Source organism: Budorcas taxicolor, chromosome 3 (genome assembly GCF_023091745.1).
Source record: "Budorcas taxicolor isolate Tak-1 chromosome 3, Takin1.1, whole genome shotgun sequence".
NCBI lineage: Eukaryota > Metazoa > Chordata > Mammalia > Artiodactyla > Bovidae > Budorcas > Budorcas taxicolor.
This window is the reverse complement of record NC_068912.1, coordinates 70,067,430-70,311,222: the sequence shown is the minus strand read 5'-3', so window position 1 is coordinate 70,311,222 and position 243,793 is coordinate 70,067,430. Positions and strand designations below refer to the sequence as shown.

Genomic DNA, 243,793 nt, shown 5'->3' with positions numbered 1-243,793 from the left:
TCAACAGTGGCTGCATAAAAACTAATAGATAAACACACAAAAAATGAACAAACCAAGCAAAAACAAACATAGATACAGAATAGTGATTATCAGAGGAGAAGGAGTGGGAGGGGGAAGGGAATGAATAAAGGGACTCAACTTTATCCTTTTGGATGGATAAGCTTTTGGAGGTGAGCACATTAGAGGTTATACAAAAAGTAAAAATATAACATTATCACCTTAAAGAAAAATGCACGGTGTAAAAATTATGAGTTAAGTCTTACTGAGAACTATAGCCCAGGAAACAGTCTTTCAGTAGCTCTGAGAGGACCACTCTGAAGAGATACGGCTGAAGTCAGTATATATATGAATTTTGGAGCTGGGTATAATCAAGCATGTGTGTGTGTGTGCTCAGTCGCATCAGTGGCTACCCGATGGACTGTAGCCTGCCAGGTTCTTCTGTCCATGGGATTCTCCAGGCAAGAATACTGGAGTGGGTTTGCCATGCCCTCTTCCAGGGGGTCTTCCCCACCCAGGAATCGAATCTCAGTCTCCTGCAGTGCAGGCGGATTCTTTACTGATGAGCCACTGGGGAAGCCCATAATCAAGCATACATTTTGGTAAGAGGTTACTGTTAATTACAGAGAACAGTTCATCTCAATTTAATTATTTTAGTGCTTTTCTATGTATGAGAAGCTGAAATAATCTGGGGTCACAGAAGTTCTTCCTTAGATATGCATCTTAACTATGAATTCCCCTTAGGGTGTTCTGTCAGTGGGTGACTGCAATGGGTGTGATTTAACCTTTTGTGTATTGGATGATGAGCAACACTCTGCTCTTTTTGTTTATATCATACTCATAAAACTTATATAATGTTATAAATTAGTGTTATTTCAATTTATAAAATACAGTCATACCTTAGTATCTGGGGTTCCAGGACCCTCCTTTGGATACCAAAATCCAAGGATGCTCAAGTCCCTTATATAAAATATTATAGTGTTTGCATATAATCTATGTACATTCTCCCATATGCTAGTCATGTCCAGCTCTTTGCGACTCCATGGATTGTAGCCTGCCAGTCTCCTGTGTCCGTGAGGATTCTCTAGGCAAGAATTTTGGAGTAGGTTGCCATGCCCTCCTCCAGGGGGATCTTCCTGTCCCAGGGATCTAACCAAGGGCTCCCACAGTGCAGGCAGATTCCTTACCATCTGAGCCACCAGAGAAGTCCAAATCGTCTCTAGATTACTTATACTACCTAACACAATGCAAATGCTATGTAAATAATTGCAAGTAAAATGTAAATGCAGTGTAAATAGTCACCAGTGCATGACAAATTTATGTTTTGCTTTTTGAAACTTTCTAGAATTTAAAAAAAATGTATATTTTTGATCTGTCTTTGAGTGAATCCACAGATGTAGCACCCATGACTACAGAGGGCCAGCTGTACCTGCCCTATCTTATGTCTACCACTAGATTTTACTTAATGGGAAAAATGCAAGGTAAATGTGGTAATAATCCATATGTGGAAACCACTATTATATACCAAAAAGGTAGAATGCAGACTACCTTTGTCCCTTTCCATCTCTTTCCCTCAGATTGAAAGTGAAAGTGTTAGTCACTCAATCATGTCTAATTCTTTGCTATCCCATGGACTGCAGCCCAGCAGGCTCCTCTGTCCATGGAATTCTCCAGGCAGGAACACTGGAGTGGGTTGCCATTACCCTTTCTAGAGGATCTTCTTCACTGAGGGATCGAACCCAAGTCTCCTGCATTGCATTGCAGGCCAATTCTTTTCCATCTGAGCCACCAGGGAAGCCCTCAGATTATCCTTATCTAATTTTGTTTTCTCTTTGTTGGTGCTCCTCACACCATTCTTGTTCATTATTCTCTGATTTTCCCTGGACATAACTGTTGAGAGTCAGGGTGGATATAATCTATGATGTAGCCCTGCCCCAATCCCTTAGAATCAACAGAGATACCTGTTTTCCAGATCTGTACTGGACAGGTATGGAGTTCTTTATCATAATGGTTAGAGGCACTGAGTTGAGAGGTGATCCCTTGACTGGGGTGACTCAGGGTTCTCAACCCTTTCACACTGAGCCTTAGGAGACACATGGGCTAGGTATTGCCAGGAGCACTGATTCTCCTAGTGAGAACCGGCACTCAGCTCTCCATGACTGTCCAGAGGCTGAAATCAGCCACAAATCTCAGGAGACTCAGCTTCACAGATTTTGCAGTTTGCAAATAGAGATTAATATTTGAAAACAACAGCAGCTAATTGCTACTGAGAAGCAATCCCCTCTAGAAGAGGCCTCAGCGGTGAAAGGAAGGACTTGTAGACTAATAGGGTATGACTCAAATACAGCCTCTCGGGTGACAGAGAATGATTCCAGCATTATGCTCACAATTATAGCAGTACTGTGTGTCAGAAGCCCTCTTCTCTGTGGTGTGGAGTTCAGGATACAGAGTTCTGGCTCAGAGAGTAGACTCAAAAGCAACGGTTCTCAACCCCAGCTGCATGGGGAGTTGCCGCGGCCAGCACAAGCAAGAGTTGCACCTGCACAGGGAGAGAACGGAGCGTCCCCGCTAAGAAAAATAAGAGATAGAGACAAAAGATGGGGTTGAGAGGATCAGACCACAAATGGCTGATGCCTTTCTTTATTAGGCTACAATATTTATAGGATAAAATACGTGACTTAAGACATGCACAGGATTATTTTTTAACCTCAGGATACAATCACCAGACCCTTACCATTGTGTACAGAGCACTATAAGATTATCTGTCTTACATGTTGCAGAAACAAGACATCTTGGGGCTTTAAGGGCTATAAAAATTCTTGAGGGTGGCGGGACAGGGAGCTTAGGAACGTGCCTAAGGCTCTGCATATCTGCCGAGCAGCTCCCAAGACTTAACCCTTTACGGGCGGTCCCCCGCAGCGAGTCTCTTTTAGGAGACTGGCACCCATTCCTACTCCCCAGAGAATCTAATGGTCTGGGGGCAGCCTGAATATCAGGAGCTTTCAAAACCCTCCAGTGGGTTCTGATATTCAGCCCAGATGGAGAACCTTTGAGGACGGTGGTTCTCATACTTCAGCGTGCGTCAGTGTTGCCTGATGGGTTTTTTAAAACACGATCTGAACTCTGGGCACAAAGACTGGTCCCCGGTTTGGCAACCTCAGCATCATGTGGGGATTTGTTAGAAATACAGATTTTCAGGTGCCTTGCAGCTCTAATGAACTGAAAACTCTTAAGAGTGGAATCCAGCAAATTCTAACTAAAAGGCCGTTTAGGTGATTATAATTCAAAGATAAACTTTGAGAACTTCTGCTCCAGATGGAGCCATCTTTTTTCGGGGTTAAACTCCATCTGTGACACTTCCCAGCTTTATGACTTGAATATGTTACTTACTCTTTTTGTGTCTCCATTTCATCATCTATAAAATGGGGCTAATAAGTACCTTCCTCATAGCATTGTGAGGCTTAATGAGAAAAAAATTGAAGAGTAAAAGAAGAAAATGAGTAAAGTAGTAAAAGTATAATGTGTTAAGCTGTGTTATACTGATTTAATTTATGCTTCTGAAATCGCAGTTACAGTTTACTTTTTAAAGTCAATAGTTCCTCAGAATTGAGATCTGTGGGGCCAAGCCTTGAGTCCAAATGGTAATCACCTCGGGAGACATTTTTTTATGTCCTCATCCCTGAGTCTCACCACTAGAAGTTTAAAAATTCTCCTCGGAGGAATTCTAATGTGCAGCCAAATTTGAGAATCAGTGATTCAGACTTGAGTTTGTTAAGCTGACATATATGCATAGATAAGTTTGTAATTTATTGAATTCTATTGCAGAGTTCTGTGCTTAGTAGGGAGTCACAAATAATATGCTTAGTTCAATGGGGAGAGTTTCCATTCATTTTCAAAGATTTTCTCTTCTTTAATCAATGAGAGGTGTGTGCGTATGTGTGCAAGCATGCATATGTGTGCATAAAATAACTAGTATGTGGTATTTCTGCTGTCTCTAACCATAGACCTTTGTATTCTCAGTGGGGATTGTAAACAGGCAATGACAGATCTTGGGACATCTGTAATTCAGACAACCAAAATGTTTCAAATAAGCTGCATTTGAAAACTTGTATTTCAGGGTTTGCAAAGCAAGAGCAAAATTAGCTGCTCTAAAAACCAAAACCAAAAAAAAAAAAAAAAAAAACCCTATCAAGTTTTAGAGAGTGAATCTGATTAGAAATTGGGATTCTGCATCTCTAACAAGAAAATCTGACTAATGAGGGGCAGCATTGTGAAGTGAAATAAGCTCTAGACTAAAGATGGGAGTTATAATTCTGTTTTGACCCTCACCAGGGTGTAGCCTGTGGACTTCCCTCACAGCTCAGTCGGTAAAGAATCTGCCTGCAATGCAGGAGACCTGGCTTCGATTCCTGGGTTGGGAAGATCCCCTGGAAAAGCAAATGGCAATCCACTCCAGTATTCTTGCCTGGAAAATCTCATGGACAGAGGAGCCTGGTGAGCTACAGTCCATGGGATCAGAAGAGTCGGACATGACTTAGCAAATAAACCACCACCACCACCAGGGAGTAGCTTAATCCTCAGACCCGCTGGGTCTCTGTTTTCTCAGTCTGGTATCTAGAGGTGCTGGAGGAACCTTTGCTCTTTTGGGCTCCTATTACTTCTAATATTTTATGAAGATAATGACCATTTTCTCTTCAGTCCACAAATTCAGATACTCCCTGCATCCTAGCAACGTCAATTAAATTTTAACTTAAAAATTTCAGAATGACACGTAACAGTATTACCTCTGCATTTTAGTTCTGGTAGTCATCCTTTTACTGATATTTATTGAATGTGCACCATATCCAGACGTTGCTCCTGGCACAGGGATTTGAACATGGACCCTAGCAGACCACGGCTATTCACTCATGGAGCTGACATTCTATTGCAGAACAAGTCAGCCTATGTTACAGGAAACGTAATTGTCACAAGTCTACAGTTCCTTTCCCTTTCCTCACAACATCTCATATTTGCATTCTAATAGATGTACCAGAGAAGATGGCAATGGTATGGAAGAAGGGCTTGAAAACCTGGCTAAAATGAAGCTTTTTAATAATTGTCTTAAAAAGAGAGGACAATTGTAATAAATCATCTTACTCCACAAAGGAGTTAAAGGGAAATTAGATCCTTTGTGCCAGTTGTTTCCTAACTTTTTCTATTAACGCATATTTTGGGGGGTTTTTTTTGGCAATATTCGCCTTATTTTTTAATATAAATTTATTTATTTTAATTGGAGGCTAATTACTTTACAATAATGTATTGGTTTTGCCATACATCGCCATGAATGCGCCACGGGTGTACACATGTTCCCCATCTTGGACACCCCTCCCACCTCCCTCCCCATACCATCCCTCTGGGTCATCCCAGTGCACCAGCCCCGAGCACCCTGTATCATGCATCGACCTGGACTGGCGATCCATTTCACATATGATAATACACATGTTTCAATGACATTCTCCCAAATCATCCCACCCTCGCCCTCTCCCACAAAGTCCAAAAGACTGTTCTAAACATCTGTGTCTCTTTTGCTGTCTCGCATACAGGGTTATCATTACCATCTTTCTAAATTCCATATATATGCATTATACTGTATTGGCATTTTTCTTTCTGGCTTACTTCACTCTGTATAACAGGCTCCAGTTTCATCCACCTCATTAGAACTGATTCAAATGTATTCTTTTTAATGGCTGAGTAATACTCCATTGTGTATATGTACCACAGCTTTCTTATCCATTCATCTGCTTCCATGTCCTGGCTATTATAAACAGTGCTGTGATGAACATTGGGGTACATGTGTCTCTTTCAATTCTGATTTCCTCAGTGTGTATGCCGAGCAGTGGGATTGCTGGGTCGTATGGTAGTTCTATTTCCAGTTTTTTAAGGAATCTCCACACTGTCCTCCATAGTGGCTGTCCTAGTTTGCATTCCCACCAACAGTATAAGAGGGTTCCCTTTTTTCCACACCATCTCCAGCATTTATTGCCTGTAGACTTTTGGATAGCAGCCATTCTGACTGGCATAAAATGGAACCTCACTGTGGTTTTGATTTGCATGTCTCTGATAATGGGTGATGTTGAGCATCTTTTCATGTGTTTGTTAGCCATCTGTATGTCTTCTTTGGAGAAATGTCTGTTTAGTTCTTTGGCCTATTTTTTTGATTGGGTCATTAATTTTTCTGGAATTGAGCTGCAGGAGTTGCTTGTATATTTTTGAGATTAATTCTGTGTCAGTTGCTTCATTTGCTATAATTTTCTCCTATTCAGAAGGCTGTCTTTTCACCTGGCTCATAGTTTCCTTTGTTGTGCAGAAGATTTTAATTTTAATTAGGTCCCATTTGTTTATTTTTGCTTTTATTTCCAATATTCTGGGAGGTGGGTCATAGAGGATCCTGCTGTGATTTATGTCCGAGAGTGTTTTGCGTAAGGCATATTTTTGAAAACTAAAATATTTGCGGCATATGGGGCAGTGAGGGTTTAGGGAGTTTCCGTGAGGATTAGTATACATGGTTATAAATATTGACTGTTTTTCAAGACACAGTCCTCAGGCAAAATTTGGCAGGCCACCTTTCTTTGTAAATAAAGCTTTATTAAAACATAGCCACACCCATTTGTTGAGTAGCCACACCCGTTTGTTGAGTAGTTTTGAAATACTTAGAACCTGCAGAACCTGAAATACATACTATCTGTTTGGAAAAATTGTGCTGAAACTGCTCTTTAGCACTGAATTGCTATGGGAGCACACTTGTTTTCGTGATTGTGTACTCGGACACACTCAACAGGCACACTTCCTTCCCTAGGAACAGGTAGGCATTGTCCTAGGACTCTGACTCCTTCCTTGAGACATCCCCAGGCTGCATGACCCACTCATTTATTTTTCTATCAGACATCATCACTGTTGTAGCATGTAACCAAAATACATTTTACACATTAATAGAGATTTTTGCAATCACTTGTGGTGGCTGCCACGCCTTGTAGCTTGAGAAACCTGTTCACTTTGTCCTTTACACCAGTGCTCTTTAAATGTTTTTGCTCACTAACCGCTAAGGAAGCTTTGAAAAACTGTCAGTCCCTTCTTACACATTTTTTACACTGACAACAAGGCGTTTTCATAAATCTAAATAATAGATACCGATGTAATTTCTAGCACGTTATAAAATGGACTGTTTTAAGATGAAATAGTTACATCTCTTTCCTAAATGTATTTTAAAAATTGAAATGCCATCCCAATCTGATAGCACCTTTATCCATGTAATGGATGCTATGGAGTGCCACCCTGGTATACACTTTACAGCCGACACATTTATTCTGCCTGGAGTGGGTCTGCTGCTGCCACACATCTGGGTCTTCCACCGGAAGTGATTTTGATGAAAGACAGATACCTACTCAAAGGTTGTGGTCCCTCCTGAGAAGGCAGCCACATCCAGTGACTGGTCCATTGTGGGAATTCAAAGATGTGACCCTGTTGCCTTCATTCTTCTATCGGAGCTCCAGAGCACCCATGGGATGGATGCAGCCCCTAGGGCAACTAGACCACAACCCACCTTTCCTTTCAACCCGTTCCTGCTTCCCTCTCCTATCCCCTCCTCCCAAAGCTTAAGCCCATCCCAAAGTACAACCCAATAAGCCTTCTGCACAAAAACCTCTATTCTTTAGTGTTTCCTGGGGAACTTGACCATTTTTAAAAGTAGGTGAGTAAGCTTTTCTTTAGCATTAGGAAATCTCACAGGTTTTTTTCTTAATATGCTTGCACTTCCATTCCACTTTGCCCACAGAATTTTAGCCTACTGTTGTATAATTTTTATGTTTGAAAGTCTTGTATTGATCATCCTGTCATATTCCTCTGCAACTAAATTATTATATAAAATTTTATTTAAATATTTCTATGACCATAATGTTCTATATGGTGAATTTCTTTTGAACTGAGCTACCATCGTAATTGTGGTGCTGGAGCGGCAAGCGGCCAAGAGAAGATACCCCACATCCAAGGTCAGGAGCAGCGACTGAGCTTCGCTGGACTGGCTGTGAAGAGATACTCCACGTCCAAAGTCAGAGAAACCCCAGTAAGATGGTAGGCGGTGGAGCTGATGTGAGGAGATACCCCAAATCCAAGGGCAAAGGAGAAGCCCCAGCAAGACAGTAGGAGGGGCGAATTCGTGTTGGGATCAAACCCCACTCCTGCCAGAGATGCCAAGAGGGTTCAAACAAATCTTGTGCACACCAGGACCCAGGGATCTCACAGAGACTGAGACAGAACTGTGTCTGAGCATCTCTTGTGGAGGCACGGATCAGCAGTGGCCTGCCACAGGGACAGGGGCTCTGAGAGCAGCAGACTTGGGTATGGCATACGCCCTCTTGGAGGTCGCCATTAATTACACCATAGAGCTGCCAGAATTTATACAGAACTGGGAAATAGACTCTTGGAGGGCACAAACAGAACCTTGTGCACCAAGACACAGGAGAAAAGAGTGGTGACCCCACAAGAGACTGACCCAGACTTGCCTGTGAATATCCAGAATTCTCAAACAGAGGCATGGGTTGGTGGTGGCCTGCTGCAGGGTTGGGGGCACTGAGCGTAGCAGTACATGCATGGGATCTTTTGAAGGCAGTTATCATCATCTTCATTACCTCCACCATATTTTGGCCCCAGGTAAATAGCATGGAGGGAACACAGCTCCACCCATCAACAGAAAATTGGATTAAAGATTTACTAAGCATGTCCCTGCCCATCAAAACAAGACCCAGTTTTCCCCTCAGTCAGTCTCTCCCATCAGGAAACTTCCATAAGCCTCCTATCCTTCTCCATCAGAGAGCAGACAGACTGAAAATCACAATCACAGAAAACTAACCATTCTAATCATATGAACCACAGCCTTCTCTAACTCAATGAAACTATGAGCCATGCTGTGTAGGGCCACCCAAGATAGACAGGTCATGGTGGAGAGTTCTGACAAATTGTGGTCCACTGGAGAAGGGAATGGCAAATCACTTCAGTATTCTTGCCTTGAGAACCCCATGAACAGTATGAAAAGGCAAAATGATAGGACACTGAAAGATGGACTCCCCAGGTCAGTAGGTGCCCAGTATGCTTCTGGAGATCAGTGGAGAAATAACTCCAGAAAGAATGAAGAGACAGAGCCAAAGCAAAAACAACACCCACTTGTGGATGTGACTGGTGATGGAAGTAAAGTCCAATGCTGTAAAGAGCAATATTGCATAAGAACCTGGAATGTTAGGTCCATGAGTCAAGGCAAATTGGAAGTGGTCATCAGGAGAGGGCAAGAGTGAACATTGACATTTTAGGAATCAGCAAACTAAAATGGACTGGAATGGGTGAATTTAACTCAGATGACCATTATATTTACTGCTGTGGGCAAGAATCCCTTAGAAGAAATGGAGTAGCCCTTTGAATGCAGTACTTGGATGCAGTCTCAAAAACGGCAGAATGATCTCTGTTCATTTCCAAGGCAAATCATTCAATATCACAGTAATCCAAGTCCATTCCCTGACCAATAATGCTGAAGAGGCTGAAGTTAAACAGTTCTATGAAGACCTACAAGACCTTCTAGAACTAACACCCAAAACATATGTCCTTTTCATTATAGGGGAATGCAAAAGTAGGAAGTCAAGAAACACCTGGAGTAACAAGCAAATTTGGCCTTGGAGTACAGAATGAAGCAAGGCAAAGGCTAACAGAGTTGTGTCAAGAGAAAGCACTGGTCATAGCAAACACCCGCTTCCAACAACACAAGAGAAGACTCTACACATGGACATCACCAGATGGTCAACATCGAAACTAGATTGTTTACATTCTTTGCAGCCATAGATGGAGAACTCTATACAGTCAGCAAAAACAAGACCAGGAGCTGACTGTGGCTCAGATCATGAACTCCTTATTGCCAATATGACTTAAATTGAAGAAAGTAGGGAAAACCGCTAGACCATTCAGGTATGACCAAAATCAAATCCCTTATGATTATACAGTGGAAGTGAGAAATAGATTTAAGGGGCTAGATCTGATAGACAGAATGCCTGATGAACTATGGACGGAGGTTCGTGACATTGTACAGGAGAGAGGGATCAAGACCATCCTCAAGAAAAAGAAATGCAAAAAAGCAAAATGGCTGTCTGCGGAGGCCTTACAAATAGCTGTGAAAAGAAGAGAAGTGAAAAGCAAAGGAGAAAAGGAAAGATATAGACATCTGAATGCAGAGTCCCAAAGAATAGCAAGGAGAGATAAGAAAGCCTTCTTCAGCGATCAATGCAAAGAAATAGAGGAAAACAATAGAGTGGGAAAGACGAGATCTCTTCAAGAAAATTAGAGATACCAAGAGAACATCTCATGCAAAGATGGGCACAATTAAGGACAGAAATGTTATGGACCTAACAGAAGTAGAAGATATTAAGAAGAGGTGGCAAGAATACACAGAAGAACTGCACAAAAAATATGTTCATACCCCAGATAATCACAATGTGATCACTTACCTAGAGCCAGACATCCTGGAATGTGAAGTCAATTGGGCCTCTGGAAGCATCACTATGAACAAAGCTAGTGGAGGTGATGGAATTCCAGTTGAGCTATTTCAAATCCTAAAAGATGCTATTGCAAAAGTGCCACACTCAATATCCCAGCAAATTTGGAAAACTCAGCAGTGGCCACAGGACTGGTAAAGGTCTGTTTTTATTCCAGTCCCAAAGCAAGGCAATGCCAAAGAATGTTCAAACTACCGCACAATTGCACTCATCTCACGCACTAGTAAAGTTATGCTCAAAATTCTCCAAACCAGATTTCAGCAATACATGAACCGTGAACTTCCAGATGTTCAAGCTGGATTTAGAAAAAGCAGAGGAACCAGACATCAAATTGCCAACATCCATTCGATCATCGAAAAAGCAAGCGAGTTTCAGTAAAACATCTATTCTGCTTTATTGACTATGCCAAAGCCTTTGACTGTGTGGATCACATAAATTGTGAAAAATTCCGAAAGAGATGGGAAACCCAGACCACCTGACCTGTCTGTTGAGAAATCTGTATGCAGGTCAGGAAGCAACAGTTAGAACTGGACATGGAATAACAGACTGGTTCCAAATAGAAAAAGGAAAACTGGTTCCAAAATATGTCAAGCCTGTATATTGTCACCATGCTTATTTAACTTATATGCAGAGTACATCATAAGAAACGTGGGGCTGGAGGAAGCACAAGCTGGAATCAAGGTTACCGGGAGAAATATCAATAACCTCAGATATGCAGATGACACCACCCTTATGGCAGAAAGTAAAGAAGAACTAAAGAGCCTCTTGATGAAAGTGAAAGAGGAGAGTGAAAAAGTTGGCTTAAAGCTCAACATTCAGAAAACTAAGATCATGGCATCTGGTCCCATCACTTTATTGCAAATAAATGGGTAAACAGTGGAAACAGTGTCAGACTTTATTTTTGGGGCTCCAAAATCACTACAGATGGTGACTGCAGCCATGGAATTAAAAGACGCTTACTCCTTGAAAGGAAAGTTATGACCAACCTAGACAGCATATTAAAAAGCAGAGACATTACCTTAACCACAAAGGTCCATCTAGTCAAGGCTATGTTTTTTCTTGTAGTCAAGTATGGATGTGAGAGTTGGACTGTGAAGAAGGCTGAGTGCCAAAGAATTGATGCTTTTGAACTGTGGCGTTGGAGAAGACTCTTGAGAGTCCCTTGGACAGCAAGGAGATCCAACCAGTCCATCCTAAAGGAGATCAGTCCTGGGTGTTCATTGGAAGGACTGATGTTGAAGCTGAAACTCCAATACTTTGGCCACCTGATACAAAGAGCCGACTCATTGGAAAAGACTCTGATGCTGGGAGGGATTGGGGGCAGGAGGAGAAGGGGATGACAGAGGATAAGATGGTTGGATGGCATTACTCAGTGGACTCATTGGACATGAATTTGGGGAACTCTGGGAATTGGTGATGGACAGTGAGGCCTGGCGTGCTGCAGTCCGTGGGGTCACAAGAGTTGGACCCAATTGAGTGACTGAACTGAACTGACCATTGCAATAATTAGTAATGTACATCTGATCAAAATAACACAAATAAATTTTGATAAACCTTATACATGAAAAGTAAAAGTAGAAATTTGTGTTTAAGCTAGTGATTTCTATGTTTAATAAGTTTGTGTATCTGTGAACAAATATTATTTCCTGCTACAATGATAGTGTTCATCATCATTTGTTACATTTTCTGTTTTTTCTTTTTTTTTTAGATATACAATGGGGCTTCCCTGGTGGTTAGGATGGCAAAGAATCTGCCTGCAATGCAGGAGAGCCAGGTTTGATCCCTGGGTTGGGAAGGAATTGCTACCAATTCCAGTATTCTTGCCTGGAGAATTCCATGGACAGAGAAGCCTGGCAGGCTACAGTTTATGGGACTGCAGATTTGGACATGACTGAGCGACTAACACAAGTACAGTATCTGCGCATGTCACATAAATAAACAAATGGGAATGGAGTTAGTTTGCTTGTATTGTGCACCAATGTCTACTTTGAACTCCTGAGTAATTTACCAAAAATGAAGGACTGATAAAATACCAAAGATGATTTAAGAGGCTTATCAGCTGACAAGTCAATTAGTTTCTCATTTAGTTTTCTTGAAAACAACTGAAAACCACTTGAATTGCAGAAGGATTTATTAACCAGCCATTAAGGTCATTACCTTTCTCAATACCTGCACCATATTTCAAATAATTTCTTTGTCATTTTGTGTCATCCCAGAGGCAACACAGTAAAACTGGAAAATGGATGAAGAGCTGGCCTCTATTATGAATGAGAGTGGGAGATTGACAAAAGGGAAGACCTTGACTCAGGCTAGATCTCAGGTGGTCCATTTTATGACAAAAGTGTATATGGAGGTTGACATCCACAAAGTAGCCTTCATGCATCCTTTGAAAAGCTTCATCTCCCCTCAGAGGAACACTAGCTTGAGGGTCTCTGTGTCACATTAGTACCAAGCGCCTGAACAAGTGTGAGATTTCTCCTATAATTTTGTCCTTCCTATACCCTTTGATTATAAGCAGATGTTAATAAGACCAGGAAATGTTTGACAAAAGAGGCAGAGAGTAAGTTCTTCTATATTCTTTGGTATCAGCTTATCTGTTTCAGGTATTTCTATGTATCTCATTTTCTCTAATAAAAATGGGGATTTGCATCATTACAAAATATGACACAGTTTCACAGATTATTAAATAGTCTGAGACTTCCGATTGGAATTTCGAAGGGAGTGTGCATTCTCAAACATCTACCATTTTATTGTAGAGCTTATGTTTTCTGTTAGTTTGAAAAGCATAGTTTTCCTGTTGCAAGGCATGATATTAGAGGGAAGGAGAAAACATAATAAAAGGGGAAAAAGGGTGAGTGTGAGAGCAGCTTTTAAAGAATTGCAGTTGTATTTATTCCCTGTTCTTTTGTACCGCTTGTTTCTGGCCACGTAACTGGGAACACCTTTCAAATGACACAATCAGATGGTTCAAGAGAGTAGAAGAAAATGTTATCAAGGTCAGAAGTCTCCTCTCAAGGGCCACAGTCCTTGAAGCTGTTGGAATATTTCACATGCTAGATGAATCTTTTTTACAGTCTTCTTTTCTCAAATAATGATTTCCCATTGCAATCAAAATTATTGATCTTAGAAGTCTGAAAGAACTCAACTATAAATTTAAAACACAAGAGTTTGCAAAGTCATAGAAAAAGCTTCACTCAAGTATTTCAGGCCCTTCTCTGGTTGTCCAGTGACTAAGACTTCAGACTCCCAGTGCAGGGGGCCCAGGTTCCATCCCTGGTCAGAGAACTAAATCCCACATAACACAACTAGGAATTCAAATGCCAAAACTCGGGATCCTGAATGCCGCAACTAAAACCTGGCGCAGCCAAATAAATAAATATTTTAAAAATAAAATTGTTAATAAAAGAAAGAAATTCAAAACCTAATTCTTCCTATCTTTACTTTGGTTGTCTATTTTTCTTTTGAATTATTTAAATAATCTATCATATTCTTTGGTTGATACTGACTGGAACAGTAACCCTTTTCTTATTGATACATTATATATTAATGAGGTTTGATTTTATCTCTACAAAGCAAACAAAAATATGTAAAGATTCACATATAATACCTTAGTATCTGTTTAATATTCCTCTTCCTAGAAGGAAGTGTGTGTGATTTTTAAAAAAGTCAGAGTTTGGAGTGAGAAGACCTGAGACTGATTATGATTTTAGACAAGCTACTTAATTGAACTTCTATTTGCTTATCTATGAAATAGTGATAACAGTTTTCCTCTCTGACGTTATTACATGTATGTGAAAGACATATGTGAATATAGAGTGAATATAAACACATATACTCAAAAATACAGACCAATGAAAATAATTCTCTCTGCTCTACTCTGTGGAGTTTAAATTTTAAGGAAATGACAAAGAAGATTTTAAAAGTCTAGTCTTACTTATAAAGGATCATATATGTCTTATATATATGCATATGGTTAATTTATGCTTTTAATAATGAAACTAGGGAAAAAAATCAGTTCAGTTGAACACACAAATAATTTTATCAACATAGTATTTTCAGAGAAAGAATTCACTTCATTGAACTATCACAACACTGAATTTCACAGTTAAACCCACATGCAGATTGTAGTATAATTTTACATAATGTGTTTTGATGGAATGTGTTAAATATAAAATAATCCAATGCAATTTCCATTTAGCACATTGTACAGAATGAATTCTTCAGTGGAATTAACAAGTTCATAATCTCTCCCATAAGGTGCTATGTATTCAAAGTGCTCTGTAGCAATGAGGTTGAGATCAAAGAAAAATACTGTAGAACTCCACACAAATGCAGCTTAGTAATAAATGAAATTGGATATAATGGAGAGGAAACCTATTTTATAATGTAAGACAGTGGAGATCTATGATGTGCCATGAGTGATGTTCATCCTTAAAAGGGGGTGGGGTGGAAGGATTTCACATATATATCATTACAGTCATAATAAAAATGAGTTTAAAGGTGAGGTCATCACTTTTATAGTGACCATCATTTCCTCAAGTGAAAAGAGAGAAGAGACACAGAGGGTAGAAGAGACAGAAAGAGACAAAGTTCACGGTACTTCTGCAATCCATTTTCCAACTGAGACTAATCTTCAGTACAATCAATAGTCCGTGACAGCAGTTTTCAGACTATAGTGTACATCAGAATTACCCAGAGGGCTTGTTAAAACACCAATTGCTCTGCCCCACCCACAGAATTTTCAATTTAATAGGTATGAGACAAAGGCAGGAATTTATATTTGGAACAGTTCTAGGTGATGCTGATATCCTGATCAAGGTCGCATTTTGCGAACCACTGGTCCATTATATTAATACCTTTGATCACTGAATGACTCCTTTATTAAAATGAAACACACCTCTAAAGATAAAAATATATATATAAAGATAGTATGCCTGATTTTTAGGGATATAGGGCAACCAGTGTGGACTGTATAATGATTAGGGCAGCAATTCTCAACTTTTTCTACATAGTAAAATCAACTGAAAAATTAAAACAACAAAACAAAAAACTTATGCCTACACCCATCTAAAACTAATTAGATCTGAATCCCTGGGGTAGGATCAAGGATTGATTCATCCATGAAAGTGCCCCATGAAAGTCTAATGTGTAGTGTAACTGGAGAATCACTGCTTTAGAACATCTTCTTTCACCTCCTTACATAATGAAAAGATAGCAAAACATATGCGCCCTTTGAGACACTGGTGTATGAACAGAGATGTCACAGGGAAATTTAAATCCCCAAGAGACACAGCTACACAACTATTTCTAGTGATATGGGGGCCAGGGGTAATTTAGAAAGCAGTCATGACCGTTGGTTTGCAATGCACTGCAGGGTTAGTTCACAGGTTTGAAATAACAGAACCTGGGAAGTTGAGCAGCATGCTAATTTAATCCAAGTTTCTTTTCCACTGAATGACACCAACCAGAGTCTAGAGTCTCAAATGTTGGCATACAGGCTGATGTGCAATGTTTACCTGCTATAATGATTGTTACTCATTTTACTCAGCTAAATTATTTACTACATCAATTTAATTTGAGTGGCCCTATACATAAGTCCCCCAAGGATAAAATGCCACAGGCATTTACCTGTTCACCTCAGAAAGCAAGACTATAGAAACATGCAGAAAGAAAGGGCATTTTGAAATAAGATTTAAACATTAAATTACTGATCTGGCATAAATAGAAAGCATGACTATTTATTAGTAAATAGACATGCCATGGAACCCTTTTCTAGAAGGACTTACAGGTCTGGAGCAGTCTTTAGCACTGAAGGTAACTGGAAGAACATTTAGACCTCATTTTCACAGACAAAGCCAAATATTTTTAAATCAAATGCTCGTGTATGAAGCTGGGACTAATATATGATTATAAATAAATAGGAATTTAAAGAAACCCCAGATATCAGGACTGGGCCTTTCAGGTAATCTTTGGTAAAAGTCAAGCATTTGAAAATGATCAGTTTGATTTGAATATAGACATGTTAACTGTGTAGAATTAGGTAAGAGCCTTCCAGTCCTCCATCAGAAACCAGCACTCTAGGAAGGAGCTGAGCACCTATTCTCAAGGTGCGTGAGGTGCTACAGATCAGCTGGCAGATTGGGAATCACTCAGACAAGCACAGGGATAAAAAAAAAAAAAAGTTCTGGTGAGATATTCGGGTGAATCCTTCTCCTCCACTCCAAGTCTTCTGGAAGACATCTTGAAAATATCCTGAAAGACAATAAAAAGGATAGAACTATGAATATAATCACTCAGAATAGTAGAAACCAGGCATTAAGGATACATCGTGCAAATAATAGAAACACAAGGAAATGCTAGAAATAATTTTGGTCTTTAGTTATAATCATCAGTACTTTACAGATATATGTTTTAACATGCTTCAAATATTTTAATATATTTTATTAATTTATGCTATATATATTTATTAAACTTCACAGAACTTCAGAAATAAAGACAGCCCATTTAAAGGCAAATTAAGCCTTTTTCCTTTTGTCCCCATGGCACACGCTCTCCTCTGTATCCATCTTCCTGGCCCTGTAAGGGAGAGGAGGAGGATCTCACTGCTTGAGAGCTCTGCTTGCAAAGACAGAGGCTGGGATTTAGAGTTGTACAGGGGGTAGAAATGGGTCCCTGTATGCCTCTGGTCTGCCTGTCCATCTTGCCCAGCCCCTATCCTGATGGGCTCAGCAGCCCCTGGAACTGAAGCCTGTGTGTGCAGGCACTGATAAAGGGATGAGACAGCCCACAGGAGAAGAGGCCCCAGGTGGGAGATCTGTGTAATCCTGCAAACAGGTCGGGCTTAAACTCACCATCAGCCATGAAGTCTCTTAGGCCTTCCCCGGACTCAAGGAAATATCCAGGTCCTCACTTCCTCCTTGCACTGAAAGCTCTTGCTTCTCTTGGATTTCCCTGCAGTTGGGCTTTTCAGGGAGTGTTTCTGTGTCCTGTGGACTCTCTCTCCTGGCCTCTGACCTGTTCTCTTGGGATAATTCCAGTCTAAATTCTCCAGCTTCCCCTGACTCCTGCTCCCCATCAGGACTCCCCATCCCTGCCTCCTCTCCCACCAACTCAGACTCAGCCTCCAGTGTGGTTTCAGCCTTCTCTGCCTCCCCAGCTGCCTCTGGCTTTGGAACCTTCCCTTCCAGGTTAGAAGGTTCCTCTGGAGCCTCAACCTCAGCTTCCAGTGCCGAAATTGCAGTCATCTCCTTGGCCACTGGCACATCCTCCCTGCTCGGCACTATCGCCTCTATAGCCACCCTCTCTGCAGCTGCTGTTTCTCCTGGAATCTCATACACTGTGTGCCAAGCTTCCTCCCCAGCAACATCTGAAAAGGAGGAGACTTTATTTGCTTCTATTTCCCTCTCAGCAGAATCGTCCTCCCTCTCTGAAGCTTCTTCTGAGGCTCCTCCTCCTTGATGGGGGTCTTCCACAGTCATAACCACACCATGCACGCTCCTGTCCCCCTTAGGGTCCCCATTCTTCGGCACTCCTGTCCCCAGTGTGCACTCTTTATCCCCCTCCTCCTCTGCGTCCTCATCCATCATGTCACTGACTTTTCCTGCCATCATGGAATCTCCCTCGGGAACATCTTGGGTCAAGGCTGTGATGGCTACTCCCTCTGGCCCCTGTAAAGGCCCATCTTTATTCCTCCCTTCCTGGCTGGCGACCATGTCTTGATCTTTGGTTGCAGACCCCTGGGCCTCACCTGCATCCCTAGGAGTCTGCACCCTCTCTGTGGACTTGGTTTCGGAAGCTCCTGACACCCCCTCCCCTGCAGGGGTGGACTCCTCTTCCTGCTCTTCGTGGGCCACATTCTCAGTAAAGAGCAGCTCTGCTGAGCCTCTGTGCTCTGTGATTCCGGCACCTCTCAGTCTTTCCCCTCCTTCCCCTTTCCCCCAAACCGTTATGTTTTCTAGGGAATTTTCAAATCCAGGGGCCGCTTCAAACATGTCAACCTCCTTGTCTCTCAGTGAGTCCTCTCCTCGTTGCCCTGTGTCTTCAGTCACTGCAGATGCCCCCGTGGCTGCTTCATCCTCGGCATCACACTCCATTTCATTTGGGGAGGCTTGTGTCTCTTCCTCTGGTCTTTCTTCCTGCACAGGTTCCCCCCTTTTCCCTTTAAGATTTTGTTCCTCTTCTAAAGCGTCTTCATCCTGAAGCACCTCTGCCCTCGTCACCTTTTCTCTCTCAGATTCAGTTTCCCCCAGAGGTGTTTTTGACCTCTCAGCTTTGCTCCTCTCTCTCTTTTCTGAGTCTAATTCCTCAGGTAACATTTCTTTCCTGTCATCATCTTTATTAGACTCTGACTCCATCACCATGCCCTCCTTTTCCACCTGATCCTTACGAAGTCCTTCCAGGCTGTCCACTGAACTCCCCATCTGAGTAGCCTCAACCTTCTCAGAAATGGAGGAGCTCAAAGGTGTCTCCATCCCCGCGACTGCCTCTCTCTCTTTGGTCGGCTCGTCTCGCCCCAGCATTGCCTCTTCTAAACCCTCCTCTCTGTCAGATGTAGCGTCTTCCGTGGATTCCCTGTCCTCTAGGTCTGTGCATGCTTCCTCTTCACTGTCCTGCACGCCCAGCTTTGCAGACCCAACCACACTCACAGTCACGCTGTCAGAATTTCCCTTCTCTGGCCTCACTGCCTGTCTTAGGGCTGCTGTCTCCTGAGCACACCTTGAGTACAGAGCTGCTGCCTGGCTTGCCAGCACTGCCCTCTCTGAAGCCTGCCCACCTTCAGAAGCTGCCTCCTCCGTCTCCAGCACTGTTTGCATCAAGGCCTGTTCCTCAGCAGCCTCACCTTCATTCAGACCTCCAGAGTCTTCTGCTACTTCTCCTTCTCTGGCACCTAACCCTTCTTTATCCTGCCTTCTATCCCCTTCTGCTTCTGCCTCTGCCTCAACTGCCATGCCCTGAGAGAGCTCTCTTTCCTCTGTAAACTGTCCTACTAATGCCAGCTGTTGTACTTTTGGCTTCCCCTGCCCCGAGGGAACCTCATTAACCCCGGCTTTCCCCCGCAGTGCTGTATCCCCTTTTCCTTCTGTGTCAGCATCCCTGTGTTGAGGACCTCCACCTTCTTCTGCTGCTTCTTTCATCTCCAGGGTATGCTCTTCTGATGCAACTTGCTTGGACTTCTTGTTTGAGCTCAGTGCAGTCCTTTCCTCCACCACTAGATTCCTATCCAGTGCTATAAAATAAGGTTAGAAATCAAGGTTACTTTAATCAAAGTGCAGGAGGAGACATTACATATAATTTTCTATATATAAGAGATATTTATATATAATATCAAGGGGCTACTGATATTACATTTCATTTCCTCAATTCTAGGATACCATCAGCTGTAACATGCACCATGATTTAATAATGGCTTTTCGTGATGAAAAAAAAAAAAAAAAGAGCTATCAAATTTAATGGACACACATTGATATTAAAGGAAATTGAACATCAGAACTGTTGAAAACAAACAAAAAACCCCTATGTCTTAGAATAATAAAATCTCGCTCCCTCCCTCTCTTTCTTATACACACACACACACACACCCATACACACATACATATATCCCACTTTCAAATGAAATATTAGGACTTGCAGAAAAAATTATGCAACAAGGAAAAGAGTGAGGATTTCATTTTAGCAATCATTGTTCCCTACAGGATGATAATATGCTTGTTCTCAGCCTAGGTTTCTTGTACTCATGTGAGCATTTAGCAACAGAATCATAATGCAATATGAACTGATCATTATCCCATACATTGCTCCCATTAAAGCTGTTGCTGCTGCTAAGTCACTTCAGTCGTGTCCAACTCTGTGTGACCCCATAAACAGCAGCCCACCAGGCTCCCCCATCCCTGGGATTCTCCAGGCAAGAACACTGGAGTGGGTTGCCATTTCCTTCTCCAATGCATGAAAGCGAAAAGTGAAAGTGAAGTTGCTCAGTTGTGTCCGACCCTTAGCAACCCCATGGACTGCAGCCTTCCAGGCTCCTCCGTCCATAGGATTTTCCAGGCAAGAGTACTGGAGTGGGGTGCCATTGCCTTCTCTGTCCATTAAAGCCACTATATCTAAATTTAGTCATCAAATAACTTCATAGCTCAAGGTAAGACTTTATACTATAGATACAAATTTGTGTTGTGGGTCAGAATACCTCCCCTCTACCTTCAGAAATTGATTTGCCTTTGGCAAAAGAGGATCACAGAGCAAGACAGGACTTTGTAGTCTGGGACAATTTTCAACATAAATAACCTACTTGAAGCATTTCATAAGTTTCTCATCCATATTTTCCTGCAAATCTGGGTGTGTTAGCTATCATACTTCAATAAATACAAGTTCAATATTTCTTAAAAGGCTCCAGATAGATTTCTTATCCTTTAGCAAATATGTGCATCTCTGTTGTAGTGATCCACACAAAATAAATAAAAGCATTTCAGACCAAAGGCCAAAGCATTTAAATTTTTCAACTGCAGAATGATACTTAGGGAGATTCAGTTCAGTTCAGTTCAGTTCAGTCGCTCAGTCGTGTCTGTCTCTTTGTGACCCCATGAATCGCAACACGCCAGGCTTCCCTGTCCATCACCAACTCCCAGGAGTTCACTCAGACTCACATCCATTGAGTCAGTGATGCTATCCAGCTGTCTCATCCTCTGTCATCCCCTTCTCCTGCCCCCAATCCCTCTCAGCGTCAGAGTCTTTTCCAATGAGTCAACTCTTCACATGAGTTGGCCAAAATACTGGAGTTTCAGCTTTAGCATCATTCCTTCCAAAGAACACCCAGGACTGATCTCCTTTAGAATGGACTGGTTGGATCTCTTGCAGTCCAAGGGACTCTCAAGAGTCTTCTCCAACACCACAGTTCAAAAGAATCAATTCTTTGGCACTCAGCTTTCTTCACAGTTCAACTCTCACATCCATACATGACTACTGGAAAAACCATAGCCTTGACTAGATGGGCCTTTGCTGGCAAAGTAATGTCTCTGCTTTTGAATATGCTGTCTAAGTTTGTCATAACTTTCCTTCCAAGGAATAAGCGTCTTTTAATTTCATGGCTGCAATCACCATCTGCAGTGATTTGGGAGCCCATTCTCAAACTACCATACAATTGCACTCATCTCACATGCTAGTAAAGTAATGCTCAAAATTCTCCAAGCCAGGCTTCAGCAATATGTGAATTGTGAACTTCCAGATGTTCAAGCTGGTTTTAGAAAAGTCAGAGGAACCAGAGATCAAACTGCCACTGGATCATCAAAAAAGCAAGAGAGTTCCAGAAAAACATCTATTCTGCTTTATTGACTGTGCCAAAGCCTTTGACTGTGTGGATCACAATAAACTGTGGAAAATTCTTCAAGACATGGGAATACCAGACCACCTGACCTGCCTCTTGAGAAACCTATATGCAGGTCAGGAAGCAACAGTTAGAACTGGACGTGGAACAACAGACTGGTTCCAAATAGGAAAAGGAGTACGTCAAGGCTGTATATTGTCACCCTGCTTATTTAACTTCTATGCAGAGTACATCATGAGAAACACTGGGCTGGAAGAAGCACAAACTGGAATCAAGATTGCTGGGAGAAATACCAATAACCTCAGATATGCAGATGACACCACCCTTATGGCAGAAAGTGAAGAGGAACTAAAAAGCCTCTTGATGAAAGTGAAAGAGGAGAGTGAAAATGTTGGCTTAAAGCTCAACATTCAGAAAATGAAGATCATGGCATCTGGTCCCATCACTTCATGGGAAATAGATGAGGAAACAGTGGAAACAGTGTCAGACTTAGGGAGATTAGAGCTTCTCAAATGGTCCTCTCTATGCTTTCTATCAATCTAGTCTTCTTTTTTTGTAGAAGACACTGGAATAGATTCTACAGAATAAGTTATAATGCCAGGGTGCCGACTTCCAAATGGTATAAATATATAAAGTAGGCAAGTGTGTCTTCCTCGTGGTTTTCTCTTGCTTGCCCTTTTGGCTAACCATCTCACCCCTACCCCATCACCAACAATTTCCCAGAAACCGAAAGCCCTGATCTTGCTCGCTTCGTCCTTACTCTGTTACTCCATCTGGGACTGTCCTATAACTGCAGTTCCTCTCCTAACACCACACATGGCTGTCCTTTGTTCCTCCTCTTGGCCTCTTAGGAGCTATTAAAACAAGCCATTATGAAGTCAGACAATAACAGCTGATATTACATTTCCCTTTAAAAATGTATTTGGACGGTAACTTTTGATATATTCATTGAAGGGAGTAACAGAAACTTCCCCAGGAGAAGGGATAAGCTACACACTCCAGTTTTTTGGGGTTTCCCTGGTGGCTTAGTCGGTAAAGAATCCCACTTGCAATGCAGGAGACCTGGGTTTGATCTCCCTGGGTTGGGAAGATACCCTGGAGGAGGGCATGGCAACCCACTCCAGTATTCTTGCATGGAGAATCCCCATGGACAGAGGAGCCCGAGGGGCTGCAGTCCTTGGGGTCACAAAGAGTCAGATGCAACTAAGCACACAGCACAGCAGAAACCTCAGGTCTATCAGTAGCGTGCCATTAAGTTTTATAGGAGGTCCTCAGCATACCACAGCAGTTATTTATTGTATTAAATGTAGAGCCAAATGGGCTTCCATGGAGCCAGTTCACCTGAAAGAATACGGTTTGTTTTATTTCATTGCAGATTACTAGATTTAAAACAAAATTAAATGAAAGCCATGAGAAACAACATATCTAGTCTCTTTAATAGTATGTGTATTACTATTCAAATTCCTGCATGAAAGTATACTTCAATAGTCAGTTATAAAAAACATTTAAGCAAAGTCCTCTGTTTTGCTAAGTTGACCTCTAAATTTATGGATTAATTAAAGAACATTCAGGAATACAGGGTAATAAAATTGCCTAGCCACTAGGTAATAATATATTGTGCCTAAAAGTGGTAATGGCATCTAGCTGAGTTATTACACACACACACACACACAGGGGAGTCAGAGATGACATTCCTGAAGCAAGGGAGAAAGCGTAATTGAAGCCCTTCTAAGAAATATCAATACAAAAACATGACGTGTTTTTGCTAGTAACCTCATGGGGTTTTGAAAAAAAATAATGAATATAAGAAACCAAGCAATATTCACAAACAGGGGCAATTTGATTTAGTGACTGAGTGTGTACTTGGGAGTCAGACAGATCTGGGTAAGAATGCCAGCTCTGCCACATAATTGTGTGAACTTGGGAAACATATCTCTAAGTATTCATTCTCTTATCCTAAAGCGATAATAGCAATCTTTGACTCACAGAATCTTTTTAAGAACAAACCATAAAATGCTTGCCACAGTGCCTGGCACACAGAGAGCCCTAACAAATCTTCCTTCCACATTCCCCTCTCACTGCATACAATATGCGATATATTCTCACTTGAATCAGATTTAATAGACAACAACTACTCTGCCCGCATTGCAGAAGTTTTGGGAGGTATATTAGAACTCCTCTGGTTGAATGCCCACTATGAAAGACTTGGATTCTTGAAGCCCCGAGTCCTTCTGCAACTCAGTCCACTCAAGTTCAGGTGTCACCTGGCTCTCTCCACATTCCCTGGGGGCACTTGAGCTCAGGGAGCCAGTCTAAGTGCAAATCATCTGACTGCTACTATTTGTCTTGAGTAACAAAGTCCTTTTTCTCTGACCCAGAAATCTTGTATCTTCTGATGCATCTGTGAAACTGGCTAATTTGTCTGCTTGAAAATAGAGTGAAGTCTCAAATACCTTACAGGGCTTGATGCCCATCATTAAAAATTGGATGTGGGGGGTAATGTGACCACATGATGAATACAATGAAGCCCCCTCTCCCTCCCCTACTTTCACACACACATACATGTATTCAAATTGGGATATTTTTAAAAAATTATCTACTAAATACAGGGAAACCTGATTTCAAGGACACAGGCTGTGTGACTAGATATGTATGAGTCATGGTCTGTTGAGTCGCTCTAATTGGCACTCCTGCAGCTGGAAGACTCATCATCAAGAGCCAGGTCATTTGCTGATGGCAATGAATTCTTGCCTAATTTTAAAAAATGAGGAGTTCAAATAAATCATCATGAAATGTGTCTGGGCTCTTCAAGTCTCCAATGGGTCAGTTAGGCACATCCACCTAACTGGGCGACAAGCTAAGGAATAAGATTGGTCTGAAAATCCCTACCAATATTTTCTGTTATTTGCAGTCCTTTTTTACTATCTGAAATCCTTTTTTAAAAAACAAACTCTAGGCACCAATGTATTCAAAAAAAGAATAACTTTCATATCTGATGTCAGCTCCAAAGCTCCCCTTAATGCCTCTCAACCACCTCCTGCCATCACATTCACTGGTCAAAAAGAAAATAAAGACGGAAACAAGGATAAGAAGATGAAAGATGGAAATGGCACTGCCTTTGGCGGAGGCTTTCTGAAGATCTTTCCTAGGTAATGATGCACCCTTACCTGCACCTGTGTCAGTCTCCAGCTTCCTTGAGAGCTTCTCTCCTTCGTCTGTGCTGCTAACACCAGACTTGTAGTCGTAGTGGCCATAGAGGCTAGAGTCCGCAGCTTCAGCTGCTACCTGTTCAACTGATTGGAGACCACGTAAAATATCAAAAGGTGTTGAAAACAGGTCAAGGAAACATTGTAAGTGAAACAGCAGCAAGTGGGGTTAATTTAAAAGCATTCACGTTAAGACCCTGTTTTTAAAATGTCAGGATTAAACAATGTTCAAGCTATGATTTCAAAATGAAAAAAAAATAGGAAATCATGAAGTGAAGAAATCCATGCAAAGAGATACTTACATTAAAACAAATAAACAAACAAACAAAAACAGAGGCAACAGCCAGAAGCAGTGACAGATTCGCCAAAGGCACATGCAATGAAATGACTGTAAAGGAATTTAGTTGCCTTTTCCTTTTTAGAAACGTGTTATGGCTTTTATAATCCCAATCATCACTATTCTTTTAGATCTCTAAAACTACCAGAACTGACTGTACTATAAGCATTTTATCCATTAGTAGATATTTCAGTGATGTGACCCCAACACTCCATGTGGACAGAGCAGAAAAGATATTGCATAATTCCTATAAATTTGACAGTAAAAGCTGCTGTAGACATTTCTGTTTACCTGCACTGATTACTAGCACTGAGCTTTAGGAACGCAAAGACTTAAAGAGTTCAAGTTCCATACTAACTGTGTCACCTTGGGTAAGTTCTTTGGCCTAAGGCTCAGTCTCAGCTTCAGTATACTCATCTGTCAAAAAGAGATATCTTAGTGATTAAATGGGGAGCATTACATGAAATAATACCTGTGGAACATGTTTATGTTTAACTTATTAGCAAGTGCCTAAGCACCTAATGTGGCTTCCTTGGAGGCTCAGTTGGTAAAGAATCTGCCTCCAAACAGGAGACCTGGGTTTGATCTCTGGGTTGGGAAGATCCCCTGGAGAAAAGCATGGCAACCCACTCCTGGAGAGTGGAGAATTCTTGCCTGGAGAATCCCCATGGACAGAAGAGCCTGGCAGGTTACAGTCCATCCCTGTCTACATCCCTTGCTTATCATCAGATCCTGTGTCTCTAAATCTCTGACAGCTATCATCACATCACTTCCTGGTTAACAGAAGCTCACAGAAGAATACTAGACCTAGATTATCCCTTTTATATAAAACATAGTTTCTCCAAAATATTCTCCCTCTCTATCTTTCTCTCCCTTTCTTTCTTTGCTTCCCTTCTCTCTTACTTTCTTGCTTTTTTTCCTCTCAGATAGGCTGATCCAGTTGATCCAGAGACTGTACTTCAAGAAAAGAAGAACTAGAATGTGATCCCTTGCTCAGTTTAAGGTGAGTTGTTAAGAGGCAATTGGTTACTTACTCATCCCTCTGTGTTTGGAAACAAATAGTGAGATATCTGGTTCACATAGCTTTCAGGGGAAAAAATGGAAAGAATTAACTGCATTAATCTTAAGAGAATAAAAAGGTGGAAGTGGAAAGAAGTGCATCACATAGGCCAAATGTATTCTCTGTAAGCAGTCTTTGAGCATCAGTTTTCCTCACTCATCCAATCCACCAAATATAAAAAGGTTTTTTTTTTAATAATAATAATATAGTTTAGAGATGACATCAACTCATGACAATTAGGTTATCATTGTATTTTCTTTTTTTAAATCAAGTCAATCCTTATTTTAGTAACTTTATAACATAGTATATATAAGTTAGATATCGTCTTTCCTACTATGCTAATGCTGGCACTGTTTAACTAGAGAGTCTAAATAAACAGTGTTTTAGGTCTTTGTGTATAAATCTGCTTGACCTGCTAAGCAACAGAAATCCCAAGGTTGGCAGGACAGGAGGGTGGAGGGGAATTTGATTTGGTATCAATTACTGAAGCTCTGTTTCATCAGAGCCAACAGGACATCTAAGCTTTTCCCCAAGTAGTCCACAGGCTATAAAGAAATATGGTTTACTATACAGTTACAGAATCGTTATGTTGTATACTTGAAATTAATATAATGTGGTGTGTCAATGATACCTTAATAAAATATTTAATATGATTTACAATAATAATAACTAAAATAAACAATTAGCAGCTATTGAACCAAAAGACTATTCTAAGAAGCCAAACAGTACTAGCACAATCTGTAAATTACAGACTCACTTAGAATTTCCTGAAGCATGTAGTCCTTCTTTCTCAGGACTGTAATCACCACTTGCCCATGTCAGCTAGCTTACCCCTGGAGGGTTAGGCTTTGGAAGTCAATGACAGCCTGTACAGGTAGGTGCTGCCTGATTCAGATTTAGCAAAAATGGGACACCGGCCTGAGCATCAAGGATTTATTAGGTGAGAGATCAGAAAAGGCCTTACTTGGTCATTTTTTTCTCAGATGTTCTTTTAAAACTGAAACTTAAAAGCAAGACCTCAGCCAGTGTCTAACCTTGACCATTTCCCACCTACTGTATGGGAGGACGGTGCATGCTGAGACTCCCGCGTCAGCAGTGTGACACATTGCCCTGTTTCCTCTATCTATTTAGCTCTTCATCCCTCAAGGCTCTGCTCCTTCACCTTGCTATAAAGATGACCATTAAAAGCAAACAGAACTGTCAGTTCCCATAGCATCTGCAGCAAAATGGAAGAGGCTCATACAGAGAATTCCATAGGAAAACATCTTTTCAACTCAAATGCTATAGGATACTTCGAGATATTTTTAAAATACCAAAATATTATTACATTACAGTATTAGCTTTCTATTATGAAAACAAACATTTTACAAATAATATATGTTACTTTTCCCAAGTATGAAAAGAGTACATATTCACTACTTGAAGCTTGAAATAATAATAATTTAAAAATGCAGGGACAATACAACTAAATACAACAACAATATCCTATTTTCACCATTCAGAAACAACTACTAGTCAACATTTTGGCAGGTTTCTAAGTATGTTTTTTTTTTTACTTTACTACTTCTATAAATAACATTTTGTATCCCATTTTATTCATTTAGCAAAATATTGTGACTGTTTCCATGTATCATTTAATAAGAACTATTCTTTAATAACTGCATGGAATATTCTAATGAAGATTTACTAAAATTTGGCTAACCAATTGCCTGGTGTTAAATGTTGAATTGTTTCTATTTTTTGTGATTATAAAGCTACTTCAAATATAGCTCATAATTATTTTATTATTTCTGACTATTGCCTCAGTATAAATTCTTGGAATTGGAATTACTGGGTCAAAAAGCATGATAACTTTTAGATACTTTTGATATATGTTTCTCTATGTTCTTCAAAAAAGGAGTTATAAATTAATAATTTCACCTCTAATGATAAAGGGGTCTTACGTCCCTGTACTATTACAGACAGTTTCTCAGTTTCCACCAATTCCTTCTAAATTTGATAATTTAGTCATTGAAAAGTGGTGGCAAGGATATGGTTTTCAATATTAGTAGGCAAGCTTTCTAAATTCATTCCCTTTCCTCTGCTTCTTTTGAAGCTAAACAAACCAGCAATTCTGTATCAGAAGAAAGTTTTGCCAAGAATTGTTTATCTGAATTTTAAGAGCCTAAGAAGACTCTGATGCTGGGAGGGATTGGGGGCAGGAGGAGAAGGGGACGACAGAGGATGAGATGGCTGGATGGCATCACTGACTCGATGGACATGAGTCTGCGTGAACTCCAGGAGTTGGTGATGGACAGGGAGGCCTGGCGTGCTGCGATTCATGGGGTCGCAAAGAGTCGGACACGACTGAGCAACTGAACTGAACTGAACTGAAGAAGGCCATATAAACAGAGTAAATATATATCCAGGTTTATTCCAAGTTCCCAGTCACTTTGAAAACTATGACTGTTCTTTGATCACTTTTTGTGTCGCCAATCAATTATCTTCCCAGCAACTCACTATGACAAAATTCATGACTAACATTATCTGCCTACACAGTGAAGATGTTCGTATGTTACCTTTGGCATTGACACATGGCTTACAAAAAACCCAGGATTAATTACAACTCAAGACCACACCTGTTCAAAGATAACATTCAGAAAGCTAAGGTCTATCCTCTACACAGTGGCGAGAATAATCTTTTCAAAACTTTACGCTCGTGTCATTTGTATGCTCTGATTTTTCCAGTGACTTCCTATCGCAGAATAAAATCCTCCTAATGGCATAAGTTTTTTTTCCCCTCTGGCCTCATCTTCTCCCACTCTCAGCTTGTTCATTCTGCTTCTGTCACACTGACCTCCTTCCAATTCTTCACTCAAAAACGATGCCCCCAATTTAGACTCTGCGTTTGCTGGGCTCTCTGCTTCTTGTGCTTCTTCTTCAAATGACAGAGTGACTGACCCCTGCACCTCATTTCCCTCTCTGCCCAAGTGTCCCCTCACTGAGAGAGGCCAGCCCTAAAAAACACTACCCCTTCCTCAAACCATCACTCTATCTCCTTGCCTTGATTTTCTCTTCTGCTAGCACTTAGCCCATATGCCCCATTACATGTTTGTTTTTCACTTATTGGGCATATCTCTTCCCAGAATATAAACTTCAATATAGGCAAGCACTTTGTTACATTCACACCAAGAACAGTGTGGCATAAAACAGATATCTAACAAATATTTCAGAAGGAATCTATGAAAACAAATAGCTAGATACTTTCACAATTCACTCAGAAATTGTATTTAGAACTGCAACTCTTAATGCATGATTTTCTTGTTCTTTCATCAAGACCATTCTATCCTGCCTACATGATGATAAAATTGCATTTTATTTAAATCCTACTGTTAAGGTTTATATTACTTGGCCAAGCACTATGACTTCTTCTGATTCAAATATGAAAGTATAAAATGCCTACTTCTATATACATTTTACATTATATAAAACTTTATTCTTAATATTTTATTTATATTCATAATGTATAAATTATATTAACTTCACAAATTAAGGCACATGAATTATTCCACCATGAGAATACAATGTGTCACAATGCATTAAGACAGCTTGAACTAAAAATAACAGAGAAAACTAAACACATTTGAATAACACTATGCTCTATAATACTGAATTAACTCCCAAGGACACTATCTCATTGTAGCTAGCAACTATAATCTTTTACTTTACCCACTTCACTGCATACGACTTATCTTTTCTATAAATTCACCTGATTTTTTGGTGGACTGGACAAAACCTAATTAAGTGTGATATATCATAAAATACTTAGAAGGAAGCTATCACTTTCTGTTATCAACATGAAAGGTATGAAGGCATTAAATGCAGTACTTTACAAATTTATCCATTGCTATAAGTGAAAACAATTCAGATTAAATTATATTAAGTTAGACACAACGAAACATCATTAATTGTGTGTGACTTTTTGGCACTGAGACGTTCTTAACATAATCACAATTTTTATTCAAAGTCTAGTGGAAAATGATTAATTTAGTACTATGCAAAATGAGATAGAATCTTTTACACATTATCTCAGCCCCCATTTCATTTCAACCTAAGGTTCTAATCAGGGAGCTAAGTAAAATATTAAAATATACACATTTCAATCTTCACTAGCTTTCTGGTTTAATTTATATAAGCTAACTTTTGCAGCACAGTCACCTAAATGACCTTCATTTCAAGCACATAACTTTGGTTCCATCCCTTTCTCCCTCAGCCACCTAAGTGAAGATTTAATTAAGGAGAAGGAATCACCATAGCCTCTCTGCTTGGCATCAATATAACACATGATGCATTCAAGATCTGGTTTATTTTATCTGAAATTTTCTTAGGAATGTTTACTCATATAAAGACTTTTGAGAATATTTGTTATTACCTATTATTTTAAATATTTACAAATTTATTGCATCATTTCCTTAAAGTTTATTTTAAAAACATCAGTACCCAACTGTTATTAATCTACTAATCCTTAGAGGTTTTAATACCATAATTCTTTTACATTATCCTGAGTATTTTACAAGATTCTTGTGCTATTTTGCTTATAAATGACTTATTTTCCACTGTTCTTTAATCTGTCTGCCTTTAGGTCTCTCTAACCTAGAAATTTTATTCCTTTGTGGAAGACAGGCCATAAAACAAATCTACCAATTCTTACACAGAAAGCATTATTTAAGAAAAGTTGCAGAGTTATAAGATACTAAGGCGATACAACGGCATAAAATGTACAGTAAATAATAAAAGTACAGTTATATATGCAGATATGAAAAGATATTCAAGATATAGTGTTAAGTGAAAACAACTTGTAAAACAAAATGTATCATGTTTCTATCTGCATATAAAAGTGACACCTGTATATATATGTAATATGTAGAAGGCAATGGCACCCGACTCCAGTACTCTTGCCTGGAAAATCCCATGGATGGAGGAGCCTGGAAGGCTGCAATCCATGGGGTTGCTGAGGGTCGGACACGACTGAGCGACTTCATTTTCACTTTTCACTTTCATGCATTGGAGAAGGAAATGGCAACCCACTCCAGTGTTCTTGCCTGGAGAATCCCAGGGACAGGGGAGCCTGGTGGGCTGCCGTCTATGGGGTCGCACAGAGTCGGACATGACTGAAGCGACGCAGCAGCAGTATATATATAATATGATACATGTAGATATGTTTATAGAGAGAGAAACTTTTCTGAAATCATGCACACAAAAAAATACTTATCCACAGTTGCTCAGGAACTGAAAATATTGCTCAGGAAATAGAGAAAAGGCCAGGCAAGGAAGGCCCTAGCTTTCATCTTATTGTCATCCATTCTGTATTATGAAAACTTTTCAACCAATCTTTTATAAGAAAAAAAATTGTTTCAAAAACTTTAAAATGTCTATTACCTTTGATCCAGAAATTAAACTTCTTGGAAACTAGCCTAAGAAAATAATTATTAATTTTAAATTATATTAGGTAATAAGATATTAGCTCACTATTAACAGTAGTGAAAATAGGGGAAAACTTAGGGAAATGGTAAAATTATGAAAAAAACACAGGATGGAATAATACACAGACATTAAACATATTCATGAAGATTACATAATAACATAAAAATTTTTATGTTATAAGGTTAAGAATAAAAAGCAAAATACAACATTTTATAGAAATATGACAACATAGATTTGTAAACTCTAACTTTAGAAATAAAAAGCCTGACCAAATGTTGAAAGTGATTTTTGTGTGTGATAAATCCATAGATATTTTGAAGACCACTATTCACAATCTCCTAAATGTTATTTTGTAAGCTATTAATGAAAAATAAACACCAAAAGAGGTCTGGTACATACATACAGTTCAGTTCAGTCACTTGGTCATGTCCAACTCTTTGTGACCTCATAGACTGGAACACGCCATGCTCCCTGTCCATCACTAACTCCTGGAGCTTGCTCAAACTCATGTCCATTGACTCGGTGATGCCATACAACCATCTCATCCTCTGTCTTACCCTTCTCCTCCCATCTTCAATCTTTCCCAGCATCAGGGTCTTTTCCAATGACTCAGTTCTTTGCATCAGGTGGCCAAAGTATTGGAGTTTCAGCTTCAATATAAGGATCCTCCCAATAAATATTCAGGACTGATTTCCTTTAGGATAGACTGGTTGGATCTCCTTGCAGTCCAAGGGATGCTCAAGAGTCTTCTCCAACACCACAGTTCAAAAGCATCAGTTCTTCAGCGCTCAGCCTTCTTTATAGTCCAACTCTCACATCCATACATGACCACTTGAAAAACCATAGCTTTGACTAGATGGATCTTTGTTGGCAAGTAATATCTCTGCTTTTTAATATGCTGTCTAGATTGATCATAGCTTTCTTTCCAAGGAGCAAGTGTCTTTTAATTTCATGGTTGCAGTCACCATCTGCATTGATTTTGGAGCCCCCCAAAATAAAGTCTCTCACTGTTTCCATTGTTTCCCCATCTATTTTTCATGAAGTGATGGGACCAGATGCCATGATCTTCGTTTTCTGAATGTTGAGTTTTAAGCCAACTTTTAAAGTCTCCTCTTTCACTTTCATCAAGAGGCTCTTTAGTTCTTCTTCTGCCATAAGGGTGGTGTCGTCTGCATATCTGAGGTTTTATATTTCTCCCAGCAATCTTGATTTCACCCTGTGCTTCATCCATCCCAGCTTTCACATGATGTACTCTGCATATAAGTTAAATAAACAAGGTGACAATATACAGACTTGACATACTCCTTTCCCAATTTAGAACCAGTCTGTTGTCCCATGTCCAGTTCTAACTGTTTCTTCTTGACCTGCAAACAGATTTCTCAAGAGGCAGGTCAGGTGGTCTGCTATTCCCATCTCTTGAAGAATTGTCCACAGTTTGTTGTGACCCACACAAAGGCTTTGGTGTAGTCAATAAAGCAGAAGTAGATGTTTTTCTGTAACTCTCTTGCTTTTTCTATGATCCATGGATATTGGTAATTTGATCTCTGGTTCCTCTGCCTTTTCTAAAACCAGCTTGAACATCTGGAACATTCACAGTTCACATACTGTTGAAGCCTGGCTTGGAGAATTTTGAGTATTACTTTGCTAGCATGTGAAATGATTGCAATTGTGTGGTAGTTTGAGCATTCTTTGGCATTGCCTTTCTTTGGGATTGGAATGAAAACTGAACTTTTTCCAGTCCTGTGGCCAGCTGAGTTTTCCAAATTTGCTGGCATATTGAGTGTAGCACTTTCACAACATCATCTTTTAGGATTTGAAATAGCTCAACTGGAATTCCATCACCCCACTAGCTTTGTTTTAGTGATGCTTCCTAAGGCCCACTTGACTTCAGACTCCAGGATGTCTGGCTCTAGGTGAGTGATCGTGGTTATTTGGGTCATGAAAATCTTTTTTGAATAGTTCTGTTTTTGCCACCTCTTCTTTATATCTTCTGCTTCTGTTAGGTCCATATAATTTCTGCCCTTTATCGAGCCCATCTTTGCATGAAAATTTCCCTTGGTATCTTTAATTTTCTTGGAGAGATCTCTAGTCTTTCCCATTCTATTGTTTTCCTCTATTTCTTTGCACTGATTCCTGAAGAAGGCTTTCTTATCTCTCCTTGCTACTCTTTGGAACTCTTCATTCAAACGGGTATATATTTCCTTTTCTTCTTTGCCTTTAGCTTCTCTTCTTTTCTCAGCTATTTGTAAGACCTCGTTAAGCAACTTTTTGCCTTTCTTTTTCTTGGGCATGATCTTGATCACTGCCTCCTGTAATATGTCACGAACCTCCAGCCATAGTTCTTTATACATTAGATCATAAGAAAGTCATAAACCTTGCCATCTAATGTTGAACTCATTTGAATGAAAAGATAACAAAATGTTTTAAAACTATAGAAGCGATCAAGTCAAGAACACAGATTTCCCATAATAGTTGAGAAAAACAATAAAGCTGTACACTTTTCATTTCACAAATCCAGAGGGAAAACCCACGCTTTTCCAAGTGACATGATTCTAGTTGAATGCTTCTATTAGTCTATGCATCACCTAATTAGAGCCCATATTATGTGCAGATTATTTTACAGAAAGCTGTCTACTTTCATAAATCCAAGTAAACAATCTAGTTTTCTGATGCAGAAATAAATGAAATAATAATGTCAAGGTTGCTACTGAATTTTAACATTCTACCTTTGGGGTCAGCAGTTTGCTAAATTGTACAAATATTCTAGATTATATTCCATGTACCAGAACTGAATGATGAAATCCAAGATCAAACTTTTGAATTATTTTATTAAAGAGCTTTAAATGTATTTTAATAGGAATCCTAACTCACATATGGCAAATCATTTTGAAAATGTAGAGGGTCTTAATGTTATAATTCTAGGGCAGAGATTGGCAAACTTTTTCTGTGAAGGGCCAGACAGTGAATCCTGAGGGCTTCGAGGGCCATAAAGTCTCTGTTGCAGCTACTCAACTCTGTCCTTGTAGAGCAAAAGCTGCAACAGAGAATATGTAAATAAATAAGCATGACTCTTTTCAATGAAACTTTATTTTCTGGAACTGTAATATGAATTTAATATAATTTTCATAAGTTATCACATATTCCTTTGATTTTTTCCAATCATTTAAAAATGAAAAAAAAAATTTCTTAGCTCACAGGCAATACAAAAAGAAAAGTGGTAGGCCAGATTCAGCCTGTGGGCTGAAGTTTGTCAAACTGTTCATCAGAGTTTTTAACTTATTCTAAGCTAATATCCTACTGGAGAAAAGGCTGAGCACCGAAGAATTGATGCTTTTGAACTGTGGTGTTGGAGAAGACTCTTGAGAGTCCCTTGGACTGCAAGGAGATCCAACCAGTCCATTCTGAAGATCAACCCTGCGATTTCTTTGGAAGGAATGATACTAAAGCTGAAACTCCAGTACTTTGGCCACCTCATGCGAAGAGTTGACTCATTGGAAAAGACTTTGATGCTGGGAGGGATTGGGGGCAGGAGGAGAAGGGGACGACAGAGGATGAGATGGCTGGATGGCATCACTGACTCGATGGAAGCGAGTCTGAGTGAACTCCGGGAGATGCTGATGGACAGGGAGGCCTGGTGTGCTGCGATTCATGGGGTCACAAAGAGTTGGACACGACTTAGCGACTGAACTAAAAAAAAAACTAAGCTAATATCCCTTGCTACTTCCCCATATTCAGCATGTTTTATCCTCCTCCATCCCACCTTCAAAATATTATCTAACCTCTAAAGTCCTCAAATATGTCCTTCATGAAAACTTTCTAGGTGTTCTTTATCAAATGGGCCTTCTCTTCCTTTGAAACTTTCATTTGTACTTTCTCTGGTTTTATACATGACTACTGACCTTGTCCAGTTATGTATATGCCAAGCCTTCCTTTTAACATTTTGTGGATGAAACCCTCTCTTCAGTTCAGTTCAATTATTCAGTCATGTCCGCCTCTTTGTGACCCCATGGACTGCAGCACACCAGGCCTCCCTGTCCATCACCAACTCCCAGAGTTTACTCAAACACATGTCCATTGAGTCAATAATGCCATCCAACCATCTCATCCTCTGTCATTCCTGTTCTCTCCTGCCTTCAATTCTGTCCCAGAATCAGAGTCTTTTCTAATGAAACTCTCTCTTACACATTTCTTAGTGACCATGGTGCATGGCAGAAGGTTAATGATGATAGTTGAATGGAAAGATAACTATTTGACATCCTCAATTCCTGGATATGGGCCCCAGTAGTTTAATAACAGCTTTTAAGTTTCTAAAAAAATACTATAGACATTAAAAATATTCATAAGATTTAAAACATAGATGGATTTTAGTAATATTAAAATGTGACAACAAATTTTACATTAGAGTCAAAAAGAATGCTCACTATGTTGGTAGAGAAGACAGATGGAGAGATGGGAGAGATATAAGGCACGGGGTGCTATGTGAGAGCCAAATATCCACAGGACACAACTCAGTCCTTTAACTGTCCTCCTAGTGTTGAAAAAGCATCAGACCTTCCACTGCCTGTGGTATCAGGGCCTGATCATCCTGGGACGCGTCTTAAGACTTTCAGTGTCATATTGAACTTCCTATACACCCAGGAAACTCCTGGATCAGAAAGTTACTCAGCTTCAGACAACTCAAAATAAAGTTTGGAGATTTCTATGAAATCTTTAAATTTTCATTTACCTCTAAATTCCTACTGCATCTGTGCAGTAGGAGATGTTCAGAAACTGGAGCCACTCTCCCTAAATTCACGTTCTAGGAATGTTTCTTATTATCTATATGATCCTTGACATCTTACTTAACCTCTCCAAACCACAATTTTGTCATCTGTTAAAAAAAGAGACAATGACAAGAGAACCTAACTCATGGGTATATTGGACCATTGTGAGGATTAGGCGAGTTTCTATATGTAAGTGCTTAGCACTATTACATAGGAAGCATCTATCAGTGTTAGCTATAAATACAGATGACTGCATATTTAGAAAAGAACAAATGGCATTGCTAATATTAAATAACATCTAAGAAGCCACACATACCCTTTCCTTCAGACATGTATTGTATTTTATTTGATTTTTGAGATAGAACTGCCATAGGAAGGAATTACAGAAAATAGGAGACAAGCTATATAAGAATTATCAAGTAATTTTTAAAATGCAGTAAAAGGAAAACAGCAAGCTGAAAATACATGTATGGTTATGTGACATAGAGAGAAATAGGAAAAAATTGAATCCTTCTGGCATTATCACAACAGTATTTCCCAAGCTTTGGCAGAATGCAGTGATCAAGATCAGGTTCCATGCACAGGGACAATGGCAAGTCAACTCAAAGGCCATACTTACCACCTTCATCCACCCTATGGGGACCTGCCTTTTTGTCCTTCACCTTAGCAGTGCTTTCTTCCCAAAGCTTACTCCTACTCTTTTCTTTTTCTTCCTTGGAAACATGTTCCCTGGACTTCTCAAATAAGCTTTTTGCAATCACTCCAGTTCCTTTCTCTGCTTCTTGTTCAAGAACATTCTCCAAATTTTCCTCCATCAGCAGAGGCTTGGTCTCCACATCTGTTTTTATTATTTCTTGTTCTTCAATTTCTGGAGAATCTTCAGTTGGAAGGTAGGTTTTTCCTGGCTTATCATTTTCACTCAACTCTTGAGAAGATGGACTTGTGACACTTTCGCTTGGACTGTTTTCAGCATGGGTCTCCTGGTCCCCCAGTGCAGATTCATCTTCACTAGAACTAGAATATGGGTGACTTCTGGATGAGGTTGACGAAGCAGTTTTTCCATCTATGAAAAATAAAAATGATGATATCACTGTATTTTCATAAGGGAAAATTTAATAATTATTGTGGGAATTATGTTCATAATTAATCATATTGACATTTTAAATATAGTTTAGTAGATTTGATTCCCTTTTCCCATATATTCCACATACTTATCATAAAGAAAAATCTATGTAATCTGTGAGTCTATAAAAATTTTTAGTAGAAAGTCACATTTGAAAACAAATAGTATTTATTTTTTGAAAGCCATATCATATCATTGGAAAAAAAGTATCTGTTTTGTTATAGAAGAAATGGAATAATCTTTTACTTGTTCAGCAGGAGCACTTATTTCATTATCATCTTGGGTAGCCACAGTATTCTCTGTACATAAAGTTTATATTTTTATCTATTGCAACACCAATTTTATCTATTGCATACTAATAAAGTCTGGTAGCTGAGTATGGTAAAAATATGCATCATTGTTGTTGTTCAGTCACTCAGATGTATCTGACTCTTCGTGACCCCATGGACTGCAGCATTCCATGCTTCCCTATCCTTCACCATTTCCTGGAGTTTGCTCAGATTCATGTCCACTGAGTCAGTGATGCCATCCAACCATTTCATCCTCTGTCGCCCCCTTCTCCTCCTGCCCTCAATCTTTCCCAGCATCAGTTATCTTTGTATTTGCACAATAACTAGATACTTAATAAATATTTTGAAATAATGCTCGTGTGTGTGTGTGTGCACGTGCACATGTGTGTGTGTAGAAGGAAATGTCTTTTTTCGGGTTCCCCAGAAGCAGATGCTGAGATGAGGACGCACAGGCAAGTGATGAAATAAGAATATGCTCCAGGAGAAGTTCTTCCAGTGTGGGGGAAGCAGGGAAGGGAAGGGAAGAAGTCAATCAAGGGAGCTATTTCAATTAATGTCTCAGCCTCAGCCCACACTCAGGGAAAACTCTGAAGTCTAAATTATATTAGAATTTTTCCTCCCTGGAGGACTCTGGGCTCACACACTCTGCTCCAGTTAGACATGGCTACCGGCCACCCTGGGGGGACATAGACTCCTTGACACTTCCAAGCTCTTTGTGCCTGCGGATGAAGCCAACCCAGTACACCAGGGCTGTCCTCTGAAGAAGACAGAGGACGCAGAGCTGGAAGTCGGCATACAGAATCAGTAAAAGATTCTAGGAGATTTATGAAGTACACTGATGTGAAGCGACAGATACCCAGTCTAGAAACTTACCACAGCCAAAAATGGTTTAGCATTTGCTCCCTGCAAACAATTTAAAGTATCTCCAAGACAGTCACACACACACTGACTCTATAAGGAAGATGTGCTGCCTCAATGTCACGGCATACACTGCCATGGGCCAGAAAAATACAAACTTGCCTTTGATTTTTTTTAACCAAATAGATCCATGTTATAATTGATTTTTATAGAATACATTTTTTTTTCCAAATGAAAGAACCCACACTTACAAGCTACTTAGCTTTCTTGTTTTTCTCTTCTCTGTGTGCTCGGGACTCTTTTTTTCTGTTTATTTCTTTTCTGCTTGGCAGCTACCCAGATGGCTGTAGCAGCTGAGGAAGAGTTTAAGGGAAGAAATACCTGTCTTTACTCTTATCCTCTTCCCTCCAGCCCCAACGGCTCCCCATGACAAGGTTTAGCAATTTAAGTATAGTCACTGAGACATATCAGAGTCTCCACAAAGATTTCAGAGATGCTACACAGCAGTAAAAAACAAACTCCAAAAAACCTTTAAGCAACAGAACCCCTTAAGTACAATTCCATTTGTTCTTATCACTCAACTACCTTGACAGGCACCAGATGACCACTGTTTCTCAAAGGAGTCACATACTTCAGCGGCTCATTTTTTATCTCTGTTGTATAAGATCTAGATGCGCTGTTTCTTGGTAGGGAATGTACCGATCAAGGACAGACGTTCTCTATCTTATTTGTTGTACTAGTTGAGAAACTTCAAGGACTATGATCTCCCCCTCTCTTCAGTGTGTCTCACATTTGTTTTTTTTAAGAAAAGAAAAACAACTCCTGTTTGCTAGTGGTTTGATCAGTGGTTTTCATTAACTGCACAATTAGCTAGGACACAATGTTATATTGATACTTGTTATACATCCAAGGAGAAGGCAATGGCACCCCACTCCAGTACTCTTGCCTGGAAAATCCCATGGACGGAGGAGCCTGGTGGGCTGCTGTCTATGGGGTCTCACAGAGTCGGACACAACTGAGCAACTTCACTTTCACTTTTCACTTTCATGCATTGGAGAAGGAAATGGCAACCCACTCCAATATTCTTGCCTGGAGATTCCCAGGGATGGGGGAGCCAGGTGGGCTGCCATCTATGTGGTCGCACAGAGTCAGACACGACTGAAGCGACTAAGCAGCAGCAACAGCAGCATACATCCAAAAATATCCATATCTACCATCTGAATGTTGACATGAAGATGCTCACTTTTGGCTCTGCTGCTGCTAAGTCACTTCAGTCATGTCCGCCTCTGTGCGACCCCACAGACAGCAGCCCACCAGGCTCCCCTGTCCCTGGGATTCTCTAGGCATGAACACTGGAGTGGGTTGCCATTTCCTTTGGCTCTCAGTGTTGCTTATATAATTTAAAAAATGAGGGCTCCTCTTTCTTTAGCAGCTTCTATTAATTGATTATTTTATTTCAAAGGCTGAAACGAGCTATAGTTCATTTTTGAATCAATCCTTGAGAGAAGAAAGATCAGCAGAATGAATGGCGAGGCTATCTGACCTCCCTTATAAACTCATTTCAGTTTTCAAATTTCTCTCCAACCTCCTTGCATAATCTTGTTTCACTCTCATTTCTTATTTTCGTCTTCATACAGATGCTGGAGCAAGGCTTTGCCTCCAAAAAAGCTCACGATGCTTTAGGGCCACAGAATGGGATTTTCAGCACTAATTTTATTTATTCTCTTAGAAATAAAGTTTTTATGTAAAAATTTTTATATAAAGGAAGTTTGAGAGCAGACACATAAATTGTAATTTTTTTAATCAGGAGGGAAAAAAATCTGTCTTAGAGTCATGGTAGGAGAGAGCTCCGTCTCCTACCTGGAGTAGGAAATGGCAACCCACTCCAGGATTCTTGCCTGGAAAATTCCATGGACACAGGAGCCTGGTGGGCTACACAGTCCATGGGGTTGCAAAGAGTCAGACACAACTGACCAACTGCGCATGCACTGCTTCCTACCAAAATCCCGCTTGTCTCTTCAATGCTCCTTTAGGTGCTGATGCTAAGAATTTACCCTTGGTCTCCATGGTAGGGAGCTGACTAGCACCCGTTCCCTAAGTCCTCTGCTAAAGCCATCATGTTTGGTGCCACAGTTCTACCTCCTAAGAAGGATCCCGAACTTTTCTCTCTCCACATTCAATCAGACCCCAAATCCCTTCACTATCTTTTCTCTTCATGTCATCATAACTACTCAGTGATAATAATTTCTTCTTTTACATCACTATTTCACACATGAGATTGAGAGAAAACACTATGCTTTTCTGTAAGACAACCCTAGGTGCTCCAATCATGACTAAGCTACTCATTACCTACAACTTTGGTTTTGCTACTTCTCTAAGCCTCTATTTTCTTGGCTGTAAATTCTACCTATTGTTCTCAATAAATAATTACAGAAATTACATGATAAAATTAATCTCACCAAATCAAATAATAATTTCTTTATGATTTTCAGTCTTCTTCCCTAATATCATACATGATAGTTCAGTTGTACAGTCATGTCCAACTCTGCAACCCCATAAACCATGGCACACCAGGCCTCCCTGTCCATCACCAACTCTGAAAGTTTACCCAAACCCGTGTCCATTGAGTTGGTGATGCCATGCCATCTCATCCTCTCTCATCCCCTTCTCCTCCTGCCCTCAATCTTTCCCAGCATCAGGGTGTTTTCAAGTGAGTCAGCTCTTCGCACCAGGTGGCCAAAGTATTGGAGTTTCAACTTCAACATCAGTCCTTCCAATGAACACCCAGGACTGATCTCCTTTAGGATGGACTGGTTGGATCTCCTTGCAGTCCAAGGGACTCTCAAGAGTCTTCTCCAACACCACAGTTCAAGAGCATCAATTTTTCAGGGCTCAGATTTCTTTATAGTCCAACTATCACATCCATACATGATCACTGGAAAAACAAAAGCCTTGACTAGACTGACCTTTGTTGGCAAAGTAATGTCTCTACCTTTCAATATGCTGCCTAGGTTGGTCACAACTTTTCTTCCAAGGAGTAAGCGTCTTTTGATTTCATGGCTGCAATCACCATCTGCAGTGATTTTGGAGCCCCCAAAAATAAAGTCAGACACTGTTTCCACTGTTTCCCCATCTATTTCCCGTGAAGTGATGGGAACGGATGCCATGATCTTCATTTTCTGAATGTTGACCTTTAAGCCAACTTTTTCACTCTCCTCTTTCACTTTCATCAAGAGGTTCTTTAGTTCTTCACTTTCTGCCATAAGGGTGGTGTCATCTGCATATCTGAGGTTATTGGTATTTCTCCTGGCAATCTTGATTCCAGATTGTGCTTCCTCCAGCCCCACATTTCTCATGATGTACTCTGCATAGAAGTTAAATAAGCAGGGTGACAATATACGGCCTTGATGTACTCCTTTCCCTATTTGGAACCAGTCTGTTGTTCCACGTCCAGTTCTAACTGTTGCTTCCTGACCTGCATACAGGTTTCTCAAGAGGTAGGTCAGATGGTCTGGGTTTCCCATCTCTTTCAGAATTTTCCACAGTTTATTGTCATCCACACAGTCAAAGACTTTGGCATGGTCAATAAAGCAGAAGTAGATGTTTTTCTGGAACTCTCTTGCTTTTTGCATGATCCAGCAGATGTTGGCAATTTGATCTCTGGTTCCTCTGACTTTTCTAAAACCAGCTTGAACATCTGGAAGTTCACAGTTCACATACTGCTGAAGCCTGGCTTGGAGAATTCTGAGCATTACTTTACTAGAGAGTGAAATGAGTGCAATTGTGCGGTAGTTTGAGCATTCTTTGGCATTGCCTTTCTTTGGGATTGGAATGAAAACTGACCTTTTCCAGTCCTGTGGCCACTGCTGAGTTTTCCAAATTTGCTGAAATATTGAGTGTAGCACTTTCACAGCATCATCTTTCAGGATTTGAAAGAGCTCAACTGGAATTCCATCACCTCCACTAGCTTTGTTTGTAGTGATGCTTCCTAAGGCATGACAAGTACATTCTAATAAATTTCTTTCTTGTGATTTCCCCCTGTACATTATATTATGAATAGTAGTCATAGTCACCATTTAATGAGGAAAATAAGACAAAGCCTGATCATGATTATGCACCTACTCTACACCAAGCAATGAGGTAAGCACTTTACAAGCAATTCATTTAATCCCAAGGAATACTTATCTTCTTTTTCTTGTGTTAGAAGGTAAAAACTACAGAAGTTAAATAATATCCACTGTCCATTAACTATAAAGGAACAATTTTTGTAAAATACTGCTTTTGTAATGAGATGTTTCCACCCGAGTTCAATCCCTGGGTCTGGAAGATCCCCTGGAGAAGGGAATGGCTACCCACTCCAGTATTCTCACCTAAAGAATTCCATGGACAGAGGAGCCTGGTTGGCTACAGTCCATGGGGTTGCAAAGAGTTGGACACAAATGAGCAACTAACACTTTCACATTTTCAATGACATGTTTGTATTTGGTGTAAGGGAGGACATATGTCCTCCCTTGATAATGAAATGAGTTCATTATCAATTCATCAGTAAGATAAATATATACATTACATTGTAAGAATAAATATCTAAAGTAAATTCAGATGTAGCAGGAGGAGAAGAAGCAAGCTTAAAAGTTCCTCCATATTTAACTTTACTTGGGTTTTCTAAACATTAATATGAATACTTAAAATACTGAGAATATAATCAAATCATGTATCACATTGTGCTGCTTAAGTCTTTTTCAATTTATCCATTAATGTAGTCCACCAGCCATGCATTTCACAAGATTTTATTGAGTGTCTCAATAATATCACTGCCATGTACAAGGCAGATTCAAAACTATAGAGAAGCACCTCATAGATAAGTAATTTATGTGAACTAAAAGATGATGCTGCATTTAAGTATCCATCTGAAAGTCATGACTTCCTACTTCAGTGATCCAAAAGTGGAGATAAAAATGAGGAATTCTTACAGCTAGGAAAAATTAAAACGTGACTAACCATGCAAAAAAAATGCAGATTTCTGACCAAAAGCTGCGTACAATCTTCCCCTAACCCTCTGTGATCTAAGAATTACTGAAGTCCATAGAGTGTGGTTTCAGGGCATATATAATTTCAACATAGAAGGAGCATCATTCCCTCATGCATCTCTTCAAGCCCATAGTCAGACCCAGAAAGGAAGAGTGAGATATTGAAGTATGTCAAGTAAAGAGAATATTTTTGTGACACTGAGATTTTTTAAGTATTTAAGGTCGACTGCTTCAATAGAGTGAAAAATAGCACAAGTGCAATATTATCTTTCTTACTAGAAAAAAATTGCTTTAATTCTTGTTCCTTTCTTTGTGTTATAGGAACAGATGCCACCTCTCTCTCTCTCTCTGCTTCCCCCCTGTTCTCTTTCTCATAAAGAGCTACTTAGTCTTTACCTCTTACTCACAAGTACTATCATCCAAACTGCCCACAAAAGTCTGTTCTCAGCAACATGACACTTTCCCCCTCAACCTTATAACATTTATCTATGACAATATATTTTCAAGTGGTGAATTAGCTCCCGGGGTTGTCAACACAAACCCAGAGAAAAGGAAGCTGTCATTCTTTTTAAATGAAGGGAAGTCTCACACATCATTCCCAAAGTAGGGTCTTCTCTTAGTGGGTGCTCAGTCCCTGGCACTCCATCACTTGTGAGCTGCTCAGCACAGGGTATTCATCAAGGCAGGCCGATACAATTGTTCGCTGGCAGTTTAAATGGGGCCGACTTGTCACAGGAGTGACAGCCTGGGCAATTGTTTGCCCTCTGGGAACAGGTGCAGGCAGGTTCAAATGAAACACATCCAAACACTAACAGCAAGATTCTTAATCATGTCAACAAAAAGGATGTACCAGTGTCTAGGATGCGGTGGTCACAATATGCCTCTTAGACTTTTGAAGATGAAATGCTGTCTGGCTTTTCAATAGAGCGAACCAAGGAATCTATTATGTCATTATCATTTTTAATACACATTTCTTGTTTGCCAGATGAAATCTCTAATTCTGATACTCTGCATGCTAAAAAGCATGTTTTTGAATAACACAGGGTCAGGTTATCAAAATAATGGGATGGAAAATAAAAGAGCCTGTAGGTGGAAGAAATAAATGGTAATAAGCAATGAGATTTTTACTTCAGAAAAATGGCAAAGTTTAAATGTAAATATCAAGAATGCGAAGGAGTTTTTAAAAAGGATTGTTCAAAAATGTCATGAAAGAAAAATAGTTAACCAGTTTAATTTGGGGCTTTTAAATGTCCCAACATTGTGGACTAGATTCTATATGTTCTGATAGTTTTCACTACATAACTATTTAAAATATAATGTATTCTATACCTACCTTATGCAGCTAGCTCTATACAATGTTTTGAATAAAATTCTAATAATAATCACGTAGTGTAAATGTAACTAGATAGCATGGCACTGACAAAAGGATGTGGGGACTGTTGGTGTTAATCAAGTAATTCTTAATATTCACAAAATATCCTTTAGGAAATTGCCTCTGTGAGAAATAACAAAAACAACACAGTCCTAGCTTTTGTAGTATAATTAATCTGTGTGTTATTAATTTGGGTGATTAATTTGAAAGGCAAAATTTAACACACATGAAACTGTAAGTGGAAAATGAATTATGGCAGGATAAAGTTTCATAAAATAAAGAGCTCAGTGAAGGCTGTGGAAGTAGGAGAGTCTCGTGGAAGAGGAGGGCAATAAACTGGAAATGAACAACAGGCCGGGGAGTGGATCAATGGAAGAGAAAGGTAAATTTAGGTAAAATTAAACTTTTTCAATTTTATTTTCTTCTGTTTAAAAGCAAAACAAAAGCCCAAAACAGAAACTAAAAAATAGAATGAGATGAAGAGCTCAAGATAAATGCCTCTTTAAAATATACATTCTTAAGGGAACAAAATTCTTTTATTAGAGGGGTTTGCATTAACTTTAGAAAAGTAGATGTTGACTGATTTGGAGAAATGTTACATTGTTTTTCTCCAAAATCCAGGCTCTGAATTTTGCATCTTGGCTCCACCACTTTCCAGCTGTGTGAGTTACTTAATCTCATTATTTCCAAGTTTCTTTACTTGTAAAATGGAGGCAAAAAGTACCTGCTTTTTTAAAAGTTGTTTGAGGTAAATCAGATAGTTCATGTAAAGTAGTTTATACGAACTCGGCACAAAATAGAGTCTTATAAACAATACCTATAGGATACTTTCCTAAACATGGAATTCCAGTTATTTAAATGCAAGCAGTATTCAGTGTTAAAGCTTACCCATCATTGTCAGCTATTCAATAATTACAGGTCTAAATGATTAAAGCTTTCCCTCCAAGTAAAATTCAAGTATTGCATATATCTTTGTCTGCTTGAACATACAAAAAAAAATCTATCTTGGAAGAAATTCATTTGATCCCAGGAAGGAAGTTGATTACACAGCACAAAAATAATCCTCAGATGACCATATATTGAAATAATGTACTGACTTTATAAAATCAATAGATGACAATTCCCCACCATCATTGAAGAGATAAAAAATTGAGTTCCTCCTTGTTTTGACTAGATTATATTTATATACAAACATATTTTCAATCTTTTTCCAGATTCAAGTAGTTTCTTTAAAATAGGATTCAGGTGACATCACTTTTCCATAGAATTCTTTTAAGTTTTTCTATATCATATAGGAATATGAATTAAATTCAACATTTACATTCAAGATGAGAAAAGAAACATATATTAGGCATGCCTAGAAATATAAAATGTTAAGTATTGAGAAATTTAAAAGGCTTAATTTAAGACTTTACTAAAAATTTTCAATGCCTGACTATTAATATACAGTAGCTCTTCCAAGTGTAGTTTAAATGGTAGCAAATCTTTTCAAATCTATTGAAAGTTAAAGTCATTCTAGTTTTTCACACTGTGTTTTTCACATTGCTTCACTCTGCTTTTACTATCAGAAAGTTCAGGATTGTTTTAACTCAAGGGTAGTCATAATCCCTTATGCAGCTCCTAGCAAAATTATCTTCTCTCTTACTCTAAATAATTTCTGTTCTTTATTTTATTGCCCTGTGTATGTCTGCATGACATTTTAGGATAGGTTTTCTTAAATTCTTTCTTGAAGAGGACAAAGTGACAAATTATTTGCTCTTGTGATTACTTCATTACTTAATTTACTCTTATTTTGTATAATTCAAATATATTCCTTGAATTCAAACTTTTGATATTTTTATACAGGAAAAAAATTGAGAGGTGAAAAATGGAGAAAATGGGCAGCAATTCAAAAACTCATCATAATGTGACCTCATTTCTCTAGTTTAAAGCAAACTCCATAGACATACATACACTTAAATATAAGAGGCTATTATTATCATTGATAAAATGCCAGAATGTACCAGGGAAGAAATATCATTTATTTACTAAGACCTACATAACCTTGGCCAAATATTTTCAAGGGACAAAGCCAGAAATGGATTCCTTCTTTGGATATTATCTTAGTAACTTAACATGTTTTAAAAAATCTTAAAAATTCAAGACATGCTACAGATGATGAGGGTTTTTTATCTACCTGAAATATTATGTATTTTTCCTATGAAATTCTGAGTCATTTTAGGCTTAAATATTATAAAGGGGAAATTTTATCAATCTTTCCATAAACTGATATACCAGCATCTTGTGTTCAAAGTAAATTTAAAAAAAAAAATAATGAGCACAAATAAGGGAGAAATTTTCAACTTTCCTTTAATTGAACAGGAACCACTTTTCATTTTCCAAAGCCAAAAGAAATGGTCTATATGTGTGTGCACATAAGAGAACATTGAAAAAAAATTTTTAATGAGGTAACTTCCTAAGTAAACAGGAGATATGTCACTACACGTTTTACCTGACACCTTGCTGAAAAATCCCAGCAAATTAAAGAGAAAGGATTCCATAATGGGTATCTATGGAAGATGGGTTGACCAGCATCTTCTGGTAAGGGTACCACATTCTAAATAGTCTTAAAAGAGGATTATCCCATTAAATATAAGGGAAAGTAGCGAGTACACTTGCTAAACAGCCTATGTCACATGATAAGCTAAACAACTTGCCTTGTTTATCATCTTCCAATTCACTCTCCGAGCATCCATCACCCTCATCTTTCACATTGTCATCAGCATCTGGTGCCTTCCACAAAGAGGTTTCACTTTCCCTTTCAGGGTCTAAATGATCTTTTTCATCATCTGAGGGTGACTTTGACATTTCATTCATTTGATCATCAGCCTGTCCTTCTTCATTAGCTTTCCCATCTTGTTTCTCCTCGTCTGCTTCAAAATCTTCTTCATATTCTGAGAAAAGAAAATCTCCACTATGAGAATGAAAATAGAATCCCTAATACTGAGCCCATTTCACTTTAATGAGGACTTTGACTCCATTATCCTCTGCTCTCTGGCCCTTCCTTCACTTCTTTTCACACAATTAGTGAACATGGAAAACTAATAGCAAATGATCAAAGATAGCAATCAGTTACATATACAAGAGCACTAAAGAAATGAAGCTCCAAATGACAAGCCTGAAACCTAATAAAAGCTCATTTACACATGGACATCGTCATCTACAATAACCAAAATGGACAAGAGAAGAACTTGATAGAAAACAATAAATTAGAAATAAATTAAAAATGAAGAGAACAGGATTATAATAATGAAAGTTAATTTTGAGACCCAGTGAGGTCATATTTTATAGGAAGAATGTTCAAAATATTTGGATATCAAGTTAATGAATAGTGAAGTAGAAAAATTCAATTAATCAAGCCCAAAGGCCCTGAGAAGTAACACTGTGAATAGTAAATTCTTTGAGAGCACCAAATGGACATCAAAAAGGCATTATGAAGGATTTTATACCTGGGCTAGAACTGAAATCATATGCATTATTCATTCCTACAATCAATAAAATAATTACATTCCAAGGATAAAAATTCTTATAAAATAGAGTATGTTTGTCACAATCATGAATTGCTTCATTCCCTACAGAAGTGTAACACATCTGCAGCAGGAAAAGGAATCTGTCACATCAGATAAACGCCATCTGTCCCCTGTGGTTATAATTTTTCACCTTTCATATTTAATTATTCCCCTTTTTCTTCCACCAAAAACTAAAAATCTTGAAGTGACAGCATGCCAAGGACAGAGAGCAAAAAGATTTCATGCAGAACCAATTAAGCAAATAAACAATTATCTTTAAAATAAAGATTACAGGGAAAATAAACATTTTCCTTTTTCTGTGTTTTAGTTATTAGTCTGGTTTCTTCTCCAGTGGTGGGGGCCTCTTGGGTAATTACTTGAGAGTGGTCCACTCTGCCACAACGAGAGAAACTTAATTCAGAAATGCATGCGCTGTGCATATATAGAAAGCTCTTTTAATGCAGAGAAGGTATGAGGGTCATGTTAGAAGAAAAGTGAAATCAAAAACTGTAACAAAAAAGCAAACAAAGAGAAATCGTGAGAATATTTTCATGAAAGGGAGTTAATATATAAAAAAAGAAATGCAAATTATCAGTAGGGCAAAATTATAAAATAAGCAAGAAGATGAAAATTTGGTTTATATTGCATAATACAAACAGAAAGTACTAATAAAAACCAATACCTTGATTCAAATACTTCAGGCCAAGTAAGAGGATAACTCCTCATTTGGTCCAGTAAGGTTCTCTTTATTGAGAACTTCCCATGTGGAAGAGGATAAAATTGCAAGGTAAAAGACATTACAGTAACACAGCCCCTGCCTATCAATGGATCTCCAATTTTTGTAGAGGAAATAAGACATAGATACACAAGAAATACTGTACTTACATTTGAATAGTTTTTATACATAACCCTCAGTAAGTTTAGTTTTAATACTATTGGGCTTGATTGCTATAGATTTTTATATAAGACTCTTGATTAATAATGTGAAATAATGTCAAACAAGTGGAATACAGTCAAATTTAAGAGAGGAAAGTCATTTGGATATTGTGGAAGACTTCCTAGGGAGTAGCTGAAGTTAGCCGCAGAACACACACACAGAGAAACACATCAGAAACAGGTATTTGCTGCTGGTCATAGGATAAGCAGGGGCAGATAGTACATGGATAAATTGCTTCAATTTCATCAACTATTACAGAGTGGTGAAATAGGAGGGTTTTGGAGTCACACTGTCATGTGTCCAGGCACCAAACACAGCTGTGTGACCTCAGTCAATTTGCTGAACATCTTTAAGTTTCAGTTTCTTCATTTATGGTATGAGTGGTACCTGCCTCACAAAACTGGGGAATATTAAAAGCAACAATGCTTAAAATGTGCTTAGTATAGTGCCAAAGAAAGTAGGTACCTAACAAATATTGTTTTGTTGGTTTAGTTGCTAAGTTGTGTCTGATTCTTTTGTGACCCCATGGACTGGAGCCTGCCAGGCTCCTCTGTCCATGGGATTTCCCAGGCAAAAATGTTGGAGTTGTAATCTCCTCCAGGGGATCTTGCCCACTCAGGGATCAAATCCTGGTCTCCTGCACTGACAGGTGGGTTCTTTACCTCTGAGCCCTCAGGGAAGCCCAAATAAATATTAGAGATTAGTAGTAATTGTGATTGACTGGGGAGTGGAGGGAGTTGGTAGTAGAACAGGAGAAATCACACACAATATGTGCTATATTGACAGCAATACACTTTAATGATGGCACCTGATTAAAATGAGAGAAGTACAGTGTCCACAATTAGGATACAATTGCAGTTATATTATTGAAGCAGAGGAAAAATCCCTGCATCCTTTTTGGCAGGAGCTTCAGTGCTTTCTCTCAAATAGGAAATTCAAGGCTGCCCCAGCTTTGTTCTATCATCACAGTTAAATACTAGTCTTCTATTAACCAGGAGCTCTGCATTAGTATCAGAGCTCAAAACAACTCCTTCATCTGTCTACCAATGTTTTCAGTATAAATCAACTAGTGGCCTGCTTTCTGGATCCCTTTTCATAATTTCTTCTGTTTCTCCCTTTCATCTTTATTCTCCCTGAGAATGTAATTAGGTTGTTGTTTACCATCCCCACTAATGAGGAAGCAAGTCAGTGCAAGGTCAACATCAATCCAGCCGCAACTCTGCCTGGCTGACCTCCACACAGGCTTCTTGCTGCCCTGACTATCAGTGACTGTTTTATAGAGAGCAGAAGACTTTATCAGCTTTTTCTTCTTTCTTTTAAATGGAAATGGGCATTTAAAATCCATTATAAAGATCTTGAGAAAAGCTGTATTACAGGCATAAAGTATGTTACTCATAGCACCATTTTGGTTTAAGAAAAAAAGGACAGAAATTGAACATGGCCCAAATAAACATACCTATATGTTCTGAAATAGATGGGGAAAAAATGGAAACAGTGACAGACTTTATTTTGGGGGGCTCCAAAATCAGTGCAGACCGTGACTGCACCATTGCTCCTTGGAAGAAAAGCTATGACAAACGTAGACAGTGTATTAAAAAAGCAGAGACATCACCTTGTCAACAAAGGTCCATATAGTCAAAGCTATCGTTTTTCCAGTAGTCATGTACTGATGAGAGAGTTGGACCATAGAGAAGGCTGAGCTCTAAAGAACTGATGCTTTCGAACTGTGGTGCTGGAGAAGACTCTTGAGTCCCTTGGACTGCAAGGAGATCAAACCAGTCAATCTTAAAGGAAATCAACCCTGAATATTCACTGGAGTCAACTTACTGGGTATTAAAGGTAGCAGAGTATGCCACCACACACTATGCCACTTGGGCATAAGGATTATTTTGAGGTGAAGGCAACTGAGAAGTTGTAAATAGAAGAGCTCTCAGCCCTCATCCTATTTCCCTAAAAGCAAGGCATAAATTTTTCTCTTAATTAATTTGTTTTTTAACTGTGCTGGGTCTTCCTTGCTGTGCGAGGGCTTTCTCTGGTTGCTGAGAGCAGGGGCTACTCTCTAGTTGTGGTGCACAGACTTCTCACTGCGGTAGCATCTCATATTGTAGAGCAAGGGCTCTAGAGTACATGGCTTCAGTAGTTGTGATGCAGGGGCTTAGCTGCCCCTGATAGCATCTAGGATCTTCCTGGACCAGGGATCAAACCATGTACCCTACATTGGAAAGTGGCTTCTTAACAACTGGACCACCAGGGAATCCCAGGACATAAATTTTTGAAAGTGTCTCCCCTTTCCTCTCTCCCAGGAAGGACAGAAGTTAATCATAGGAGGCAGCTCTGATCCTTAACAGCTCAGAGATGGCACCAGAGAAATCAACATAAATTTTACTGAACCTAGCCCTTATATAACGTTAGTTTCCACATAATATTTGCTCAAAGTTCTTTTCCTTTGCCTTGTCACTTCTTGAAAAAATGTATTATTCTTCTATTAGATGCCATATAAGCCCAAGTTCTAACCACCACTTTGAGTTACTCAGCTTTGAGTGCTCCCATCCATATGCACAATGCACCTGCTAACAAACTTCTGTTTTCCCCTTTTAATCTCCTATTGGTTTTATTTACATGGACACAGCTAATGAACCTAAGATGCGTAGAGGGAAAGTCATTTTTCCTTTCCTACAGTATGAATCCTAGCTCTGCTACTTTCTCTCTGTATGTCTGAGCCTTATTTTCTTAAAATGGAGAGAGTAGTAATATCTACTACATGAAAGGAAAGCTATGACAAAACTAGACAGTGTATTAAACAGCAGAGACATTACTTTGCAGCAAAGGTCCATGTAGTCAAAGCTGTGGTTTTTCTCATAGTCATGTACAAATATGAGAGTTAAACCATATAGAAGGCTGAAATGTCTTAGAATTGATGCTTTTGAACTGTGACGCTGGAGAAGACGCCTGACAGCAAGGAGATCAAACCCGTCAATCCTAAAGTAAATCAACCATGAATATTTATTGGAAGGAGTGATGCTGAAGTTGAAGCGCCAATACTTTGGCCACCTGATGGAAAAGATCCTGATGCCGGGAACAATGGAGCACAAGAGGAGACAAGAGTGACTGAAAATGAGATGGTTGGATAGCATCACTGACTCAATGGGCACGAGTTTGAGAAAATTCTGGGAGATAGTGAAGGACAGGAAAGCTTAGAATGCTGCAGTAAATGGGGTTGCAAAGAGTTGGACATGACTTAGTGACTGAACAATAACAACAACATCAAAAGATGAGGATGTGTGTATATATATATATATAAGGTAAGGAGATATATATATATACACACACACATAAATATGTGTGTGTGTATGTGTATGTTTAGAGGGGAAATAAAGAAGAAGGAGGCAGAAGAGGAGGATTAGAAGGAAGAAGATGCAGAAGAAGGAGAAGAGGAGGGAAGGGAAGGGGAGGAGAGGGAAGGCAAGGGAAGAAAAGAAAAGAAATGCAGACAGGCTCCAGGACCCCAGGCCTATATTTTCAAATGTTTTTGGTTATGGAATATTCTTTCATTGTATGATCATACAGGCTGTGCCTTCCTGATGCCAAAGTATCAATTTCATCAAAGTAAATACATCAGTTCAGTTCAGTTCAGTTGCTCAGTCATGTCCGACTCTTTGTGACCCCATGGACTGCAGCACACCAGACCTCCCTGTCCATCGCCAGCTCCCGGAATTTACTCAAACACATGTCCATTGAGTCAGTGATGCCATCCAACCATCTCATCCTCTGTTGTCCCCTTCTCCTCCTGCCTTCAATCTTTCCCAGCATTATGGTCTTTTCAAATGAGTCAGTTCTTCGCATCAGGTGGCCAAAGTATTGGAGTTTCAGCTTCAGCATGAGTCCTTCCAATGAATATTCAGGACTGATTTCCTTTAGAATGGACTGGTTGGATCTCCTTGCAGTCCAAGGGACTCTCAAGAGTCTTCCCCAACACCACAGTTCAAATACATCAGATACTGAAAAAAATAAGTGAAATTCTGGTCTCTCCCTGCAGAAGTGAACAGAGCCTCTGCCCACACAGACACAAACTCTTCCCTGCCTCCCCTACATGCACCTCCAACCTCCTGGAGTTAGGCAGCCCTCCTCTAAGACAACTCACACAGACTGAAAGTGAAAAGTCGCTGAGTCGCATCCGACTCTTTGCGACCCCATGGACTGTACAGTCCATGGAATTCTTTAGGCCAGAATACTGGAGTGGGTAGCCTTTCCCTTCTCCAGGGGATCTTCCCAACCCAGGGATAGAACACAGGTCTCCCACATTGCAGGCAGATTCTTCACCAACAGAGCCCAACTCAACAAGGGAAGCCCAACTCACATAGTACTCCTCGCAAAACAGTGGAGGAAGGTGATCAGGGAGAGTCCTCCTTGCAACAGAGTTGCATGAGGATCAAAACTGAGTAACAACATTCAATGGATATTTTTGCAAATTTTCATAATTACATTCTAAAGACTTCAACAAAACAACAGCAACAACAAAAGGAAACAGTGCCATGCATTACCGTATTTAAATATGTTTTCTTGGTCATCTTCCCAGACACCTTGCCCTGGTTTTTCTTTACATTCCATTTCTTCCACAGCAGTTCTCACTTCACTGAGCCCTGCACGTAGTTCTTGAGCTGAAGCAATGACTGAAGCTGAGGCTTTGCTCCCCTCCATATCTCTCCTTCTTGGTATCATGTACTCTCTATCCTTCCTCAGTTTCCCCTCACCTTTCTTCTGTCCCTCTTTTTTCTCAGTGTTCTTTTCTTTCCTGGGTTTTGGAGAAGTTGATTTTTTGTCAAGGCCCATTGCAATAATGCACCTAGGAAAAACATTAACATAAAGTGTGATTAATCTTTATGCACAGCAGAACCGCAAAGATCTTTAGACTACTTCTCTTACCCTAGTAAGAAATGTTACAAGAAACATATTTATCATAGTGTACATAGTTAATTACAAATTAACTACTTTTTCCTTATTAATATAACAATCTTCTAAGTAAATACAAAAATATTCTTAGTTTTTCCTACAATAATAAACAAGAAAAGGACGTAACTTAATAACTACGAATTATAGTCTCAAACTAAGCTTTGTGCCTTAAAGTATATTTTGGCTCTATAACAGAGTCAGGTAGAGAGATATATAGATAGATATTTAAGTCTTTAAATTAGAATTATGTGATAAATGTACATTCAGGTTTATCAGTAAGAGGAAGCTGCGATAAAAGTTATCAGAAGACCTCATTCAGTCTTTGATAATTTATTATTCCAACAACACAATCAAAAAAAGACTTATATATAAGGTTGAATCTAAATAATAGATTTTTAGAAACACAGTCAAATATTTTTGCACCCTTTAAAGTACTCTTGCCTGGAAAATCCCATGGACAGAGGAGCCTGGTAGGCTGCAGTCCATGAGGTCGCTAAGAGTTGGACATGACTGAGCGACTTCACTTTCACGCATTGGAGAAGTAAATGGCAACCCACTCCAGTGTTCTTGCCTGGAGAATCCCAGGGACAGAGGAGCCTGGTAGGAGGCTGTCTATAGGGTCGCACAGAGTCGGACCCGACTGAAGTGACTTAGCAGCAGCAGCAGCAAACAAATACTTCAGGAGCCTGAATGCTTATTGTAATAGAACTGTCATCATTACTTTTAGAATGGTCTTTTGAAGCCTGTGGGCTTCCCTGGTGGCTCAGACAATAAAGAATCTGCCTGCAAACCAGGAGACCTGGGTTCCGATCCCTGGGTCAGGAAGATCCTCTGGAGAAGGAAATGGTAACCCACTCCAGTATTCTTGCCTAGAGAATTCCAGGGACAGAGGAGCCTGGTAGGCTATAGTCCATAGGGTTGCAAAGAGACACAACTGAGCAACTAACACATAACAACTTTGAAACCTGTACCACAAACTTTTGTTGATTTTTGTTCGCAATAAGTTTTTGTGTTTTGAAAATGGCAATGATCTCTAGAGGTCATATGGTCATTCAAATTCAAATCTAGTGAGCCAGCAGATGACATGAATGTATTAAGACATTAAAAAATATTTTAAAAAATCAGTTATAAAAAAGTTAAGATCAATAAATTCTTCTATAGTTTTTTCCTGTTTCTCAAGATAATATCAAAATAGGAATTGTAATTATGATAATATACATTAATAAATATGACTATGATAACAATAAAAGTATCAAGCGCTCCTTCTGTGCCAATCTCTTTGCTAAGTACTTTGTATATATGATCTTATAGGATACATTCCCCTACAGACCAATTAAGAATTATCATCATCACTTTACAAATGAAGAAACTGAGGCTTTAAGGGTTCCGTGACTTGCCCAGTTTCACCCAGCAGGTCAGTGATGAAACTGGATTTCAGCTCATGATTATTAGAGTCCATCACCTCACACTGAAGTACACCCATACTAATAAATTACAGCTACAGTCTTCTCAGATGACTCCTTACACAGACAAATGTCACACGTCTGGGCTTACCACCAGGGCAAGTACTCACACTCTCACCAGAGACTAACACAACGTGGAGAAGTTTTTACCAAGGCCTAGAGACAATCTGTAACCCGAAACAGGTGCCTGGTAGTTACTGGTCTCCCTACTCCTCCTCTAGAACTTTACCCAGTTCTTTCTCTCCATGTCACACAACTCTTGGTGAACTGAGCCAATTAGAGTGGGATTAGAATGTAGTCAAGACTTGTCAGTCCAGGAAGAATCAAAACAATATGTAAAAATCTGAAAATCATCTCAGTGTGAATCAAAACTAATGGCAATCTCTTCAAATGAAGATCGTACTAAATTTCAGCCATCCCTAGACTAGCAGTAGCAAATATGAGGCCTTAGTTAATCACTTATCCTTTCACTGTCTCCCCATAAAATAAGGCTAAATGGATAGGCACTCAAAGTAACTATCAGGGGCTGTGAAAAATGGGATAATAAGAACACACTTACCTTACCCATATTAGCATGATAAAGTATTTCTCAACTATAATGATGATATACTCAGCACATTGCTTTCCTTGGAATAAAGGTGTCATGAATCTTCAAAGACTATGATTACTACCACTGCCTTCTGTTCAAGCTGTTCTTCCCTTATCAATGGCAACACCAAATCCATTGATTTGGAGCCTCTGATATGCTGTTACTTTTAGTTTATGTTGTGACTGTGTAGAAGCTTTGATGCCTCCCTACTGCCTGTGCAGGCATTTTATGGCCCATCTGCTTAAGGGAATTAGACAAACAAAGTGGGTAACATCTGTGCTCTCCTCGTCACTGACTACCTATTTGACTTCTGAGTATAATTTGAGGTGTTGATTCTGATTACTGAAGCTCAAAGCAGTATGCATTCTACTTGGTTAGGCAATTTTTCTTCCTGTGTTTCACTTTAGCAACTGAAAATAACTACCATGCCTCTTCAAAGAGGTCCCATGATTGAGGGATGGGTACCAGTGTGGAACCTCCACACTTTGGTAACGAACACTGCTGAACTTTTCTTGTTTTCTAAGGACCTCAAAACAGGTATTCCAAATCACTTATTAAAAATAGAACACCCTATTGTTTTAGTTGCCCTCCTTCTCATAATAAAAGTTCAAGGAACCAGTATTTTTTAAATGAATTAAAATGAACTTCATTTTTAACAAACTGGGAGAAGGAAAGCACATCTCTCAAAATAACTAAAGAAAGGTATTATTATGGGTGTGACAAAAGTTACAGATTATCAGTGATATCAATCTCCTGAGGGATAGTTTTAACTTTTACTGGAGTTCTGCAGTGTTGGTGCTTCTGGAATAAACAAAGCCATCTCAAGTAGAGCAGAACCAAACAAGCAAGGCTGTAGCCCTCACTGGTCCATCCCTGCCCCATTTAAACCAATCTGCATTGAATCGCCTTTCACCTGAGCTGCAGTAGGGACACATCTAATGACACCACGTGTTCTTCTTGGGACATTCACAGATTTTATTCAGAGAAATGATTATGAAGCTAACAAAACATTGAAAACCAATGTCCTATGAGAACTGTGCATTTTAGTTGAGGATCAAGAGTTACCTGGAGTAACAGGCAAATTCAGCCTTGGAGTACAAAACAAAGCAGGTCAAAGGCTAACAGAGTTTTGCCAAAAGGAAACACTGGTCATAGCAAAAACCCTCTTCAACAACACAAGAGAAGACTCTACACATGGGCATCACCGGATGCTCAATACTGAAATCAGAATGGTTATCTTCTTTGCAGCAAAAGATGGAGAAGCTCAATAAAGTAAGCAAAAATAAGACTGGGAGCTAACTGTGGCTCAGATCATGAACTCCTTATTGCCAAATTCAAACTTAAATTGAAGAAAGTAGGGAAAACCATTAGACCATTCAGGTATGACCTAAATCAACTCCCTTACAATTATAAGGTGGAAGGGACAAATAGATTCAAGGGATTAGATCTGAGAGACAGAATGCCTGAAGAACTATGGACAGAGGTTTGTGACATTGTACAAGTGGCAGTGATCAAAACCATCCCCAAGAAAAAGAAATGCAAAAAGGCAAAATGGTTGTCTGACAAGGCCTTACAAATAGCTGAGAAAAGAAGATGCAAAAGGCAAAGGAGCAAAGGTAAGATATACCCATTTGAATGCAGAGTTCCAAAGAATACCAAGGAGAGATAAGAAAGCCTTCCTCAGCAATCAGTGCAAAGAAATAGAGGAAAACAACAGAATGGGAAAGCCTAGAGATCTCTTCAAGAAAATTAGAGATCTCAAGGGAACATTTCATGTAAATATGAGCACAATAAAGGACAGAAATCTTATGGACCTAACAGAAGCAGAAGATATAAAGAGGCAGCAAGAATACACAGTTCAGTTCAGTTCAGTTCAGTTGCTCAGTCATGTCTGACTCTTTGCGGCCCCATGAATTGCAGCACACCAGGCCTCCCTGTCCATCACCAACTCCCGGAGTTCACTCAGACTTGCATCCATCAAGTCAGTGATGCCATCCAGCCATCTCATCCTCTGTCGTCCCCTTCTCCTCCTGCCCCCAGTCCCTCCCAGCATCAGAGTCTTTTCCAATGAGTCAACTCTTTGCATGAGGTGGCCAAAGTACTGGAGTTTCAGCTTTAGCATCATTCCTTCCAAAGAAATCCCAGGGTTGATCTCCTTCAGAATGGACTGGTTGGATCTCCTTGCAGTCCAAGGGACTCTCAAGAGTCTTCTCCAACACCACAGTTCAAAAGCATCAATTCTTTGGTGCTCAGCCTTCTTCACAGTCCAACTCTCACATCCATACATGACTACTGGAAAAACCATAGCCTTGACTAGACGGACCTTAATCAGAAAAGTAATGTCTCTGCTTTTGAATATGCTATCTAGGTTGGTCATAACTTTTCTTCCAAGGAGTAAGCGTCTTTTAATTTCATGGCTGCAGTCACCATCTGCAGTGACAAGAACTATGCATAAAAGATCTTCAACCCAGATAACCACGATGGTGTGATCACTCACCTAGAGCCAGACATCCTGGAGTCTGAAGTCCAGTGGACCTTAGGAAGCAGCACTATGAACAAAGTTAGTGGAGGTGACAGAATTCCTCTTGAGCTGTTTCAAATCCTGAATGATGATGCTGTGAAAGTGCTGCACTCAATATGCCAGCAAATTTGGAAAACTCAGCAGTGGCCACAGGGCTGGAAAAGGTCTGTTTTCATTCCACTCCCAAAGACAATGCCAAAGAATGCTCAAACTACCGCACAATTGCACTCATCTCACATGCTAGCAAAGTAATGCTCAAAATTCTCCAAGACAGGCTTCAACAGTGTGTGAACCGTGAATGTTCCAGATGTTCAAGCTGGATTTAGAAAAGGCAGAGGAACCAGAGATCAAATTGCCAACATCATCGAAAAAGCAAGAGAGTTCCAGAAAAACATCTACTTCTGCTTTATTGACTATGCCAAAGCCTTCAACTGTGTAGATCACAACAAACTGTGGAAAACTCTAAAAGAGATGGGAATACCAGACCACCTGACCTACCTCCTGAGAAATCTGTATGCAGGTCAAGAAGCAACAGTTGGAACTGGACATGGAACAATATACTTTTCCAAATTGGGAAAGGAGTACATCAAGGTTGTATATTGTCACCCTGCTTATTTAACTTATATGCGGAGTACATCATAAGAAATGCTGGGCTGAATGAAGCGCAAGCTGCAATCAAGATTGCAGGAAGAAATATCAATAACCTCAGATATGCAGATGACAACACCCTTATGGCAGAAAGCAAAGAATTAAAGAACCTGTTGATGAAAGTGAAAGAGGAAAGTAAAAAAGTTGGCTTAAAACTCAACATTCAGAAAACTAAGATCATGGAATCTGGTCCCATCACTTCAAGGTAAATAGATGCATAAACATGGAAACAATGAAAGACTTTATTTTTTTGGTCTCCAAAATCTGCAGATGGTGACTGCAGCCATGAAATTAAAAGACGTTTGCTCTTTGGAAGAAAAGCTATGACCAACCTAGACATCATATTAAAAAGCAGAGACATTTCTTCACTAACAAAGGTCCACCTAGTCAAAGCCATGGTTTTTCTGGTAGTCATGTATGGATGTGAGAGTTAATGAAAGCTGAGTGGCAAAGAATTGATCCTTTTGAACTGTGGTGTTGGAGAAGACTCTTGAGAGTTTCTTGGACAGCTAGTAGATTCAACCAGTCCATCCTAAAGGAATCAGCCCTGAATATTCATTGGAAGGACTGATGCTGAAGCTGAAACTCCAATTCTTTGGCCACCTGATGCGAAGAACTGACTCATTTTAAAAGACCCTGATGCTGGGAAAGATTGAAGGTGGGAGGAGAAGGGGACAACAGAGGATGAGATGGTTGAATGGCATCACTGACACGATGGACATGAATCTGACTAGGCTCCGGGAGCTGGTGATGAACAGGAAGCCTAACCTGCTGCAGTCCATGGGATCACAGAGTCGAACACGAGTGAGTGACTGAACTGACTGACTGAATAGACTTTATTCGTAAATATCAAAACCATTTTATTTGTTGATGTTGTTCAGTCGCTAAGTTGTTTCTGACTCTTTGAGACCTGATGGACTGCAGCATGCCAGGCTCCTCTGTTCTTCACTATCTCCCAGAGTTTGCTCAGATTCATGTCCATTGAGCCGACGATGTTTTCTAACCATTTTATCCTCTGCCATGCCCTTCTCCTTTTGCCGTCAATCTTTTCCAGCTTGAACATTTCAGAGAAAGAAGCTAGAGGAAACCAAGTGAAATCATATAAAGAATTGTACAAATGCTCATAAGTATTGAATAGGAGAGTAGATGCCATCAATCAGATTTTGGTACTGATTATTAAACCTCCATAGAAAGTGTTTAGGACCAAACATTTTATAGCTTGGATTTATACAGCAATTCCCAATGAGTGCTACGTGTTCACACATGTGTGATTGTATGTGAACTCATTAGCCTTCCTGTGAGTTTAACAGAAATGTGTTAAATGACTTGCCCACAAATATGGAGAATGTATATTTGACTTGGAACAGAAAAGTTACTGCAGGTATGTCCTAAGTACACCTCAGCATTCCTACTACTTACCCTAAACCATTCACAGTGCCACTTGTACCTCTTCTCTCACCTATAATTTCCAGATTCTTCCTCCCTTAGCCTTAACCTCAGCTCATAAATTCTTGTTTGACCAGAAAATAGGAAGAATCAGCAGAGAACTTCCAGGTGGTCCAAAAACATCCACCAATTTACATCTCTCTCTGCCCTACAGCCATTTTTCTTTGTGTTACTTCATCTAAGGCTAATACCTTCTTTTGAGCCCCGGATCCCATCTTTTCTCATCTACTGAAGCACTAAATATCTCCCTCTATATCATGCCTGATCAATGCTTTCCTTTCCTCAGGTATTAATCCCATCTATCAGCTTTTAACCATATCATAATTTCTCCAATCTTAAAAAATAATAAGCCCCTCTTTGGCCCCTGCATCCTCCCTCCTGGCTGCCACCCAATTCCATCCTTCAGAGCAAAACTCCTTAATAAGAGCTGTCTATAATCTCTGGTCTCAGCTCTTCTCCAATTGTGTATTAAACCCACTCCAATCAAACATGCACTCCTACCACTCCCTTATAGCAACTTGTGTCAAGATCACCAATAACCAACACATTACCAAACCATGCTCAATCCAGAGTCTTCACTTTGCTTCACCTAGCCACACCTTGGATCCAGTTGATCATGCCTAATTCTTTAAACATTTTGTTCATTTCCAGGACATTGCTTTCTCTAGGTTCTCTGTCTAATCATTGGCCTTCCTTCCCTAGGCTTTTTTCCTGGTTTCTCTTTATCTTCCTTCCCTTTGAATGAAAGTGACAAGAGCTCATTACTCAGACATATTCTCTTTCTGCCTTCCATTCTTAAGCAGATTTATCCCATCTTCTGACTTTAAATGCCATCCATATGTAAACCATTCTCAAATTTATATCTCCAGCCTGGACATCTCACCAGACACCAGATTAACTGATCCAACTACTTATTCAACATTTCTACTTGACTCCAACTCAATGTATAGAAAACCAAAATGCCTTCCTTCCATTCCCAAACCTACATTTTCCAGTCTTTCCTGTGTTAACTGGGCATCTTTCGAGTTGTTCAGGCTAAAAACTTTTCAGTCACTCTGACTCAGCTCTTTATCTCATGCCCTGCATCCAATCCATCAATAAATCCTATAAACCCTACCTTCAAAATTCATCTAGAACCTAATTTCTTATAACTCTTTCCACCATTCTCTTGCCTCTAGATTAAAGTAGTTTCCACCATTTCTCTACCCTCCCTAGTTTATTTTTTCCATAAGAGCTACTGTCAGATCATGACAGGCCATTGCTCAAAACCTACCTTAGAGGCTTCCCATCCCCCTCAGAATAAAAGTCAAAGTCTTTGCAGTGACCATAGGACTCTGCATGACTTGACCCCACTGTCTCTTTGACCTCATCTTCTATCACTGTCCCATTCCTCATTTGTACTCTGACCACACAAGCTTACATACACCAAGTATAATCCTGACTCACACACTTTGTCTATGCTTTTCCTCTACCTGAAAACCTATTTAAAAAAGAGAACATTTTTTTCTGGTTTCTGCTTGAAAGACATCAGAGAGGCCTTTATTATTCATCCTACATAATAGAATACAGCCTTCTGACCCCTTTACCCCTTACCATTCCTTTTATCTCCCTTACCTTATCTTGTGTTTATCACATTTATTACCATCTCATATATATTAAAAGAAGACAGAACACCAAGAATTGCTGCCTTTGAAGAACTGTAGTGCTGGAGAAGACTCCTGAGAGCTCCTTGGACAGCAAGGAGATCAAACCAGTCGATCTTAAAGGAAATCAACCCTGAATATTCTTAAAATCAGTCCTTGAAAGGACTGATGCTGAAGCTGAAGTTCCACTATTTTGGTCACCTGACGCAAACAGCTGACTCATTGGAAAAGTCCCTGATTCAGGGAAAGATTGAAGGCAGAAGGAGAAGTGGGCATCAGAGGATGAGATGACTGGATGGCATCACCAAGGCAATGGACATGAACTTGGGTAAACTCCAGGAGATGGTGAGGGACAGAGAGGCCTGGCATGCTGTAGTCCATGGTGTCACAGAGAGTCAGACACGACTGGATGACTGAGTAACATACATTAATTGGTTGGTGTACTATTGGTATATTGGCATTGATTTATTGGTATATTACTTGCACTTCCCCAATCAGAAGGCGCTCCATGGGTCAGATTCTTTGGTTGGTTTACTCCCATGTTCTATCTTGGCACAGAATCAATTAATTCTCCATGACTATTTTCAGGAGAAAGTTAAACAAAGCCTGCAAGAAAATGTACTGATCTCAAATAGAATGTCCAATATGAAGACTGATAAATACTAGTCAGAACTGACCTGTTTACATGTATTTTTTTACGCCTGAGATTGAAACTAGTGGCATGAAAGTGATCATTGGGCTACACAATAATGCAGGCATAACTCTAATATACATAACCTATAATATCCAATTGTATAAGCTGGATGCTTGACACATGCTCTGGAGCTCAACCCCAAATCGATTACTACAAGGAATGAGGTGGGAAAAAACTTCCCTTTCCTTTTAGAAACAGAACTTAAGCATCACAAGGAAAGGAAGAGTTAGAAAAGAAATAGAATTTGAAACACCACCAGCTTTTATCCCCACTATATAATACAACTGAAAATCTACTTTTCATCTTATAATTTTAAATACAACTCACAGGATTGTGATAAACAACCTTAACCCTAGATATTTTAGGCTTATCTACATTAGTATGATTCTTAACAAATTGTGCTGAGAAATACATAAGTAAAAGCATGCAAAGGAGCGTGCTGCAAAACTTGCCCTCTACCAAAGGACGTTGTTTCATACTTGTAACAAGGAGACGATCTCTCGACACACACAAACCCGAAGTAGCCTCGTTTGCCTCCAAGTCTGGAACCTTTTCGATGCTTGTATTCACAGCAGGAGCTTAACCTGTTCACTTGTATCCCATTCAGGAAAAAGGTGAGGCTGAAGGGGAAACCTTGGTGCCTTTTGGAAATAAACTGAAAGGTCTCTGGAATTTAAAAAGGAAATACATTAGTGAAAGCAAATGACCTTGAACTAATGTGTTCTAAATCACATTTTTTCTGGTAGATAAGTACAATATTACTTTCTAGATCTTTTTTTTTTTTTTACTTGAGGACAATTTTTAATCACAAAAACACATTCTATTACATATATATAGTATAACAAATACTCCAAGGTATTATAAAACTCTTTGTCTTATAATAAAATAATAAAACCTAAAATTATATGAACACTTAATATGGCCAGACATTACGCTTGATTCCTTTGGATGTATTATTTCTAGACAACCATACGAAGTGTAGATACTACCATCATTAGTTTCTATAATGCAGAAATTTAAGTTTAGATGGATTCAGTAATTTAGCCAAGATCATACAGTAAGTGGGAGAGTCAGTGTTTGAATCCAAACATCTCTCTGGGCTCCACACCTCTATGTTGCTATGCTATCTACCAATAAAGCACATAATGAGAGGTGACTATGAGCTCAGTAATGCTTTTAATTCAGTAGTGTTTTTAAATAAAGCGGTGACTCAAAACATCCTGATACATATATGGATGAGGCAGAATCATTCTATCTTTAGTCCATTCTCAGTTCTGCCTGGATTTGAGATCCCTTCTTGATCCCCTACCCACCTAAAAGTCTCACCAATAAATTAAGAACCACTGCTTGTAATTAACAGGTTTTAGTCATTCCATGTCTCTATAATGCTCTTTGAAGAAGCTTCACCCTAGACATTCCAGAACCCAATTCTCCAGGCAAGAATACCAGAGTGGGATGTCATTTCCTCCTCCAGGGGATTTTCCCAACCCAGGGATCAAACCCACATCTCTTGTGTCTCCTCCATTGGCAGGTAGATTCTTTACCATTAGAACTACCCGAAAAAAAAAAAAAAAAGAACTACCCGGAAGCCCTCTAGCAGGGAAGAACATGCCATAAGCAAACTGCAGTTTCACTGTCAGTGGAGGATGACTTGATTTGGAAAAAAAAAAAACTAAAAATCTTTGGTCAGTGGCATTATGAGTAATAATCTACAATCTCAGAAGCAAATTAACAGGGAAGGTCAGAGGTTCTTCTAACCATGAGATTGTAGTTCTAATTAGAGCAAGCAACAGGTCAGCAGGCTAGCCAGAAATTTAACAGGGACACACAGGCAATAAGGTAGTCACAGACACATTCAATAAGCTTTCCACACATCCCCAGCTAACTGGAAACAGCCTGGATTGAAGTAGGCCCAACCTATTCACACATCTCTGTCCTACTGGGAGCTTACACCTGTGTACAAAGGAAATATGAGAGCCTGGTGGAAAATAAAAGTTGAAACAGACCTGAAAACTGTCTGAACTTTGAATGTACTCCTGAACCCACTATAGTGGGTTGAATATTGCCCTCCAAAAATTCACGAATACTCAGAAGTTCAGAATGTGACCTTATTCTGAGATAGAGTCTTTGTAGATATAATCAAGGAAGGCTCAAGATGAGATTATCCAGAATTTGTTTTCTCCTAAATCCAATGACTGATGCCCTTATAAGAAGAGGAGAGGACACACACATACACACACACACACACACACGACATGTGAGGATAGAAGCACAGGTTGAAGTGATGGAGCTCCATGCCATAAAACACCAGGGATTTTGCTAAGGATCACCAGATGTTGGAAGAGGCAAGGAAAGATTCTCCCCTTAAGCTTTTAGAGGGAGCATGGCCCTACTAAGACCTTAATTTTAGACTTCTGGCCTCAAGAACCATGATAAATTTCTATTGTTTTAAGCCATCAAATTTAGGAGCATTTTCTATGTCAGCTCCAGGGAACTAATAAACCTACAAAGAGATTCACTGGCAGAAGACAGAGGGTATCCTGGCTCAAAGTATTTACTCTGACAAATCATTGGATGATCACTAAACTATGAAAATACAGAGACAAGCCTAAGGGATTAGCCTAAAAAACATAAACAAAATTAAAACTAATCAAAGCAGAGACATTAATGGCTATATACCAAGGAAAGAGGGCATGAACTTCAGATTTGTTCTAGATAAGCTACTAAACAACAACAAAACCAAGAATAACTTTCCAGAGGGAAAGTGGAATTCAGAATCCACAGCTGCTGTAATACATGATCTAAAATGTCGAGTTTTCAACAACAACAAAAAAACCTCAAAGATAAAAAGAAACTGGAAAGGGTGTGACCCATTCTCAGGAAGTGAAGGCCATCAAACCCACTCCTAGGATGTGGCTCGAGAGAAACAGCAACTGATGTTTACACAGAAATCTTGTCTTTGTATACTCATTACAGCATGATTTATAATAGTCCCAAACTGGGAAAAGTGCAAGTGAAGTGAAGTCACTCAGTCATGTCCAACGCTTTCTGACCCCATGGACTGTAGCCTGTCCATGGTATTTTCCGGGCAAGAACCCAGGGATCGAATCCAGGTCTCCTGCATTGCAGGCAGACTCTTTACTGTCTGAGCCATCAGGGAATCCCACCAGGGAAACAATACAAATGTCCACCAATTGGGTAAGTGAATAAAATGTGGTAGATCCACAAAGTAGAATATATTCAGTGCTATGAGAAGAGAGCAACCATTGATAAATGCTACAATGGATGACTCTCAAAAATACTATACCTATGGCTGATTCATGTTGATGTATGGCAGAAACCAACACAATATTGTAAAGCAATTATCCTCCAGCTTCTCAAGTGTCTCAATGGTAAAGAATCCACCAGCCAATCAAGGAGACACAGATTTGATCCCTGAGTCAGGAAGATCCTCTGGAGAGGGAAATGGCAACCCACTGCAGTATTCTTGCTGGGAAATCCCATGAACAGAGGAGCCTGATGGGCTACAGTCTATGGGGTTGCAAAGAGTCAGACACAACTTAGTAGCTAAACAACAACAAAAAATAAATTAATTAAATTTTAAAAAATTATATACAGTAAGTTTAAAAACCCCATATGCTAATTGAAAGAAGCAAGATACAAAATCCTACCTATTGTATGATTTCGTTTACAAGATGTCCAGAGAAGGTAGACCTGTAGAACCTGAAAGCAAATCAGTGCTGCCCTGGGGCTGCCTATGACAGTGAGGATTCATTGTCAAAGTGTGGGCATAAAGGAAAACAGTGATAATGACTGCACAGCCCTATAAAATTCCTAAATATCTATGAATTGTCCACTTAACAGTGGATGAACTTTATGGAATGCAAGCTACACCTATTTTTAAATTTTTTTTAAAAAATCAATATATAATAACAAGTAAAAGAAAAAAAACAAACAGTTAACATAAGTCAAGGTACAATAAGATACTTCAGTTTTAGGTACAAACTAAGAACCATGACCAATCAAGAGAGAGGGATAAAATAGAATAGAAGTCAGCTGAGAAAACTTCACAACCTTAATCTGAATCTTAAAAGATGGGTACGATTTGAATTTAAAATACAATTTTGAATTTAAAATTCTTTGTCCTGTTACAAAGAAAATAGCACAGGAAAAGATCAGATAACAGTGTGTGGTGGGGATGGGAGGAGGCAGGGGGACCAGTGAAACAGCTCCCGTGTTTGTGAAGAAGTAGTGAGGGATGCACAATAGTTACAACAGGATCAGGTTATGGAAATACAAGAAGATAGGGCAGAAAGGGGATTATAAGAGAGCCAGAAAATAGTTACTTTGTTCTTCATATCCACATGAACCCAGGAGGCCAACGTCTGCCTTATTTGAAAGGATGAATGATAAATAAAACTGCTGTGAAGAACTGTACTCTTTACAAGTAGCAAAAATATTCTGTGACTTCACAGGTGTACATAATACACAATCAATCTATGGCCTGATGTCTAAAATCAAACTGCAAGACATCATGAATCACGATGATAATAGATGTACTTGCTATGTTCCTAAATAATTAATTGTATTGTTATGCTCATCCAAAAGCAAGACAAATTAACAAATGCCACATTTTTAATGAGTTTACTGCTCCAAGCATAATGCTAAAGGCCCTTTTTCTTAAAGCAGAAATCTTCTAAAAACCTATTCACATTTCACTGAATCACACAGTTTTGATTAGTAAAAGAGCAGATTCTTTTCAGTCCAGCTAAATTGCTAAGATTGCTGAACTACAAGTCAACTTGAAGCCACCCAACTTTTTCAGTTTTGAACAATTACTTTCTTAGCAATCAAGGGCAAGCTGAGATAAAATTATTGTGTGGACAGGATTCAATTATTTAAGTCCCCATTCCATCCTATTATTTAAGATTGTCCAATGACATAACATAAAGTCAGTCCTAGGATCAATATGCATGCAAAATAACACTTAGCTGAGTTAACACTCTCTCGTAACCTTTTACAATCTTATCACACAGTGTATATCATCTCCCAGAAAATCCTTCAGCCGTCTTGTTCTTTTTTCAATTGTATGTACATTTTCCAACAGTCAAAAAGCCATTATATATGAATTCTGTTGAATAAAGCGTGATCCAAGACCCAGGAAAAGTTTCATTATGTTAATTCCAATTTGAGGCTATAGCTAATTTTAGAAATTCTAAATTAATAGTTGAAAATGACACTTTCAAAAAATAAGTGCAATCATTTATCATTAGGGGTTTCATAGCCCTCATATTATGAAAATATTTGAAACCCTTTGCTACTGAGAATAGCTTACTGGGGCCAGATAGTATTTAATACTAAACAAGGGTCCTGCACCTAGTGGCGGAGAGGGGTGGAATCAGCTCTCAACCCTGGTCAGAGTCGGGAGAGTGACCTTGGGGAGGTCTGTACCTCTGATGACTTTCATTTTTCTCATCTACACAATAAAAGGAATGAATTCTCAAATGCTACAACAAAATAAATTCTATTTCAGGCAAGTACATAAAATGGGAAAAATAATTTCTAGCACTATTTTTCAAAAGAAATTTTTTACACTTTTATAAAGAAAAATGTTTTTCATTATGAAACAATATATATAGTTCATTATATAATTTGATATGTATATAATTATTTATAATATATAATATTTTACTCTAAGTTAAAACCAACATTCAAATGTTTATCCTTTCTTATGTTGGAAAGTTTTCAATATTTTATCCCTAAATATGCATAGTTCTTTTTAAGTGTTAGAACTTTTTTAAGTTAATAGTCACTGTTTTTGATTGATGAGGGAAATCAGAAAAGTCAAAAGTAACAACATCATGCTTGCTCCCAACTCCTCCCTTCAATCTCTAAGTCTATATCTAGATTACCCAAATATAAATATTTATTTTTATCAGTAAAAACTCTATCACTTTCTAAAGAGTTTCTTAAGCAAGGAAATAACAAATACAATCCTATAACAACACTTCCTTTTAATTGCAGTTCCACAGAACTAAATATTGACCAAAAAACACTTTGGTACAATATGTAAAATCCTATGCAGCCATGAAATTAAAAGACACTTACTCCTTGGAAGGAAGGTTATGACCACGGCAAAACTAATACAATATTGTAAAGTAATTAACTTCCAATTAAAATAAATAAATTTATATTAAAAAATAAATAAAAATTAGAGTTATCATATGATCATCAAAAAAAAAAGCAGAGACAATACTTTGCTGACTAAGGTCTGTCTAGTCAAGGCTATGGTTTTTCCACTGGTCATGTATGGATGTGAGAGTTGGACTGTGAAGAAAGCTAAGCATCGAAGAATTGATACTTTTGAACTGTGGTGTTGGAGAAGACTCTTGAGAGTCCCTTGGACTGCAAGGAGATCCAACCAGTCCATTCTGAAGGAGATCAGTCCTGGGTGTTCATTGGAAGAACTGATGCTGAAGCTGAAACTCCAGTACTTTGGCCACCTCATGTGAAGAGTTGACTCATTGGAAAAGACTCTGATGCTGGGAGGGATTGGGGGCAGGAGGAGAAGGGGACGACAGAGGATGAGATGGCTGGATGGCATCATCGACTCGATGGACGTGAGTTGAGTGAACTCCGGGAGTTGGTGATGGACAGGGAAGCCTGGTGTGCTGCAATTCATCGGGTCACAAGGAGTTGGACTTGGCTGAGTGACTGAACTGAACTGATATTGGATATAAAAATTATCTTATGCTAACAAACATGGATTTATAATCAAAGGGAAGTGAAAATGTAATAAAAGCATTTAGCCAAATTTTGTACCGCATTATTTAGGTGTGGTCCACCCTGAATGTTACTGGATTTGTGATTTTATCTCAGCATACTTCTAAAGAACAAATTGACAATCTAATGTTTTTCTCTTAGAATAATGTATGATATAATTCACGATGGCAAGCCAAATAGTTAACTTGTAATTTGGGGGACAGTTATTCGTGCAACATTTTAATGATCATATATCTATATCTCAAGATTAATCTGTTACTGGGTTAAATCACTCCAAATTCTTTCTTCCACAATCTGCAAGAGTAATTGCTGCTTCAGTTTCAATCATGGAGCAGTAAATCTGGATTTACTTTTAGGCAGCTGGTTTATAAGTCCCTGGATATGCATAATTTCATAGAGTGATTGAAGTCATTTTGATATTATATCAACAATAGCTTATCTATAGCATCAACTGCAAGCAACTAAAAAATTCACATTTTATGTGTACCTTTTTCAAGTAGCTTGCCTGTGTAGACACACAGGTTTTCTCCACCACAGTGCTGTTGATAAACTTTTATTTCATCCCGGAAATCTGGGTGATCATAAGCTAGGTGCACATTTTTCCCCAAATAAATCATTGTAACAGCTGCATTACTGTGCAGTGGTGTTTTATGAATCCTTCTTGAATCCTAGAATAAACAAAAGGGGTGACTTATTAACTAATCTCCTTCTAATCAGAATGTGATGACATTGTAATACAAAGAATACAAAAGGCTATTTTTATGAACCTAACAAAAAACCCTTTATAATATGTCAACATATACAGTGCACAAAAAATCAACTCCATTACAAAATAAATACCCTTAACAATTATAACATATATACATTTTGGCTTTGTGTTTTTAAAATAAATTCTGGGGATCCAGACAAAGTTTGTCACCTTTTAGCTCGTGTACGTGTCTTTTTTTCATGTAACAAAAACATCAGTGACATGAAGAGGAAAACTACTCTTGGTTCTTTTATCTGGTTCCCAAATAAAAATTTAAATCAAATTAATTAAATAAATATTGGTGACATAATTTTCTTCTAATCCAAATTGACGTTAACTGTGACTTAGCAATTGTTTTTGTAATTGAGTGTTATATCTTTATGCTTGTGCACTGACAAGACATCCTTCCCTGAGTTTATTCTATGTGAGAGGGAGAGGCATACATTTGATTCTTCCCGCAGTCACCCTGAGGATCAGGAAGAATATATGTCAGATATTTGGGATTACCCAGTTTAATAGGAGGCATTCAGTTCAATGAAAAACAAACACTATCAATATTAGCCTTAAATAGCAAACAATATACCCAACCAAAAAATATCACCTCATAAGCCTATCTGATATTCTATGGCACTCACCAATTTAAATTATGTATAAAATAAACAACAAACTCAAATGTGAGATTAAATATCCAAAGGCTTGCCTCCTGGTTTATGTTCTGAAGTATTTTTTCATAGTAGTGAATAAGCACACTGTTTGCCTAACCTCTAAGAGGAAGGCAGGGAAAGGGAAGTAGGAAAAGGAAGAGGAAGAAGAGGCAGCGAAACAGAATGGCTCCTTGAAAGACTTCAAGAGGTCCCAGTAAGAATATTGTAGGCTGCTAGAACTATACAGATACAAGGCATTACTTTTAATCTACTTCAGTTTTCTAAAAGTGAATTTTTAGCTAAATGAAAACTGTGAAGAGACCAGCTTTCAGTGAATCCAAGGCAATGATCTGAGTTTGATTTCACTGACTTACAGATGCCTTGGAAACATGCATTTTACTGAGAATGACAAAACTCAAAAAAAAAAAAAAAAAAAAGAAGGAACTACTAAAATACTTCTATCTCTAAATCCATTTCCTTCTACCTTGGAGGATTCTTTCTTTTTTTTTTTTTTTTTTTTATTCACTTTTATTTCTTTGAAGAAAAAACCAGAGGAGGTAAATTTGATGAAATTCTGCAAATGACACTCTGAGATTTAAAATTTGAGCACACTGTCTTGCCTGTGGACAGAGCTCCCAAATAGAGAGATAATCCAGAGAACAGTTTTAGGGACTTCAGGAGCCATGACAGCAAATCAGCAAACTGGATAATTCTCTGCAGACTAGAAACTTCACTCTGCATCACAGTTGAAAGCATAGGTATGATGGCAGGCCCAGCTCCTAGCTGCAAAGTCATCCCGTTTCCTCTTGCCTGAGCGACTATGGAGCTGTGACACGCACGTGTGCAGCCCAACCCACAATCACCAGCCTAAGGCAAATCCAGCTCCAAGCTCCCACTAGAGCATTTAATGATGTGGAGGATTAAATAAGAACATCCCACTTCGTTAAGCAATACTTTCTGAAGTGGCATGGATTCAGAGGTAGCCCTGAGAGCTTCTGGGAGATAAGCACTACATAAATACAAGGTAATAGTAGGATTAGAGTGGAGGAAGGGCCCGCCTCATCAGTGCAAAAAGAAAACCTGGATGGAAGAATGTTTAAAAGTAAAATCAAGGACAGCTCTTCATCCTTTTCATTTACTCATATTCATATTTTTTCTGCTAAAGTGTATTTCTGATAGCAACATCTCTTTTCTCTTGGGTCTGGTTGCTTCATTCCTTTTTAAAATATTCCCCAATCATTGCTACCAAGTTACACCTTCTGGGTTCTAATAGGAGGCCTAAGTGACAGCTCATTAAATACATCCACTAAGAAATGAAGGATTGTTTCTTGCAGTTGACTAAACTGCCTCTAAACTTACAATCTTCCAAGCTTATAATGAACCCAGACTGATGAAACTTTAACAAGCTTTCATGGTCCTTTCTGCTGTCCTCAAGCAAGTATCAGAACCTTCCATGAAAATTCAGTTGTGTTTCAAGAGCAGGAGCAAGTCTTAAGCCTCTGTACAACTAAGGATTATCTCTCTTACTTCCTTGACCAGTTGCTTATGACTTTCCTTCTCATTTCTTTTCAGATTTCTCAAGCAAGTATAATCTGAACTGACAAACAGCAAGCCTATTGAGTAGTGAACCAGTCAGCTACTATATATTTGTAATACTTAGCATTCAGTGGATATATTAAATTTTCACTGGCATCTCTTTATCCCTGCCCAGGTCTACGTAATAGGTGGATTTTAAAGACTGAATAAGTGTCAAAGTTCCTGTTCTTGTTGATGTGTTGGGCAGCCCCTCCTCTCTATCTATAAGACAAGCCCTGATGAACTCTGAACATCATATCATACCTGAATCACTATAATTAACTTGCAGTTAGAATGCTAGAAAAAAAGAGCATAAATTTGAGCTGTCCCAGGAAATCTGGATGCATGATTACCTTACTAATTGACCCCCACACATCTATCCAATTGTCCTTCAAATTTTCCCTTCTCCTGGATATCAGAGTGATCTACTGTCACTAAATAGATCATGTGACTCTCCTGCTTAAAGTCTTCCAATGATCCCCAATATCCATGGGATAAGGTTCAGCGTTCCTCAGACGGTAAAAAAAAAAAAAAAAAGTCTTATAGTCTCTAACTCCTACTATCTTTCAACTATTGCAATTTCTTGTATTACATCTAAAGGTATGGCAACTGAACTAATTGTAATGGTCCACACATGACCAACATGCTTAATCTCAAGGCCTATATAACTGTATGAGTCACATGGCATTGACCTCTTTCCTTGTATTCCTCTCTCTCAGTAGATAGGACAGTATCTTGCCGATCTTTATGCCCCACCCCCAATGTCTTGTCAGTGCTGATAGCTGTGCTGTGCTGTGCTTAGTTGCTCAGTCATGTCCGACTCTTTGTGACCCCATGGACTGTAGCCCACCAGGCTCCTCTATCCATGGGGATTCTCCAGGCAAGTATACTGGAGGGGTCGCCATGCCCTCCCCCAGGGCATCTGCTGAACCCAGGGATCAAACCCAGGTCTTCCACATTGCAGGTGGACTCTTTACCATCTGAGCCACCAGGGAAGCCCAAGAATGCTGGAGTGGGTAGCCTATCCCTTTTCCAGGGGATCTTCCCTAACCAGGAGCCAAACCGGGGTCTCCTGCATTGCAGGCAGATTCTTTATCAGGTGAACTACTAGGGAATCCCACTGACACCTAGTACATTGATCTGACTGGACACAGCCATGGAACAATTAGAGATTCCACATTCTGACCTTTGCTGAGACAAAAGCAGGCTGACCCCACCCAAAATCAGAAGCTTTCTACATTTACAGGAATTCAATAGGTACTAAAGCATGAAAAGTGATTCATGGTGTCCTGTTAAACAAGACACCACCTTTGTTGATTAAGCCTTGATATTGATAAAAAGCCTGGCCATAGAGCGGCAGACAGTCTTCATGTTGACACTTGATTCAGGTCTTGTTGCACAGTCACTAAGTCAAGCCCAACTCTGCAACCCCATGGACTGCAGCCCGCTTGGCTCCTCTGTCCATGGGATGTTCCAGGCAAGAACACTGGAGTGGATTGTCATTTCTTTCTCCAGGGGATCTTCCCAACCCAGGGATTGAACCCATGTCTCCTGCACTGGCAGGCAAATTCTTTACCACTGAGCCACCAGGGAAGCCCTATTCAAGTCTTTAGGAGAGGAAATTCTGACTTGAGCCAGAGGAAGAGTGCTGCAGTGCTCACACCCTAATGTTTCAGGAAGCCGCTGGTTGTGATGGAAACCTGTCTTCACTTTCCTCATTTAGTTCTGCTCTTTCCCTTCTCTTTCTCACTGGCTTTAATTTGTTCTCTCCTTCTCCCTCCTTTGCTTTTACTATGCATCTTCCTTGCCCTTTACCCCTGCCTGTTTTTCTTACTACTGTATGACCTATATCTCATGCAAATTCCTGACCTATCCCCAAACACCTGGGTCCTTCTGGACTTCTAGAGGAATCTGAGCTCCAGATTTTGAGGATGCTGAACTGACACTGGATCCTTTACTTCCTCGTCTCCCACAACAGAATGAATTCATTAAGTCTGTTAAGACCAGAAATTATCCAGCTGGATTTTGATTTTGGTGAGAAGGCCCCCAAATCGGACCCTCTTCGTAATAGTCTGCCCTGACTCCTAGAAGCATTTCTGGTTCTTCCTTTCTTCTAGGGTGTTGTTCTACAATGCCAGCTGCAAAGATATTTTGATTGTTGAATTGACTTTTTGTATACTGTTTTTAAGTTCTTTTTAGTTATGTAGTTACCAAACTGCAGTGCTAATTTTAAGCAAAAGCATTGTTTAAAGGAAAATGTTGCCTAAAATAAAACAAGCCTACCATGAAATATGTTGAATTACCATATATTAAAATCATGCTGATATTTTTCCTTTTTCATTCTCAAATCTACTCAAGTCTACTGATGAGAAAAACTAACAGTAAAAATACCAAGGTAATGCACTGGCTAGAAGAAATTTTTGAAGTATTTTAAATTTTAAAAATATTACTTAAATTAACTTAAACAGAAGAAATGTGCCATTTCCCCACAAAGCTAATATTTGTTAGGCTTTATTTGTTACTGGAGAAAAGGGATCTATACCTGAAAGGCATAACTGTCATCTGCAATATTTACCTAAGCTAAAAAGTATAACTAAAACTTACTTTTTGCATGGATTTAAGCAATACCCACTTATGAACACACTGCTAATAAACATGTGACTAAATGTAAATAAAATCAAACACCTGTTCTCAACAAGCTTCATAACCTGGGAGTAGAAGTAAGAATAAAGGTACATGAATATTTATGTTAAGCAGAAAATATTAAAGAACATAGGAAAAGTAACAAAGTCCTTTTGAAGGGAAGAAGAGATGGAATCCTATTATTGTGTAGAGAAATACAGTATAGAGCATAAAGTCTTTGAGATCAGGGAAAGATAGGTGGAGAAATACATTCTTCTTATCTGTTATGCATTCTCAGGCAATTCATAGAATATCTGGCATAAACTAATTTTTAAAAAGTATATACCTGAGATGAGGAAGTAGTAGACCAACAACTTGAGGGTATAGAAAATAGTTCAGCTTGGCTTGGCTAGGAGCAGAGAGAAAGCTGGAAAAGGGCCAAAATCAGAAGCCCTTAAAAGCTAGTACACTAGGCATGCCCCTTTATTCTGATGTTTTGACATCTGTGTCCTTGCTGACCCTGGGATATACTTCACCCAAGACTAACCAGTTCCTAGACATATTAAGGACTTCCCTGGTGGCTAAGAATCCGCCTGCCCAATGCAGGAGACGCAAGTGACTCTGGTTCAATATCTGAGTCAGGAAGATCCCCCAGAGAAGGAAATGGCAACCCACTCCAGTATTCTTGCCTAGGAAATCCCACGGAAAGAGGAGCATGGCAGGCTACCGTCCATGGGGTCACAAGAGTTGGACACAACTTTGTGACTAAACCACCAGACATAATAAATGGCTTGCCTAGGACAACATTTATCATATACAAACTAAACAACTGAGAGCCCATATCCACCCTCCCCCAGTCTCTAACAAACTGGGCCCATATTCCCCTATCCTTACCAAGCACCAGACAACTGAGGACAGCCCAACACCGAAGCCTGCCAAAATCATTCATACCATCCTGTCCTAAGCCTGCTTATCCTCTGTTGCCTGATCCTTCCCCAGAAACCACAACAGATGCTCTTTCCCACCTTTTCCTCCCACCCTCATTCCTGACAGTCCTGGTGCTTCCCTGGGTGACCCTACAAGGCCTGGTGTGATGGTTAGTTTTATCTATCAACTTTGCTAAGCCACAGTGCCAGATATGTGGTCAAACAATATTCTAGGTGGAAGCCTGACTAAAATAACCAGGCATGTCCCTTCCTCTTGAGAACTGTAAGTGACAAACTTAAAGGCAAGTATCCTGATCTAAAGGTCTCAACATAGGTGAATAATAATGTGACATTTTAAAGCAGGCAGACTACCTCACTTTCATTAGGAAAGCGGAAGCTAGTGAAAGGTTTTAAGCAGGGGAGAAAAAAGTTGGGAGCTATTCTACAAAGTTTAATTTTAACACCATTATTCAGAATCTACTACTACTGAGACGGACTCTGCTTACACTCCTCTCCCATTCCTGCCTTTAACTCTCTGCTCCCTGCTCTGCTAACTCCCTCCCTCTCTGCTAACTTCCTACCTACCTTTCAGGCATCTGTAATTGCATAGTGCTTATCTGAAGTCTTGGAGAAGGAAATGGCAACCCACTCCAGTACTCTTGCCTGGAGAATCCCATGGAGGGAGGAGCCTGGTACGCTACAGTCCTTGGGGTCGCAAAGAGTCGGACACGACTGAGTGAGTTCACTTTCACTTCACTATCTGAAGTCTAGAAGGTAGACAGGGGACCTCAGGCAAATAGGAGAAAGCCCCAGACTAGTTCAAGCCTGGAGAAACTCTTTGCCCTCTCTTTCATAAAACATATAAGAAATTAATGCAAACTATGTTTCATTTTTTTAATTGATAAACATAATGTTTAAGTAGGTTCTTATTTGGGCTTCCCTGGTGGCTCGAGTGGTAAAGAACCCACCTGCAATGTAGAAGATGCGGGTTCGATCTTTGGGTTGGGAAGATCCTCTGGAGTAGGAAATGGCAACCCACTCCACTATTATTGCCTTGAGAATCCCATGGATAGAGCAGGTTGGCAGCCTACAGTCCATGGGGTTGCAAAGAGTCGGACACAACTGAAGCAACTTAGCATGCATGCAAGTTCTTATTTGAAAGCCTTTACTTTCACATCTATAAACACTGTTCACACCTATAAACAGTATATACAACATCCACATTTTCAGTAGGCGGCTGTGTAGAACAGGTGATAGGCAGTCCTGAGTGGAAACACAAAAATCTGCAGATTGGTGAGGTAAAACTCAGAGTAAAATCTAACTCATTGCAGAGATTCCATAAAAGCATTATAAGCTCTGCAGGTATTATATATTCACATTATAAAGCAACAGGGTACAGAAGCAATGTGCTGGGCTGTGAAATTTACACCGTGTCATTTGGCTTCCTGGATCATGGCCTAGAGACAGAGGCCAAAGAAGCCAGGGATCCTGTTCTACATACGCACAGGGGAACAGGGGACGGGCCACCAGCAAGCCGTATTTCTTTGGCTCTTTCTTTAAAGAGCATTTTCTTTGTGATGGTAGTCGTGAAAGTATGAATTTAATGTGTAAATTAATCATGAGCGCCACCTTTCTTTAAATGAGTCTTTTCTAGATCAAATATAAAATAAATCCAAATATTTAAATGAAAGTACACGATTTACCCCACTGTGCCAATTTCATTCTTAAACCCAGGACCTAGGAGCTAGTGACAAATCCAAGAGACATCTAGAAAACTACCGAAGCCGCGTGAGAAGATGATCACATTTTGAGAAGAAAGACAAGTGTCAAGGGTCTAAGCCTATGGTGATGTCCAGGTTTAGGGTTGAAGATGAAAGAGAAACAGAGGAGCAAGACAATAGGCAAAAGGAGAGAGCAAAGAACCGTGAAAGTAGAGTGCCACGAGGCGAGAGAGAGAAGCTTCAAGGAGGAGGCGGTAATAACGTGAGACACTACTAGCAAAGGAAAATCGTGGTAAATAGAAAATATAAACTAAGACGGTAGAAATAAGTCTAAACATACCACAAAATAAATCAGTAATTAAACTCACTAATGAAATGGATAGATTCTCAGTTGAAATAAACAGAAAGCACACATATGCTACATGAACGTATTTAAAGTCTAAAGCTTTAAAGACATTGAAGAGTGAAAGTAAAAGTAAACATATATATTCATATATATAAAAATAATCTTTCTGTGATTGTGGTTTTCATAGATGGGAAAAAAGTTGAAACAGTGACAGATTTTATTTTCTTGGACTCCAAAATCACTGCAGACAGTGACTGCAGCCTTGAAATTAAAAGATGTTTGGCTCCTTGGAAGCAAAGCTATGACAAATGCAGACAGCATATTAAAGAGCAGAGATATAACTTTGTTGACAAAGATCTGCCTTGTCAAAGCTATGGTTTTTCCAGTAGTCATGTACAGATCTGAGAGTTGGACCATAAAGAAGGCTGAGTGGCCAAAGAATTGATGCTTTTGAACTGCGGTGCTTGAGAAGACTCTTGAGAGTCCTTTGGACTACAAGGAGATCCAATCAGTCAATCCTAAAGGAAATAAGTCCTGAATATTCATTGGTAAGACTGATGCTAAAGCTGAAGCTCCAATACTTTGGCCACCAGATACAAGGAGCTGACTCATTGGAAAAGATCCTGATGTTGGGAAAGATTGAGTGCAGGAGGAGAAGCAGGCAACAGAGAATGAGATGGTTGGATGGCATCACTGACACAGTGGACATGAGTCTGAGCAGACTCCGGGAGATAGTGGACGACAGGGAAGCCTTGTGTGTTGCAGTTCATGGGGCCTCAAAGAGTCAGACACAACTTAGCAACTGAACAACAATATATAATCTAAAGAAAATAAGGAGAAATACTATTAGACAAAGTAGATTTTGAGGCCAAAAGTAATAATAAAGAGGATCTTTTTTTAATAATAAAGAATATTTTTACCAGTAAGATAAAGTATCCTAAATCTGAGGGCATATAACCAAGTATTCTCAATATTTACAAAACAGAACTCAATTAATTACAGGAAGAAACGGACAAATCCACAAATACAGAGAATTAATTCTGACTAGAACTCAAGAACTAAGAGACCACGCAGATAAAAAGAATAATAAAGATGTAAAATTACGAGTAACACAATTGGACATTTCTTACCTATTGGAAGAATTCTGCTCCCAACAATTAGAGAATCACATTCTTTACAAAAATTGAGCCTATTTTAGCCCACAAAGCAAATCTCCACAAGTACCAAAGGATCAAAATCATACAGAACAAGATGCTTTTTAAGAGTAGCAGTCAGTAAACAAAAGGAGTTCTAGGATTTAAAATATGGCAGGAAAAGAAACATGCCAATAACCCACAGATATAGAGAACGGACTTGTGGTTGCTGAGGGGAAGGGGGTTGGGGAAGGAAAGACTGACAGTCTGGGATTAGCGGATGCAGACTATTATATACAAGACTGATAAACAACAAGGTCCTAATGTCTAGCGTGCACGTGTGCTCAGTGCTGTGCAACTCTTCACAACCCTATGGACTACAGGCCGCCAAGCTCCTCTGTCCATGGAATTATCCAGGCAAGAATACTGGAATGGGCTGCTATTTCCTTCTCCAGAGGATCTTTCTGACCCAGAGATTGAACCCACATCTCCTGCGTCTCCTGCATTGGCAAGTGGTTCTTTTACCACTGAGCCATCTGGGAAGTCGAATATACAGCACAGGGAACTGGATGCAATATCCTGTGAAAAATCATAATGGAAAAGGATATGAAAAAGGATATATAACTGAGTCACTCTACTGTACAGTGGAAATTTAACAGAACATTCTAAATCAACTATACTTCAATAAAACTTTAAAAAAGAAAAATGTCAATAGAATGTGTGTAAGATGAAATTGAAGAAATCTCCCAGCAAGTAGAATAAAGAGGTAAAGAAGCAGAAAATATGAGAGAAAAGCTAAGAATATTAGAGCATCAGTCTAGTAGCACCAACATTCTCAAATAAGATTTCCAAACAGAGAGAACAGAAGTTAAAAAAAAGAAAAAAAAAAGACCAAGTCAGACTGAAGCCTTGTGAACTCGAGAGCCAGACACACCAAGGTCTGTCAGAGCCAGGATGCCTGCTGACATCCGCTGTGTTCCTAACCTGAAGTAGAATGCCCAGGAGAAGCTGGCTCAGAAGCTTATCTATCTATGCTTCACTGGTCATGACCACAGGATGGAGAAGTTGATGCTCTCTCCTCTGTGCACAGCTACAGAAGCCCATTTGCCTGAGTATATTCCTGCTGGACATCCAGCATCTGGCTCACATGAGGACTTCACTGCTGCTGCTGCTGCTGCTAAGTCACTTCAGTCATGTCCGACTCTGTGTGACCCCATAGACGGCAGCCCAACAGGCTCCTCTGTCCCTGGGATTCTCCAAGCAAGAATACTGGAGTGGGTTGCCATTTCCTTCTCCAGTGCACAAATGTGAAAAGTTAAGGCGAAGTCGCTCAGTCATGTCTGACTCTTAGTGACCCCATGGACTGTAGCTTACCAGGCTCCTCCATCCACTAGATGCCCTGATTCTGGTGAGCCCCATTTTTCTAAGAAAATTAAAAGACACTTGCTCCTTGGAAGAAAAGCTAGGACAAACCTAGACAGCATATTAAAAAAGCAGAGACATTACTTCATTGACAGAGGTCCATAATAGTCAATGCTATGGCTTTTCCAGTGGTCATGTATGGATGTGAGAGTTGGACTGTTAAGAAAGCTGAGTGCCAAAGAATTGATGCTTTTGAACTGCAGTGTTGGAGAAGACTCTTGAGAGTCCCTTGAACTGCAAGAAGATCAAACCAGTCAATCCTAAAGGAAATTAGTCCTGAATATTCATTGGAAGGACTGATGCTGAAGCTCCAATACTTTGGCCACCTGATGCAAAGAACTGACTCATTGGAAAAGACCATGATGCTGGGAAAGATTGAAGGCAGGAGGAGAAGGGGATGACAAAGGATGAGATGGTTGGATGGCATCACTGAGTCCATGGACATGAGTTTTAGCAAGCTCTGGGAGTTGGTGATGGACAGGAAAACCTGGCATGCTGAAGTCCATGGGGTTGCAAAAGAGTTGGACACGACTGAGTGACTGAACTGAACTGATTTTTTTAGGAACCCTCATGACCTGACTTCTCTTACTTCCCCACCAGGAGCTCTTAAAACTGTAAGGAACCAAACCTAGATGGTGACCTAAAGCTCCATCAGTTTATTTTCTCCTGGAAATATTAGCCTTTCATTATGATGCTAAGTGTGAGCTTTTTTCTGAAGTTTTATGCATATAAATAATAGAACTCCAAAGAAAAGCAGGGACTCAGTTAATACATTTGTCAGTATGCTGGTTGCTCTGAGAAGGAGTCAGGGATGTAACAAGGTAGGAAGTAGGGGGCTTATCATATGACAAAAGTCTGCTACTTTGTTGAGAAGTAATGGTATATACATAGGTTTTTAATTGTTGTTTAACCTGAACATAAAGATTTTACATATTCTTATGGTTTATATGGTATTTAAACATGTTTTAGAAAAGTAGGACTGGGTAGAGTTCATCTCAGTAATATATATTTTTAACATTAGAAAATCAAATTTGCCACCAAATAAGGACGATGAGGAAATAACAGTTCTTGCAAATGGAGGCCACAGCCTTTAAGAGAGCATGTTTGTTGGCCTGGTGGAGACAAATGCCAGCATTCAAAGAATACACAGTAAATTTGTGGATTAGTAGATTCTAATATCATGGCCCCAAATATTCACTACCCCCCTCTTTATAAGAGGATGATACCTCCACTCTATGTCAGGCTTTAGTTACGAAATTCAAGTGTAAGTGACAAGTATCACTCCTGAATGGAATCTACAAAGCATTCCATGACTCTGTTTGTCCATGAGGCAAACACCCCCAGGCAGGGATGATTCATCCAGTCTGGGTCTCAGAATTGCCACTGAACACCAACAGACAATACTGATAAAAAGAAGTTGCTGCTGTAATCTGAGTCACCTGGGGTTGCTTGTTAGAAAGAAGCTATAGTAAACTAGACTTCAGAACTCTGCAGTTGGAAAGGAGATAACAGAAGTCTCAGGCTATAGAATGTGAGGAAAGGATTTAGTTACTCTATATAAGGCCTGGGTATATTGAGAGATAGATGGATATTAGAGGAAAGAATAAACATCCAAATAGGAGAGAAGAACGACAGGCCGTGCAAAGTGCCATGTAATGGGAAAAATATGCTCAAGGAACAGGGCTGGGGGAGGAAGGGGAGGGAACCTCAAGGATGAAGGATATAATGCTCTGTCAGAGACCGCATCAAAGGTAGAGAATTGGTGAAAGGTGGATTGAAAGAAGGAAATCTAAGCAAGCAAGAGGAAAGTGAAAGTGAAATCACTCAGTCGTGTCCGACTGTTTGCGACCCCATGGACTGTAGCCCGCGCCAGGCTCCTCAGTCCATGGAATTTTCCAGCAAGGGTACTGGAGTGGGTTGCCATTTCCTTTTCCAGAGGATCTTCCCAACCTAGGGATCAAACCTGGGTCTCCTGCACTGCAGGCAGACGCTTTACCGTCTGAGCCACTAGGGAAGCAAGAGGAAGATAGTCTCAATTTTTAGAGGTTATTGGTGAGAATAGCTTCTAGGAGAGAGATGTGGATGGGAGTAAATGAAGCACTTGAACTAGGCTGGTTTTGAACAGCCAGCATGCTATCAATGTGCAGTGTTGGAACTTCACTCCCTGATTCTCCAACAGTGAAATGTTGACCCAGCCAGTTGCAATAACCACAGAAATTGCATATAACAGCTTATTGCTTGTGTATTTACACTATAAAGTAAGAGATTTTTGACCTTCATACTAGTCTATATCTGTAAAAGTGCAAATGCACTTAGAGCTACATTCTTTATCAGTATTTTGAAGAATGATTAGAACAAAACAATATATTTTAAGAACATGGAAAGGAAAATATTTATAAATATTATACAGTAATTTGCCAAAACTTATTAAAAGTGAGTTTTAATAATTATTTTATATGGTACATTGTGGTTTTCAATATGTTACTGAATATTCACAAATTAAATGTTAAAATACTTTCTGACATGATTGAATGGCAAATTGAAGGACATAAATGATTCGGAAATGGGTATAGTACAAACTAAATTTGAGTATACGATTTACTTAATTTTTTGTCAATTATGCTAAATTATTCAATTGGATTACTTAAATATTTGGTTTCAGATTCATTTACATTTACAATTACTATATTTACAAAATTATTATATTTTTTATGCAAGTCATTTGGCATTCAATTTCCCTAGATTCTGTTATTGCACATCCAGAGATCTAATAGTGCAATGTAATCGGTGCTAAATTAACGAAAGAAAAGTTGATTCCATAATCACCTTCGTAAAGACAGGTTCTAAGCCATTTGGAGCAGTGGTTGGACGAAATCTTCTCCTTCTCCAGGTTTCAGGTCTATTTTCTCTTGTGATTTTTCCACTGGTGGGAGGAAGTGGAGGAGGAATAGGCATAATGTAATGGTTAATGCCTGGAAATTGGTATCGATTCATTCCCTGTGAATTGTCCATGGAGTTCCTGAACTTCATCATTGCCTTCTTGCCCTATAATTAGATTTCATGACATAGGAATGAGTGAAATAGATTTGGGAACCCAACATAACTCAAAATTACAGACAAGACTATGATTGACATTGCAGGCAAACACAACTGATATTAACAGGCAAACAAAGTGAAAGTGAAGTTGCTCACTCTTGTCCGATGCTTTGCAACCCCATGAACCCCTGCCAGGCTCTTCCATCCACAGGATTTTCCAGGCAAGAATACTGGAGTAGGTTGCTGTTTCCTTCTCCAGGGGATCTTCCTGACCCAGGAATCAAACATGGGTCGCCTGCACTGCAGGCTGACTCTTTACCATCTGAGCCACCAGGGGAGCCCCACGTAATAGCCCTGTAAAGATCTCTTTAAAAAAATTAAAAATACCAAACATGGGCTCAATAAAGGACAGAAATGGTATGGACCTAAGAGAAGCAGAACATATTAAGAAGAGGTGGCAAGCATACACAGAAACTTTACAAAAAAAGATCTTGGCAACCAGATAATCACAATGGTGTGATCACTCACTAGAGCCAGACATCCTGGAATGTGAAGTCAAGTGGGCCTTAGGAAGTATCACTATGAACAAAGCTAGTGGAGGTGATGGAATTCCAGTTGAGCTTTTTTAAATCCTAAAAGATGATGCTGTGAAAGTGCTACACTAAATATGTCAGCAAATTCAGAAAACTCAGTAGTGGCCACAGGACTGGAAAAGGTCAGTTTTCATTCCAATTCCTAAGAAAGGCAATACCAAAGAATGCTCAAACTACCACACAACTGCACTCATCTCACACACTGGTAAAGTATTGCTCAAAATTCTCCAAGCCAGGCTTCAGCAATACATGAACCATGTAACTTCCAGATGTTCAAGTTGGTTTTCCAAAAGGCAAAGGAACCAGAGATCAAATTGCCAACATCCGCTGGATCATGGAAAAAGCAAGAGAGTTCCAGAAAAACATCTATTCTGCTTTATTGACTATGCCAAAGCCTTTGACTGTGTGGATCACAATCAACTGTGGAGAATTCTGAAAGAGATGGGAATACCAGACCATCTGACCTGCCTCTTGAGAAACCTGTATGCAGGTCAGGAAGCAACAATTAGAACTGGACATGGAACAACAGACTGGTTCTAAATAGGAAAAGGAGTACATCAAGGCTGTATATTGTCACCCTGCTTATTTAACTTATATGCAGAGCACATCATGAGAAATGCTGGGCTGGAAGAAGCACAAGCTGGAATCAAGATTGCCAGGAGAAATATCAATCACCTCAGATATGCAGATGACACCACCCGTATGGCAGAAAGTGAAGAACTAAAGAGCCTCTTGATGAAAGTGAAAGAGGAGAGTGAAAAAGGTGGGTTAAAGCTCAACATTTAGAAAACGAAGATCATGGCATCCGGTCCCACCACTTCATGGCAAATAGATGGGGAAACAGTGGAAACAGTGTCTGACTTTATTTTTCTGGGCTTCAAAATCACTGCAGATGGTGACTGCAGCCATGAAATTAAAAGATGCTTACTCCTTGGAAGGAAAGTTATGACCAACATACACAGCATAAAAGCAGAGACATTACTTTGTCAACAAAGATCCGTCTAGTCAAGGCTATGGTTTTGCCAACAGTCATCTATGGATGTGAGAATTGGACTATAAAGAAAGCTGAGTGCCAAAGAATTGATGCTTTTGAACTGTGGTGTTGGAGAAGACTCTTGAGAGTCCCTTGGACTGCAAGGAGATCCAACCAGGCCATCCTAAAGGAGATCAGTTTGGGGTGTTCATTGGAAGGACTGATGTTGAAGCTGAAACTCCAGTATTTTGGCCACCTGATGCAAAGAGCTGACTCATTTGAAGACCCTGATATTGGGAAAGATTGAAGGCAGGGGGAGAAGGGGACAACAGAGGATGGGACTGTTGGATGGCATCGCCGACTCAATGGACATGAGTTTGGGTGGACTCTGGGAGTTGGTGATGGACAGGGAGGCCTGGCGTGCTGTGGTTCATGGGGTCACAAAGAGTTGGACATGTCTGAATGATTGAACTGGATCATATTTCATGACATACAAATGCACGAAGTAGAAGTGGTAACCTAACACAACTCAAAATTACAGGCATTGACATTACATGCAAACACAACTGATATTAATAGGCAAACTTAGGACACCTCAATCTGTTGAAAAATGGCATTTTGCAGTATCCATAGCAAATCAAATTTTCATGGATTTCTAAACTTATTTAAGTATATATTTTAAACCAAACATACAATCATGGCATTTTTATAGCACTTTGGGGATTTTTCCTCAGTGATTTATTAAATATACAGGGACCCAGTACAGTGAAACAATTTAAAATCAATAGGTTTGAAGTGTACTTCAAGACAGGATTGGGTAGTCCACTCAATGATGGGGTATTTGCACTTTTTTTTTACATTGATTTCACCCATCCAGGTGTTACGACATTCCTTGATAATGTAGTTTCAAGTAATCAAAAACCTTGACTCTGACCCAGTCTTTATTCGTTATTTTCTCCTAGAAATTTAACTTGTAAGAATAAATTTTACCCAGTTAACTGCACAAGTACATTTATGTAAGTGTGTATAAGGATACACACACAGGTATACTCACAAATATGTCTAAAAAATTTAATTGATCAGCTTGGGATTGACATGTACACACTGCAATATATAAAATAAAATGCTTTTCCATGACAAAAAGAGAAAAAGAATTTAGTTGAACTACCAAGTAGATCAGTAACAGGATAGTTAAATAAAATTTGCTTTGTTATAAAAGATTCTCATCAAGCTTTAAAAAGAATACTGTTAATCTATTCTTTCAGAGTCCTGACATAAAAAGCTCCATGAAGCATGGTCATACATTTCACTTAAATAATTTATATGTGGATTTTGATAAAATCAGGGATGACTGGAAGACTCTGAACACAGGATTGCCTTTAAGGATTTGGATTATTTGTGGGGGTGGAGCATATAAATTTAGTCAACATTTAAAAGTATCTTAATGACTAAAAAGTACCTAATGTGTAATCAAAAATTTTAGTTTCACGTGTATTTGACCCTCTGAATTTTCACACATTGATAATTTTTGTATATCTGAGGTAGTTTTCAAACTTTAGATTATCTTTAATCATTTAAATCTGTCTTATACCAATTTATTTAGTATTGTTTTAATTTTATTTTCAGCTGATTTATCTTTTATTTTGAGATGCTTAAATTGTAAAAAGTTATTTTTAAGAAAGAGAAGTCATTCCCAAACATTCTCATTGCTAGTAAACAAAAGCAGATTAAATAAAGGCATGGGTACTCCATATTTTGATTGAAATAAACATTTATATGAACAGAAGGTATTTAGATAGATATTCACCAAGGGGCTTAGAATTATTAGATGGCTTGATGTTGCAGGTATTATTTATGCTCTCATTTTTCTTTTCTTACATTTTCCAATTTTTCTGTGCTGGTGTGTAATAACAAATATAAATTAAAGAAGTGAAAATAAGATAATAAAACAATAAAATCAATGAATTCAGAACTTTTTGGTCTTGGGAGGCTCTACTTTTAATTTCTAAGTAGTTATCCATCATTGGCATCCCTTATTTGGTAATGAAGTTTAGTAAATTTTCTAAAAATTAAACTTCTGCTCCATACTTTGCTTTCTTTTCTAGCCCAAAGAATCTTAGACATCTCCCTATGGCAGTATAAATAATTTACCTTATTTTTAAATATTATTTAATATGCTATAACATTTTTAAACAATAAATTCTTAGGTGTCTTCCAAACGTTCACTGTTGGAAATATTATAATTCTAAAATTCCTGAATCTATTTCTCTTCACATGCATGTATGTTCCTAGGATAAATTCCAATATGCTAAAATGCTTGAGCATGTTCATTTAAAATGTTGATAAATATTCCCATACTGCCTTCACAAATAGTTGTACCAATTTCTGTTCCTATCAATAGTGTATAAGAAACTCTCATTCCAAGTATAATCATTTTTAGTCATGTCATTAATTTACTCAACAGCATCTCAAGCAATCTGTTTTGATCAAATTGCTTTTGCCTAACTCAAAGATCCTCACTCCTAACACTTGGAAAACTCAACTTACTTAAGTATGTCACACCTTCAAACAATTCCACCATACATATCTTTTACTATTTAGTGGGTGCTTACTACATACTCAGCAGTCATGCAAACTATTATTCTTTAGGAATTTCTTGTTTGATTTTATATTAAGTAATTTTCATCATCAATGCCATTGAAAGAATTACATGTCTTTCTTGGCAGTACATTTTGACTGTCTACATCACAGTATAAACTCCAAAAAGTCAGAGAACATTGTCTGCTTTTATAATTGATATATTACTAATGCCTAGAGCAGGACCCAGTCAAAAGTAAATGCCCAATTAAATTCCACTGGATGAAAAATGTTAAGTTTAGCTGGTTGAAATTAACATAGAATTGATCTCAACCTTGTCAGCACGTATAAGCTACCATTTTTTAAATTAATTTATTTTTTAACTGAAGGATAACTTCTTTACAGAATTTTGTTGTTTACTGTCAAACCTCAAACGTGAATCATAAGCTACCATTGAATGTCAATCCCTTACTCATTCACATCCCAAAACTTGGAAATGGTAAAATAAAAGGCCCTGTAAAGATTTAATTAATAAATCTACCCCAGTGCCTCAGAGCAGATTTGGAAAATCACCTAAAAGAAAATCATTTACTAGTCAAAAGAAATTGAATATTACCTGATTGATAATGGTCACATATCTAACAGAAAGTGGGTCCAATCAAGTAGAGTTAATAGACAATAGGAACTTAGAAAACAATATAATCACCTTGGCAAACATGGAGAGTGCCCATCTGAGTACTATCTAAGGGAGAGGAAAGGCCACCCATTGGACTTTGAATATTTCCAGTCCTAAAGGCAAAGTTATCCCTGGAGGATTCAGAGGGCTTTAGCCAAAGACCTTTGAGCTTTCTGGTACCTTTGGCAAGCCCATTCCTAAGATGAGACAGATGCATTGGGCTAAGACACCCTGATACCATTAACATTCCATTCTACCATATCCCCTCATTCTGATTCTGTACTCACTAGGCAACCTTCTCATTGTTCTCTGGCTTCCCATCTAGGTCTGCCTACAAGGGGAAAATGTACTGTTTCTACAAGCTTTGATTTATTTGACATCTGGTGAATTAATGGCCCCTAATTATGATTTGATTCCCTATTTTGATTTACAATAGTGACAAAAATGGGCTTGTCACATCTTAGTTTAGTTAGCTTGAGACAATATCTCAGGACCTGACCATTCCTGGACACTATCTTGAAATGGGAAATCTCTGGACATTTAAAGTGGAGATCAGATCCAGAAAGTGTCAACCAAATTGGCTTATGACCCAATAACTTCTGCCCAGCTCTAAGTAGTATTCCCTAGACAAAATGCCACAACTTTTTAATTTATCCTTCTTTCCAATAATATACTATTAAATTAACTAAAGTAAGATTTGTGATAAGTGCTTCACCAGCTAAAAAACACATTAGTTGGATTAAAATATTTATCATTTGGGTGTTATATTTATACTTTTAATATGAAAAATAATTTATTTAAATTAATTTCTTAGTGACAAGGTCATCTGTCAGCTTTAGGTAAAAACATCTTAATTTCATATGTCTTACGTTTCCTAATAATGACTGGAACTAAATTCACCCATTTGAGCATAATTACAATTGTACTCATAACACAGGTTCTTTCTTAAGCTGGCAAATGTTTCTTCTTGGTCTTAGAAATACAAACAATACCTTTTCTAATTATTAAATGTCCCAATTGTCCTTCCCTGTTAGAGTAACTCATGTTTTATGACTTCCCTACCTCCTTTATGTGCTTTGTTTAAAATAAGTGAAAATTACCTGAGACATAACCTTGAAAAAGAAGCATAGTCAAGCTTCTGAGTGTGATTAATTCAGGATTTTTTAAAGACAGACATTCTTTTCCTTCTATATCCAACCTTCTCCAGAGTCAAACTTGAAGCAATTTCATACACTGATGGTAAAGTAAGTCAGCATGCAAATGCAAGCCTATTCTTGGAAATTTTCATTTTCTAGGTTTCATGCATTTTAAAATTTGGAAGCAGTCAACACTGTGTCTATTCTGTTAGAAGTCATATCTAGCCATGAAAAGATCCTCTTGGTTTTTATACAACCTTTCAAGTTCATGAGAGATCATCTTCTATTATTACAAGTCTATTCCTTACTATTTTTCCCAATAACACAGAAATTATAGGTCTTCCAATTAAAGTAAAATATAATTAAACAGAAGTACAGAGCAAGTGTTTAATAAGTACAGAATATAAATTTCACTGATTAGATTAATTGAATCTAGCATCTTAAAAACTGAGAAGAAAAAGCATTTACCCCAACGGGAAATGGAGTTTCAGTTTCCAGCAATGAGGTTTTTGATCTGGATCCCAAAGTTATCTTTGGAACAGTTCGTACTGCAGGATTACTGGGAAGAGGCTGTAATCGAATTGGAGGCTGCATATTTCCGGGAGCAGTATATGGTCGAGGGGCTGTCTAGACAATTAGGGGAAAAAATTCCATTTAAATTAGTATCTTGACATGTTTCCAGAACCAATTAATAACTCAACAAATTGCCTTGAGTAATTAATGGTGCCTTTTTACTGAACAGATTAAACTTTAATTATGTCCTTCCATTATACATACCCTTATGACCCAATGTATTTGTTAAAACATATGGTGTGGAAGTCTTCTACATACCTAAATGCCACAATTATAGAGTATTTTAGATAAAGATGTTCTCTGTTAGGTTCCTATATTTTATTTGTACTGTAAACTCACTTACAATACCTCGTTGATGCTAAACACAGAATGAAAGTTTTAGTCGCTCAGTCGTGTCCGACTCTTTACGGCCCCATGGACTGTAGCCCACCAGGCTCCTCTGCCCATGGAATTCTCCAGGCAAGAATACTGGAGTGGGTTGCCATGCCCTTCTCCAGGGATCTTCCCAACCCAGGGTTCGAACCCAGGTCTCCCACATTGCAGGCAGATTCTTTATCATTTGAGTCTCCTGGGAAGCCCTTTGTTCAATTAAATGTTAAGTTGAATAATGTTCCGGTTTTAGAGACCTAGAGCACATGGTTAGAATAAACTCATTCTAGGTTTAAGCCTTAAGACTAGTGCTGAAGTAAAAGCAGACAGTATGATTCAAAATGAGGGAGGCAAATGCTTACCTCCAATGCATTACCATTTATTCAATCTCTTCCTTGAACTATTAGGAAAACAAAAATAAGAACTGGTAACTGGCAACTTCGGAAAATACTATCAAAATGTAGATGTTTGGAGATGTTTTCCAACTAGACAGTTTCCATTTGCTTCTCTTCTCTGCCTTCTCCTTTCTGCTCTGGCTGTTGGGAGTCATTTCTTAGTGGACCATACCAACTAACCTCAGGTTTCCAGTCAGATTTGGCCAGTGAAAGACACTGGCAAGAGATCAAAGACAGGAGGGAAGGAGACTGGGCTCCTAATGCTGCTGGACCCTACTGCCAAGGTCACGATGAGCCAACTGGGTCCCTCCACCAAAGTCCACAGCTCTTCAGGAAGTCTTCTTCCAGAAACCGCCTGCTGGTTCTGGTCTCCAATACCTCCCTTTCCCCTTAGCCCTACATGATGTGGTTTCCCGCTGTGTTCACCCCAGCATGCTTTACATCCCTAGTTGGTTTTCCTTAACCCTGCCCGCGTCTTTCTAAATAGTTTCTTTATTAAACTCATCCTAATTACCCTATTTGTGTGAGCCATCTGTTTCCTGCTGAGACCCTGACTGATGCATTTTCTAATCAAGAATGCACTGCAGAGAACACCAAAAGTGCCAGTTCAGAGCATTAGATGTGCCTTTGGGAGCACAGACAGAACATTGTAACCTTAGCATAAAGATCAGCAATGTTTCAAAAATGGAAAAAACAAAATGTTTGGCTCAGTTGTTCTATTACAATAAAATACTGGTAAATCTGTTAAGAATAATACATGCAAATTTGGGTAAGAGGGTGTGAGAAAGATAGTATGTAAATGATTCATAAAAAAGGTTTATTACATTGACTCTAAAGAACAGTGACCACAAATATTCAACTCTGGAAAAGTGTTGTATGAATAAATAAAAAATGGTGATAGGGCTGCTCCCATGAGCAAAAATTGACCTTAGTACCATCTTGACAAGCATGTTATACGTTGCCAAAGCTCTGCTTTTGTTAAGTCAGCACTTACTGAATTCCAACTCTAGTCACTGTGAGGAGATGAAACAGTAATTTGTAACATCTAATGGCAACACAAGACAATTAGTGTCAACTGAACCACACAAATACTATCAAAGAGAGAATAATAACAAAATACCTGGGAACTAACGAAATTAGAACTATAAGTTATTTGGAATAAGCCAATGAGACAAGTATTAAAAGCGAAAGTTTCACAGAAGTAGTTATATTTTATCCAAATGAATGAGCAATAAAGGATAATGTTAAATAGAAAAGAGGGATGGTGAATTTGGACATCCAAGTAAGAAGAATCAGTTGTGAACCAAACATAGGAAGGAGAGCAAAAGTAATATATATCAAGATCTGTTTTCCTTTCTTCATGTAATATAACATTTATTAGGGAATATGTGTGCTGCGCTTAGTCACTCAGTCGTGTCCAACTCTGCTACCCCATGGACTGCTATCCATGGGGATTCTCCAGGTAAGAACACTGGAGTGGATTGCCATGCCCTCCTCCAAGGGGTCTTCCCAGCTCAGGGATCGATCCCAGGTCTCCCACATTGCAGGCAAATTCTTTACTGACTGATCCACCAGAGAAGCCCAAAAATACTGGAGTGGGTAGCCTACTCCTTCTCCAGGGGATCTTCCCAACCTAGGAATCATACTGGGGACTCCTGAATTGCAGGCAGATTATTTACCAGCTGAGCTACCAAGGAGGCCCATTAGGGAAGATGGCTATAACAAATAAGAACTATATTTCCCAGCATCTTTTCCAATTCCATATAGACGTTTGCCTCAGTTTTGTCCAATGAGATGTGAGCAGAAGTGATATATGAAACTTCCAGATCATGCTCTTAGAAAGAAAAAACGTGTCTTCACTTTCCCCTATCCTCTTCTCTCAAGCTGAAATATTCACATGGTAATATACAGGGATGCCTGGCGAGCTGCAGCCCATGGGGTCACAAAGAGTTGGACATGACTGAGCAACTGAACAACAAAAATATGCCATCGTGGCTTGAGTGGATGAAGACCACACATTAAATATAGCAGATCAGTGACCCAAAAGGAGTCTGAGCTTTTTATGGCTGAGAAAGTAGAGATAGCACAGGACCTGAAACTTAAGATGGGGAGCATATCCTCACGTTAAAGTGGTTATCTTGGTCTCTGAACACAAACCTAGACAGGAAACCAAGTGGATTGACTAAGAACAACATTTAGTTTAAAGAAATAGGATGTAAGCCTCTATGAGCCAAAAGGTGCAAGGTCTTAAAATCCACAAAGAGAAATCAAGCTAGATGTTTTCTGAGAAAGGGAATCAGATTATCCAAAAGAATTCTTTTGATCTCTGTGAAAGAAATATGCCTTAAGACTCACTCCTGTCTAAAAATCCAACCGAATAAAAATACTCTGAACGCAGGATTTGGAAAGCAGGTTCCTATAAACTAAAACATGATCTATTTGCTGCTGTGCTCTAAATGTTACTTCCCCACATTTGCATTCAGTTAGATGAATGTGGCAGTCAAATGTTTAACTGATTACATGTATCTCTAAAAAACAAATCTGTACCATTCAACTAACAGCTGTGAGCTACAAACTGTTGTAGTTCACATCAGAAGCCACCTTAAATTTGCTACACTTTAAACTGTTCATAATGTATTTTCTGGGAATAAATATGGCACTGTAGCTTAACATTTTCAAAACGGTACCAGAATGTGAATTGAAATTCACTACCTGGTGATTACTCAGCATAGCTGAGCATTTCTAATTCTTCTAAGAAAATCTCTGGGGGTGAATTTTCCAAGCATGTACAAAATTACTTGAATGACTCTCCACTGTTTTAATGGCATGGTGCAGCTAAAAGCTACATGCTATCTTGAAAGTCCAGGTGCAATTAGTGATCGAGTGCAGTAGCTATTCACTGTATGCTTTCTTTACTCACTCAAGAAAGTTAAAAGAGAAAAATGAATGGCAGTATCCCCAAAGGATTATCTTCATCCCAATAGCACCTACAGGTCAGGAGTCAAGTTTCGAGGATATGTAAGCAAGTCAGGAAAACAAAAAAGAAGGACTTGAATTGCTGTAAAATGCGTAGTACAATTCCAAGATCACAATAGGTATCCCTTCCAGGGCAGAAGCACCACAGGGGGTGATCAAGTGAGGGATCCTGGCTTACCAGACAGAAAGGCTGCTAAAGTGCTGGTGTCAGTGTTTCCTGTAATTTTTAAATTACTTTCTCACTCCTGCCACATTAAGATCTCCTGGATGTATCATAAACTACTTATTGAGGCTGTTCAGCTGGAAAATTGAAAAAAAAAGCCTTTCAAGGTTTTTTTCTCCCTAAAACAGGTGGGAAGATAGAAAACGGAACTTGATTATTTCTTTTGTTTCACCCAGGATAAGCTTTTGAAATTCTAGTGAATCTGCCACCCAATGAAAGAATATTTGTGTACATATACATTTAAATGAAGCCTGGAAATATGGTAACAACAAAGGAAAGACACTTGCTTTTCATAACTTGAGCTGTTCATCGGTAAATGTCAAAATATATTTACCTTTGAAAAATGTCAAACCTTAACACTATATGTGATGAACCTACTTCAATAATCTGTGAAAGCACTGCAATACCTCTATAAATACTATGCAATCCAAAAAATGTTCATGCTAACAAGGAAATATATTAGGCCACAAAAAGCAAGAATAAAGACATCATCAAAGTTATTTGTTGAAAGCTGAAACCATCAACTGCCAGCAAATATTTTGCAAATCTCTTCCTGTATTTATATTGTTTCAAGCTACCTATTCCTTTAAGCAAATACCACCCCTAGGTTGTAAATGAATTGAACTAGACTGAAATGTAGGGGTGTGTGATTTCTTTAAATAGAATTTTTGTGCGTTTAATTGTTTTTCTTTTAGATTATGTACATATACTTCTGATAAAAGAAGCTCAGATGTAAGTATCCGGTTCGTGTTCTGTAGCATATTGAATTTATGTGCATAAAAACCCTTTACAGATAAGGTAAGAGTAGAGAGAATAGCAAGCACAGGATCCAGAAGTCAGAAAACACAGAACATGTATGGAACAACCAATGCCTCAATTGTGCTGCACTACAGTCCATAGGGTCACGAAGAGTCAGACACAACTGAAGTGACTTGGCACACTCGCACATAGGGTGCTAAAGGGTAATGGTGAGGAAAAATATTAAGATAGCTAAACTGATGTCATGTGCTTTGGAATCTTAAATGTCCCCTGCAAGAGTCTGGATTTCTCTATAGGCAACACAGAGCCAGTGAAGGTACTTGGGCATATAAGTAGCAAATAATCTGCCCTTCAAGAAAACTAATCTAGTAAGTAACAAAATGGATTTGAGAGTGGTGACATTGGATGAAGGTGGGACATTCAGTAGGCACAGAGTTGAATGGATATAAGACTATAAGGATGATACAACCATGTACCCAGAGAGCACTCTTTCTGAGAGTTATAAGAAATCATGAATTAATTATTGGCATGGTGCAAGTCAGCATGATTAATGTGACTCACCGGTGTTACTGGACTGGAATGCCCTTCATCAACCAGAACACTATGGCCACGGTTAGTCTTGGGGCCAACGGGGGGGCGGGGAGACAGGAGGGGTATATTATTTTCTATAGTCCATCTCGTGTGCTCTCCCTAGAATAAGAAAGTGATTTAACAAATCAATGCATAATTAGTCATCTAGGTTAAATTAATACCTGCCAGAGAAGAAGTGTTATATGACTAGAGAAGTTCTTTCTCCTGCTTTTCAAAAGTACTCCATTCGGGGACCATCATAATAACGAGGAGATGTTTCCACAGCTGTACTAGAGAGTTGGGTATGGTAGTGAAAGGCAAGAAATTGAGTATGCTTTACCAAAAGGAATAGCTGTGCTCATGCTAATAGCCACAGATGCAATGTATCCTTAGTTTTAGCATAATGTTTATTAATTTGCTTGAAGCAGGTCACTAAAGAAGCACAATCTTCCTCACTACTCTGATCAGTAGACACTACCAGAAAGTATTACATTTCTGTCTTAAAAAAATTAAATAATGCCATAAGCAAAAGGTTACATATGACATAAGGGGGGCCTAAAATATAAGTCTTTTGCCAAGTGCAGCTACAGGTGAAAATTGTGATGAATAAAAACTGTACAAGGAGGAAATAAAGTGTCTATCAGGAATTTCTGCCAATGTTGCAACATGCCCATGTACCTGGTTAGTGTGTCTGGCAATACAGGCAAGAGTGAATACAACACTGTTTCAGAGACCATTTCCAGTAACCAATTTCTCCATCAACACTTCAGCAGATAAATTATAGAATCTATCATTCCTTGACAGAGAACATTATTGGCAAAGTTGACTTAACTACAAATCTTTCCACACCAACTTTTCTGATCCGGAGAAACTGACCTATTGCCTGTTATTCAACAAAACTTTTATAACAATAGTATGTTTTGACCAAGATAAAATAGACAGATTTGAGTTTATCAGGCAAGAGGGAAAATTACTGTTTCCTACTGCAAGTTATTCCACAGAAGCTTCACGAATATTCATCAGTTTGTGAAATGTGTCTGAAGTCCCACATTTGTAGCACTACACTGAAAATGAAGAACAACATGTGGGCTTGAATGACTCAACAAATTGAGTAAAACTGCCAACCTAAACTGAAACCTTTCAAACATGCCTAATTGAATCTCTCATGTCTTAATTTAAATTTATACATTCCCTAAGTTGACTGCAAACAAGAAATATCAAATGCAAAAGTAGAAAACAGGAATTTCCAAATGACTTCACAAAACCTCTAAATCTTATGTTTTGTTTGCTAATATAGATCTTTCCTACCACATATTTTCAAAGGTCACATTCACATGAAAAAGTACCATTGGATAATTCTTAAAATGCTCCATTTTTGATAACATTGAGAACATCACAGTCTATTTTTACAAACAAATCTTTTGGCCTCTATCACAAATCAATCAAGAAAATACAGAAGCAAAATTTCAAACCTCAGGACATTTTCAAGTTTTTCTTTGAATTAATTGTGCCTTATATAATTTCTCTTGTACAGTAGCTCCTATTTTGTTATGATCTTCCAAAATAACAGTGGCCAAGATTCAAGTATGGTGGAACCATTTGATGTCAGTTATGAGTTACCCCAAAATAAAGTGACCCCAAAGAGCTTCAATAATAGTACCACTGACCTTCAAAATCATGAAATAATATTATGAAGTAAAATAGTTATGGAACTCCTTACCTTAAATCTCTGAATTTGCTCCTTCTTAGCTAAGGTCTCCAGTTTCTTTTTTATTTCAAGCTGATGGTAACGCTAAACAAAAAGGAAAGAGTGAAGGAAAGCATCATATCAATTATAGTAAAGAATTTTTGAGAGGAAAATAACCCCACTAGCTAACAGTATTCTCAATTACCCCTCTTGTCACTGAGATGGAGAAGAATCATGTGCATAAGTGTGCAAGTGGGAATATAAATTGGTACAACTCTTTGGAAAGCCAATTCCTAACATACATTAGGCAGTTAAAAGTGCTCCTACTGATAACCCATAAATTTCACTTCTAAACCTAGGGGAAAATCAAAATAATAATAAAAAAAAAATGTTTTATGAACAAAGATGCTGTCTGAAAGGTTTTTTTTTTTTTCCTTCAAAGCAAAAATTCAGAAGCATTATAAACCTTAAAGAGAATGGTTTAAGTTTGGGGCACATCCATATAAACGGGACAGAATGTAATTTTTAAAATAAGGTTCCAAAAGATTTGGCTTTAAAAATGGAAAATGCGTGTAATGCTGATAAAAGTAGAATGCTGAACTGCTTGGAAATGCAATTTTGTTGATCAAGCTGACATCGTGTGCCTGTCCCAGTGCTGGGAGAGTGCTTTGTGAATATCTTCTCTTCTTGAACAAGGCCAATTGCTAAGCAGTCTAGTTCTACAAATGAAGGAACTGAGGCAGAGGACCATGAACTTACCCCAGGTCACACACCTAGTCAATGGTAGAACTGTAATTTGAATCCTAGTCCTGGGCTTCCCTGGGGGCTCAGCTGGTAAAGAATCAGCCTGCAATGCTGGAGACCTGGTTTCGATCCTCTGGAGAAGGGAAAGGCTCCCACCCCCTGGAGAATTCCATGGACTGTATAGTCCATGGGGTTGCAAAGAGTTGGCACGACTGAGCGATTTTCACTTTCCTTCTGACATTAACTTCCTGGCTTGTCTTTTTTTTTTTTGGAGAAACCATGTTTCTCTCACACCATGATATGGGTTTATTAATGTCTATATATGAATAGACAAAAGACAAAAAAGAAATGTGACTGTTAACAACAGTTATCTCTGAGAGGAGAAATTATGCACAGTTCTTTTCATTTTTTCAATGCTTTCTTATGTTTTTCAATGGAGAAGGAAATAGCAACCCACTCCAGCATTCCTGCTTGGAGAATCCCAGGGACGGATGAGCCTGGTAGGCTACAGTCCATGGGGTAGCAAAGAATTGGACATGACTGAGCCACTTCACTATGTTTTCCAAAGTTTTGGTAGTATATTAGTTATATAACTTAAAAATAAATTTCATGTAAAAATAATCTGCTTATAATTCAATCTGAAATCATTCAGACACTTTGAGAGTGTTTGATATACTGTCGCTTTTAAAAACTATTTTTTAACTGTTCTTGATCCCCTCCTGCTGCCTTTAAGACCCTGCAGACTCAATCATTCCCTCTCTAAGCATCATCAATCCTCTTCTCAAAGCCTTTCTTCTCTTTCTTTCCTGTTATCTCACCCACTTATCACCAAACTTCATTAGATTCACTATCAACCATTTCCCACCTTCTGCTTATTCTCGCCTCACTGCAGTTCCCCTCTCCCATCCTCACTCCTCTCTGTGCGTGTGTGAGCGCTCAGTCGCCTCAGCCATGTCTAACTCTTTGCAACCCTGTGGCCTGTAGCCTGCCAGGCTCCTCTGTCCATGGGGTTCTCCAGGCAAGAACACTGGAGTGGGTTGCCATGCCCTCCTCCAGATCTTCCAGACCCAGGGATCAAACCAATGTCTCCTGCATTGCAAGAGGATTCTTCACTCACTGAGCCACCCAGGAAGCCCCACTCCTTTCTACCATCTCTGAAACCACTTCCCCAAGGCTACCAATGTCTTTGCCCTTGAGGTCAAACAGGATTTCCTTTTCTCCCCAGTAGTCATCCTACAGAACCATTCTGTAGCTTGTAAGACCCTGCTGGCGTTTGGGTCACCGCTCTATCAGGTTTTCCCACCAGTTGGAGGTTCTTATCTAGTCCATGTCGTTGTTCCCAATTTCCTGCAAGGCACACACCACCATGCTAGAAACCGCAGGGCGCCTCAGGTGCCTCCTCCCTCTCCTGGTCCAGGCAGAGTCGGTCTTTCTGTTCTCTCTCCCTCTTCCCGATCCCCATGGACAGCTGCTTCTCCCCGGCACTTCCACTACTGCTGTGAGCCCACACCCTCTGGCAACAGCTTCCTAATTGACCTCCCACCTCTAATCTTTTCCAGCTCATTAATCCATCTTCCACATTTTTAGCAACATCATCTTTCTAAAGCAGCTCTGCTCATTAATTTCACTCCCCTGCTGAAAAATGTTTCATCGCCTCATCACCTACACACCTAACCTAGCTGAGAATTGAAGGCCTCAAGAAACAGGGCCCCAAACTTACTAGAGAGTGTCACTTGCTGTCGCTCTTTCAGCCAACTCATAGTGCAGTCTGGCCTCAGTGAGCTTTCTTTTCCATCCACAATGTCCCCTCACACCTCTGCAACTTCACACCTGCTTTGCTTAGATCTTTTCATGTCAAGCTGTATTCAGTCCTCTAGGCTCAGTTCAAACGGCAGGACCTCTGTTCAGCTTCTTCCTACTCTCACAGAGGCAAGTCATCATTCCCTGCTTTTTGGGCTCAGTCTCTTTGTTCCTCTCATCTAGCATGTGATCACTTTCTATAGCATTTTTTAAAAAATTTTCTCTCGCAGCTACATCATGTAACTCCATACTGGTACATGGTAAGCTTGCAATTAACTTTTCTTGCATGAATGAATATATGAATATTAAAACAACATTAGTAAACAGTATTGGCATAAACTAAATGTGAAACAAAGGTGACAATTTAGAAATACTGAATATTTTATTTTTAATTATATTAATATATTGTGTATAATATAAAATTATATATTATGCATTAACATTTATCTGAACTATTTATTTCAAACTTTAAGAATACACAAAGACTTTAATAATTGCACATTTAATAGTTACGATGTGTGCATTATATGAAACTTTAGAAAACCAAAGTTCAAGATCAAGACTAATATAGAACTTGGTCCCTATTGATTAAGTTTGAAATTATGTACAGGTTAATTTTACACTGTACTATTTTTTCAACATTAGTTGTAGAATTCCAACTAATACTTTTACAAGGAAGTGAATTTGGGAGCCATGAACAATGATTCTATATAATTCATGCACATGATATAAGTCACAAAGTGACTCAGCCATGACTTGGTCGTTCAGTCATATCTGACTCTGCAACCCCACGGACTGTAGCCTGCCAGGCTCCTCTATCCATGTAATTCTCTAGGCAAGAATACTGGAGTGGGTATCCATTCCTTTCACCAGGGGATCTTCCTGACCCAGGGTTTGAACCCTGGTCTCCTACACTGCAGGCAGATTCTTTACTGCCTGAGCCACCAGGGAAGCCCATAAATCACAAAATGAATTCCTAAATGAACAAATCATACACATCTGAAGTGAGCATAACACTTGCTCACTTTAGTAGCAGCATGCTAATAAATATTTTCAGTGACACTACACCCACTCCAGTACTCTTGCCTAGAAAATCCCATGGATGAAGGAGCCTGGCAGGCTATAGTCCATGGGGTCCCTAAGAGTCGGACACGACTGAGCAACTTCACTTCGCTTCACTTCACACTTAGTACTGGTTTACTCTTGAATCTACAGTTACTCATAACTGTATAGTGCACCCACAGGTTGATGGTTTCATGAGCCAAGTTTTCTGATTTACTGCTACTTGGTCAAGCAGAGAAGTGATATGCTTTTCCACAGACATTAAAACGATGTTGATGCTTGAAACTACAAGTTCCATGGAGCAAGGCTAAAATGATATATCAAGTTAGCTAGATACCCTTCTAAAAATGCCATGTCAGAGTGGAAAAAAAAAGTTGTTGATGCTTGGGTTGTGAATCTATGCTGACCAATGTAGCCTAAAGTAGGAGGGACGGCAGATGTTCCAATGCCTGTTCCTTGAAATTTAGCATACGGCTGAGCTTCAGAGCCTTCAAAGAATAACAAATCTGAAATAATTCATGGCAGTGGAATTACTGATATTTAAACAGATGTCACTTTTTTTTTAGCAAATGGAAATTGAGGTACAGATGGTGAGGACTGGTATGTTTTAAAGTAGCCATTATGGACTAAAAATCTACATTTGTTAAGTTAAATATCACAAATTATACAACGATGTCCGTATTTTTCCCTAACTGAAATGAAGAAATGCTTACTTTGGTGTCTTGCCTCCTCTCACTACCTAGAGAGATATACAGTATTTCTCAAGTCACCTTGTTTCATTCATTTTTAATGAAATACAGGAAGAATTCCCCCTGCTTCTGGGTACAGAAAGTATTAATTTTCTTACTAGAAAGTATCAGTTGTGAAGGAAATAGTTAATATTTGTACCTCCATATCAAGAACCTTATGGAAAATAGCCTGGGCTAAGCACTCCCGGATATATTTTTGGTGATCCTTCTTCATGATGTTTAGTTTGTATTCCTTTTCAGAAAGTATTCTTCCATTTCTTGTGATCTGTCATAAATAAATAAAACATACATAGAAACACAAAGCAGAGAAATAGATGGACAGTCAGTCAATCAGAAAGAGAAACAGGCAGCATCTTTAAAGCCTAGAGTATAGTACTATGGTTCACTTTTAATGAATGTTTCATAAGGGGGTAAGAAAAGCAAAAGGCGGTCTCATAAACTCATCATTGAGAAAACACATACAGGTGGTACACTTGATGTTTAAAACAAGGTTTTCATTAGTGTAACAATTTTCCCTTGATAGATAGAACCCAGGTGTTCTTTTCATTTCTTTTTTTTTTTTTTTTTTTTGAACACATTGGGGAAGAAGGGGGAGTGCTACCTTGAAACAATGAATAGGAGCAGTGATCACAAGACTGATGATCTCACAGGAAATACTTTGAAGGGCAAAACATGTAAGCTACAGAGGATCTCATCAATTTGTTTTTAAAATAATTGGTTTCATTACTTTGTTTTCACACTGCTTTTCTTCTTCTACTCTCCAGCCCAGAATGTAACTAATTTGCTGTGATTCAGATATTTTCAGATTATATGTTACTACAGATACAAAGTATCCCAGATGGGTTTCCAGAGACATCATTGCAAGTCCCAGGAGTGATAGTTTCTGATTTTTATTTTATTCCTTCCTAAGAGCTATGGGTACATTTGTTCTATTTTTAATATCTTCCCTAAGCTGAGGATGTTATACTTCCTAGAATGTTCATCTTCTTCCTTTTCCCTTAAATACTGCTCTTCTCTTCGCATCTAATTCAAGTCCACCTATTTCTTAACTGATAACTAGGTTTTTAGCACTGTTGTTGCAACATATTGGAGTATTGAGATCAACTAGAATTGTGCTACAAGTGATTGGTTATTGATCATCTTTTTCATGAATGCATTTTCTAACGGAAGAAAGGGGTGTGGTTATAGAAAGTGTGCTTGGAATTGTGAATAAATCAGTTACAGACCTTGAAATGCATTGTCCATGGGATACCATGTCCTGTTTATCCAATCAGGAAAAATTGTTGAGAACTTCCTGTACTGCCCCTCCCTCAGCAATTAACGTTGTTATTTCTCCCCAATTAGACTGGAAGCTCCTATAGGGCAGAAGTTCTTAAACTTGAGATGAAGAATCACCTGGAAGACAAGCTAAAAAACACTGATGGGGCCTCCTCCAGTTTCTGACTTAACAGATCTGGAGTGTTGTTGTTTTGTTGCTGACCCTTTGTAACCGCATGGACTGTGGCCCACCAGCATCCTCTGTCCATGGGATTTCCCAGGCAAGAATACAGAGGTGGGTTGCCATTTCCTTCTCCAGGGGGTCTTCCCTGATCAAACCTGTGCATCCTGCATTAGCAGGTGGATTCTTCACCATCTGAGCCATCAGGGAAGCAGATCTGGAGTGGTGCTCTAACAAGTTCCCAGATGATGCTGAACACTCCCGATTCAGGGACTGCATTTGCACGACTGCTCTAGAGAAAGGGCTGTGTCTTTGCTGTTTGAGTTGCCATGTGTATAATTAGTATTCAATAAGTGCTTGTTAATGATGTTGATAAGAAATACAAAGTCCTTCCCATTTCATAGGAAGCTCACGGACTGTTATCCAAAAATGCAGTGTTAATAGCAACCACAGTAATTACAACAACCATTTCTTCTACATCTCTGATTGTCACAACTCTGAGTGCTGGGTATCATTATCTTCATTATCTTTCTTCAACTGAACACTTCAGAGCTGAGAAACTTAAGTGTTTTGCTGAAGATTTTGTCTTGTAAATGGCAGAGCCAGGTTTCAGCCAGGTCTATCTGATAACAAAGCCCCAGGAGACAAAAAGCAAACTCTCTGAGATCTACCCAGACAGAGTGCCAAGCATATAAACAACAGTTAGAAATGTGCTGCATATCCTTTCAACACCATGGCAACAAGAGTTAAGGAAACTCACTGTGTTTTAAGAAAGTAAACAGCTAAAATCGTTAGTCACACTTTTTATAACCACACCCCTTACTTTGAATGGAAAGCTATAGTATTTTTTAAAGGTTTTCACATTATAGACATTTAGAGAAGTGGAAATTTTCTGGAAATGGTAGTTTTGGAGCTAATGAAAGACACTAATGTATCAATAAACTGTCACATGAATGAAAGAGATTTTAAAAATTTAAAGGAAAATTTTAAACTGTTCATATCTTCCACATCATATTCTGTGATTATTAAAAACAATATTTTTTCCTGAAGACAGTAAAGACTTCTCTATCCTAACTCCCTAATAGTTCCTGGTTTATACAATATGTTCAATAAATATGTGCTGAATAAATGAGTGAATAAACAAATGAAATATGTTGTTGGAAAATAACAGGGATTTTCCTTAATAATTTATAAGTTGCCTTAGCAGCCATCCTGACCTCTCTTCTTATCTTTTGAAAGATAGACTCAAATAGATAAATCAGAGCTTTGGAAAGGAAGTAATTGTTCTAAAATGAGGGAAGGGAAAAGACATCATTGTTAAGTTCAAAGAGGAAGCTAGAAAAGATTGGGAAATATTGGACTTAATGAAACAAGAGGGCAGGTAGAAACAAACCGAATCTTACCAGCCCTGATCTTAAGAGATGCCGCCTTATCCTTGTATTGTTAAAATATCCAGCCAGGTGTTTATCTGTGAGACTATTATATGCAGCAAGTAATCTGGAAGAGAAAAATGAAACCATTAAGGTTTTATGAAGTGTTACTTGATAACCAAGGAATTCTTGACTCTCATCCCCAAAGTGTGCATTATCTTTCACTCATCCAGCCAACCAGTCATTCGTGTATGTGTTTAATAAGCAGGTATTAAGCACCTATTGGGGCTTCCCTGGTGGCTCAGATGGTAAAGAATCAGCCAGCAATTTGGAAGACCTGGGTTCAGTTCTTGGGTTGGGAAGATCCCCTGGAGGAGGACATGGCAACCCACTCCAGTTGGAGAAGACTCTTGAGAGTCCCTAGGATAGCAAGAAGATCAAACCAGTCCATCCTAAAGGAAATCAGTCCTGAACATTCATTGGAAGGACTGATGCTGAAACAGAACCTCCAATACTTTGGCCACCAGATGCAAAGAGCCAACTCATTACAGAAGACCCTGATGCTGGGAAAGATTGAAGGCAGGAGGAGAAGGGGATGACAGAGGATGAGATGATTGGATGGCATCACCAACTCAGTGGACATGAGTTTGAGCAAGCTCTGGGAGATGGTGATGCACAGGGAAACCCAGTGTGCTGTAGTCCATGGGCTCACAAAAAGTCGGACACGACTGAGTGACGGAACACAACAAGCACCTATTGTTTTCTAGCTTTGATGATAAGAACTGGGAGACAGTTTAATGCCATTTTATCTCACAGACAAGTATGGAAATCAGATGTGAACTATTAAATTGGTTGTGAAAAATCCAATAACAGAAAAATGCAAAAAAAAAAAAAACATGGAGACACAGAGAAGAAGATCAGCAACTCCTCTTGTCAAGAAAGTCTTCTTAGAACTTCCACAGTGGTCCAGTGGTGGGGAGTCCGCCTGCCAGTGGGCCTGATCCCTGGTCCACATGGATCCACATGCCACCAGACAACTAAGACCTTCCTTAAGAGACTTGTCTTGGGCGGTTGCAAGATGAGTATCTCTCCACACCTGCCCACCAGAATCTTAAAAGCTTATATAGAGGCCTTAACTGGGTTCAGTCATGTACAGGGTCCCAGTGGTCTCAACAACACATTGCTCTCTCAAGTCTGGGGTGTACATTCCATGGACAGGGAGTGGGGGATGAGGAGCCTCTGATTACCCAGGTCCAGCTTGAGGTGGTCATATGCTTCCAATAACCTCATTAAATACCTCTGCTAGATTTGAAGACCAGGGTGGCACATTATTTTCGGTATCCTTACTGATGCTATTTATTATGTTGAACACATCTAAATAATGATGTGTTCAACACATGAAGGTACAATTTTGTTTGTGACACATTCTTATTGGTATAAGTTTCTAACTAGCTCAAGCTCAGCAATTTAGAAGTGTTAACTTCCACATATATAGCTCGACAATTTCATTAATTCCACATCCAGAACCAAAAAAAGAGAAATTCATAGAATTACAGTTGATTTTTAGGGTTTTTCACTTGAAAGAGAACAAATTGGTTCCCTGGTCATGTGCTACACCTTGGTAGATAGTCAAAATAAGGGTATAAATCAAAGTTTGAAACTATGTTTTCTAAGTTTTAACCTATCCTTCATTAACTGTTATCTTACAAAAGCAGGTACACTATACATGTACATATATGCATGAATGTGCACACAAATATATATACATACACATAAATATGACTGTGTGTATATACATAGAGAGACATAGGGAGTGAAGGAAAACACATAAGTCTAAACACAACTCTAACATAAAGCTGTCCTAAAAAATGCATGCCCTATTACCTGCCATAAAGATTAATAATCTATATGTTTAATGAACAGCTGATCCTTAATTTAAACTTATTCTGAGACCAGAGCAGGGACACATATCATAGAATGTAGTAAATGTCATTAGCAACAATTTTATTTAGCTATTTGCACTGCCTTAATTACGTGGAGATGGTATTGGTGACCTTTTCCTGTCTCTTCTCCTTAATGCCCACCTCAGGAAAGTTCCATGCTGTTGAATAGTATGGAAAGTCTGATTTCATCCACAAAAGAGAGTGAAAAGCATATACAAAGCTCAGAAGCCAAGGTGCCACATGAGAGTTGCAGATGTATGAACAACTGCGGAAACCATTATTTCACTAGGTTTACGTAAAAAGACAACCTGAGGGCTTCGGTAATGCACACACAAGACCAGCCCTGGGTAATGCTTTGAAACCATCTTTTAAATGAACTGTCTTGGTGTCCTATAGTTCATCAAAGGTTTCCTGTCTCCAAAAGGTCAACATTGTATCCCTTACCCTTTCTGAATCTCAGAATACCTTTTCAGCAACTCATTTCAGAAAGGTGAGCAGGTGTCTCTCAGTCCTAACAATCATGATTCCACAGTTCACAGATTCTTAAGATAAATCATTAGACTGATATCATATATAGTCTTTTGTCTGTTTTTCAGGCTCACATTTTTTTTTTCAGGCTCACATTTTTAAAAATCAATAGTTTTGGAATAACTATGAGTGCTAAAACCCTGATTAAATGTAGCAGGGTCAAAATGTTAAGATAATGTGAACCTCAACTTCCCTATTGACAGTAAAATATCCCATTCTTTTCATTTAGACTTTGAAACATTTTTAATATTTAGGTCTTAATAAGAAAGCTTAGCCAGCTTTGGCACCATCTCATTCTGATTCTGCTCTCTGAGGCTCCTATTGAATGAGTATGTGTCTGTGAGGCCCCTCCAATCTTACTGAGAAGTGCAATAGATCTAGGCAAGTTGAAATCTTTGCACACATCAGTTTTCCCACCTTCTACTGTTTAGGAAAGATTGAGGGCCCCTAGTAGGGATGCCATGTGTAAAGCATCTCTTTCCGTGACTATGAATAATAACCAGCTGGGTCCCCCCAGGCTCAGTCATTTCTTTTTCAGACAATGCCTTAATTTTTTTTAACTGAAATTTTAGATAAATGAATTGTTTGCTAACAAGAAACTATACTAGATTATATACAGATTTAGAAAAATGATTGTTATGGATTGAATGTATGTTTCCCCCCAAAATTCATAGGTTGAAGAACTCCCTAGCAGTCCAGTGGTTAGGACTCTGAGATTCCACTTGCAGGGAACATTGGTCAGGGATCTGGGATCCCACAGGCCCAGTGGTGCTGCCGAAAAAAAAAAAAGGAAAAAAATCACAGGTTGAAACCCTATTCCCCCATATGATGGTATTAGGATGGGGGCCCTTTGGGAGGTGGCTAGGTCATGAGGGTGAGCTCTTATGAATGAGATTTGTACTATATAAAAGAGACTGCAGAGAGCTCCCGTGTCCCTTCCACCACATGAGGACACAGCAAAATGGCCATCCACGAACCAGGAAGTGAGTTTTCACCAGACACTGAATCAGCTAGTGCCTTGATCTTGAATTTACCAACCTCCAGAATTGTTAGAAACAAATTTCTGTGGTTTATGCTGTCATAATACCAGTTTATGGTATTCTGTACAACAGACTGAACAGAGACAGCAAATAATGCAAACATTTCCACAGTCAACATATAAACATCACCCTCATTGTGAACATCAAGCCCGCTTCACAGGGAGAGGGTAGCAATCCCATGGCTCAGTCATAGCCATGATCTGTCTCATCCTTTCCACTGTTTCTCTTCACAGGTCTTGGTATGATTTTCAGCTTCCTTTTGCATGTATTCAGTTACAATATTTACAATTACAGCCACACTTAGATTTAGTAGAGCTCTTCCGATCTTTCTGCCTTTGTTCTCTCCACTCACTGCCACTGTTCCTCCTCCCCAACACACACACACATTGCTTCCTTGCACCCAGCACAACCCTGGACCAGATGAGGTCACCTCGCCTGGGCTGGGATTGCGCTGCATCTTGAATATTCCATTCTCTTGTAAGTTACTGTCGGCATCCATCACAGCTGGACTTCCTGGTCACCCACATCGGCCCTGTGATCCTCTCCTGCTCCTATCCATAAGATCAACAGCTGTGTTGGTCACAGTGACCACCTGGCTACTGTGACCACATCACTCACATGCCATGCTGTTTACACAGAGGCCAATAACTAACTGGCCAAACCAACCTGTTGGCTTCCTTACATGATGGACAAGACTCTGTACACAACCCCAGTACACTGGATGGGGAACGACCCACTTTCTGGCTCAATGTACTGGGAAAACTGTCCCCCAGGAAACAAAGCAACTCTACGATGGTTCCTGTTTCCCCCCTTCAGTCTGCACCTCCCCATTCCTGTGATGCCTGAGTATTAAGGAGCAGCTGCTGAGTCACAGGGAGAGCGGCCTTCCCAGCTGCAGCCTTTCAACATTTGACCTTTCAACGCTTGACTCCTGCCTCCCACCATGTAGATGATATAATAAGGGCTCTGAACTAAAAAGGTCAGTTCTTATCAATCCCTCCATCTGCCCCTTAGAGAGTCTATCCCATAGAAACCCAGACTAAAAGGAAAGTCACAATAATATGCATCACAGACCATTTACTGAGTATTGACTATTTTCAGGGCATTCTGTACAGCCCCAGGGACCCAGAGATGGCACAGACACTGTACTAATGGAGCTCCAATGGGGGGCTATGCATGTACACAGGTGTGTGTGTTTGTTTGTGTGTGTGTGTGTGCACACACGCTTGATTTCTTCCCATGTCATAGGCTAATTCTTTCACAAATAGTTACCGAGTGTCCCCATGTCAGACACCATGCCCTCAGCTGGGGAAGGAGCGTGGAATCTCTGTCCCATTCTGCAGATTACACTTTCACATACCTAGTCCCACTTGTCTGCTTCCAGGCCTCTGGAATGTGAGCAGTATCTGTTACAGCTCTTCCATCTTCCTAAAATGGAAAAGCTCCAAAACAGGATTATTGCTTGAGGTGAGTCAGTCCAAAGAAAGCATGATGAGAATAAGGTATCCTGGACCACACTGATAGAGGGATCTCTTGAACTCCAACACCTACTCCCAGCATGCCAGTCCCCACAATGTCTACTTCTGTAGAGGGAGGGATGTAGGGAGGGAGAGGGACATAGTGGTGAAGACTGCAGCTTCAGTCCAATCTGGTTTTACCATTCCTGGCTCCACAGCTGGGAACACATGACTTAACTTCCCCATGCCTTGATGATTCTGCCTTGCACAAAACACTCGAACAGTCACACAATTCAGTCGAGTTCTTTGCTACTTTACAACAAGGATCACCTTTCCTTCAGTTTCCAATGACATATTCCTCATTTCTGTCTGAGACTCCATCAGAATGGCCATTACCATCCATATTTCTACCAGTGTTCTCTACTGTGATGTGTTGTGTAGGAAGATGGATGCTTCCTCTCCTGCTCCCTTTTCTTTGAGTCCTCATGAGAATCACCTTTAAAAGCCCCTTCAGGAGAAATTATTTTCACACCGTATGTATCTGATAAGGGGTTAGTATCAAAATTATATAAAGAATTCATGCAACTCAATAGCAAAAGCAAACAAAATAAAAAACACAAAACACAGATAATCAGATTAGAAAATGGGAAAAACACCTGAATAGATATTTTTCCAAAGATTTATAAATGGTCAACAGGAACATGAAGAGGTGCTCAGCATCATTAGCCACCAGGGAAATGCAAACCAAAAACACACTGAAATATTATCTCACACCTGTTAAAATGATTATTATCAAAAAGACAAGAGATAACATGTTTTGCCAAGGATGTGGAGCAAAGGAAATCTGTGTGCACTGTTGGTGGGAATTTAAATTGGTGCGGCCACTGTGGAAAACAGTATGGAGGTTTCTCAAAAAATTAAAAAATAGAACTCCCATATGATCCAGCATCCCACACTTGGGTACATATATAGAGGAAATAAAAATCACTATCTCAAAAAGGTATCTGTACTTCCATGTTCACTTGGAGCATTATTCATAATAATCAAGACATGGAAACGTATCCACCAATAGAAAAATGGATAAAGAAAATGTAATACACACACACATACTTGAATATTTTCAACCATAAAAAAATGAGAAAAGCCTGTCATTTATGACAGAAATGGACCTTGAAGATAGTCAAATGAAATAAGCCAGAATGTGAAAAAGAAACACTGCATGATCTCACTTATATATGGAATCTAAAAAATCCAAACATAGAAACACAACAGAAGGGTGACTGCCAGGGACTCAGGGGTGGGAGAAATGGAAGAGATTGATTAAAGGTACAAACTTCTGATTATAAGGTAAGTAAGTTCTGGGAATCTAACACACAGCATGGTGACCTAGCATGGTTATGCACAAAATCCTTCAAGCTAGGCTTCAGCAGTATATTAACCAAGAAATTCCAGATGTACAAGCTAGGTTTCGAAGAGGCAGAGAAACCAGAGATCAAATTGCCAACATTTGTTGGATCATGGAAAAAGCAAGGGAGTTCCAGAAAAACATCTGCTTCATTGACTATGCTAAAGCCTCTGACTATGTGGATCACAATAAACTATGGAAAATTCTTAAAGAGATGGCAATATCAGATCATCTTACCTTTCTTCTGAGAAACCAGTATGTGTGCCAAGAAGCAACAGTTAGAGCCGGACATGAAACAACTGGTTCAAAATTGGGAAAAGAGTCTAACAATATTGTATATTGTCACCCTGCTTATTTAATTTATATGCAGAGTACATCATGCTAAATGCTGGGCTGGATGATGCACAAGCTGGAATCAAGATTGCCAGGAGTATTTACAGCACAGAAATTGGCAAACACTACAAGTCGAGTCTCTTTTTTTCTTTCTGAAAAGCCAGTTTATCAGCACACCACTGACTAAATTTAAAAATAAGTAGCAAGATATATAACATGGGATAAATAAAATGATTAATTATATGAGCAAAAATATAGAAATATGTTTCATATACTTTTAATCCAGAAATTGATCTTTTGTATTTACTATTTGACCAAGTGGCCTCATATTCCTATTCAACTTTCTCCTATCCCTAACAACAATAACAAAAAAAATAAGAACTCCAACAAATACACTGACATTTTTCAGCAGCATTTCAGTCAGGAAATTTTATGCAAGATGTCTCTTTACATTGCTGTAAATGGAAAGATTCAACTCATCTACCAATCTGGAAAAACTGATTACACCATTGATGCTCAACAGAATCAAGTGAGACTTAGGTGAATGAGCGCAGTTTTATTATTAAGGATGAGAAGCCTAATCAAGAAGTGCTTTGCATTTCAGATGTCACTAAATCTGTAATTTGTAGAGTTTGATGGTGTCCAAGGGGGGCCTATATCAAATCTCCACTACCAAAGCAGGCTTTCAGCCAGATAAAATGTTTCCTCAGCTCACATACCAAGCGCTTATACTGGAAAAGCAAGTTAAACAAACCACAGGATATTATGGCTTGATCGCCTTCACGTTACAGTTCATGAAGAATGGAGCACAGCGCATCAATCTAAATGTCTCTCTTTCTGTCCATCAGAAAAAAATTTGCAAGAATCCACTGAACTCCCACTGCATGAAGAAACTCATCACACTCAAGCCAGCCAACCAAATCAAAGATTTTGAATCACAGTAAGAGTCTTAGCCAAGAAAGTTAATAATATCTAGATGGAAACAACTCCCCCAAATAAAATATTTGAAGGCAGCACTAATAACTAGAAAAAGCTTTCTATCATTAAAAATTGCAAGTTTGTTATTTAAGAGTAGGAAATTCAAGAAATATGTGACCTGACCCCTTAACTCCTAAGAGGTGCAATGATTTTCCTGCAATTACTTAAGGCAAACGCATTTATAACACTTCCTGCCCAAAGTAAATTTAATGAGATTAAAAAAAAAAAAAGGAAAAGATTGGGAGCCAGAAGGCTTGAGGTCAAATAATAACTCTACCCCTTAAAAGATGTCTGGCCCTGGAGAATTCAATCTTCTTCCCTTTACAATTATTGTCACCATGAAGTAAAATGCTGTGACTGCTTCCTGAAGGAGATGATCTATGCTTATGGGTCTGGAAGCAGATTACCTGGAGCCCTTCCCAGGTGGTGCTAGTGGTAAAGAACCCACCTGCCAATGCAGAAGACATAAGAGACACGGGCTTGAACCCTGGGTCAGGAAGACCCTCTGGAGGAGGGCATGGCATCCCACTCCAGCATTTCTTGCCTGGAAAACCCCATGGACAGAGGAGCCTGACAGGTGATAGTCCATAGGGTTGCAAAGAGTCAGACATGACTGAAGTGGCTGAGTACAGCATATTACATCACTGGATTACAGAAATTCATATGTGAAAAGGTCTGGTCAACTCCCTCATTTTATATTTAGGAAACTGAGGTTCCAAAAGTGGGCGGGATTCATTAGTACACTCAGATCCATGTCCTCACAAAGAAAATGCAGAATGTCTCGGGAGTTCCCACAAAATTGTTCCTATCCCTTTCCTACGGTCTTTGTCTTGCCTTCCACCCGAATTTCTTCCATCCATGTTTAATCACTCCATTTAGATTCTTACAAGATTCTTCCCTGTACACTTCTCACCTGTTGTAGTACAGAGCCAGGTCCACTGTAAATACCTATCCAAAACTGGCTGAATGAATGGTCAATCAGTTAATAGAAATCAAATATATTAGTCCAATTCATCAATGTATAACCTTTAAAAAATCATGTGGAAGAATCATAACATTTCTTCTGCTTCAGGGTAAGAACGGAAAACAATCTACAGCAAAAGAGATTGAAGAGCATGTTTTACATGCTCTTTTTTAATGCAGAATGCTCAGTGTGGATGAGCACACATCGCTGACAGTGTTAGTGTTGTTATTTTGGTTTTGTCAAATAAGTGCCTTTGTGGTGTGCTTCAAAGTTACATTAGAAAAGTTCCCAGGGAGGCAAGGAAAAAAACCTTTTGAGGAAACTTGAAGAAAGACCAGGACAGAAGAGCAATTGACATAAGGGTCAATCATTTTCCAACACTTTATAAGAAAACTCTGCCAACTAAAATTAAACCATGAGTTTCTGCTGCCTGCCCCTTTATAGAGGGTGATTGGACTAATATCATATAAATGAAATTGTATTACATTCTTCATTTTTTATTTGCATCCAAATCTGCCGTACTTCAGCAATTATGCTAAATATTGATTTACAATTTCTCTCAGTTTATTCTAATTAGGCATCCAGATGTGATCCATCAAGTTATTTTATTTATGGGCTTAATATTAATAGTGTGGAGTGACTAGTAAAAACAAAGCTAGTTTCCAAACTATGCTGACTGCTGGCAAGATAGTTTTTGCAGTGTTCACAGATGAGGCAAGAGAAAAACAGGTCATGGGGAGTCAGCAGGGCTGAGACACACTAAGGTTGCTAATTGTCTATAAGAACTGACTTGCGCCACCAAGCTCTTCTCTGGAGACTTAAGAATTTTTTATCTTTTAATAACAAAACAATTGTGGCCACTTCAAAAATATTCATTAATAGAAGAATAATATCCAAACTAAGGGAGAGGACTAGGCTGTTTGGAGGAAAGGTGACCAACAGGAAAGTTCTAGAAACCAATAATTTTTATCACTAGCATTTATTAATCATTTCCTTTTTTGTAGTACACAGTAAATTCTCTATGTTAGTTGTTGTTGCTTAGTCACTCTTTGTGACCCTATGGACTGTACCCTCCAGGTTCCTCTGTCCATGGGATGATCCAGGCAAGAATCCTGGAGTAAGTTGCCCTATCTTCCTCCAGGGGATCTTCCAGACCCAGGGATCTAACCCACATCTCCTGTGTCTCCGGTATTGGCAGGTAAATTCTTTACCACCGAACCATCTGGGAAGCCCAAACTCTCTATGTAACACGCACTGTATATTTTAACTCTGAAAATAATCCTGCAAAGTACTATTATCCTCCCTCTTCACAGATGAATAAACTGAGATGTAGAGTAGTTATTATAGAGAATTAGCTCACAACTGGAGAGGGCAGTGGCACCCCACCCCAGTGCTCTTGCCTGGAGAATCCCATGGACGGAGGAGCCTGGCAGGCTGCAGTCCATGGGGTCGCAGAGTCGGACACGACTGAGCGACTTCCCTTTCACTTTTCACTTTCTTGCATTGGAGAAGGAAACGGCAACCCACTCCAGTGTTCTTGCCTGGAGAATCCCAGGGCTGGGGGAGCCTGGTGGGCTGCTGTCTATGGGGTCGCACAGAGTCGGACACGACTGAAGCGACTTGGCAGCAGTAGCAGCAGCAGCTCACAACTAGTTAAAAGGCATACTCTGAAATCAAACAAGGGGCCGTTGTGCTTTAATCACTAAACTGAACTGCGCTCTGTGAGGTACAACTGCCCCACGGAGCTCAGCCTGGAGAAGGAAAGGCATGTAGGGTGTCAGTAAGTGAACTCAGTCAGCCTGTAAAAGGTGCTAAGAAGGCAGGACTGTGACAGGTGATGAGTGAAAGTTCAGGGAGGATACGTTAGCTCAGTTAAAAGAAAATTGTTTAAAAATCAAAGGAAGGGCCTGTAAGATGGTGTGCCCCACACTCCCGGGACTGGATGGTTTTGTGACGTCAGTGAAGAGTTTTAACAGGGAAATGGTATGACTGGATTACCCTAACCCTCCTTTTAACACCAAATTCTTCCTGTTGTATCTTGAGGAGGCAGAGTACAATAGGTAGTTGAGTCTGGCCTCTCTCGTCTGGTCTCCTGAGCTTGAACCTTACTAGACTAGCATTCAGAGGCAAGGGTTACAGTACAGTTCAGTTCAGTCCCTCAGTCGTGTCTGACTCTTTGCAACCCCACGGACTGCAGCACACCAAGCTTCCCTATCCATCACCCACTCTCAGAGCTTGCTCAAACTCATGTCCATCAAGTGGTGATGCCATCCAACCATCTCATCCTCTGCCATCCCCTTCTCCTGCCTTCAATCTTTCCCAGACCAGGGTCTTTTCCAATGACTCAATTCTTCACATGAGGTAGCCAAAGTATTGGAGCTTCAGCTTCAGCATCAGTCCTTCCAATGAATATTCAGGACTGATTTCCTTTAGGATTGACTGGTTGGATCTCCTTGCAGTCCAAAGGACTCTCAAGAGTCTTTTCCAACACCACAGGGCAATGGTTAAATAATGGAAATAGTAATAGTATTACTTCAGAAACTCAGAGCATCAGATCGTTCAATCTTTACATAGCATTTACCCAGTACATAGAAAATGCTCAGTGAATGTTAGAAGTTACCATTGGTTATACTCATCCCCTCTCATCATTACTTTAAACCCAAACTGAAATAATACTACATGGGTTAAATCTAATTACTTGTTAAAAACTTCCAACATGAGTACTTTGTTCCCATATTTAACTTTCCCCATTGGCAGGAACAGCTTCCTTGGTGGCTCAGATGATAAAGAATCTGCCTGCAATGCAGGAGACCTGGGTTCAATCCCTGGGTCAGAAAGATCCCCTAGAGAAGGGAATGGGTACTAGCCACTCCAGTATTCTTTCCTGGAGAATCCCATGGACAGAGGAGCCTGGCAGGCTACAGATCATGGGGTTGCAAAGAGTCAGACATGATTGAGTGACTAAGTACACATGTACATTGGCAGGAAAATCCTTAAGGAGGCTATGCTCAAAATCTACTTATGCCTATTTGTTCCTCAAAAAGTGGCTAATCGCTATCCTCTCAGGAATGGGTTCCATAAATCTAAACAGTATATTTTTGAAGTGAGAAAGCCAGAGTCCTTAATTGTCCTTTTTCTGTATTAAAACTCCATGAGAGCACTAACTTTGTCCTGCTCACTAGGACCTAGTGCTCTGGTTACAGGGTACAATGGAAACTACTTTTTGAATATACAAATATTTTTGCTTTTTGTACCTCTTCAAATTCTTTCTAGTTGTAAATACCTATTTTGAGTTAAGAAGTCATAGAACTAGTATTTTAGAGAGGAAGGATCTGAAAACCCTTCATGCTATTCCATTTGTATAGAAACCAGAAACTCAAGTCAAAGAGGTAACTTTCAAGAGTGGGGAATATTTTCTAAAATCCAGTATGGAGGTAATTGTCTCCTCTGTTTCATTAATATCCTATTTGCTTTAATCCACTGATCCAAGTTAGGATACAAAGTATTGCAAGTAGTATATTGCCACTCCTTGATGTCATAAATGATTGTATTTGGGAAGCCTCCTTTTTCCCTTAATCTGAAATTGTCTATGTAACTCTCATTCAAATTACCTATTCAAATTCACAAAAGAATATTGAACTTTGATTCTATTGGCTTCTGGATGTCCATATTTTCCAAAGCTAGTTGTATGTTTGCACTTAATATTCAGCCCCTCTGCTAGGTCAGTGATAATCACGGTAGACAGCCCTAGGCATGGGACCGACCAATCGGTGAGCAATTAACTGACATCTGTGGGTATGTCCCACCCACAAGCCATGTGCACTTGGCCAAAAAAAAAAAAAAATGCTATGTTCTCTAATGTACTTTTAAGAATATCGCATGAGGAAAAATACTAAAACTGTACTAAAGAATTTCTGCAAAACTTCTGTTGTTTAAGTTTAAGTCATTTTCACAAGGGCTAGGTTTCTTTTTAAAATGTCACGCTATTCCTAATCATCTTCAAGACCATGTCACCAGTGGGTTGTCCACTCACCTCCACCATCTAGAATCAGAAATATCCAGTTTAAGTCTTCTATGGCTACTTTTGCTTTTTGAGTTTTGACAAGTTGTTTAATCACAATTATCCTCAGTTTCCTCATCTGCAAAAGGGGGGAAATAATAGTGCCTCATCCATAGAACTTAAAGATTAAACTTTGAAAGGTTACAAGGTTAAAGATTAAATAAGATCGTGCCAATAAAGCACTTAGTACAGGGCATGGCATCATTTGCTGCTGTAGTGTTTAGCAATGTTTTATTCTGAAAGGAACCATATATACACCTCTGCTCAGGTAGGGGTAAACACTCCATGCTTTGTGATCACAGAGGAGGCACATCAAGAGTTGAGAGTAGAGGGACAATTCAAAAACACAGGAATGAAATGAAGTCTGAGCCAGTAGAAGGAACTCTAATAAATGCCAGGCTATGTGAAGAGAGGGTGAAGGAATTCACATCAAGACTGTTATAGGAAGAGGGAATATATGCAAAAGCTCAGGGATGAGAGAGCACCCTGTTCCCAGACTTTACCCTGTAGTCCTGCCAGGTTCTCCTGCCCCAGATGGAGCTTCCATTTCCACATCCATTGCATACACACACACACACACACACACACATACACACATACACAAACACACACACACTCTTCCAGAGCCTCCATGGGAAGCATGGAGGATTTCACTATTGCAAAGGCCAGAGGTTAAAACTGAGTGGAGGCTGGTTAGTACACCTCTGAGGTTCATAGAGTTTTATGCAACAGGCTGCTTATTAGGTAATAGGCTGGGGCTGTTGAAAGGTTACAAGGGATCTTTGAGGTCTTTGCCCTCAAACTACTTAAAATCCAACTGAGGAAATACAAGCGTACCTCAGAAATATTGCAGGTTTGGTTTCAAATCACTGCAATAAGGTGACTATTGCAATAAAGTAAGTATTATAATAAAGAGAGCTACATGATTTTTTTCCTTTCCTGGTGCATAAAGAAGTTATGTTTATAACCTGTATTCTATTAAGTATGCAACAGCATTATATTAAAAACATCTTTATTAAAAATATTTTATTGCTAAAATATGCTAACCATATTCTGAGTCTTCAGAGAGTAATCTTTTTGCTATTCAAGGGTCTTGCCTTGATCTTGATGTTGACTGCAAGGTGGTGGCTGTGGCAATGTCTTAAAATAAGACAACAATGAAGTTTGCTGGATCAATTGACTTTTTGCTGAAAAATTTCTCTGTAGCATGTAATGCTGTTTGACAGTATTCTTTGCTCATCCATAAGATACAACTCCTCAGCCATCAACATTTTACCATGAGATTTCAGCAATTCAGTCGCCTCTTCAGGCCATACTTCTAATCCCAGTTCTCTTGCTTTTTTCACATCTGCAGTGACTTTCTTAAGAAGTCTCGAACACTTCAAAGTCATCTACAAGGGTTGGAATCAACTTCTTTCGAGCTTCTGTAAATGTTGGTATTTTGACTCTTCCCATGAATCACAAATATTTGTAATGACATCTAGAGTAGTGAATACTTTCCAGAAGGTTTTTAATTTATTTTGCCCAGACCCATCAGAAGAATCATTATCTATGGCAGTTATAGCCTTGCAAAATATGTTTCTTAAATAATATGACAAAACTGAAATTACTATTTGGTCCATGGGCTGCAGAAAGTATGTTATATTAGCAGGCATAACAGCATTAATCTTATACATCTCTATTAGAGCTCTTGGGTGACCAGGTACATTGACAATGAGCAGTCATATTTTGAAAGGAATCTTTCTTTTCTAAGTAGTAGATATCAACAGTGAGCTTAAAATATTCAGTAAAACATGTTGTCAAAGATGTGCTATCATCCAGGCTTTGATGTCCCATTAATAGATCAGACATAAGTAGATTTCACATAATTCTTAAGGACTTACAGTTCAGTTCAGTCCCTCAGTCATGTCTGACTCTTTGCAACCCCATGAATCGCAGCACGCCAGGCCCCTCTGTCCATCACCAACTCCCGGAGTTCACTCAGACTCACATCCATCGAGTCAGTGATGCCATCCAGCCATCTCACCCTCTGTCATCCCCTTCTCCTCCTGCCCCCAATCCCTCCTAGCATCAGGGTCTTTTCCAATGAGTCAACTCTTCGCATGAGGTGGGCAAAGTATTGGAGTTTCAGCTTTAGCATCATTCCTTCCAAAGAAATCCCAGGGCTGATCTCCTTTAGAATGGACTGGTTGGATCTCCTTGCAGTCCAAGGGACTCTCAAGAGTCTTCTCCAACACCACAGTTGAAACGCATCAATTCTTCAGCGCTCTGCCTTCTTCACAGTCCAACTCTCACATCCATACATGACCACTGGAAAAACAATAGCTTTGACTAGATGGACCTTAGTCGGCAAAGTAATGTCTCTGCTTTTGAATATGCTATCTAGGTTGGTCATAACTTTTCTTCCAAGGAGTAAGCGTCTTTTAATTTCATGGCTTTAGGATTCTCTGAATGGTAAATAAGCATTAACTTCAGCTTCAAGTCACCAGTTGCATTAGCCAGTAACAAGAGAATCAGCCTGTCCTTTGAAACCAAGCATAGACTTCTTCTCTCTACCTATGAAAGCTCTAGATGGCATTTTCTCCCCATATAAGCCTGTTTTTATCTATACTGAAAATCTGTCATTTGATGTAGCCACCTTTATTAGTTATCTTTGCGGGATTTTCTTGATAACTTATTGCAGCTTCTACAATAGCACTTACTGCTTCACTGTGCACCTTTATGTTACAAAGATGGCTTGTTAAAGCTCATGAACCAATTTCTGCTGTAATAGCTTCAAACTTTTCAGCAGCTTCCTCACCTCTACCAGCCTTCATGAAAGTGAAGAAAGTTAGGGCCTTGCTCTGGGTTAGGCTTTGGTTTAGGGAAATATAGCTGGCTTGATCTTCTATCCAGATCTCTATACAGCAGTAACACTGTTTCGTTTTCTTATCATTCATGTGTTCACTGGAGTTGCACTTTTCATTTCCTTCGAGAACTTGTCCTTTGCATTCACAACTTGACTAACTGTTCCGTGTAAGAGGTCTAGCTCTTAGCCCATCTTGGCTTTTGACTTGCCTTTTTCACTAAGCTTAATAATTTCTAGCTTTTGAGAGATATATGACTCTTCCTTTCACTAGACCACTTAGAGGCTATTGTAAGGTTATTAATTGGCCTAATTTCAATATTGTTGTATCTCAGGGAATAAGGAGGCACAAGGAGAGGGAGAGAGATGAGCGACCTTCTGGTTGCTAGAACAGTCAGAACACACACAACAGTCGTTAATTAGGTTTGCCGTCTTAATATGGGCCAGTTCATGGAGCCCAAAAACAAGTACAGTAGTAATAGCAAAGATCACAGACCATAGTAACAAATTTAAGAATGAAAAATTTGAGACATTGCAAGAATTACCAAAATGTGATGCAGAGACATGTAGTAAGCAAATGCTTTGGGGAAAAAAAAAAAAAAAACGGTGCCAATAAACTGTTACATGAAGGGTTGCCACACACCTTCGATTTGTAAAAAAAAGCAATATCCTTGAAATGTGATAAAGTGAAACACAATAAAATGAGATATGCCTGCAATGGAAGGACAGTCTGGTGTGCTATAATCATAATAGCTTATTGTATTTGGCATATATGATCTCATTTAATCTTCAAAACACCCTATGCTCCAGATTTTTAACCCCATTTCACAAATAAGTGAACTATGCCCACATACGATGAGTATCCCAGGAGAATTGAAATCAAAACTGGGTCTTGAATGACAAGTCAATTGTTGAGAGAGTAAATAAATGCAAATGGGTGATGACAAGGGCAGAAATGCTGTCCAGACTCATCCAAGAAAGGAAAACATTATATGCAAAATGTCCCAAAGAGATAGGACACAAATCCCCAGTACTCAGGTTGAAACTTGCTACGTATTTACCATAGAATTAATGCAATCAAAGAGAGTTGAATTCTACAGTATTAGTAAATCATCAGCTAAGTCAGTTACATATTATATGTCAAATAGGCTTCAGTGGGTTGTCTTGGCTTAGAAGTCCGGTCATTGTCTATATTTGACCTTGGAATATAACCTCTTATAGATGCAAAGAGCTCCTTAAAAAAAAGGAAAAAGAAAACAAAAAACAGCCACTAATGAGGGCAAAACCAATAAAGTTACCAAGCATGTTGGGTGGGAAAGGCTAATATAATCAACCTCTTTAAAGATTGTCTCATTCCTCTAAAATGTAATTCTTATGTGCAGTAGTGAGGTTTAAAATAGTAAGGACATCCGGTCAAAGGTTAAAGAGGTTGACTAAGTCTTAAATGATCAATCATTTTTTAAAAAGTACTTATAAAATTCACCAGTCCTTCTAGCATTTGTCAATGTCAATGTAATGATGCAGGTTTCTGAGTTTGTCCTTAGTTCTTGAATTAGATAAGAAAACTAAGCATTCTGGAGAAGTAAAAATGCTCTGGGTCAGAGTTTCCATTTTATAAAAATTCTCAGTTGTCCAGATCATGGTTTCTTTAAAAGGGCAGTTTCATTTTCAAGGTTATGAATAGGTGGATCAGTGCTAATTTTCATTGTAAAGATCCATGAATTTAAAAACAGGTTACCATTTAAAATGAATTAGTTTAACTGAACAAGAAAGTGATTTATGGACTAGAAATACATTCATCTTCCCTCTCAGTTAGTTTAGTCTATTTCTACTTATTTTGAGCTGTATATTTACGTATTTTTGGTTGATGTACTTCAAGAATGAAATTTTAAGGATTTGATAATTAATCTTATAATAATCATTTCATAATATATACATATATAAAATCATCATCATTGTTCACCTTAAACTTATACGGCTTTATTTGTCAGTTATATCTCAACAGAGCTTGAAAAATAAAACCAGAGGAAAAAACAAACAGAGAAAAATACATATGCAGCATATGCTTTGCACAAAGATCAACGTAAATACACAACAGCTGCCATTCATTGAGTCTGTAACATGTGCCAACATTCCTGCAAGGGAGGTATTTATATTTACCCCATTTTTTGAAAGAGGAAAGTGAGACACAAAGGAAATTGACTTTCTTGAGTTCACATAAGGCACAACTGAGATTCAAACCTCTATCTTCCTGACTCCAAACATGCTCCTCTTTCTACTGTGGCATGCTTATTTCCGATTTTTTTTAAATGAAACATTGAGTTTCCTCTTGGAATATCATTTCTTTTCATTTAGAGAAATACAAAAAAATAAGGACAGTTTTCACACACTTCTAATCCTGCAGATACTTCAAACCTTTGCTTATTTTCCCTTTTAAGTGTTCCAGCCTTCTGCCCACACTCCCCAGAACAATTTCTTAATGTTCTTCAGTCCCACACCCCAGGTTCCTTCTTGAGCTGCCCTGCTCCCTGTCACTTGGGATCCCTGGGACTTTGGGATCAGTTCTTCCTCCTTGCTCTTGTATTTGGCCCTGAAACCAGACTTCTTCCCTTCTGAGTCAATATCCTCACTAAGAACTGGAACCTCAAACCCCTCTCTACAGACGGTAGCCTGAGATTAGCCTTGCCCACTCCTTAAACCTACTTCCAATTCTGGAAGATACCAGCCAGGGTCAAAGCTCTCAGTCTCAAGTCTGATTGAGGGGGAAGGAGAGTTTTTATACGAAAGAATTTAACAGTGATAACCTTATGTAAATCCCTACGAATTGTGGTGAAAAAGTCATTTGCTGGCATTTAGAGACAGAGAGCCTAATTTCAAGGAGAAAAAGCACTCAAACTCACTTTTAAAAAGATTTTGGAGATGAACAGAGATAAATCAGAAATTAATTTCTTACTTAGAATTGAAGGCAAAGATCTTTCAGTTAAAAAAGGAAATCCTAGTGCACACACTTGGTATCATATCCAAGGTTCTAAAACCTGAGCAAAAGAGAGTCTTGAAAGAGACAAAAACAAATTTGAAGTATCAACTTCTCAGGTAAGCCAGATTTTGCTTGGTTTTACAGCACCTTTGCCGGCTCCTAAGAGTTTGTGAACTAAATAAACAAACAATGTTGTCTTCTTTCACTTATTCAAAGTCACAACTGGCTACTCTTACCCTGGCAATGATGATTGTACTTATAATACCGATTCTAGAGAATACTTTTTACTTTTTAAAAATATGTCCAGGTATCTTTTCTCCCCTCTTTCAAAACTCTTTCCCCCAATTTAATCTCTCTAGCATACCTTGTCCAATTAATCCAACTCTACATCTGGCTCAGGACTTGGGTATGGTAGTTCTCCTACAGAAAGCTGGGCTTACTCACATATGTTGCATCTAAGCTCTAAGGCACTCAGTTGGCACATTAACACTTTCTATGTGCTAGGCCCTGTGCTAAATGCTTTAAACCATTTCATTCAATCCTCATGAAACCTACAAAGCAGACATATGTTCCACAAGGATGAAAAAAAACAAGTTAGAGACACGATAGAGAATTTACGTAGGGTCACACAGCAGCTATGTGGCAAATTTCAACTCAGACTACCCATATCCTGAGCCAGACAGCTCATTACTGAGGCTCTGCACTGGACACTGTTGAGTGGCTCCCAGAAATCTTTCCCAAACCATTCTCTCTTACCTATTGCCCACAGATGTTAGGAAAGCCAAACCTATTCTTCCCCACTCTGGTAAGTAGGCATGTTCATTGATGCAGTTCTTGGGCAACAAGATATAAAGGAAAGTCTAACGAAAACTTCTAGAAATATTTTCCTCCCAGATTAAAAGAAAGCCATCTTTTTCTTTACTTTCCTTTGTATTTTTAAAAATTTATTTATTTCTAATTGGAGGATAATTACAATATTATCCTTTACAATATCGTGCGGTTTCTACCACACATCAACATGAGTCAGCCACAGATATACAAATGTCCCCTCCGTCTTGAAACTCCATCTCACCTCCTACCCCAATCCACTCCTCTAGGTTATCACAGAGCACCAGTTTGAGCTCCTTGCATCATACAGCAAATTCCCACTGGCTATCTATTTTACATATGGTAATACATATGTTTCCATGCTACTCTCTCAATTCATCCCATGCTTTCCTTCCCCTACTGTGTCCATAAGTCTGTTCTCTATGTCTGTATCTCCACTGCTGCCCTGCAAATAGATTCATTAGTATCATCTTTCTAGATTTCATATATATGCATTAATATATGATATTTGTTTTCTCTTTTTGACTTACTTCACTCTGAATAATAGGCTCTAGGTTCATCTACCTCATTAGAACTGAAAAAGTCATTTTTTTCATCCATGTTTTTCCTTTCAGTTTGGGATGGTTTTATAAAGCTATCATGCATGGATCTAGGATGGTCATAAAAAATTTAAAATAAGGACCTTGATATCATAAAATAGAATCACCTACCCCCCAACTACTTGTGAAATAAACAGTAAGTGTTGTTGTAATTTTAAGTGAAAGTGTTAGTTGCTCAGTTGTGTCCAACTCTTGGTGACCCGTGGACTGTAGCCCTCCAGGCTCCTCTGTCCATGGAATTCTCCAGGCAAGAATACTGGAGTGGGTAGCCATTCCCTTCTCCAGGGTATCTTCCTGACCCAGGGATCCAACCCTGGTCTCCTGCTTTGCAGGCAGATTCTTTACCATCTGAGCCACCAGGGAAGCCCATTTGGCTTTCTGTTACTTGCCAATGAAAATATTCCTGTCTGATACCTACTAATCACCCTACTGCCCAAGGATGGCAAAATTTAAGGAAGCTCAGTGACTTTTAAATATTTTTTAAAAAATAAAATGTACTATTCTGGTCTTTTCTAGAACTCAAATGACTTTCTGGAAATAAATATATGCTGAATATGATAATATAGTAAGCACTCAGCAAATATTAATTGAATTGATGAGCTAATGTACTCTTGGAATTTACCATAAATGGTCACTAAAACAGGTGACATATGTCAGCAATTCCTGAGCTAAATCCTAGGGATATTGGACAAACACAAGATATAGAGAGGTGTGGTTTATACCCTCAAAGAGTTTTCAGTTTAGTTAGAAGTAGGAAGACAACTGGAACACTATGAGGGCAGTGCCCATATCGTACTTTAAAACAGTGGAGTCTTTATCATAAATGGAAGTTGAATTTTGTCAAAGGCCTTCTCTGCATCTATTGAGATAATCATATGGCTTTTATTTTTTAATTTGTTAATGTGGTGAATTACTTTGATTGATTTGCGGATAGTGAAGAATCCTTGCATCCCTGTGATAAATCCCACTTGGTCATGGTGTATGATCTTTTTAATGTGTTGTTGGATTCTGATTGCTAGAATTTTGTTAAGGATTTTTGCATCTATGTTCATCAGTGATATTGGCCTATAGCTTTCCTTTTTTGTGGCATCTTTGTCAGGTTTTGGTATTAGGGTGATGGTGGCCTCATAGAATGAGTTTGGAAGTTTACCTTCCTCTGCAATTTTCTGGAAGAGTTTGAGTAGGATAGATGTTAGCTCTTCTCTAAATTTTTGGTAGAATTCAGCTGTGAAGCCATCTGGACCTGGGCTTTTGTTTGCTGGAAGATTTCTGATTACAGTTTCAATTTCCGTGCTTGTGATGGGTCTGTTAAGATTTTCTATTTCTTCCTGGTTCAGTTTTGGAAAGTTGTACTTTTCTAAGAATTTGTCCATTTCTTCCACATTGTCCACCAGAATTGAAAGAGACACATGTACCCCAGTGTTCATCGCAGCACTGTTTATAATAGCTAGGACATGGAAACAACCTAGATGTCCATCAGCAGATGAATGGATAAGAAAGCTGTGGTACATATACACAATGGAGTATTACTCAGCCATTAAAAAGAATACATTTGAATCAGTTCTAATGAGGTGGATGAAACTGGAGCCTATCATACAGAGTGAAGTAAGCCAGAAAGAAAAACACCAATACAGTATACTAACACATATATATGGAATTTAGAAAGATGGTAATGATGACCCTGTATGCGAGACAGCAAAAGAGACACAGATGTGTAGAACGGACTTTTGGACTCTGTGAGAGAGGGCGAGGGTGGGATGATTTGGGAGAATGGCATTGAAACATGTATCCTATCATGAAAGAAACGAATCGCCAGTCTATGTTTGATACAGGATACAGGATGCTTGGGGCTGGTGCACGGGGATGATCCAGAGAGATGGAGGGGGAGGGGGTTCAGGGTTGGGAACTCATGTACACCTGTGGCTGATTCATGTCAATGTATGGCAAAACCAATACAGTATTGTAAAGCAAAATAAAGTAAAAATAAAAATAAAACAGTAGAGTCTTAGAAACATCTTTTTAAAAAAGAGAGCTTTGATAGTATCACTTAAAAATAGGAATATTCCACAGAAAAATGAAGAAGAAAGAAAATGAACAAAATGATCATTTATGGGTGGGAGGATTTCAAGCAATTTTCATTTCCCTCTTTGAATTTTTCCACATATAAAAACTTCAAAATATAGATAAGTATAAGAGGGAAAATAAAAAATCTATTGTGTCACTAGTACCAAGAGATTTGAGATCCTTTCTAAGTCTATTATTCTAATTTACAGCAGATTAGTTTTATTTGAATCTAAGCAACAGAAACAATATTATTGTAAATATCTTGGAGCAAGCTATGAAGAGAGACAACTTCTTAAAATGAGAGCCACATAATATTCACAAATATGAAATATTATCATCCATGGTATATAGAGAATGCCAAATTAACTGCTACTATAAAACATTATGATTCAATTCAATCTAAAATCCTTAGCTTTTAATGCTGTTTCATAACTACTATGTGCAATTTATATTGCCTGTTTAGTTCCCTGCTGTGTCTTCTCTTGTTTCAATATTTTGCCCTAAGAATTTTCATTAATTTATAAATATTTATTACTATTATAAGAAAATAATAACCTTCATAGAGAAATGGATCACCAGCTTCAAATGTTCCATTTTCTATCCCAAGTAGTGTCAGACACTGAGAGGTGGGGAGTAATTTGATTACTAATCAGACTTAACAAAAGAAAAGCTCAACACTTACTAGTAGAGATCATTGACTTATTGCCTTAATTATTTCTCTTCACTTAGTCCTTTAATCATATTTTCTGTTTGCTTTCATTTTTATCTCCCTTTTTGAATTTCTGGCTTGCAATCTCCACTCCCTATGACCCTCGTATTGTTAAATCACTTATTTTCAGTGATCCTACACGTGTCATAAAAACTGTCTTCAGCTTTAGAAGGACTAAGTTGGAAAAAAAATAGCATCAGGAGTTGCAAACAAGCAGTATCATTGCGCTGCTGCTGCTGCTGCTGCTGCTGCGTCGCTTCAGTCGTGTCCGACTCTGTGCGACTCCATAGTTGGCAGCCCATGAGGCTCCCCCATCCCTGGGATTCTCCAGGCAAGAACACTGGTGTGGGTTGCCATTTCCTTCTCCAATGCATGAAAGTGAAGAGTGAAAGTGAAGTTGCTCAGTCGTGTCCGACTCTTAGCGACCCCATGGACTGCAGCCCACCAAGCTCCTCCATCCATGGGATTTTCCAGGCAAGAGTACTAGGGATTCCATAACAAAGTACTGCAGACTGGATTGTTTAAACAGAAATGTACTGTCTCATAGTTCTAGAGGCTGGAAGTCCAACATCAAGTTGTCAACAGGGTTGATTTCTTCTGTGGGCCATGAGGGAAGGATAAGCCCCAGCCTTTCTCTTGAGCCTACAGATGGCCATCTTCTCCCAATACCTTCTCATGGTCTTCTCTCTGTATGTACGTGTCTGTGTTCTAATTTCCTCTTCTTATAGGGACAACAGTCATACTCGATTGAGGCCCACACCATTGGCCTCATTTCAGCTTAATTAACTCTTTAAAGACTTCCCTGGTGGTTCAGATGGTAAAGCATCTGTGTACAATGCAGGAGACCTGGGTTCGATCCCTGGGTCAGGAAGAGTCCCTGGAGAAGGAAATGGCAACCGACTCCAGTACTTTTGCCTGAAAAATCCCATGGATGGAGGAGCTTGGTGCAGGCTACTGTCCATGGGGTCGCAAAGAGTAGGGCACCACTGAGCGACTTCACTTTCACTTACAAATATAGTTATAGATGAAGTATTGGGTGTTAGGCTTCAAAATAAAAAGTTATAGGGAGGAGAGAGACAAAATTTAGCCCCAAACACAGCTATAACCAGAAAGGTGATCGATTTAAGTAGGTAACATGGACTTAGACAAAGGTACCAAAGAACATGCTTCCTGGGTTCAAAGAAATGCAAGCTACTGACTTTGACTCTGAATTATCTGTGCTGACAAACAGAAAAGACCATTGATGATCCATCAAAACAGAAAACAGATACCTCCTGGATCCTACCACATCTGTGCAGGGAACTCGGATGGATGACAAGAGGATAATGAAACTCTCCAAAGACAGTCCCCAGAGAACGGGGCACAAGAAGAAACTGCAACTCATGGTAATCTGCCCATAGACAAAAGACTTTACCACACAAAAGGGGCAGGAGACAAGAAGAGGAATAGTGACAGGGGTCCCACCAGACAATGAGAAATTATTTAAAAATCCAAATCCATACACCTACACTTGAAATGTTCTTCACTTGTTAAGTACATTTCTTGTGGCTTACTATAAAAACAATTTGACAACAATTCTCAAAAAACCTTTAATTCTAATATCGACCAGAATCTCTCTAAAGCATGATTTTTCAAGCTGTGGCTACTGAACTTGTCACATCTTTTCCTCTTTTCTCTGGAAAGACATTAATCCAGAAAGGCAAGCTCCCAGGTGGATAAGTTTAATTCAAATATATTTTCTGATACAACAAGGCACAGCAATGGTCTTGTCAATGAAGGATGTGTTCCCTAACTGGGAGCCCTACAAACAGAGTGATTTGGTGCCTCTGGGTAGTGAAAGAACCAAATGGCTTCTTCTGGGCTGGAAACAAAGGTACAATGCAGTATTACATTTGGGCTGGGGCTTCCCTGATGGCCCAGATGGTGAAGAATCTGCCTGCAATGCACGAGATTTGGGTTTGATCCCTGGGTCGGGAAGATCCCCTGGAGAAGAGAATGGCTACCCACTCTGGCATTCTTGCCTGGAGAATTCCATGGACAGAGTAGCCATGGGATCGCAAAGAGTTGGACACAGCTGAGCAAATAACACATACACACACACACACACACATACACACACGCACACACACACACACACATACACACACACACACACACATTTGGGTTGAATTTTTAGCCAACACAAGATACAAATGAACTATGTAGTAAAAATTATTATTGAAATTTTAATTCATAAAGTATAATAATGGTTTTATGTATACCATACTATTCAGTAATTATTTACATGCTTGAACCATAGGAGCGAGGGCAAAACAAGAAACTAAGGAAAAAGTCAAAATGCACTGTCCAACACAAATAATCTACTTTTGAGGGCACTAACCAAGTCCTGTTCAATGCAATCAGTGAGACAGGCTGGGATTGGGGGCCCTTGTTGTGGTGCTGCAGTGCTTGCACCTGAACACATCTCTCCTCCAGCAACAAAATACAAAGAAACTATATGGGATGAAAAATAACTACATGCTTGCCGCAGCTGGGTCAAATTCTGGACAAAAGATACAAAGAGACCAAAAAACCCAACTGCTGCTTTGAAGAGCCCAGAGCCACTTTGGGCTACTGCACATGCCCCCTGCATACAACAGTACCTAAGGGGTGGGCAAACTATCTAAGCCACCCCTCTGACCCAACCCCTGGATAAACCCCTACTCTCACCTCATCTAAGGAACAAGCTCACTGAAAGCTCAGGGAGTGAGTAAGCAAGGGAAACTGTAAGAATACTGGGTTGGGTTGCCATGCCCTCCTCCAGGAGATCTTCCCCACCCAGGAATCAAACCCTCATCTCTTATATTTCCTGCATTGGCAGGCAGGTTCTTTACCACTAGTACCACCTCAGAAGTCCACATTTATATTTATCTTATTTTTATTGAAAGCATAAATGTATGTCCTTTTTTGTACTGTCAAAGGTTTTCCTCTGAATGCCTCAACTGATTCTCCTCTTTCCTCATCCTCTTTAAAAATATAGATCATATTCATAATGTATCATTTGGGATTTCAAGTTTAGAGAAAAGTGACAAAAGACACAAACCAGTATGAATGTAGAAACTTAACTTATTTTTCTCTTTTTCACAAATTTTCAGTTCAGTTCAGTCGCTCAGTTGTCTCCAACTCTTTGCGACCCCATGAACTGCAGCACGCCAGGCCTCCCTGTCCATCACCAACTCTCGGAGTTTATCCAAATTCGCATGCATCAAGTCAGTGATGCCATCCAGCCATCTCATCCTCTGTCGTCCCCTTCTCCTCCTGCCCCCAATCCCTCCCAGCATCAGAGTCTTTTCCAATGAGTCAACTCTTTGCATCAGGTGGCCAAAGTATTGGAGTTTCAACCTCAGCATCAGTCCTTCCAATGAATACCCAGGACTGATCTCCTTCAGAATGGACTGGTCGGATCCTTGCAGTCCAAGGGACTCTCAAGAGTCTTCTCCAACACTGCAGTTCAAAAGCATCAATTCTCTGGCGCTCAGCTTTCTTCACAGTTCAACTCTCAAATCCATACATGACCAAAGGAAAAACCATAGCTTTGACTAGATGGACCGTTGTTGGCAAAGTAATGTCTCTGCTTTTTAATATGCTAACTTTCCTTCCAAGTAGTGTCTTTTAATTTATGGCTGCAATCATCATCTGCAGTGATTTTGGAGCCTCCCAAAATAAAGTCTGACACTCTTTCCACTGTTTCCCCATCTATTTTCCATGAAGTGATGGGACCGGATAACATAATCTTCGTTTTCTGAATGTTGAGCTTTAAGCCAACTTTTTCACTCTCCTCTTTCACTTTCATCAAGAGGTTTTTTAGTTCCTCTTCACTTTCTGCCATAAAGGTGGTGTCATCTTCATATCTGAGGTTATTGATATTTCTCCTGGCAATCTTGATTCCAGCTTGTGCTTCTTCCAGCCCAGCATTTCTCATGATGTACTCTGCATATAAGTTAAATAAGCAGGGTGCAATATACAGCCTTGATATACTTCTTTTCCTATTTGGAACCAGTCTATTGTCCCATGTCCAGTTCTAACTGTTGCTTCCTGACCTGCATATAGGTTTCTCAAGAGGCAGGTCAGGTGGTCTGGTATTCCCTTCTCTTCCAGAATTTTTCACAGTTTCTTGTGATCCACACAGTCAAAGGCTTTGGCATAGTCAATAAAGCAGAAATAGATGTTTTTCAGGGGATGTTGGCAATTTGATCTCTGGTTCCTAACCCCACCTAATTGGACAGTTTATTTTAAATTGACAGACATTTATGGAATCATTCCAAAGAATATATGATTTTCAACTATTTGTATGGGGAACTGAGTAAGCCACAGAGGGAAAGATCCAAAGATTCAATGTGCATACTACTTCTTTTGTTTTGTACCAAAATCAGCAACTAAAGCTTAAGGATTTTTTCAGTACTAAATTCTAGAACCTGAAGTTTTCATTGAAACTGATATCTGTGGAAACCAAAAGTTCTGAAAATACATAAGCATCCCAGATCAGGATTATTTGAGGTTGATTTTAGAATTGCACAATGAGTCAGTTGAACATTGAAAATGTTTTATTTTCTTGTCTCCCCAAAAACTTTTCATAGTTATTAATAACCAAAATAAATTGGGGGAAGTCTCTACTTCTAACAGCTAAGAGATGCCAATCTTCAATAGGGAATGAGAGAAAGAAGTGTGGTTTGCTACACAGCAGCCTGCATTTGACAGCACCCTGTGTGCTAAACCAGAAGTTTGTAAACTGGGATATGCACTCCCATGGGATACCCAGAGATTTCCTAGGGGAACCCAGGCAAGGATTGTTTGAAGGGAATCAATCTCTAGACCCTTTAAGTTTCCTCCATATACTCTCCTAATACTGGTCTGCCTAAAAAATGCACTCCAAGCCATATTGAGCCACCTCCCGCCTTTCCGTTTTGTAATCAACTTTCCACTTTCACAAAAGAAATGCATCAGTCTCACCATATGGTGTCTTCTTAGGGTGTACTGAACTTAGAAAAACATTTGTGAGACAAAGGGACAATTTGAAGTATTATGTAGGTGTTGATATAATAAATGGCTTTGACTGGGCAACAAATATGATTGCAAGTAGTTTCCAAGGTTTGCTTCCAGCACAACTGAAGGAGGACCTAATTGAGCTGTAATTTGACAGATCATTGAAAAAAAAGGGTAATAGATCACTATGTGAAGTTTGTCATATATCTCTGAAAACTTCAAAGAACTGAATGATGTCATATAGCAAATAGGGCTTCCCAGGTGGTACTAGTGGTAAAGAACCTGCCTGCCAGTGCAAGAGACATAAGAGACATGGGGTTTGAAGCCTGGGTCGGGAAGATTCCCTGGAGGAGGGCATGGCAACCAACTCCAGTATTCTTGTTGGAGAACCCCCATAGACAGAGGAGCCTGGTGGGCTATAGTCCACAGTTGCAAAGAGTCGAACATGACTGAAACAACTTAGCATGCACGCACACAGGCATAAAACAAATAATAAATCCCTTTCCATTCCCATCTAGTTATGTGAACAGGTCTGTTAAGCAAAGGGATAACAGATGACATCTCTTCTATAAAAAAAATAAGAGAACAAACTCTGTAACAAAATGATCAGAGAGGAAGCCAAGACAAATGAGCGTGTTCAGTTCACCTCCTTTAACCAGCAACAATTTACTCCATGAAGTCATGTTAATACTGAATATGAAGGTAAATAGAAACTACCCAATTTGAAATCAAATATTTAATTACTTCAAGTCTGAAATTCTGTGCCACAGATAATTTGGGTGGCAGGAGCTGTGAGCAACAAAGAGACTAGAATGATACTACAAAGTACTACACTTGCTAGGAAGGCAAAGATACTGTAATCAGTTTCATTAACAGTCAACACGACACATAGTTACAAATTATGTACATGTGTGTGTGTGTGTGTGTCTGTGTGTCTGTGTGTCTGTGTGTGTGTGTGCGTGTGTGATGATAACTTTTAAGACCTACTCCCTTAGCCACTTTCAAATTTAAAATACAGTATTATTAACTATTGCCACCACGACGTACATCACATCCACATGACTTATTTACTGTATAACTGGAGGTTTGTACCTTTGACCACCTTCCCCCATTCTCCAAGTGCTTCCCCACCCCCTGACCCCTGGCCACCACCAATCTATCCTCTGTATCTATGCGTTCATGTTGTTGTGGTTGTTGTTTTAGATTCCACATATATGTGAGATCATTTGGTATCTGTGGTGATCATTTCGCAAAGTAGATAAATATCTAATCATTATGTTGTACACCTGCAACTAATATAAGGTTGTATGTTAATTACATATCATTTAAAAAATTAGAACAAGAAATACCATGCTGGATTGATAAAAAGAAGGCAGAGACAAAATGCAATGGATATTCCACATGTAAATGACATGTTGGTTTATAATCTTTGTCACTTTTGGATATACATATACACTATACACTATCTAAAAATTGATAATTTTACCTATAGCACTTTGTACTCTGCCTTTGATGAAATAGAACTGAGTGATTTGAGAGTACTAAGGATATGATCATTTTTTCTAAATCACAGTTCAGCATCTTCTGTTACTATAGAAACATATCTTCACATTAAAAGGTATAAATTAATAAGTCTAAACCAAAAAAGAAAAGTTTCAAAACCTTGGAATAATCTTTCCAAACATACATCTTCTGCATTTTTATTTTCTCATAAACTATAATGCTTCCCATTCTTCCAGTTCCTCACAGCAAATTTACAGATGAGTGTGACTATCTCTACTCAGAGCCAAGCTTATCTTTCACACAGGGAGCCAACTGCACATGGATTCAGTGATGATCCTTTGAAGGAGAGAGAAGAGCCATATCATTTTATCCTCATGCATGACTGAGGGGTATAAAATCCCCATTCCACCTCCAGGACTAGAGCATAACCCACAAACACCCACACAAACAAATAGCAACTCAGGATGAAATTGAACAAACTAGAGGGACTATCAATTGAAATTTTCCAACCTAAAACAATTTCATTAGAGACGGCATTGCCAGAAACGGTATGTTATAGTTGACTTCCCCCAAATTACAATGCAGCTCAGAAACAAAGTCTCTATTATAATCTTTGGCAGAAGTTTTTAAGACCATTTTTATTTACTCCAAACTCTATTGGAACAAAGTCAGCACCAGGCCCTTTCCAAGTGTTTCCTGCTGTAATTAAGGAAGCAGTGGAACTCAAAGCAAGCACCAAGAGAAAGCATCTTATTGACTGGTGGAATTTTAGGAATTTTAAATTTCTGTTTTGCTGTACAACTGCATTTTATTACCACTTTAAATCTTAAAATGTAATAAATACAAATTGCTTCAGTAAAGATGGAAAACTTTCTCAGCTTTAATGAAACCTTTTATTTGCTACTGGAACTTTTATTCTTTCCAAATGGTAGCATAGACAAGAAAAATAATGACTACTTATATTGAGGGAAAACTTTAGCAATTTGAATAATTTTATTCTTGGGTGACTTTTAAGGCATTTGGAGTTGTTATGTTTATTGTTTTCATTTATTTTTGAAGTAAAAACAAAAATATATACATATAGACACTATCACAACATTATTTTCTAATTCTATATCAAAATACTGATAGCTATGTACCACTATCACCTGTCAGAGGTTGGTCTGATCTGATGGAGAATTTTCATCTTTTTAGGGCTCCCTCCCATCTCAGCTCTTGACCATGAGAGACAGATAGTGTAAAGGTTAGTCACACAGGCTCTGCAGCTGGACTCCTTGGCTTTTTATTAGAGCCCTGACCCCTCCTACCTGTGAAATCTCTGAAAACTTCTCAGCCCTCAGTTTTCTTATGTGTGAAAAAAAGAGTGACTAGAATCTGCCTCATGAAGTGAGTGAGAAGATTAATGAGGTACTTCCTGTAAAACTGTAGACTAGAGTCTGGCACATGGTAAGCACTTAATAAATATTTAGCTCTTATGTGGTTTTCTTTTGTGAATCCATCCACCTCTAGACTGGATGCACTGTCAGATGATATCATTCATTCCGCAAACAGCTGTTGAGCACTACTTTATACAGGAATAAGCAAAGGGGGCACAGAGATGAACGAGACACAGTGTCTACAACGTTAGTGCACAATGATTATTGCATCTCGCCATCTTTCTTGTAGAGTACCATGAAGCACACACTTTCACTAGATCACACATCTTCCTATTTTTCCCATGTGCTTGGAACTAATCGAGCTTCAGAAAAATTTCACTTCAGTTTCGGAAATCTTAATCATGCACAATTTAGTCAGCAGCTACAGGCTTTTCCACATTTGAAAATAGATGATTAAACGGTCTAATCAGATTCTGACTTAGCCAAAAACTTGAAAAACATAGGAAGACAACCATGACTGACACATTCATTTTCCTGAATGTGGACACTACAAAAAGCAGTTGCAGAAAAATAGTGCTATTTACATCCCACTGACCCACAGCAACTAAAACTGCACAGAAGTTCAGCATCAAACCCTTCAAGTACCTAAGTGTTAGTTGCTCAGTTGTGTCTGACTCTTTTCAGCCCCATGCACTGCAGCCTGCCAGGTTCCTCTGTCCATTGATTCTTCAGTATTCTTCTGAACACTGAAATGGATTGCCATGTCCTCATCCAGGGATCTTCCAGACGCAGGGATCGAGCCCTGGTCCCCCGCATTGCAGGCAGATTCTTTACCATCTGAGCATCCAGAGGATCCCCTCAAGTACCTAAACTAAACTCAATTTAAGATAAAATAGGAAGCTTACTTAGGCATAGTTTCATCACTTTCCAAAAAGTTCTGAAACTGACTTCCAACAGGGCACCTTATAGGCCTTTAGCTTTTTTAAACAATTTCATTTATATCTTGCATTCAGAGAATTCATTAAAAAGCAAAATCTTTAAGTTTGACTATAAATACTGAACCCAGCGACTAATGTGGTATTTCAGACATCACAAACTCCAAATGATCTTAAATATGTTGTCCTCTGCTAATTTGCTGCTCTTGAAAATGTGCAATAAATTCAATTAAAAAGGAAAGCATCTTCAAATTAGTTGCAATATCAGCTAGGATATTATCTGCTTACTAGATATATCATAATAAAAAAAAACAACTAATATGCATTACATTGTTTAATTCAAAAGGAAACTGGATACTCTCTCTTCCAATGAAAGGACCAAGATCCATTGAGGGTTGGTTTTATTTTTTTCTTTTCAACAGCCAATAATGACTGTGTTAACTTTCTAAATCAGACTGAATAATTGCCAAAATGTTTTCCAAGGAGTCACCCTGCCCAACACAACAGGAGATCATGTGTAAACACACAGGCACCCTTCTTCCTTCTTCCTTCTTGCCTTCCTGCATCACACCACCTCCCTGGTCACAATATTTAAAAAAAAAAAAAAACAAAACCCTATGATCCTTTCGAGATGGGGCAGATAAAAATCCTGAAATATGGGGTACCCTCACAGGAATCCTCCCTCAATGCGTGTTAAATCAACACACAACTCGTTTAAATGCAAGACGCCACAGTGAGAATTTATCTCTAAGCCTTGATTCTCCAAACGAATGTGCATGCTTTGACCTTTGCTTTTGTATTTAAACACGTATGTTCCACCACGCAGGATCCTCTTGGTCTCAGCTAATGTCCCTGCTTAATGTATGCATTTTTCACATCCATTTTTAAATCCTTCCTGAGTGAACATTTCAAAGGGGGCAAACGTCATGGAAAGAAGTGAGGGAGGGGAGAGGGGAGATACGAAGCCTGGGATGTCTGCCATCGTCGCTGCGACCTAGAATCCGTATTCTTTTCCTCCTCTCCCCAGCCCCCTCTCCCCGCTCGCCCCTTCCCTCAGCAGCAGGAGGATCGGGCGGAGGGGCCGCTGGCTGCAGCCGCCACCTGCCGCGTCGTGGAAAAGCTCCAGTTGTCACTTACCCAGCAGGGTGAGAATGGCTCATTTTTGCAGGATCCCTTTTGGACCCGCGGCGGGCACGGAGGGTGCGTTCGGGGGACCTGTGCACGCCGGGGCCGCGACAGTTGCCTTTGCCGGGTGGTTCCGCACTGCGGTCACCAGTGCGCGGGGCACTGGGGCTGGGCCGCCGCCCCTGGGCGCCCGGGCTGCACGCAGCCTCCCAGGCCCTCACCCGCCCGCGGTATCCACGTCCTCCGGTTGCTAAGGAGGGAAGGAAGGCAAGCAGGGAGGATTTAGAGAAGCCCAGGCGCTGCTGGAGCGGAGCCCAGGGGAGCTGGAAGTGAAGCCCAGCTTCCAGCGCTTTTACTGGGCCCAGATGTGAGAGGACACCCAGGCCCCTGCGCTGTCGCCCTAGGACTCTCGTTCCCTAGGCACCTGCGATCTGAACACACACACCCACTATGTGGGCAGGTTCCCTAGGCACCTGCGACATGAAAACACACGCACACACACACATACACACACACACACACACCCTGCTTAGGCTGGTGTGCTTTCTGCTAGGCCCTGGGAAGGGAGGGTTAGTTCATTAAGAGCAGGGAGCAGCTACTGTGTTGATATCTTGGTTTCCAATTGTAAAACAGACCCTAGATTGCAAGTTCCAGGCAAAGAAAGAAGCTCTGGCTTTTGATTTTGTTTCTGCAACTGCCAGAGATTGCTGTTCCTAGATTTCTTCCTCGGAAAACCCCCAACCTTGCTCCTAGCTGAGGTCACCATTTCTGGTGGACAGGGCTGAGGGTTCTGATATTCAGAAAGTGGGAAAGATGCTGTTTCTCAGTGAAGCATGCTGGCCCCTGGAACTTGTATTTGAATCTAGTAGGGAAAATGCAGGTTTTAGACAAAGAAGCCTGGGTTTATTCAAGCGGGCCTTGGTGTGGAGGAAGTTGAAAGCCCAGGATTCAGATGAGCTATTCCTAGTCCTGTTTTTGCTTTGTCAGATTCTATGCTGGGTAATTTGACCTCCCGCTTCAGGTTTGCCTTATATAAGTCAGGGTTGGACACATTCAAGGTGACTGAGTTCTCTATGGATCTCAGTTCTAGCTCAGCCACACTTACCAGTGTGAAGAGCATCACCTCATTAATGGCATTCTGCTTTCTCACGCGTCCTAAAGGCCCAACAAGAACGTCAGAGTCCAGTCTCCTTCACATGACATTCAAGCCCCTTTATCATCTGTCCCCAGCATCCTTTGTCAACTGCATTACGACCACTTTCTCTGCCTCTGCTACCCTAAACTCTAGCAAGACCAAATTTTCACTTTCCCTCTCATGGGAACATGCTTCTACCCTGACAACTTGACAAACTTCTATTCATCCTTCAACTCTTACCTCAAATCTTGTCTTCTTTGACATCCCCAGGTGAGCTGATGACTCCTGCCTCTGGGGTCCCACGCTGCCTGGACATATGTGTTTCACACTTGCTTACTGATCTATGGCTGCCTTCCCTACCTGAACCTGAGCTTCTCTATTTCATGGTGTATATCGATTTTATTTTTCAGTAGTCTCAGAGGCAAACAGCCGTGTAACAATTGTTTGGAGTATAAATGAAGGAAACAAGAAAAATCTCTTCAAAGTGGTAACATTTTTACTGAGTACTTACTAAATGCTCTCCTTGGTCTTTTATTGAGCACTTACTAACTGTTCATTATCTCACTTAATCCTTACCTCTATTCTCTAAAGTTGGTTTTTTTCCTCCATTTCATAAGACACAGAGAAGTTTTTTTTTTTTTTTTTTTTTTTTTTCACCTGAAGTGTATAATAGCTTCTAAGTGGAAAAATCAGGATTCAAATGCAACTCTGATTCCAAAACCTGTGTTTTTAACAATTATAGATTCCTTTCCCTATAACTCCTGTGCATTGCTGCAGAAGTCAAATTTTCTATACTATCAGAGTTTTCTGACCTGAAAGACCAAGAGTCATCTCTGTAGAGACACAATAGCATTCTAGCTCAATAGCTTAGGTCCTGAGACAGAGGACTCCAAGCTGCTTTGGGGAGCAGATGGCTAAAGCAGCTAGAGAGAGGCCAAGGTTATCAAAGAAGAAATATGTGATTTGAAGTGGCATTTTATGTTTAAACGAGGAAGACTTATAGATAGATACCTAATCACTGCACAGCCATAAATGGCACCTGAATCCACCCTCCCCCCTATAAGCTTACTCCTATTGATTGTCATTTCCCTTGGATGATGTCCTTAAAGTTCACTGTAAGTAGATTTCACCTGGATAAAAACTGGGAGGGAGAGAGAAGGGACTACAGAGAGACTTCATCATTTTCCTAAGTGCTACCAACCCCTAAGGATGGTGTAAATAAAATAATATTATGTAAGTACTAGTTGTTACATATTAATTAATTTGTGCAAATAGAAAGTGGTATTCTCTCACTGGTGGAATGAGAAAGAAAATTAAGATCCACTATTTAGATACTCAGGGTTTTGTAGGAAAGACTATCTGGCACGCAGCAGACAGTGAGGTACCCTGAGCAGCATGTAATAATTCATAAATGGGTTTTGAGTTCACTACCCCTGCAAGCTGCACAGTTTCACATCCCTGATGAAAACTGCAAGGAAGCTACTAATTTTCACTTCAGAAAATGCTCACTGTGAGAATGCATTGGGAATTTAGCCAGAAGGAATTTTTATGTTAATTTCTAGTATGGAGATGGGAAAAAGGAAAAGAGAAAAAAAAAAAAACAAAACACAGTAAATTAAACTGTTTCAGAGACCAAATAGTCACTAGAGTCATTTTCATTTTCTCACAGGGAAACAAGTCCCCAGATGTCCCTGGTAGTATCATAAATACAAAGAGATTTCTGTTTTGTCCAAAGACTTGTGGAATTGTGCTTTGGGGACAAGAAGTTGATAGAAGCAGGAGAGAAGAAACACAAGAATTACTCCTAGAATGATGACTGGATCTCTGCTTTGGTTGAATATTAGCTGAACCTGGAAATCACAGATCTAAACCATCAGTGACCATCTCCTAGGTCAGGGGTGGGAAATCCATGGCTCAAGGGTCAAATCTTTGCTGCTGCCTGGTTTTTTACATTCCATAAGTGTAGAATGGTTGCTACATTTGTATATTGTTTGAAAAAGTCAAAAGAAAAATAATGTCACAGGATACATGAACATTACATGAAATTCACATTTCAGTATCCATAAGTAAAGTTTTGTTGGAACAGAGACACACATTTGTTTGCAAATCACCTATGGCTGCTTTGGTGTTACAAAGACAGAATTGAGTAGCTGTCACAGTGACCTTATGGCTCACAAACTCTAGAATATTTACTATCTAGTCCTTTACAGAAAAAGTTTGTCCACCCCTGGCTTAGATTGTCACTGTAGTCAGAGAGGTAATTTACCCTCCTGGACTTTGAGAACAGATACCACATCTTTTACCTTTTATCCTCAGTACCTACCACAGTGCTTCTCACAAAAGTATACTCAACAAGAAAATGAAGGAAAGCATAAACAGATGAGGAATAAGTTTTCCCAAGGGTTTATTTTCTCCCACAGGTAAAGATCAACTCATCAGGACTTTCTCCTCAGATGTAGCAGACATGCATGACGACCTGATGTAACCTTCTTTTAGCAGCACTATACATAACTCCACTTTATTTTCTTGGGCTCCAGAATCACTTCAGACGGTGACTACAACCATAAAATTAAAAGACACTTGATTCTTGGAAGAAAAGCTATGACCAACCTAGACAGCATATTAAAAAGCAGAGACCTTACTTTGCCGACAAAGGTCCTTATAGGCAAAATGACAGTTTTTCCAGTAGTCACGTATGGATGTGAGAGTTGGACCATAAAGAAACCTGAGCACTAAAGAATTGATGCTTTTGAACTGTGGTGTTGGAGAAGACTCTTGAGAGTCCCCTGGACAGCAAGGGACTGTCCAAGTCCCTTGCTTTTAGTGCAGAAATCTTAATCCTGGGAGCAAACGTTATGCTTGAAATGTATGAGTGTGATTAGCTTCCTACTTAATAATACATATTTTATTTTTAAAAATCAACATTTTTATGAAATATACACACAGAACCATGCACAAAACTGTGTGTGGTTTTGTGCACAGTCACATCCCAAAGGGTGTCAATCCTAAAGAAAATCAGTCCTGAATATTCATTGGAAGGACTGATGATGAAGCTGAAGCTCCAATACTTTGGCCACCTGATGTGAAGAACCGACTCATTGGAAAATATCCTGATGCTGAGAAAGATAGAAGGTCAGAGGAGAAGGGAATGACAGAGGATAAGATGGTTAGATGGCATCACCGACTCAATGGACATGAATTTGAGCAAGCTCTAGGAGTTGGTGATGGACAAGGATGCCTGGCGTGCTGCAGTCCACAGGGTCGCAAAGAGTTGGACACGACTGAGTGATTGAACTGAACTGATAAAACTCCAGTGGGACTTCCCAGGTGGCTCAGTGGCAAAGAACCCACCTGCAAATGCAAGAGATGCAGGAGACATGGGTTCAACCCCTGGGTTGGGAAGGTCCTCTGGGGGAGGAAAAGACAACAGCCCGCTTCAGTATTCTTGCCTGGGAAATGCCATGGACAGGAGCCCGGCAGGCCACAGTCCATGGAGTCACAACTGAGGGTCACATGACTGAGCATAAAACTCCAGTAGAAAGTAGTGTAAGCATTTCATCACGACATAATTGTAGATGGTTACGTTTATAAGAGAGCTTCCTAATACCTTGTATCCTCCAACATTAGCTTGGGTCCTTCAGAACTTCAGCACTGAGAAGTTGGGAAAATAAAGAACAAATGTACAAGGATTTAATTTCAAACCTGGATTGTTTTCCAGCTTTCCCTAATAATCTTCCCTAATTAGCTTAATTCCAGTGAGTCATTTGGTGAAGCATGGTATTGGGTATTATATAGGAAGGGCTGAGCAGGCATATACAATGGATAGAATGACAAACTCAAGGGGACAGTCCTAATTTAGAGTTCTGAGCAACCAGGATAGGCGAGGTGTCTCCAAACACTTCTACCCCTATTTCTGAGCTAGAAAGAATCTACAGACAGATTGGAATGGACATTCAATAGACTTATTTAGTGGCCATGGGAAATCAATGGCATTTACTGTACCTGAGGCCTCAAAGACAAACAGAGTGACTGTCTGCCCTGAAGCTGAAGTATATCGGCTACATAGACATGCAGACATAGAATGACAAAGTTAGTGCAAAGTGCAGTGATAGAAGTACAGATATGGTGCAATACAGGATGCCTTTTGACTAATGGCATCATCCTACCCCATCACCCATCATTTCTAGTCGGGTACTCACTCATTGTGATGATGAACACCAGTTCTCACTAATCGCATTCTTATTTCAACTAGCCTTAATACCCTGATTATTCCTCACCATCTCCCAGGGATTCTATGCCAGCAGAGGAAAAAGACTGGCTATGTTGGAAGAGAAACATAGAAGCTGTTGGGAAGGCATAACCATAAGAAATCTGAGAGTAAAGGATATTTGTGTTTTAATTACCATTATAATTCTGATAAATGCATTCCCCACCCCATCCCAAAATTTATCTAGGAAGGTCAAGGAAGGACTCACAGATGAGGCAGTATTTAAGATAAGCCTAAAAAGATGTGTAGGAGTTGGCCAGGAAGATGAGGCTTCAGGAGGAAGAGGATGTCTTCCCCAAGCCAGGACCTCCCCATTTAAGCCTCTCAAGCTGACAGTGGACTCAGCCAGTCTGTAGAACCTATCCTGGCTTCTACAGCCCAAACATTAATAGAGGTTGTGATTTGGAGGAGAAAAAAGGAAGAAGAGGAGAAAAAAAGGTAGGAGATGATGGTTTTATCAAGAAAATGGGAATTGAACAGAGCTCAGTCGTGTTAAGCCACTGCTTCGGGGCCGCCTCCTCTTCTAAGGCTTTTTCTGACTGCTCGTGCTACGTAGGCATATCCTGGGTTTTGCATGCACGTCTCCTCCACCCCCAAGCTAAGTTTCTGCTCTCTACACCAGGCCAATCAAATTGCCATGAATTTAGGAAGCCCTTAATAAATATTTCTTCAGTAAGTGGTATAAGGGGTGTAATCTATGTTGTCCTAGACACTCCATTTGGAGGAGAGGATGTGAAGCAGGTGATAAGAGTCATAATAAGTATTTCCGAGGCTATGGCTCTAACCATGTAGAAGTGAATTTGTTAGGTGTTAACAAGCTCACCATGTCTGTAATTATCCACCATTAGCCAAAAACTGCTTTCTAAGTCATAGGCATTGAATCTGGGGAGAGGAAATGAGCAGAGATCTCACAACGTCTGGATGCAATGGAAGGCTTTCTTCCATTGGACTTTCTTCCAATAGGTTTGCTTATTTGGCCCAATGTTTCCTAAGCAGCTACAGATGGCTGACACTACTGTTTGCCATGAAAAATAGCATATCTGGAGTCCACAGAACCCCGCTCTGGCTCCTCTTGACCTAACAGCAGAGAATATCCATTGACTTTACTATGTACCAGACACTATGTTAAGTGCCTCACTCCTTGAGTTCTCACAACTGTAAGGTGGGTGTTATTTTTCTCTCTATTTTATAGATAAGGAAACTAAGATTCAGGTAAGTTAAATACCACCTACTGAATGGCACAATTGAGATTCAGATTCCATTTTCTGTGATCCTAGAACCCATAATTTTAAACACTTCGCTCTCTTCCCTCCCACCTTAAAGAGGTAAGGAATACAGCCACACATGGGGAAGGTAATTGCTGTAAGTTCACTGACTGCAAGGAAAGTTGTCCTCGATTATACCAACTGTTCCCCCAGCTTTCGCCATGCACCATGGCTCAATAATATGGCTGGTGAAAAGAAACCGGCAAGCAGGAATTTCATTTATTACAGCACATCTGTTTTCTGACAGAGTAAATAGAATGGTCCACATCCTCTAGCCCTTAAAAGAAACGATCTCTAAAATGTTTTACAGCTTCATTTGATTTAAATGGCACTGGACTTGGCTCTTCCATGGGAGCAAACTGCATTGAACTTTAAGCATTTCAGCATCAGAAAAACTGCTGACTGAATTTTCTTTTCTCTAGCCAGAAGACAAGGGGGAATGTATACATAGCACTCTATGCAATGAAGTTGATTGTATAAACAAAAAGACTGCATTTCTTAAACTCAGGTTAAAAGTAGATTCATGGTGTTAAAGAGAAGACTAAGATTGTTCATATAGGAAGTGGATGATAGTGAAACTTGTGAAGCAAATCATATGAACGGTGGTATCTATTTTTAAATAAAAACATAGCTTTATTGGGGCTTCCTAGGTGGCACAATGGTAAAGAACCTGCCTGCCTGCAGGAGACACAGGAGACGTGGGTTCAATCCCTGGGTTGGGAGGATGCCCTGGAGGAGGAAATGGCAACCCACTCCAGTATTCTTGCTTGGAAAATCCATGGACAGAGGAGCCTTGTGGGCTACAGTCCATGGGGTCACAAAGAGCTGGACATGATTGAGTGACTGAGCATGCATGTGCACATAGCTTTATTACCTACAAATTCATATTATAACTCAAGCTAGATTAAGGTCTTAATCTCAAAATTAAGGTACTACTTGATAAGGTCCTTGAGAAACAAATACTGACTAAAGATATTTTTTGGTAATTAACATATTAGTTTCATGTAAATAAGGACCTCTAGAGGAGTTTGAGTATGCTTTCACTAAGAACTGCTCAGTTAACACTTTCTTCCTAAGAGCACAGAGGTTAAAAAAAAAAAATAGTATTGTCATTGTTAGAGTGATCACAGATTCTGAATTATTGAGACTTTCCTATCCTGATCAAAGAAATGGACATGTGTACCAAGCAGCAAAGAACATACAAAGGAGAAGATACCTTCTGGAATGGAAGTTGGAAACTGAAATTATCCACCTGTCAGCTAGGTGTAGGAAAACTCAGAACAAGTGAAAATAAATCAATAGGTGGGCAGATTAAAACAGCAAAACCATGAGTTCCTGAGCTTTACAGGTTTATTTGGAAAGAAAAATCTGGTGATTCCATGAAATATGGATTATGTAACATATAATTGGACATGGGAGCAGGAAATTTCGTGGCCTCATTCCTCCGATATGTTCTATAGGCTCACACGGTAACCAAGACTATTTCCTCAGCTGTAAGCCAAAGCGGGGAAAAATTAAGCTGTTAACATTAATGTGTGCTGTGGTATGCAGACACTTTTGGCGAGCAGGGGAAATATAGCTTTAGTGACTTAAAAGGTACTAAGTGGCAAAGAAAGAGGCAAAGTCTTAAATGGAAGGTACTTAGTTTCAATTATCCACAATCACAAAAAAGTAAAATACATAAATCCCCTTCACTTTGCTTGGTACCACATCTTTGCACTTAGACTTAAGTGGTTATGTATATGTGACATTTAGATTGTGAGAATTTTCTTCAGATATACCAATGAGGTTATGTTTTAAAGAACAGGTTTAAGAAAAGTAAGAGTTTCTAGCTCCCCTGTTTCATCCAGATTTAAATCAGAGACTGGGGTTTGAACTGGAAAGCTGTCACCATGTGAGGTGACACCCATATCTGCTTCTCGTCCACTTCAGATGGGGCTTGCACATCTCTGTCACCTTGACATTAGTGTTAGTTGCTCAGTCGTACCCGACTCTTTGCAACCCCATGGACTGCAGCCCTCTGTCCATGAGATTTTCCAGGCAAGGATACTGGAGTGGGTTGCCATTCCCTTCTCCAGGGGATCTTCCCAACCCAGGAAACGAACCCGGGTCTCCTGCACTGCAGGCAGATTCTTTACCAACTGAGCTACAAGGGAAGCCCCAAAGTTGCTTAGTCGTGTCTGACTCTTTGTGACCCCGTGGACTGTAGCTTGCCAGGCTCTTCTGTCCATGGGATTTTCCAGGCAAGAATATTGGATTTGGTTGCCATTTCCTTCTCCAGTGGATTTTCCCAACCCAGGGATAGAACCCAGGTCTCCTACATTGTAAGCAGATGGTTTTACCATCTGAGCCAAGTCCTTAGTTTAAGTGAAAAGTCGCTCGGTCTTGTCCGACTCTTTGTGACCCCATGGACTACACAGTCCGTGGAATTCTCCAGGCCAGAACACTGCAGTGGGGAGCCATTCCCGGCTCCAGAGAATCTTCCTGACCCAGGGATCGAACCCGGGTCCCCTGCACTGCGGGCAGGTCCTCTACCTGCTGAGCCACTGGGGAGGCCCCCTTGACATTAGGCACGGCCATTATTCTTGTTCTAGCTGAGGCAATACAGTTGAAAAATGATGTGTGTCACTTTGAGGTAGAATCATTTGAGGGCTCTGCAGTATTCCTCTTTTATCCCCTGTTGTTGTTGTTATTGTTATTGAGTCTCTCCGATGTGTCTGACTCTTTTGTGAACCTGTGGATGGTAGACTGCCAGGTTCCTCTGTCCATGGATTCTCCAGGCAGGATTACTGGACTGGGTTGCCATTTCCTTCTCCAGGGAATCTTCCCAACCCAGAGATCAAACCCCCATCTCCTGCAATAGTGGGTGGATTCTTTACCACTGAGCCACAGGGAAATCCCCTTTTACCCCCTGGGCCCAACAGTCAGTGACATTCCTTAGCCTATTGTTCAAGTAAGGAGAACATGGAGCAGAGTCTCCTACAAACTCAACATGAACACAAAAGAGGAAAAAACTTTCACTTTTTGAAGCCACTGAAATATGGGGGTTATCGGCTATCACAGTTTGCTGGCCTAATACAGCCGTAAAGTGGCTATGAAAGCTACTGACAGGCTCCATCCCTCAATTTTCTCATCAGAAAAATAAGGGCCTGGTATATGGTGAGCTTTCAAAGAATGGTAGCTTGTTCATCCCCATAATAAGAGCCACTCTTTAATAACAACTTATACTCTGCCAGTCGATGTCTTCCCTTTCCATGCATCATCTCTCATCCTCACACCAATCTCATAGGGGAGGTGTTATTGATCTTTCTATAGATGATGAAACCAAGGTGCAAAGAAGTATGCTAGCTTTATAAAAGTTGATCAGGAAGCTTGTATGTAAAATGAGCCAGATCTTTCTGATCCAGAGCTCTTACTTTTCCCACCATGCCTCCTCCCCTCAAAATAGCTCACCTCTACATAAATGAGATATTTAGTAACAAAGCCTCTTGACCAATGAAGGATTAGTCTCCAAAATTTACAAACAGCTCGTGTAGCTCAATACCATAAAAATAAAGAGCCCAATCAGAAAATGGGCAGAACTCAATAGGCATTTCTCCAAAGAAGACATATAGATGGCCAAGAGGCACACGGAAAGATGTTCAATGTTGTCTTAGAGAAATAAAAATCAAAACTACAATGAGATATCATCTCGTACCAGTCAGAATGGCCATCCTCAGAAGAATCTACAAACAATAATGCTGGAGAGGGTGTGGAGAAGAGGGAACCTGTTGGTGGGAATGTAAATTGGTACAGCACTATGAAGAACAGTTGGAGGCTCCTTAAAAAACTAAAAGCTGCTATATGATCCAGCAATGCCACTCCTAGGCATATATCTGGGGAAAAACTTGGTTCAAAAGGATACATGTACCCTAGTGTTCACTGCAGCACTGTTTACAATAACCAAGACATGGAGACAAACTAAATGTCCATCAGCAGAGGAACGGATAAAGAAGATGTGGTATGTATATACAATGGAATATTACTTAGCCATTAAAAGAGTTAAATAATGCCATTTGCTGCAACATGGATGGACCTAGAGATTATCACACTAAACAAGGGTAAGTCAGCAGAGAAAGACAAATCATCATTTGATTTCACTTATATGTGGGATCTAAAAAAATGATACAAATGAAGATATTTAAAAAACAGAAGCAGATTCACAGACTTAGAAAATGAACTAATGGTTACCAGGGGAAAGAGTGAGGGGGAGGGATAGATTGGGAGTTTGGTATTGACAGGCACACACTGTTGTGTTTAAAATAGATAACCAACAGGGACTAATTATATAGCACAGGGAGCTCTGCTCAATATTCTGTGATAACCTAAATGGGAAAAGAACTTGAAAAAGAATTTTTTAAATGTTAAGCATCTTATTAAAGAAACAAATGAAAATAGAATAAGTCATTTAAAGCTTTAAATCATCATCTTTTACATACATGACATCTTTCTCACTAAAGACTTGGTTTTAATGATTCTAGCTAAAGCCATAACCAGCAATTCCTAATCTGAGGTTGCCAACTGCTGAAGGTTTATTAAAGTAATAATGTGGTTTTTCAATCTATTTTCAAGATTTCCACAAGTCTAGAAGAAATAATATAGTTTTGGCGGGTGACATGGCTGCTAAATTTAAAAAATCACCATTTTATTTTCTATTTTCTCAAAAATTATGGATCATCTCACTGTGGCACATTTAGATTTCTCAAAGGAAGCAATATTTGTTATCATTCTTGAATAAAAATGTCTTTTTCAGAACATGAGATTTATGATGATTAAAAAAAATAATATACAAGGAGCTCTTGGTTATAAAAAGGTGGTTAAACACTATTTTGGCTTCCCAGATGGTGCTAGGCGTAAAGAACCCACCTGCCAATGCAGGAGACATAAGAGAAATGGGTTCGATACTTGGATTGGAAAGACCCCTGGAGAAAGGCATGGCAATCCACTCCAGTCAGTATTCTTGCCTGGAGAATTCCATGAACAGAGGAACTTGTTGGGTTCTGGTCTATAGAGTCACAAAGAGTTTAGTCAGTTAGAGTAAGTCACAAAGAGTTAGTGACTTAAGCGACTTTAGCAAACACTTTCATATCCTAAATCTCAAATTTTGACTCAAACAAGCCTAAATTTACTTTTCTCCATCTTTTTGCGTCTTAGCTCCTAATAACCCAGGTTGCCCCCTAGAGTCCAGAGAGGCGCTGAGAAGCTGCACAGCAGGAGACATAGATGCCAGCATAGGAGGATGGCAAACACAGCAGTGTTAGTAGAGAGATCAGCAGGGGAGGGAATTCAGAGGAATCCATAAAGGGAGCAACTCCTCTGTAGTTAATTCAATAAAAGGAAGAGCTGATGGATTGAAATGAAAGGGACAGAATAAAAGTAACCTGTCACTTTTGGGGATATGCTCATGAGACCTAGAATTAGGGAGAGGATACATCTCAGAGGAATTTACAGGAGATATTTGTAGGAAATGTGAATCAGAATGAATGAGAGATGATCAAATGGCTTTCTGTAGCCATCCCTCCCTCCATCTCCCTCTGCTGGAAACCTGCTACTCACTTTCAGACTTATTAAATTAGAGGTGCTCCTGGCATCCCCAGAGCAACTACAGTAAAATGTGTTTCAAATGGACCTTTTGTTCAGGTTTCAGGAGGACAGTTTCAGCCTCATCATCAAAGCAAGTAAGCAACTCAGCTATAGTTGCAGTAGCAGTACAGTAATGACAATTAAGGAAAAAGAATCACTGAGTATGTGTTAAGGGCCACGTTCTGTGCTAAACACTTTAAATGTCACGTTTCATCTTATATTCAAACACTAGTATTTCCCCCTATTAACAGAGAAAGGTGCTGAGAAGCAGGGAATTGAAGTAACTTGCTCAAGTCACAGGCTTGTAAGTGGTGACACTTTCTTAACAATGGCGCTCAGCCCTTGTGTTACGCTGTCTCCTGCAGGGTGACTCAGTTCAGTTCAGTTCAGTCGCTCAGTCATGTCCGACTCTTTGTGACACCAGGAATCACAGCATACCAGGCCTCCCTGTCCATCACCAACTCCCGGAGTTCACGCAAACTCACGTCCATCGAGTCTGTGATGCCATCTAGCCATTTCATCCTCTGTCGTCCCCTTCTCCTCCTGCCTCCAATTCCTCCCAGCATCAGGGTCTTTTCCAATGAGTCAACTCTTCACATGAGGTGACCAAAGTATTGGAGTTTCAGCTTCAGCATCAGTCCTTTCAATGAACACCCAGGACTGATCTCCTTTAGGATGGACTGGTTGGATCTCCTCGCAGTCCAAGGGACTCTCAAGAGTCTTCTCCAACATCACAGTTCAAAAGCATCAGTTCTTCGGCACTCAGCTTTCTTCACAGTCCAACTCTCACATCCATACATGACCACTGGAAAAACCATAGCCTTGACTAGACTATGGGTGACTGGGGATGAACAAATCCACCAATGAAGGGTGTCATCAAGAAGGCAGAACGGAACTGGTGTTTATCAAACTCTTCCAATGTGCTAACCCCCTTCACATACCAGCCCATTAAACTCCTAGAATTCTAGGTCAGGGGAAGGAGAGGAGGAGAACATTGAGGCTCAGGGAGATTCATGGATTGGTCAACCAGATAGACAAGGTGAGACACAAACCAAGGCAATCTAAATCCACATTTGATGCTGCTGCCTCTGTAGCAAGTTGATTTTGATTTGACCTCAAAAAAATTATATTTCCATGTAAAATATCAGGATATACGACCCAATTGCAGTTTATATAAGAAACACCTAGATGTTTTGTTGGAAGCTCAATACAAAGTCATTTTGTTACATGGCAATTAAAAGCATCAATGTGATACTGGTTTACATTTTCAGATGGACAAGTTCTTCTGTGTTATGCATTGATCTGGTCACATCTAGACACTGTGCCCACATGATAGGGTCCTGTCTCTAGGTGCTTATGTCACTGCGTTCTCCAAATTCAGAGGCAAGGCCCAACCAAGCTCTCTGAGTTGTATTCTGAAATCCCTCTTCATTTGGTTCAAAGTAAGGGAAAAGCATTTCCCTCTCATCCATAGTACATAGCTGTGGAATTAGGGAGAAATCAACATGTGTACGGCTTTTTCCAATGAAATCTTCATCACCAGCTTCTTCCTTCTGGCAATGAATTGCCTTATTTCTTAAACCCTGGTAGTGAGTGAGTGATGGGTTAATGCACATCCTTTAAGTGTGATCAGCACTTCTAAGAAGTGTCTGGGACAGCCATGTAGGGTCACAAAGGTGTGCACAGCAAGTACAGTCCCAAAGTGTACTGCTCACAGACCATGATGTGAATGGTGCCTCCTGCAGTTGTGCAACTGGCAACCCTATTGGCACCTATTATTTTATTCTCCATGCGTGAGCAATGAACTTCCCGATGTTCAAGCTGGATTTAGAAAAGGCAGAGGAACCAGAGATCAAATTGCCAACATCCGCTGGATCATGGAAAAAGCAAGAGTTCCAGAAAAACATCTATTTCTGCTTTATTGACTATGCCAAAGCCTTTGACTGTGTGGATCACAATAAACTGTGGAAAATTCTGAAAGAGATGGGAATCCCAGACCACCTGACCTGCCTCTTGAGAAACCTGTATGCAGGTCAGGAAGCAACAGTTAGAACTGGACATGGAACAACAGACTGGTTCGAAATAGGAAAAGGAGTACGTCAAGGCTGTATATTGCCACCCTGCTTATTTAACTTATATGCAGAGTAGTTAGATGCAGCGAAAGGCTGGACTGGAAGAAACACAAGCTGGAATCAAGATTGCCAGGAGAAATATCAATAACCTCAGATATGCAGATGGCACCACTTTTATGGCAGAAAGTGAAGAGGAACTAAAAAACCTCTTGATGAAGGTGAAAAAGAAGAGTGAAAAAGTTGACTTAAAGCTCAACATTCAGAAAACGAAGATCATGGCATCTAGTCCCATCACTTCATGGGAAATAGATGGGGAAACAGTGGAAACAGTGTCAGACTTGATTTTTTGGGGCTCCAAAATCACTGCAGATGGTGACTGCAGCCATGAAATTAAAAGACACTTACTCCTTGGAAGAAAAGTTATGAACAACCTAGATAGTATATTCAAAAGCAGAAACATTACTTTGCTGACTAAGGTCTGTCTAGTCAAGGCTATGGTTTTTCCTTTGGTCATGTATGGATATGAGAGTTGGACTGCGAAGAAAGCTGAGCATTGAAGAATTGATGCTTTTGAACTATGGTGTTGGAGAAGACTCTTGAGAGTCCCTTGGACTGCAAGGAGATCCAACCAGTCCATTCTGAAGTCCATTCAGTCAGTTCAGTTTAGTTGCTCAGTCCTGTCTGACTCTTTGCGACCCCATAAATCGCAGCACACCAGGCCTCCCTGTCCATCAGCATCTCCCGGAGTTCACTCAGACTCACGTCCATCGAGTCCATGATGCCATCCAGCCATCTCAACCTCGGTCGACCCCTTCTCCTCTTGCCCCCAATCCCTCCCAGCATCAGAGTATTTTCCAATGAGTCAACTCTTTGCATGAGGTGTCCAAAGTACTGGAGCTTCAGCTTTAGCATCATTCCTTCCAAAGAAATCCCAGGGTTGATCTCCTTCAGAATGGACTGGTTGGATCTCTTGCAGTCCAAGGGACTCTCAAGAGTCTTCTCCAACACCACAGTTCAAAAGCATCAATTCTTCGGTGCTCAGCCGTCTTCACAGTCCAATTCTCACATCCATACATGACCACAGGAAAAACCATAGCCTTGACTAGACGGACCTTAGTCAGCAAAGTAATGTCTCTGCTTTTCAATATACTATCTAGGTTGTTCATAACTTTTCTTCCAAGGAGTAAACGTCTTTTAATTTCATGGCTGCAGTCACCATCTGCAGTGATTTTGGACCAAAAAAAACAAAGTCTGACACTGTTTCCACTGTTTCCCCATCTATTTCCCATGAAGTGATGGGACCGGATGCCATGATCTTCATTTTCTGAATGTTGAGCTTTAAGTCAACTTTTTCACTCTCCACTTTCACTTTCATCAAGAGGCTATTTAGTTCCTCTTCATTTTCTGCCAATAGAGTGGTGTCATCTGCATATCTGAGGTTATTGATATTTCTCCCGGCAGTCTTGATTCCAGCTTGTGTTTCTTCCAGTCCAGTGTTTCTTCCAGTCCAGCGTTTCTCATGATGTACTCTATATATAAGTTAAATAAGCAGGGTGGCAATATACAGCTTTGATGTACTCCTTTTCCTATTTCGAACCAGTCTGTTGTTCCATGTCCAGTTCTAACTGTTGCTTCCTGACCTGCATACAGATTTCTCAAGAGGCAGGTCAGGTGGTCTGGGATTCCCATCTCTTTCAGAATTTTCCACAGTTTATTGTGATTCACACAGTCAAAGGCTTTGGCATAGTCAATAAAGCAGAAATAGATGTTTTTCTGGAACTCTTGCTTTTTCCATGATCCAGTGGATGTTGGCAATTTGATCTCTGGTTCCTCTGCCTTTTCTAAAACCAGCTTGAACATCAGGGAGTTCACGGTTCATGTATTGCTGAAGGCTGGCTTGGAGAATTTTGAGCATTACTTTACTAGCATGTGAGATGAATGCAATTGTGTGGTAGTTTGAGCATTCTTTGGCATTGCCTTTCTTTGGGATTGGAATGAAAACTGACCTTTTCCAGTCCTCTGACCACTGCTGAGATTTCCAAATTTGCTGGCACATTGAGTGCAGCACTTTCACAGCATCATCTTCCAGGATTTGAAACAGCTCAACTGGAATTCCATCACCTCCACTAGCTTTGTTCATAGTGATGCTTTCTAAGGCCCACTTGACTTCACATTCCAAGATGTCTGGCTCTAGATTAGTGATCACATCTTCATGATTATCTGGGTTGTGAAGATCTTTTTTGTACAGTTCTTCCGTGTACTCTTGCCACCTCTTCTTAATATCTTCTGCTTCTGTTAGGTCCAGACCATTTCTGTCCTTTATCGAGCCCACCTTTGCATGAAATGTTCCCCTGGTATCTCTGATTTTCTTTTCGAGATCTCTAGTCGTTCCCATTCTGTTGTTTTCCTCTATTTCTTTGCATCAATCGCTGAAGAAGGCTTTCTTATCTCTTCTTGCTATTCTTTGGAACTCTGCATTCAGATGCTTATATCTTTCCTTTTCTCCTTTGCTTTTCACCTCTCTTCTTTTCACAGCTATTTGTAAGGCCTCCCCAGACAGCCATTTTGCTTTTTTGCATTTCTTTTCCATGGGGATGGTCTTGATCCCTACTCCTGTACAATGTCACGAACCTCATTCCATAGTCCATCAGGCACTCTATCTATCAGATCTAGGCCCTTAAATCCTTTTCTTACTTCCACTGTATAATCATAAGGGATTTGATCTAAGTCATACCTGAATGGTCTACTGATTTTCCCTACTTTCTTCAATTTAAGTCTGAATTTGGCAATAAGGAGTTCATGATCTGAGCCACAGTCAGCTCCTGGTCTTGTTTTTGTTGACTGTATAGAGCTTCTCCATCTTTGGCTGCAAAGAATATAATCAATCTGATTTTGGTGTTGACCATCTGGTGATGTCCATGTATAGAGTCTTCTCTTGTGTTGTTGGAAGAGGGTGTTTGCTATGACCAGTGCATTTTCTTGGCAAAACTCTATTAGTCTTTGCCCTGCTTCATTTCACATTCCAAGGCCAAACTTCCCTGTTACTTCAGGTGTTTCTTGACTTCCTACTTTTGCATTCCAGTCCCCTATAATGAAAAGGACATCTTTTTTGGGTGTTAGTTCTAAAAGGTCTTGTAGGTCTTCATAAAATCGTTCAACTTCAGCTTCTTCAGCATTACTGGTTGGGGCATAGACTTGGATAACTGTGATATTGAATGGTTTGCCTTGGAGAGGAACAGAGATCATTCCGTCGTTTTTGAGATTGCATCCAAGTACTGCATTTCGAACTCTTTTGTTGACCATGATGGCTACTCCATTTCTTCTGAGGGATTCCTGCCTGCAGTAGTAGATATGATGGTCATCTGAGTTAAATTCACCCATTCCGGTCCATTTTAGTTCGCTGATTCCTAGAATGTTGACGTTCACCCTTGCCATCTCTTGTTTGACCACTTCCAATTTGCCTTCATTCATGGACCTGACATTCCAGGTTCCTATGCAATATTGCTCTTTACAGCATCGGATCTTGCTTCTATCACCAGTCACATCCACAAGTGGGTATTGTTTTTACTTTGGCTCCATCCCTTCATTCTTTCTGGAGTTATTTCTCCACTGATCTCCAGTAGCATATTGGACACCTAATGACCTGGGGAGTTCCTCTTTTGGTATCCTATCATTTTGCCTTTTCATACTGTTCATGGGGTTCTCAAGGCAAGAATACTGAAGTGGCTTGCCATTCCCTTCTCCAGTGGACCACATTCTGTCAGACCTCTCCACCATGACCCGCCCATCTTGGGTTGCCCCGAAGCCATGGCTTGGTTTCATTGAGTTAGACAAGGCTGTGGTCTTAGTGTGATTAGATTGACTAGTTTTCTGTGAGTATGGTTTCAGTGTGTCTGCCCTCTGATGCCCTCTTGCAACACCTACCACCTGAAGGAGATTAGCCCTGGGATTTCTTTGCAAGGAATGATGCTAAAGCTGAAACTCCAGTACTTTGGCCACCTCATGTGAAGAGTTGGCTCATTGGAAAAGACTCTGATGCTGGGAAGGATTGAGGGCAGAAAGGGAAGGGGACAACAGAGGATGAGATGGCTGGATGGTTTCTGACTCGATGGGTGTGAGTCTGAGTGAACTCCGGGATTGGTGATGGACAGGGAGGCCTGGCATCATGCAATTCATGGGTTCACAAAAAGTCGGACACGACTGAGCGACTGAACTGAACTGAGGATACCTCTGCTGAAATTAAGATACAAAAAGACTGTTTCACATCAAGAGTCTTACATTCAACAATCCAAAATAAAATAGTTGCATTAAAAATGCAATATTATATTCAACAATCCAAAATAACATTCAACAATTACATTCAACAATCCAAAATAAAATAGTTGCATTAAAAATGCAATAACAAGTATAAGTTTATCAAAATGGTGAGTACTCTGGAAAGCATCTCATTGACAAATCCACTGAAATAACTGGTGATGTCTAAGTTAAACATGACTTGGAAAGTATCAGTGTCACTAAATATCTGAAAGGATTTCATGCAAAAGAGAGAAAAACCTGAGAAGTTTCATGGATGATAACTAAGGAAAGAATTTATAAGATAATTTTTGGTTAAGTAAAAGAAAGAACCTTCCAGAACCAAATGACAATTATAAATCCTATTGCAATGACTCTATAGGTGAGAACACATTTTATACCCATGTTATAGAGGATGTGTCCAAAAAAGCAATGGGCAGTGTTTGATGATAGAGAAGTCATTATCTCTTCAAATAATCAAAGGGAGAATCAGTCATGTTCTTGAGAAGATCCTCACAGAGAGTTATATTGACCTAAATGGATCATTAGGCTTCTCCTAGGAAATCTTCACTTGATGAATGCATGGTAGTGGCAATCTCCTGTGATCCTCCAGCCCTGAAAGTAAGAAAGCCCTTCACCTTCACCAACACTTATATGTGACAGTTTAGAAGTTTCTTTCAGGTCTCTGGAGGGGATGGGGAGAGTGGGACGAATTGAGAGAGTAGTATTGACATATATCAGTTCAGTTCAGTTCAGTTCAGTTCAGTTGCTCAGTCATGTCTGACTCTTTGCAACCCCATGGACACCAGGCCTCCCTGTCCATCACCAACTCCCAGAGCTTGCTCAAACTCATGTCCATCAAATCAGTGGTGCCCTCCAATCATCTCATCCTCTGTCATTCCCTTTTCCTCCTGCCTTCAGTCTTTACCAGCATCAGGGTCTTTTCAAATGAGTCAGCTCTTCGAATCAGGTGGCCAAAGTATTGGAGAGCTTCAGCATCAGTCCTTCCAATGAATATTCAGGACTGATTTCCTTTAGGATTGACTGGTTGGATCTCCCTGCAGTCCAAGAGACTCTCAAGAGTCTTCTCCAACACCACAGTTCAAAAGCATCAATTTTTCAGCACTCAGCTTTTCATGGTCCAACTCTCACATCCATACATGACTACTGGAAAAACCACAGCTTTGACTAGATGGACCTTAAAGTAATGCTTTTTAATCTTCTGTCTAGGTTGATCATAGTTTTTCTTCCAAGGTGCAAGCATCTTTTAATTTCATGGCTGCAGTCACCATCTGCAGTGATTTTGGAGCCCAAGAAAATAAAATCTGTCACTGTTTCCATTGTTTTTCCGTCTATTTGCGATGAAGTAATGGGACCAGATGCCATCATCTTAGTTTTTTGAATGTTGAGTTTTAAGCCAGCTTTTTCACTCTCCTCTTTCACTTTCATTAAGAGGTTCCTTAGCTCCTCTTCATTTTCTGTCATAAGGGTGGTGTCATCTACATATCTGAGGCTATTGATATTTCTCCTGGCAATCTTGATTTCAGCTTGTGCTTCATCCAGCGTGGCATTCCACATGATGTACTCTGCATATAGTTAAATAAGCATGGTGACAATATACAGCCTTGACATACTCTTTTCCCTGTTTTGAACCAGTCCATTGTTCCATTTCCAGTTTTGCCTGTTGCTTCTCAACCTGCATACAGATTTCTCAGGAGGCAGGTCAGGTGGTCTGGTATTCCCATCTCTTTAAGAATTTTCCACAATTTTTTGTCACCCACATAGTCAAAGGCAGAGGTAGATATTTTTTCTGGAATTCTCCTGCTTTTTCTATGACATATATAAACTGCCATATGTAAAGTAGATAGCTAGTGGGAAGCTGCTGTATAGGAGAGGGAGCTTAGCTGTGTACTCTGTGATGACCTAAAGAGGTAGGATGACTTGGAAGGGAGTTCTAAGAGGGAGGGTATATATGTATACATAGAGCTGATTCAATTCACTGTGCTGCAGAAACTAACACAATATTTTAAAACAATTATATTGCAATTTTAAAAGTTTCTGTCAGGGCTTTTATAACTAAGCAAACAAGCACAGAGAGTACACTGTTTAGTGAAGCAGCTGTATGTTTTCTTTTCTGAAAGATCCAAGAATCATAATTTGAAAAGCGAGTGGGAATAGCAATAAGAAACCCAACACGTCTTTGTATGTTAATGAGTTCTACTGACTCCTCTGTGTCCAGTCTAGGATGATTTTCTTCTTCCTTCCACCAGGAGTCAAAAGCCCCAAAGAGAAAGAGAAAGTGAGACACTGAGGAGCAACAGGCCTGTAGCAGACGTGGTCACACGGCCTGCCTAAAACTGGGCTCCGGAGCTCAGTTGTTTGTTACTCTCTAGAAATGCCTTGTAGAAATGCCACGTCTTGTTTTTCCAAAGAAGCTAAAATGCCAGATGCTTTTGGTGAAATTTTCTGATTTTTAGAACATTATGCAAGCCAAACAAAAATTATCTGTGGTTTGAATTCTGCCCACTGACTTTCAGTTTATGACAGCAGATGAGGAGTTGACTGTCTGACTGTCTCTGGAAAGGAAGGCTTGTCCTTCAGAGAAGGGTTGGCGGGAGGTCTGGGCACGAAGTTACATTTCCACATGAGCCAGCAGAATTCTGCAGGGAGGTGGAAGATAAAGCGAAGTGTGACTGGCTGTACCTATGGGCAGATCTAAGGAAGGCTCTCTCAGGGTGACTCCCTGACGTGATGCTGCACTGCAGGCTTCGATACACGGCCCTGCAGCTCTGCAGGGCTATATTCTGCCCTGCACTGTCCTGCTGGAGCTTCTGAGCATTCCTCTCTCCCCTCAAGATCAAATCTGGGGAGACTGCTGGACCCTCAGGCAGTTCCAGCCCCTGTACCTGAGGACTACATTTTCCCCAAAGTGTACATGAAAATTCTCCAGGCCAAGTTTGACTCTGAGAAAGATGTTCTTCAGTTCAGTTCAGTTCAGTTCAGTCACTCAGTCGTGTCTGACACTTTGCAACCCCATATATTGCAGCACACCAGGCCTCCCTGTCTATCACCAACTCCCAGAGTTCACTCAAACTCATGCCCATCGAGTCGATGATGCCATCCAGCCATCTCATCCTCTGTCGTCCCCTCTTCCTCCTGCCCCCAATCCCTCCCAGCATGAGAGTCTTTTCCAATGAGTCAACTCTTCGCATGAGGTGGCTAAAGTACTGGAGTTTCAGCTTTAGCATCATTCCTTCTAAAGAACACCCAGGGCTGATCTCCTTTAGAATGGACTGGTTGGATCTCCTTACAGTCCAAGGGACTCTCAAAAGTCTTCTCCAACACCACAGTTCAAAAGCACCAATTCTTCAGTGCTTAGCTTTCTTCACAGTCCAACTCTCACATCCATACATGACCACTGGAAAAACCATAGCCTTGACTAGACAGAATTTTGTTGGCAAAGTAATGTCTCTGCTTTTGAATATGCTATCTAGGTTGGTCATAACTTTTCTTCCAAGGAGTAAGTGTCTTTTAATTAGGAAGAAGCAGGGATCTTAAGTTCAGCAACGATAGAAACTGGGATGACCACCAAGAGATCCTCGAGAATGTTTTAATTCCTTTGATGTTTTTTCCTCAGACTGGGGGAAAAGTCATATTTACTGTGTAATTTTAAGTGTCTTTCCCTGACTAAGGTATAATGCTTAAGTTCATAGCACATCTGACTTCAGCCCTGTTTTTAAATGTAAGCTCTTAAGCTTGTTCATATGGATTTTAGATTTGAGAAAAGTTTGGTTAAACAACAAAGCATGAGAAACACCACCAACAACAAAAAAATGACAGGTGTAATTCTGTTTCACTCTATAGGGGAATGTGTTTAAGAAGGATAAATAGAGAAAGAAAAAAATTTGAGATATGATTAGATTGTAAAGGTAATGGAGCTCATATACAGATATTATAATAAGCCTCAGAGAGGCAGTCCTCAATTTTTCAGACTGAGAAGAAACATGGTGAGTAACTCCAGGGCTTATACATTGTTTTTCACTTACTTAGTGAAGCTCAACACAGCTATTCAGAGAAATCCATCAGCGTGGAGAGGCAGCCACATGATGAAACGGCCAGCCAAGTCAAGCCAGATGGCGTCCAGCCTGAACCGCCCCTACACAAAAATGGGTGTCAGACAAGGTCGTCAATAGGCCCTAAGCTATCTAGCTTCCCTGCACAAGGATGCTCAATCATGCAACAAAAATCATGAACATCTGGGTAGAACGTGCAGCTGCGCCTCCCCAGAGCTCTCTGGTCTCATCAGATGGCTGGCCTCCACTAATGTCTTTAGGGCAGGCCAGCCCTGAATGACTGAGTGCTAATGACTATGAACTGCAGGGTCATACACCTGAGGTTGTATGTCTGATTGTCAATCATTTCTGAAATTTGGCACTGCTGCACAGGCTGACAATTAGCCTGAGTAAAACCAAGGTGATGTTTTTAGTTGCCCCAGGCAAATTGGGCAAGCAACCAAAAATTACCATCAATGGCGTGGAGTTAAAAGTCATATTCAATTCCCACTGCCTATGTAGTCTCCTTGCTATATAGTAACAGGTCCTCTCCTCTGCTTTTCTGTGGTTCTTTGAACAGTCACCAGTAGCGGAGCTCATTATTGGAACAAGGAGTAACAACGCATTTTAATAAATCCAGCTTACTTGGGGGAACTTGACAGACAGGATTTGTGGTGATAAAGAATCTGATTACAGATAAAAATCAAAGTGCAAGACTGCCCTGCTGTCCAATCTTCTTTGTGGATGTAAAATTTAGTTCATTACTGTTACCTCCTGGAATAACATTAATTCCACTCTGCATAAAACATCAAATGGCAGCACTGGTAACCGTGTCAAGGAATAGAGCTCCTCATCAGCAATTGACATAATATTTGACCTGCCTTTTTAGGAACTGGCAATAGTTTCGGTTCAACAGTCATGGATATAATGAAGTTTTGCAGAAGTGCACAAGAAAATCTATGAGAGTTATAATCCATTGCATAGACTGCTAATATTCTAACAGTGTTTGTGAAATACTGATCTAAACTTCTATAAATTTTTAAGGAAGAAAATTTTAATTTCCTGCACTATTTGGTTTCTTTTGGCAGGAAATAACTCAAATGTAAAAGCTGAAGACAAATAAAGGGAGAGAATATTAGAATCGAACTGAGGACATAAATTGCTGTAGGGTTTGCTTTCTGCTGAAAGGGTTTTGTTTTCAGTTGAATTAAATCTTGGACTTTCCTTTCTCTCTTTCACTATTTTAATTTTCGCTTCTTCTTTTCACCAAGCCCATATGAAGTAAGTTAGAATAATAACACTCTTGATACCAACGTATACAAAAGTGTGTACTTTCAAGAAAGCAAATTTGCCTGTCCAAATCCACTTATTCTGGAATGGAAAAGAAAAACTACTAAACAACTTAAAATCATATTATGTATTGAAACCAACAAACTTAGAAATATGGATCACTAACGTTGAAAGATGTAGAAACTGATCTTTATTTAGTAAATGTTTGTTCAGAGCACATTCGGGGCAAGGTTATTCCTGTTGTCTCTCAAGGTGTCATCTTCCAAAACTGGTTTTCTCCTATAATAGAAGAAACCTTCCAACTGAAGAAAAAAGTCTCATCTATTGCTTCAGGTGTAAAAGGTATCTGCAATCTTGATCTGATGACAAATTCCTTTATATCTTTTTCCTTCAAAAGGAAGCTTCAAGCAGGAACTTATTGGCAAATACATCCAGGGCTACCTTTAAAGCACCAGGTCTAATTCCCACTGCCACAAGACTACCAACTCTGACAAAGCTCATCCTGCATGAAAATCCCTCAATGTTGAGAGATTGGTAGTGATATCTATAATTTCCATATGTGAGAGATGTGTACAATAAGTCCCCTACAACAAAACTTCAACTTTTGAACTTTCAAAGATACAAATATGCACAGAGAAAGGATGTAGATAGACAAGAGAAAGAAGAAGTAACTGATGAACCTAAGAGATTCACACTGCAGGAAATGTCAAGGGGATTTGCTTTATTTGAGGAGGCACTGTTAGTTTTTCAGGCCCAGGACCTGAACGTAGAACCCTGCACGAAGTTCCAGTGCTACCGTGTCATCTATGATGAGAAAGAAAGAGCTACTATTCAGACAGCACTGGACCATTTTTTCAAGAGGGTAGATAGAATTGAGTCTAGCATCAGAACCAGAATCTGTGCCATCAACATCAGGGGTGAGTGAAACTGTGGCTTGCCCTCCGTCTCCTTTGGCTCTACCATCTCCTACCTCCTCTATCTCCTCCAGCCAGTAACTCTTCTTGCATGTTCACTCAATACCAGTCCCTGTATGCCAGCTGTTGTACTGTACTACTGTGCTTTTCAAGGTATTATTTTTATGTATTATTTGTGTGAAAAGTATTATAATCCTGTTACAGTACAGTAATGTATAGCTGATTGTGTTACTTGGGTACCTAGGCAACCTTGTTGGACTTACAAACATATTCTTGGAATGGAACGTGTTCATACGTAGGGACTTAACTACATTGAAACACGGAGATGACCAGGAGTGAGTGTAGGGACTTGTGAATGCCGTTCAATGACTAGGTGAGTCTTGCCTACTGGAAGAAATCAAAGGTATTTTTATGTCAAGTGCTTCCCAGCACTTACCTGCAACAGGGTAAATGGTGAATAAATGTTAATTTCATGTTTCTCCTCCAATACTACTTTATGTTGCTATAGCATTTTAAAGAACATGAAGAGTATTTACATGCATTATCTTATTTGACTATTACAACACCATTTGGATATCAGCTTTATTTTATGTTTCAAAATACAGACAATCGGAGAGGACAGATCTATATAGCCTGAGGTCACACAACTAGTCTTAGAATTCATAACCCTGGTCTTCTGATTCCAAGACTCAGTCTCTCCTCTACTGTTCCAACCTGCAAGTATTTAGTAATGTGTATCTGGCCATTTTCTCTCTTATTTTTAAAATTCTTTTCACTGTACGTCTTCACACTTCCAAGGATCATTTATCATCTCCTTTGTTTTCTTTTCTGCTTGTTTCTCTGTTTCCCTGATTCTCAGGTTGTGCAAGTATTAGACGTATAATATTCATAAGTGCATGATTAAAGGTTCTTTATTCAGGATCTTGAGTTCCTCAAAGCTAATGACACCCTACAAACAAAGCACATTTTATTCTGGGCTTTGTTTTTCCTTCGAGCCCTTTTGCTCAGATACCGAACACAATTTGCTTTTTGCTTGTGAGATGGAAAGAAACAGTTGTGTGGCTACAGCTATTATCGTGCCATTACCATTCTGAGGTGTTGATTTTGTGCTTCACATTTTTCTTGTGTTCTTAACTTGATGTCCCATCTTGAATTTTTATTTCACTCTAATCATCTTTTAAATTTGAAGTCTTCTTTTTACTTTGGCAATTTCAGTTGGAACACTAGGTTTGGAAAAAATGTTCACAGAAAAACTGAAGGTTAAATCAGTTTTATTCTGTAAACAGTGCCTAAATTATCATCTCCTTCCCATAACAACCCAATTAATATGTGAGAGCGGAACAGAAAAGCCAAAACGTGCTCTAAAAAGATAGAGCTAGTGCGACACCTACTGGTGAAGAACAAACTGCACTTTGTCATCAGTAACAACATGGGCTTCAGTCAACGATCCCCCCAGACAGATTTTATTTCAACAGACCTATATTGTGCGACTACCTGGTAGGTCTCAGGCTCTGTGACATGCACTTGAACTACTGATAGGAGAGAGATGATCCTTCCATTCAATAATCTAGCCACGTACTGGGGAAGAAATGTCCATCTACACACCTATCTTTAGGGAGATGACAAGTATGTCAGTACTGTATTTGGGTTGGGGACACACAAGATGTCACAGGGGTCACAGAAGCAATTTATTCTCATGGTTCAGGAGGGATCCACAGAGGTGGTGATGCTGAAGCCCTGAAGGATGAGTAAGTTTAAGGCAACTTTTAACTGGGGTCAGTGTAGAATCCCAGAGCTGATCTGAAAATCATGCTACTTTATGTGTGACCTTGGGTAACGGTTCTAAGAGAAATAAGGGAGTGGAGGGTTGATTGCATTTTTAAAAAAATCTAACGCAGGGTGGGAAGGTTTTTTATAATATTTTTTTTCCTATTCACATTTTCTTTTAGCCTTGAATTCTTACTAAATTTCCTCCTGATTTTAAAATCTTGCTTCTAACCTGAGAATTTGCTATCTCAGTACTTAACGCTACACCAATTTTTCCAGAGTTCAAGGCACTTTAACACCAAAACATGGTCAACACCTTGCAGCCATTCAAGCACAGTAGCGAGTAGGGCGTACAGAGGGAAAGGAGCTGCACATTGGAAATCAGAAGTTATTTTGGTTCACTTGGAACACAGAGAGCAGGCAGAGAAATGAGCCTGGAGAAATGGAGAGGCCCCAACCCCAAGGGGCTTTGAAAGCTCAACTAAGGAGTGTGGATTGATGGTTTACACTTCAGGCAGCACTGGAAGATGTACACATGACAGTGATAAAATCAGATTTTCTAATTAGGAAAATTACCCTCACTGCAGTGTGGAGGGAAGGAGGAAGACTGGTGAAGGCCAGGCAGGTAAAGTTCAAAGCTGTTTAAGAGATCAAGAGACAGGAGAGCCTGAACTGGGGCAGGAAATGTGGAGATGGGCAGAAAAGAAAGTGTTCTAGGAAGGAGCATCAGCCAATATTAGAGTGTGTCTGGATGTGGACTCTGAGAAAGAAGGATTTTTAAAGACACTTTATGTTTATATGGCTAGAAAAAAAGAGGACATTTCTTTTCCTTAAACAAAGAATGAAAGCCCAGTCTTTTAAAGCAGATCTTTTTCTTTGTATCTAACATTAGGAAAGAGTTAAAATATTTCTCATCAGATAAGAGCATAATTGCTCCACAAGCCAAGCATGCAATTTTACAAACTAAATTTGGAAACTTTCAAAAAGTATTGATTGCACCTGAAAACATTTAATGAATGCAATTAGGAAACAAGGGCCCAGAAATGGCAATTTGTATCAACAGTGCCTTAGTACTGCCATAAAAATCACACCCATGATCTCTGGGAAATTTGGATCACCATAATATCTTCCAAAAAAGTTTAAAAATTTTTAAATGAATGAGCTATGATTATAAATTGAGACATCAGATATAATGTGAAAGAGACCATGGTTTCCCTTGCTGTCAAAGTAATTCTAAAGAATACATTTTGTCCATTGAGTATCAGAATAAAACATGCACATATTGATACATTTATGTATTCTACAAATATTTGTTGAGTGTTTGTATGAATGAATCGCCAAGAAAAATACAAGTATGAAATATAAATTTCTAACCTTCCATGAATGGATAGTTCGTTTTTCAAGATTTCTGTATGTACATCCTACCTACACCTCTATGCATGCATACATGCACACATGTATGTATGTGTGTATGTACATATTTATCATATATATCCATTAAACAGTAGTTTTAAAACTATAAATTATGAGGAAATATTCTAGAAATAAACAATAAAAATATCTTCTTTAATAAACTAATTTGACCTGTGGCAGTTGAAGAGTGAGAAGAGATTATTTAATTCAGGTCTTGTTTATATAAAAACATAACTTTACAGCTTTAAAGCATACCTTACACTTTTAACCATCTATATCTTACTACCTATCAATGTACTTGCTGTTGTTGTTTAGCTGCTAATTTCATGTATGACTGTTTGCAACCCCATGGACTATAGCCCCCAGGCTTCTCTGTCCATGGGATTCTCCAGGCAAGAATACTGGAGTGGGTTATCATGTCCTCCTCCAGGGGATCTTCCTGACCCAAGGGTCAAACTGGTGTCTCCTGCATTGGCAGGCAGATTCTTTATCATTGAACCACCAGAGAAGCCCAATATAATATTCCTCCTTCAATTGGGTTCATTAAATAAAGCTTATAGAAACTTTTTTTTAAAAAGTCAAGTGGTTATTAAAGTTATGATAATGATATATATACTATATATATATACATATATATATAGTATATATATATACACTTATACACACTTCTTTGGGTACTACATACAGAAGATATGCATTTTGAAAACTGTTTCATTTAATACTTTACATGGTTCCAGAAGAATAATCATTACACACAGTGTTCTCTTCAAAACAAAAGTATGTATGACGTATATTAAAAGCAGCACAAAGGAAAATAAAAACAACATAAAGTGAGTAAGGTGGTTACAACCATCACCTGGGAACATGTATCCTATAGTAGTTAAACAGGCAAACTGAATTTTTTATCTGTAAAATTATTTGATCAAGAAGTAAATATTCTGTTTATTATAAGGTCTGTTTTTGAATCATCTGCTTAATATCTGCAACATGTATTTCAGATGCTAAATTAAATGTCATCAGGTGGCATTTATCCATGTTTTGGAATTTCACATTGCTCTGAGATGCAAGAATTGAAAAAGACAAACTCTAACTTTCTTATTAAAAAAAACCAGCTTTGGCTACATTACCTGGATTTGTTTATCAGAATGTTTACCACATCCTGGCCTATAAAGCAATGAGCTTTTATGAGGGTCAAATAAATAAGCAATGTTGCTAAGTGTGCAAGATGTTTTGGCCCTCTATCAGGCCTGGGAGGGAATAATTGTCCATAACCAGCTTTCTCATAAGTTTTGACATGCTTTACATGTAGACAAGTGAATTCAAACTAAGGGATAAACTGATTTCTCTTTTGATATTAAGAAATGAAAGATAACAGTTTATATCTATCAAAATCTTTGGATGTACATAACCATCATAGGCAAGATGACGTTGAGCTTTGATTCATATAGCCATACACATTTCATTCTTGGTGTTACAGAAATGTTTAGTCAGTTTTCAATAAGATCACGTGAGTGCATTTCCCCAGGATTGAGCCATGCAATCTGTTTTGTGGTAAAATGCATAAACTGTTGAGTGAATGAGTGACATCAGTTCAATGAGTGAGTGGACCTAGACTGTAATATTTCATCTAACACAAGATTACACCAACCACCATAGTCTCTCACTGGATCATGGTGCTGGCCTCTCTTTGTATATTCTCTACATGGCAGCCAGAGTGTTCTTGTTGAAATAATTCAGATCGTGTATTTCCTTGACATCTTCCTGTGGTAGTCTGCTGGGGCCCCTTCTAGCCTGCCTTCCTGTATGCAAATGCCAGAAAGACAAATTTCATGACAAAATTAAGTTCCCCCAACTACAGACACCCAAGCCACATTTGGAAAACAAGTTAATCAGATTTGGCAGACCAGTTAATCATCTGCCTGCCCTTGGGCCATTGCCCTGATAAGCAGCACCTTGGAGACCTCAGGATTTTCCTCATCAGTGCTCTCATAGCCAGTCACTCACTCTTTGGGTGGTGAGAACCAGATGTCATATTGCTGGTGGTTTGTTAGCCCTGGATTGTAGCTTATGCCCCATCTTCTTTATAGGAGCAGAGACAGCAATGCCGCTTGGAAGGTGTTTTAGAGACTTGTTCTAGGAGTCTTTTCAGGAGGTCCAGCCTAGACCCCCATCCCTCTATCCCTTCTAGTGATGTTCAAGCACTTATTCACTATATAAACTACTTCCTGCTTCACAAAGTGCTTTTATTTCTATATCTAAACACTAATGGGTACACTTTTAACTGAGATTAAAAATCTAAATATTTCCACTGATCTCTGATTCCAAGGTAATCTCCTTGTTACTGTGAGGATGTCACCTTCTGTTACTCTCCCTCTTCCTCATTCCACCTCCGTCACAGCTCCCCATGCTCCTTCCTCAGGGCTTTGCCCTTGCTATTCGAGTTGCCTCAAATCCTCTACGTACAGGTATTTTATCTGCATGCCTCACTCCATTACTTCTTCTAGATCTCTTGTTTAAAGATCACCTTCATGGGTGGCATCCTTAATCACACTATATAAAATAGCAATGGCCCCCAGCACTCTCCTGCCCCTTACTCTGCTTGATTTTTCTCTATAGCTCTTATCATCACTCAACATTTCATGTACTTACCTGTCTATTTGCTTATCACCGTCTCTTTCCACTAAAGTGCAAATGCTATGAAAACAGACACTGTCACTGACGTATAACCTGCCTAGAGAACAATGCCCATCTGAGAGCAGGTGCTTAACAAATAATCATTAAGTGAATGGTGTGTGCTAAAGTAGTTGTGAAAGTCTTTAGTCAAATGGGAGAGCTAGAGATTTTCACAGTTTACCAACCAGTTACTATGTGGCAAGTACTATTCTCTACCTTACATGAGACAAAAGACCATCACCTGTCCCTGGACAAACAAACGGTAGTGGGGGTCAGACAAGTCAAAAATAATTGTAGTCAATTATACATCAATAAAACTGGGAAGAATAGATAATTGTAATTTATTCACTCATCCAACATATATTTATTGAACGCCTACTAGAAGAGAGAGAAAGAAAATTTTCACAAGCTTTCTATGTGCCAACCATTGTGAAAAGGCACAATAAGATTTATCTAATATATTTCACAGCAACCCAATATGGTAAGTCATTGTTGTCCCTGATTTACAACCGAGAAATCTAAGGCTACCTGAGGCCCAAGGTTGCCCCATTAGTGAAAGATAAAGATTAGACCCTAGTTCTGTCTGACTCAATACTATTATTCTGCTTAAAGGAACTTGGGAAAAAGCCATCTAATATGTTATGAGATCAGAAGAGCTTTCTGAGTAGAACACTGATGGTAAACCTCTAAAGGTAATATGCTGAAATTAGGCAAAGATTGGAGGGTAGGGCATGCCAGGCTGATTGAATGGTATATGTGAAATATTGTGATAGTCGACTTTGCCTGAAGAAAGAAACACAGGTTGTCTGGGTTTCTGTTTTCTTTGATAAAGTATGCTAAATTTTGGCCTTCTGAATTACAAAACACACACACACCACTATAAACAATGGCAAAATCAATTTAATATGTGATATAAATCAATCATGCAATGCAAATAATCAGCATGAAAGAATTACATATAAAAATGAGATTGAGGAAGATCTAGAATTCTAGAGTCTAACAAAAGAGATATGATTGCCTATAAACAACATTTTCCATTTATAGCATATAATTAAATAACTTATGTAACAATTAAATTACATGCCAATTAAATAGAATTGCAAGCTTTAATAAAACAAGTTAAAAACAAGTGGAAGTTATTACTGAAGCACATCAGTTGCTTTTTTTTCTACTAAGTTGAATTGACATTCTATAAATTAATACTGACCTATGTTATGCACTTTCTGTATTTAGAATATAAGTTTAAGAACAGGCTGCTAAACATTTTCAAGGTGAAAATTAAATAAGGTTAAGAGGATTAGATGCTTATTTCATCCAAAAAATAATAATAAAGGGAAATAAATGCTTTGAGGGATTGGTTTTACTTTTATTTTTTTGAAGAATTTCATTTTTTTCCCTGTTGACCATCCAAAGTAAGGTTTTCTTTGAAGCAAGATAACAAGAGCTAAGCTTTGATAGCACATGAGGTTAACTTTTTCATACTTGATCCAAATGTCAATTTTGTAATTTATAGTTAATGTACAAACCTCTATACATACCTCTGTGTTTTCTTCTGTGACATAATTTAAACTTCAAATTAAATATGATATATATTGCGTGTGTGTATGTGTGTGTGTGTGTGTGTGTGTATTAGTTGAGACAGAAATTTTACAGGTAGGAAAACCCACCTTTATCCTCCTTCATTCTTCAAACATTTGAGTGCCTGCTCTTGGCTAGCACTCTGCTAGGTCTTATTCCTCACCTCAAGAAGCTTAAGTTCTAGTGCAAGAAAGTTAAAGATGAAAACATTCAGTCCTCCTGATCTGAAACTGCTAATCATACTAAGCTTCAGTGATTCCATCTTCTTTCCAGTTGTGTTTTTTAAATTTATAGAAATTCACTCTCACAAATGGTTTGAGTGACATCTAATGAATAGCTGCTCCCACATTCTACCTACCTTCCAGAAGGAAAAATGTCTTGCTCATTTTCTAAATACATGCACCCAGGAATACATGCAAATCATCATAAAATTAAATGATGAGGTTCCAATTTTGTCTGGAGAAAAGGTTATAAGTGGGAAATAAATGACATGGACAGGAGCAAGGGCAGGAAGACTCTGAGTGTGAAGGGCAAGTCAGAGGGGAAGGCTGAGCAGCATATGCTACACGCAATTGGCTAAACTTAAATGTAGATGAAGCAAAGTAGTGAAAATAAGGCTGGAAGTTGAAGACTGATTATAGGTTTGATCCAGGGTTAGGCTTCCTTGAGTGGCTTTTGTAGGAACGTGGCTCAAGGTAGTTGAGGATTTCTAATGACCACCCTAGGCTTGATGGAATGGGAGGTTAAGGCCAATGGACTGGGGAGAAACGAGGGGTCAAATGAATGAAGGGACTAAGTGAAGATGAAGAGCAGGAATCATTAAAACAAGGAAAAGGACTTTAAACTACCTCTGCTCTGGAAGCCGATTTCTCCCCTCTAATCACTTTAGAAAGGAGTATTCAACTGTCCTGGTCCTCAGCCTGGGGGCTGGAAGTGAGGTAAATGAGGTCACAGCCATAGAAATAACACAGATTCTATTATTTCAGTGAGTCCAGTCACGGGCTCAGGGCACCCAGCTCCCTGAAAAATCTTCCCCAAGTATTTCTGTCTAGACAGAATCTACTTTTCAGGAACCTGAGTGCTGTTGCTTCTGTACTGCATAACCCAGTCCCCCAGTCAGCCTTTGAACACCCCTACCCCGGGAGGGGGGGGGGGGGGGGAAATAGAGTGCTTGGACCACCTGGTTGCAAATTCCCTGTCTTTGGTGAAATCATAGTGTTCTGAATGTTTACTTTTAAAATGCATTGTGAGTATATTTTCATGCAGAAATGAAGGTATAGTCCACAAATTAGTCCATAATGAACATTTACTCATTTATTCAAGAAATACTTGGTAAGTTCCTTCTGTGTGTGAGTTACAGAGAATTCAGGAAATGAAAGAATCCCTACACTCAAGACATTTACGCTACTGTAGTTATGGAAGCAGGCAAGTAAGTAGTAGACTGCAATAGCGTTAAGATGTGCTTATTTGCTTCTATGTTTGTGGGGGCTGTGAGTCTGTGTGTATGAGTGTGTGTTTAGACCCACCTTTTTCCAAAACAGAATTTAACAGTCTAGGCAGGGTGGGAACTGTTCACATTTACTCTAGGAGTACAGAAAAGGTGCCTGACTCTGACTAGAGGTGGTCAGGGAAGACTTTGTCCAGGAGGTTATCATATTGCAAGGCTTGGAATTCCATTTGCTGCCTTGACCTCTTTGAGTCTCACAGGGTCCCCAAAACTTAGCCATTGCATTCCTCTACTCTTGCCAGATATGCCCTCACCTGACAGGAAAGCCTCCCCACCCAGCTAGTTCCTCTGTAAGTCGGACTGGCTGCAACCATCCTGTCCTCAGTTTAATGAGTTTTCCCTGGAAGCCAACCTGTGAAACTCTTCAAACAAACAAATCACACTCCAACAGGAACCACAGCGTCCTCTACCCCCTTGTTACTACAAAGCCTGCCTCTCACACCCCTTCTGGTTCATTCTGCCTCTGAATACATCCCCCTTGTGACCCCAGATGGCATTCAGTACCCTCTTCCCTGGACTATGAGTATATGTGACTAGTATCACTTTCCAATTTCATCTAACCTGTGTTGGGTGTTGCGAGTTTGGCCTTCTCACACTGTTTGGGGCAAGAGATTGATAGCTTATGGTGAATGGTGTCGGATTCGTGATCTCCGAAGAAGATTTAGCTTCTGGACCAGGGACCAGGCTTGATCACTCAAGAGCTTTTGTGTAGCAGAGTTTTACTGAAGTGAAAAGGGGACAAAGAAAGCTTCTGACACAGACATCAGAAGGGGGACGGAGAGTGCCCCTCTCACTGGTTTTAGCAAGGGAGTTATATAAATTTTTCAGTTAGTTATTACAATAAATCAAAAGAATGTCTCAACGTTGTAAAGATCTTAACTAGATCTACTCCAGTAATTTACATTTTAAGATAACAAGATCAGCCAGAAGGTTTTCAGGAAGGAGAAACTGTCCTCGAGCAGGACACATTGTTGTTATATAATCCTTAGTACAGAGTTTAAACTGAGTTGTTTGTCCTGTAATTATCAGTTCTGGGCCTAAAGAAAAAAATATTTTATGTGACTAAGACTAACGAATGTAGAGGGGAAAAAAAAGGCATTTGTCTTTTCCTCCTCCTTGAGAATGCCAGACCCCTATCTCCTCCTTGAGAACCCCAGACCCCTTTCACCTCCTCGGGGACCCCAGACTTCTTATCAACCTGCCTAGGAATTGACTCTCTCAAGCTCCGTCCTTCACCCACCCAGTGACCAGAAGGTGATTAGAATAGTTAAGTGTCAGTTAAGTTTTAATAATTAGTTAGTTATTATAAATAAATGATAATTATTTAATAGTTAGATTATTAAATATTTATTTAATAGTTAATTAAGTTTAATAATTAGTGTAAGTTTTGGAGAATGAATAAGATTTAGGTAGGTGGAGAAATGGAGAAAAAAGAAGGATGTCAGAGCAGAGATATGAGCATGGTGTATTGTCTAAAGGAACAATGGGTTGATAAAACCCCCTATAGTGAAGGCTGAAGCTGCAAAGGCAGGGCCCTTTGTACAAAACTGTGGAGCTCATGGTTCTTCCTAAAATGCATTAAGCGATTTTAATCAGACATTTTACAGAGAACATTCTGGCAGTGCGTAGCCAATGGATTTAAAGTAGGACAAGAGTAACAGTCGAGCAGCCAGTGAGAACACCAGGATAGAATTCCAAGCAGGAAGCACCAAGGGTTCCAACCAAGGCATGGGCAGTGAGTCAGATTCTGTAGGTACAAAGAGAATAGAATCCATTCAACTGGATGACCAACTGGATGCAGGACTGGGGACATAAGAGAGGGAAGAAGAGAGAATGACTGCTGGACTTGGGTCAGCCGGTTCAAAATTATATTCATGCCCTGAGATAGGAAATACAAGAAGAGGAACAGGTTTGTGACTGGGAAGAATTCAGTTCTTGACATACTGATTTGGAGAGGTTCACGGAACATCCAAGTGCTTTCCAGTGGGAAAGTCCATATGGGCCTTAGAGAAGGTTGGAGATAAAAGTTGGAGAGTCATTAGCTCAAAGGTGATACTAACGCCTGGGTTCAGGATAAGGGAATGCATAGAGAAAAAGGGGTGCCAGTCAAGGGCAACATATACAGGAAAGAGTCATACACAGTTAAGCAAATCTGTATTTAAGAGGTGAATGGAAGGAGCAATGTTTGCAAGAAAGGGTCCAGGGGTACCAGGAGAATGATGTTCTGGAAGACCAGATGGGAAAGAAGTTGAGGTGTTTGTATTTTAAAAGAGATAATGAAGGTACAAGATTGAGGGGATAACTGATAGACCAAAGTTCATGAAGAGGCCAGAGCAATGGGATTCAGAGAAAAGACAGAGAAATTATTCTTAATAAGGGACATTATCACTTCTAGTGAAGCAGGAGATAAAGACAAAAAAAAAAAGAAGTCGCTTAGTCATGTCCAACTCTTTGCAACCCCGTGGACTGTAGCCCACCAGGCTTCTCTTGTCCATGGGATTCTCCAGGCAAGAATACTGGAGTAGGTTGCCATTTCCTTCTCCAGGGAATCTTCCTGACCCAGGGATCGAACCCAGGTCTCCCTCATTGCAGGCAGACGCTTTAACCTCTCAGCCACCAGGGAAGCAGGCTGCACATAGATTTGTAAGTGTGAATAGGGTTAGTGTTTTCTTCAATTAGAAAAAACTTGCCTACCATTGGGTGGAATAACACTCTGGAAAACAGTATTCTTCATTTGGTTAACCAGCAGGCTGATGATAAAAAGGCAAAGAATTCCAGCATCTTTAAAGTTTTCCTTTATGTGGAAATGTAGTTTGATAGACATAAAAGGAACATAATCTGAGATGCACTTACAAGTTAGTGATAGATCTATAAACAAGAATATGTGAAACCAGGTAATAAACTCAGAACCTACTCCAGGATGAAAGAAACTGTAAGACATGTAAAAACTCAAATTACATGGATAAGCTGTGAAATAGAATTACAGTGTTAATTCCTAACAAAATAATAGCTCACCGAATAATGCAAGGGTACAATTTTGTTAAAACACATTTGTCACACCTACTAAAACTGCTTTGATTAGAAGTGAGGCTTTCAGTTGGATTTCAAATGTGATGCTGCAATCAAAATAAACATCCAAAACAAACTGATGAACCCAAGTTCTTCTTGGGTTTTATATTAACCATAAGTGAAGGCTGAGAGTTCATTACTGGGAATGTAAACACAAAGTTTCCTAAAGATTAGGTAGTTTTTATCACTGAGAGAATCTTTTTAAAAGAAAATGGAATATTTTCAGAGGACAATGTATTATTTCAAAAAACAAGAATAAAATAAATAAATCATTATGATCCACTTAGGACAAATTTAATACAAATACACTATAATTTTCTATGGAGCATGTCATAAGGATAAATCATAAATTATCAACATAGGTAAGAACTAATTCTGAATGTGCAGACATACAGTTATAGAAGAGTCAAAATAAATATATGACTCTGAGATGTAATGTTATTTATTTTGATATTAAACTCTTTAGATCTTTATTTTAGAAAATATTCCTCTTAAATAGAATTTAACTACTGATTTGCCAGAAATAACATTTTGTTAAAAATACTTGAAAATGTCAGAAAAATAAACATGTTGGGGAAAAATATTTATAACCCCATCACTAAGATAAAACATATTAAAAAATAACTACCAGATACTCTTGCAATGGTCTCCTGATGATTCAGCAGTAAAGAACCTGCCTGCAGTCAGGAGATGTGGGTTCGATCCCTGGGTCAGAAAGATCCCCTGCAGAAAGAAATGGCAACCCATTCCAGTATTCTTGCCTGGAAAATCCTATGAACAGAGGAGCCTGGCAGGCTATAGTCCATAGGGTTGCACAGAGTCAGACATGACTGAGCACGCACCCATCACTTGCAATGCTTTAAGCAAACACAGATAACAATATAGAAGTGGAATTATAATATGCACCTTCTCTATCCTTTAAAGTTAATATTCTTAATACTATGTCTTGAACACTACTAATCCGTATCTGTTACTGAAGTTCTTTTTCCACTTCTCGTAATTTGCTCTTTCTTTTATAATTTAAGCTTTTGAATAATAGGAGGGAATTTTCACCTCTAAAGATTGTAAAAATAATCTATCACGTTTTTGTTTTATATAATTCCATTTATCACATTTTAAACGTTCCAACCATCTAAAAGTCTTTTGATACTATATGTGAAGTCAGATTGTAGTTGTTTTTTCTCCAAATGGGTACCCAGTTCTCTCACTAAGTAACTTTTTCCCTTTGAAAAGCTATTTTTATCACCTGCTAAAGTGAGAAACATTTCTAGACTGTTCCACTGCTCTATTGCTATTCTTGGACTAATATGTCTCTACTTTAGTAACTCTAATTGGTGGAAAATTTCATGTCTTGTGAGACTTTTTCCAACTCTTTTTCTAAAGATTTCTGGTTAGTTGCCCCTCTTTTTTTTCTTCCCATAGACACACACACACACACACACACACAAGAAGAACTTCATAAACATTTTTTCAGGTTCCTAAAAAGTCCTATTGAGATTTTAGTATGAATTACTTTGTACAGTATGAGGGTAAGGAAAATCTTTACATTAATCTGATCTAGAAATCTTGGAGTGTTCTATGTCTTCCAGGAAAGTTTTACAGTTGTTTTTTAAGATCCTATATGTTTCTTTTAGATTTGGTTACCTATATTTCACTGTCTTTGAATTAGTAATAGTTGTATTGCCATTGTGAATAAAGTCTTTTCTCATTGTATTTTCTAACTGATCAACTGACTTTTATTAATTTTTGTATATTAATTTTGTATATTTCTTATGCAATTAACGACTTTTCTGAACCCATTAATAGTTTTTCTGTTTGTTCTCCCGCATTGTCCAGGTTTTAAATAACAGAACTGTAAATAGTGATTCTTCTGCACATTCTCTTCCAGGATCTGATTACATAAAATTTTAAAAATTTAAATGACATGCTTATTACTTGTACTTTCCATTGATTTTGCATAGACAAAATATATATATCAGTGAATAAACTTAGCTCTCTTGGTTGGCTCAGTAAAGATTTCCTTAATTACTATTTTTTCCCCCTGGGTTCTTTGGAGGGAGCACACTTGTAATTCAAAGGATGCATTTAGGACTTCCCTGGTGGTACAGCAGACAAGAATCTACCTGCCAACACAGAAGGCATGGGTTTGATTCTGGGGAAAGATTCCACATGCCACAGAGCAACTAAGCCCATACACCACAAGTTGCAGGGCCCACGCACTGCAACTGCTAAAACCTGTGCATCTAGAAACTCTGCTCCACACTAAGAGAAGCCACCACAGTGAGAAGCCTGTGCACTGCTACTAGAGAAAGCCCACGCAAAGCAACAAGAATCAGCGCAGCCAAAAACACAGGTTGGATTTATATCTGTTTTTTGTTGGCTCTTAATTGTTTACTCATTGCTTTTCTCTACATTTTTGAAGAGGAATAAAATTTACCCATATGACCAGTGAAGTTTACTGTAGTCAATACTGCTGACTCGTACCTCCTATGGGAATTTGTATTTAGGTTTCCTTTTATTTTTTGGCATCTTTCAGGATGCTCCATCTTCATTCCTCCGTTTTCTCAACTTATTTCTTACGGTTAATAAAAATGAAAGGATGATTATTTGGACACTTTCTGCAGGACTGTAAAAAGCCAGTTTTCATTCCAATCCCAAAGAAAGGCAATGCAAAAGAATGCTCAAACTACTGCACAATTGCACTCATCTCACATGCTAGTAAAGTAATGCTCAAAATTCTCCAAGCCAGACTTCAGCAATACATGAATCGTGAACTTCTCGATGTTCAAGCTGGTTTTAGAAAAGGCAGAGGAACCATAGATCAAATTGCCAACATCTCCTGGATCATGGAAAAAGCAAGAGAGTTCCAAAAGAACATCTATTTTTGCTTTATTGACTATGCCAAAGCCTTTGACTGTGTGGATCACAATAAACTGTGGAAAATTCTGACGGAGGCAGGAATACCAGACCACCTGACCTGCCTCTTAAGAAACTTATATGCAGGTCAGGAAGCAACAGTTAGAACTGGATGTGGAACAACAGACTGGTTCCAAATAGGAAAATGAGTACATCAAGGCTGTATATTGTCACCCTGCTTATTTAACTTATATGCAGAGTACATCATGAGAAACGCTGGGCTGGAGGAAGCACAAGCTGGAATCAAGACTGCTGGGAGAATTATCAATAACCTCAGATATGCAGATGACTCCACTCCACCCTTAAGGCAGAAAGTGAAGAACTTTAGAGCCTTTTGATGAAAGTGAAAGGGGAGAGTGAAAAAGTTGGCTTAAAGCTCAATATTTAGAAAACTAAGATCATGCATCTGGTCCCATCACTTCATGGCAAATAGATGGAGGAACAGTAGAAACAGTGGCTGACTTCATTTTGGGGGGTTCTAAAATCACTGCAGATGGTGATTGCAGCCATGAAATTAAAAGACACTTAATCCTTGGAAGGAAAGTTATGACCAACCTAGACAGCATATTAAAAAGCAGACATTACTTTGTCAACAAAGGTCTGTCTAGTCAAGGCTATGGTTTTGCCAGTAGTCAGGTATGGATGTGAGAGTTGGACTATAAAGAGGGCTGAGCACCAAAGAATTGAGGCTTTTGAACTGTGGTGTTGGAGAAGACTCTTGAGAGTTCCTTGGACTGCAAGGAGATCCAACCAGTCCATCCTAAAGGAGATCAGTCCTGGGTGTTCATTGGAAGGACTGATGTTGAAGCTGAAACTCCAATACTTTGGCCACCTGATGCAAAGAGCTGACTCATTTGAAAAGACCCTGATGCTGGGAAAGACTGAGGGCAGGGGGAGAAGGGGATGACAGAGGATGAGATGGATGGCATCACCAACTCAATGGACATGGGTTTGGGTGGACTCCGGGAGTTTGTGATGGACAGGGAGGCCTGGCGTGCTGCGGTTCATGGGGTTGCAGAGTCAGACACGACTGAGCGACTGAACCGAACTGAACTTCAGGACAGAGTGCTAACAAGTACTTTGTAGACATTATCTTCGGAGAAGGCACTCCAGTACTCTTGCCTGGAAAATGCCATGAATGGAGGAACCTGGTAGGCTGCAGTCCATGGGGTCGCTGAGTTGGACATGACTGAGCAACTTCACTTTGACTTTTCACTTTCATGCACTGGAGAAAGAAATGGCAACCCACTTCAGTATTCTTACCTGGAGAATCCCAGGGATAGGGGAGCCTGGTGGGCTACCATCTATGGGGTTGCACGGAGTTGGACATGACTGAAGTGACTTAGCAGCAGACATTATCTTTTTTAACTTGTACAAACTCTCTGAGGTAGATGTTACTACCATATTACATGTAAGGAAATCGAGACTTCAGATCACTTGGTAACTTGCCCAGGACTCTAAAACTAGTCAATAGTGGAGCCAGGATTTAAAGCCAGGTCTTCCGCCTCCATAACCCATGCTCTTAACCCTACCAGTGGGCTTCATGTGCCCTGGCTCTCCTCCCTGCTCATCAGGGAGCTGTTCTTCTCAGATCCACACCTGGAGTGAGGTGGCCTCTTAACTGCTCGCTCAAGTAAGACATGAATGTCTTCTGCTCTGTCACCTACAAATTGGCACTTGCCATCTACCTCGACAAGGATCAAATTATGAGCTGCTGCAGCTGCTCTTTCAACACCCCCTGAAAGTTCAGGTGAAGACCAGCAATGAAGAACTTTGTACTCTGGGAAAACCTGGCAAAACAAGTTTCAGATAATTAGATATTTTCAGATTTTATGAGCCCAATTCTTGCATCCCCTTGTATCTAGAAAAGCATTAAAGTCCTTCATGGTGATGTCTGCTCGTCGTGACTAGCAGTGACCTTCACAAGACTAGCAGCAATATGCTGTGAAACATATGTGCTTGATTGCATGTAATTCCCCTTCATCAAAATCACATATATACTGACCATCTCCTCTGGAGCAGTTTCTCAGAGCTATTTGAGACACTGTCTCCTGGGCTATAGTCCTCATTCTGCCCCCAAATAAAACTTAACTTTAACTCTCATGTTTTATTTGTGCCTTTTCCCCCCAGTCGACAGCTCTTAGTCTGGCTTTTCTAAAATCAAAGACAAATGTCTGTCGTGTGACTGCTGTGTACTCTCCAGCATTTGCTATAATCCGAGTCTGCCACTCTCCACCCACTTACAAGGCTTTCTCTGGAGTGACTGTATATTCAAGAGTGTGACTTCTTGAACCTGAAGTTGTACCAAAAATTTAATCCTGTAGTTTCTAAAAAGGACATGAGGAATGCTGAGGACTGGGCATATGTCTCTAGCTGGCTCAGATACTTTCTGTGTAATAAGGTTTGATACTCTAGGTGGCCTGCATTAGAGGTAGTGACTGAGGTGGAGGCTTTTTCTTGTTACCTGCTCTGCAGGTAATTTGGGTCAATATGTCAAATGATTGACACTGGAGTTAGTATATATTCCCAATGGACTTTGGCACAGGGTTTCCTCTTTAGTTATTAGTACTGTTGTCTCTTTGTGGATACCTTTACACGAAGCTGGGAAAAGATAAAATCCAAGACTGCTAATCTGTGGCCGCATTTACTTGCGTGCATTCGTGCTGTCACTCAGTCATGTCTGACTCTTCTGTGACCCGATAGACTGTACCCTGCCAAGCCCCTCTGTCCATGGAATTTTCCAGGCAAGAATACTGGAGCGGGTGGCCATTCCTTTCTCAAGGGGATCTTCCCAACCCAAGGGCTGAAGCCGTCTCCTGTACTGGCAGGTGCATTCTTTCCTACTGAGCCACCTGGAAAGCCCATCGCCACATTTAACACATGCGTAATGAGCATCTATATCAGGAAATCAGTTTGGGATCAGTGTTAGACTCCCTCTTAAAGAATATACATGGACTGTCCCCATCAACACCTATCAATCATTGACACGGGTCAAAGTGGATTTAGATTTCTTTCTGTGATGCATTTCCTAGACTCCTTCCTTGGCTGGAGGAAGCTCCCACAAAACAAGCTATTCCTAAGCCCTATGGATTGCTTCCCTGGTGGCTCAGAGGTTAAAGCATCTGCCTCCAATGCAGGAGACCCGGGTTCGATCCCTGGGTCGGGAAGATCCCCTGGAGAAGGAAATGGCAATCCACTCCAGTATTCTTGCCTGGAGAATCCCATGGACGGAGAAGTCTAGTAGGTTACAGTCCACGAGGTCGCAAAGAGTCGGACACGACTGAGCGACTTCACCTTCACCTTCAAGCCCTATGGATTAGCAAAATTGTCCTAAGACAGTTTTAAATAACATTAAAAAAAAAATCACTGGACCAAAGGAAAAGGTAGCATTGGAAAAAGAACTAAGGATTGAGCCGAGGTGTTTTCCTGTCTGTGAGACATGGTTGAAGAGGTTGAAAGAGCCAGGTCAAAGTGACCTGCTGTTCTTGAGTTATCTTGTGCAGAAAAAAAGCTTTTACATTGCGAATTGTGGAGGCCCCTTGGCACACATAGGATTTCTTGCCTCTGTAAAGCTGAGCTAAAGACATTATAAAATGCTACCTGATTTTTCTTCCCTTTTCTGAAGCATACAAGTTATTTTGTACTTCTCTGGCCAAAGCTACTTTGGATAGCAGGAGCGAACAAATGCATTGAAATATAAGTGTGTAGTTGGCAACCTCAAGCTACACTAGGTGTCCCTCATTTTTGTCCCTAGGTCACCTTTTGTGATGGTCAGTTTTGTGTCAACGTGTCACGTTTTAAGTAGATTGTTTTACGTAGATTACCCTCCATGATGCAGGTAGGCCTCATGCAATCAGTTGAAAGCCACAGGACAAAAATTGAGGTTTCCCAGAGAAATAATTCTGCCTTAGTACTGCAATACAGAAACTCATCAGGGCCCATAATTGTATGAGAAAATTCCTTAAAATAAATCTATCTATCTATACATATATATATATATATATATATATATACACACACACACACACACACACACACACACACACACATTTTACTCCATGTGTTTTACTCAGCTCTCATCTCTACTCCGTTCTAAGCTCAAGAATGTGGACTATGTCTTATATACCTTTGTATCCTCAAATTCCAGCACAGTGCCTTCTAAACTCAATGTATTCAACATTTTGAAATAATAGAATAATCCCTTCATAAAAGACTTGAATCAGAAGGTAAGTGACAACTGAGGCAAAAATGATTAACAGGGTCAGAACTAACAATCTCGGGCAAAATGAGGCTGGAAAGCAGGCAGCCCAACAAGTGTAATAGCTAGGGTTAAAAGCCAGGAATGCCAAAGGCCTGGAAATTAAATGAGTTTAATCTCAGGCCACCAACATAATGTCAGCTCAGCTTTATCCTACTAATCATGTGACCACTGGCATGACAGTTCACCTTCTTAGGCTCAGGGTAGCTGATCTGTTTGATCTTTTAACACACATATTATATGATTCTAAGCAAACACTAAGGTCAAAGCAAATGGACAGAAATTCAGATGGTTAAAACATGAAATAATGCTTGCTGATTCTACAAGTTATTCTCTATTTTGTATCAGGGACAGCACCGGTGACTGGGGTAGTAGCCCTGGACTATAAGCAGCAATAGTGCTGTGGAAATGGTTTGCTGAAAACTCAGACAAGGACAGAACTAGAATGACAAGGAGATGTGTGCAGGAAATATGTCCAACGCTATATAATCACAAATCTAGTAGTTAATGCATACAATTTGGCCAGTTTTTTCTTTGAAATAACTGAACTGTATTAATGAATTGTGCAGTGTTAAGTCAGCAGTATGCTTTAGCTTATTCAACAGATGAGGCAAATGTGAAAACAGATTAAGCTGACTTTTACAAAATAATTATTCCTTTATCTTTTTGAATGGGAAGAAATCTTCCATTTTGAAATGATATAAAATGCTAGTCTCTAGATTCATAACACTGCTTTTTAAACAACTTTTTCAAATGTTATTTTACTGTACAAGACTAACCTGTAAAAGAAATAACAAATAAACTTGGAAAATACAAATAGTAAAAACACTTCCGCATGGCACATGAGCCAGAAGCCAATGACGGCCCTGAATTATAAAAGTTAGCAGTGCTTTCTGTTCACTATGAAAGCAGGATTCCCAGTTCAAACTAGAAATTGTTACTCAACAGAACAAATTAGGTCAAGAGAACCAACCATACAACAACAGACAGTTGTTCATGCTGTGTTCACACGAAGAAAAACAAGAACAAAAATAACAATGAAACCTCATTTCCTGAGACATAATGTTAATGGCTTCCCTAGTGCTCAGATGGTAAAGAATCCACCACCAATGCAGAATGCAGGCGACCTGGGTTTGATTCCTGGTCAGGATGATCCCCTGAAGAAGTAAATGGCAACCCACTCCAATATTAATGCCTAGGAAATCCCATGGAGAGGATCCTGGTGGGCTAAGTCCATGGGGTTGCAAAGAGCTGGACATGACTGAGCGACTAACATATGTATTATTGATGGCAAGATTTCCAGGTAATTAACCTTTTATTTAGTTTAGATAAAGACTTCCAACACAGAACTCTGCTAGGAAGTAACCTTAGTTTGGTGCTATGTAAAACTGACATAAGGCAAGTATTACATGTAAAATAAACAGGAAAACCACCATTTTTAATTGCCTCTAGAATTTATTGCAATTACCATGTTATAATAACAAAAGCAGATCATTCTTAATGCATCTAATTTGATTATTAGTTTAAATAAAAATATATGATCCCAATCACACAAAGAGATGATTCTAAATGTACTTTGAAGTTGAATCAATCAATACATATCTATTTGGAAACTATGCACCCAGTATCATTATAGGAGAAAGAAAGCTGCTGTTCTCACAGAATATGTGGCTCATTAACCTAGTGAATATCATAAAATATTGGGGATATTGGGAAAATAACAAATTTCCCTGAACACTGTTTATCTTGCCTTTCTGAGAGACTTGTAGCTCTAGATGGGATTAGTTTGGGAAAGGGGTCTCACTCCAGAGAATCATCAGAGTCCAATGCAGTTCTGGGCTAATCAGAGATTAAAGAACCTTTATAAGGAGAAGTAGGCGTGGAAATTAAGCAGTTCTATTTTGGATTAGTATGTTTTAGTCAAAGGTATGGGATTAATGATGAGTATCGGTTAGGAATTTCTGTAATGTCCTCCAATGCCAAGTGACCACTAACATCCTATTTCCTACTACAGTGATTCCTTGATGAGAAGTAGAAGGCATAAAGAAAGTTGCCAGCTATCAAATAAACAGTACTCCAATGCTTATGATCACTAAAATTCACTGAATCAAATGAATGCTAAGTAGAGCAAACACAATGCACATAAAACTGAGATATGGAACCTCTAATTACACAGGAAATCAATGGAAGGATTGATCATTTTAAGAGAAGAATCATTTTTCCAGTAGCCCCACTGCTATGAATGATATTTTCATGAGCCTGGGCAGCCTTCTCCAGTAAATACTGGGGACCTATTACTGGTTTCAACCAACCAATTTCCATTCCGGCTTGAAGGGCTGCTGCAAACTGCTGAAATTCCTCCTGAGGGAAAGAAAACGTCTTTTTCAAAAGAGGAACACATGACAATTTTCAGAAGCATTAACATTTTTTAGAGTTGAAGAAAGCAGTAAGAGAGTTTTCTCGTAAATGTGTGGCTTTTGTCAACTTGTCCAGAACTATAAAAACAGTAGTTTCCTATATGTTAACCAACACTGCAATTTGTCTGTGGCAGTCTCAGTTTACAAAATAGCTATTGTTATGGAGTAACTGGTAATTACCAACAGTATCTCCTCTCTCCTTCATAAGTGCCCTGGCCTGGAAAATAAATTATATTGTCACCCTAGTATTCTTCCAGGGATTAATCCTTAACCCACTTAGATAACTAACCTTAACATCTACTTAAATTTTCAGTCTGCCTGACTAGGCAAATTACCCCAATGTATCACTTTTCTACCTTGGTGGATGAAAACAGAGTAACTCCTTTTATGCTAGATTCCTTTGTCATGGTGTCCCGTGGGTTTATTTCAATAGGGCCTCTGCTGCCAACAACCTAGGATGAAAAACAACATGTCTATAGTTAAAGATTACTGCAAAACAGTGTTAAATTATGAAAAAACTGCAGAGTGGTAAAAAAAAGGAAATACTTACTATTACTCGTCCTCCATGTGACAAAAGATTCAAATCATTGCTAAGATTTACATTAGCTAACATTTCAATAATCACATCAACTCCTTTTTCACCAACAGATTTCTATATAATATAAAAGAATGCAAGTAGATTAGAAAAAAAATTATCATAGTGCCATATATTACAGAAATATATTTAAACTGACATAAAATGCTATATTTTTAAAGAGTAATAATGCCAATTTTAAGATAACTTAATTATACAGTGATGCTGTAATTCCAAGGTACCAGCCACATCTAAAATGACAGATTTGCATTAAATAAATTGCTATAATGAAATAAAATTTGTCCAAAATTTTCATGTGTTTAGACTCAACTTGACTATAAAGTACTTCTTCCTTAGGTGAAAATTTTCTGTCTTCAAAATGTATTTTAATAGAGGAAGAAGCAACAAATCAAAAATCAAAAACTGCACTGGTGCTCCCATTTTTATTAAAAAACAGACAACAAAAGAAAAAAAATACTGACTTTTTTGGTTTTGCAGTATTCTGTGTGTGTGTGTGTGTGTGTGTGTGTGTGTGCATGTGCACATTTAGTTGTGTTCTCAGTGGTCTACAATCAGCTTGGAACACTACTCCTTTTCTTTTGGTCTTTCTGATGTCAATTCCCAACATCTAAATCGGCTCTTAAATAAGCTAAGCTATATATTTTCATTTTAAGAAAAAAATGAACACCTATGCCCAGCACTGTGTGAGGTATTATGAATGTCAAGATGGACATAGAGAACCCAAAATAAAGAGGAAAATGGAAAACACTACAATTAAAGGTGTGATGTGAGGGGCTAAGTACTGCGTTGAAAGTGAAAGTGAAGTCGTGTCTGACTCTTTGCGACCCCATGGACTGTAGCCTACCAGGTTCCTCGGTCCATGGGATCTTCCAGGCAAGAGTACTGGAGTGGGCTGCCATTTCCTTCTCCAGGGGATCTTCCCAACCCAGGGATTGAACCCAGGTCTCCTGCACTGCAGACAGACGCTTTACCATCTGAGCCACCAGGGAAACAAACCATACGTTTTAGAGGGGGGGAAAAGTTACAACTCTGATCACCTGTAAAGGTCAAAGAAAATTCCACAGAGATGACGATCTCAGTCCTGAGGGGTAAGTAGGAGTTCTTAAGTAGAACAGAAGGAAGAAGGGTCAAGGAGAAGCTAGACATGAGGCAGTCAGTCTGGACAAAAGAAACAGAAGAGCAAAGACATAGGGATGGAGAGTCAATGCTGGAATTGGCAAGTGGCCCAGCAGAGCTGGAGTATGCATTTGTGAAGGGGATGGGGGCGGGGGTGGGAGGGGACAGGTAGGAGATAAGAGACTACAAATTGGTTCAGACTACGAAAATACACCAAATGACACGTTAAAAGATTCGGACTTTGTGGAGACAGATGTTCATTAGTTAATTCTTGTGCCAGGCACTGTTTTAGGCCCTGGAAGTACAGCAGGGAACAAGAAAATAGAAATTCCTATTCTCATGGAGCTCTCGTTTATTTCTGAGGATGTTTTTCTGTTTCTTTCTTTGAAACAGAGAACCAAATGACTCTGGAGACAGTAGAGGAGAGAGAAGGGAGCATTAGCTCAGCTGTAAGTCAAGACTGGAAAAGATGAGGACTAAATGAAGTTACAACAGTGAAGGGGAAAGAGAAACAGAGACAGATATGAAAGGCATGTCAGAGATCAAACTGATAGATAAGGTGACCAATTTGATGTGCAAGAGGCAGAAAGGTGATCAAACAACAGGAACAGGAAATGAAATGTGGGTGTCTATCCTGGGGGACCAGATAAACGGCCATGTCTAGCAGGCTGATGGTGTGAAGGAATGAAACAGGCCAGAGACAGTGCTGGAAACCAGCAGCGTAACGTGTATGAGATGGATCAGGATGACGGTGTAGCACCAGAGAAAGTGAGAGACCAAGAGGAAAGACCTATGGAATACCAAGAGAAATGAAGAGAAGGGAGACTAAAAGCGAAGTTAGAGAAGTGAGAAGAGAGCCAGCTTCCAGGAGGTGTGGTCAGGGTCAAGTACAATGAGAACTGAGCCAAGAGCAGCTGACTGGTGATGGGATTATCAGTGCCCCTGACAAGCCAGGTAAGTAGCTGGTGTGTGCGTGCGGGCTAAGTCACTTCAGTAATGTTCGACTCTTTGCGACCCCATGGACTGTAGCCCACCAGGCTCCTCCATCCATGGGATTCTCCAGCCAAGAATATTGGGATGGGTTGCACTTGTTAAGGGTATCTTCCTGACCCAAGGATCGAACCTGCATCTCTTACATCTCCTACACTGTCAGGCAGGTTCTTTACCACTAGGGCCACCTGGAAAGCCCTGGGGTGGAAGCAAAATTGCAGTGGGAGGTAAGGAAGTAACAGTTTAAGTACCCCCTACTTTTTCAAGAAATGTGTGGTAAAGGAGGGAAGGTGAGGACAAAAGGTTAAGAGAATGGTTTTGGAGAATGAGAGAGACTTAAGCAGAAGGAACCAGTATAAGAGATAGAAGCTATAAGGTCTTATGGTCTTAGAATTACATTACAAAACAAAAACCTATTCTTAAAATAACTGGCCAATTTTCATCTTTGATAATGATATCAGGAGTGCATGCTCAATCAATTTTGTATTCCTCAGCATATACAAAGGAGAGCCTTTATTCAGGTTTTTGGCAAGATGATTTAGAGGTAATAAACAAACTCGCACTCGTTTTTTCCGCAGTTTGTAATGACCTTGTTTACACTGTAATCAGTACCTGGGATATCCTAATTCTTTCTCAACATGAGCAAGTAGTGTGAGGATCAGCAAAGTAATCAGTGTTTAATAAACTGTTACTATGGCAAAGATGGAGAACTCCAGAACCTGCTTGCATTAGACTGCAGCAATGGAATAGATGACACAGCAGCTAAATTCTGCCTCACCATTTTGATGAGGCAGCGGTTTCTCCTCCAAAAACATCCAGTAAACAAAGAAACTTAATTCCCTAGGCCAGACAGATCCAGTTTGTAATCCATGGATAATTTAATTTTCTATGGAAAATTTATACCAATAGAAGTTATATTAAGAATACCTTTTTGATGCCAGAGGTGGGGCAAGGGGTGGGGTGTGGGTGAAATGGATAAAGGTGGGATCAAAAGGCACAAATTTCCAGTTGTAAAATAAATAAATCACGAGGATGTAATGGACAGTGACTACAGTTATAAATACTGTATTACATGTTTGAAAGTTGCTAAGAGAATAGATCTTAAAAGTTCTCATCACAAGAAATAAAATTTTAAACTATGTATGGGGACAGATGTTAACTAAATTTACTGTGGTGATCATTTCACAATATATAAAAATAAGTGTTTAAAAAATGCCTCACAGCTGCAAATACAAAGCTGTGGCTTTACTTAAAATGTGATTTGCATTAAAGAGTACTGATTTTTTATAACTATAAGCCTCTAGAGAGGCTATATTTTATTTAGTAAAAATAAATAAGACAGAAATGATAGTGAAGGTTCGAAAAGTAGACATCTCTACTTTTAAATTAAAGCTTTAAAACACATAGGCAAAACAAACAACTTGAAGAGAATAGTTGATAAAAAAAACTTATAAAAGAACATGAAACAAAATTTTAGTTTTATAAAATTATAGAACAATTTTACCTTAATTTTATCAATATAGTTAGCTTCTTTGTGATTAAACACTTTGTGGGCTCCATTTTCCAAAACAATCTTTTGTCCTTCCTCAGTACTAGCTGTGCCCAAAACCTTTAAGCCGTAAGCTCTTGCAATTTGGCATGCTGCTATTCCAACCTTAAAAAACAAAATACAGCCCAGTAGTTTTAGGAACTTTGCATCTCTGCAAACATTTATTAAATACATACAATTAAGGTAAGGTTCTTCTATGTTCTAGAGTATTGCTAATAAATGTTAAGAGTCTAAACAAAGAAATAAGAAACACTGCAAAATGTTCACTTAGCATCTGCTTTGTACAGAAGATACAGGGTTTAAAGATGGTCAAAATATACTCAGTGACTTCATACTTTAACAGTACACATAAAATACTAGATAACAACAGTAAGTCATCTACCACTTACGTAGAAGAGACAGGTACGTACATGGGCAATTTTATATTCATGAATACGATAAACATTTATTATTTACTACATTCAAGACATACGATAGACGGAGTGCCTGAAGAACTATGGATGGAGGTTTGTGGCATTTTACAGGAGGCAGTGATCAAGACTGTCCCCAAGAAAAAGAAATTCAAAAATGAAAAATGGTTGTCTGAGGAGGCCTTACAAATAGCTGTGAAAAGAAGAGAAGTGAAAGGCAAAGGAGAAAAGGAAAGATATACCTTTTTGAAAGCAAAGTTCCAAAGAATAGCAAGGAGAGATAAGAAAGTCTTCCTCAGTGATCAATGCAAACAAATAGAGGAAAACAATAGAATGTGAAAGACTAGAGATCTTTTCAAGAAAATTAATGATACCAAGGGAACATTTCATGCAAAGATGGGCACAATAAAGGACAGAAATGGTATGGAGCTAATAGAAGCAGAAGATACTAAGTAGAGGTGGCAAGAATACACAGAAGAACCACACAAAAAGGATCTTCATGATCCAGATAACCATGATGGTGTGATCACTCACTTAGAGCCAGACATCCTGGAATGTGAAGTCAAGTAGGCCTTAGGAAGCATCACTACAAAGCTAGTGGAGGTGATGGAATTCCATTGAGCTATTTCAAATCCTGAAAGATGATGCTGTGAAAGTGCTGCACTCAATATGCCAGCAAATTTGGAAAACTCAGCAGTGGCCACAGGACTGGAAAAGGTCAGTTTTCATTCCAATCCTTAAGAAAGGGAATGCCAAAGAATGTTCAAACTACCGTACAACTGCACTCATCTCACATGCTAGCAAAATAATGCTCAAAATTCTCCAAGCCAGGCTTCAACAGTACATGAACCAAGAACTTCCATATGTTCAAGCTGGATTTAGAAGGCAGAGGAACCAGAGATCAAATTGCCAACATCTGTTGGATCATCAAAAAAGCAAGAGAATACCAGAAAAATATCTGCTTTATTGACTACGCCAAAGCCTTTACTGTGAAGATCACAACAAACTGTGGAAAATTCTTAAAGAGATGGGAATACCAGACCACCTGATCTGTCTCTTGAGAAATCTGTATGCAGGTCAAGAAGCAACAGTTAGAATTGGACATGGAACAATAGACCAGTTCCAAATAGGGAAAGGAGTATGTCAAAGTTGTATATTTTCACCCTGCTTATTGAACTTATTTGCAGAGTACATCATGTGAAATGCCAGGCTGGATGAAGCACAAACTGGAATTAAGATTGCCAGAAGAAACATCAATAACCTCAGATATGCAGATGACACCACCCTTATGGCAGAAAGCAAAGAACTAAAGAGCCTCTTGATGAAAGTGAAAGAGGAGGGTGAAAAAGTTGGCTTAAAACTCAACATTCAGAAAACTAATTTCACGGCATCTGGTCCCATCACCTCATGGCAAATAGATGAGGAAACAACGGAAACAGTTACAGACTTTATCTTTTTGGGCTCTAAAATCACTGCAGATGGTGACTGAAGCCATGAAATTAAAAGACACTTGCTCCTTGGAAAAAACTTATGACCAACCTAGACAGCACATTAAAAAGCAGAGACATTACTTTGCCAACAAAGGTCCGTCTAGTCAAAGCTATGGTTTCTCCGGTAGTCATGTATGAATGCGAGAGTTGGACTATAAAGAAAGCTGAGCACTGATGAATGATGTTTTTGAACTGTGGTGTTGGAGAAAACTCTTGAGAGTCCCTTGGCCTGCACGGAGATCAAAGACGTCAATCCTAAAGGAAATCAGTCCTGAATATTCATTGGAAGGACTGATGCAGAAACTGAAGCTCTAATACTTTGGCCACCTGATGTGAAGAACTGACTCATTGGAAAAGACCCTGATGCTGGGAAAGATTGAAGGCAGGAGGAGAAGGGAATGACAGAGGATGAGATTGTTGGATGGCATCACAGACTTGATGGACATGAATGAGTTTTAGTAAACTCTGGAGTTGGTGCTTGACAGGGAAGCCTGGCGTGCTGCAGTCCATGGAGTCTCAGAGTCGGATGCAAGTGAACTGACTGAACTGATGTGCAAGATGGGGTTCTTCACACATGAAACGTATGCTCTTAGGAAGGGGGAGATAACAAACACATGAAGAAATAAATGAATAAAGTAAATTCAGAGAATGAAAACTACTTGAAAAAAATAGCATATTGGGTTATAAAGAGTTAGAGAACCAGGCCAATTAGGTCATCAGGAAAGGCATTCTGAAGAGACCTGAATGGAGAGAGGGACAAGTACAGTCTGGGACAGGTCTGGGAGGCCTGCTGGAGAATGCTGCAGACTGAATGGTCATGGCTATCCTGCTGAAGTGGGGATGAGCTTGGGGCATTCAAACATCAGAAAGAGGGTCAAGAGGCTTAAGGGTGCGACATGCGGAAGGGAGCAAAGATGAGGCCAGAGAGGCACAGAAAGGCCAAGGCACACAAGGCCTTGGAGGTAAAGACTTTGGATTATATTTAAGAGCCATGCAGAACTACTGGAGAGTTTAAGCAGGACAGGGATATGATCTGATTTAGGCTTTTAATAGAACATTCTAATTATATGGGAGCCAAAAAGAAGGTAGGGGGAAATGGGAGCAGGAAGATCAGGACTTCATCAAAGATTGGAGGTGGGAGGTGAGGAATAGAGAAAAATCAAGAATATCTCCTAGGTCTCAAGCCAGAATAACTGGGTAGATTGACTTGGATGAGGAGGATGAGTGAGGATCAAGTTTGTGACAGCATCAAGAATTCACTTTGAACACACTGAATTCAGCCAACTGAAGATGCTCAATCATTAGTTGAATATGATAATGGACTTGAAAAGAGTTCAGAATTGGACATATACATTTGAGAATCATCAGTTTACAGATAGTACTTAAAGCCACAGGATTGCATGAGATCACTAGAACACTAGATAAATGTGCTTAGCATAAAGGAGAAATAAAACTATTTTAGGAATATAGATAAAAGCAATCATTTAAATTATAATACTAGGAAAAATGTTTGATCCCATGCCAAATGAATGGTACAGATAAGGGTCAGCCCATATATTTAGAATAAGCTTTCTCACACTTGGCCCTATTGGGCCAGGTAATTCTTTGCTGTGGGGACTATGCTGTGCAGTGAAGGGTGCTTAGAATGAGCATGCCTAGTTTCTGTCCACTGGATGCCAGACCCTTTCATCCAGTTGTGACACTCAAAATTGTGCCCAGACACCACCAAATGTCCCCAAGTGAGAGAAGAGATGGTATGAAATTACCCCTCATTGAAAACCACTGATTTAAAGGAAGATACAATCATTATGGACTGGGCAAGATAGAAGAGAATTGAGATGAAAAAGATGATGGTAACTAATTAAAATTGTAACAGAATTACAAACTCCCAAGCCTGAAATAAGACCTTAAAGACTGTATGGCATATGGGAGTGAGGAGCCTGAACCCAGCTGGGTTATTCGAGGATTTGTTTGATTTAACCAAAACAAACAGGGAACTCACTGTGAGTGTGAGAGACATTCAGTTCCATGAAATACCAATACACCATGGGGTTAGCATGGCTAATTTTTGCCACTTTAATTTTTCAATTAAAAAAAAAGGGGGGCCTCTAATAAAACCACGATTTAACCTAAGAGATAATGTAAATATTATCTCCTGATGATCTAACTATTTCAAAGGGGCACTCTTTGAAGAGCTATTTTAAAGGAGTTGCTTATTCTATTCTTGTCAACAATTATACTAACAATATTTCTTCAATAGATTATATACCATTATGTGTCAACTATTTTTTCTTCTATTTATTTTGCTGACAATAAAACAGGGCACTCCCCACCAACATATCAGGATGTTGGCTGTGTTCACAAATTCTACACCATTTTAAATACACAACATAATCCCAAAGGAATTTGATTTAAATGAGGACAGAAAGTACAAATAGAAGCAAGACAAAACCCAGCACTGTTTCCCCCTGATGGGCAGCCAGGATCAGAAGCGCTTCACACACCAGGTCGCTAGCCTATCCCTGCCAGCCAAGGATTTAACAAACTCAGCCAGCACAGAGAACAGTCTGGATTTGGCTTTAAAAAAAAAAAATCATGATGAAGCAACCTGGCTTTTTACAAGAGGGTAAAGGGAATAAAAAGAGATTTTCTTTAAACTCGTCTCTCCCCTTCCTACTGAAATCTCTCTTTTTGATACAGAGCACAAGGTTAGCTCTGTGAAAGCCAAGGCAATTTAAATAAATACATGTTGGACAGATTCTGTACTTATTTAGCATTAAATTTATTTATTTAGGGCTAAATTTAATTTAACCCCCAAACTGCCTCTTCAGTGAGGCTAAACAACGGGAGTTTTTGAAAAAGGTATGTGTCATATTTTCTCAAGCCCCAGAAAGATGATCTTGGTGTTTTTTTAAGTAAACAGTCTATCTGTGAAATCCTTAAGTTGATCTATTGGAAGTAAATAGGAAGCTGGGCTTGAAACCTCGTGACACATCCACGGAAAGTAACAATTATACAGAGGTTTGAATTCTCTGTATTACCTGTCCACTTTTAGAGGTAAATGCATTGTCAGGATGCCCCTCATTATGCTGGGAACAATCTGCCATTAATAGGTTACTTCTTTCCATCTCCTCTCTGGAATCCAGTGTCCTGAAAGGGTTAATCTGCTTCCTCATACATCCAGCCCCAGGCCCTGTATTTTAAAAAGGCGAAATGTCTCCAAAATTTCTAAAGCCTCTACATGCAGGATAGAGGTCATGTGGATTTCTTGTTAAATTCCAACCTCAGAGCTCTAACTTTTCCTCTAAGCTCCTCGGAGGCAGATTGACAGCCAGTTTCTTGAAGAGGTTTCTGACAGCTCTGTGTTGGGTGATTTCACTGCAGGGCTGGTTTGATAAGCTCTGAGCATTCCCCAACCCCCATCCCCCCCCACACACACCCATTAGCATTTTAAGTTGTGGGTTGTGGTGTGAAGGACACAGCTGTATACTATGCACCCTGCGAATGTCATCAAAGCGCAGCAGGCGAGCAGGAAGGGAGCTAGAAAGGATGAGGAACTCACAGTGTGGCTTTGCAGTGCTGTCTGGGGCAACAGAGGCAAAGCTTTAATGAGCCTTAGTTTTCTTATCTAAGGGGATGTGGAATTTATATTAACCTTAAAGAACTGTTTAAAATTCTAAATAAATATTCTTATAACATTCACTTCTTGAAAAGAAAAACAAAGCCCGTTTATCTTGGTCCATACCCAACACAGGTGGAAAACCGAATGCATACATTTATGATCGGGTAATCTGTTGAATATATTAACCATGAAATGCTAAACGAATATGATGGGGAATCACCTTCAGAAGACAGAATCTAAAGTCTCACTACAAAAAGAAGAAAAGTCATCACCCTTGACTATATTTATAAATTTGGTTTTTAAAAGCAACTTAAAGAAATATAATGTGAAACCCACAAACATAACCTCTTAAAAAAAGGCAAAAAACTTAAAAGAAAAAAATACTTACTCCTCCACTAGCTCCATGAACCAGAACACTTTCTCCAGGTTTCACACAGGCACTGAAAAAGAAAGCACAGGTCCTTACTTTGGAGCTAATTAAGCTCAGTGTTTGTAATAATTCTTAAGAAAATTCTACCTTCATTTCAACCAACAGTTACCCAAAGAAGAAACTCATCCTGATAGACAACCAGAGATATTCTCCATGCTCCCCAGACTCAAACAATGGTTCTTTAGAGCCACAGATAGAAGAAAACATTCAATTCATTTATTCATTCAACAAATGTCTACTGGGAGTCGACCATGTGCCAGATGTTGTTGGGGTGCCAGGATCATAATTGTGCTACCTGCTAAGAGGCTTTGTGAATGTGTCAAGGGAAATTGCTTCACCTAGAAGAACTGGAGTCTCCCATTCATTCCCACAGAAAGTGTCTCAAAAAGGGTCATTATAGCTCAGTCTTTATTCCATGGTTCAGACTCACACCTGAGTAAATGCAGCAGCTACTCTCTTCCTTCTCCATGCTTTTCAACACCTGGCTGCACAGCCTCCAAGCCCTTGTTTCAGAAACCAATGCTGAGTCAGCGATGGGAAGAGAGTAAGAAATATAACAAGTCCTGTCACACAGGTTCCCCTACCACCCCCTAAAATGCCCAGAGCCTCTGGTAAAATGACATATTCTTTTGACCTCTGGTTCACCCACTCCTTTGCTATTACACTGAAAACAAAAACATGCAGCAAGACACAGTGATGCTTTATCACTTCACATGGACAAATGCTGACGTCACAGGCCAGCAACGGCCGTGTGGTCCGGATCTCTCAGTGAGGATCCCTTGTTTACCAGGACAACAGAGGGTGGTCACCCTGTAGAGTGGAGAAGGAATGGAAACCCACTCCAATAGTCTCACCTGGAAAATCCCATGGACAGAGGAACCTGGTGGGCTATACAGTCCATGGGGTCGCAAAGGGTCTGACACAACTTAGCAACTAAATCACACCACCCTGTACAGATATCCTGTTCAATCTGGGAGTGAGAACACAGTCACCCAGAGTCCTGCTCAAGGCCGTGTGCCAACAGCTGACAAATGGCAGCTGTGAGTCAGTAAATGAAGTTTCTCCAACATGCTCGCTTGGAGATGGGGGGTTGAGCACAGTGAGTTAAACGGAGGGTTTGGAGTGATAAACTGAGACAGCTATTACCAAAACACTTGGACATTTTAAAAAGTAAAATATAAATTTAAGGGAATAGGATTACCAATGTTATACTCTGGGTCATGAAATACTTCCAGTGATTTTTTCTAAATCTTATAAACAAGTTTCCACACACTAAGTACATTGTCCTAAACCTCTGGGCCTGCAGCAGGTGGAGAAAAAGCAGGCAAACTGTCTACTGGGCCTCCATGGCTACCTTCCTTCTATCCTCGTGTAGTCACTGTGATGGTTAAGTTTAAGTGTCAGCCTGGCTGGGCCATGGTGCTGGATATGGGTCAAACATTCTGGATATGTCTGTGTAGGTGCTATTCTGGATAAGATTAATGTTTAAGTCAGGAGACTTTGAATAAAGCAGATTATCTTCCATAGTGTAGGTTGGCCTGGCCACTTGAAGGTCTTAGTAAAACAAAGACAGACTTTTCCTAGAGCAAGAAATTCTGACAGCAGACTATCTCTAAACTTGAACAGCTACTCTTCTCAGGCTCTCCAGCCTGCTGGTCTCTCTACTGACTTTAGACTCAGCAGGACTCCATCCCTCAATATACACATTCTGCTGGTTCTGCTTCTCTGGAGAACACTAATGGTCCTCTGCCCCTGGGGCCTGTAGCAGGGTTGGAGCATGTGGCCTGGCTTTCCGTGCTGCTGTGTTACCCCCTCCTAGTCACTGAAGCCTAGGACCTGGCTCATAGGTTTCCTTGTTGTTCAGTTGCTAAGTCACGTCCAACTCTTTGTGACCCTATTGTCTGCGACGTGCCAGGCTTCCCTGTCCTCCACTATCTCCTGGAGTTTGCTCAAACTCATGTCCATTGAGTCAGTGATGACATCCAACCATCTCGTCCTCTGTTATCCCCTTCTCCTCCTGCCCTCAATCTTTCCCGGCATCAGGGTGTTTTCCAATGAATCAGCTCTTTGCATGAGGTGGCCAAAGTACTGGAGCTTCCGATAGGTTTCTTCTTCCACCCCAAATCCAGCCCCAACCTGAGAAATTTGAACATTCATGGGAAGAAAACTCACAATTCCTGAATTCTCCTCTACTTCTACCACTCTCTTCTGATACCTAGTAGTCATCCCTAACCATTCTACCTGAGGAATATCAGACACTAATAACCAGTATTGATCTCCTGTTCTGATTCTGTAACCACATATTCCCTCAAAACCTTTTCTTTGGCTTCACAGAGCTTGCTGTCTGCTCCTTTTCTGCCCTCTTGCTGCTCCTGCCACACTCCCATCAGCCTGGATGCCACGGGACATTACCCCAACTTCCTTCTTTCTCTCCAGTGTTCCCATTTCCTTTGTGCTCTTTCAATTTGCCACTGATATTCCAGCCCTGGATTAATATTATGGTCTACTTTCCCTGGATAATGTATCCAAATGGCTAAATACCCTAAGAAAAAAATCACATGACCATGCATTTTGGTACCACTACAGTTCTGGTTCTCAAAAGGTCACTTTGCTTCCTATTTAGTTATGAAAATGAAGCAATCACATATGAGCTCCTTCAATGCCTCACCTCCCTGCCCACAAACTTTCCATTAAGTACACCAATGCTGAAAGGTTGCTGTTGAACCACAAAAGACGCTGGGATTCTTGGCCTCTGGAGAAGAATTCAATCTGGGGCTAGAGATGAGACTTGATTGCTCAGAGCTTTTGTGCAATGAAGTTTTATTAAAGTATAAAAGAGATGGAGAAAGCTTCTGACGGGGGCAGAAAGAGTGCCCTCCCTAGTGTTAGCAATGGAATTATATACTTTTTAATTAGTTATTACAATGAATCAAAAGAATGTCTGAAGGTTGTAAAGATCTTACTAGACCCACTCCTATAATTTACATTTTAAGATAACAGGATTAGCCAGAAGGTTTTTTCCAGAAACTGTCCTCAAGCAGGATATATTTTTGTTATATAACCCTTAGTACAGAGTTTAAACTGAATAGTTTGTTATGTAATCATCAGTTCAAAGCTTAAAGATAAAAACATGATTTATGTGACTAAGACCAAGGAATGTAGAGGAAAAAAAAGTTTGTCCTTTCCTCCTCCTTGAGCATTCCACACCCTTCTCTCCTTGGGGACCCCGGGACTTCTTATCAACCTGCCTAGGAATTGACTCTCTCACTGCCTCTGCCAGGTTTGACAGGTGAGTTGTCCTTTTGATCAGAAGCCAATCTCTCTACCTCTGTGTTAAGTCCAATCCTTGCCCAGCACGGGATCTTGTTACATCTACTATTCTGCCCTCTTCTCCAAGCTTCCCATCTGTCTATTTCTGCTACATCCTTCCTTAGCTATAAAATAACCAAGTCCTGTCCATCTTAAAAAAAAAAACCCTTTGTTCCCACACTCTCTTCAAGTAGTTTTCCTACCTCTTTCTGCCTGTCTCCCCGCTTTTCAAGAGTAGTCTCCATTCAAGAATCGATTTCCTTTTCCTTTCTCAACCCATTCATTCAAGCTTCGCTCCATCACTCTACTGAAAGTGATCTGACAAAAGCCACCACTGACCTCCTATCACTAAGCCTGGCTGTTATTTTGTTCCCAAACAGTCCTCACTGCTGCACTGACAGCTAGCTTCCCTTCTCAGTAGCAACATCAGCTACCACCCCTAACACCACCCACACTAACTGAGCACTTGCTCTGTACTATTCGCGTACTAACAGCTTTATATATGCAGGTCAGGAAGCAACAGTTAGAACTGGACATGGAACAACAGACTGGTTCGTCAAGGCTGTATATTGTCACCCTGCTTATTTAACTTCTATGCAGAGCACATCATGAGAAACACTGGGCTGGAGGAAGCACAAGCTGGAATCAGGATTGCCGGGAGAAATATCAATAACCTCAGATATGCAGATGACACCACCCTCATGGCAGAAAGTGAAGAGGAACTAAAAAGCCTCTTGATGAAAGTGAAAGAGGAGAGTGAAAAAGCTGGCTTAAAACTCAACATTCAGAAAATGAAGATCATGGCATCTGGTCCCATCACTTCATGGGAAATAGATGGGGAAACAGTGGAAACAGTGTCAGACTTGATTTGGGGGGGCTCCAAAATCCCTGCAGATGGTGACTGCAGCCATGAAATTAAAAGACTCTTACTCCTTGGAAGAAAAGTTATGACCAACCTAGATAGCATATTCAAAAGCAGAGACATTACTTTGCCAACAAAGGTCCATCTAATCAAGGCTATGGTTTTTCCACTGGTCATGTATGGATGTGAGAGTTGGACTATAAAGAAAGCTGAGTGCCAAAGAATTGATGCTTTTGAACTGTGGTGTTGGAAAAGACTCTTGAGAGTCCCTCGGACTGCAAGGAGATCCAACCAATCCATCCTAAAGGAGATCAGTCCTGGGTGGTCATTGGAAGGACTGATGCTGAAGCTGAAACTCCAATACTTTGGCCACCTGATGGGAAGAACTGACTCCTTGAGAAAGACCCTGATGATGGGAAAGATTGAGGGCAGGAGGAGAAGGGGACGACAGAGGATGAGATGGTTGGATGGCATCACCAGCTCAATGGACATGGGTTTGGATAGACTCTCGGAGTTGGTGATGGATAGGGAGGCCTGGCGTGCTGCGATTCATGGGGTCACAAAGAGTCGGACATGACTGAGCAACTGAACTGAACTGAATAGCTTTATAAGCATTACCTCATCTAATTCCACCACACCCCAAGGTGCTTTCTATTATTATCTGTATTTTTCAAGTCAGTAAACTACAGTTGAGACAGGAAAGCAACTTGACTAGTAGTAGGTGGAGACTGTACTAAAACTGAGGCCTTCCTGGCTTCAACACGCACGGGCTTACGGATGTTTAGCAGACTCAGTGACCTCTAGACTCTCGGCCTTGGGTTACCCTCCCTTTGCCTCTCTCAGGACTCTGTCCCCTACCTCTGACCACATGCTAACTACTAATGCTCAGTACAGCTCCAGTCTCTCTGCACTGGTGTTCTCACTCCCTGAGGAATTTCAGCGACTTTCACTGCGTCAGCTCTTACCACATGCTGACAGCCCCAAATTTAAAGCTCCAGCCTTTGAGTTTCAGACTCTTTCATCTGACAGGCTGCTGGACTTCTCCATGATGATGCCTGTCTCAGTTTCATGACCAAAACTGAACTCAGTTTCCTTCTGAAACTTTTCCCTCCTTCTCTTTGTCAAGTCAAACATTACCCGTTATAAAGCTCTAAGTATTCTTAAGCTCTTTCTCTTCCTCATTCTCCACATGCAAATAGTTACCAAATATTTCTGATTTTACCCCCTAAATAGTTATCCTTTCCTCCCCACCTCTACCATGAGCCTTGCTCTGGCCCTTAAGTATTAATAATGTCCAGACGGTACTTCTATAAGATTCTCCCATGTCTTTCTCCACTCTTGTCATAACATCCATCCTTCCCATAGCAGATGGGTGATCCTAATAAAACACAGATATGACAATATCATTCTCCTGAATAAAACACTACATGACCCCCAAGACCTTACAGAACAATATGTGAGCACTAAATCTAACGTTTTACAATCTGAGGTGCACCTATTTGATAATGACATATAACATTTACTGAGAGATTACTATGTTCCAACTTTATTCTTCACCACTCTTTGCCTTGAAATCTTCTGACAAAAGCAAACTGCTATAGCTCTTCTCCCCAGATACCCCAATGTTTGCTCCCCATACCAGCTCTTCCCATTCTCTAGAATACCCTCCCTATTCCCAGCTACCCTCCCCTAGGATAATGCTCTCTGATGCTTTTCGAATACCTAGGGAATTTGATTAAGATATAGATTCTCAGGTATCAGCCATGGAAACTGACCAGGGGGACTAGGGTAGAGCCACTGTACTTTAAAGTTGCAGCAATTAGTTTCTGGAGCTGGATAATGAGATTTTTGAACCATGGCTTTAAAATAATCCAAGACTTATGCCTTGCCAGGAAGCCTGACCTCATTACCACAGGCATGTCCCTTGTGATCCTGTAAATCCCTATGCACATCTCTACCGCTGTCCTTTCCACATTATATATCAGTATTATTACTCTTATGTCTCTCTCCCTTACTAGACTATGAGCATCTTGAAGACAAAGATGGGGTTTTGCTGTTCTTATCTTTTTTTCTTCAGTGATTAGAACAATCTACCAAATTAGCAGAGTTTCCGCTCCATAAACCTTAACGGTAACTTAATGGGAACCAAAAATGACCAATGGGTAGACGGGTGGTAGGAAGCATAAATTATATATTACCTTCCTCCAATTAATATCGCCCTCCTCTGGTGCTGGTTATAAAGCTGACAGAGTGTGTTATTACCTGTGAAGCAGAGCTCGATATGCAGTAAAGTATGGGATGCCGATGGCAGCTCCTTGTTTAAAATCCAGTTTTTCTGGCAGTGTGTAAACAGTGTGATCGGCTGCCAGAGCATACTCAGCATAGCCCCCAGAGATCGTCCTGGTAGTGAAAACTCTGTCACCTTTCTGGGGAAAGCAATAAATTAATAAATGCTTCAGGGATTAAAAAGGTTGTCAACATGGGTGTAACCCTTTAGAATGCAACATTTATAACAAGAAATAAAAGGAGTATTTATATATTGTTGTCTACATCCTAAGGTCTCATAAAAACAACTTCAAAATATGGAACATTTTTAAATGTTTTATTAATGGAAACTAGAAGAAGAAAAATCAAGGGAAATAGGAAAAATAAGAAAAGAGAGAATGTCCAGAATGATCTAAAGATTATGATGATAACTTACCTTTATTGACGGCTTGCTGTGCAAGGCACAGCATTAAGTGTCTAATGAGTGTTATCTAATTTGATCTTCACAACAGTCTATGAGGAAAACTTTCATTACCTCCCTTTAGATAATCCCACTTCAAAGATGAGGAAATGAAGGCATAAATAAGTTCAGTAATTTGCTCAGATCAAGCAGTTAATTAATGGTAGTTAACATAAATGTTTTTTATCCAAAATACTGGGGAGAAGAAACAAATACAATGTAAGGTTTCTTCCAAACACCTGTTCTAAATCCTTTCTGTAGGTTTGTTCCCGCATTTCCCTCATTTTTCACACATGGACCAAAAGGCAGGCAATTCTGCCTGGATCCCGACAACAAAGATGAGCCAGGAAAATGTCCTGACCTGTTGCAGCACCAGAAACATATAACAAACTCTCCATAAACGCCTGCTGGGTCCTCACTACTGGAAGGCAGATGTGTAACTGAGGGTAAGGAAAGGCTCTATGCAAGCACTACAGGCTGGCTCCATGTGGCCTGTACACCAAGGAAATTAGACTGCCCAGTACAAGCACCTTTTCTAAATCCTATTTCTTCAATTAAAAAAAAAAAGTAAATAGTCCTTGGAATAAGCAAAACATTAAGGCAGTAACTCTCAATACACTTAAATTTGCCCTATAATACAACATTATAGGGTGAGGTAGAGACAGAAAAGTTTCCAAGGGCACCCAGGAGTCAAAGACAAGCATCACTGCTTAACAGTGTTGCCTGCAAACGGTCAAGTATGACTAACATCAGATTAATCCTGTTTTTACAGCTTAAAAGCACACTGCATTGATTTCAATATAATCCCAACCTGTTTAACAATTCACTATGAAAAGCAGTACTTTTAGTTCTGTGATGGATATTAACAGCAAGACATTCCCCCTAATCTCAAGCTTCTTAAACTCTAGGAAGAGGGGAAAAAAGGAGAGAGAGAATTTTACAGCAAGGTAAATCTGATGAGCCATCAAAGATAGGTACGAGAAAAAGAAAGAACTATTTCAAAGTTGAGGGAATCAAGAACAGCTAGACTGAGAAACTAGTATTTGAGTGAGGTCTTGAAAGATAAGGGGCTTCCGTTGTGGCTCAGCTGGTAAAGAATCCACCTGCAATGTGGGAGACCTAGGTTCGATCCCTGGGTTGGGACAATCCCCTGGAGAAGGGAAAGGCTACCCACTCCAGTATTCTGGCCTGTATAGTCCATGGGGTTGCAAAGAGTCAGACACAACTGAGCAACTTTTTCCCTTTCACTTTGAAAGATAGGACAAGATCTTGAAAACTGGAAGTGGGAAGAGATGCTAGCGATAAAGGAAACAAAGTTAAGTCAGGGAACAGTGATAGGAATAGGTGCTGAGAAATCACCAGCATGCATTCCCAAGGAATAAGTAGTTTAATATGTGGAATGTAACAGTTTTGGGAGATAAAAATGAAAAGAAATGAAAGCTGGAGGGTAAAAGCCCCTGAACCCATGTTTACAGGCTTTGATTTAGTTCTGTCACATAGAAGAACCAATACAAAGACACAGAGATGAAACAGCATGGGACATGCAGGGAAGAACAAGCAGTTATTACTCAAGGATAAACTACAGAGTGAGAAGGAATGGGAGATAAGAATGGAAAGATGGGTAGGAGAAAGACCACGAAACAGTCTTCTTTTGTAACATAAGCATTCCAGCAATACCCTGAAATCTATAAAGAACTGATACAAGATTTGAAACATAGTGTAAAACAATCTAAATTACATTTTAGAAAATAACTCCTTATAGAGCTAGGATAGATTTGAGGTACTAGGAGTGACGGTGGTAAGTTAAGTGTCTGTTATAAAAATCCAGATAAGCAACTATGTAAGATAACCAGAACTACACTACAGTGGGGAGGAAAAGAGAGAGAAAACAGTCCCCCAAGTGGCAGTCAGGGAGAGCAGAGTGAGGGATAGATAAGCCTCAGACCCCAGATGTCACCAAGACAGTCCCACGTGAGCAGCAGGTCCATTGGAAGAAAGAGAAGCTCAGTTGTAGACATGAGTAAGAGGTTCCTCGAGTTTGCTGATGTGGGCCCTGCAAGACAACTTTCTGTGATGATGTAAACGCTCTCCATCTGTACTGTCCAACAGTGGCCACTAGACACTTGGCTCTATTAAGCAATGGAAGAATAGAATTTTTAATTTTAATTGAATTTGAATTTCAAATAGCCACATGTGGCTAGTGGCCACCATATTTGGAAAGAACAGGTCCAGCTCCTAAGCTAAAGATATCACACTAGATCATGGAAACTGAGAGCATACGAGCCCATCATGAAGAAGGCAGATAATACAATAGGCAGAGTCTACATAGGGTCAGTGGGCACTGGGCAACACCAAGATGTGCGGAACATCCAGAGAAAAAGAAGCTTGAAAAAGGATGCTCAGAGAGGAACAGGAGGTGGGGGTGGGGGGAGACCTGGAGAATATAATGTCACAGGAGCTGAAGAAGATTTTTTTTTTTTTTTAAGAAAAAGTAAGTGCCTGAGAGTGTCAAATGTCCCAGAGAAGTCAAGACAGATAATAACATAAAAGGACCCATTAGCTTCAGCAATATAGAGGCCATTAGTGACATTAGTAAACATCATCTCAGTGGAGCGGCGAGGGCAGGAGCTGGACTGCCATAGGCAGGGGAGTAGAAAGCAAAAGGAATTTTCCTGGCTTCCTGGGCCAGACCCTGTTAATCTTCGCTCAGTTCAATTTTGGTAAATGTGCTGCCACAGTTGAGCAGGTCAAGGAATGATGAGGACAGATGCTAGAATGTGAATATGCTATCTAGGTTTTTTATATCTTTTTGCACATAAATAACAAAAGCTCTGATCATAACTCATAACATCTACATTGACTCAGCCACCTTGGTCTGAATCATAGCTCTAAAAATGTATAGTTGACCTTGCATTTGTTCATCTTTTACTTATTATTCAAAAGAATTAGCCTTCCCTTTATTTTGTGGAACTAAATTTTATAGAAGGAAAAAAAAAAGAAAAAACTATGTTGGCTGAGTATTATCAAGAGTTAGGAAACAGTATAATTTCCTTACTTATTATATTCTTGCCTTAAGTATTTCTGTTAAATCAAAGGATCACAGTTCAATTCTACGGGGATGTGGAGACACAGAAATTACCCAACGCTTATTCCCAACAATGCAAACAAGCAAGGTCCCTGGATAAAAGGCAATTTCTTTTTTGACTAGAGGAGTCCCCCAAGTGGCAGAAATTGTGTCATTGGGCCTTTTAAAGACTTAAATACAAACACATTTTAAAACTATGTCAAAATGTTTAAAAATATACATATTAAGCTAAAGCAGAAATAATTAAAAATGTAATACCTTGAAAGCAGATACACTCTCCCCAACAGCTTCTATTATCCCAGCCACATCAAAGCCAGGAGTATAAGGTAGAAGTGGTTTTACACTGTGAGTGCCAGAGCGAATGTATGTGTCCACTGGGTTTACACCACATGCTTCGACTTTGATGAGAACCTGCAATGACAATGGACTTCAATTCATACAGAGCAGTTAGGCATTCATTCAGCATTATCATCGGACTGGAGTGGAGTGATCATGGGAGCTACAAAAATAGAGGAAAACCCTGCCTTCAGTGAGCTCACATTCCAGTTTTAGAAATCACCATATAAATAAAAAGATAAGACAGAATGGTTTATGTGCTCTACTAAACACATCTGGGGAAAATAGTGGTGGAGATATCTGAGGGGATGTGTGCAGAGACCTCTACATGCCCATCAAACCTATTTTCTCCTCCTGGACAGCAAGGTAGGAAGAATATTCCTTCCTGGTTTCTTCAGAGTTCTAAGCAGTCAACTGGAATGTAAACATAAGTGACGAAAGCTACTTTCGGGACTGACCCACAAAGTCCTTCCTAGGCGATGTACATAGTGTTTCCACCCTTTCTTAGTGACCTCAGAAGACAGGTGTTGAAGGTGGCAGAGCCACACAAGAGAAGAAGTACAGGTCCCTAAATCACTTTGGAAGAGAACTCTATGCACTGACATTTTAGAATTGTGGAATTTAGTGAGTGAGAACCACTGAGATCTTTTTAAAAAACTTTTTATTTTGTATTGGGGTATAGTCAATGAACAATGTTGTGATAGTTTCAGGTGAACAGCAAAGGGTCTCAGTCATACATGTACATGTATCCATTCTCCCCCAACTCCCCTCCCATCCAGGCTGCCAACCATTGAAATTTTGAGGCTACATCTATTATAGAAGCTCATCTGACCTTAATATAGGATGATACTTCTGCTATCAAAGTAAGGAGAGGCCTTACGAAGGAAGTGGTATTTGATCTAGATCTTAAGGATGAGTAGACATCTTTCAGAATGGAAGAAATTAAAGGAACAGGTTAAAGGAACAGTATGTGCAAAGACAGAAGGGATGAAAGGACCTCTTGGGGAAATCAGACAAAGCTTGCATTGTCACAGCAGTCTACTGAGAAGAAATTATAAGAAATAAATCTTTGCCAAATCATAACCAAACTGTAAAAATTCTCATAAGGCTTGCTAAGGAAGTTAGACATGGGAGCGATGGAAGGTGCAGTAATAAAAATACACAATGTTTATTGAAAAAGTACATTGTTAAAGTCACTGGAAATGATTAAAATCTATATTTAAAATCTCTTGTATGTGAAAGAGCATGTATGCAGAAGAAAATTATTCTCCCCATGCATAAAACAAAGATCATGAAAGACTGTAATTGAATAATCATGATTCCAGTCAGAAAAACCCAATTATTTCACTACACAGATGATTTTCAACTTCAAAAATTTTCTTAGGTTCTTTCTTTTTATACATTTACTTCACTAGTTAGAATTATATGTTCTCTTTGTCAGAGCTTAAGGTGTAAACAGTACAGTGAAGTGAAGGTAGCTCAGTCGTGTCTGACTCTTTGCGACCTTGTGGACTGTAGCCCACCAGACTCCTCTGTTCATGGGATTATCCGGGTAAGAATACTGGAGTGGGTTGCCATTCCCTTCTCCAGGGTCTGTCCTAAAGCAATGTCTTTATAAATCATTCTTTCAAACAATAACTTCATGTGCTAGAGACATACACTCAGTATAATTATTGCCTGTTTTTAAGTAATGATTTCCACCTGATGGTCTTTTGGAATTGGAACAGCAACATCCGACTGGAGTTTCAGTACTTCTGGTCCACCAAATTCAAAAACTCTAATAGCTCTCATCAACTTCTGTCCAGTTGCCATGGTGATCTAGATACTAAGGAAAAAAAAATTACATATTGTCATATTGTATCTAGGCTATCACTGTGTTTTTCCCCCTGGAGGGGGAAGATCAAACAATTTTTCAAACAACAATTTAAATCATGAGCTTACCACTGATCTCATTTCATGTTTAAGGACCTTTCATCTTACAAATCCTTCAGCTACAAAGCAAAATGCTTCATATTATTTCCTGTAGGGATTCAGTGCTTTCAACAAGGGAATCAAACATACAAACAAAAACATCTGGATAGACGATGCATGATACAATTATCTTAGGTTTCGCTTTGTGTAAGCTTGGGCTATAACATCTTGGAAATTCTAGGAGCTAATGTAAGTTTTCTTAACATTAGATAAACAGATCTTCTTTTGTTAGACTATATTTCAGATATAGAGAGAAATATAAAATATACAATAAACATTTACCTGCTACCCAGCTTTAACAAATCTTACCACTGTAAAAACCTGAAACACTGTATTATAGATATAACTGAAGCCTCCTCTAACTGTCCCCAGACCCATTTCTATGCCACAATTCTAGGAGGTGACTATTCCCATAAACTCAGAGCTCATCGTTCTCAGGCAGGATGTAATTCCACTGCTACATGTATTTGCACTGTTAAACAGTATGTGCTATTGTTATTATTTTGCATGTTTTCAAACTTTATAAATAAAGTTTATAATCACAGTGGATCACATTGTACTGAATTCTGCAACTTGCTTTTTCCTCTCAGTATTAAGTTTTTGAGATTTATCAACACTGAAACATCCAGTTTTATGAAGTTCATTCATTTTAACAAAGAAAAATAAACAGCTAAAAACTGCTTTGAGTGTAATCTTCTGTAAATCATAAGTGTAATTTATAGTTATCCTTTCTCTTCTACCATTGTAAATATTGAAATGAAAATTCACAGTTAAAATAAGCTTAGAAACGTAAAGAATATATATAGAGAGAGTAACTGGAAATCTTACATCTATAGAGATGTAATGAAAGGGCTTTGTCTGACCTCCATAATTTTGCTTGTCTGCTATGACAATTTCTTGAAATTAACCACACCACATATTGCTAAACTCTGCCACCACCAGGAACATCTTTGCTAACTTCTGGAGTAATCATATTCACCAACCACAAGCAGCTGAAACATCAAAAAGAGCTGCAGAAACTAAGACTTGAGATGAAAGAATTCAGACTTTCGGTGTACTGAAGCCCAACAAGGGACTCCTTGGAACAAAGCTCATGCTAACTATAAAATGCCCTTAAATGTGTGGGGGGAATCAAAGCACTTTGATGGTGTTATTAATGGAAAGTTCTTGATATAATTAACCAAGAGTTGTGCCATTTTAAAACCCTTTATTCAAAATGATTTAATATAGTACCTAGTATAGAAGAGAAAATAAACTCTCCATTGCTAAAAGGCTGTTTAGCAATGAAATAGCCTAAAGGGCAGTATTCTTATTGAAAAAGGGGGTGGGGTCAGAAGCAGGTATAAGGCTCACGCACTGTACAACAGCTGAGCAGTCTTATGGGTAAGAAGCCCATGCAGGAACTAGGACAGGGGAACAGGCAGCTCATGCCCTACCTACCCAGCAGTTTCACTCCTGCCTTTCTATTTGTATCTTCACTCAAGCTGAGTATTTCTTAAGACTTGAAAGCAAAAATATATATAAAGAAAACAAAACAGAAAAAGAAATGGTTGTACAGACCAGAGTTTTCTACTCTGAAAAGAAGAACATAGCTCTTTTTTTTCTCCTTTCTGTCTTCAGCATGGTGTTGTGAAAAGAGTGCGGGCTTCGGAATCTGACAGCTCTCAGTATGAATCCCAGATCTATCATTTACTAGCCATGTGGCCTTGGGCAAGGCAGTCACTGTTTTTGAGCTTCTTCATCTGAAAACTGAGTTCTACTCAGGGTTACTATGCAAGAGCCAGGGTAGGTATGAAGCACAGAACCTAGCAAATGTTTACTTCTACACATAGTGATATCATGATTCCTTTCCCCCTTAGTTTCTCCTTTCCAACTTCGTATTCATTAAAATATCTTTGGTTCTATAATCCTATAGTCATCTTTAATTTAACAATATTTATGGGACTGTTGTAAAATCAAGTCCTTAACCTCAAAGAGTTCACAGTCCAGAGAACTATTCAAACAAAGCACTAATACCAAACATTGGTTGTTATTCATTCAACATGCGTTTTTGAACATTAACTATAAGGGAGGCACTGTGCCACACACAGAGAGCACACAGGGCAAGGATAACAAGCCCCAGACTCTCCCCACTCTGCCTTCATCTCCCCTCAATGCACGTGCATGCGCGCACGCACACACACCATGCTAAGAGGTGTCGCTCTCTTTCCATTTTTAATATCTACTTACTTCCTCTCTATTTATTTCTTTCAAGCTCTCACATCTATCTTCTCACCAACAGACATCACTAGTACCCTCAAAAAACTGTAGCAATAATAAAAGCAAAATTACCCTGAAATAGGATCTGTCAAAAATATCTAGCACATACATTTTTTTCCTCGCATCTGGACATTTGCTAAATTGGAAGAAAAGAACAAAGGAAGGAAGAGACTCACCCTTAATCCCGGATTTAGAAGACCCCACCCCCAGCCCAATCTTGCCCAGTACTACCCCTTAACCTGTGGAGCTCATAAGGAAACAGGGCATGACCTTGACAACTCTAACTTCTACTTTGCTTCTGGTGGTCTTATTTCCTGAAGAGCCCTTGCCACTATGATTGCTCAGGCTCCAATCTGCAATCATTGCCTTTGAACCCCCTCAATTACCTACAGGATCATCATTTGCTTCATAATATAGGTGCTATGCTAAAACATTGTTAAAATAGTAATTATTATTCTTAAACCCTTGCAATACCTGATTTCTTCTAAACAGCACATCTTTCACATCCATTAACAGAATTTTCACAATAGGTAGAGAAGCAACAGTTACTAAAACCACCATTTGATTGTATGCAGAACTGGAAATAAAATCACCATCCTTCTTACAGACGAGGAAACATCTAAGGGGTTGAGATTCACCAGGGTCACACTGAAGCAGAGCTGAAACCCAACACCTTAAATGTTACTGGGCATTTTTTTTCCCCCTAATTATAAAATCCTTTTCATCTCACCTTTGAAACATTGGCAGAGAGGACATTTAATTTCTTAGAGATAGAATTTATAATGATGATAGTGAGACAGACTGAGCTAGAGATATGAAATTCAGCTAACCTGCAGGTAGCATTACATATTTTATGATTAAGACATCTGCTTTGAGTCTGAAATTTTTCAAACGCCCATAAGTTAAGGGATCTACTAGAGTTACACAGAATGTGATTCTTTTAGGAAAACTATAATAAATAATAATAATTTTTCCTATCTATAAAATGGGGCCAGTGCTCCCTAGCATAGGATCCTTGTGAAGATGAACTGCAACAGCACATGGGGGAGTGCTTCAGAGCATGCCTGACAGGCTATAAGCTCTATTATTCAGAGTAAATCATTTACAGTCAGCAGCAGGCTCATCACACTGCTTGTGTTTTTTAATTAAAATGTACTTTAGCAGGTTTTTCTATTTATCAAATATAAACTTTCAATCAGAGCACCTTGGTTTATTGTTCAGTTTTACTTTTTAACCTATGAAATGTTGCCAACCATATTTTGCAAATAGAGGAAATACAGGATTTAAAATTCTTCCTTCAACACTGATATTTTTCTAGCTATGCTTGAATCCGTTTGGTTTAAATGAAAATTAAAGGGATAGGGAAAACGTTGGAAATATATTCTCACATAGAATGAACAGATGGATTCACAAAGCCAAAGCAAAGACATATATTATTTTTTAAAAAATTCTTACTTTTCAAGAATTTCTAACAAGAAAAAAAATAAACTTGGAAAGAGAATCAAACATTATAAATGTGCTACGGTTGATCAAGAATGACTCATAGTATTATATTTATTCTTAAGCCAGAAAAAAATTTTTTTTAATTAAAAGCAGCTAAAGAAAAATCTCTTCTTAGCTGAATGACCTTGTCAGGATGCTACTTCCTGGGCCTGGCTCTTAGCACCCACTTCTGATTAGGAGGGCAGGAGGAGCTGATCAGATAGTTTTTCTAACCCCCTGCAGGTGTTTGGAAGAAAAGATTGGGTGGAACTAACTGGTCAGGCTGCTCCTGCGCTGGGGGCGCAGAGCTCCGTGGGATTTACTACTGCTGACCAGATACTCATGGAGTGTTCCGACGGTTTCAGTGGGAATCACACAGCCATTTTCCATTAATGCTGTGCTGCGCTCAGTCCTGTCGGACTCTTGGGGACCCCATGGGCTGTAGCCCGCCAGGCTCCTCTGTCCATAGAATTTTCCAGGCAAGAATACTGGAGTGGGCGGCTATTTCCTCCTCTATGGGACTCTTCCCAAGTGAGGAATCAAAACTGTCTCTCTCACCTCTCCTGTGTTGGCAGGCGGATTCTTTAGCACTGTGCCACGTGGGAAACCATTTCCACTAGTTGCTGACAATCAGTCCAAACTTTAGCCTTTCAATGCTTGAATCATTACTACACCTTCCTTGGTCACTGAGATAAGTCTCCTCTAGAAACGTATAAATACCCAACGATGTGCTAACAGGGAATTTTGTTTTTTGGAGAGTCTCCTAGATGAGGGTCATGGCGGGGTGGAAGGGGTCTACACAATTCACTCCAAGACGTCACCAATGCAGGAGTAAAGACCGGAGAGAAGAAGCCCTAGGAAACCCGAACCCGAGTGGCCCCGGGTCACAGCAGCCGCGAGAGGCCGCAGGAATCCAGAGCCCAGGCCGAGGGGAAATCTAGTGGGGGGCAGGCAGGCAGAGGCTGCGGGGTGGGCGCCCCGCGGTGGGACCCGAAACGCTGACCCTGCCAGTAAGCAAAACCGGGCTCTCAGGACCAGTAAGTCAAACTGCCCTGGTGACCTACAGGTGATCAACTTGCAGCCCCAGGTGCGGAGTAACTTTGGCCACAAACTCCTTATCCCATGGCTCTCGGGCAGAACGGGACGCAGGAAAGGAACGCAGCCAAAATCCAAGTCGGTTCCTTTTGGACGAGCGCTGGGGAAATCCTCAGCCTGAGAGACTTTTAAAACCACTTACCCCGTTCTAGAGCGGAAAATCAAAACTTGCGAGCATCCCCCGAGCCTGCACTGGGAAATCGGGAGGGCCTGCCCGGGTACAGCAGTTTCAGGCTCCGCCCCGCCCCGCCCCAGGGGCGGGTCTCAAGAAGGAGTTTGGACCTTCCCGGCCACCATTGACGTCAATATGGCTGCCTCCAGGGGAAGCAAGGCTAACGCGAAAAGTCCAGACTCTTTAACTCCTTCGTCGCATGGATCTTAGCGCAGAGTTCAAGAGGTGGAAGGCGCAGTGTCTGAGCAAAGCGGACCTCAGCCGGAAGGGCAGTGTGGACGAGGACGTGTTAGAGATTGTGCAGCTCCTAAATGGGCAAGAACAGTTTTTCACCACCAGTTCCTGCGCTGGCCGAATCATCCTCCTAGACGGGGTGAGGACCCTTTGTGCCCTTCCAGTCCTGCCCTGTATTGTGCACGACGGAAACTCCTACACCCGCCCGATGTAACACCCCAACCTAGCTTGCCTGTTTGTCCTTCTGCTCGGTGATCTCGGTCTCCTTAAGCTGGCAGCGTTACTTAAATCGATGTGTCTAAAACTTTAATGTGTTTATTAATTACTTGGGAGAATTTTAAAAATACATATTCTGATTCTACACGTCAAGGCTAGGACTTAATCTGCATTTCTTACAAGCCCCCAAATAATGCTGAAACTGCTAGCCTGGGAATGATGTTGAGTTGCAAGGTTTAGAGACTTTAAAAAAAACACACACTAAGGGAATTTTATTTTTTCAATACTAAGGAGATTTAAAGATTTTCTAGTCTGGCGAGGCGGCTCCCTTCTGGTCGACCGCTCTACCAAACCTTTGTTAACCAGTTGATTGCTGCTCGCTATGGTTAAGGCGGAGAAGGCAATGGCACCCCACTCCAGTACTCTTGCCTGGAAAATCCCATGGACAGAGGAGCCTGGTAGGCTGCAGTCCATGGGGTCGCTAAGAGTCGGACACGACTGAGCGACTTCACTTTCACTTTTCACCTTCATGCATTGGAGAAGGAAATGGCAACCCACTCCAGTGTTCTTGCCTGGAGAATCCCAGGGACGGGGGAGCCTGGTGGGCTGCCGTCTCTGGGGTCGCACGGAGTCGGACACGACTGAAGCGACTTAGCAGCAGCAGCAGCATGGTTAAGGAGTTCACTGCCTCCTAGTGGCCCACTCTATTATTACAACTCTGGTAATTTTTCAGTTCCGTTCAGTTCAGTCGCTCAGTCGTGTCAGACCTTTTGCGACCCCATGAATCGCAGCACGCCAGGCCTCCCTGTCCATCACCAATTCCCGGAGTTCACTCAGACTCACGTCCATCGAGTCAGTGATTACGTTGCTTCAAAAAAGGAAGCCACGAGGGAAGCCCTTGTGTCTCAGCTGGTAGAGAGTCCGCCTGCAGTGCGGGAGGCCTGGGTTGGGAAGATCCCCTAGAAAAGGGAAAGGCTATCCACTCCAGTATTCTGGCCTGGAGAATTCCGTGGACTGTATAGTCCGCTGGGTCGCAAAGAGCTGGACACAACTTTAAAACTTTAGCACCCTGCCTGGCATATTAAGTGCACTATAAAAGTTAGCTGTGTGTTCACTTTAACATTAAGATCGAATTCAGAGCTTGCAAGACGCCATGCTTGTAAACTCATTCTTTAGATCTCTCACTGACAGGTCATGTGAATGTCTCCCAAGTTAGCAGGGTCTATTCATTCTTATTTTGCTTCCATTGCTTGGCTTGCTTTCTCTCTCTTCCCTCATTTCTCCTGCCCTGGTCTTACCTGAATTTATACAGTGATTTCCTAACAGGTCACTGAATTACCAGTCTCCCTACCCCAAACCATGTTACACCCTGGTAACAGATTCCCCTTTATAAAGCACAGTGTGTGCATGTCACTCATCTATGCTGAAATACTTTGTGCTTTGTTGTGCTTAGTCACTCAGTCGTGTCCAGCTCTTTGCAACCTCATGAACTGTAGCCTGGCCAGGCTTCTCCGTCCATGGGGATCCTCCAGGCAAGAATACTGGAGTAGGTTGCCATGCCCTCCTCCAGGGGATCTTCCCAACCCAGGGATGGAACCCAGGTCTCCTGCACTGCAGGTGGATTCTTTACCATCAGAGCCGTCAGGGAAGCCCTGGTGAGATACTCTAATACACTTTTCAGCTGTTTTTCCCCTCTGACTCCTCATCTTAATCTGGTCACTGAAACTGAACTATTCTCTTTTTCCTCTTACATTTATCTGCCTTTGTTCATCTTTATTTTTCCTGAAATGTTTACCCCCATCTTTGCATATCTGAGAGATACCTCCCCAAACTCCCCTTTCCTACCTGAGCACAAACACACACATCTGCTTGGAAGCAATGACTACTTCTTCTGAACTATCTTTAGGACTTTTTCCTGAACATCTTTTCATTTTATGTATTACCTTATACCTTGTATTTATTTTCACTTTGCCTTATTTCTGGAAGAATTTGGATCAGCTTACAAGTAGGCAATACAAGAAGGAAAATAAAACGTGAGAAAATCTGGATAAAAGGAGTATAGATAAGATGAAGCAGAAATGGCATTAGTTCTCAAAATATACCACGAGACTGTTAATTTGCTAGAGGTGGGTCACATATTTGGCTGTAAGATTTAGGGCAGCCAGCATTAGATCAACATCAGTCCCTGACTGAGGTCATTCAATGAAAACAGATCAGTTATTTGAAGAAGCGCAACTCTTCTCCATTCTAAAGCCAGATGGCAAAGTCTCCTGTGTACCTAATGTATAAAAGTCACCTTGTGGAAGTATGGTGATTGATTTATTTTCATGAAACAAAGCATGACTATATTTTAATACACAAGCAAAATATAAAACATCATAGTAAATTGACAGTAAAATATGGTATTTCATTTTCATTGCCTGACAAATGGTTAACCTTAGTCATAAATGAGCTCTTGGAAACCAGTAACAAAGACGTTGATAAACCAAGAGAAATGAAAAAAAAGAAGAAAATGAAATAACACAAGTGACTAGTAAGGATTAAGCATAAGAAGATGACTGAGTTGAACAGTAGCAAATGAAAAGCAATTTCTTTATAATACCATATTTGGATCTGACCTGGGTCTCCTGCATTGCAGATGAATTGTTTACTGTCTGAGCCACCAGGGAAGCCCAATATTAACATTTGTACAGTTTTAGGAAACATACCCACATAAACACTGGGGGCCAAGATTGATGAAATCCCCTCTGTATAGTAGGGGAAAATCTATTATAGTTTAGACTCAAAACTATAAATTTTGTATATTTTTAGTCGTAGCAGTTCCAATTTGTTGGAATTATTTCAATAAGTTAGTTGGAAACTTTTACAGTTTATATATAAACCCTGTTTACTGCATAGAAAGTGCATGTGGTTTCCTGTATCCTTTTTCAATTGTCCTTGAGGATAGGATCTGTTTATATGTATTGTTGTCGCTCAGTCAAGTCAGACTCTTTGTGACCCCATGGACTGCGGTAAGCCAGGCTTCCCTGTCCTTCACCATCTCCCAGAGCTTGCTCAAACTCACGTCCATTGAGTCAGTAATGCTATCTTACCATCTCATCGTCTGCTGCCCTCTTCTCTTTTTGCCTTCAATGTTTCCCAGCATCAGGGTCTTTTGTAATGAGTCAGTTCTTTACATTATGTGGCCAAAGTATTGGAGCTTCAGTTTCAGCATCAGTCCTTCCAATGAATATTTAGGACTGACTGCCTTCAGGATTGACTGGTTTGATATCCTTGCTGTTCAAGGGATTCTCAAGAATCTTCTTCAAAACCAAGCTAGAAAGCATAGTTCTTTGGCACTCAGCCTTCTTTATGGTCCAACTCTCATGTCCATACATGACTATTGGAATAATCATAGCTTTGACTATGTGGACCTTTGTTGGCAAAATAGTGTCACTGATTTTTAATATGCTGTCTAGGTTTGTCATAGCTTTTCTTCTGTTTATATACAAAGTACCCAATAGAACTTAACAAGTAAACATTTTTACAGTTAATAAACAAAGAATACTGGTAAAATAAAATTCTAAACTTTCAGTCCTAGCTCTGCTCTTTGGTGCTACATATAAAGTCTAATCCAGAGGTCACAAATTTATGCCAATAGTGACTAGGGACATAGAAAGGTATGAACAGATCAGGCATCAGTAGATCTTGTGTGGGACTGGAACAGTGCTTTCTTACAAGAGGAATTTTAAAAAAATATTTTCAATGTTCTGCTAATCATATTAAAAGACGCTTACTCCTTGGAAGAAAAGTTATGACCAACCTAGATAGTATATTCAAAAGCAGAGACATTACTTTGCCGACTAAGGTCTGTCTAGTCAAGGCTATGGTTTTTCCTGTGGTCATGTATGGATGTGAGAGTTGGACTGTGAAGAAGGCTGAACGCTGAAGAATTGATGCCTTTGAACTGTGGTGTTGGAGAAGACTCTTGAGAGTCCCTTGGACTGCAAGGAGATCCAACCAGTCCATTTTGAAGGAGATCAACCCTGGGATTTCTTTGGAAGGAATGATGCTAAAGCTGAAACTCCAGTACTTTGGCCACCTCATGCGAAGAGTTGACTCATTGGAAAAGACTCTCATGCTGGGAGGGATTGGGGGCAGGAGGAGAAGGGGTCGACCGAGGATGAGATGGCTGGATGGCATCACGGACTCGATGGACGTGAGTCTGAGTGAACTCCGGGAGATGATGAGGGACAGGGAGGCCTGACGTGCTGCTATTCATGGGGTTGCAAAGGGTCGGACACGACTGAGTGACTGAACTGATCTGAATCATATAAAACAGCTAGAATACAACTTAGGGGCTACTAGTATACAACCCCTGGTAATAATACCTTTTCTTCTAACAAAAACATGACTGTATTTCAGAAAATATTTATTAAGTATTTTTATCTTAATAAATTACTTTCTTTCTATCTCAAATAATTTATTTTCATTTTTGTTTTATGTTTAATTTTACCCAAAAGCCTATTCAATTGTTCTTAGTTATACTTAAAACCACCACTTGTGATTCTTAATTCTTAGGAGAAAGCCTAAAATGGGCTTCCCTAATGGCTCAGACGGAAAAGAATCCTCCTGCAATGTGGGAGACCTGGGTTGGATCTCTGGGTTGGGAAGATCTCCTGGAGGACGGCATGGCAACCTACTCTAGTATTCTTGCCTGGAGAATCGCCACGGACAGAGGAGCCTGGGGTCGCCTAAGAGTTGGACATGACTGAGTGACTAAGGACAGCACAAGCACAAAATATGCTACACATTGTACTTCTTATTTTATAAATATTATGTGACTAACTTAAACTATGTTATTTTTTCATTTTAGAGTATAAATGGTTCTGAGGTTCAGAAACAAAACTGTTGCTGGCTACTGGTTACACACAAAGCCTGTGTGAAAGATGATGTGGTAAGTTTTTATATATAAATTTGGAAATAAACTTTAATTCACAGTCACTTTAAATATATATGAAAAGAATCGAAAATTCAATTTATGTGCACAGTTTTAATGACTGCAGATTACAAGGGCTAAAGAGCATTCATTACAATGGCTATTTTTTTAGTTGTGGGAGACTACTGTCTATGCTGGATTATTTAGTTCCCTAAATTAAAATGTTTAGGTGAGTTCATATAAATTCATATTAGTCGGGCGTTTTACATTACTGGCTCAGGTGCCTAAATGTTGTCTTCAGAGTACTCACTCAGTCCCCTCTGGGTACTGGTTCTCTCTGTATGTTTGCCCTTCTCTTCCGCTGCAGATGATCTTTGTGGCAGGAAAGATAGCTGCCAGCAACCCCAGCAGAAAAAGATTCACTTTTAAGATCCATGCATTATTTCCAAAGGACTCTGAGTCATCCTACCTGGTGAGGCATTCTCTGCCAAGATGAGTTATCATTGGCAGTAGAATAGAATGCTCTCCTTGATTAGACCCAGGCACTTGTTGTCTGATATTATATAGTGGGAGCAATGAGCGACAGGGTCACAACTGACAGTCACACCAGAGTCAAATGATGTGAAGGAGGGAGAATGGTGCGGTTAGGTTAGGCAGACAGAGGTAACACCTGCCTCGTCCAGATTCTGTTGCTGTTCAGTCACTGAGTCACGTGCAACTCTTTGTGACCCCATGGACTGCAACACACCAGGCTTCCGTGTCCTTCACCATCTCCCAGCGCTTGCTGAAACTCATGTCCATTGACTCGGTGATGCCATCCAACCATCTGTTGTCCCCTACTCCTGCCTTCAATCTTTCTAGCATCAGGGTCTTTTCCTCATGAGTCAGTTCCTCCCATCAGGTGGCCAAAGTATTGGAGTTTCAGCTTCAGCATCAGTTCTTCCAATGAATATTCAAAACTGATTTCCTTTAGGATGGACTGATTGGATCTCCTTGCAGTCCAAGAGACTCTCAAGAGTCTTCTCCAACACCACAATTCAAAAGCATCAATTCTTTGGAGCTCAGTTTACTTTATCGTCCAGCTCTTACATCCATATATGACTACTGGAAAAAGCATAGCTTTGACTAGACAGACCTTTGTAGGCAAAGTAATATCTCTGCTTTTTAATACGGTGTCTAGGTTGGTCATAACTTTTCTTCCAAGGAGCAAGCGTCTTTTAATTTCATGGCTGCATTCATCGTTCACAGTGATTTTAGAGCCCAAGAAAATAAAGTCTTACACTGTTTCTATTTTTCCCCATCTCTATGCCCTGAAGTGATGGGACCAGATGCCATGATCTTTGTTTTTTGAATGTTGCGTTTTAAGCCAGCTTTTTCACTCTCCTCTTTCACCTTCATCAAGAGGCTTTTTAGTTCCTCTTCACTTTCTGCCATAAGGGCGGTGTATCATCTGTATATCTGAGGTTGTTGTTATTTCTCCCAGCAATCTTGATTCCAGCTTGTGATTCATCCAGCCCAGCATTTCACATGATATACTCTGCATATAAGTTAAATAAACATGGTGACAATATACAGCCTTGACGTATTCCTTTCCCGATTTTGAACCAGTCTGTTGTTCCATGTTCAATTGTGACTATTGCTTCTTGACCTGCATACAGATTTCTCAGGAGGCAGGTTAGGTGGTCTGGTATTCCCATCTCTAAGAATTTTCCACCGTTTGTTGTGATCCACACAGTCAAAGGGTTTAGCATAGTTAATGAGGCAGAAATAGATGTTTTTCTGGAATTCCCTTGCATTTTCTGTGATCCAACAGATGTTGGCAGTTTAATCTCTGATTCCTCTGCCTTTTCTAAATCCAGCTTGAACATCTGGAAGTTCTCCGTTCACATAACAGATTCTAGCTGAAGCATAATAATACATGTGTCTCAATCCTCAATCTAACAGCAAAGCATTTAGACAGATCTAGTACAGTCTTCACATTCCATATTCCTTTATTAAAAATAAAAAGTAATAGTTTACTCGTTGGAGGTATGGTTTGAAAGAATGCCACAGATGGTTTATGAGAGGATTAGAAATCAAGTCTCCTAAAAGAATAAGCAGATTAATGAGTTTTGGAGAAAGAGATCCAAGAAAGCAGAGTGAAGAGTTACTGTGGAAGAACGATGCAGAATGAGTCTGAAAGTTCCTTGGAAATATTGAAGGTACATAAGATAAAGGGTCACCAAGGAATAGGATCATGTGTTTGTGTCTAATTCTAATGTTTTCCATATGTTTAGACTGTGGCCCTGAAGAAAGCAAAGGGCGATGCTGTTTTGAAATTTGAACCACTTGTTCTTCATGTGCAGTGTCGACAGTTGCAAGATGCACAGATTCTGGTAAAATTTTGTGATTATACTTGAATTTATAGGTATATGAGTAGATGTAATTTTGAACTTTAAATCTTCTACCACAGTTAATACAATGCTAATTTAATCAACTAATGTTTTATCTAATTATAGATTTGAGGTTATATATGTTTCAGCAGTTTGTAGAGCTAAAGTGTTTATATGGTTAGCCAGATGATCAGAATTTAACAAATTTATTTTCTTACAGCATTCAGTGGCAATGGATTCTGGCTTCAGGAACTCTGGCATAACTGTGGGAAAGAGAGGAAAGATTATGCTGGTAAGGTACTTTTGGTGAAAAGCAATTCTTTGATCATGAAGTAATCCAGATTATCAAATAACCTTCTACTCAAATCTTCCTGCCATTCCCTGTTCAGAAACCTTCAGTGACTGACTTTTCGGTACAGGGCAAAGTCCAGAGTTCTTAGCTTTACATTTGAGGCAGAGCACATCATGAGAAACGCTGGACTGGAAGAAACACAAGCTGCAATCAAGATTGCCGGGAGAAATATCAATAACCTCAGATATGCAGATGACACCACCCTTATGGCAGAAAGTGAAGAGGAACTAAATAGCCTCTTGATGAAAGTGAAAGAGGAGAGTGAAAAAGTTGGCTTAAAGCTCACGAAAACGAAGATCACGGCATCCTTCATAACTTTTCTTCCAAGGAATAAGCGTCTTTTAATTTCATGGCTGCAGTCACCATCTGCAGTGATTTTGGAGCCCCAAAAAATGAAGTCTGACACTGTTTCCACTGTTTCCCCATCTATTTCCCATGAAGTGATGGGACCAGATGTCATGATCTTCATTTTCTGAATGTTGAGCCTTAAGCCAACTTTTTCACTCTGTTTCACTTTCATCAAGAGGCTTTTTCGTTCCTCTTCACTTTCTGCCATAAGGGTGCATGACTAAATAGAAAAGCAGAGCTCATGGTACTGATTTGAGTCCCCGTCTCACTCCCCACTGTGTACGTCTGGTGGCCCGAGCGAAAACAGAACCACTCTTCCACCTTTCTCTCCTTTGTCTTCTTTATTAAATTAGCGAGAAATCTGTCACATCTACCTCTAAGTCCTCACTCTGGACTCCACCTCTCCCAGCCCTCTTCCACTGCCCCTGCTTAAGCCCTCTTCATCTCTCACCTCTGTCTTTACAGCAGTCTCCTGCCTGGTCTTCGTCCTCCCCATCTTTTCCTTCAGTCCCTCTAGCCAGTAGTGTCAGAATGCCGGTTTTAAAGAAGTCAAGGTCACCTGGTATTTTCTCTGACTTTCAAGACCTTACATAAATAAACTATTTTGCATCTACCTTATTTATGCTCACATTCCACTAGCACGCTTCCACTCCAGCCAGAGAAAATGCTGTTCGTCATTTCCCGAACATATTATGCTTTTCATGTCCTGTCACTATAGAAAAGTTCTTTCTCTGGCTGAATGCTCCCCTTCTCCCATTTTTACATCTGGTGAAATTATACGTATGGTTTAAAATCCCATAAAACCACCACCTGTCTCAGTTAGTTGCTCCTCTTCTATTGAATACTTTTCCTTAGTATTTTGTGTTTGTGTGTGTGTATGCATGCATGCATGCACACGCACATTTATGTGTTTCTTCTTGGTACCGTGTTGGATTGTGATTCTTTGTTCACTTGGTATTTCGTTCAGACGTGTTAGCTCTCTTTTAGATGGGGACCATGTGTATTCATCCTGTATCTTCATACCTTCCGTGGGGCCTGCAAAATTGCAGACACTCAGTAAAGGCTCGTTGAATGAATTTTTCTGCCTCATAGGAGTTTCTGTTGTTTCTTAACCTATATCCAGTGTTTGGATTTACTGAGAACATGCTGACTGTTTCCTCAATGGGGTTACTAAGACTGGCAACCCTAAAGCATCAAGAAAGCAGCCACTTTGTGTGATGGAACAGGCCTGCTTTATCTTGTAACCACCCTGCACAAGCATTGCTAAGAGGCCCTTCAGCATCCAAGCCATTTTGATTTTCCCTTAAAACTTCTGTTGAGGTTTCATTTATTTTGTTTCTTTAAATAGTATATTAAAACTTCCTTAGATTTCGTGAAATTGATACTATTAAGTTTATTGAACTCTGATAATATCTGCTTCTCTGAAAGACAGTGTATAAAACGATTTTCTTTGCAAATGACTTTATATGATAGGAAAATCTATTTACTCTCCTTTGATTCAACTGTATTTGACTAAATTGTATCAAAGTGCAAACCTAAGTGCTGTAATGGAGCTAAAGGAAAGGAAAGGAAAGTCGCTCAGTCGTGTCCAACTTTTTGCGACCCCATGGACTGTAGCCTACTAGGCTTCTCAGTCCATGGGATTTTCCAGGCAAGAGTACTGGAGTGGGTTGCCATTTCCTTCTCCAGGGGATCTTCCTGACCCAGGGATCAAACCCGGGTCTCCCACATTGTAGGCAGACGCTTTACCCACTGAGCCACCAGGGAAGCCCTCTAAAGGAGCTAAACTATATATAAACACAGCCCTGAGTGGACTATTCTTCAGTTATCTTCAGCATCTCTAGTACATAAGTCATCCAGTCTAAATTGTTCCTTGTAGGCTGTCCGGAGCACCCATGGCTTAGAAGTTCCATTAAGCCATCAAGGAAAACTGATGGTGACAGAGGAATACATCAACTTCGTACTAAAGATAGCAAATCAAAAAATGGAAGAAAACAAGAAGAGAATTGAAAGGTATGTTAATGATATATTTCCATGTTCGTCTTATATACCTAGGCCTTCTTTGAAAATATTAATACACATCATCTCCAGTTTATACTCCCAGCTGCTTTTATATTTGTAGCCTTATCATAAATAATAAAGATAATGAAAATAATTGATGAGAGTAGGCCAGTGGTAAGAAACCTGCCTGCCAGTGCAGGAGACATAAGAGATGTGGGTTCGATCCCTAGGTTGGGAAGATCCCTCGAGAAGGAAATGGCAACCCGCTCCAGTATTCTTGCCTGGGAAACCCCATGGACAGAGGAACCTCGTGGGGTACTGGCCACAGGGTTGCCCAGAGTCGGACACAACTGAAGAGACTTAGCACATAGTACGCATAAAGGCCAAACTGCAGTGGGTACTACATGGAGCATAAAGGGGAGGAAGCTCCAGGCAGGACAGTGGGACATGCAGCTGCCAGCACCAGGCATTAAGGAGAAATAGTCACTCAGGTGAGAGCAAGGCAGCCACAGGGACAAAACTGATCCAGCCGAAGGCAGCCAGGGACACGGTGCACTCTGCCCCTGGGATGGGACCTGCTGAAGATTACTTAAAATCTCCTTTTGAGGAGAACGGCCTGGTTAATTTTAATCTGATCTGGCTAGATCAGAACCCAGTTCTTGTCATGAATTAGATTTGACTTGGCATAACTGCCCCAGTCAGAAGGATTATGGCTGTCCGTGCACATCTTTATATTTCTCTTGTTTCTGCTTGATTAATTTTACATTACTTTTTCTCAACTTTTTCCTCAGAATAGAATTTTTGATATAAAGAAGTGACTATTATGCTGCTTTTTATATATGAAGGTAAATGCCACTAACCTACCATCAGTAAGATGTGTATTTCTGAGTTATTGAAGAAATCATCTTGTCGTCATTTATTATTTCCTTTTGGCTTTCTCCCCACCCCTTTGGTCTGGAGAAGGCAATGGCACCCCACTCCAGGACTCTTGCCTGGAAAATCCCATGGACAGAGGAGCCTGGGAGGCTGCAGTCCATGGGGTCGCTAAGAGTCAGACATGACTGAGCAACTTCACTTTCGCTTTTCACCTTCATGCATCAGAGAAGGAAATGGCAACTCACTCCAGTATTCTTGCCTGGAGAATCCCAAGGACAGGGGAGCCTGGTGGGCTGCCATCTATGGAGTCGCAGAGTCGGACATGACTGAAGCAACTTAGCAGCAGCAGCAGCAGCACCCCTTTGGTCACCTCACAACCAGTCAGTCACTGCTGAAATCACTCCTGACTCACTCTTCTCTCCCCACCCTTCCTGCCACATTCTTCATTCAGGAACACTGATCTAAGAGTAGAATGTTTTCAGGGTGTCTCTCTCCTAAGCCATTCTCTGTAACACCATCAGAATCCTGTCTATAAAGTGAAAAGGAATCCTCTTGCTTAACTCGTCTGCTTAACATTCTTTAATACCTTAAAATTCTTTACTACCTAGAAGTTTTTACTAAACAGCTAAAGCCAGAAGCCACTCTGGCAGCACAGTAGCATGCTGGAAAGAGGTAGAATTGGGTTCCAGAGGCAGAACTGAGTTCAAATCCTGCACCCACCACAACTTAACTCTCTTGGCTTCAGTTTTCTTGTATCTGTCTTAACAATTTTAGCATATATTAGACGGCATATATCGAATGACAGGCCCCATCTGTGTCATGTCATGATTCTTAGGATAACCTTTCTCCTTCTTCACTGACTCATACGGAGAATAAGCCTTTAATTACCTCAGTATCACCATCCAAGCTTTTTCATCCAGAGCTCCTTATTTGAACCATAAAATTAACAAAATTATGCAAGTGACTCTTTCTCAGTTCTCCCAGCAGTGCCATATAAATTATACCAGCCAAGATACATTGGAGATAAGTTAATTAATTCATGACATAAAATAGTGGCTGTCTGTGGGCGTTAGGGCTTAGTTTTTTAGTGGAAACCTGGTTGAAAAAACTTAAGAGTTTTCCTGATCACAAGGTACTTTGAGCAGATGTTCTAAATAAAGTGATTTCAAGAAAGTAACTGAAGTTACCCAGCCATTCCACCAGGCTGCTGCAGCTGCTAAGTCACCTCAGTTGTGTCCGACTCTGTGCAACCCCATAGACGGCAGCCCAACAGGCTCCCCTGTCCCTGGGATTCTCCAGGCAAGTACAGTGGGTTGCCGTTTCCTTCTCCAATGCATGAAAGGAAAAGTGAAAGAGAAGTCGCTTAGTCATGTCCAACTCTTAGCGACCTCATGGACTATAGCCTACTAGGCTCTTCCGTCCATGGGATCTTCCAGGTGAAAGTACTGGAGTGGGGTGCCCTTGCTGTCTCCATTCCACCAGGCTACAGAGTTTGAACTGTACATAGGTATTTATTGTTGGTTTTTCAGTTGCTAAGTCGTGTCTACCTCTATGCAACCCCATGGACTGCAGCATGCCAGGCTGCAGTATTTATTGGTACCATCCCAAAAGTTGGCTACATTTGTTAGTATTCTAACTGTGAGACTGTTGGTGAAAAAGTAGGAGGTAGGAAATCAGTTTCTCTGTTTTCTTACTTGAATTTCAACAAGATTATAAATATAGCCCAAGATCAACTAACTGTACACCTGGTGAAGTTAATTGAGCCACGTTCACCAACTATAAAATCAAATTATGCTTTAAATCCATTGACTCAAAAATATGTTTTGAGATTATAGTGTGCATGCTGCTATCAAGAGAGTCATGCTCATCATATAAAATCAGTGAAAAATTAAAGAAGGGTAAAAAGTGTCTTAAGATACTGATTAGAAGATTACATGTGAATTCAGAAAGAGTGAACAAATTAGGGAGCTCCTTGGGGAACAGCTGTATATTCAACCAAATGCAGAAAAAGAGCTACTCTTCTGATGTGGAAAAGAGAAAAATTAAACACTGGAGGTGATGAGTTCTGCAATCAGATGTTGAGTATAAAATTGGTTTGTCATGGAACCAAAGTTTCACAATTCAAACAGCTGTAATAAGAGAAGTTTTAAAAGTCAAAATCCTAATGAGTAGCATTCCAGCAACAAGAAATATTCTTGAAATGTGATAATCAAAAGTTAAGATATTATTTTAATAGCAAGAGGTCTCTTTCGTAAAAAACAATTCCCAAGCCCACTTCTTCATGGAAAGAGGAAGATAATTTCATCTATAATGATTTCCAGGTGAAACATGGGAAGTTTGGAGGTTTATTTACCAGTTACAAGAGGAGGGCTATCTTTGTAGCTGTTAATAAGAGATCAAGATTGACTTAGATTGGATGACATTAGCCGTGTTCCTCTTCTCACCAACTGTGTAATAAGAAAATAAATGTTAAATAAAATGTAGAATAAAAAGTCCAAGTATATTGGCATATAATATTGATAAAAATTAAGGAAATTAGAGCAAAAAAGTAAATATTTCTAATGGTTGGTTTTTTGTTTTTTACTTTTTTATGGTAAAATATACATAACATAAAATTCACAATTTTAGCCATTATTCAGTTCATTGGCATCCTTTCCTCAACATCCCTGCCAACACTTGTCTTTTGTTTTGTTTTGTTAAGTGCCATCCTTGCAGGTGTGAGATGATATCTCATTATGATTTTGATTTGCATTTCCCTGATGATTAATGACATTGATCATTTTCCTTACACCTGTTGGTAAGCATTTGCGTGACATCACTTTGCTCCTTTCCTTCTGGTGCTTTTTCTTAGCTTCCTTCTGGATTTCTCTTGTTATTCTACCTATTGGTTAAATACTTTTGTTCTCCGGGATTCCTCCCATTGCTTTAGCTTCCCCAGACACTGGTTGCTAAGTCGCTTCAGTCATGTCCGACTCTGAGACACTATGGACTGCAGCACGCCAGGCCCCTCTGTCCATAGGGATTCTCCAGGCAAGAATACTAGAGTGGGTTGCCATGCCCTTCTCCAGGGGAATCTTCCCACCTCAGGGATTGAACCCATATCTCTTATGTCTCCTGCATTGGCAGGAGGGTCCTTTACCATTACCACCACCTGGGGTAGATCTTCCAAATATCTCCCAAGTTCTGGGCCCATATATCTAATAACCTATTGAATATATCTAATCAAATATCCCATCAGCCTTTCCTCAATATCTTATCTTAGTCTTAACCTCTTTTAACAATTTCCTTGGTTCAGAGTCTTACCACTTACAAGCATTATTACTGTTTATGCTTCAGTGCAAAGAGAAATGTGAACCATATTGAATTATACTTACTTAATTTCATGTATGTCTTTTTACCCCACTACAAGATGGTCACCTTTTAAATAGGACTAACTCCCCCCACACACAGATACCAACCAAACACATATCCATCCATACCCACACTTTAAATATCTCTTATCCTAAAACTTTATAGAGTAGAAACCCAATAACTTTATTGAATTAATCATAAATAATAAAGGAACTGAAAAGTTAATACATTATATTGAGTTCCCCAAAGGCAAGTACAGTTTCTCATCATTTTCTGAGTGTCTGATAGGAGAACAGTGGGTAATAAATGCTTGCTGAATTTATTTGACAGACTGGTTGTAACAGTAGTGCTACTTTAAAAGAAAATAGTGCTACCTTTATGGCTTCACAAACTTAAGGTCATTATTCTGGAAGACGTGTAAGATGGCTTACCGATGGGGTTACCAGAATAGACTTGCTACATAGTCTCGGTAAGAAGTAACAGGACTCCAAGTAACAAGGTGAATGGGAATCGTCCTGCAGAGCATAATCCTAACGTGGCAGCAGATAGAAATGAGGGCAGAGGAGAAGGCGGAGTCAACTCTTTTTTTTTTTTTTTAAGGAAATAAAGCTGGTAAATAAATAACTCACACAATTCTCTATATACTTATGGTCAGAGAAGTAAGTAATATAAAGGGAAAACATACGTTTTCTGGTATTTTCTCCTTTGATGTCCCCTCCCCTCAGTTTTTCCTCTCATAATTCCTCTCTGTGCCAGAAGAGAGAGGAATTCACCTCGCTTGCTCCCATTCATTTTTGCGATTCAGCCCAGGCTTTGGGGTTTTTTTCCCCAAGGAGTATTTCTTGATCTTTCTTGGAGCTAAGTGCCCCATGTTTTCCTGTTTTATCTTAGCTTTTTCGTGGCGCATTGAATTTATCTTTACAGCTCTGCAGCTCCCATCAAGCCCTGAGCTCCCTGAGGGTACAGGCCATCTCTTATTGTTTTTAGCACCTGGCACAGGTTCTGTCACATATGTTTTTTAATAAAAATGCTAGAGCTTAAAATCAGTTAAAAACCCAAATACCTAATATATGAGAATAGTCTTCTTTTTGTTATTGGTGAGTAATAGAAGCCTAAAAGGGTGTGAGGGCTTCCCCAGTGGTTCAGGGTTAAAGAATCCACAGGAGATGAAACACAGGAGATGCGCTTCAGTCCCTGGGTTGGGAAGACCCCCGGGCAACCCACTCCAGTACTCTTGCCTGGAGGATCAGTCCATAGCATTACACAGAGTCAGACACAACTGAAGCGACTTTACACACATAAGTAACTAAGTAAGTAAGTAAAGTCACTCAGTCGTGTCCAACTCTTTGTGACCCCATGGACTGCAGCCCACAAGGCTCCTCAGTCCATGGGATTCTCCAGGCAAGAATACTGGAGTGGGTTGCCATTTCCTTCTCCAGGGGATCTTCCCGACCCAGGGATCGAATCCGGGTCTCCCGCATTGGAGGCAGACGCTTTAACCTCTGAGCCACCAGGGAAGCCCACACATGTACGTATGCAAAAGGATATGAAGCTGTGCTTAAGATTTCATTAACTTTATGTTCCTATTTCAGAAGTCAGAAATACCAGCTTTTTATTGCCCATGGTCCCCTAACTGATCTGAAGAACAAAAATTCGTTTTCCCAGAGCTGGTCTGAAAAGTTCTGTCATGAAGAGAACTATATACAAGTTGCCCTGTGTCATGATACCCTTGACTACAGAGGTGGAAAAACGGAAGACGATTTGCTTTTCTTTGGAGAGGAGCAGAAAAACAGTTGCCTGAGCATATATTTCTTTTTATACTCCCAGCTCTTTTTGTTGCCTTTGAAAGTTGAGAAAATTATATTTTGAGAATCAGGCTTTGGAATGCTGTATAAAGGGTCATAGCATGAGAAGAGAACATGTAATTGAGAAACAAATTTCTGACTTATTGAGTAAGATAGTTTCCCAAAGGACATTTTAAAAGTTCCCTTAACAAAGAAAAAGAAAAAAGTAGTTGAAATTGTATTCTTGGCTCTCAACATGGAAAAGGTCTTTGTTCCTTTTTACCACTTGTTTCTTTGGTTCCCCAAGGATTATAGCTTTGAATTCTTAGGTTGTTTAATGGAAGATTAGAAGTAAGGCACCTATTCCTCTTTAATTACCTTTTTAGTGTGGTCAACAAGGTATTTTACACAGCTGTTAATTTGCTGTGCTCATAAAAGAAGAATTTAATCTTATCTTTAATTTTCGAGGAATACAGTAGAATCCAGAGAAAAGACCTGGTTACCTAAGTTTAAAGAGCAGGGTTGGGGAGAGACTGATGGAAAAGAATGTTGAACATCATGAATAGCCTCTTATGATCAGATAAGGGTGATTCATACCCTTTTGTAGCATACTTAGATTTGTTTTACATAAAGTGAGTCATTCTACTGAGGCATTTTTAAAAACCGTGCTATATAGGCAGTGTGGAAAATGAGAAGAAAACCAATCATTGAAGTCACCCAGGATAATGGCAAGACCTGGAGACAAAGATCAGGCCAAGTGTAGAAGTTTTCATGAGTATAAAGGACTGAAAAGAATATTGGTAGATAATCTGAGGGGCAGATAAAGGAGTTTAGTCTGGAAAAGTGTTGGTGAGGCAGGTGAATTCTTACCTTATTGTTCACCTCTCTGGTGGGCAGGATACTGAAAGAAAAAGCGTTCTCCACTTGACAGGAATGCACGGCAGTGGTGTGTTTGTGGGGAACCAGGTTTCAGGTAAGTAAGGATATAAGGAATACGTTAAATGAAAAGGTTGTGACCATGTTATGGGATCTAAAATAAACATCAGTTTAAATTTTTCGAAACCTTTTGCTCTAATTCTTAAAGTTCTGTTTTCTCTTTCACTGTACCTCCCTCTTTGAGATTGATTTATTTATTCTAGAAATACCGTTTAGGCCTAGTTATCTGCCAAGAATGGTGATGAATATCAAGGTGTATAGTGGTGACTATGTAAGTTCTTAAAATATGGATAGGAAACGTGGTAATCGTGTTAGGTATATCTTAGCATTGTGTGAAGTATTTGGGAAGAGGCAGTTAGCTTGGTTTTCTTAGGGCAGTTTAAGAGCTTTTGCAAGTGAAACTTAGCCGGTTTATTGAATTAATGTAAAGAACATAATTGGTTCAGATAGCAATCTATCCTGTAGATGTCAAAAACTTCCTGTCATAATCTCCCATTATAATAGGATATAAGAGCATGATGGAAAAGGGAATGGCAAACCTCTTCAGTATTCTTGCCTTGAGAACCCCATGAACAGTGTGTAAAAGCAAGAAGATATGACACTGAAAGATGGACTCCCCAGGTAGGTGCTCAGTATGCTACTGAAGAAGAGTGGAGAAGTAACTCCAGAAAGAATGAAGAGATGGAGCAAAAGCGAAAACAATGCCCAGTTATGGATGGGACTGGTGATGGAATTAAGTCCAATGCTGTAAAGAACAATATTGCATAGGAATCTGGAATGTTAGGTCCATGAATCAAGGTACATTGAAAGTGATTGAACAGGAGATGGCAAGGGTGAACCTCGACATTTTAGGAATCAGTGAACTAAATGGACTGGAATGGGCATTTTCTTAATTCAGATGACCATTGTATCTACTACTATGGGCAAAAATCCCTTAGAAGAAATGGAATAGCCATCCTAGTCAACAAGAGTCCAAAATGCAGTACTTGGATGCAATCTCAAAAAGGACAGAATGATCTCTGTTCGGTTCCAAGGCAAACCGTTCAATATTACAGTAATCGAAGTCTATGCCCCAACCACTAATGCCAAAGAAGCTGAAGTTGAATGGTTCTATGATGACCTATAAGACCTTCTAGAACTAACACCAAAAAAAAAGATGTCCTTTTCATCATAGGGGACTGCAGTGCAAAAGTAGGAAGTCAAGAGATAACCTGGAGTAACACGCAAGTTTGGCCTTGGAGTACAAAATGATGGAGGGCAAAGGCTAACAGAGTTTTGCCAAGAGAACACTGGTCATAGCAAACACCCTCTTCAACCACACAATAGACAACTCTACACATGGACATCACCAGATGGTCAATACCGAAATCAGATTGTATTTTTTGCAGCCAAAGATGGAGAAACTCTATACAGTCAACGAAAACAAGACCAAGAGCTAACCGTGGCTCAGATCATGAACTCCTAATTGTAAAATTTAGACTTTAATTGGAGAAAGTAGGGAAAACCACTAGATCATTCAGGTATGACCTAAATCAAATCCCTTATAATTATACAGTAGAAGTGAGAAATAGATTGAAGGGACTAGATCTGATAGACAGAGTGCCTGATGAACTATGGATGGAGGTTCCTGACATTGTACAGGAGACAGGGATCAAGACCATCTCAAAGAAAAAGAAATACAACCAGGAAAAATGATTGTCTGATGAGGCCTTACAAATAGCTGAGAAAAGAAGAGAAGCAAAAGGCAAAGGAGAGAAGGAAAGATATAAGCATCTGAATGCAGAGTTCCAAAGAATAGCAAGGAGAGGTAAGAAAGCCTTCCTCAGTGATCAGTGCAAAGAAATAGAGGCAAACAACAGAATGGGAAAGACTAGAGGTCTTTCCAAGAAAACTAATGATACCAAGGGAATATTTCATGCAAAGATGGGTACAATAAAGGACAGAAATGGTATAGACGTAACAGAAGCAGAAGATACTAAGAAGAGGTGGCAAGAATACATAGAAGAGGTATACAAGAAAAGATCTTCATGACCCAGATAATCACGATGGTGTGATCACTAACCTAGAGCCAGACATCCTGGAATGTGAAGTCAAGAGGGCCTGTGGAAGTATCACTACTAACAAAGCTAGTGGAGGTGATGGAATTCCTGCAGACCTGTTTCAAGTCCTAAATGCTGATGCTATTAAAGTGCTACACTCAGTATGCCAGCAAATTTGGAAAACTCAGCAGTGACCACAGGACTGGAAAAGGTCAGTTTTCATTCCATTCCCAAAGAAAGGCAGTGCCAAAGGATGTTCAAACTACCGCAAAGTTGCATTCATCTCACATGCTAGCAAACTACTGCTCAAAATTCTCTAAGTGATGCTTCAATAGGACATGAACTGAGAACTTCCATACCTTCAAGCTGGATTTAGAAAAGGCAGAGGAACCAGAGATCAAATTGCCAACATTTGTTGGATCTTTGAAAAAGCCAGAGAGTTCCAGAAAATCATCTACTTCTGCTTTGTTGACTACCTCAAACCCTTTGGCTGTGTGGATCACAACAAACTGTGGAAAATCCTTCAAGAGATGGGAATACTAGGCCACCTGACCTGCCCCCTGAGAAATCTGTATGCAGGTCAAGAAGCACCAGTTAGAACTGGACATGGTACAATGGACTGGTTCCAAATTGGGAAAGGATCAAGGTTGTATATTGTCACCCTGTTTATTTAACTTATATGCAGAGTATATCATGTGAAATGCCGGGCTTATGAAGCACAAGCTGGAATCAAGCTTGCCCGGAGAAATAGCAATAACTTCAGATATACAAATGACACCACCGTTTTGTCAGAAAGCAGAGAGTAACTAAAGAGCCTCTTGATGAAAGTGAAAGAGGAGGGTGAAAAACCCAGCTTAAAACTCAACATTCAAGAAACTAAGATCATGGCTTTGGTCCTGTCACTTCATGGCAAATAGTTGGGGAAACAATGTAAACAGTGACAGACTTTATTTTCTTGGGCTCCAAAATCACTGCAGATGGTGACTGCAACCATGAAATTAAAAGATGCTTACTCCTTGGAAGAAAAGCTATGACCAACCTAGACAGCATATTAAAAAGCAGAGACATTACTTTGTTGACAAAAGTCCTTACAGTCAAAGCTATGGTTTTTCCAGTAGGCACGTATGGATGTGAGAGTTGGACCATAAAGAAAGCTGAGCACTGAAAAATTGATGCCTTTGAACTGTATTGGAAAAGACTTAAGAGTCCCTTGGACTGCAAGGAGATCCAACCAGTCCATCCTAAAGGAAATCAGTTCTGAATATTCATTGGAAGGACTGATGCTGAAGCTGAAACGCCAATACACTGGCTACCAGATGTGAAGGACTGACTCATTGGAAAGGACCCTGATGCTGGGAAAGACTGAAGGCAGAAGGAGAAGGGGATAACAGAGTATGAGATGGTTGGAAGGCATCACTGACTCGATGGACATGAGTTTGAACAAGCTCTGGGAGTTGGTGATGGAAAGGCGTGCTGCAGTCTACAGGGTCCCCAAGAGTCGGACACTGTTAAAATCGTGATAAGACCTCAACAATGCCAGAAGCGTTCTCAACTTTTAGACCATTTTATTTGGGACCTAGGATAACACCTCGGATGTTTACCTTTTTTGTTCAGTTGTTATTTATTCACTTACTGGGCATATTTTTAACCAGGTGTGGCTGCACTGTACTCCATGCTAAGAATAGAACAGGTGACAAGATAAATGGAGTCCTTGGTGTCACGGAGTTTATATTCTGTAAGAATAGTCACATTGGAGAACTTAATCAGTGCCAGGGTCTGTGCTAAGTACTTACATATATAACCAACCCTCTGACAACCGTGCTAAGTACAGGATAACAGCTAGTTTTCTGAATGAGGAATTTGAGACTCAGTGAGGTTGAAATTAGGAACCTCAGCTTTCCCAGTGGAGCACTGATGTGAAGCATATGGAGCAAACCAAGCCACTTGCTGCTTTCTGGTGTCTGCCGAAAATGAACACAAACCCTCCGCTGGAAAAATGAGTAAAGGGAAAGAATAATTTACAGTAAAAAATTCAAATAACAATAAACAAAATATATTCACTTTCAAAGAAATAAAAAAATAATGAGAGACCCTATCACCTGTCAAAGTAAAGCATATTTTTGATGTAATATTCACTATATGAATGAAGTGGTCTCAAGTTCTGCTGTTAGGAGCATATTTTTTTGAATACCCATTCTGGAAAACAGTGTTTATCAAGAGCCTTAAATACTTATACCTTTTAACCATGTAATTACTTTCAAGGTATCTATCCTAAATAGCTGAAGACTCAGATCATATTATTTCCAAAATGTTTATAACATTGTTTGTATTGGGAAAACTTGAAAATAAAGGCCAATCTAAGTGACATAATGTTATACTACCATTTAAAAGTATTATTTTGTAATTCATTTAGTGATGTGGAAAGTGTTTTCAATAAATATTAAATTTGAAAAAACAAAGTAAAACTTTGTATGTAATATCACAGTTGTATAAAAGACAGGTATATGTATACATGGACAGATGTATTAATTCAGTAAGCTGGAAAAAATAAAAATATTGAGAGTGGTTATTTTTAGGTAATTATGTGGAGGTCATCTCTGTAACTTCATATATTTTCCAAATTCTCTAAAATTCTGTTACAGTTATGATTTTTTTTAAAAGAAAAGTATTTCTGTTCTTTTTTTACCTTTCTTTGACTCCTACATCTGGAATAGAAATAGGATAGAGGTTGTCAAGAGGTGATTGCAATCCAGTTTTCAAGACTGTTCTTAAAGAACTGAAAATGCATTACTTTTCATAAATAAGCAATCATGAAAACAAGAAGTACATTATTTCTGTGATTTATTTCATATCTTAAGGTTAATATGAGATACCAGATTTATATACTTTTATGTTTGAGGAATATTTTAGTCATTTTGTTTGAGAACACACAGATACATAACAGAAGTATTTTATTTCTTTACAGGTTTTACCACTGCCTACAACATGCTTTGGAAAAAGAAACTGTTTCTACAACCTCACATCCTAAAGAGAAAGTTAATACATCATATATTCGTAAAAAAAAAAGGAACCCAGCAAAAGCACGTGGCAAACGTGTTACTGAAGGGAATGAAAAAGAACTGGAAAATAATGACCATGATGATCCAGGAATCAGTGTTACTATCTTCCCTGAAGATTACTGAGATTTGGTTCCAAAATGTCTTGGTAGAATGATGTTTCTAATAGATATTATAAAGCTGCTGTTAATAAGAGTTTGTTGAGTGTATCAGACTTTCAGAAAAGCAAGATTTAACCTTTCTCTATATTTTAGAGAAACCCTTAACTTTTAAAAACAACTATGTATAATATTTACTCCTATATACTATCTTTTAAAATCACATAGTCATTGCAAAAATAAAATGATTTTTTTTAATGCCTCTAAGTTTCAGTGTCTACTTCAAAACAGAACTATTATACCCTTCCAAGGGAACCTTAACATTAGGAATATTTGAGTAAAAATCATAACATTTTTCTTAGTTTTCACTTTGAAATCAACAGCTTTCAAGGGGATCACTTTGCTGCTTATTTTCCTGGAGTCCAAGGACAGGATTTTTCCTCTCTTTAGACTCTGTGAATGAAACAACTGATATCTTTTTTGTTCAGGACAAAATACTTATACCTTCTTTCCCCATTAGGGAATCCCTGGTGGCTCAGAGGTTAAAGCGTCTGCCTGCAATGCAGGAGACCCAGGTTCGATCCCTGAGCTGAGACGATCCCTGGAGAAGGAAATGGCAACCCACTCCAGTATTCTTTCCTGGAGAATCCCACAGAGGGAAGAGCCTGGTAGGCTACCGTCCACGGGGTTGCGAAGAGTCGGACAGGACTGAGCTACTTCACTTTCACTTTCTTTCCCCATTATTTCTCATAAACCAGAGCTTGCCACTGGCACAGCCTCTGTGAAGATGGGCATAGCTTTTCACTATCCTCAGTCAGAAATGATAACTTAAGACACAGAAATCTCAATAAACTGTGCTGTGAAAAACTGCAAAGAATCAGAAGCCTTGGTTTGAGTTCTAATCCCTTCCATATTTATACCAAAGGAGTGCTGACATCTAAGTTAAATGAAAATGTGGAAGCACTTAATATTTATTTGCTATTTATTTTCACTATAAATTGACATTTCACAATGTATTTTCAGAATATCAAATCATAAAAATATACATTTAAAAAGAAATTACTATTTAGTCATAGAGCTAATAAATTGAAAGACAAAAACTCTAGAACATCAAATAAAAATATGAGGTAGTCAACACTGAGTTGTGGTTTTGGCATTTCCTATTATTTTAATAATTTAAGTCTTCATATAAATTATTTTTAGATCTGCATCACAGATGCTTTCCTTCTGACAAATACCATTTTATACTCTCATTTTAAAAGTTGATCAACTTGATAACTATCTGCTATCATCTAAAATTTATCAGGGATGGGATCCAGGAAGCTCCAAAGTTACTGTGAGATTTTTCTTTATTCCTCTTTTCTATTTTTTTAAAAAATTATTCTTTCTTAATTTTTACTGAAGTATAGCTGATTTACAATGTTGTGTTAATTTCTGCTGTATCCATCCTAAATGTAGCGGTTTGCCTCTGTTAATCCTAAACTCCCAGTCCTTCCCTCCCCCGCTCCTTCCCCCCTTGGCAACCACAAGTCTGAATCTCTATGAGACTGTTTCTGTTTCATAGATAGTTCATTTGCGTCATGATCTAGCTTCTGCATATAAGTGATATCACATGGTATTTGTCTTTTTTACCTCACTTAGAGTGAAAACCTCTAGGTCCATCCCTGTTGCTACAAATGGTATTTCATTCATTATGGCTGAGTAATACTCCATTGTCTATATGTACCAAACCGAATCTGTGTCCATTTGCCTGTCAGTGGACACTTAGGTTGTCTCCATGTCTTGGCTATTGTAAATAGTGCTGTTATGAACATAGGGTTGCCTGTCTCTTTTCAAATTATAGTTTTGTCTGCATATATGCCCAGGTTTACTCCTTTTTTTCTGTCACAGCTCTGAACTCTCTCTGTGGCCTTTAAAATAAGAGCTAATATTTCCTTTAGTCATTTTGAGTCCTCCATCTCCTTGCCATCCTGCAGCACTTGGCCTGTTAACACTCTTATCCCTGAATTTGCCCTTTCATCAGCATCCTGAATACCTTCTTCTCAATCATTTCCTTATTTATAATCTTTCTCAGTTCTTTTTCTCTCCAACCCTTTAACATCTTCCAACATTTCTTGCACCTTAGAATCATGTTTAGAACATTGAAAAAACACAAAAGACCTGAAAAGGTCCAGGGATAAGCACATTTTGTTTTAAAGCTCCCAAGTTGTTCTCTAGTTGAAAACCAAAGGGTAGTGACATTGTGCGTGTGTGCGTGCTAAGTCGCTTCTGTCGTGTCTGACTCTGTGACACCATGGACGTAGCCTGCCAGACTCCTCTGTTCCTGGGATTCTCCACACAAGAGTGCTGGAGTAAGTTGCCATGCCCTCCTCCAGGGGATCTTCCCGACTCAGGGATCAAACTCACCTCTCTTTACGTCTCTTGCATTGGGAGGCAGGTTCTTTACCGCTAGCGCCACCTGGGAAGCCCTAGTGGCACTGCAGGCATTCCCGAGTTTCTGTCTTTGCCCTTCATCTTGTATTCCTGTCTGCACCGCAGCTAAACTCATCCGTCCCAGGAGCCTTACCTTCTGAGACAATGACTCCTGCCTCTCCTGTCCTGGTCTGTCTCCTGCACGCTGAATAACTGCTGGGCCTCTCCAGTACAGTATTACTTTGCAGAAGTTTTCTCTTGTTTGACTATTTCCTGGTTCTTTGGCTAGAGGAAGCAGACTTTTGTTGTGTTTTTCTGTTTGCTTGTGCCCACCTGCATTTCCAGATTGCTGCCTTTTCTAGGCAGACGCTTTACCGTCTGAGCCACCAGGGAAGCCCTTTCTAGTGCCCAGTCTGGGATATGTGAGGTAAAGAGAAAAGCCAGGGAACTCACGACTGTGTTGTTCTTTAGGTTCCCAAATCCCTAGCTGGTCTACCTTTCCCTTGTCACTTCTCAGAGTCTTCTTATGTTTATTTTACATGTAGTGTCCAGAGTTTTTATTTTTTGGCCATGCTGTGTGGCTTATGGGATCTTAGTTCCCTGACCAGGGATTGAACCTGGGGCCCCTGCAGTGAAATTGCTGAGTCCTAATCGCTGGACATCCAGGGAATTCCCTGTGCAGAGTTTTTAGCTGCATTTAGTGGAAGGAATAGGAAAAGGTGTATCTACTTCATCTTTGAGAATCAGAAGTCTAATGTATTTTTATAATTAATGATGATATCACACCATGGGGTATTCTTGAGGATAGGTTTGGAACCCATCCAGATAGCCACATCTCCCTCGACTTGGTACTGCCCCTTGGGTCCCAGTTTGTATGCTTTGCTGCTCTTGCTTTAGGCTGCTGCAGCCTCTTCATTCTAAAGTAGAGGGAAAAAAATGCCTGGAGTCAGTTTCCTGTCCTTAACCCTCCACCCCCACCACATACATACCCTGTCTCACAGCCAATAATGACAAGCACAGAGCTTCAAAAGAATTCTGTTGCCCTGAAATGGGATAAACTTGGATATGCAATTGCCATTTAAGCTCCCCATCAGGCTGAGGTTTGGACTTCACCTGAACCCTATCATATTTTTCCCACTCCCTTTCTCGTTTCTCCTGGGAGCTCCTGCTTAATAAATCACTTGCACTAGAATGGTGTCTTCCTCTGCAAGAACCTGACCTAAGACACATATTGGGAGTATTTTGGTTATATTTTAGAAAGTGATGGCATACATTTATTATAAAGAGCTGATGTTTTAATGTGATAGAAATTATAACACACATTAATCATGTGTGTTAGTGATTTAAACTTATACAATGCAAATAAATTTTTTATATTAGGTACAGAGTTTTAAAAATTCTTTGGGGGTAAATATCTAGCCAACAATATTTGAGGATCACTGGAGAGGGCAATGGCACCCCACTCCAGTACTCTTGCCTGGAAAATCCCATGGACGGAGGAGCCTGGTAGGCTGAAGTCCATGGGGTCACTAAGAGTCAGACACGACTGAGCGACTTCACTTTCACTTTTCACCTTCATGCATTGGAGAAGGAAATGACAACCCACTCCAGTGTTCTTGCCTGGAGAATCCCAGGGACGGGGAAGCCTGGTGGGCTGCCATCTATGGGGTCACACAGAGTCGGACATGCCTGAAGCGACTTAGCAGCAGCAGCAGCAGCAGCAGCTATAATACATACTCTTATAAGAACTTAGAGTGAAGTAAGTCAGACAAAGAGAAATACAATATCATGATATTGCTTATGTGTAGAATCTTAAAAGGCTACAAATTAACTTATCTACAAAACAGAAATAGAGTTACAGATGTAAAAAATAAACTTATGGTTACTGGTGGGTAAGGAGAAGAGGGATACATTGAAGACCGGGATGGACACATACATACTACTATATTTAGAACATATAGCTAATAAGGACTTACTTATGGCACAGGGAATAGATAACTAATAAGGACCTATGTGTAGCACAGGGAACTCTACTCAATATTGTAATGGCCTATAAGGGAGAAGAATCTAAAAAAGTGGATATGTATAGATACATGTATATCTGTATATTATATATATGTATAAGAGAGAAGTCGCTCAGTCATGTCCAACTCTTTGCAACCCCATGGACTGTAGCCTACCAGGCTCCTTGGTCCATGGGATTTTCCAGGTATGAATACTGGAGTGGGTTGCCATTTCCTTCTCCAATATATATGTATGGATATATGTATAAATTCACTTTGCTGTACACCTGAAACAAACACGAGATTGTAAATCAATTATATTCCAATAAAAATTTAAATGAAAAATTTAAATCCTATATTAAAAAAAAGAACTTAGAGCCAGGAATAATAGATTCTAGGCAAGGAAATACTACAAGTCCAATTCAAGGGAGTACCATTTTGTTTAGGTTTTAAAGGCCAAGAAACAAGTTCACCTGACAGAAAAAATCCAAGAAAAATTCCTGTTGTCAGAAGGAATGTGGGTATAATTGAGACACCAAAGAACATGATATATTCAGTGATGGTAAATATTCCATTAAAGCTGAGATACATCATGTGGTATGAAATGAGTCAAACTGGTTGAAAAGCAACTGTGAAGGGCCTTGTGGCCTAGCATGGAGGTAGACCAGTGTTTCCAAAATATTAATTAGTTAAATCACTGTCCTTTTCCTTACGTCTAAAGCAGTTGCCAGGAGGAACAGCCACATGTACAGCTGTGTAAGTTGAACTCTGTATAAACTCCAGGAGGAAGAGGCATTCTCTATATTTGACAATGTGAATGGCACTCCTTGAAGCTGTGCAGTACACATTCTTACATACTAACACATACAGCAGTCTTGCCAGGAGGGAATTTGGGGAGAAAAAATGTATGGCCTCAGAATATCTGGAACATTTCTTCGAATTTATTGAGTAGAATATGGAAATACTTGTCAGGCAGGTAGATGGAAAGAGAAGAGAAACAAATTTTTAAAAATAATCCCTAAATACACAGGAATTGTAGGAAAAGGCTGTGTGTATGGAGAACAGCAGCCTGGGGTGGAATGACTACATGTTCTCTGTTCAAAAATCTCTCTAAAGGGCTTGTAATCTATTGACTTTCCTTTACTTATTCAACCTGCCCCCTGAGGGAACTATATATTCTAAAGATTTGATAAATAACAGGATCCTACCATATTGCAGAGGGAGGTATATTCAATATCCTGGGACAAACCATAATGGAAAAGAATGTATATATGTGTATAACTGAGTCACTGAGAGCGAAAAAGTTGGCTTAAAGCTCAACATTCAGAAAACGAAGATCATGGCATCCGGTCCCATCACTTCATGGGAAATAGATGGGGAAACAGTGGAAACAGTGTCAGACTTTATTTTTTTGGGCTCCAAAATCACTTCAGATGGTGACTGCAGCCATGAAATTAAAAGACACTTACTCCTTGGAATGAAAGTTATGATCAACCTAGATAGTATATTCAAAAGCAGAGACATTACTTTGCCAACTAAGGTCCGTCTAGTCAAGGCTACAGTTTTTCCTGTGGTCATGTATGGATGTGAGAGCTGGACTGTGAAGAAGGCTGAGCGCCAAAGAATTTATGCGTTTGAACTGTGATGTTGGAGAAGACTCTTGAGGGTCCCTTGGGCTGCAAGGAGATCCAACCAGTCCATTCTGAAGATCAACCCTGAGATTTCTCTGGAAGGAATGATGCTAAAGCTGAAGGTCCAGTACTTTGGCCACCTCATGCGAAGAGTTGACTTATTGGAAAAGACTCTGATGCTGGGAGGGATTGGAGGCAGGAGGAGAAGGGGACGACCCAGGATGAGATGGCTGGATGGCATCACTGACTCGATGGACGTGAGTCTGAGTGAACTCCGGGAGATGGTGATGGACAGGGAGGCCTGGCGTCCTGCGATTCATGGGGTTGCAAAGAGTCGGACACGACTGAGTGACTGAACTGACTGAACTGTCTGAGTCACTTTACCATATGGCAGAAATTAACACAACATTGTCAATCAACTATATTCAATCAAAAATAAAAATAAAGATTCAATAAACAGTATATGCATGAGAATCTGGAAGAGAGTCCACAATTGCCTCCTAACTGCTTTATCTAAGGAAACAATTACCCTGGACCTTTTAGATTAGTAGAGAAGACAGACCAGGTGCTGCCCTGGGCCCAAGAAGACACTGAATCCCACTCACTCCTTGCCATGCCGTGGTAAGTCTCTTCAGTCACATCCAGCTCTTAGTGACCCTAAGGACTGAAGCCTACCATGTTCCTCTGTTCATGGGATTCTCCAGGCAAGAATACTGGAGTGGATTGCCATGCCCTCCTCCAGGGGATCTTTCCAACCCAGGGACTGAACCCACAGCTCTTACGTCTCCCGCATTGGCAGGTGGATTCTTTACCACTAGCGCCATAGGGAAACCCCACTCACTCCTTAGCATCCATTAATGTATTATTTTACTTATATATTCAGTCCACATGACTGATCAACAATGTTAATAACCGCAGCAGGGAAATTTAGTAATAATTTAATATATAAGATAAGCCATTGAGAATTATCTTGTAGTTTGTTTTTATTGTTGTTGATCCATCCAAAATGAAAGGAAATATTTTTCTTTCTCTCAGGATGGAGGCAGGCATCTATTCCTCTGGATTCTCCATTTAAAAAATATTGTTAACTACCTTTGTGCTCGAAAAGAAAGGGGGAAGAAAAAGTTGTCAACTTTATTGAGAAATAGAAAGGGAAATTAAAAAACATGGTTTTGTTTTTAAAAATTTGGGCCAGACACCATAAACTAGTGACTAAGTTACAGCCAAGCAGATGTGTTTCGTTTGGCCCACACAAAGGATATTTTTCCTAATTGAAACAATATTTTTAAATACATGACTTTTTAAAAGTACATCTCCAATTTTTCTTTAAAAATTGGAAGATCTGGCTACACTGGGCCAGTGACAACACTTAGCAGAGTCCAGTCCTGGGCTGTCCCTTTCGGACACGCTTGTTTCCCTAGCACCACAGCTGCAGCGCCCCTTGCTGGCTCTCTGGCTCACCTGCTGCAATCGTTCACACTTCGATGCTTGGTTCTTGTGGGCACCCGGGTTGGCAAACCTTGGTTAGAAATTTGGGGGAGTTAAACCATGATCTTAGTATATTATACATAAGAGATTAGAGCAGGACAGGTTACTTAATTTTCTGGAGATAATACAAAATGGACATGTGGGGTCCCTTATTAAAATGCTTAAGAATTACAAAATGGCAACAACAGAGTATTAAAGTTAGTGCAGGGCGCTTCTGAGCACGAAGACCTGTGGAACTACACATGAGGTTAAACCAGCCCTGCAATGGGGGCTTGGTGCGTCAAGAGCTGATGAGGGGAATGGGTGCAGGGTGTCTAACCCTCCTCCCCTACTAGGAAAGGGGCAGAGTGGTGCCCAGACTTGGAGCACCTCTCAGGTGGGGGACCATAGATAGCTGTTTGGGAGCCTGCAAGACCTGAGCACTCATCACTGATGTTCTGGAAGCTAAGGCAAAGGTCTCAATGGCTGAACTGAAACCGAGAGAAATAAAGCCTTCTTCAGAGCCACCCGATTTCAAATGAGAGCAAAAACAGTGATGAGCATCATGTTTTGAAAACAAAGGCTTTCCCCATCTTGACAGGAGTTGTGCAAGTTCCTGGGTTAAGTGCTAAGCAATCCTGAAAAATAGTCGCTGTCATCCTTCTGTGGGTGGCCCTCACCCAGGCTTTAATTAGGCTAGAGGAGGGGAGTAAACCAAGCCCTACCACAGAAATTTATAACAAGGAATATTTTGGGGTTAGGACTTTCAACCTTTAAAAATGGCCTTTGACCCTCAAGCCTCTCCTTTTCCTGCTCTACTGTGCTGCTCTCAACGTGCAGACCTCTCTTATTACTAAGGATGTTAATACCTACAGATGCTTCTGTTCTGTGTCCTGGATTTGCATGTCTTTGTTTTTTTGCTAGGTATTTATTTCTCAGTCCTTTTTGCCTCTAAAATGGTTCAATTTAAACTTTAATTTTAACCCATTGCATATGTTACTGTTTATTTATTTAAATACGTTTTATTTTTTTAGAATAGTTTTAGGTTAACAGAAAAATTAAGAAAAAAGAAAGAGAGATCTCATATATATCTGTCCACTTCCCCCTTCCCTGGCACAGTTTCCCACTTAAATTATTGTGTTGCTTTAGTTACAACTGAGGAGCCAGTTTTTAAACAGCATTATTAACTAAAGTCTGTATTTCATGCTTCTCCTCATCTCCATTCTCTCCTTATGAAACTGCCATTAGTCATATACAGTGGACCTACTTTATCTATTTTCCATCTCTCTCACCCTTTTCATCAACCTCCTCTCCCACCCCATCTCTTTGTGTGCTTCGTTCCATGCCTTGTATTCAGGTTATCTTTCAGTAAATTAATTCCTTCTTCAGCTGTGTCTAATTTACAGTCTAGCTTGCCCCACTAAGTTTTATATTTTAAAGACTATGTTTTTTAATTAATTTATTTTTATTTATATTTGTATTATTTCTGGGATGTTCTCTTTGGTTCATTTTGCAAATCAGCAGCAGATTATTTAAATACTCTAGGAATTTCTTTC

At 39.7% G+C, this 243,793-nt stretch overlaps 3 protein-coding genes and 1 non-coding gene across 6 annotated transcripts; 2 read left to right on the top strand and 2 right to left on the bottom strand.

The window, feature by feature from the left end:
• Positions 1-17,434: 17,434 nt before the first annotated feature.
• Positions 17,435-137,994, bottom strand: ERICH3 (glutamate rich 3). Its single transcript, XM_052638053.1, has 15 exons — positions 137,974-137,994; positions 110,318-110,385; positions 105,480-105,573; positions 102,778-102,903; positions 98,317-98,388; positions 96,588-96,716; positions 91,200-91,358; positions 84,567-84,785; positions 71,091-71,271; positions 64,300-64,486; positions 54,408-54,709; positions 48,078-48,314; positions 37,331-37,774; positions 25,050-25,175; positions 17,435-19,791 (listed from the first exon to the last, which is right to left on the bottom strand). The coding sequence occupies exons 1-15, from the start codon at positions 137,992-137,994 to the stop codon at positions 17,435-17,437; spliced, it is 4,722 nt and encodes a 1,573-aa protein (XP_052494013.1).
• Positions 137,995-181,065: 43,071 nt separating this feature from the next.
• On the top strand, positions 181,066-181,137 carry TRNAW-CCA (transfer RNA tryptophan (anticodon CCA)). The gene has a single exon. It is a non-coding gene; the product is annotated as a tRNA-Trp (tRNA).
• A 2,547-nt stretch (positions 181,138-183,684) lies between these two features.
• Positions 183,685-212,164, bottom strand: CRYZ (crystallin zeta). 2 transcript variants are annotated; one of them, XM_052637535.1, is made up of 9 exons: positions 212,114-212,164; positions 206,866-206,989; positions 205,087-205,255; positions 201,281-201,444; positions 194,806-194,857; positions 188,851-189,000; positions 185,196-185,297; positions 185,002-185,097; positions 183,685-184,589 (listed from the first exon to the last, which is right to left on the bottom strand). In XM_052637535.1, exons 2-9 carry the CDS (start codon positions 206,895-206,897, stop codon positions 184,425-184,427), a joined length of 930 nt encoding a protein of 309 aa, XP_052493495.1. In that variant the 5' UTR covers positions 206,898-206,989; positions 212,114-212,164; the 3' UTR covers positions 183,685-184,424. The 2 variants fall into 2 exon arrangements, with proteins under 2 accessions (XP_052493495.1, XP_052493494.1); XM_052637534.1 differs by having other exon boundaries at positions 205,087-205,239.
• Positions 212,165-212,302: 138 nt separating this feature from the next.
• Positions 212,303-234,903, top strand: TYW3 (tRNA-yW synthesizing protein 3 homolog). Of its 2 annotated transcripts, XM_052637763.1 has the most exons (7): positions 212,303-212,516; positions 217,449-217,529; positions 219,788-219,886; positions 220,104-220,175; positions 222,463-222,596; positions 228,251-228,339; positions 234,536-234,579. In XM_052637763.1, exons 1-6 carry the CDS (start codon positions 212,343-212,345, stop codon positions 228,315-228,317), a joined length of 627 nt encoding a protein of 208 aa, XP_052493723.1. In that variant the 5' UTR covers positions 212,303-212,342; the 3' UTR covers positions 228,318-228,339; positions 234,536-234,579. The 2 variants fall into 2 exon arrangements, with proteins under 2 accessions (XP_052493723.1, XP_052493722.1); XM_052637762.1 differs by lacking the exon at positions 228,251-228,339 and having other exon boundaries at positions 234,536-234,903.
• The last annotated feature ends 8,890 nt before the right edge of the window (positions 234,904-243,793 follow it).

Coding starts and splice junctions, on each gene's coding strand:
- CRYZ (XM_052637534.1), bottom strand. CDS start 206,976: ATGGCAACTGGACAGAAGTTGATGAGAGCTATTAGAGTTTTTGAATTT. Junction 185,098..185,195: donor CACATGGAGGACGAGTAATA/GTAAGTATTTCC, acceptor TTTTCATCCTAG/GTTGTTGGCAGCAGAGGCCC. Junction 184,590..185,001: donor CTCTGTTTTCATCCACCAAG/GTAGAAAAGTGA, acceptor TCTTTCCCTCAG/GAGGAATTTCAGCAGTTTGC.
- ERICH3 (XM_052638053.1), bottom strand. CDS start 137,994: ATGGCAGACATCCCAGGCTTC. Junction 110,386..137,973: donor TGGCAGACATCCCAGGCTTC/GTATCTCCCCTC, acceptor TTTCCATTTTAG/GAAGATGGAAGAGCTGTAAC. Junction 98,389..102,777: donor ATAAGGTTCTTGATATGGAG/GTACAAATATTA, acceptor CTTTTTGTTTAG/CGTTACCATCAGCTTGAAAT.
- TYW3 (XM_052637762.1), top strand. CDS start 212,343: ATGGATCTTAGCGCAGAGTTCAAGAGGTGGAAGGCGCAGTGTCTGAGC. Junction 219,887..220,103: donor TGCAAGATGCACAGATTCTG/GTAAAATTTTGT, acceptor ATTTTCTTACAG/CATTCAGTGGCAATGGATTC. Junction 220,176..222,462: donor AGAGAGGAAAGATTATGCTG/GTAAGGTACTTT, acceptor TGTTCCTTGTAG/GCTGTCCGGAGCACCCATGG.